The sequence below is a fragment of the Scyliorhinus torazame genome, chromosome 9 (assembly GCF_047496885.1).
Source record: "Scyliorhinus torazame isolate Kashiwa2021f chromosome 9, sScyTor2.1, whole genome shotgun sequence".
Classification (NCBI taxonomy): Eukaryota; Metazoa; Chordata; class Chondrichthyes; order Carcharhiniformes; family Scyliorhinidae; genus Scyliorhinus; species Scyliorhinus torazame.
In genome coordinates this window covers 101,020,214-101,308,571 of record NC_092715.1, presented here as the reverse complement: position 1 = coordinate 101,308,571, position 288,358 = coordinate 101,020,214, and the positions used below count along the sequence as shown (strand labels likewise).

Here is a 288,358-nt window from a genome sequence, read left to right as displayed (position 1 = left end):
AAGGTGGTGCAGAGGGGTTTAATGACCGTGGCCGTGGTCATGTCGGGACAGGGGATGGCGAATGGGAAACGGGAGTATTCATCAACGACGTTAAGAAAGTACGTGTTGCGATCGGTGGAGGGAAGGGGCCCTTTGAAATCCAAACTGAGGCGTTCAAAGGGACGGGAAGCCTTTATCAGGTGCGCTCATTCTGGCCTGAAAAAATGCGGTTTGCATTCTGCGCAGATTTGGCAGTTCCTGGTGACTGTTCGGACCTCCTCGACAGAGTACGGGAGGTTGCGGGCCTTTATGAAGTGGTAGAAACGAGTGACCCCCGGGTGGCAGAGGTCCTCGTGGAGGGCTTGGAGACGGTCCACTTGTGCGTTGGCACATGTGTCGCGAGTTAGGGCATCGGACGGCTCGTTCAGCTTTCCAGGACGGTACAAGATCTTATAATTGTAGGTGGAGAGTTCGATCCTCCACTGCAGGATCTTGTCGTTTTTTATCTTGCCCCGCTGTGCATTATCGAACATGAAGGCTACCGACCGTTGGTCAGTGAGGAGAGTGAATCTCCTACCGGCCAGGTAATGCCTCCAATGTCGCACAGCTTCCACTATGGCTTGGGCCTCCTTTTCTACTGAGGAGTGGCGAATTTCTGAAGCGTGGAGGGTCCGGGAGAAAAAGGCCACGGGTCTGCCCGCTTGGTTGAGAGTGGCCGCCAGAGCTACGTCGGATGCGTCGCTCTCAACTTGGAAGGGGAGGGACTCATCGATAGCACGCATCGTGGCCTTTGCGATATCCGCTTTGATGCAGCTGAAGGCCTGGCGGGCCTCTGTCGACAGGGGAAATGTAGTGGACTGGATTAGTGAGCGGGCCTTGTCTGCGTATTGGGGAATCCACTGGGTGTAATAAGAAAAGAAGCCCAGGCAGCGTTTCAGGGCTTTGGCACAGTGGGGGAGAGAGAACTCCATGAGGGGGCGCATGCATTCAGGGTTGGGGCCTATCACTCCATTGCGCACTATGTAGCCCAAGATGGCTAGACGGTCGGTGCTAAACACGCATTTTTCCTCGTTGTAGGTGAGGTTGAGGGCGTTAGCGGTCTGGAGGAATTTTCGGAGGTTGGCGTCGTGGTCCTGCTGGTCGTGGCCGCAGATGGTGATGTTGTTGAGGTACGGGAATGTGGCCCATAAACCGTGCTGGTCAACCATTCGGTCCATCTCCCGTTGGAAGACCGAGACTCCGTTCGTGACGCTGAATGGAACCCTTAAAAAGTGGTATAGCCGCCCGTCTGCTTCGAAGGCAGTTTACTTGCGGTCACCGGGCAAATGGGGAGCTGGTGGTAGGCGGACTTAAGGCCCACGGTGGAGAAGACCTTGTACTGTGCAATCCGATTGACCATGTTGGATATGCGGGGAAAAGGGTACACATCTAGCTGCGTGTACCTGTTGATGGTCTGACTGTAGCCTACGACCATCCTCTGCTTCTCCCTGGTCTTCACAACTACCACCTGGGCTCTCCAGGGACTATTGCTGGCCTGGAATATGCCTTCCTTCAGCAGCCGCTGGACTTCGGACCTGATAAACGTCCGGTCCTGGGTGCTCTATCGTCTGCTCCCAGTGCCGACGGGCTTGCAATTTCTCATAGAATTTACAGTGCAGAAGGAGACCATTCGGCCCATCGAGTCCGCACCGGCTCTTGGAAAGAGCACCCTACCCAAGGTCAACACCTCCACCCTATCCGTAGGCGCGGGCGTTTTGGGAGGCCACGTCGAGCGAGGCCGCAAGGGCCCGTGCCCCTGTGAGTCCGAGAGAGTCTTTTTCTAAAAGTCTCTGGCGAATTTGCGATGATGCCAAACCTGCTACATAAGTGTCTCTGATCAGGAGCTCCGTGTGTTCATTCGCCGTTACAGCTGGGCAGTTGCAGTTTCTTCCCAGGATCAGTAGAGCATTGTAGAATTTGTCTAGTGATTCCCTGGGGATTTGTCGTTTCGTCGCGAGCTGATGGCGTGCATAGACCTGGTTGACGGGCCAAATGTAGATCTCTTTCAGCAAGGTGATCGCCGCTGGAAAATCTTCCGCGTCCTCGATGAGCGAGTAGATTTCGGGACTCACCCTGGAATGTAGGACCTGCATCTTCTGGTCTTCTGTTGGTCTGCCGGGGGCCGTTCGGAGGTATCCCTCAAAGCACGCCAGCCAGTGATTAAACGCAGATGCTGCTTGGGGGCCGATTCGCAGGCACTCCGGGGCGATCCGGAGCTCCATATTCCTTTTTAAGTCTGCTCAATAAAGGAGGGTGGGAGCGCAGAGGTGGGGGAGGACATACAGCCGGTAATTTTTGAACTCTCTCCCCTGCACAGTTAGGTTTGCGATGCAGAACCCTTTGATTTCAACGGAGTGAGACCCCACTGCCCTTTGTAAGGCCACTACGCAGCAGTGTGCCAGGCCCGCTCAGCGGCAGCGGTCGCCCCCACCCCCCCTGGTCACGGACAATGGGCGACGCTATCCTCCCCTCCTCCCCAGGCCATGTGCGAGCAATGGACGCCGCCATCTTCTCCCCCGCACAACACGTGCGTTTCATGGGTGCCGCCATCTTGCTCCACCCCCGCAACGTGCGTTCCATGGGCACGCCATTTTGTGACCCCCAAGACCTCCGGGCGCCGCCATCTTGTCCAGCCTGCAGCACACGGAGACCAACGGCGTTTCAGGACCCCGATGCAGCGGCCACCTCACTACCCGACGATCAACCACGACTCGCATCCATGGTAATCGTCCAGTCCAGACCACACACTCTGACCAACGCATCCACCAGCGTGAAAGTCAACTGGACTCCGGGAGCACTGAGAGCTTTGGACATTCAAATACGGTAAGGTGCTGCTCCCTTAAGGTACACCCTACCAATCAAAGTATCTCCCTGGCCTCCGGGTCTCATGGCGTAGCGATCCGGGGGTACTGCATGGTCACGCTCACAGTCCAAGGCGTAGAGTTCCACGGTTTTCGCCTCTACGTCCTCCCTAACCTCTGCGCTGCACTTATCCTTGGCCTGGATTTTCAGTGCAACCTCCAGAGCCTGACCCTTAAATTCGGCGGACCCTTACCACCCCTCACTGTGTGCGGCCTCACGACCCTAAAGGTCGATCGTCCTTCCCTCTTTGCCAATCTAACTCCAGATTGCAAACCCGTCGCCACCAGGAGCAGACAGTACAGAACCCAGGATAAGGCCTTCATCAGGTTAGAGGTCCAGCGGTTGCTTCAGGAGGGAGTCATCGAGGCCAGCAACAGCCCCTGCAGAGCTCAAGTGGTAGTGGTTAAGTCTGGGGAGAAAAATCGAATGGTCGTGGACTACAGCCAGACCATCAACAGGTACATGCAGCTCAACGCGTAACCCCTCCCACGCATATCTGACATGGTTAACCAGATTGCACTGTACCGGGTCTTCTCAACGGTGGACCTGAAATCCGCTTACCACCAGCTCCCCATCCGTAAATTGGACTGACCATTCACTGCCTTCGAGGCAGACGGCCGGCTATATCACTTCCTTTGGGTCCCCTTCGGCGTCACCAATGGGGTTTTGGTCTTCCAAAGGGAGATGGACCAAATGGTCGACCGGTACGGCTTGCAGGCCACGTTTCCATACCTAGACAATGTGACCATCTGCGGCCATGATCACAGGACCACAACGCCATCCTCGCTAAATTTCTCCACACCGCCACTCTCCTCAACCTCATGTACAACAAGGAGAAGTGTGTGTTCCATACAAACCGCTTAGCCATCCTCGGCTACGTGGTCCAGGACGGAGTTCTGGGGCCCGATCCCGACCGCATACGCCCCCTCATGGAGCTTCCCCTCCCCCACTGCACCAAGGCCCTCCAACGCTGCCTGGGGTTCTTCTCCTATTACGCTCAGTGGGTCCCAAACTATGCGGACAAGGCCCGCCCACTCATACAGTCCACTCATTTCCCCCTGACGGCAGAGGCCCAACAGGCCTTCGCCCGGATCAGAGCTGATATTGCCAAGGCCACAATGCGCGCTGTAGACGAAACACTGCCTTTCCAAGTAGAAAGCGACGCATTGGACGTCGCCCTTGCCACCACCCTCAACCAGGCGGGCAGGCCCGTGGCATTCTTTTCCCGTACCCTCCATGCCTCCGAAATTCAGCACTCCTCCGTCGAAAAGGAGGCCCAGGCTATCGTTGAGGCTGTGCGACATTGGAGGCATTAATTCATTCTCCTCACTGACCAACAGTCAGTAGCCTTCATGTTCAGCAACACGCAGCGGGGCAAGATCAAAAATGACAAAATCTTGCGGTGGAGAATCGAGCTCTCCACCTATAATTACGAGATTAAGTATCGCCCCGGCAAACTCAACGAGCCCCCAGACGCCCTATCCCGAGGTACATGTGCCAGCGCACAGGTAGACCGACTCCGGACCCTGCACGACAGCCTTTGTCACCCAGGGGTCACTCGGTTGTACCACTTCATTAAGGCACAAAATTTGCCCTACTCCGTCGAGTAAGTAAGGATGATCACCAAGGACTGCCAGGTCTGTGCGGAGTGCAAACCGCACTTCTACCGGCTGGACAGCACGCACCTTGTGAAGGCCTCCTGCCCCTTTGAACGCCTCAGCGTGGATTTCAAAGGCCCCCTCCCCTCCTCCGACCGAGACACTTATTTCCTCAGTGTGATCGATGAATACTCCCGTTTTCCCTTCGCCATCCCATGCCCCGACATGACGTCTGCCACCGTCATTAAAGCCCTTAATTCTATCTTCGCTCTGTTCGGTTTCCCCGCCTACATCCACAGTGACAGGGGATCCTCATTCATGAGTGATGAGCTACGCCAGTTCCTGCTCAGCAGGGGTATCGCCTCCAGCAGAACGACGAACTACAACCCCCGGGGAAACGGACAGGTAGAAAGGGAGAATGGGACGATATGGAGGGCCGTCCAGCTAGCCCTACAGTCCAGATATCTCCCGGCCTCCCGCTGGCAAGAGGTCCTCCCTGATGCACTACATTCCATTCGTTCATTACTTTGCACTGCTACTAACAGTACACCGCATGAACGCCTTTTTGCCTTCCCCAGGAAGTCCACATCCGGGGTATCACTCCCAACTTGGCTCACAGCTCCGGCAACCGTGCTTCTCCGTAAACATGTGCGGCTCCACAAGGTGGACCCGTTGGTGGAAAGGGTGTACCTGCTCCACGCAAACCCACAGTACACCTACGTGGCGTTCCCTGACGGCCGCCAGGATACCGTCTCCCTCAGGGACCTGGCACCAGCAGGTTCCGCCACCACACCACCCCCGTCGCCCCCGGCGCCACCCTCCCCTCCCCTGCCGCTCCCATCACCCCCTCCCCGAGGACCGTCCGTCCTCCCCCTGCCCACCCCCGTTGATGAAGAGGATTTCGGCATGCTCCTGGAGTCAACTTCGACCACGAAAGCACCAACATCGCCGGCTCCACTTCATCGATCCCAGAGGACGATCAAGGCGCCGGACCGGCTGAACCTCTGACCGGCCCATCGGATGACCAGAGACATTTTTTTTTCACTGTTCTTTAAATATTAAAGATTGCGAATTGTATATAGTTATTCACCACCCCCGTCGGACTCAATTTTAACAGGGGGTGAATGTGGTAAACCACTGTGTTCCTATATGAAGGGTTGTACGGTAGAACCTGCACTACAGGTTCACCTGGGCCCCTGCATGCTAACTCCGCCCAGGAGCCGGGTTATAAATATGCGTGGCCTTCAGCTAGCAGCCATTTTGTTAGCTGCTGTAGGAGGCCACACTTCAGATATTAATAAAGCCTCAGTTTGAATTCAACTTCGTCTTCAGCCAAATTGATCGTGCCTCAAGGGCATTGGCCTTTGAGCCAGTCGTCTGTCAGGTGGCGCATGACACATTGGAGCAGGGGATCGCTGGCCATCTCACGATGAATCTGGATGAGTCGTTCGTCCGTGGCAGGCAGATTGGATGCGGCGAATGCCACCTGAGCATCAATTTGGCACACGAAGCCCGCTGGGTCGCAGGGTAAGGTGACAGATCGGGCGAGTGCATCGGCGACGATGAGTTCCTTACCCGGGGTGTAGACGAGTTCGAAGTCGTACCGCCTGAGTTTAAGGAGAATGCGCTGCAGGCGCGGCGTCATGTCGTTAAGGTCTTTTTGAATGATATTGACCAGTCACCTGTGATCTGTCTCGACTGTGAACTTTGGGAGTCCATAGACATAGTCATGGAATTTGACGACTCCGGTAAGAAGGCCGAGGCACTCTTTTTCAATTTGCACATAGCGCCGTTCGGTGGGCGTCATTGCATGTGACACGTATGTGACAGAAGGCCATGAGGAGGCGTCGTCACGTTGAAGGAGCACTGCTCCAATGTCAGACTGACTGGCATCCGTGGAGATCTTTATTTCTTTGGCCGGATCGAAAAATGCTAACACCGGGGCCTTGGTCAGCTTTGCCCTGAGTTCCCGCCATTCTTGTTCGTGGGCGGGGAGCCATTGGAACTCGGTCGTCTTCTTAACCAGGCTTCTGAGAGCCGTGGTGTGGGAGGCGAGGTTAGGGATGAATTTCCCCAGGAAATTGACCATGCCCAGGAAGCGGAGGACTGCCTTCTTGTCCTCTGGTGTCTTCATGGTCTTAACGGCAGATACCTTGTCAGCATCCGGCTGCACGCCAAACTGTGGAATGTGGTCTCCGAGGAATTTAAGTGCTGTTTGACCAAAGGAGCATTTGGCCCTTTTGAGGCGGAAGCCATGCTCATGGATTCGTCGGAAGACACGTTGGAGGCGATCAATGTGCTCCTGCGGGGTGGTAGACCAGACGATGATGTTGTCCACATATACACGAACCCCTTCGATACCTTCCATCATCTGCTCCATTATTCTGTGGAACACTTCCGATGCAGAGATGATGCCAAACGGCATCCGGTTGTGGCAATATCGGCCAAATAGGGTGTGAAAGGTGCAGAGCTTCCGACTGGCTGCATCGAGTTGGATCTGCCAGAACCCCTTGGATGCGTCTAGCTTGGTGAAAAATTTGGCACGAGCCATCTTGCAAGTGAGTTCTTCGCGCTTTGGAATGGGATAGTGTTCTCTCATAATATTGCGGTTGAGGTCCTTGGGATCAATACATACGCGTAATTCGCCGGATGATTTTTTCACGCACACGATAGAGCTGACCCAGTCAGTCGGTACTGTAACTTTCGAAAATACGCCCTGGTCCTGGAGGTCCTGCAGCTGCTGCTTGAGGCAGTCCTTGAGGGGTGCTCGTACCCTGCGAGGTGCGTGCACCACAGGCATGGCATTTGGTTTTAACAAGATTTTATAAGTGTATGGGAGTATGCCCATGCCCTCGAATACACCGTGGTATCGGGTGATGATGGTGTTCAGCTGTGTCCGAAAGTCAGCCTCCTGAGATGCGGAAGCGTCAGCGGGTGACAGGGAGTGAACCCTTTGGACAAGGTTTAGAAGTTTGCACGCCTGAGCACCAAGCAGGGAGGTTTTAGTGGATCCCACTATTTTGAATGGCAGGTTAGCCTTGAATGACCGGTGCGACACTTCAAACTGGCAAGAGCCACTGGCAGCAATGGCATTACCATTATAGTCCAGAAGCTGGCAGGCGGATGGAAGGATTGTAGGCTTGACATGGAGGCTTTCGAGGTCAGACCGCGCAATGAGGTTGGCTGAAGCGGAGGTGTCCAGGCGGAATCGGATGCGGGATCAGTTGACCATGAGGGTGGCACACCACTCGTTGGCCGGATCAATGCGGAATATTGGGAGAGACTTGGCTTTTGTCTTCTGGAGCATCTTGTGTTTGGTGATGATGCCCACCCGAAATGGTGCTTTAGTGTCCTCGGTTCAAGGTCCGGAATCAAGTCGGAGTCGGAATGGGTTGACCGGTGGCTGGATGTTCGGACATCCCTGCGTGGCTGGTTGGAGCAACGAGAGGTAGTAGGTTAAACAGACCTGCATAAGGCTGCATAGTGGCCAAGCTTGCCACATTGGAGACAGCATCGGGATTTTGCAGGACATTGCCGCTTTAAGTGGGCTGAGCCACAGTTGCCGCACGTCGTGATGTCAGAATGTTCGGTATGCCACCGTGCATGCGCGGGATGAGGGGTTCCTTTTCATGGGACACTGGCATCAGTTTTGGGACAGGGGGGACCTATACCGTTGGGATGGTCTCCACCTGAACTGAGCTGGGACCAGTGTTCTGGCGAAAAGAGTAAATAGGGTGGTCAATAGGACTTTAAACTAGAGATTGGGGGGTGGGGAAGGGAAAGTCAGGGAACCAAGAGGTGAAGTAATCAGTGGGAAGCGTAGCTGCTTAGGAATACAAAAAAGCACGAAAAGACAGAACTCAGGAGAGGTTACAATAGTCCCCATCCCACAAAATATGACACAGTGTATGGAAAGGCTCAGTAAACCAAGGTCCACCACACTAAGAAAACAAAAAGGGACGGTCAATAGAGAATTGAAGGTGCTATATTTAAATGCGCGCAGTGTACGGAACAAGGTAGATGAGCTTGTTGCCCAGATTGTGACTGGCAGGTATGGTGTGGTAGGCATCACAGAGACGTGGTTGCAGGGGGTTCAGGACTGGCATTTAAACATCCAGGGATTCACAACCTAGCGAAAAGACAGAGAGGTGGGCAGAGGGGTCAGGGTTGCCTTGTTAATTAGGAATGAAATTAAATCAGTAGCACTAAACGACATTGGGTCAGATGATGTGGAGTCTGTGTGGGTAGAGTTGAGGAACCACAAAGGCAAAAAAACCATAATGGGAGTTATGTACAGGCCTCCTAACAGTGGTCAGGACCAGGGGCACAAAATGCACCACGAAATAGAAAGTACACGTCAGAAAGGCAAGGTCACAGTGATCATGGGGGACTTCAATATGCAGGTGGACTGGGTAAATAATGCTGCCAGTGGGCCCAAGGAAAGGGAATTCATTGAATGTTTACAGGAGGGCTTTTTGGAACAGCTTGTGATGGAGCCCACGAGGGAACAGGCCATTCTGGACTTAGTGTTATGTAATGAGCCAGACTTCATTAAAGATCTTAAAGTAAGGGAACACTTAGGAGGCAGTGATCATAATATGGTCGAATTCAATCTCCAATTTGAAAGAAAGAAGGTAGAATCAGATGTAAAGGTGTTACAGTTAAATAAAGGTACCTACAGGGGCATGAGGGAGGAACTGACGAAAATCGACTGGGAGCAGAGCCTAGTGGGAAAGACAGTAGAACAGCAATGGCAGGAGTTTCTGGGAGTAATTGAGGACACAGTACAGAGGTTCATCCCAAAGAAAAGAAAGGTTATCAGAGGGGGGATTAGGCAGCCATGGCTGACAAAGGAAGTTAGGGAATGCATCAAAGCAAAAGAGAAAGCCTATAATGTGGCAAAGAGTAGTGGGAAGTCAGAAGATTGGGAAGGCTACAATAACAAACAGAGGATAACAAAGAGAGAAATAAGGAAAGAGAGGATCAAATATGAAGGTAGGCTAGCCAGTAACATTAGGAATGATAGTAAAAGTTTCTTTAAATACATTAAAAACAAACGGGAGGCAAAAGTAGACATTGGGCCGCTCCAAAATGACACTGGTAATCTAGTGATGGGAGACAAGGAAATAGCTGAGGAACTAAGTAAGTATTTTGCGTCAGTCTTCACAGTAGAAGACATGAGTAATATCCCAACAATTCAGGAGAGTCAGGGGGCAGAATTGAATATGGTAGCCATCACAAAGGAGAAAGTGCTAGAGAAACTAAGAGGTCTAAAAATTGATAAATCTCCGGGCCCAGATGGGCTACATCCTAGAGTTCTAAAGGAGATATCTGAAGAAATAGTGGAGGCGTTAGTTATGATCTTTCAAAAATCACTGGAGTCAGGGAAAGTCCCAGAGGATTGGAAAATCACTGTTGTAACCCCCCTGTTCAAGAAGGGAACAAGGAAAAAGATGGAAAATTATAGGCCAATTAGCCTAACCTCGGTTGTTGGCAAGATTCTAGAATCCATTGTTAAGGATGAGATTTCTAAATTCTTGGAAGTGCAGTGTCGGATTAGGACAAGTCAGCATGGATTTAGTAAGGGGAGGTCATGCCTGACAAACCTGTTAGAGTTCTTTGAAGAGATAACAAATAGGTTAGACCAAGGAGCGAATGGATGTTATCTATCTTGACTTCCAAAAGGCCTTTGATAAGGTGCCTCACGGGAGACTGCTGAGTAAAATAAGGGCCCATGGTATTCGAGGCAAGGTACTAACATGGATTGACGATTGGCTGTCAGGCAGAAGGCAGAGAGTTGGGATAAAAGGTTCTTTTTCGGAATGGCAACCGGTGACGAGTGGTGTCCCGCAGGGTTCAGTGTTGGGGCCACAGCTGTTCTCTTTATATATTAACGATCTAGATGACGGGACTGGGGGTATTCTGGCTAAGTTTGCCGATGATACAAAGATACGTGGAGGGGAAGGTAGTATGGAGGAGGTGGGGAGGCTGCAGAAAGATTTAGACAGTTTAGGAGAGTGGTCCAAGAAATGGCTGATGAAATTCAACGTGGGCAAGTGCGAGGTCTTGCACTTTGGAAAAAAGAATAGAGGCATGGACTATTTTCTAAACGGTGACAAAATTCATAATGCTGAAGTGCAAAGGGACTTGGGAGTCCTAGTCCAGGATTCTCTAAAGGTAAACTTGCAGGTTGAGTCCGTAATTAAGAAAGCAAATGCAATGTTGTCATTTATCTCAAGAGGCTTGGAATATAAAAGCAGGGATGTACTTCTGAAGCTTTATAAAGCATTAGTTAGGCCCCATTTAGAATACTGTGAGCAATTTTGGGCCCCACACCTCAGGAAGGACATACTGGCACTGGAGCGGGTCCAGCGGAGATTCACACGGACGATCCCAGGAATACGACATACGATGAACATCTGAGGATCCTGGGATTATATTTATTGGAGTTTAGGAGGTTGAGGGGAGATCTAATAGAAACGTACAAGATAATGAATGGCTTAGATAGGGTGGACATAGGGAAGTTGTTTCCATTAGCAGGGGAGACTAGGAGCCGGGGGCACAGCCTTAGAATAAAAGGGAGTCACTTTATAACAGAGATGAGGAGACATTTCTTCAGCCAGAGAGTGGTGGGTCTGTGGAATTCATTGCCACAGAGGGTGGTGGAGGCCGGGAAGTTGAGTGTCTTTAAGACAGAAGATGATAAATTCTTGATTTCTCGAGGAATTAAGGGCTATGGAGAGAGAGCGGGTAAATGGAGATGAAATCAGCCATGATTGAATGGTGGAGTGGACTCGATGGGCCGAATGGCCTTACTTCCGCTCCTATGTCTTGTGGTCTTATGGTCTTATATTATGTAATAAACAATATGGCTCCTGCAGACTCGTTGTAGATGAAGTTAATGTAGAGATAAGCGTAGTGGTGTATTTTGGTACGAAGAATGAGGAGAGGCAGTATAAAATAAATGGTACACTTTTAAAGGGAATGCAGGAACAGATGGGGTTAGGGGTTGGGGATACGGTGGTTGTGCATGCATAAATGTTCGACGGTGGGAGGACAAATTGAGAAGGTTAACAAAAAAGCAATGTAGAAATCATTTTAAGTATGACTTAAGTATGGGGGCAGCATGGTAGCCTTGTGGATAGCACAATTGCTTCACAGCTCCAGGGTCCCAGGTTCGATTCCAGCTTGGGTCACTGTCTGTGCGGAGTCTGCACATCCTCCCCGTGTGTGCGTGGGTTTCCTCCGGGTGCTCCGGTTTCCTCCCACAGTCCAAAGATGTGCAGGTTAGGTGGATTGGCCATGATAAATTGCCCTTAGTGTCCAGAATTGCCCTTAGTGTTGGGAGGGGTTACTGGGTTATGGGGATAGGGTGGAGGTGTTGACCTTGGGTAGGGTGCTCATTCTAAGAGCCGGTGCAGACTCGATGGGCCGAATGGCCTCCTTCTGCACTGTAAATTCTATGATAATCTATGACTATGTAAGTATTCAATAAGGTTTTAATTCATTTATATAAATAATTAGAATTGCAATGGGACAGTCACTGATTGGAAATGGAGTATCTGATATCAATGAAATTATTTGGAAAATGAATGATATGTGCTTCATATATTCCTTTTCTGCACTGTCAACTTGTTTTTCGTCTGAATCCCTTTATTATAAGTCATCAGTGGTTTCTATGGATACTGCCTCCACAATCTAGATCAAATCCTGTGAGCAAGCCAGTTTAATTGAAAACAGAATGATGCCATCTGCTTTTCTTACTGGTCTAAACCTCTTTAGCACCCTGGTTGGAATGTAATTCATTGAGATGTGAGGCATTAAATCTGCTGACATGGCACAATCTATGTGTGCTAAGTTAGCTTTAATATTGCAGGTAAATAGCATGCTTTTTATGTTTCATGACATTGCCCGAAGAGGGCCTGTTATTTATTTATTTCATCAGCACGTTGGTTTAGCCACACAGTTGCCTGCAATTCCTGTTTAATACATTAATCCTTAAAATACTGGGCACAGCATTTGCTGGAATAATGTTCAAGTTTTCCCATTTCTTTAGGAGACTATGGATTCAAAAGAAAATCCTGAATATGTTTGCAACATTAATTCAAATATTTTTAAAGCATACGCTTACAAATGTAAGAAAAGGTTTCAAGACTGACAATAAACCTTATTTTACTGTGCCTATGGCGCTGAGGACCCAGGTTCGATCCCGGCCCTTTTGTGGAGTTTGCACATTCTCCTCGTGCCTGCGTGGGTTTCACCCCCACAACCCAAAGATGTGCACGGTAGGTGGATTGGCAACGCTAAATTGTCCCTTAATTGGAAAAAAATAATTGGGTACTCTCAATTTATTTAAAAAAAATAAAGCCTATTTTATACAATAGTCCAGATTTTGATCTCAGATTAACAGTAAGGCTAACTGTGCTCAACTTTATGCACAAACGGTGCAGCAACTTTTAGCAAGGGTAAATGCAGGAATAAAATCCAAAATCCAGAAGATCCTTCTGAGTTCTATCTTGTCTTCTTCTTAGGCAGTTGCTTGGGATTGAGGATGACTTGTTTCCACTCTAGTTTGATGGGTTCTGAGATGGCTGCTGAGTCCAGTTTGTGATCTACAGCCTCTGTCACATGTGGGGTAGGTGGTGCTGGAAGGGTTGGGTAGATGGGTTATTTGGAGGTTTGTACACTGTCCCTATGCCTCGACTGCACTTTACTGTCAAAGTCCCTCTATGTGTTTGGTTCCTTTCTGGATGAGCCTTCACCATGTTGTCGGTTATAATCCAGGCATTTCCATGAGTCGGCATGGACCTCTTCAGTGATGCTTTTACCTTAAAGTGTTTCCACTGTCCTCCTTGGAGTTTCCTGCCATGACCAAGTTCTGAGTAGTACAGTTCCTTTGGGAATTTAGTGTCAGACATGCAACTACATGCCTGATACAGCGGAGCTGATTTTGAATTAGTAACGCCTCAAAGCTGGGCAAGTTGATTTGGGAGCGGACACTCCTATTGAACCAACGTTCCTGACACTGGATTTGGAGGATCTGACTAAGGAGGTACTTCTCCAGTGTTTTGAGGTGATTGCTGTAGGTTTTCAAATCTCTGAAGCTCCCAGTAAACCTTGACCTTTCAGATTTGAGATCCTGGTCCTTAAATATTCTATTCCTCAAGATTTGAAAACTGAAGCCTGAACTGACGCATTGAAGATGATGATAGCGTTTGCTGAATATATCTGCCTTCATCAAGAGGAAAATTCCAACATACAGAAAATGGTTCACGTTTTCCAAGATTGCACTTGTTTTAATCCAAGTGGGAATGTTGAGTTGTAGGAGTGGAAGACTTACTTCGAATTAGAACCTCTGGTCCCATGTGGAACAACGAGCAGCAAGACTCCACCACTGAGCCCGGTCCATCACAATCTTTTCAATACCAGCTCAGGTGGTGTCCCGTTCTTGAAGTTTCTCCTTAAATGTGTTTCACCAGGACTTCCTAGGTTAGCCCGGTCTTCTTCGTCCATTGGAATTGAAATACGTGTCCTGGCAGCCTCAATCATGTTCCCTGCACGATGTCCTGCAGTTGCCCCTGACCAGTTCTCGTGATACTGTCTCCCTATGTGATGCCCAGAATTTTATTGGACGTGGTGAAACACGTCCAACTTATCTGACACATTTGTTGTTCTCTTCCAAGCCTCGCTGGCATAGATTGCAGTTGGTATTATGTTAGACATGTAGAGTTGTAGCTTCATGGCTGTGTTAATGGTGTTGGGTGCCCAGACCTTTGGAGTTGCTGAAAGACACATTCTACTTTGCTGATTCTTCTGTGGCTGTCGATCTCTGCATCACCCTCTCAGGAGATGGAGCTTCCTAGCTAGGAACAATGATCAATGTGCTCAATGTACTGCTGTCTGATGATGATGGGACAACCTTGTTGCTGCTTGGAAGAGGACCTTAATTTTATGGGTGTTTAGCAGAAGGCCCATTTTCCCGTATGCTTTGGAGAAGATGATAATGACCGGGAGCTCAATTTCTAAGTGATTCTGTGTCATCTGTACTCTGAAGTTCTATGACAGAAGTTGAAGTGATTTGGATTGAACATCTTGTAGGTTGAACAGTTTTCTGTTCTGTAAATTATCTCCATATCTGTGGATGTGCTGGATGTGTTATAGCAAGGAAAATGGAAAAGGGAATTGGTGCAACAATGCAGTGTGAGCATTACAAAAGCAGCATTGCCCTCTGTCTCACCACTGAAATGCATTGAGCGGAATGAAGTTGTAAGATTAATACGGTAGTCACAATCTAAATTAGCCATAGTTAGACCAAGTAATTTGAAGACTAATTAGCTTTTTAATGAACTGATAAATGATAATTACTGCCAATCAACATCTCTGGCACTAGCAAGTAACCTTTGCAGATGTGGGGCTGGATTCTCTGGTCGCTGACGCTGAAAACACGTTCAGCGATTGGCTGGAGAATCCAAATTTCCGACCAAATCTGAGCGGCTCCGCTTTCGCGATGCTCCACTCCCTCCAAAGTGGCATACTCTAGGAGTACGCCACGCCATGTATCGACGGCCTCAGGACATTGCTTGAGGCCCGCCCCCAGATGCTCCGCCCTCGACTGGCCGAGTTCCCGGCGGCGTGAGTCTCTCATGGTCTCACCCATTAGGAACTTGGCGTGGCAGCTGCGGACTCAGTCAGGGGAGGGCCGATCCGCAGGCAGGGGGGGACATTATTCAGGGCTGGGGGTACTGTGGAGGGGTGGTCCGAGGCTCGCGAGCCGGCCAAAGGGGGAGACTATTTTGCGTGCCGGGTCTGCGAGTGGGCACCATCACATACCACGGCGCGGCCGCTGTAGGCCACGGGAAATCAGTACCCGTTTTGCGCCAGTTTTTCTGGCATAAAACGTCACTGTTCCCACACCGGTGTGGGGACATAGCCCCAGAATCGGGGAATCCAGCCCTTGGAGAATCACTCCAACAGGTTTCAATTGCATTTCAAGATTTGAAAATCAGAAATTTCAAAATGAAAATTATCTGTCTTTTTTCTCTGTCTTAATCCAATTCTACTTTACCTCTCTTTCTTCTTTTGTATCTGGCTTGAATTGAATTTGCATATTCTAATTTACATTTCTCTCTTTGCTCTTGCACTGTTAATTTCACATTTCTTCAGCAGGGCGATACAGGAAGATATAGGGCGGAATCATCCCCTCTTGCCAGCAGCTGGATTTTTTATAGGTGGGGGTGGAAAATTTGGTGAGATGTAAAAAATCGGATTTTCAACATTGGTAAATGAGGTTTGGATCTTCCTCTCCTGACTTTCGGAGGATGATGGTAGGTCAAATTCCCTGCTGAAGCTTGATGAGACCCATTTTGCATCTCTTACTCATTAAATCTCCAACAGACTGAATCCTGTGCCTTTGTCAAATCTTCCGCCCCACCAGAGGGAATTTACACCATTCAGTTACCTGACTTTACAAATGCGAAGTGCAGCTGGCAAGGGTCTTTCGGGACTTACTGACCAATCGATGCTACCTTCACAACTGGAGCAGACTGCAGGAGATGGTGCACATGGAAGACACAAAGTCGGAGTTGGGTAGAGCGAAGGGGGAGGGGTAACATGAAGGGGAAGCAAGGAAGAAAAGGCAGGAAGGGAAGAGGGAAATGAGGCATGAATGGAAGGGAGACATGAAAGGGGTGGGTGAGTGGGGGGAGAGTTGGAGCAAAGGGAGCGATTCTCCAGTCGCGTTGCCCCCTGGCGCAAATCCAGCTATGTTAAGAGAATTGTGGGAGATCCCTGAGATGGGATTTGCATCGGGTGCAAACCAATTTCCCATTCTCCCGTCAACTCGAGCTGGTGCAATCAGGATCTCACCCAGAAATGGCGAGAACCTGATCACAACTCATTTATATTCATTTTCCTCTCATTGGAGAGATTAAAGTTGAATGCAGTGGCCTCCAAGTATTCACCAGCATGCCCCAGAGGGAAATCACCCAGGCGTGATTTACTACTGGTCCCTATAAGTGGGAACCAAGCGCCAGGGATACTGAGGGGGGACAAGACTGTGAGTACCATATCTACACTTAGCTCCAGGGTGTCGAGGTGTTCCTTCAGGGGAAGTGGGTTGCTGGTTTTGGGGTGGGGTGGAGGGGCTTTGGTCAGGGATTCGGGTTGTGTGGCAAGTCTTCCTTCTGTAGCATTGAACACATTGAAACTATCTTTCAGCATGTTAGCTGCACTGATCTTTCAGATGAAGGTAAAAGTCTTCCCTCTGCAGCCATGAAAACCTTTGGTGTTTTTCCCAGCATGTCAATATCAAGGATCTGTCCCATGAAGGAAAAGTCTTCCATCTAATATGTTGGAAACCTTTAAAGTGCTTTTTTTCACATTCACTGTCATTCCCATTAAGTTTTTCAAGCCACTGTGCTTGCTGAGAAGCCTAAAAGCTTTAAATTGCATTGTTTACATTCAATGTACATTCTAAGGCCCATTACCTTTTGCAAGCCTCTTGATTCACAGGTGCAGGATATTTCAAAAGAGGCTTTGGCTCTTCATGGTTCATTACCTCGAAATTCTCCCACTTTTGAACAGGTGTTGTTTCTAACCACATTTTTTTATCGAGGCTTTTTCTTTGTTCTGAAGGGCTTCCTGCAAAGACCAGGGGCTGGATTCTCCGCAGCCCCGCACCGAAATTGCATTCGGCGCAGAATCCAATTTCATGCCAAAATTGGGCCCGGCGCCGGTCTGGCGATTCTCCGGGACCCGAGAATCGGCGTGAATGCAGAGTACGCCCTGGTGGGTGGTGGGGGGATCGGACACCAGTGGGGAGGGGGGCCTTATAGGCAGCCGGGGTTAAGATCCACGCGGTTAGATGCTCGGGGGCGCGGCCGATCGGGGGTCTAATTTTTCAGTCTGCCTCTGTGGGATGAGTCCGCCATGGAGCTCGGTGCGGCCGCTCGAGGCCACCACTGTGCACATGTGCGGACACCAAACCGGAAGTGCGGAAGCCCGAATCCGCAGCTAAAGCTGCGAGATTTACTCCAGGTCCCTGCTAGCCCCCAGCAGTGCATTGAATTAGCTGTACTTTTTGCCAGAAATCCTTAGAGTAAAACTCCAGCATTTTACATCAGCGTGTGGACATAGTCCCATTTTGGGAGAACCCATCCCCAGATTCTCCAAAAATGGGGCTATGTCCCCACGCCAGCGTACAAACGCTGGCTTTTCACTCTGTACTTTCCTTAAGAAAGTCCTGAGCGATTCGCCTACCTGCAGGGGGCTGGCAGGGTCCTGGAGTGCTTCTCGCAGTTCTGGCTGCGGACAGGGGGCCCGGCACCTCCGGTTGGGAGTCCGCGCATGCGCATGGCGGTGGCCTGCAGCGGCCGCCCCGTGAGACATGGCGAACACGGACCTCGGAGTGGCATCAAAAATGTAGGCCCCCGAAATCGCGTGCGCCCACGGTTCCGTGCCGCCCGATCGCTCCCCTAGCTGTCTATGTGCCCTCCCCGGTGATCGATCCCCCGCCCCCCCCCCCCCCCCCCCCCAACCAGGGCAGCCGTGGACTGAGTCCGCAGCCGCCACCCAAGGTTCCCGACGGCCGTTAGATCCACGCCGTCCGGAACTCTGCCAGTTTTGCGCGGAGAATCACGGGGAGGGGGTGGGCTTGTCAATGTGTCAGTGGTCCCCTATCCGCGCCGCGTAGTTCGTGCGTGAGAGACTCCCGAGCCATTCTCCGCCCCCCTGCCGAACAAGGAGCAAAATACTCCGGAAACGGCGCGATGTCCGCCGACTGGCGCCCAAAACGGCGCCAATCAGACGGGCATCGCGCCGCCCCAAAGGTGCGGAATGCTCCGCATCTTTGGGGACCGAGCCCCAACATTGAAGGGCTAGGACGGCGCCGGAGGAATTTCCGCCCCGCCAGCTGGCGGAAACGGCCTTTGTTGCCCCGCCAGCTGGCGCGGAAATGACATCTCGGGGCGGCGCATGCGCGGGAGTGTCAGCGGCCGCTGACAGTTCCCCACGCATGCGCAGTGGAGGGAGTCTCTTTCGCCTCCGCCATGGTGGAGACCGTGGCGGAGGCGAAAGGGAAAGAGGGCCCCCACGGCACAGGCCCGCCCGCGGATCCCGGAGCCCGCCCACGCCACCTTGTCCCGCCGGTAAGGTAGGTGGTTTAATCTACGCCGGCGGGACAGGCAATTTATCGGCGGGACTTCGGCCCATTCGGGCCGGAGAATCGAGCGGGGGGGCCCGCCATCCGGAGCGGCCCGATTACTGCCCCCGCCAAATCTCTGGTGCCGGAGACTTCGGCAACCGGTGGGGGCGGGATTCACGCCAGCCCCCGGCGATTCTCCGACCCGGCGGGGGGTCGGAGAATGTCGCCCCAGAACTTCAACTCAATTTTCCACATTGTTGGGCATGTGTCAGTGTCATCGCTTTACTAGAAGAGCTTGCCTAAGAATGTAGCTAATTCTGCAGCACAAGCCTTTAGTATTATTGCTGGAGTGTTGTCAGGGTCCATAGTCATTGCAGTGTCCAGAGCCTTCGGCCGTTTCTTGATATCACCTGAAGTACTGATTCATTAGTTAAGGGAAGCACAGTAGGTGGTAACCAGCAGGAGGTTTCCTTGCCCATGTTTGACCTGGTGCCACGAGGCTTCATGAGGTTCAGAGTCAATGTTGCCAACTTCCAAGGCAACTCCCTCCCAGCTGTACACTACTGTGCCCGCCACCTCTGGTGGGTCTGTCCTGCCGCTGGGACATGACATACCAGTGAATGGTGATGGTGGTATCTGGGACATTGTCTGTAATGTATGATTCCATGAGTATGACTATTTCTGCTGTTGCTTGACTACTCTGTGGGACAGCTCTCCCAATTTTGACACGAGCCTCCAGATGTTAGCAAGGAAAACTCTGGAGGGTCGACAGTGTTGGATGTGCTGTTGCCGTTTCTGGTGCTGAGATCAATCCTGGGTGGTCTGTCCGGTTTCATTTCTTCTTGTTAACAAGCTCCTCCCATTCATTAATGTCAATGCTGCCATGCTTCACAGATTGCTTCCGAGTCCCATTGAAGCACTTTCTTTGTCCACCCCTAGAACATTGGCCCATTGAGATGTGAGACGACAGGACCTGGTAGGAGAGATGGTTTTTAGCAATTTGAACACAGTTTACGGGCAATCGAAGTTGATGTTTCAGAAGTTTTGACTGAATGCTTGTCGAGATGTCTTCAAGAAGGACATTAATGTTTGATCGCTGGTCTTCCCTTTGAATCTGGACGATACGGCAAAGGAATTGCTGATGGAATTTTCTCACATTCCTATGTGTTGTTGATGCACAGACCAAGTCTTACTGCAGTAGAGGAATGTGGTGACAACTGCTCTGCACACTCAGACTTTTGTTGACTTGCAGAGGTCTTTGCTGTCAAACAGGCGTTACCATAGTTTGTAGAAGGTTGAACTGGTGCAGCTGATCTGGGTGTTGGATCTCCTCATCAATGTTGTCTTTAGAGAGAGGTGGTTGCCATGAAATGGGAAGTGCTCAACATATCCCAGTATCTCTCTTTCAACGTATATGAGAGGTGGAATATTTGGCTGATCAGTTGTGGGTTTTGTTTTTGCAACAGGACACACCAAGTTCTACAGAACTGAATATTGAGAATCGCTTGCAAATCCGAAGCAGAGTTGGTAATGTAGCCATCTCGGATGGCCACGTCCCGATTACAAAATAGACACTTGCAAAGACTGCAGGGAAAATTGGACAATGCTAAGAAACAAGCAGGTGCAAGCTCTGTCTGTTGAATCGAACCTTCAACGCTCAGACCGGATGGAAACTACCAAACAATTTACATACTAATGAGCCATCTCCGGGGACAAAAGGGAAATATTTAGATACACGATGTTAGGACAGACTCCCCGGCGCCAGAAGAAGCTAAGACAAAGCAGACTGACAGTCACCAGGACACGCCCAGTGATCAGGGAACCACCCCTCTATTGGAGGAAAATTGATACGACTGATTGGAAAAGACCCAATTAGTTGAGGCCAAGTTCAAGGCCCGACCAAAAGAGCGCGAAGCCCGTTGCAGTATAAGATGTATCACCCAAGGGAGAATCTTTCTCCTTTGGCTTTGGCTCTCAGCGAAGAGAGAGACCAGCCTAGCAGCTACATCAGACCAAGTAAGTCCCAAGTCAATGCACGCTACACGATAGACGCTCCTAGTTGCTACCCTGTAAACAGCTCAACCCAGCAGCCTCAGAACTGAGCAACGGCCATTGGTCCTCTGACTGAGTGGGCGCCCGAAGCTAAGTATAGGCTTTAGTAATAGTGGTAGTTTAGTTTGTAGAGTTTATGCATGAGTAGATTCGACTGTGTGTAAATAAATGAGCATTGCTTTTGAACTTACCAACTGGTGTATCGAGTCATTGATCAGTATTCGGTTCTGAACCTTGTGGCGGTGTCGAAAGATACCTGGCGACTCTTGAGCAAACGTGATTAAACAGAGCCAAATTAAGAACCAACCAAAAGTTAGCAACATTTACCGGCAACTCTGCCGGGATTCAATTTAGAAGTGGCTTAACCACTCCGAGATAATCCGAAATTTGAATTGAGAATCGAATTGGGAATAGAAAAACCACAAGCGTCAAAACAGTACTGATCAAGCCTCTGAGATTCAGAAGTGTGTTAATGCATGCGTTTTAACAGGGATATAAGGTAAACCTGAGAGATTTTGTTGCGAAAACCTGTCGGGAGTTTTGTAGGCCGGAAATTAGCGTAAGCCATACCCGTGTTTACATCACCGCTTTATCAACCCCTGTTCCAAATTCGTTAGATATCCTAGTAGAGAGAATGGCAATGAAGGCAATGGAACGCCTTATGAACCCCCAGAAATTCGAGGTCGCAGCGACCAGTAGAGTAGGACAGTGTCCCGTTTGGGAAGAAGAGATCAGGAAATATCTCAAAGGGAAAGGACGGCCCCTTTGGAGTGAATTTGTGATAATGAGGAAACAGGACCCTAGAGTATAGGACATACTTGGTGGGAGAACCTGTCAGAGATCCACAAGAAGAGCTTGGGAAAAGCTCTCAATCTGATGGCAAACGTGTCCTGTTTGGCACAATTGCGAGGCACAAAGGAGTTTGTTAGGACGCTCCGTAGAGAGATAGAGGAGAGAGACAGAACCAGTGAGGTAGACGTGAGTGAGGTAGAGAAAGAGAATCGAGATCTGAAAGAGAGTTAGCAGCAAGGGACAGAGAGGTGGATGATGCCAAGTGGGTACATCAGTCTTGTCTCGCGCATTTGAACAGATTTCAGACACAATACGATAAGGCCTACCAGGACAATTAACATGCGGTCTTGGTAAAACCAAGAAACAGAACAGCAAGTTGAGAAATTGCAGAAACAGTGCAATGATTTATAAGCAGCCCTACGAGCACTCCATACTTCCACGACGGAACAAAGGCAGAGCTCAGTAGACCACGTAAAGTGCCGGAAGCAAATTGCAGAATTGCAATCTCTGCTGTCCGTGCAAAATGGCTTTCAGAGTACATTGGGTCCCCAATTCGATCAAGAAAATGGCCCCGATTTGCAGGAATTGAACGAGACTGCCCATAGATATGTACATGGGACATGTACGCAGGAAAAACCCCAGAAAAGGAAAGCGCCCCAACCCCCAACCGAACAGGCAGAACACACCCCCATGAATCCTGTGACCACACACCGCAGGGCCGCAGGAGAAGGAGAAGCAGATTTCCTGAACACAACCCGTTAACCGTGACCCAATTATGGCGCAAATCAGACGGGCATCGCGCTGCCCCAAAGGTGCGGAATGCTCCGCATCTTTGGGGGCCGAGCCCCAACATTGAGGGGCTAGGCCGCGCCGGAGGAATTTCCGCCCTGCCAGCTGGCGGAAAAGGCCTTTGGTGCCCCGCCAGCTGGCGCGGAAATGACATCTTGGGGCGGCGCGTGCGCGGGAGCGTCAGCGGCCGCTGACAGTTTCCCACACATGCGCAGTGGAGGGAGTCTCTTCCGCCTCCGCCATGGTGGAGACCGTGGCGGAGGCGGAAGGGAAAGAGTGCCCCCACGGCACAGGCCCGCCCGCGGATCGGTGGGCCCCGATCGCGGGCCAGGCCACCGTGGGGGCACCCCACGGGGCCAGATCGCCCCGCGCCCCCCCCAGGACCCCGCCCGCGCCGCCTTGTCCCGCCGGTAAGGTAGGTGGTTCAATTTACGCCGGCAGGACAGGCAATTTATCGGAGGGACTTCGGCCCATCCGGGCCGGAGAATCGAGCGGGAGGGGCCCGCCAACCGGCGCGGCGCGATTCCCGCCCCCGCCGAATCTCCGGTGCCGGAGACTTTGGCAACCGGCGGGGGCGGGATTCACGCCAGCCCCCGGTGATTCTCCGACCCGGCGGGGGGTCGGAGAATGTCGCCCGAGATTACGGCACCGAGGCTCGGAGAATCCAGCCCCAGGTATTATTTCCAACCACAGGTTTTGGATTTCTTTCTGCTGGGGTTTCCTCTGTTCTGAAATCCTTCTTAGAAAGACCAGGTGCTCTCTCTGAGTGCTGTCCCTTGGCACACTCGCAGTGGCAACCTGGCAGTGCTGTGTTGACACTGCCAAGGAATAGAACCTGAAGGGGGGACTGATGGAGGGGGCAATGAAATGGTAGGGACCTGAAGGGGAGACCGTTAAGGGGAAGCCATTAAAGGGTGGGGCCTTTGCCGCACCCAAAGGAGGGTGTTGCTCACTGGGGGGTGGGCTTGCCAGCAATTTGTTTTGGGGGGAGATGCCTTCTAAACAATGGGAGGGAGTCTAAAGTGCTATTCTGAGTATGGAGCACCCTTTAAAAATGGCACCCCGATCTCTGAGCATCCAACCTTGCCACCGACTTTGCCCCTCTGACAGTGCAGCACTCCCTCAGTACTGACCCTCTGACAGTGCAGCACTCCCTCAGTACTGACCCTCTGACAGTGCAGCACTCCCTCAGTACTGACCCTCTGACAGTGCAGCATTCCCTCAGTACTGACCCTCTGACAGTGCAGCATTCCCTCAGTACTGACCCTCTGACAGTGCAGCACTCCCTCAGTACTGACCCCCTGACAATGCAGCACTCCCTCAGTACTGACCCTCTGACAGTGCAGCACTCCCTCAGTACTGACCCTCTGACAGTGCAGCATTCCCTCAGTACTGACCCTCTGACAGTGCCGCACTCCCTCAGTACTGACCCTCTGACAGTGCCACACTCCCTCAGTACTGACCCTCTGACAGTGCCACACTCCCTCAGTACTGACCCTCTGACAGTGCAGCATTCCCTCAGTACTGACCCTCTGACAGTGCAGCATTCTCTCAGTACTGACCCTCTGACAGTGCAGCACTCCCTCAGTACTGACCCTCTGACAGTGCGGCACTCCCTCAGTACTGACCCTCTGACAGTGCCACACTCCCTCAGTACTGACCCTCTGACAGTGCCACACTCCCTCAGTACTGACCCTCTGACAGTGCAGCATTCCCTCAGTACTGACCCTCTGACAGTGCAGCATTCCCTCAGTACTGACCCTCTGACAGTGCAGCACTCCCTCAGTACTGACCCTCTGACAGTGCAGCATTCCCTCAGTACTGACCCTCTGACAGTGCAGCATTCCCTCAGTACTGACCCTCTGACAGTGCAGCACTCCCTCAGTACTGCATGGAGAGTGTCATTCTGGATTTTGTGTTCAAGTCTTGAGAGTGAGACTGAAACAAGCTCTACACTCGGAGGAACAGAACTGCAACTGTGCCAATCAACGGCAACTGTTGTTGTTATCTGTCACGTATGTGACTTCCTCTGCATTCTGTATGATATTCTGAATGGATAGAGCAGTTGTCCTTTGATTTTATTCATAGTGAGATCCTGAGAACACTGGAAGACGTTGTGTCGTGAAATCATGGATTTAGTGTGTGTAACATTTGGGTTTGTGGAAGGGACCGGTGTTTCATACCGATACCATCCAAAAGTGAAGATAGACTGATTTTGTAGCTTGCAACATCTGAAAGAACTGTCTCATCGTTCACGTTTGGCGGAAGTTTCTGAATAAAACATCGTTTCCGATCGGCTCCAAAAAATTTGAAGTGTGGATGGTTTGCGATCTGGATGCGTGATCTACCTGATGGCATTCCCCACTGGAGACCACACGTGGAAATATTTTGGGAGGGGGACTTCCAGTGGTGGCCATGGAGGAGTAGGTCGCACATTTGATAGCTCCTGCCTGTGACGGACTTTTGGACATTTTTCTCCCGGTTTTTCCAGATTTTATTGGATAAAATTGGATAAAAAGGGGCAGCACGGTAGCCTTGTGGATAGCACAATTGCTTCACAGCTCCAGGGTCCCAGGTTCGATTCCAAGCCAGTGGGTGTGTGCCCGTGTGCCCGTGTGTGCGTGGGTTTCCTCCGGGTGCTCCGGTTTCCTCCCACAGTCCAAAGATGTGCAGGTTAGGTGGATTGGCCATGATAAATTGCCCTTAGTGTCCAAAATTGCCCTTAGTGTTGGGTGGGGTTACTGGGTTATGGGGATAGGGTGGAGGTGTTGACCTTGGGTAGGGTGCTCTTTCCAAGAGCCGGTGCAGACTCGATGGGCCGAATGGCCTCCTTCTGCACTGTAAATTCTATGGAAAAAAAAAATTGGTGAAGAGTGAGACACTAAGGAGAAATCCCCCTCCAGTGTATGGAGAATTGGACCAGAAGTGGCCATGTGAGAAGGCAAAGTTCTACAAGGAAGACGCGAGCAGAGCAGGCAAGGCGGGAAAGCATGGCGGAGAAGCAGGGCCGTGGGGAGACGGCACAGTGGACGACGGAGCAGCTGGTGAAGTTTTTTGAAGATTGCTTCGCCAAACTGAAGAAGGACACTCCGGACCCGATCAAGGCTTCGATTGATCAGGTGGTGCAGAATCAAGAAACCCACGGACGTGAGATCCAGGAGGTGGAGAAAAAGGTGTCTGAGCATGAGGAATACCTAACCGTGCTGGAGACCAAGGTGGAGATGGTGAATGATCGCCAGAAAAGAATGTAGGAGACGCTGGAGGACCCGGAGAACAGGTCCAGGAGGCAGGACCTGAGAATCATCGGCTTCCCTTATGCTGGAGAAGTTGATGAGGGCTGAGGCATTCCCTTGGCCCCTTGAAGTGGATAAAGCACACAGAGCCCTCGCGAAGAAGCCCCGAGCAAACGAGCCGCCGAGGGCGATGATGGTACATTTGCACCGATTCCTGGACAAGGAACACGTTCTGCGGTGCGCCAAGAAAGAACGGAGCAGCAGGTGGGACAATTGTGAGCTGCGCAATTATCAAGACCTGGGCGTGGGTTTAATCGGGCAAAAGCGGCCCTCTTTAAGAAGGGGGTGAAGTTCAGGGATGTTATACCCAGCCCGTCACATATGAGGAACGGGATTTTTACTTCGAAACACCAGACGATGTATTGACTTTCAACAAGGAAAAAAGACTGGGGGCGTCATTCTCCGACCCCCCGCCGGGTCGGAGAATCACCGGGGGCTGCCGTGAATCGCACCGCGCCGGTTGGCGGGCCCCGCCACTCGATTCTCCGGCCCGGGTGGGCCGAAGTCCCGCCGATAAATTGCCTGTCCCGCCGGCGTAAATTAAAGCACCTACTTTACCGGCGGGACAAAGCGGCGTGGGCGGGCTCCGGGGTCCTGGGGGGGGCGTGGGGCGATCTGGCCCCGGGGGTGCCCCCACGGTGGCCTGGCCCGCGATCGGGGCCCACCGATCCGGGGGCGGGCCTGTGCCGTGGGGGCACTCTTTCCCTTCCGCCTCCGCCACGGTCTCCACCATGGCGGAGGCAGAAGAGACTCCCTCCATTGTGCATGCGTGGGAAACTGTCAGCGGCCGCTGACGCTCTCGCGCATGTGCCGCCCTGACAGTCATTTCCGCGCCAGCTGGCGGGGCAACAAAGGCCGTTTCCGCCAGCTGGAGGTGAACTAAAGACACTGAATCCTTGGAGAGCATTGTAGTGGCAATTTGTTGACAATCACTTTTGTGCTGGTTTGAATAAGTAGTGTTATGTGCAATAAGGGGCTGTTTTGATGGCTAAGGTTAACTTTGTCTTACTGGGAGCTGGTTGGAGGGGGGGGGGTGGTTTCTGTGGTTGTTTTTTCTGTGTTTGTTTTTCCAGTTTTTTCTGATGTTTGTTTACTGGGGAATGTGATGCTTTGAATATGTTTGCCCAAGTGAGGGGAGAGGGGAGACAACAATGGAGAGACAGACTGTTTGGTGCCATGGGTGGGAGCTATCCAGTCAGCTTGGTCAGCTGACTCACGGAAGCACGGTAGGGGCGAGCAGGTGTTAAGCTGGAGCTTGATATGGGGGTTGGGTTTCTGGTGCTGTAACCAGGGTGGGAGGGAGCGGGAAGGGGGAGCTGCTTTGCTGACAGGGGAGGAAATGTTACTCGGGGACCGTCGGGGACGGCGAATGCCCGAGGGGGGGCTCGAGGAGTCTGGGGCGTGAGATGGAGACTGGCCTAATAAGGGTGATGGCTAGTCAGCAGGGGGGGGGTGGCGGGAAGTCCCCGACCAGGCTGATTACATGGAACGTTAAAGGGTTGACTGGGCCGGTCAAGAGGGCTCGTGTGTTTGCGCATTTGAGGGGCTGAAGGTGGATGTGGCAATGTTACAAGAGACAAACCTAAAGGCTATAGACCAGACTAGATTGAGAAGGGGTGGGTTGGCCAAGTATTCCACTCAGGGCTGGATTCAAAGACCAGGGGTATAGCGACCTTGATCAATAAACGAGCGGCATTCGAGGCAGTGAGAATCGTGTCAGACACGGGGAGTAGGTCCATAATGGTGAGTGGGAAGCTCGAGGGGTGCGGGTGGTACCCGTGAACGTATGTGCTCTGAATTGGGACGATGTGGAATTTATGAGACGGGTATTAGGTAAGATCCCATACTTAGAGTCACATAACTTGATCATGGAGGGAAATTTTAATATAGTCATTGATCCGGAATTGGACCGGTCAAAATCCAGGACAGGGAGGGTGCCAGCAAAGGAATTGAAGGGGTTTATGGAACAGATGGGGGGAGTAGATCCACAGAGGTTTGCACGGTAAAGGGCGAAGGAGGTTTCTTTTTCTCCCATGTCCACAAAGTATACTCTCGCAACGACTTTTTTGTCTGGGCAGGGCGCTAATACCGGAGGTGGTGGAGGCTGAGTACTCGTCAATCGCAGTGTCGGATCATGCCCCATATTGGGTGGATCTGTGGGTTAGTTTGGAGATAGGACAATGCCCGCTATGGAGGCTGGATGTGGGTTGTTAGCAGACGAAGCTATCTGTGAACAAATCCATCCAAAACTACCTGGAAACAAATGATACGGGGGAGGTCTCTGCAGCAACAGTTTGGGAAGCTTTGAAGGCAGTAGTCAGAGGGGAATTAATCTCGATACGGGCCCACAGAGAAAAGGCGGAACGGGCTGAGAGGGATCGGTTAGTTGAGGAGATACTCCAGGTGGACAGGAGATACTCGGAGGCCCCGGACGCGGGTCTACTGAGGGAGCGGTGTAGATTACAGGAGGAGTTTGGGCTGTTGACTACAGGGAAAGCAGTGGAACAGTTGAGGAAGGCAAGGGGGGCGATTTATGAGTATGGGGAAAAGGCAAGCAGAATGTTAGCGCACCAGCTCAGGAAAAGAGAGGCGGCCAGGGAGATAGGGAGAGTAAAGAGTAGAGGTGGGATTATGGTCCTAGACCCCGTGGGGCTGAATGAGGTGTTGAAGGACTTTTACAGCAAATTATATGAGTCGGAACCCCCGGTTGGGGTGGAGGGGATGAGGCAGTTTTTGGGTCAGTTGAGGTTCCAGAGGGTGGATGAGGATCTGGTGGGAGGGCTGGGAGTCCCAATTGAAATTGAGGAAATAATTGAGGGGCTGGAGGGCATGCAGTCAGGCAAGGCCCCGGGGCCGAACAGCTACCCGGTGGAATTGTATAAGACGTTTTCAGAGATATTGAGCCCACTGCTGGTAAAGACATTTAATGAAGCAAGAGAGAAGGGGGTCCTCCCCCCAACAATGTTGCAGGCCTCGATTTCATTGATCCTGAAATGGGATAAGGATCCGGAGCAATGCGGGTCATACAAGCCAATTTCTCGACTGAATGTGAACGCCAAACTGCTGGCTAAGGTACTGGCCACAAGGATAGAGGACTGTGTCCCGGGGGTGATAGGGGAAGACCAGACAGGATTTGTAAAGGGCAGGCAACTCAAGGCCATTGTTCGAAAGCTTTTAAATGTTATTATGATGCCCTCAGAAGGAGGGGAGATGGTGGTGGTGGTAGCGATGGATGCGGAGAAGGCTTTTGATCGGTGGAGTGGGATTACCTGTGGGAGGCTCTGAGTTTGGTGAGGGCTTCATTGACTGGGTGCGGTTGCTCTATCAGGCACCAATAGCGAGTGTGCATACGAATCGGCTGAGGCCGGGGTATTTTAAACTACACTGAGGGACGAGGCAAGGGTGCCCCCTCTCCCCGCTACTGTTTGCTCTGGCCATAGATCCTTGCCCATACTGTTAAGAGCATCTAGAAACTGGAAAGTGCTGGTTGGGGGGGGAGGGGCGCGCGTGGAACTGGGTCTCGCTTTACGCAGATGACCTGCTCTTGTATATTTCAGACCCGCTGGAGGGGATGGGGGAAGTTATGTGGATCCTCGGGGAATTTGGTAATTTTTTGGGGTATAAATTGATCATGGGGAAAAGCGAGATGTTCCCGATCCAGGCAAGAGGGCAGGAGAAGAGACTGGGAAAACTGCCGTTTAGAGTGGTAGGAAGGAGCTTTCGATACCTGGGAATCCAGGTGGCCCGGGAATGGGACGCACTGCACAAGTTAAACCTATCCCAGCTTGTAGAACAAATGGAAGGGGACTTTAAGAGATGGGACATGCTCCCGCTATCACTGGCGGGGAGGGTACAGACTGTGAAAATGACGGTCCTCCCCAGATTTCTGTTTGTCTTTCAATGCCTCCCCATCTTCATCCCGAGGGCCTTTATCAAGCGGGTGAATAAGGTTATTTTGGGCTTTGTGTGGGTGGATAAAACCCCGCGAGGGGAGAAAGTGTTGCTGGAGAGCAGTCGGGGGGGATGGTGGGTTGGTGCTGCCGAACTTCTGCAATTACTACTGGGCGGCGAATATAGCCATGATTAGGAAGTGGGTAGTGGGGGGAGGGGTCGGTGTGGGAGCGGATGGAGGCGGCGTCACGTAAAGACAAGTTTGGGAGCACTGATAACGGCACCTCTCCCGTTCTCGCCGGCCCGATACTCCACAAGTCCGGTGGTGTTGGCGGCTCTGAGAATCTGGGGGCAGTGGAGGAGATATAAGAGAGTGGAGGGAGCATTGGTTTGGACCCTGATTTATAATAACCATCGGTTTGTACCGGGTAGGCTGGATGGTGGGTTCCGGAGATGGCAAAGGCAGTAACAAGGAGGATGGGGGATCTATTTATAGACGGGAGCTTCCCCAGCTTGAAAGCCTTGGAGGATAAATGTGAATTGCCAGCAGGGAATGGGCTTAGGTATCTGCAGGTGAGAGACTTTTTGAGAAGGCAGGTCCCGGCCTTCCCGCTGCTGCTGCCACGGGGGATACAGGACAGAATAGTCGCCAGTACCTGGGTGGGAGAGAGGAAGGTATCAGATATTTACCAGGAACTTTTGGAATCGGAGGAAACTCCGGTGGAGGAGCTTAAGGGCAAGTGGGAGGACAGATGTGCGAGGTGTGCGGGAAGCCCAGCAAATCATGTCCACATGTTTGGGGCATGCCCGAAGCTTAGAGGATTTTGGCAGGGTTTCGCTAAGGCAATGTCCAGGGTACTCAAAACACAGGTGGTGCCGAGTCCGGAGGTGGCGATCTTTGGAGTGTCAGAAGAGCCGGGAGTTCAGGGGGCGAAGGAGGCCGACGTCTTGGCTTTTGCCGCCCTGGTAGCCCAGAGACGGATCTTATTAATGTGGAGGGACTTGAAGCCCCCGAGTGTAGAGACCTGGGTTAGTGACATGGCTGGGTTTCTCAGTCTCGAGGAAATAAAGTTCTCCTTAAGAGGGTCAATGGTTGGGTTCACCCGGAGGTGGCAGCCGTTCGTCGACTTTCTCGGGGAAAATTAAAATGTCAGCAGAAGCAGAATTCCAAAGGCTGCCAGCTTATTATTTTATGGTTTGGGTGTGTGAAGATTGTGATGGGGATTGAAATGTTTATTGCACCATGTTTATGTCGCTGTTATTGTTATTATAATAAAAACTTTCAAATACCCTCATAAAAATATTTTTTTTAAAAAGAAATATTTTTGGAGGATCCCCTCCTCCAAGTATTTCAGAGTGAGTGTGAGATTTTTTTTATAGGATGGGCTTGCAGACCACAAAGATATAAACAAACAAGAACTTTGTTGGAAAAGTGTTTACTTTGCAGGCTGTTAGGATAGATTGCGCGTTGCTTGCGTAAACGGATGATTGCATCATCAATATATCGCGTGGTCAGACTCTTAAAGTGGCCTTGTTCCAACAATGAACAAACATGAATACACACTTTCCTCCTCCTTTACATTTGAGGTTCCTGCAATGAAACACAATATATCAATAATCAAAATTTCCAATATGAACAATTAATAAACACAACAGTCAATAGGTTAAACATTTCAGAGGACGTTGATTTCTGTATGGTTATCGGTGAACCTCAGGCGCGTGCTTTTTTGTGTTCACTGCAACCTCTGGTGTTTTTATTTTAGTTTCGCGTTGTCCATAGTTGTCTCAAGCAGAGCTGATATGGTGTTTGGAGGTTGACTTGATGGTGAAGTGCCCTCAACTGGTATGCTGTCTTGTACAGCTGTTTCTGGTATTGTCAGGTTCTCAGGAATGTCTGGGGATTCACATGGGACAGTTTGCTGTGGACTCTCGGTTGACTCTGTCTCTGGCAATCTAGTTCTAGTTGCTAAAAGTTCATCAGCATGCCTCTTCTCTGCGACATCATTGAATGGTATGGGAGACCAGTCCATGTGCTAAGACATGGCAGGTATGCAGCACTCACTGGTGGCATAGCTCCATGCCAATATTTCCTGACCTTTCTGAAAAACATGAGAAAACAACGCCAAAATCGAGAAACACAATTGGGTGGAGAACCAGTTCCAACTCCAAAATCGCGGCGGGTGCCAATTTCACGCCAAATCACTATTCTCCATCACCTCGATAGCGGTGTCAATACTGTTCGGAACAGTAAACACGTTTGCATATCATTAGCAGACCTGACCCAGTATTCTCCAGGGCCTCTGCGATTCTCTACCTCCGATGGGCAGAGTTTGCGACGTCGAGGTCCACTTGTGCTTTGAAAAATAGTGAAACCGACATTGTGGCTGGTGAGGGAGACGGGGAGGAGTGACTGTGGGCTGCAGGGCCGGAAACTGGCCGGGCGGGCTGGGGTGGAGGGGGGGCCTTGCCAGGGCAGGGGGAGGGGGTGTTGATGGGAGAACAAGCCGGGTGGCCGGGGCGAGTCCCCCATGGGACTTGGGTCGTGTCCAGGCATGGACCGCCATTTCTGCAGCCACCTTGCTGCGCACTCACTGACTACCTACTGACCACCACCTTGGTTCTGCAGAGGGTCGCCGGCTGTATGGGTACCCCCACCCCTCGACCCTCGCACCTCACCCTCCGCCACACCCCACATCCACCCGGCCGTCACCCGCCAGCAGCCCATCCAGTGCAATGCCTATGGGGGCCATGGCACATACCTCTAATGGGGGCAGTGCTAGCTGACGGTACCCCTGGCATCAGGGATAGGCGCCAGGGCCAGAGGCCCCTAAGGTGCCAGCCACCGCCAGGGACAGGGGTGCAGGGAAGTGGCGGAAGGGACTGCAAGGGCAGAGTCCGCAGTGCCAACCGGGACCATCATGTAGCCCATTGGCCTGGTTGGGCATGGTGGGTACGCACCATGCTAACATTCCGGCTTTTCATCCCCTGCAGACAATGGATATTGGAACGGTGGCCTTCCCGCTAATCGGCGCGGTCCTGGGGGATGCCCTGTGGCTGTACGAGCTGGAGCGGCTCGAGCAGAAGGAGGAAGCTGCAGAAGCGGAGCCTGCCCCAGGGTAATAGGAGGCAGCCGTCCAGGATGGAGATCCAACAGGCCGAGGAGGAGGAGGTGCCAAGGGCAGCGCGGTGGCACAGTGGTTACCACAGTTGTTTCACAGCTCCAGCGTCCCAGGTTCAATTCCCGACTTGGGTCACTGTCTGTGCGGAGTCTGCACATTCTCCCCGTGTGTGCGTGGGTTTCCTCCGGGTGCTCCCGTTTCCTCCCACAGTCCAAAGATGTGCAGGTTAGGTGGATTGGCCATGCTAAATTGCCCTTAGTGTCCAAAAAACAAAGGTTAGGTGGGGTTACTGAGTTATGGGGATAGGTTGGCGTGTGGGCTTAATTGGGGTGCTCTTTCCAAGGACCAGTGCAGACTCAATGGGCTGAATGGCCTCCTCCTGCACTGTCAATTCTATGATTCTATGAAACACCACATGAGGCCTCATGTGTAGCGGCACCGCCTGTCATTTGAGGACCTGCCGGGGTATGCCGTCGAAGGCACTGGCTGAGCAGAGAGACAGTGCGACACAACTGCCAGACGATGGTACACCTGGCACTCCGGAGGTATGGGGGAGGACATGCTCGCCTGGTGACCGTCAAAGTGATGGTCGCCCTGAACCTCTACTCGACGGGGTCCTTCCAGGCACCGAGTATGGATCTGTCCGGGACCTCACAGACTTCGGTGCACAGGTGCGTCCGCACTGTCATGGAAGCCCTATATGTCCAGGCGGCTCAATGCATCCATTTTAATGTGGACCGAGACCACCAGGCTGCCCGGGTGGCAGGGTACGCTGCTACATGCCCCAGGTCCAGGGGGTGATCGACGGGATGCATGTTCCCCTACGAGCACCTGCTGATGACAAGCTGCTCTACACAAACCGAGAGGGGTTCCACTCGATGAATGTGCAGCTGATATGTGACCATCAGCTGCGCATCATACAAGTCTGCGCACGAAACGTGGACAGTGTGCATGATGCCTTCATCCTGGCACACTCGACAATTCCCGACATGTTCGATGTGCAACCCCCCCCCTCCCCAGCTGGAGGATTGACTCCTGGGCGACAGGTTATCCACTGGCTGATGATGCCTATCCGGAGGCCACAGACTGGCACGGAGACCCGCTACAACGATACCCATACAGACACTAGGAGCGTGACCGAGCGGTGCTTCGGCCTCCTGAAGATGCGGTTCAGGTGCTTGGACCGCTCTGGAGAGGCCCTCCAGTATGATGCTGAGAGGGTCGTCCGCATCATGGCATACCTCACAATACCGCACAGCAGAAGGGCGACGTGCTGGAGGAGGAGGAAGAACGCTAGCCCTCGTCCGACCAGGAGGATGCAGAGGAGTGCGAAGGTGGCAGGACATGGGGCCCAGGCGGGAATGGGAGGCGGCACGACATGTGCTCCAGGGCCGACGAGCACGGGACTCTCTGATCACCTCCGGGTTCAAAATCTGATCGGTGGGGGGGCAGTGTTGTGGAGGGGGGCGGCATCCAGGGGCATGGACATTGCATACCACCCACACACACCCTCACTCCCCTGCTGGCCATCCCCCGCCTGAAACCCTATTGTGATACATACCTGTCGCACTATGGGGTGGGAGCCCTGGTGTGGCAGTTACAGCAGGTCTGATCCATGGGCTGGAGGTTGATGACAACCTGCTCTGTGATGAGCTCTGGCACTCCACATTGTCTGATACCTGCCCACGGTAGCATCTACCAATGACCACCTGGGTGATCCCCGCATGCGAGCTAGCCATTCCATCACACCGTGCCATTGAATCCCTGGGGTGGTGGTGATGGGGACAGTCTGAGGAGGGGGGGTGGAGCCCAGGCCACCACAAGATCCTCCCATTCCCCCCCATAACGTTCGCTCATTCCCCTCCCTCCCCCGCCAGCCCAGATCAGCCCATCCTTCACACTCATCTGACAGAGCACCGAGGCAGGTTGTAACAGTGTGAACAGGTGTTTAATGTGAACAAATATTTACAGGTTTGTGCCCTAGCCCCTATAACTAAACTGTGCTCTTCACCTGTGCCAACTCAATTGGTGTCTATGGTCCTGGCCCCATGGGCTAATGCTATGCCTTGGTGGTTCCCCAGATGCAGCAGGGTGGAGGCAGCCTGCTGTGATTCCTGCCCTGCAACCTGGGTCCCCGATGACGGGTGGGTTTGGTGGCATGGGGGTGGTGTAGGGCGAGGGTGGTGTGGGGTGCGGGTGGTGTGGGGGTGATGGTGGTGTGGGGGGGAGTTGACACATGTCATGAGGAACTGCAACTAAGCAGGGTCTCACTTCCTCGCCCTCGGCCAAACCTCACCTTGGCGACCTTCCTTTCCTCCGGCCGCTAACCACATCCACGGCCCTCTAATCCACCATGGTGAAGGGCCGGGGGTTTGCCTGTCATCCTTCTGTATTCCCCCACTCCCAGCAGTTGTGCGCGGCCTTCTCCTGGGGGGTGTTGGGGTGGGGGGGGGGAGAGAAACTGATGTTGCTAACTTTGCCTTAGTTCCATTGCTCTGTTTTATCACCTTTGCTCTTGAGTCGCCAGGTATCTTTATGATGCCGCCACGTGGTTCAAGTCCGAGTAATGATCAATAATCCAATACACCGATTAGTAAGATTTAAATCAAAGCACATTTATTATACACAGTAATCACTACTCATGCACAAATTCTACGTTTAAGCTACTTCTACAACTAACAGGCCTATACTTAACTTGGAACTGGCCCACCAGGTCAGGGAAACAAATGGCCTTGCGTTCGGGTTCTGAACCTGCGGGATTCGAAGTTGGTACAGATTGGTAGCTAGGAGCGCTTATCTTGTAGCGAGCGTTGAATAAGACTTACAGTTTTGATCAGCTGCTGAAGAGTGAAGAGCTAGAGAAGCGGTGGAGAAGAGAGCGATTTGAACTTGGGGCTCAATTCTTATAGTTCCCAGGGGCTTCCCGCCTTTCGGGGCGGTCCCTGTACTTGGACTTTGTCCCAATCGCTTGGTTCGATTTTCTCCAATGCTGGAGCAGTTCCCTGATCGATGGGCGGTCTTGAGGTGCTCGTTCACCTCCTTTTGTGTAGACTCCTGCTGGCGCCGAAGAGTCTGGTTTTGCTTTGTGTGTCTAAATGTTGCTTATTGTTCCCGGGGATTGCTCATTAGTATGCAGATGGCTGGTGTTTTGTTAGGCTGATTGTTGCTGGTATCGATCTTGTCTGGCCTTTCCAGAGGTAAATACACAGCCAACCTGCAGCTGCTCGTTTTTGTCTTGTTGGCTGACTTTCCCATCAGCCTTTGCCGTTCGCCATTTTGAATCGGGAGTTGGCCATTTTAAGTGGCTACACTGAAGACGACAGTGTTGGACAGTCTGACTCATACAGCCCAAGGCGGTTGGTAGCTGGCGGCCTCAGTGCCCAGGGCACCAGGCGATGGCGGCAGCTTGGCACTGACATGTGGGTCAGTGTGGGGGTTCAGCCACCCCCCGGGTTGGGGCGGGTAGGGTTATGGGTGCGTGGGACGGGGATTGGTGGCAGGGGCACAGAGCTGCCTACTCACCCTGGCCACCCTGAGGAGGGCATACAGTTTTTTTCTGCATTGTTGGACGGTCCATGACGCTGACTGCCTCTGCCACCTGCGCCCAGGTGCGCCGAACAGCGGCAGCTGGCAGCCGCTTTCCCGGCCCGAGGTACAGAATCACCTTCCTCTCCTCCATGGCATTGTGGGGGGGGGGGCTGCCATAATGGTTCTTTCCTTCGAACCAGAAATGCAGTTATGAACGGGCGTCTGGTACCGTAACAAGTCTCTGCAGACAAGCTAGTTCCGCTGAACTAGTGTCTGGCAATAGTGAGTCTCTGTGGGCAAGTCCTCAGAGGTTTCTGCTGAAAAGGCGTGCGGACAAGTTCTCAGAGGTTTCGGCCGAATAGTCGTGGGTAAGTGAAAAAAATGTTTCCTGTCGGACATACAACATTGAACAAACTTACAAACAACATAAAACATTCTGCAGGTTCCATCAGAAAGGACACCACTTCTCCCAAGCAGTTCCTTTTAAAACATCATCTGGACACCTCAGTTCTCGGTTGCGAACGGGGTCGCAAAGGGGTTCTCGGTTTGGGAGTCAGACCCAAGGTCGTCATCTCCTCCCGGGTGCCAAACTCTTGAGTGTATCAGGGCTGAAAGGGCTGCGTGGTGTGAGGTGGGGTTGCTCTCGTTGTTGCGGACGAGTCGGAACGAATTATCTCGGTGCCAATAGTTGGTGTCTGGCTGTGTGTGGACAAAATCGGGGTCGTCAGTGTAGTTCGGTGGTCGGTGGTGGGGTTTGTTCAGGAAAGTGATCATGAAGGGATCACTCGGATCATAGTCGGAATCGCTGGGTGTGGGTCCGGTTGCATGGGGATAGTAGGGAGGCGTGCTGTGGCTATCGTCTGAGTCACAGTCGCTGTCTCTGCTGCTGCAGTCGGTGGGCGTTCCGGGGCGGAGTGTATATTTAGGGGGTGGAGTCGAGGTCGAGTCCATGGCTGGGGTGGACGTGTTGGGGGATGGTAGGGTTACTTTGGCTGTGGGCGGGGCATGGTGTGCTGTCGAGCATGACGTGGTGTGCATGGTTCGACTGTGTTCCATATGCCTTCAGTTGGTTTATATGGAACCACGCAGTCTTACTGTTGGGGAACTTTATTTTATACACGGAGGGGCTTACTTTATCCGCAATGGAGTACGGACCCGAGTATTTTGGTCACAGGAATGTGCTGGGGTTATATACGGAGAGCATAACTTGCTGTCCTATACTGTACTCAATCGCATGCACTATCTTGTCGAAACAAGCCTTGCTCTGTTTCTTTCTGATGCCCAATTTTACTTTGGCTGCTAGCTGAGCCGTTTTAACATTTGCAACTAATTACTCCACTGCTTTCTCGTGTGTGAGGGCCGTCACTTCGGGGCTGGTCAAGTCTAAACCTAATAAATATTCTGTGCCTTTCATGGGCCGTCCGGTCATGAGAGTGTGTGGGGTGTAACCTGTGGAAGTAGAAATTGTGTTACGTATAAACATCAGCACAAAAGGGAGGACTGAGTCCCAAGTGGTGTTGTTCTGCTGGACCATTTTTCTGAGGGTGGATTTTAGGGTCCGATTCATGCGCTCCACAATACCACTCGACTGTGGGGGGTTTGCTATGTGGAATTTTTGGGTGATGCCAAATATCGTGAGGACTTTCTGCATGACACGTCCCATAAAATGGGAACCTTGGTCGGATTCAATGCTACGGGGGAGCCCCCATCTTGTAAAGATGTGGTGGGTCAAAATCTTGGCTGTGGTTTTTGCAGTGTTTGTGCGGGCTGGGAATGCTTCCACCCATTCGTAAATGTGTCAATTACCACCAGTACATATTTATAGCCATTCCTGCAAGGGGGCAATGGTCCTATAAAATCAATCTGGAGGTTAGTCCAGGGGCCATTAACGGGTCGGGTGTGGCTGAGTTGAGCCTTTTTGGCGTATCTGTCCGGATTATTCTGGGCACAGATAAGACAATTCTCGATGTAATGGTTTACATCTTCCTTTAAATTTGGCCACCAACAAAGCTGCTTGAGATGGGCTGTAGTGGGATCGATTCCCTGATGTCCATGACCGTCATGGAACAAACAAATCAGTTGATTCCTGTCCTGTTCAGGAACCACATAAAGGGTGTCTTTTAACACCACACTGTCATGTGTGGCCAGTGCATTTTTGAATCTCTCTTAGGGTGCTGGATATTTTCCTTTTACAATCTCCCTGAGATTGCTGTCCTGCTTCTGGGTCTCTACTAGATCCTCGATCTTTGTTTGTGAGAGCTGAACTGCACTCACTGGTGCACTTTCGGGGGGTGTCCAAAAATGTCCACGTCTGGAACCTGCTTTAGCCAGTGCGTCGGCTTTCACATTTCCAGGGGGGGAGGAACGATGGTGACTGCAAACTTTGATTATCCCAAAAGTCCTGTTCTGGGCTCTCTGTAAAATATGACGGAGCAATGGGGCTGAGGGGAGGGGTTTTCCGTCTGCGGAAACAAATCCTCTTGCTTTCCACAGAGGCAGAAATTCCGTGAGGCTGTTGCAGACATAGATGCTGTCCGAGTATATGTCTGCTGAGCTGGGGAAGGAATCTGGGTGTTCCACTATATACACGATGGCCGCGAGCTCTGCTGCCTGCGCGCCTAAGTGGCCTGGAAGTTTTAACGATATTTCCTCAAGGACACGTCCCTGCGCGTCCTCGACATAGATACCGCAACCTGTTATGCGCTTCCCATCCAAGACTGTGGACAATCCATCCACGTTGATCTTTATGGGCTCAAACGTGTCCGTGTGCTGGGGGCTCTGGGTTGAACTACCTATCTTTCTGGGGGGTCTTTTCGCAATAAAGGGGCCTGTGTTGTGGTGTGGAGAGATAATTTCACATTCATGCGGGGTTCCGGGGTACTGTAAGTTGTCGGCTAAATAGGTGTGAGTCTTTGTCCTTTTCACAGTAATGACCCGCCCCTGCAACAGAAGGGTCCATCTAGCTGCTCTAATCTGGCTCACTGTACCATCCTTGAGTCATCCGTCTAGTAAACGTTGGGTGGCGGGGTGTTCGGTGAGAATTGTAATGGGGTTCATTCCAGTAATATATGAAAAATACTGCACCGCCCAAAATACTGCAAGCAGGTGCCTCTCACAGGCTGAAAATCCCTGCTCCACAGCATCTAAAAGTCTGGAGGCGTAAGCCACAGGCCTTAACTGGTCGTGCCGTTCCTGGAGGAGCACAGCCGAAAGGGTGCAGTCTGTGGTCGCTACCTCTATGGCGTAAGGGGAAAGCGGGTCTGAAACTTGTAAAGCGGGGGCTGCTATGAGTGCCTGTTTTAAAGAGTCCACAGCATCCGTATGCTGCGGAAGCCATTCCCAGGGGGCTCCTTCATTTAGGAGGTCTGAGAGGGGCGCTGCCTTGCTGCCGAGACCGTCAATGTGGTTTCGGCAGTAGCCAACCAGTCCTAAAAACGACCAGAGAGCTGAAACCTTCTGGGGAAGGGGCAATTTAGCAATCGAGTCAATCCTTTTATGCTCGATCTCGCGTTTACCATGTGTGATAATTGTTCCCAAATATATCACCTTTTCTTCCAAAATCTGGGCCTTTTTGGGGTTGACTTTACAACCGATTGAGTGTAAGAGTTCCAGGAGTACGGACAGAAGCTCAATGTGCTCTGCCTTGGTGTCTGTCTGTAGTAGTAGGTCGTCTACGTACTGGACCAGACATTCGGGGCGAGAGAATTTGGCTAAACCATTTGCCAGCTGTCGGTGGAAAATGGAGGGGGAGTTGTGGAAGCCTTGTGGCAGGCATGTCCACGTGTACTGCTGTGCTTTAAAGGTGAAGGCAAATTTGTACTGGCACGCTTTTGCTAATGGAATGGACCAGAATCCATTACTGACGTCCAAAACCGTAAAGAATCGGGAATTGAGTCCCTGCTTGAGCATGGTCTTGGGACTTGTTGCTCCTGTGGGGGTGATTTTGTTGAGTTCCCGGTAATCGATGGTCAGTCGCCATGATCCATCGGGCTTTCCCACTGGCCAAATCGGGGCATTATTAGTGGAGGCTACTGATCTAAGTACGCCCTGTTCTAATAAGCTTTCTATTACCTTTGAGATTTCTCCCTCTGCCTCTTGAGGAAATCCATACTGTTTTTGGGGTCTAGGGTCAGGTCCTGTTATTTGTACGGAGCCAGTCATCCGTCCACAGTCGTGCTTGTGGGTCGCGAATGCTGCCCTGTTCTTTTGCAGAACTACCCTAACCTGCTTGTCTGTGCTAAGCGTGGTCGGGTTGAACCAAAATTTGCCTACTGCGCTAATAAGCGTTGCGGGGGCTCTTGCGGATTTTGCCATCTTCCAGACACACTGGTTGACTGGATCAAATGAAAGATTATGGGAATTCATGAAATCGATTCCCAGAATGTGTTCTGCTGTGTGGGGCAGCTCAACTAAAACTACGGGGTGCTTGGTGGTGATGTTACCGATTTGAATGGGCACAGGGGCTGTGATGTGTCCCTGCTGTGAGTGGCCTGTAAAGCCGCTGAGGGTGATAGTGGCTGTAGTGGGCCATGTGTCCTTTTGGAACATGGTGGAGGAATTTATCGTGGTGCGGGACCCTCCTATGTCCCATAGATATTCGATGGGCTGTCCCCGAATTTTCGCTGCAACTACCAGTCATCCGGACCTATCCCAAAGGGTGTCACAGACTCAACTGGGGGAGCCCTTACACCGTCAGTCCGTTCCGGTCAAGTCCGTCTGATCTGAACGGACGCTAACATTATGAATAGGCTCTGTCTTCTTCTTACTCAGAGTGCCCGCCTGCTGGGCTCTCTGTGGCTTTTTAGGGGCATTGCACTCTCTTGCGAAGTGTCCCAACTGTCCACAGTAGTAACACTCCTGTGACTTGGGTGGGGGGCTGTTCTTTCCCTCATTCACCCATGCGGGGTTCTGCTGTGTTTTTACTGCCTGCATATCTGCTCCGGCCTGCTTTTCCTCGGGATTCTTGACTGCGGGTTTACTTGGTATAGATTGCTCCCAAGTGTGGGACAATCTTTTCGCTACCCACTTTTCGTTATGGGCCTCCTCTGAGGGATCATAACTCGCGCAAGCTTTCTGTCCTGGTTCTGTGGCATGGGAGATAAGGGTGCGGGTCCATTTGGCCATGTTGTCTGGGGACAAATGGGCACGGTCTGAGTCCCCAAAGACTGCTGCAAAGTGGATCCACAGGCGTCCAGCAAACGCTGTGGGGTGCTCGGATTTCTTTTGCCTACATTTGTTGAGGCCATCCACGGGGTCACCCCGGTTATACCCGATCGCACCAAGGATCGCCGTATGCATTTCTTCAAGGGTGCCTCCTCCTACATTCTGTGGGTCGGAAAGGCTGCTGCTACTGAAGGGTCTAAACTTAAAACTGTGAGCTTTACATGCTCTCGCTCATCCAGGCCGTACATGGTCGCCTGATGCTTAACTGTGGCAAAGAAATGGTGGGGGTCTGAGGTGGGGAGGAACGGTGTGATCTTATCGCACGCGTCCCGTAATTGGGTCACTGTTAAGGGGGTGGAGTATAGAAATTCCGCATCGTCCGATGTGGCTGTGCGGTGGGTGGTTACTGGGTTCATTGGAGCTTGAACTATCTGCTCTGTGGGGGGTTGGGGCGCTTTCCACTTTTGTGGCTTTCCCTGCGCACATGTTCCCTGAACATATCTCTGCGCTGTTTCATTCAATTCTTCCCAATCAGGGCCGTCTTCCTGATCTAATTTGTCTCCAAAGGTTTCCTGGAAACCTTTCTGAACAGAAAACAGCGATTGCAGCTCTGCAATCTGCTTCCGGCACTTTGCGTGATCTAGCGTGCTTTGTCTTTGTTCTGTGGTGGCAGCATGGAGTGCTCTTAATGCTGCCTTTAGGTCACTACACTGTCTCTGTAATGCTTCTACCTGCTTTTCCATTTCTTCACGTGCCAGGACTGCACGTTGTGTGTCCTCATAGGCCTTTTCGTGTTGAGACTGGAAGCTGCTTAAGTGCGCCAGACAAGACTGATGAGCCCTTTTGGCGTCATCCACCTCTCCATCTTTTGCTGCCAACTTCCTTCTCAATTCCAAATTCTCCTTTGCTACCTCGCTTACATCGACCTTACTCATTCGATGTATGCCCTCAACTTCTTTCCGGAGCGTCCTAACAACCTCCTCTGTGCCTCGCAATTGTGCCAAGCAGGACACGATTGCCAACGGGTTGCGAGCTTTCCCTAAGCTCTTTTTGTGGATCTCACTCAGGTTCTCCCACCAAGTATGTCCTATACTCCCGGGGCCTGATTCCTCGTTATCACAGAATTCATTCCAAATCCATTCCCTTTGAGATATTTCCTGATCTCTTCCTCCCAAATGGGACATTGTCCCACTCTACTGCTGCTGGTCGCTGCGACCGCAAATTCCTCTGGGTTCATTAGGCGCTGCATTGCCATCTTTCCTATCCGAATGCTGCTCTTCAAATTTTGGGACAGGGGTATTAATCCGAATGCTGCTCTTCAAATTTGGGACAGGGGTATTAAGGCGGTGCTGTAAATACGGGTACGGCTTTCGCTACTTTCCAATATACAAACTTCCGACACTTTTGTCGCAACAAAAAATCTATCAGTTTCAGCTTCTCGCCCTGTTAGTTACGCACGCATACACACACTTCCGAATTATGAGTATTGATCAGAACTGCTTGAACACTTGTGGTTGTCTGATTCCAATTGGATCTCTAATTCAAATTCTGGGTTCTCCCGGAGTGGTTTTCCACTTCTAGATCGGGTCCCGGCGGAGTCGCCAAGTTCTATGTTCTATATTTAAAAGTTTATTGGATAAACATATGGGTGATAATGGTATAGTGTAGGTTAGATGGCTTTTGTTTCGGTGCAACATCGTGGGCCGAAGGGCCTGTACTGCGCTGTATCGTTCTATGTTCTATGTTCTAATGTTGCTAACTTTGCCTTAGTTCAATTGCTCTGTTTTATCACCTTTGCTCTTGAGTCGCCAGGTATCTTTATGATGCCGCAATGTGGTTCAAGTCCGAGTAATGATCAAGAATCCAATACACCGATTAGTAAGATTTAAATCAAAGCACATTTATTATACACAGTAATCACTACTCATGCACAAATTCTACGTTTAAGCTACTTCTACAACTAACAGGCCTATACTTAACTTGGACCTGGCCCACCAGGTCAGGGAAACAAATGGCCTTGCGTTCGGGTTCTGAACCTGCGGGATTCGAAGTTGGTACAGATTGTTAGCTAGGAGCGCCTATCTCGTAGCGAGCGTTGTAGTAAGACTTACAGTTTTGATCAGCTGCTGAAGAGTGAAGAGCTAGAGAAGCGGTGGAGAAGAGAGCGATTTGAACTTGGGGCTCAATTCTTATAGTTGTCAGGGGCTTCCCGCCTTTCGGGGCGGACCCTGTACCTGGTCCCAAGTGATTGGACTTTCTCCCAATCGCTTGGTTCGATTTTCTCCAATGCTGGAGCAGTTCCCTGATCGATGGGCGGTCTTGAGGTGCTCGTTCATCTCCTTTTGTGTAGGCTCCTGCTGGCGCCGAAGAGTCTGGTTTTGCTTTGTGTGTCTAAATGTTGCTTATTGTTCCCGGGGATTGCTCATTAATATGCAGATGGCTGGTGTTTTGTTATGTTGATGGCTGCTGGTATCGATCTTGTCTGGCCTTTCCAGAGGTAAATACACAGCCAACCTGCAGCTGCTCATTTTTGTCTTGTTGGCTGACTTTCCCATCAGCCTTTGCCATTCGCCATTTTGAATCAGGAGTTGGCCATTTTAAGTGGCTACCCTGAAGACGACAGTGTTGGACAGTCTGACTCATACAGCCCAAGGCAGTGGGTAGCTGGTGGCCTCAGTGCCCAGGGCACCAGGCGATGGCGGCAGCTTGGCACTGACATGTGGGGCAGTGTGGGAGTTCAGCCACCCTCCGGTTTGTGGGGGGTAGGGTTATGGGGGTGTGGGACGGGGATTGGTGGCAGGGGCACAGAGCTGCCTACTCACCCTGGCTACCCTGAGGAGGGCATACCGTTTTTTTCTGCACTGTTGGACAGTCCATGACGCTGACTGCCTCTGCCACCTGCGCCCAGGTGCGCCGACCAGTGACAGCTGGCAGCCTCTTTCCCGGGCCGAGGTACAGAATCACCTACCTCCCCTCCACGGCATCCAGGAAGGTCGCCAGCTCTGGGTGTGCGAAATGTGGGGCTGCGCGTCTTACTGTCATCTTGTTGGCTGGGATGGTGTGTGTGTGGGAGTGAAGTGTGTATATGCGGCTGCACCGTGTCAGCCTCCTGAGTGTCAATTGCAAAACCGGCAAATCCCACGCCATTTCTCATTGGAATCGATTGTGTTCCACGTGGCACCGGTACCGGCTAGCCCCTTAATAGTAGCAGTATCGGTCCAGGTGTGGCGCCGGTTTTGCTGCCATGAAAGTCCACGGATTCTGCGTTGGCATCAACACTTAGTCTCTGAAATGGAGAATCCCGCCAATGCTGCGGAATTTTCCATTGGCGGGATCCTCTGGTCCACCGGCAGTGCACCCATGCCCTCGGATTTCCCGATGGTGTGGGGTGGCCACAATGGGAAACCCCATTGTCCAGCTGCGGGAATGGAGAATCCCGCTGCCGGCAGGGGTGCGATGCACCCTAAAACACGGCTGGTGGACCAGAGAATCACGGCCATGGCATTTATACCTGTTCTCACATCACAAAACCTGACTTTGCTGTTTCCCCGCAACAATTTCTCTTGCCTTAGGCACTTACAGCAAATGAGGCGCTGTGCATAAGTGAAGTCTTACTGGACGGCACGGTGGCTCAGTGGTTGCTGCTGCCTACAGCGCTGAGGTCCCAGGTTCGATCCCGGCCCCGGGTCACTGTCCGTGTGGAGTTTGCACATTCTCCCCATGTCTGCATTACCCCACAGCCCAAAGGTGTGCAGGGTAGGTGGATTAGCCATACTAAATTGCCCCTTAATTGGAAAATAATAATTGGGTATTATAAATTTATCATAGAAAATTATAACCGACGTTTCACCATGAATAATGTCAGAGAACAATGGGTTGTCGAATGTATTGTATTCCTGTATGTCACCAGGAATTGGCTTCGTCATTTCGACAATCATCCTTGCGCATGAGTAACCTTGAATGAATGATTCATTGTCTGAACAAACCTTTCAGCCAGCACGTTTGTGGCAGAATGATGATAAGGAGTGGATCGGATAAATTGGATTCTGTTCTCATTTAGATAATTTGTGTATTTTTGTGAAATGGAATGTGGCCCGTTGTTCCTAACAAGTTGTTCAGGAGAACTGAATCTTATAAAAATGTCACCCAATCTTTCTATTGTTCTTACTGAGGACGTAGTCTTCATAATGGCGACTTTGAGCCATTTCGAGTGTACGTCTACCACAATGAAAAACATTTGCCCTTCAAATGGCCTCGAATAATCCAAATGAACTCTTTGTCATGGCCCTTCTGGCCATTCCCATAGGTGTAATGGTGTTAGTTCCGGTAGGTTTCAAGCACATGTCTGCTTTCTCCTTGATTTTGCCATCGAGCCTTGGCCACCAAAAATAGCTTCAGGTTATCACCTTCATCCTTACTATCCCACAATGACCTTTATGAAGTTGGTTCAGGCCATGTTTCTTTAACAATGGTGGAATGATGACCCTCCCCCCTCAGAGGAGACAACAAGCCAATATGGACAGTTCAAGTCTGGGGCTAACATATGGCTTCAACTCTGGGTTTGCTCCCGCAGTCTTGCCAAGATGTACCATGTCCATATACCTCTGACAGTAGTGAATTATTTCTGGACTACTTCTTGTCTTGTGATTACAAGTGTAGCATCTAAATTTTGAAGATGCTCTGCCTCATTCTTTCCAGTGACTAAAATATTATCTAAGTAGCACTGGACACCTTCCAATCAGAATTCGATCCATGGCACGTTGAAACCAGCTGAGGGTTTCCTCCTTACCTTCTCAACCTTGCCCCTCGCCTGAGGTGTGGTGATCCTCGGGTTAAATCAGTTCTCCCCCTCAAAGGAGAAAGCAGCCTCCGGCCATCTGGGACAATGGAGACTTTACTTTACTTACATCAATGGAACCACTTTGCCAATATACGTTTTGAGCATTATCTTTGAGGGTTTTAAGGCATATGTCATAGTTTCCCTTGGTAATCAGTTTCTGGTACCAACATAACTGCTGCTCCAATGTCCACCTCTATTTTCACCAGTTTTCTGTCCAGTAAAGGAGTGACCCAGTACTTGCTTGTTGCGCCTGCAATGGCTAGAATCACAGTTCATCATCTGCCTGTGGCTGTGGTCCTTTTTTGCACCCATTTTGTATCACATGGATCTTGTTCCCTCTATTCGGTTTTCCATTTGATACACTTGGTTCTTGCTTTTTATGGTTCTTGTTTGGAACTTGGTGTTTCTTTCCCCAACATGCAGATTCGATGTGCCCCTTTTTACCACAGTTCCTGCATTTTGCATTTTAGCACCAACAGTCTGTTGCTGCATGCTCAGTTTTTGCACATTGGTGGAAATTTGAAACCTGTGTCTGTGTTCGGATCTTAGCCGATATTTTATGGATTCTCGTGTTCAAATTTAATTGTTGGGCTTCCTTATCAACTAATTCCAGATAGATTACAGCTTCCAGGGCCTTCTTTAGGTTTAAGTTTCTTTCTGTTACCAGCCGTTTTTGGATAGCTTTGCTTCTTAACCTGCAGACTAGTCTGTCTCTAATGGTGTTGTTCAAGGCATCCACAAATTCACAGTATTCAGCTAATTTCTTCAAAGTAGCTATGAACTGTATGATTGATTCACCTCGTGTCGGTTACATTTATGGAATCTGAACCTCTCAGCGATGACCAAAGGTGAGAATGGCCCTCTCCACAATCTCATCATAGGTTTTCAAGCCAGGTTTTTTTGGCTACACCAGACTTCGCAGGAGGTTGAATGTTTTCCCTCCCATTATATTCAGGAAAGTTGAGGCTGCACTATCTGCCACAAATTTATTGGACAAAATAACCAAATATTTCAGCATCTGAGTTCCACTGTGCCATTTTTACTGTGGAAGGAGCTTGTATGAGCACCATGTGCCACAATATTTTTAGCACTACTTTGCTTCTTTTTCAAACAAGGTATCCCTTAACTCAGTTGGTTTCCTTTCAGGTTTTGGAACACCCCAAGCTCTAAACTACTGTTGCAGGCTACTTACTACTCATCGTGTTCCCTGTAATGTTCCAGATCTTTCCAGCAGAGCACGCGGCAAGCTTCTTCTTGATGTTGCTTCCCGAAATTTACATTTAAATTAATTTTTCTTTGACGGCTGCTATTTATATTTGGCATCCTTCAATTGCCAGCTTTGGTACAACAGAGTTTTTAGCTTCTTAATCCTTCCTGGATGTCTGCGCATGGATCGACAATTTGTATACTTTTTTCTTACTTCTCTGGGAGTCTGCCAGGGAGGTTCTGACCTCCTCATCACCAGTTTTCTTTGCGGTATTTTTAAATACCTTGGCAGACCATGAAGGTAAAAACAAACAAGAGCTTTATTGGAAAAGTGTTTACTCTTCAGGGTTTGACTGCCCATTTGCCTGTCCAAATAACTGATGGTGCCATCAGTATGTCATGTGATTGGGCTCTTAAAGTGACCTTGTTCCACCTAAGACCAAACATGGATACATAACAGAGGGGCCAGTGGAGTCAATATTGAAATCCAGAGGGGAAATCTGAGGGTGCTGATGGTAGGAAGGGGAGGTCACTGTGAAAGGGGGAAGTGGGATGAGGATGGGTGGTAAGGTCAAGGTCTGTGCTTGGTGGGTGTGCTTTACACCTGGGGGAGGGGTCATTGAGATCGGCGCGAATAGTGACACAGACTGTGGAAGTGGGCAGGATCAAGGTGGGCATGGGCAGGACAACAGGTGTGGACTCAGCAGGGAGGGGAAGCATGTCCAGTTTGACAGTGATAGGATTCTGGGTGATGGGGAGAATTTCAAGGGGAGTGAAGGTTACACTGGGGGGTGGCAGGGACTCGATGGTGATGGGGGAAGTTGGTGGGTGACAGGAGGAGGGTAAAAGTTGGTGGAAATAATCTCAAGTGTTGCATGCACCATCCTGAGACAGAGGTATCTCATCAGTGTTGCAATCCCAGCTGATGTTAATACTGGACAAGTCGACTTCCGGGTGCGGCGATGACCAGCTGAGTCGCACGTTTCGGCAGCTCCCTGTGAAACGGACTTTTGGGCTCTTGATAGGAGCCCCAACGGCAATTTTGACGGCTAAAAACACTGTGCGGTAAACCAGAAGGGAATCCCCCCTGGATACGGATGGAAAAAGGAGAGGGAAGTGGCCAGATTGCAGTGGATCCTTTAGAACAGCGGCAAGGAAGGCAAGCAAAAACCAAGATGGCGTCGGAAGGTGGCAGTTTAACATGGGGCCCTGAACAACAAGAGTTCTTGAAATGCTGTGTGGAAGAGATCAAAAAGGAAATGAAGAAAGAGCTGTTGGCCCCGATACTACAGGCGATCGAAGGGCTAAAGGAGGAACAAAAGACCCAGGAGCGGGAGCTTCGGGTCGTGAAGGCAAAGGCAGCCGAGAATGAGGACGATATACAGGGCCTGGTGGTGAAGACGGAGACGCAGGAGGCACATCAGAAACGATGTGTGGAAAGGTTGGAGGCACTGGAAAACAACGCAAGGAGGAACAACCTGAGGATTCTTGGTCTTCCTGAAGGTGTGGAGGGAGCGGACGTCGGGGCATATGTGAGCACGATGCTGCACTCGTTAATGGGAGCGGAGGCCCCGGCGGGTCCGTTGGAGGTGGAGGGAGCATACCGAGTGATGGCGCGAGGACCGAGAGCAGGAGAAATTCCCAGAGCCATAGTGGTGAGATTCCTCCGTTTTAAGGATAGAGAAATGGTCCTTAGATGGGCGAAGAAAACTCGGAGCAGTAAATGGGAGAATGCGGTGATCCGCGTTTATCAAGACTGGAGTGCGGAGGTGGCGAGAAGGAGGGCGAGCTTTAATCGGGCCAAGGCGGTGCTTCATAAAAAGAAGATAAAATTTGGAATGCTGCAACCGGCAAGACTGTGGGTCACATATCGAGAGAGGCACCACTACTTTGAGACGGCGGATGAAGCGTGGACTTTTATTGTGGAAGAAAAACTGGAATGAGCGGGTTATTAAAAAGAACGTTCGAACAAAGTGGTGGGGCGAATGTGGGGGGCAAAGAGGGGTTTTATGTACTAATCCTGCGATGTGGTAACTTTTCTCTCTCCCACAGGTGGTGATGGGGGGAGGAGGGGAGGTGGAGGAGATGGGGCGTTGGCCATTGGGGGCGGGGCCAAGGGAGAAGCGCGGGCTTGGTTCCTCTATGATAATCATGGCGGGAATAGAATAGAGAAGCAGGAAGGAGGGGGCGTCGCACGGTGCGAGCCGAGGTCACGGGGGGAAGCCGAGGTCAGCCAGAGTTTGCTGACTTCTGGGAGCAACATGGGGGGAGTAATTACGCTAGCGGGGGATCTAGCGGGAGGGGGGGGGGTGGGAGGGGGGAATTACTGGGTTGCTGCTGCTGGGGAGAGGGGGGAGCTGGTATGGGAGAGGATGGGCGGGGGGGCACCGCCTGGGGGAGATACAGCTGCGTGGGAACCGGGTGAGGAGCTGGAAAAAGGTGATGGCTAATCGACAAGTGGGGGGGGTAGGAAGCCCCCCAACTCGGCTGATCACGTGGAACGTGAGAGGGCTGAACGGGCCGATAAAGAGGGCATGGGTACTCGCACACCTTAAGAAACTTAATGCAGATGTGGTTATGTTACAGGAAACGCACCTGAAACTGATAGGCCAGGTTAGGCTACGCAAAGGATGGGTGGGGCAGGTGTTCCATTCGGGGCTAGATGCGAAAAACAGGGGGGTGGCTATATTAGTAGGGAAGCGGGTAATGTTCGAGGCAAAGACTATAGTGGCGGATAACGGGGGCAGATACGTGATGGTGAGTGGCAAACTACAGGGGGAGACGGTGGTTTTGGTAAACGTATATGCCCCGAACTGGGATGATGCCAATTTTATGAGGCGGATGCTAGGACGCATTCCGGACCTAGAGATGGGAAAGCTGATAATGGGGGGAGATTTTAATACGGTGTTGGAACCAGGGCTGGATAGGTTGAAGTCCACGACTGGAAGGAGGCCGGCAGCAGCCAAGGTACTTAAAGGTTTTATGGAGCAGATGGGAGGTGTAGACCCGTGGAGATTTAGCAGACCTAGGAGTAAGGAGTTCTCGTTTTTCTCCTATGTCCATAAAGTCTACTCGCGAATAGACTTTTTTGTGCTGGGTAGGGCATTGATCCCGAAGGTGAGGGGAACGCAGTATACGGCTATAGCCATTTCGGATCACGCTCCACACTGGGTGGACTTGGAGATAGGGGAGGAAACAGGAGGGCGCCCACCCTGGAGAATGGACATGGGACTAATGGCAGATGAGGGGGTGTGTCTAAGGGTGAGGGGGTGCATTGAAAAGTACTTGGAACTCAATGATAATGGGGAGGTCCAGGTGGGAGTGGTCTGGGAGGCGTTGAAGGCGGTGGTTAGAGGGGAGCTGATATCAATAAGGGCACACAAAGGGAAGCAGGAGAGTAAGGAACGGGAGCGGTTGCTGCAAGAACTTTTGAGGGTGGACAGACAATATGCGGAAGCACCGGAGGAGGGACTGTACAGGGAAAGGCAAAGGCTACATGTAGAATTTGACTTGCTGACTACAGGCACTGCAGAGGCACAATGGAGGAAGGCACAGGGTGTACAGTACGAATATGGGGAGAAGGCGAGCAGGTTGCTGGCACACCAATTGAGGAAAAGGGGAGCAGCGAGGGAAATAGGGGGAGTGAGGGATGAGGAAGGAGAGATGGAGCGGGGAGCGGAGAGAGTGAATGGAGTGTTCAAGACATTTTATCAAAAATTATATGAAGCTCAACCCCCGGATGGGAGGGAGAGAATGATGGGCTTCTTGGATCGGCTGGAATTTCCCAAGGTGGAAGAGCAGGAAAGGGTGGGACTGGGAGCACAGATCGAGGTAGAAGAAGTGGTGAAAGGAATTAGGAGCATGCAGGCGGGAAAGGCCCCGGGACCGGATGGATTCCCAGTCGAATTCTATAGAAAATATGTGGACTTGCTCGCCCCGGTACTGACGAGGACCTTTAATGAGGCAAAGGAAAGGGGACAACTGCCCCCGACTATGTCTGAAGCAACGATATCGCTTCTCTTAAAGAAGGAAAAGGACCCGCTACAATGCGGGTCCTATAGACCTATTTCCCTCCTAAATGTAGATGCCAAGGTCCTGGCCAAGGTAATGGCAATGAGAATAGAGGAATGTGTCCCGGGGGTGGTCCACGAGGACCAAACTGGGTTTGTGAAGGGGAGACAGCTGAACACGAATATACGGAGGTTGTTAGGGGTAATGATGATGGCCCCACCAGAGGGAGAAACGGAGATAGTAGTGGCGATGGATGCCGAGAAAGCATTTGATAGAGTGGAGTGGGATTATTTGTGGGAGGTGTTGAGGAGATTTGGTTTTGGAGAGGGGTATGTCAGATGGGTGCAGCTGTTGTATAGGGCCCCAGTGGCGAGCGTGGTCACGAATGGACGGGATCTGCATATTTTCGGCTCCATAGAGGGACAAGGCAGGGATGCCCTCTGTCCCCATTATTGTTTGCACTGGCGATTGAGCCCCTGGCGATAGCGTTGAGGGGTTCCAAGAAGTGGAGGGGAGTACTTAGGGGAGGAGAAGAGCACCGGGTATCTTTGTATGCGGACGATTTGCTACTATACGTGGCGGTCCCGGCGGAGGGGATGCCAGAAATAATGCGGATACTTGGGGAGTTTGGGGATTTTTCAGGGTATAAATTGAACATGGGGAAAAGTGAGTTGTTTGTGGTGCATCCAGGGGAGCAGAGTAGAGAAATAGAGGACCTACCGTTGAGGAAGGTAACAAGGGACTTTCGTTACCTGGGGATCCAGATAGCTAAGAATTGGGGCACATTGCATAGGTTAAATTTAACGCGGTTGGTGGAACAGATGGAGGAGGATTTCAAGAGATGGGATATGGTATCCCTGTCAATGGCAGGGAGGGTGCAGGCGGTTAAGATGGTGGTCCTCCCGAGATTCCTCTTTGTGTTTCAGTGCCTCCCGGTGGTGATCACGAAGGCTTTTTTTAAAAGGATTGAAAAGAGCATCATGGGTTTTGTGTGGGCCGGGAAGACCCCGAGAGTGAGGAAGGGATTCTTACAGCGTAGCAGGGATAGGGGGGGGCTGGCACTACCGAGCCTAAGTGAGTATTATTGGGCCGCTAATATTTCAATGGTGAGTAAGTGGATGGGAGAGGAGGAGGGAGCGGCGTGGAAGAGATTAGAGAGGGCGTCCTGTAGGGGGACTAGCCTACAGGCTATGGTGACAGCCCCATTGCCGTTCTCACCGAGGAACTACACCACAAGCCCGGTGGTGGTGGCTACACTGAAGATTTGGGGACAGTGGAGACGGCATAGGGGAAAGACTGGAGCCTTGGGGGGGTCCCCGATAAGAAACAACCATAGGTTTGCCCCGGGGGGAATGGATGGGGGATATGGAATGTGGCAAAGAGCAGGAATAACGCAACTGAAAGATCTGTTTGTGGATGGGAAGTTCGCGAGTCTGGGAGCGCTGACCGAGAAATATGGGTTGCCCCAAGGGAATGCATTCAGGTATATGCAACTGAGGGCTTTTGCGAGGCAACAGGTGAGGGAATTCCCGCAGCTCCCGACACAAGAGGTGCAGGACAGAGTGATCTCAAAGACATGGGTGGGGGATGGTAAGGTGTCAGATATATATAGGGAAATGAGGGACGAAGGGGAGACTATGGTAGATGAACTAAAAGGGAAATGGGAAGAAGAGCTGGGGGAGGAGATCGAGGAGGGGCTGTGGGCAGATGCCCTAAGCAGGGTAAACTTGTCGTCCTCGTGTGCCAGGCTAAGCCTGATTCAGTTTAAGGTATTACACAGGGCACATATGACTGGAGCACGGCTCAGTAAATTTTTTGGGGTGGAGGATAGGTGTGCGAGGTGCTCGAGAAGCCCAGCGAATCATACCCATATGTTTTGGTCATGCCCGGCAGTACAGGGGTTTTGGATGGGGGTGACAAAGGTGCTATCAAAAGTAGTAGGAGTCCGGGTCGAACCAAGCTGGGGGTTGGCTATATTTGGGGTTGCACAAGAGCCGGGAGTGCAGGAGGCGAGAGAGGCCGATGTTTTGGCCTTTGCGTCCCTAGTAGCCCGGCGCAGGATATTGCTAATGTGGAAAGAAGCCAAGCCCCCGGGGGTGGAGACCTGGATAAATGACATGGCGGGGTTTATAAAGCTAGAGCGGATTAAGTTCGTCCTAAGGGGGTCGGCTCAAGGGTTCACCAGGCGGTGGCAACCGTTCGTCAAATACCTCGCAGAAAGATAGACGGAATGGGAAAAAGAAGGCAGCAGCAGCAGCCCAGGATCGGGGGGGGGGGGGAGGGGGGGGGGGAGGGGAGGAGGAACCAGAAGGACTCTCAGGGTTGTTAATATATACTGTATAGTATGTATAGGTCGTTGCTACCGATAATTATATATTGGACTGTTAAATTATATTTTTGGAGAGTGTTACTTGTGACAAGGCAGTTGCCAATTAGGGCTAGTTTTCATTTTTGTTATTTATTATTTATTCATTTTTTTTTTTGTTTATAAAATAGGTCATTGTTATTTGTGTTGTTATAATATTGTGTAAAGGATGCACAATGTACTGTGTTGGTTGACCAAAAATTTTCAATAAAATATTTAATAAAAAAAAAAATACTGGACAAGTCATATCTCAGAGTGAAACGTGGCTTGGCAGCTCCTAACATTTTTGTAAGAAACCGTGAAGGAAAGTTACTGAACAAATTTACAGGAATTTGCTGATGAACTTTGAACACAAACACTAAGATTATTTATTTAAACAAGAAAAATGAACTATATTACACCAGATAAAATGGTTGGGAAATTCTCAATACAAATACAAGAAGATTATTCAATTTCCCAATATCCCAATACCCAGCAATATTTTTATAGGTGCATAAACCAGTGAAGAGTTTCCACTAACTTGACACAAAGGCTGCTTGAGACTGGTACATGTGCAACCAATTTTCTTCTGGTGAATCTTTGAGCATTCATTTGTTGCTTCTCACCTAATTCTTATCTCTCCCCGAGACACCAAAAACTGCACTCTAAACTCACTATGGCTTCAACCGCAGAGCAGAAACATGAATTCCCTAAACTTAGTCTCCGAAAGGTCTTGTAGTATTTCTTATCTCAGAGAGCTGAAAATTCCTGTCTTCACTCTCTGACACACTATCCTCATCCCTCTCTTTCCATGTGGCCCTGTGTCATCGGGATCGTCCACGTTGCCACCAATGAACCCACCCTTGTGGGTTTCCCGATGGCCTAGGATGGCCACAGTGGGAAACCCCATTGGCCGGCTGTGGGAACAGAGAACAGCCTCCACCTCCCTCCCCAGCTCTTTTACCACTTAGGCTTTACTACCTCTATCGGGGCTCCCTCCCAATCCATGAACTCCTTATAAATTTACGACACTTTACCCTCACCTGCCCCCGTTTTTGACACCACCTTGTCCTGTAGCCCCTGAGGTGGCATATGGGGAAAGGACAGTATCTGCCTCCTGACAAAATCCCTCATCTGTAAACACCGGAACCCATTCCCCACGGGCAACTCAAATTCCTCCACCAACCCCTCCAAGCTCGAGAAGCTGCCCCCAACGAATAGATTCCCAAACCGCTCAATCCCTGTCCTTTGCCACCTCCAAAACACGCCGCCCTGACCTGCCGGAGCAAACCGACGATTCCCGCAGATCGATACCCAAACCAAGGCCCCCTCCAGCCTCAGTCCCCACACCTGAGGGCCGCCACCACTACCAGGCTTGTGGGGAACCTGGCCGGCGAGAACGGCAAAGGCGCCGTCAACAGTGCCCCAAACTCGTATCCTTACAAGAGGCTGCCTCCATCAGCTCCCAGACCGACCCTTCCCCCACTACCCACTTCCTGACCATGGCTATATTCGCCGCCCGAAAATAATTCATCAAGTCTGGAAGAGCTACCCCCACCCTCCCTCCCCGTCACCCCCACTCAAGCAACACCTTCTTAACCAGCGGGGCTTTACCCGCCGAAACAAACCCAGATATCAGTGCATTCACCCTCCTACAAAAAGCCTTTGGAATAAAGATCGGGAGACTATGGAACACAAATAAGAACCTCTGGAGAATGTCATCTTCACCCATTGCACCCGTTGCACCAACTGATCCAAATTCAGCTTGTCTGGTTTCTCCCATCTCCGCACCACCTGAATGCCCAAATACCTGAAGCCCACCCCCACTATCCTAAACGGCAACTCCCCCAATCTTCTCTCCTGCCCCCTCACCTGCATCTGGAAAACCTCATTCTTCCCCATATTCAATTTTACCCCGAGAACTGACCAATTTCTTCCAATATGCCCATAATTCCCCCCAATAACTTCCAACGAGTTTAATATATACAGCAGTAAATCGTCCGCGTACCACGAGACCCTATGCTCCAACCCCACTCGCACTATCCCCTGCCAATTCCTTGACGCTCTCCGTGCCATTGCCAATGGCTCTATCGTCAAGGCAAAGAGCAATGGAGAGAGTGGGCATCCTTGCCTTGTCCCCCGGGGCAACCTGAAATATTCCAAACACACCCGGTTTGTTCGCACACTCGCTGCCGGCACCTGGTACAACAGCCGGACCCAATCCACAAACCCCTGCCCAAACCCAAATTATCCCAACACCTCCCACAAATGGTCCCACTCCACCCGATCGAAAGCATACTCTGCATCCAAAGCGACCACCACCTCCACACTTCGTCCCTCCGGGGGTATTATTATCCTAACATTTAACAATCGCCTGATGTCGGCCGACAGATGCCTCCCATTTACAAACCCCGTCTAATCCTTCCCTTTCACTCCCGGCACACAGTCTGCAATACGTGAGGCCAGCAACTTAGCTTCCACATTTAGTAATGAAATTGGCGTGTAAGATCCACACTGCTCCAGACCCTATAATAATCTATAATCTTTATTATTGTCACAAGTAGATTTACATTAACACTGCAATGAAGTTACTGTGAAAAGCCATTAGTCGCCACATTCTGGTGCCTGTTTGGGTACACAGTGTTGTGTTATGCTGCTTCGTGTTGCATAAGCTACTTCCTTGATGTATGCTTTGACAAAGGAAGCTCCAGACAATTAAATGAGTTCAACGTGTTTATTGAACTGTTAGCACAGTTCTTAAATGAGTTCGACTCTCTGCTAATCTAACTGTAGTAACTCAGTACGAAGTCTTACAACACCAGGTTAAAGTGTAGTAACTCAGTCTATCTTTACCAGCCTGCTCTAAGCCACGTGCTGGGTGTGATGCTGCTGATCAACCCTGATGTACTCTCTAGATGTCTGTCTGTGGAAAGAGACAGAGCATGTGTGCCCTGTCCTTTTATATGGCTTGTGTAATGCCCCCTTGTGGTAATGCCACCTCTGGGTGTCTTGACTGCTCATTGGCTGTGTCCTATTCTAAGTGTTCAATAGCTGCATGTTTGCATATCATGACATCTCCGGTGCTTCTTCTAGTGTTTACTTAGTTGTAGTGTATTTACATCAACCCCTTGTGTATACATGGTGATGCATATCACCACACACAGAGGGAGAATTCAGAATGTCCAAATTACCTAACTCTTTCCGTGTTATTCAGCTTCACATATCCCTTTTTAAAAAAAAATCTTTTTATTGGCTTTTCTCAGATTTATATACAGTTGTTGTATATATACATTACATTTTTCTTGCCTGCGCTAATTTACTATATTTTATCGAGAGGTTTAATTTGTCCTTCATTTAAATAACTCTATGTGCGTTCCGTTGCCCTCTGGATCAGTCTATGATTCCCACCCCTTCCTCCCTGTCATAATATACACATCAGTATGTGATGGTGCAAAGACACACACTGACTGACACACTGCAAGACCAATCAACACACACAACACAGCAGCCAATCACCAGTCAGGGCACGGTCACTATAACGACAGAGGGCACTAGTTTTCCCGCTCATTCGGGATGCAGCCTCTGAGACAGACAGAGCCCGCAGTCAGTAGCACAAACATCCACCATGCGCTAGCAGTATAGGCTGGTCAGGTTAGGCATAGGTCTTCAGTCAACCGAACATAGTGTCGACCCACAGTGCAAGTATGTTTAACAGCCCTTAGTTAAATAAAATAGAGTTGTACTATTACAAGTGTTGGTAGCCTGTCTATGTTACTGCTAAGGTAAACGCAGTCTCCAGAGATCCAGAGTGCCCAACACATCATGATACCAGTATGTGATGTTAGCGTTTAATAGACCTACCTTCGAGTGATCTGCCTTCGACCAGCAATCAGCCATCCGGTAGTATGGACAGCATCCGCCCTCCCCCGCCGCTCCGCATCACCGGCAACCTCAGTGCGAACTGGAAAATCTTTAAACAACGATTCCAGCTATACCTCGAAGCTACAGACCTGGAAGCTGCCTCAGACGCCAGGAAGATTGCCCTCTTCTTTCCACGGCCGGCGACCACGCCATCCATTTCTTCAACTCTCTCACTTTCGCTGAAGGTTAAGACAAGTCCAAGTTCAAATCGGTTTACGACGTCCACGCCACCGATCTCCCTGCTCTGGTTCCTGATGACAAGGTCCGTGTCCAACTTCCCGGTGGTGGATGGTCCGCCACCACTGTGCTGCTCAGACAAGTGGCCCCCAGGTCATGTTTGGTTTGTCTACAAGACGGCTCTCTTCTTCGCCGAATTAGGCGGGCACTACGACTCCTTCCTCGCTCGCCACCAGATCATCATGTCCTGCCCCGCAGTGACGACGAATCCGTCATGGACTTTGCAGATCTCCCTTTCGCTCCGCCACCCTCTGAGTCTGACACAGTCCTGCCCATTCCAGAACAGGCGGCCCCTGACCCACCCTTGAGGCGGTCAACCAGAATTCGTCGCCCACCTCAGAGACTGAATTTATAAACTGCCTAAATTCATGGACTCTTTGAACTCATGAATTGATTGTTTGGTTACCCTGTTTGATTAACTCACTGGTTTGTACATACTGTTGTTCTAGTTATATTTTGTGTTACATACTGTCCATCTGCACTAGACACCTTCCAATGTAAATATCTTAGCGTTTCTGTACATAGTCCTGTAAATATGCTCGCATGTGCCACACATAGTTAGGAACATTCGCATACTACATTATTTATTGCCACGAACACACATTTTTTTAGAAAATGGGGGCTGTCATAAAATACACATCAGTATATGATGGTGTAGGCCGACAAACTGCCCCCAAGTATCCAGGAAGCCTTCCTCTGACCCTCGGATGACGTACTTAATCTTTTCCAGCTGGAGAAATTCCGAGAGGTCAGCGAGCCAGTCTGCAGCTTTGGGTGGTGCTGCCGATCGCCAGCCGAGCAGGATTCTCCGGCGTGCGATTAGGGAAGCGAAAGCAAGGGCGTTGGCCCCCTTCCCCATGTGTAGCTCTGGCTGCTCCGATACCCCAAAGATTGCCACAATTGGGCATGGCTTCACCTTCACCCTCAGAACCTTGGACATTGCCTTGGAGAAGGCTGTCCAGAACCCGGCAAGCCTGGGGCAAGCCCAAAACATGTGGATGTGATTGGCCGGGCCCCTCTGGCACCGTTCACATTTGTCCTCCACCTCCGGGAAGAACCTGCTCATTTGAGCTGCATTAAGCTTAGCCTGGCTCAGGAGGAGGTGGCATTCTCTCTGCTCAGAGCTTCGCTCCAGAGTCCCCATCCTACCTCTGTCCCCATCCGTCCTCCCATTTATTGTCTGGTCTCATCCAGTGGAGTCCGGGCTCTGTCCAGTAGCTGTCCGTATATTTTCCCACATAGCCCCTCCTTTTCGTTGCTTGTGCCTATCAGGTCCTCTAGTCGTGTGTTTTCTGGGGTCCGGGGTACCCCACTGTCTCTTTGCGGAGGAAGTGTTTTATTTGGAAGTGTCTCAATTCCTGGCTTTTGCTAGTTTCCACTTCCTCGTCAGTTTGTCCAGTGTCGCCAGTCTGTGCCCTACGTAGAAGTCCCCGACCATCAGTGTGCCCCCGTCCCACCTCCATCTTTTGAAGCTGGTATCTAGCATGGCAGGGGGATTCTTTGATTGCTGCAGATGGGGGCCATGGGGGACATTTTAGTTATCCCAAAGTGTTGTCTCAGCTGGGTCCACGTTCTCAGCGTGGCTGCTACCACTGGGCTTGTTGTGTATCTTGTTGAGGGGGATGGGAGTGCTGCTGTGGCCAGGGCCCGGAAGGCCGTTCCTTTACAGGATGCCTCCTCCATTTGTACCCAATCTGTGACGGGTTCTTGTAAGCTTCACGTATCCCTGAATAGCAGCCTTCACCCACTCACAAACCACCTCATCTGCCAACAGCCACACATCCAACCACCACTGCGGGCGCTGCCCCTTCCCTCATCCCGATTCACCTGCAAGTCCACCCAATGCGGCGCGTGGTCCGAAACCACAATTGCCGAGTACTCCGAGTCGACCGCTCCTGCCAACATAGTCCTGTCCATCACAAAATAGTCGATCTGGGAGTACACCCTATGAACATGGGAAAAAAACAAAAATTCCTTCGCCCTCGGTCTACCAAACCTCCACTGGGGTCCACTCCTCCCATGCGCTCCATAAACCCTTTCAATTCCCTTGCCACCGCTGATACCCTCCCCCACCTTGGACTCGACCGATCCAATTTCAGCTCAAGAACCATGTTAAAATCCCCCCTCCCCAATATTAGCCGGTGCAAGTCCAGGCCCAGGACCTTGCCCAGCACCCGCCTCAAAAACTCTACATCGTCCCAGTTTGGGGCATAAACATTCACCAACACCACCGTCATCCCCTCCAATTTACCACTTAGCATAACAAACCTCCCCCGTAAATCTGCCACTATCTATGTTCCCCAATTCAAACTTTACCTGCTTATTAATAAACACCGCCACACACCTCATCTTCAAATCCAATCCTCAATGAAAGACCTGACCTACCCACCCTTTCCTTAGCCTGGTCTGATCCCCGATCTTCAGGTGCATTTCCTGCAAGAGTGCCACATCCGCCCTTAAGTTCCACAAATGCACGAACACGCGGGACCCCTTGACCAGCCCATTCAGCCCCCATTCATTCCATGTAACCAGACTGGCCAGGGGACACCCCTCCTTCCTGGGCCAGCCTCCGACCCATGTCCCGCACCACCCAAGGCCCGCCCTCGGATGTCCACCTTCATCAACCCCCCTCATACCATATTTCAAAAGCCCCTTCCCTGTCAGGAATCCCCTCCCCTCCCCCCCCCACACAGAACAACAATCCCAACCCCCATCAACACACAAACCACCTGTTCACCCCCCACTGTGCGACTGTGAACTAGCCCGCCCAGCTAGCCTGGCAGCCCTCGCCCAAGGCACCCAGCATCTGATTCCCCTCCCCACTCACACACTATCTCGGTGCAAACAACAACATCAACAATCAAGGACAGAGAGAAAAAAAACAAGAAGAACAATGAACAGGAGCCCCAGAAAAAAAACGGAACCGAATGCACTCACCCACGACTCTCCCCTATCCCCTCAAAACGAGTGCAGTCAACGAACAAAAACTCCCCAACGAAAGTTCCCCAACTCGCCCCCCCCCCCCCCCCGCCCTCCCCCCAGGGGGACAAGAACATTACAGCCATATTAGCCACATAAGAAAAAAACAAACAGGTGAGCCTGGTACAGCATCCCGAACCTCACACCATTCTTAAAGAGGGCAGCTTTAACTCTGTTATAGCCAACTCTGCTCTTGGTCAGTTCCACACCCAGCTCCTGGTACACCTAAAGTTCTCTGCCCTTCCAGGTACATTGCCTCGTCTGCCTGGCCCACCTCAGGATCCGTTCTTTTTCAAAAAATCGTTGCAACCGCACCAGAATTCACCCTCGGCGGCTCGTTACCCTGCGGCTTCCTCATCAGCGCCCGATCCACCTCCAGGGCAGTTCGAAGACCCCCTCCGCCAGGAGCCTCTCCATCATTTTGGCTACATACGAGCCCACGTCCGTTCCCTTAATGCCCTCCGACAACCCCACAATCCTCAGGTTCTGTCTCTGGGAGTGGTTCTCAAGACCTTCCACCTTCTCCTGAAGCCGCTTTTGGGTATCTCTCAACACCCCCATTTCAGTCACCACGAAGTAAGCTGCTCCTCATGCTCCCCCACCATCTCCTCCACCTTCTGGATCGCCCGGCTTTGAAATGAAATGAAAAATGAAAATTGTTACAAGTAGGCTTCAAATGAAGTTACTGTGAAAAGCCACTAGTCGCCACATTCCGGCACTTGTTCAGGGAGGCTGATACAGGAATTGAACCGTGCTGCTGGCCTGCCTTGGCCTGCTTTCAAAGCCAGCGACTTAGCCTTGTGCTAAACCAGCTTTGGGTCTCCAGCCTTAGCTCCACGCGGTCAATCCCTACCTTAACCGGGTCCACCTTCTTCGCCAGGTCCTCCAGAGATTCCTTTCTCTGCTGGGTGAACGTCTCATTCAAGAAGTCCACCAGCTACTCCATAGACCAGTATTATTACTCCGCCATCTTTCCCTGTGTTGCAGGAAACGTTTCTCGCTCCGACAACTCCCTTTGCCTAAAACCACTTCTGGCCCACTAATCCATCCACCGGTAGAATGAACACGTCCTCCACCACTCCTGCACCTTTTTCCATCAAAACACCCGCTCATTAATCAGGGAAAAGCCCAAACACACTGCCACAAGTGGGAGCTGCCAAATGTGCGACCACTCACACCATGGCCGTCAACAGAAGTCCCCTGATTCACCTGCAAGGCTACCCAATGCGGCAGTTTTAAACTCACTTAAATCTGCGGTCTGGGTCCCGCCCATTGTGGGCAAAATCGAGATGGCAACATCTCGCAAGATCTTGTGCAAGGCATAACGACTGTTGGGAACGGCAGGAGAAGTCTCGATTCTGGAAGGACAGGGCCAGTAAATTGCTTCCTTAAGCATTCACTAATGTCCTTTAGGGGAGGCAATCTGCCATCCTCACCGGGTCTGGCCCATATGTGACTCCAGATTCACAGCAATGTGGTTGACTCTTAAATGTCCTCTGAAGACTTCCAGTGGCGTTCGTGAGCGGAGCGGTCGCAGCAAAAAGGCTCCCGCAGTTACACGAAGTCGGGGCTTTTTCAGGGGGCCTCCGGATTTTAAAAATATTTTTTTATTTTTTTAAGTTTCCCATGAAATCGGGAGCAGGGGAACTGGGCTCTTGGGAGAGGGCCGATCCGGCGGCAGCCCCCCCCCCCCCCCCCCCCTCCATGCACACAGCAGAGTACAGGGCAGGACAAGCGGCGGCCAGGACCGAAGCGGCGGCCAGGGCCGAAGCGGTGGCCAGGACCGAAGCGGGGGCCGAACCTGCAGGGAGGAAGGAACGGAGGAGCGACCGACAGCCCCCCCCCCCCCCCCCCCCCAACCACCACCAGCAGGAAAGCGCAAGGTGCAGCGAGCGGTGGCCCGGACCGAGCAGCGGGGAACGAAGCGACGACCGACCGACCGCCCCACCCACCCCCGGCGGCGACCACCACGAGGCAGGAACAAAGAGGGACTCCGATCCAGAAACCACTCTCTCTCTCTCTCTCTCGACCTGGGTGAGTGAGGGAAAAGGAAGGAAAAAATAACTTGTGCAAAAACAAAACTCTGAAAAGAAAACTTTTAAACTTTTAAAACTTTTTAAAAAAAATTATTTTTGCACTTTTCTTGTTCTCACCCAAAACAAGTTCACCTGAGAAGAATTTTATAAAAGAGGGAAAAATAAAGTGGTAAAGGAGAGAAGGGAGGGGAGAAGAAAAAGGGAAGGGGGGGGGGAGAAAACAAACAAATAACTAAATAAATAAGAGGGGGGGGGGGGAAAGGGGGGAAGAAATGCTAGAAGGGAGCCAAAGCAGAGGGAGAAGGGGCACCAAAGGCAGACGGGGCAATGGCCGAGCCAGTTCAGACGAGCCAATCAGCGAGCAAAGCGGCAGAACGGACGTATCGCTGCATCAAAAAGAGCTGGGCAGACAGGTGTATTCTCCCCGGGGCCAGGGGGGAGCTGGAACTAGAAGGCAGCCTTTGCCGATGCGCTGAGGGAACATCAGCAGGTAAACAAGGCAGAGGCTAGGGCAGACATAGAGGCCGCAGTGCAGGCAGCAATGGCCAAGGACCTGGCGGAGGTGCAGCAGGCCCTGGGCAGAGCAGAGGAGAAATTGGACACCCAAGGGGAGAAACTGGAAGTCCAAGAGGCGACCATCAGGGAGCTGGAGAAAGCAGCGGCTGACATGAGCGACTGGATCACGGCCCTGGAGAGGGAGGTGGCGAGACTGGGCACAACACAGGGAACCTGAAGGGCAGACTGGACGGCCAGGAAAACCGCTCGAGGAGGCAAAATGTCAGGATAGTGGGCTTACCAGAGGGGATCGAGGGTAGAAACCCCACAACATACGTGGCCGAGATGCTGGGCAACTTAGTGGGGAAGAAAACCTTTCCCAGCCCACCAGAAATGGACAGAGCACACCGGTCGCTGCGCCCGAAGCCCAAAGCAAGGGGAACACCCGAGAGCAGTTACAGCTAAACTGCACCGGTACCAAGATCGGGAAACAATCCTACACTGGGCCAGGAAAAACAGAACCTGCAAATGGAAAGGACATGCCATTAGAATTTACGAGGGCATTGGGGCAGACCTAGCCAGGAGATGGGCCGAGTTTAATAGAGCGAAAGCAGCTCTTCACAAGAGCAACGTGCGTTTTGGTATGCTGTACCCAGTGAAACTCTGGGTCACATACCAAGAAAGAGAATACTTCTTTACAGCCCCTGCCGAAGCAAACAAGTTTGTCGAGGAACATGGGCTGGAAAACCACCAGCGAAGGTAGAAATGAGGAGGGCCCTGGCAGGGGGCAACAACATGCTGACGGGGGGGAGGGGAGGGGTGAGGCAACGCCAGGCCCCCCTGCCCCCGCCATGGCGAGTGCACCCTGAACTAAGAACAGACCACTGCCCGAGGGACTGCTTCGGGTGGGAGGCCAGGCCCCAGCACGAGGGGACGAGAGTAGCGGAGAAGGGAGAGCAAGCAAGAGGAGTGCAGGGTAGGATAGGGGAAGAGCGAGCAGAAAACCGTAGAGGCCGGGCAGGGGAGAAGCGAGACAGTAACTCCCGAGAGGGGGGCCACCGTACTAGCAGGAAAGCTAGCGCCGGGAGCATGCAACAAAGCAGGGCCGCAGCGCGCCCCCAACAGGGGGGAAGGCGCCAGGCTGGAGGTAGGGGGACCACTCAACAGAGACGGGAGACCACTCAACAGAAACTGGGACAGGAACAGGGGAAAGAGGGACAAAGGAGGGGTACAAGGGAGAGGAGGGAAAGGGGAGAGACCGGGAGGGGGGGGACACAGGGAGGGAGAGACCGGGAGGGGGGGGGGACACAGGGAGGGAGAGACCGGGGAGGGGGGACACAGGGAAGGAGGGACAAACAAGGTTAGAAAAGGAATAGGGCTACAAAGTGCCACAACCAAGGGCTCGAAACAAGGAATCGCTGCAAGCACCCACCCAGTACGGTCTCTGGGCGAAGGGAGACCCCAGAGTGCAGGGGACTACCCACGTGGCAGACGCACAGTGGGCGGCCATGTCGGGTGCCCCTGGGACAAAGGGAAACCCCGGAGCGCAGGGACCCGACCGCATGGAGAGAGCAGTGACAGCGGCCATCCTGGACGGCCCCCTAACAAAGGAAAACCCCGGAGGGCACGGGCGCATCCACCAGGTAAGTATGGTTAATCCCACAGGAGTGAGGGGGCAGAAGCCCCCCACCAGGATAGTCACCTGGAATGTAAGGGGACTCAACGGCCCAGTGAAGAGATCCAGAGTCCTCACCCACCTAAGAAATATGAGGGCCGACATAGTCTTCCTCCAAGAGACACACCTGAGAGAGCAGGACCGACTGCGGGTAAGAAAGGGCCGGGTGGGACAAACCTACCATTCCTGCTTTGGAACAAGGGCCAGGGGGGTGGCGATATTGATCGGCAAGAGGACGATGTGTAGGGCGACAAAGACGGTTACGGACCCAGGGGGACAGTATATCATGGTCAGCGGGGCCCTGGATGGGGCACCGGTAGTACTAGTTAACGTGTACGCACCCAACTGGGACGACACGAGCTTCATCAAGAAGACCATGGCAGAAATCCCTGACATAGCGATGTATCGACTAATAATGGGGGGGGGGGGGACTGTGGTGTTGGGTGCTCTGAGGTACAGATGAACCAACACGGTTGCGATTGGTACAACGCAGTTTTATTCCAACTAGTTATTTACACATCTGTCTTGGTACTCAGCACGTGGTGACTGCATACTGGAGGTAGACCGTAAATACTCCGAGACCCCGACCGTAGAGCTCCTGGCGGAGAGGAAAGAACTACAAAGGAACGTTGACCTGCTCTCCACCAGGAAAGCAGTGCACCAACTCCGCCAGGCACGTGGGACCCTATACGAACATGGAGACAAAGCCAGCCGCCTGTTGGCACACCAGCTGAGAAAGCAGGCAGCCACCAGAGAAATTGCACAAATCAGGGATACCAGAGGCACGCTAGAAACAGAACCAGAAAAGATCAACAAAACTTTCTAGGCCTTCTACCAAGGGCTGTACACCTCAGAGCCCCCAATGGGGGAGTCTGGGATGAAACGGTTCCTGGATGGACTGGACATTCCAGTCGTGGGGGAGGGCAAAAAACGGGGCCTGGAAGCACCACTATCACTGGGAGAGATCATGGACAGCATTAGCTCCATGCAGGCGGGGAAGGCGCCTGGACCCGACGGGTTCCCGGCAGACTTCTACAAAACATTTGCGACAGCACTGGCCCCGCACCTGCAGGAGATGTTCACAGACTTGCTAGCTAGGGGCATACTGCTACTCATGCTAGCACAGGCCTCAATCTCGCTGATACCTAAGAAAGACAAAGACCCAATGGAATGTGGGTCATAGAGACCCATCTCACTGCTGAATGCAGACACCAAAATACTGGCCAAAATCCGAGCCAAAGGGTTAGACGACTGTGTACCTGAGGTGGTCGCAGAGGACCAGACGGGCTTTGTGAAAGGTAGACAGCTTACCTTGAACATCAGGCGCCTGCTGAACGTGATAATGATCCCCTCCAGGGAGAGAACACCAGAGGTGATCGTCTCCCTAGATGCAGAAAAGGCCTTCGACAGAGTCGAATGGAAATACCTCATAGAGGTACTGGAGCGGTTCGGGCTTGGAACAGGGTCCACCTCCTGGGAAAGCTCCTATACAACGCTCCCATGGCCAGCGTACGGACCAACAATACCAACTCCCGATACTTCCAGCTGCACAGGGGCACGAGACAAGGATGCCCACTGTCCCCGCTGCTGTTCGCTCTCGCGACCGAACCACTAGCTCAGAGCAGCAAAGAGCTGGAGGGGGATCCGAAGGGGAGGCAGAGAGCACAGAGTCTCACTCTATGCAGATGACCTGCTCCTCTACATTTCGGATCCACAGAGCAGTATGAACGGAATCATCGCGCTCCTGAAAGAGTTTGGTGCCTTCTCGGGCTACAAACTCAACATGAGCAAAAGCGAGATCTTCCCGGTACACCCACAAGGAGGGGGGGGCAGCACTAACGGGACTGCCGCTTAAACAAGCCAGACACAAATTCCGCTACCTGGGGATCCAAATAGCCCAAGACTGGAAAGGGATCCACAAATGGAACCTTACCAGTCTGACAGAGGAAGTAAAAAAGGACCTGCAAAGATGGAACACACTCCCACTCTCCCTTGCGGGGAGAATCCAGACGATCAAAATGAATGTACTGCCCAGGTACCTCTTCCTATTTAGATCCATCCCGATCTACATCCCCAAGGCCTTTTTCAAAGCACGAGACAAACTAATCATGGCGTATGTATGTGGGGGGGAAGAATGCTAGGATCCCAAAGAAGGTCTTACAAAAAACAAAATCCAGTGGGGGGCTTGCCCTCCCAAACCTACAACTTTACCACTGGGCGGCGACGGCCGAGCGAATAAGGGGATGGATCAAGTAGCCAGAAGCCGAGTGGGTGCGCGCGGAAGAGGCCTCCTGCATGGGGACCTCCCTCCGGGCCCTCGCCACGGTGGCACACCCATCCCCATCCTCACCCAAAAAACACTCCAGCAGCCCGGTGGTAATAGCCACCTTACAGTCCTGGAACCAACGACGGCAACAATTTGGCCTGACCAGAATTCGGGTAAAGCTCCCATCTGCAACAACCATAGGTTCACGCCAGCGCTGACTGACGCCACCTTCAAAAGGTGGGGACAGGACATAGAACATAGAACATAGAAAATTACAGTGCAGAACAGGCCCTTCGGCCCTCGATGTTGCGCCGACCAGTGAAACCACTCTAAAGCCCATCTACACTATTCCCTTATTGTCCATATGTCTATCCAATGACCATTTGAATGTCCTTAGTGTTGGCGAGTCCACTACTGTTGCAGGCAGGGCATTCCATGCCCTTACTACTCTCTGAGTAAAGAACCTACCTCTGACATTTGTCTTATATCTATCTCCCCTCAATTTAAAGGTATGTCCCCTCGTGCTAGACATTACCATCCGAGGAAAAAGGCTCTCACTGTCCACCCTATCCAATCCTCTGATCATCTTGTAGATCTTGGACATTGACAGTCAGTGACCTATACACGGACGGCAGGATCGCAACACTGGGCGAACTGACAGAGAAATTCCAGCTAGCCAGGGGGAACGAGATAAGGTGCCTGCAACTAAAAAACTTCCTGTGAAAAGAGACAGGGACATACCCAAAACTACCACGACAGACACTACTGGAAGAGTTACTGGACACAAGCATACTAGATAAAGGAAACTGTAGTGACATGTATGACCGACTGGTAGAAGACTGGTAGACCGACACCGTATTGGACACAACAAGAATGAAGTGGGAGGAGGACCTGGGGGTCGAAATAGGGTGGGGACTCTGGAGCGAAGCACTGCATAGGGTCAACTCCACCTCCACGTGCGCAAGGCTCAGCCTGACGCAACTAAAAGTGGTACATAGAGCCCACTTAACAAGAACCCGTATGAGTAGGTTCTTCCCGGAGGTGGAGGACAGATGTGAGCGGTGCCAAGGAGGCCCAGCCAACCATGGCCACATGTTCTGGTCCTGCCTCAGACTTGTGGAGTACTGGACAGCCTTCTTCGAGGCAATGTCCAAGGTGGTGGGGGTGAGGGTGGAGCCATGCCTGAAAGTGGCGGTCTTCGGGGTTTCAGACCAGCCAGATCTGTTCCTGGGAGGAAGGCGGACGCCCTTGCCTTTGCCTCCCTGATCGCCCGCCGTAGAATCCTGTTCGGCTGGCGGTCAGCAGCACCACCCAAAGCTGCAGACTGGCTGTCCGACCTCTTGGAATCTCTCCAAATGGAGAAAATCAAATTCGCCATCCGAGGGTCAGACGATGGCTTCCACAGAACGTGGGAGCCATTCACCCAATTGTTCTGAGACCAGTTTGTGGCCAACAAACAAGCAGCAGAATAGCCAGGTAGCCAAGAAACCGGGGAGAGTAGCCAAAGCATGAGAGGGAGAGATAGACCCCGAGTGGGGGGGACGGGACAGCTAAATCTAAGAGGAAGGAAAGGCGAGCACGGTTGGGGGGGAGGGGGGCGCGGGTGCAGGAGCGGGGAGAGGGGGGGAGAGGGAAGAGACGGAACAATAGAGGAGAGCCAGGGAGGGGGGGGGGGAGGCAGGGCAACGTTAACAAACTTAACGTCCACAGGAACGGAGAAAACGGGGAAGATGGGAGGGCCGCAGAAGCGGAATGAGACGACAACGGCAGCGAGCTCCGTCTGGGAGAAGCAAGGGACGACAACACCACGAACAGATGCCTACTTATGTGTGTAAATAATTTTGCCGAGTGTACAGAGCTGCTGCTGTTGAGCGGGGGCATAATACCGTCTGATGGCTTCTCAGGGAAAATTAAAACGTCAGCAGCGACCCGTAGGGGAGTGGGGTGAGTGCTCCGTTGGGAGGGTGTGGGAAGACTGAGGCGCGTGGGGTCACGTCTAATCAATTGCTATTGTATATTCTCTTTTTGCACTATGTTAATGTCCACTCTATTTTGCTGTGTTAGGATTGTTACTATTTATTGTGAAAAACTTTGCAAAGCTTTAATAGAAACATTTTTTAAAAAATGTCCTCTGAAATGGCCGAGCAAGCCACTCAATTTAAGGACAATTAGGGATGGGCAATAAGTGCTGGCTCAGCCAGCGACTCCCACATCCCATGGATAAAAAAACATTTGGAGCGCTGACTCATTGAACTAACACCTGCGATTATTAGCCCAAACATTTTGCACCAAACAATCCATGCAAACTGAGGGCAAACAGACAAAGATTTCAAACTAATTCCCCCTGTGACTTCAGGAATAGCAGAACAATCCCCCATTCTGGATTTCAGTGTAAGTGAGCTCGCCGAGTGTTGCATCCTTCAATAACAACAATCCTCTCGACATTGGTGCATTTATTGGCCAATGCCCCACCTCGGATTGCAGAAAGGAAACTTGTCACGATATCTTGCTGCAATGTTTGCCTGACTGTGGTCTAGCTAAAGATTTATAAAAAGGCAAAGAAAGGCACCTGATTTTGAACGTCAGTGGTTTCTGGACTCCAATTGATCTTTCAGAATATCATTTAAGGGTGTGAAGGAATTTTTAATTTATGGGATCTTAACCTGTCGAACTACGCCAAGTTTGGGGGAGCTTAGTTGATGAATCAAGTCCTGGCGCAATACGATAAGTTGTAAGATTTGTAATATTTATAGACTGTGTTAAGTTGTTCGATTGCTTGTATTATTCGACTGTGTATAGTTGAAGGAATTTATATCATCTCTGCTATTCGGTTATCAGTAGCACTTTGCGAATACTGGAACTCAGCAGAAATTTGCAGTATAAACTCCTCAGGTGCCAAAAAGAATTGTTTTATTTGTAGTCGCTTGATTACAATTTGAAAGTCATTTAAAAGGCAATTCGTAGACAATTCGAAGCTTTCAGAGAATTACAGACATTATCTTTCTTTGCTTAGGCAGACAGCTCGAAAGTCACTTTTAAAAGGTCAAAGTCTGGCAATGAAACATGAAAAGAGAGAGAAAGCTAATCTTCAGCTAAACTCAAACTCAAAGTCAAAAGTGGACTAACATCACTGACACAGACTGAAAAGAGAGAGAAAGCTAATCTTCAGCTAAACTCAAACTCAAAGTCAAAAGTGGACTAACATCACTGACACAGACTGTTAAACTGACAACCCCCAAAAGACATAAACTAAAATGGAGACTAGAATCAAAGGCAAAAACTGACTAAACTAACAGAAAGACAACACAGCACAACACACCTTCAAAGACAATAAAAACACAGACAACACACGAAAAACTAAACTAAAATGGCGGGGGAAACTTTTCAGTTATACACTTTCATATCTGTCTTAAGTCATCTAATCACACCCCAATATAATCCTAATTGGTTTGGGTTAGACTCAAACACATTTGATTTGATGGCAAGCCGTCCATCTTCAATGTGCAACATCAGCTTTTCTGACCCATCTGCATTGTGAACAATGGTGCCTTCATGTTGCCGTGTAGTCAGTCCCTGTCCTTGACAATTAGCACAAGCAGTGTCAAATTATCTTGAAAATATGCATTTGCCAGAACAACGGACTTCAGTAAAAGTGAATTATGCTGTATAAATGGGTATTTAAAACTGGGGCTCAACATTTATGCTTAAACAGCTATCTTTTACCTATACTAGTTGTATTTGAAATACTTGGCTTCTACAGTCGGCCCTTTGATAAATCGAAAAATTGAGATATATCAGAAAAGATTAAAATACATCATTAATGCGATAGGATATGTAAAAGCGCAAAGAATCATTGCAGTTTTAAACAATAAAATGGAATTAACATTGCAACAGGCATTTCAAAATAATTCCACATTGTTTGAAGTTTTAATTTCCAGGCTAATTTTAAACATTTATTTTAAAATATCAAATACAATAACTTATTAAATATATAACTGAACCAATCTTGTGCTGTATCTTGATTTTCTGTAGATGAATTTGCCGATTCTGTTAAAGGAAACACAGCTAACAAGATATGTTAATTTCTTTAAATTAATAAAGCAACGTTCAGAATAATGACAGTTTTCTTAAGTTGACAGTTCTTGGCAACTTTTTAGCGATACATTGAGGGTTCTTTAGCTGCTTTGATGGCAGCCTTTCTGTTCTGAGTAAGTTCCCTTTTTCGTTTGGAAATTTTCTGTCCCAAGTAAACATCTTTCTGGGCAATTTGTGCTTTGTGAAAGCTAGCTTTGTGACTGTTAGTACTGAGGTGGTTCAAGACCATCCGTAAATCTTTGTCATGATCATCTTTATTGATAGAGGTTATCAGAACATCATCTTCATATTGGATAATGGTGGAAGGCCGAACAGGCAGTTGCCTGAGATGATTCTGTAAAGCCATGTGGTAAACAGTTGGGCTATTATGATACTGTTGTTGATTAACTGTAAAAGCAAACCATGGTTGTAGTTGCTTAGCCAGTGTTGCTGACCAGAAGCCATACTGGGTGTGTCTTGTTGGTACGTGTTACATGGTTGACCACGAGGTGGAGATGTATTGTAGTGAACATTGTCTACTTCATTATCATCTCTTGAATCCATCCGTTGTTTTTGATAGCATTTTGCCATCCAGTGTCCTACTCTACCACAGGAAAGACATTGTGGTATTTTCTTACGTGATTTTAATGGAGCAAGGGTACATGTTTGCTCTGGCGCTGGTGGTGAAATTGTAGTTACTGCTGATATTCCTGCAGGTGCTGCAACAGCCGCCGCTGGAGCAGCAGGTAACATGGGCTGGATTTGAGCAATAGGCTGCATTTGAGCAGCTGCAGTGTTAAAAGTTGCCTGATTGTGCAAACCACGATCTATCTGAATGCATCGGTCAACTATGTCTCGGTATGTGCCAGCTGTGGCCCAAGCTGGTAAAACCAAATTCAAGGCAGCAGAAACTCCAGGTTTAACACCGGCTATAAAAGCCGTTTTTAATGGACTTAAAGTGCTTGCATCCCATGTGTCATTTTCCTGGTCGAGTGTCATCACTGAATATTCCATCCAAGTATGTAAAAATCTTTCCTCAAAATCCTGAATATCTTCATCATTTTTTTGAAAGCAAGCTGTGATCTTAGACCAATTGGTCCTCGGGGGGACGAAATTGTAACAGCCAATTCTTGATTGTTAGCCAACCAGCTTCTAAATTTTGCAAATCGTCTCCAAGGGCAACTTCTACTTCATTTCTAAGGGTTGAACTTATACGAGTACCTAGCATGATAGTCAGAATTTGTACTCCATCAAATGGGTGGAGACTGTAAATGGCTTGTAATCTGTGAATTCCATCCCATGTGGTCTTACCACCCTTTTTAGGGTGTGGAAGACCCTTGGACCATTCGTCAATTTTAGAAGGATCAATTTGTTCATGAACCCATTGGTGGGTCAAATATGTTTCTAGTGATAGTTTCACCATCTTCTTCTATTTTTTTGCTTCCAACTCTAACCCGTTTGCGTTTTAAAGGGGCTAGTCGAATTGCTTTAGTATTTTGTATTGTAGGAACACTATCTTCGTCTGATTATTCCGACAGAGAAAATGATTTATTTTTAACAATTGATCTCGGCTGTGCAATTGCCGATTATGCCACTAGGTGGGTGGCTTGGACTGCTTTCTGAGTTTGTTCAATCTTTTGTACAGAAAGCAGGTTTGTCAAAGAATTGCAATGTTCAGTCACGCTGGTTATATTTCTTTCTAAAACACATCTTTCTTTCACTAACTTGCAATTTTCAAGTTCAATTCGCTCAGTTTTTAATTGCAATTGTCGGTATTTTGACTCCACTTCAAAGACTTGATTTTGGAATTCTGTTATTTGAAAAGATAACTGCTGGAGTTCAGAGGTTTTGTTTCGCAAATCTGTTTTAATTTCATCAGAATGCTCAAGTTTGGATTTTGCATCTTGCAATTCTTCAACAACTGCAATTAGTTGCTTTTTAGTGGACCTATACTCATCATCGCTTCGCTCAGTAGTTAATTGCAACTGTTGGTATTTTGACTCCACTTTAAAAACTTGGATTTGAAATTGCTGGAGTTCAGAGGTTTTGTTTTGCAAATCTGTTCTAATTTCATCATAATGCTCAAGTTTGGATTTTGCAACTTGCAAATCTGTTTTAATTTCATCAGAATGCTCAAGTTTGGATTTTGCATCTTGCAAATCTGTTTCAAGTTTGGATTTTGCATCTTGCAATTCTGTTTTAATTTCATCATAATGCTCAAGTTTGGATTTTGCAACTTGCAATTCTGTTTCAAGTTTGGATTTTGCATCTTGAAAATCTATTTTAATTTCATCATAATGCTCAAGTTTGGACTTTGCATCTTGCAATTCTGTTTTAATTTCATCATAATGCTCAAGTTTGGATTTTGCAACTTGCAAACCTGTTTTAATTTCATCAGAATGCTCAAGTTTGGATTTTGCATCTTGCAAATCTGTTTCAAGTTTGGATTTTGCATCTTGCAATTCTGTTTTAATTTCATCATAATGCTCAAGTTTGGATTTTGCATCTTGCAATTCTGTTTCAAGTTTGGATTTTGCATCTTGCAATTCTGTTTTAATTTCATCATAATGCTCAAGTTTGGATTTTGCAACTTGCAATTCTGTTTCAAGTTTGGAGTTTGCATCTTGCAAATCTGTTTTAATTTCATCATAATGCTCAAGTTTGGATTTTGCAACTTGCAGATCTGTTTTAATTTCATCATAATGCTCAAGTTTGGATTTTGCAACTTGCAAATCTGTTTCAAGTTTGGATTTTGCATCTTGCAATTCTTCAACAACTGCAATTAGTTGCCTTTTAGTAGACCTATACTCATCATCACTTAGTTCAGTATTTAATTGCAGCTGTTGGTATTTTGACTCCATTTTAAAAACTTGATTTTGGAATTCTGACTCCACTTTAAAAACTTGATTTTGAAATTCTGCGATTTGAACATTTAACTGCTGGAGTTCAGAGGTTTTATTTTGCAAATCTGTTCTAATTTCATCATAATGCTCAAGTTTGGATTTTGCATCTTGCAAATCTTCAAGAACTGCACTTAGTTGGTCTTTAGTGGACTGAAGCTGATGATCACTTTTATTTTTGACAATGATCTCTTGCTGACTGTGTATCTGTCCCGTAATTGCCAGGGACCATTTTACACGTTCTGCACCGTGTAATCGTGTGCATTTTCCCCATGCTCTCTTGATATTATTGAAGGACCACTGTCCTCAGGGGATATCATACTTTGATTCAATTTTTTTTGAGGTTTCACATAGGTTAAAATGTCTACGAGTGAAAGATCTACAATCCCCCAACATATCTTCAACAGAAACATCTGGTATTCCAGCACCCCCCTTGGATGTAGTGGGGAGTAATTTTCTGTCTGCTAAAGGCTCTGAATCTACACTTTGAATTGGGTCAGCCATAACTTTTCTTGATCGCTGACTGCCGTTTTATTTTAGTTACTGCAGTGACTAATCTTCCAGTCACGTCTGATAGTCTGACCGACTGGCACTTGATTTATTTAACACAGTCTATAAAAAATGTTCTTTTCAAGGGTCGAAGTACTGATTGATGCGGCTTTAAGACTTTTAATGGGTGAAAAAGATATTTCTTACCCCAGTCTAGCCGTGGGTTCCGGCTGTCTTCTGGGCCTCCTCCGATTATCTCCGAAGCTTCCCGAAGGTTCCCGACCTCCTCCGATTATCTTCGAAGCTTTCCGTCGTCACCTGGGCCTCCGAAGGTCGTCCTCAGTACTCCCCCCCACTGCCTGACTACGCCAAAATGAAGGAATTTTTAATTTATGGGATCTTAACCTGTCGAACTACGCCAAGTTTGGGGGAAGCTTAGTTGATGAATCAAGTCCTGGCGCAATACGACAAGTTGTAAGATTTGTAATATTTATAGACTGTGTTAAGTTGTTCGATTGCTTGTATTATTCGACTGTGTATAGTTGAAGGAATTTATATCATCTCTGCTATTCGGTTATCAGTAGCACTTTGCGAATACTGGAACTCAGCAGAAATTTGTAGTATAAACTCCTCAGGTGCCAAAAAGAATTGTTTTATTTGTAGTCGCTTGATTACAATTTGAAAGTCATTTAAAAGGCAATTCGTAGACAATTCGAAGCTTTCAGAGAATTACAGACATTATCTTTCTTTGCTTAGGCAGACAGCTCGAAAGTAACTTTTTAAAAGGTCAAAGTCTGGCAATGAAACATGAAAAGAGAGAGAAAGCTAATCTTCAGCTAAACTCAAACTCAAAGTCAAAAGTGGACTAACATCACTGACACAGACTGTTAGGCTGACAGAACCCCCAAAAGACATCTCTAAAATGGAGACTATAAAGGAAAAAACTGACTAAACTAAACACTAAAACCAAACCTAACCTAAAATGGCCGGGAGAAACTTTTTAGTTATACACTTTCGTATCTGTCTTAAGTCATCTAATCACACCCCAATATAATCCTAATTGGTTTGGGTTAGACTCAAACACATTTGATTTGATGGCAAGCCGTCCATCTTCAATGTGCAACATCAGCTTTTCTGACCCAGCTGTTATCTGCATTGTGAACAATGGTGCCTTCATGTTGCCGTGTAGTCAGTCCCTGTCCTTGACAATTAGCACAAGCAGTGTCAAATTATCTTGAAAATATGCATTTGCCAGAACAACGGACTTCAGTAAAAGTGAATTATGCTGTATAAATGGGTATTTAAAACTGGGGCTCAACATTTATGCTTAAACAGCTATCTTTTACCTATATTAGTTGTATTTGAAATACTTGGCTTCTACAGGGTGTTCCTATGAAAAGCACATACAAAGAAAATAAATACATGCTTGGATATATTTCCTTTAATTTCTACTTTTGCCATGCTAAATGCAAGGGACACCAATTCACTGCTATGGCAACACTGGTCTCCAGTGTTACTATGGCAGCACACAAGGCCATTTCAATTCTTATCAGTAGCAATGCCTGTTTAGAGAAAATGATTGCACAAGCTGAGGAGGTAGGTAATTTTTAAAAATTGTTCATTTGACCAGCAGCTCAGAGACTGCCGGCATCTCCATGCTGTGACCGGTCTTTGAGATCTTCTTGCACTCTAACTGGACTTAGAGGCTTGGATTTCTGCAGTGAGTAACAAAGCTTGTCCACCATCTCCAAGGCACAAGTCAGGACCCCCTAGAATTCCTAGCCTCTGACTTGCACTTGTCACCATAGTATTTATATGGCTAGTCTAGTTCAGTTTCTGGTCAATGGTAACCCTCCGGATCATCGTAGTGGGGATTCAGTGATGGTAATGCCTTTGAATGTCAATGGGCGATGGCTAAGATTCTCTCTTGTTGGAAAGTGTCATTGTCTGGCATTTGGGTGTATGAATGTTACTTGCTACTTTTCAGCCCAAGCCTGGATTGTTCAAGTCTTGCTGCATTTGGACATGGACTGCTTAGTTTCTGTGTAAATACTTGCTGTTAATAAAAAACAAAGATTTTGTGAAACTACAGACATGGGCAGCGTACTTTGAGGAACAAACAATCCCCAAAACCCCTGCCAATTACCCAACCACATAACATAACAGTCACTACCACAGGCTGAAGCAAATAGTATAGATGTAAGTTAAAGCGAAACCAGACAACCATTTGAGGAAGAAGAGAATGGAGGATTATAATCATAGAATTGGATGAGAAAAGATGTAAGGAAGCTCAAGTGGAGCACAAACACTGTCATGGACTGGGTAGACCTAATAACTGCTTCTGTGTCATATATCCTGTGTTAAAGGGGCAATGAACAATTTCTCATTTTATTGTCAGCGAATTCTCAGATTGAGTATTCAACAACAACAACTTCCATTCATATATAACCTTTAGGACAGTGGAAATATTTCAAAACACTTCAGAAATTTGATATCAAATATAAGCAGTTATAAGGTAAAACATGGAGGCGAGGTGATGAAAAGCATGGTAAAACTCATTTGATAGTGGCGAGATATGCAGAAAGGTGCTTGGGCAAAGAATTGCCGAGCGAACATGGAAATGGCTGAAGATTCGGGCAACACTGGTCGAGCACAAAGAAGGCAATCACACAGTCTCCCTGGGTTTGGAGAAATGAAGGTGTGAGTGGGGATGTAAAGCTGGAGAAGGTTGCAGAGATAAGTTGGAGGGAAACCAGGAAATGATTTGTAAATTGGGTGAAGAGTTTGAAATCAATACATTGGCTAAAAGGAATCAAGGAGGAGGTGGGTATTAAATGAATACGATGTATGGGGGCCTGTGAGGGAAGGGACATTTTTAGGTGATATATAGGAGAAGGATCGAACCATGTTCTGGCCTCTGAGATCATGCAGTTACCTTTAACATTGTATGTAGGTACACCAGCCTCTAAAGGGAATGTGCAATCATTTTCTCTAACCAGGCATTGCTCCTGATAAGAATTGAAATGGCTGTTGTGGTCACAGGCGGGTGTTGGGAGGGTTGTGGACCAATCAGTCACGGCATTCCCGATTGTGGGAGAGGCACCCAATGGCACGAATGGGTTTTAAATTGGGGAAAGCCAGCCGCGACTGATTTTTAAATAAGCAATGCCGTCTTCCGGATGTGAAGATGGATGAATTTGTTGTAAGGGAGAGAGTACCAGAGACACAAACAGGCCAGGATATCACAAATGAAACTGCTGGGGAGAGCTGCACAGGAGAATTCACAGCAAGACAAAGCAGTGCTAGTGTTAGTGTTACAGAGCTTCAGAGCCTCCGGTGTACAAATGAAATCGGGAACAAAGCAATATAAAGATGATTTCTTGAGGAATGGCTTTGTTCATTGTGCCAATGGGGGCGGCATGGTAGTACAGTGGTTAACACTGTTGCTTCACAGCACCAAGGACCCAGGTTCGATTCCCGGCTTGGGTCATTCTCTGTGTGGAGTCTGCACATTCTCCTCGTGTCTGCATGGGTTTCCACCGGGGGCTCCGGTTTCGTCTCACAGGCCAAAGATGTGCGGGTTTGGTGGATTGGTCATGCTAAATTGCCCTGTAGTGTCCGAACATTAGGTGGTGTTGCTGGGTTATGGGAATAGGGTGGAAATATGGTCTTAGGTAGGGTGCTCTTTCAGGGACTCGATGGACCAACTGGCCACCTTCTGCACCGTAAAATCAATGATTCTATGAATGCAAATCAGAATGCAAAGCCCATGTATGTTCTATACATGGAAGTACTGTCAAACGAGAGTTTAAAACCCTCAAAACTCCAAAAGCATTTGAAGATTATGGCGAGTTCAAGGACAAACCTTTTGATTTTTTTAAAGGATGCAGTGAGAACCTAAAACGTCAGCTGAAGTCCTTAGCAGAAATGTATCATTGAATGACAAAGCACAATTAGCCTCTTGCATGGTAGCTTACCATGTAGCTGAAGAGAAAATGTCCAACCCTGTAGAAAAGAGATTAATTATCCTTGCAGCATTAGACATGGATTGTATGATCCTAGATGAGAGGTCAGCATAACTTTGTGTTATCACTAAGTGGGATTGAAATGAATCCCACTTAGTGATAACACAGTGGCTCACGTAATTTGTGATATTGCTGAGAATTTAGAAGCCCGTCTTATTTCTCATTTAAAGTCAGCACAGGAGTTCCGAATACAACTGGATGAATGTACAGCAGCGAATTCTCCGTTGGCGGGATCCTCTAGTCCTCCGACAACAGATCCACGTCCGTGAGTTTCACGACGGCCGGGGGTGGCCACAGTGGAAAACCCATTGGCCGGCTGAGGAATGGAGAATCCCGCTGCCGGTGGGGGCACGACACGTAGGAAAACTCGGCTGGTGGACCACAGAATCCCAACCCAGATGTTTCAGATTGGGCAACCTTGCTAGTTTGCCATAGGCATGTTTAACACAATGAATTTGTTGAGGGTTTACTGTGTTGCCTGACATTACGAAGCAGCATGACTGGAGCTGAGATTTTAAAGCATTAAATAGTTACGTGGTAGCAAAGTGTGGGCTCGTTGCAGTGGAATCACAAGCGATGGGGCAGCCAACATGACTGAGAAAAACAGCGGAGTTATAAAAAGGATTAAGAAGGCAGCTGGTTGGACATTGTTTGGTATCATTGTTTTATTCACCGTGAGGCACTGGCATCGAAAGGAATTCCATCCGATTTTGAAGTGATGTTGAAAGGAATTGTGAAAGTTGTGAATTTCATGAAATACAGCGCACTCAATACCAGGCTTTATGCAAGGGAAGGATGATGATTGCTTTCGGCACTGTGAAGAAATAAATGCTTTCCAAAATTCATTGAGAATTTGGCAAGTGCGAGTACGAAGCCAAAACTACTACATGATCCCGACACTGCCATGACACCTTGAAGAAAACAGTGCAAGTAAGAGAACTGCCAATAGACTGGCAAGTCTTATTCAGTTGCATCTGGCTTTGCTGATCAAAAATTTTTGTCGCTACTTTCCAGAGGAGGAGTTTTAAAGTGAAGCAGTGGGTTCAAAGTCCTTCTGGGTTTGAGCCCCAGAGTCAATGATTAAGTTACTGCTGACTCCAAATGAAGAGTCTGAACTTCGGTGCCTCACCTGTAACAGCACATTAAAAACACGCCACAGGTCCCTGAGGCTGTCAGCATTCTGGAAGAATCTGAAGTATCCAGTGCTGAGTAAAACAAGCATTTTATTGCTTGTCCTGCACAAAGACCTATATGTGCAATGCTGTATTTCCTGTCCTCACAAAGATAAAGACAGCACAAAGGAACTGGCTGAACTCTGCACCTGATATACGCATAGCCCTCTCCTCCTGTGAACCTGATTGGAGTGTGATCATGAGGACCAAGGTCAGCCGGCGTGGGTTGCGAAGGTTGGCCGGCATGGGTGGCGAAAGTTGGCCGGTTGCTCAAAGTGTGTCCCGGGAAACAATGTTTGAAAAGCACTGAAATAGGGAGTCTTTTGGGGGAATATTTTGTCAGACTAATTTTAACTGTATAACTGTAATCTGGTGTGCGTAAGTTTTCTTTACTTCTTGTTAATAAACATAAACCTTTTACTTTTAAGATCCCAAAAGTGTTATGGATTTCATGCTGCTGCATTTGGTATATTTTCTTTTTCAGAATTTTCAGAATTAAAAAAAATGGTTATGATCCCATAGCCAGGTTTCCCGCTAGGATTTGATTTGCTCAGCAATTAACATCTGCTTTGGTCATAACAAGAGAAAAAAAAGAACTTAACATTTCATGTCTGTTACCAACTGAGGCAAGTTGGTAATGCGGTTTGAGCAAGTGAAAGGAGGAGGGGAGAAATAAGAACAACGGTCTGTGACAGGGTGGAGGGTAAGAGACACTAACTGATAAAATATTTCATGGGTGAAATAAGCCAAAGGGACTTAAATTGTGTAGAGTAAGGAAATTAAAGATGTGTCTAGATGAGGTATAAATAGTTGGATAACAGAAGCAAAGTATGGGAATAAGGAGAGAAATAAGAAACAAAACAGCAACAAGACACACAAAACAAAATGGAGGGTGAGGTTATGATTTAACATTGTTTAACTCAATGTTGAGTCCAGAAACTTATAGAATGCTGAGTTGAAAGATGTGGTGCTATTCAATGTGCTTATGTTGAGCTTCATTGGAACACTATGGCAGGCCAAGGACAGAGAGGTCAGAGTGGGAGCAAGGTGGAAAATTTAAATGACAAGTGAAGCTCAGTATCATGCCTGCACACTAAATGGAGGTGTGCAGTAAAATGGTCACACGGTCTGTATTTTATCTCCCCCATGTAGAGGAGTCCACATCGTGCAAAGCGAATACAATATACTAAATTGAAGGAAGTACCGAAAAATCTCTGTCACATGTGGAAGATGTTTTGGGGATTTTGGATGATGAGAAGGGAATTGCATCTCCTTCACTTGCATGGAAAGGGAGTGAATGTTTGGGTGACTGAGGTGTGGACCAGTGTGTTATAGAGGGAATACCGAAAGGGCTGGGCAGGGGAAGATATGTTTGGTGGTGGCATTATATATGAGGTGGCAAAAATGATGGAGGATGATCCATTGAATATGGAGGCCGGATGGGTTGGAAAGTGAGGACAATTAGAACCCAATCATGTCCTGGGTGTCGGAAGGGGCAAGGATTGAAAGCATATGAAGTAGTTCAGATGCAGCAGAGGGCCTTGGCAACCATGGTGCGAGGGAATCAAATGGAAGACATGTTGAATGCATTAGTATGGAAAGTTGCATCATCCAAACAGAGGATGATCAACTCCATACTCCCAGAATGCCTTGATCCACTGCAATTTTCAACCACCACAACCGGGAGACACTATCTCCCTGGTCCTACACTCATCTCTGGAGCATTTCAACAATAACTCCGATGTCAGACTCCTATTCATTGACTACAGCTCCGCATTCGACACTGTAATCCCAGCCAAGCTCATATCCAAACTCCAAAATCTAGGACTTGGCTCCTCCCTCTGCAACTGGATCCTTGACTTTCTGACCATAGACCACAATCAGTAAGAATAAACAACAACACCTGCTCCACGATAGTCCTCAATACCGAGGCCCTGCAAGGCTGCATAATTAGCCCCTACTCTACTCTCTATACACACACGACTGCGTGGCAAATTTGTCTCCAACTCCATTTACAGGTTTGCTGATGACACAACCCGTAGTGGGTCGGATCTCAAACAACGGTGAGTCAGAGTACAAGAGGGAGATAGAGGGTGGGATTCTCCGATTGGCGACGCTGAAATCGCGTTCGGTGATCCATTTTTACACCGAAATCGGGGGCTGCGTCGTTGTTCCAATGCTTCGACCCCTCCACGCACACCGCTGGGAAGGCCTCAGGAAATCACCTAATGCCCTCACCCGATGCTCCGCTCCCGTTGGTTGACATCCCGAAGGTGTAGGCCGTGTGTCCTCGTACTTTTCGTAAGTCTGGCATGGTGGCTGCGGACTGTGGCTGGCGCCGCCACAGTCATGGGTGGGGGGGGGTGGGGAGAACCATTCCGCTGGCAGGGGGGCTCCAGCGGGGGTTGGGTGGACTGCTGGGGGGTGGCCCAGGGCAGGCAAGGGGGGGTTGCAGGCAGGCAGTTTTTGGCAGGCCACGCGGCCGGCGCCATGTTGACGGTGCGGCTGCCTCAGGCCGCTGGCATGCGCATACGCAGCCACGGACCCGGCCATTCTGCTTCCGTATCTGCAGGTAAAGCCGGGGGGGGGGGGGGGGGGGCATTACATGGTGCGGGTGCTAGCCCCTCCATGGGCGGAGCATCGATGCGGGATCAGCGCCAACGTTTTGGTCGCAAGACCAGACGGATCCTGTGGACACAATATCTACTGGCATGGTGCAATGACAACAATCTCACCCTCAATATCAGCAAAACTAAGGAGCTGGTCACTGACCTCAGGAAGCGAAGCGTCGTACACACCCCTGTCTGCATCAATGGTCCCAAGGTGGAAATGGTTGACAGCTTCAAATTCAGTGTACACATCACCAATAATCTATCCTGGTGCACACACGTCGACGGTACGACCAAGAAAACACAACAATGCCTATAACTCCTCAGGAAACTCAGGAAATTTGGCATGTCCACATCGACTGTTACCAATTTTTATAGTTGCACTTTAGAAAGCATCCTATCTGGCTGCATCACAGCCTGGTATGGCAACTGCTCGGCCCAAGACTGTAAGAAACTACAGAGAGACGCGAATACAGCCCAGTCCATCACGTGAACTCACCTGCCATCCATTGACTCTGTCTACACCTCCCGCTACCTCGGGAAAGTGGGCAGCATAATCAACGGCCCTTCCCACTCGGATTATTCTCTCTTCCAACTTCGTCCATCAGGCAGAAGATACAAAAGTCTGAGAACACGCACTAACAGATTTGAAAACAGCTTCTTCCCCGCTATTACCGGACTCCTGAATGGCCCTCTTATGGACTGAACTGATCTCTCCATGCATCTTCTCTAATGTGTAGTACTACATTCCGTATGCTTCACCCAATGTCTATGTCCATGTAGTTACATTGTGTATCTATCGCATGTCCTATGTTTTTCATGTGTGGCATGATCTGCCTGGACTGTAAGCAGAACAATACTTTTCACTGTACCTCGGTACACATGACAATAAATCTAAATCTAAATCTAAATTCTCGCAGACAAGGTATTTCCATTAACCTTTCACCAGCTTAATTAAAACATTTACACACACCAACACACAGACCTGTGTACAGAATAACACAATATTTACCCAAAATATTAAAAAGAACAACATCCATTGACACACTCTCCACAGGTGCTGCCTAACATGATGAAGGTTTCCAGTATTTTATATTTTTACTGCTGACATCACGGCTATTGTAAACCTTGAGATTCCTTGGACTTTGCATCAGAATTAAAATACCATCAGGAAAGGGAAATTCACACGCCAAAGATCACTAGGTCATTGTGGACTGCTTTCTTTCAGGACAACATCTAGACCACTATTTCACTGAGCGATTGGCAAGAATAAACTGTCTTTGGAACTTGTCGAGGTAGCTAATAATTTTCACTCAAGTAAAAATTGGATAGACGTCGCTCAGCAAATAACATGTTGGGATACAGTATTTCAATAATTTATGACATAACATGGAGTAAGTGGATCATGAAACTTTTGACCTCTGATTTTCCAAGGTCTTCACATACTGAGACTTTCCTCAAGCCATGTGTGGGCCTGTTGTCTTCTAATTGGCAGAGATTGATTGCTGTGTGGTATGATGCAGCTACCAGAATGTTGAAAGGCGAACTAGATGGTCCTTGACCTTTTATAATGAATAAATCCCTTATTGTTCCCATTTAGGAACAATAACATAGAATCATAAAATTCCTACAGTGCAGAAGGAGGGCATTCGGCCCACTGGGTCCACACCAATCCTCTGAGAGAGCACCCTACCGAGGCCCACTCCCACACCTTATCCCCGTAATTCTATAACCCCACCTAACCTGCACATCTTTGTGACACTTTTAGCATGGCCAATCCACCTAATGTGTGCATGCAGTGACAATGGCTAAAGTTAGAAGCTCTGTGGCCTCAGTGGCCATGTGTGTGAATTTTGTGTTTAATGTCTCGGGGAACAATGCCTTTATATTACAGTTAGTTTACATTGAGATCGATCTACAACCACTGACTATAAGTGTACCCTGAAGTGTTTTTCTCTTCTGATCATCTAATTCCTGATGTTTGCCCGTGTCTTTTTAATACCATTTTGATTCACTTTCCACTGACCAGGCTGAATGAGCCAAAGATCTCAGCAAACAATTGCAGACTGGTTGCTAGGATAAAAGATTAAAGCTTCTCTTCCAACTGCTTCCTGTTTGCAGATAGTGTACAAAAAATGAATCTAATCCACACAATGCACTTACACTCAATTGCATGTTTTGCTGTAAGTGCGTGTTTGCATACATTTCACCTAGATACTAATAGGCTGAGCTTTCTGTTTGAAAGGAAGGTAAATTGAAAATGCATCACAAAGATGTAAGACTGCAAAGGTAATGCCCGGAAACAACTGAAGAGTATTAGGTAGTGAGAGAGTTCTGTGTAATGAGTAATGTTTGCTCTACATTAGCAGTGCCTAATAAAACTAATCTACAATATCTCCATTTACCTTTTAGGGTGTAATTTTGCTCTGTGTTTTATTGTCACTTTCCTCATTTCTGCCTCAGGAATTAAAGATTTAGGCACATAGTTTTCATTATGTTTTCTCATGATTCTGCGTCTATTAAATGGTGCTGCTGAAAATTTCATCTTGCACCCTTGGTGCATTCTGCTGTGATCTAATGAATTTGCAGAAACTGGATCAATGTATGAATGTGTGAATGCATATCTAAATATTAGTGTGTGCATGGAAGAGATGGCTGACAGTAGGAGCACTTGTTACCATTTTTTAAAACATGTACGTGGACTACTGGAAAAAATCTGTTGGAAAAGGAAAATAAAATGCTGCTATCTAATCTCGAGAGGAGGAAATGATCAGTCTGCAAATGTCAATAAACACAACTGCTGAGTAACTGTGTGGAATATAATACAACCGTCAGTAAGCAAAGAAACCTGATGATTGATATCATAAAGCAAAGGTGTAATAAATATCATTTGGTGTGTATGGTGATCACCTTATTCCTAGATCATGGAAATACATTGCGTTTACATCACAAAAACAAGCCATTTGGTCCATAGTTACTTTCCATATTCAAATAGTTCTTATCATATTTACCCATGGACATAGATGCAGACAGTCATGTGGGAGCTGCTTGGCCCAAAACCACTATCAGGAAAATCAGGATGGTAGCGTCAGGTTTAGGTGCTGTCAGCTCCATTGGAACTGTCGCAGTCTGGCCAAGAATTGGGATGTCACACCCACAAAATTAGACAAAGAAATTTTTAAGCCACAATTTTTTCATGTTTTTCTTCAGATTGCATTTCCTCACGCTAGACAGCATTCTTATAAATCTGCTTTGTGCCAACTCTAAAATTCACAATATCATTTCTGTTGTGTGGAGCCCCAGGTTGCATATGGTATTATAGTGAAGAGGCTCCTGGGGCACTATCTGGTGCACACCACACACATGCAGAGTTACACTAGGTGGAGGTAGGGACATCCTGGGAAATGGTTGATTGGAGAGCAGCCCAACTCCAGTGACTATCTGGCGTCCAGACGGCTCTGGGGCTTCTGAAAGGGTGGTCCCATCAATACTGGAGATGCAGACACAGAGCTAGGACTACATGAGGGGTTGTCAGCAACTATCCAGAGCCAGCACGTGCAGTTGGAGGAGTTCAACCTTCTCCAGGAACAGGAGGTGGTGCCGATCATATGTGGGGCCAAGACTGAATGTGTGCGTCCGCGGTGGGGGCTTTGGGTGCGAAGGTATCGGCCATGGGTCAAGTTGTCCAAGGCCTGGGACACTCTGTGTGGGTGGTGGCCAAGATACATGACAGGGCGGCCCTGTCACAGCCAGCCAGGTACCAGGGCCCTCTGGACACTGCAGCGGGGCTCCAGAGCTTGGCCCAGTCATAAAGGGTCATGGCTGCGGGTGTCGACAGCATTGCCTGGGCGCTGGCTGACCAGAGCCAGTCACAAAGGTACATAGCACAGTCCCAGAGGGAGGTGGCCCAGTCCCTGTGCTCCATGGCCATGAAAATTGAGATGCTGGTCAAGATGAGAGCGGGCCTCCAGGACTGGCAATGCTAGATGGGGAAGGAGCCCCCGGAGACCGCTCTGCCCACAACCCCATCCCACGGAGTAGCTTAGGGGCCATCGGGCACCACGAGGGAGGATGAGGTGATGGGGCCCGTACCAGTGACCCCGCAGTTGAGGTGCCGGAACACCACAGCCCCTCAGTCTCCCACCCCTCCCCTCCTGCCCCTGGTGCATCCGATGAGGAACAGGCAGAATAGGATTGCATCCGCCACCTGGGACATCCAAGAGACTGCCGGGCCGTCCAGGCCCGGTCTCTCCAGAGGACTGCCACCAAAGCGAATCGCAGCGGGCATCATCCACTCCTGATGTACCCCCTGAGGAATCACCTCAACGGAGCATTAGGGCCCATTTGGCCAGAAAGGTAGACACCAGGCTAACTAGCATGGGTGCAGCACAGAGGATAGTGTTAGGGGCTAGGGCGCAACCTGTAGAAATATGTTCACCTGTTCACAAAGATTGTGAGGGATGGGCTGGGCTAGGCTGGCTGCAGAGGGGGCATGTTTGGGGGATGCAGGATGCATGGCCACAGGCCCCAGGTCAGCCACCGCACGTTGCCCCAATACCTGGTCCAGCGCCCAACCTCCTCCCTCCCAACCCCAGACCATATCCCCAACCCCACCACTCCAATGGTTCAATGGGTGTGATGGAACGGCAAGCTTGCCTGCAGGGATCACACAGGTGGACAGTGGAAAGTCAGACATTGTCGAACAACGCAGAGCACCAGAGTTTATCCCAGAACAGATCATTATCATCCGCCACTAACCCAGGGCCCACACCCTGTAGCTCACCTCTTTATTTCTTAAAGCTTCTCTACCACCTATAAAGCAGAAATTAGGAGTGTAATGGAATACTCTCCACCTACCCGAATGGATGCAGATGTAACAGCACTCAAAAAGCTTGAAACTACCCATGACAGAGCAATTCATTTAATGGGCACTTATCTTATATACTAAGTACACATAACCACTGACAAACTGTGGCAGCATTACTGTGCTATCAAAATGATGCACTAAACAGTGAGAATGCTTTGCTTCCTGTTCTTTTTGCCCCTCATATATGAGACAGATAAAGGACTTAGGATATTAAGTATGGGATGAGACAGTGGCATGGCATAGAATAAATTTAATAATGCTCCAGCACTGGAGACCATCTTGCTCTCTGGCCATGATCCTTACCTTAGAAAGTAAAAACTTACTTTTAGCAGTGGAAATTAGTGATAAAAATTTGAATAGCAAAATAAAATTCAGGCATCCAAATAAATTAAATTAAAATTGCATTATATTTATGGAGCTGCTGCGATATTGTGTTCAGCAGATTGCCTGTAGTAAATGAGTTAAATCTCACAAGACCTTTATGCATGTCGCTATCAAAAAACAGCTTTAGTACTTAATAATTTGAGTACTGAATGATTTTTGCAGCTTGGTAAAATGTGCATAGGCATTATACAAATAATTTTATTACGCTAGTTTCACACTTATAGTTTGTCAAGAGAGGAGATGCCTCAGCCTCTGCATTAGTCAACGCTGCATAATTTCCTCTAGGGAGTGAAAGCAGGGATTAGAGGAAACTCAAAGACAAGTCAGTGCTGTTCACTCTTGCTCATCGCTTTCTAACTTTCTAACTTTCAAAGTGGTTTGGGAACATATATCCTACCACCAAATGGTAGGAATATAAAGGAAACCTAGAGAAGGTGAGAATGAATTACAAATGGGAATGCAAAAAAAACCCACATATCTAAAATGACTCATATCTCAAAATATTTTCTTGCAGAATCTTCAACCATTTTTTTTTCGATTTAAAACTAATGTTCCTTGATATGTATTCTATCAGGAAAATCGAATTTCCATTATCTTTATCAAACTCTTGTTCATTTCAAAACCAATTTGATGTTAAAGTTTGTCTGGTACACTCATTATTCAGACATGAATATTGTCATTCCCTCTTTCCAGCCTGTGAGCTCACTATGGATTAGTAATATGGTCTCTATGACAACTGAGCTAAAAACAGTGCTCTGCGTACATCAGCTGCAACTGCAGTATCACATTTATTATTTCAATTTTGGAGGAATGGTGCAGAATGAGATTTTTTTGTTCTTTTGCCGGATGTGGACATTACCGGTTACGCCATGTCGCCACCTGGACAATATTAAACATTGTAACGTTGCAACTGTATCACAGTACATGTAATTCAGGTCTTTAAAGCCCTTTTTTTTTCCTGGATTATATCTTCCAAAAATATATGGACTGGCTTATTCCATGGTATCAATCTACTATACCTCCTCTGAATCGCCTCCAACACATAGATCCATCCTTAAGTCAGGAGATCAAAACTGCACACAATACTCAACATGTGGTCTCACCAATGCTCTGTGTAACTGCAGCATAACATCCTTACTTTGATGTTTGATGGACCATTAATAATAGACAAAGCGAGTTATAGAACTAAATTGTGGCTTTAATACACTGAGATGTGTGCCTGCCTGCTACTGATCCCTCACTGGGGGCAGGGCCACAGATCAGCCACCTATGTACAAAGCCCGAGGGGCGGAACCACAGGCGGAGCCAACAGAAGCAACAACAACAACAACAAGTAAGTAACAATGGAACAAACAATAACAGTGAATATATATATACAGCAGTGGAACGTGGTTCACCACATTCACCCCCTGTTAAAAAAAAAGTCCAGCAGGGGTGAATGGACTCACAGATTGAGTTTGAAAGGAGCTTTAACCATCTGCCGTGATCGCCTCAGTCCCAGCTGTGGTGTGGGCACGGGTGTCGAGACCTACGACTCCGGGAGCGTGTCGTCTTCTTCTTCATCCCGATGAGCCGACGGAGAGGGAGATGGTGTAGGGGCGGGAGTGTTGTTAATGGTCACTGGGGAGGCTGCCGGTGCCAAGTTCCGAGACAGCCGAGTGGTGGTGATGGTGGTAGACGGTGTAGGGGTGGGCGTGTTGGTGATAGTCACTGGGGAACCTGCGGGTGCCAAGTCCCTGAGGGAGACTGTGTCCTGCCGCCCATCATGGTGTGCCACGTAGGCATACTGTGGGTTTGCATGGAGGAGCAGAACCCTCTCGACCATGGGATCTGACTTATGGCTCATGGCATGCTTCCAGAGGAGGACGGGCCCTGGGGCTGTCAGCCAGAACGGGAGCGAGACCCCTGAGGTGGACTTCCTAGGGAAGACAAACAAATGTTCGTGAGGGGTCTCGCTGGTGGCGGTACACAGAAGCGACCAGATGGAGTGGAGCGCATCGGGAAGGACCTCCTGCCAGTGGGAGACGTCTAGACCGTAGGACAAGAAGGACGGCCTTCCAAGCCGTCACGTTCTCCCTCTCCAACTGTCTGTTTCCCCGGGGGTTGTAGCTGGTCGTCCTGCTTGAGGCGATGTCTTTGCTAAGCAGGAACTGACTCAGCTCATCATTCATAGAAGAGGAGCCCCGATCACTATGGACATAGGTGGGGAAACCAAACAAGGTGAAGAGACTGTGCAGAGCCTTGATGACGGTGGAAGAGATCATGTCAGGGCCTGGGATGGCAAAGGGAAAATGGGAGTACTCGTCAACGATGTTGAGGAAGTACACGTTACGGTCAATGGAGGGGAGGGGCCCTTTGAAATCGATACTGAGGCGTTCAAAGCGGCAGGAGGCCTTCACCAGGTGAGCTCTGTCTGGCTGATAGAAGTGGGGCTTGCACTCGGCGCAGACTTGGCAGTGCCTGGTCATGGTCATGACCTCCTCGATGGAGTAAGGCAGGTTGCGGGCCTTGATGAAATGGAGGAACCGGGTGACCTCCGGATGACAGAGGTCATTGTGGAGGGCCCGAAGTCGGTCTACTTGAGCACTGGCACATGTACCACGGGATAGGGCACCTGGAGGCTCATTGAGTTTCCCAGGCCGATACAAGGTGTCGTAGTTATAGGTGGAGAGTTCGATCCTCCACCTCAAGATCTTGTCGTTCTTGATCTTGCCCCGCTGTGTGTTATTGAACATGAAGGCAACCGACCGTTGGTCAGTGAGGAGAGTGAATCACCTGCCGGCCAGGTAATGCCTCCAATGTCGCACAGCTTCCACAATGGCTTGTGCTTCCTTTTCGTCAGAGGAGTGCCGTATTTCGGAGGCATGTAGGGTACGGGAGAAGAAAGCCACGGGCCTGCCCACCTGTTTGAGGGCAGTGGCCAGGGCAAAGTCAGACACATCGCTCTCCACCTGGAACGGGATAGACTCGTCTACTGCTTGCATCATGGCCTTGGCAATATCTGCCTTGATACGGTTGAAGGCCAGGCGGGCCTCAGCCGTCAGGGGGGAAATGGTGGATTTGATAAGTGGGCGGGCCTTGTCCGCATAATTGGGGACCCACTGGGTATAATAGGAGAAAAACCCCTGGCATCTCTTCAGGGCCTTGGGGCAGTGGGGAGGGGAAGTTGCAGAAGGGGGCGCATGCGGTCGGGGTTGGGCCCTAGGACTCCGTTTTCCATGACGTGCCAAGGATGGCTAGGCGTGTTGTGCGGAAAACACATTTCTCCTTATTACAGGTTAAATTAAGGAGCTGGGCGGTGTGGAGGAATTTCTGGAGGTTAGCGCCGTGGTCCTGCTGGTCATGGCTGCAGATGGTGACATTATCCAGATACGGGAATGTGGCCCGCAGCCCGTACCGGTCAACCATTCGGTCCATCACTCGCGGGAAGAACAAGACCCCATTGGTGATGCCGAAGGGGACCCGGAGAAAGTGGTAGAGGCGGCCATCTGCCTCGAAGGCAGTGTACTGGCGGTCCTCCGGGCAGATAGGAAGCTGGTGGTACACGGTCTTCAAGTCTACTGTGGAGAAGACCGGGTACTGCGCAATCTGGTTGACCTTGTCAGATATGCGGGGAAAAGGGTACGCATCGAGCTGCGTGAACCGGTTGATCGTCTGACTGTAGTCGACGACCATCCGGTGTTCCTCCCCAGTCTTGACGACCACCACTTGGGCTCTCCAGGAGCTGTTACTAGCCTCAATGATCCCTTCCCGCATGAGTCCCTGGACCTCCGACCTGATAAAGGGCTTGTCCCGGGCACTGTATCGTCTGCTCCTGGTGGCGACGGGCTTACAGTCGGGGGTGAGGTTAGCAAAGAGTGAGGGAGGGGCGACCTTCAGGGTCTCAAAGCTACAGACGGTGAGAGGGGGCAGGGGTCCACCGAACTTCAAAGTCAGGCTTCGGAGGTTACACTGGAAGTCCAGTCCTAGTAACAGGGCAGCACAGAGATGGGGGAGGACGTAGAGTTTGAAGTTAGCGTACTGTACGCCCTGTACCGCAAGGTTTGCGACACAGTAGCCCCGGACCTGAACGGAATGTGATCCGGAAGCTAGGGAGATAGTCTGGGGCGCGGGAAAAATCTGAAGGGAGCAGCGCCTTACCGTATCCGGATGAATGAAGCTATCCATATTCCCGGAGTCGAACAGACGGGTCGTCTCGTGCCCATTAACCCGGATGGCCATCATGGAGTTCTTGAGGTGATGGGGCCGGGACTGGTCGAACGTGACGGAGCTGAGCTGCGGAAGATGGCTGGTCTGGTCGGTGGTAGTGGGGTGGTCCCAAGATGGCGGCCTCCATGAGTCGCACATGGCGGGCGGTGTCGAAGATGGCGTCCAAAATGGCGGCCCCCACTAGCCGCACGAGGCGGATGACGTGTCAGAAGGGGGCGGTCCCGGCAGGCAAAATGCCACGCTATGGGACCTGTGGGCTTCAGGTCGGGCCTGGCAGACTTTGGGTCTGGAGCTTGAGGTCGGGCCTGACAGACCTTGGCAAAGTGCCCCTTCTTACCGCACTCGTTTCAGGTCGCGTTCCGAGCAGGAAAACGCTGTCTGGGGTGCTGGCCCTGGCCGCAGAAGTAGCAGGACGGCCCCCCGGAGTTGGCGCCACAGCAAAAAACTGCACCGACCTCCTCAGAAGACAAATATGGGACACAACCAACAGAATACCCTTTGTCGTCCAGTACTTCCACGGAGCGGAGAAACTACAACATCGTCTTCACAGCCTTCAACACGTCATCGATGAAAATGAACATCTTGCCAAGGTCATCCCCACACCCCCACTACTTGCCTTCAAACAACCGCGCAACCTCAAGCAAACCATTGTTTGCAGCAAACTACCCATCCTTCAGAACAGTGACCACGACACCACACAATCCTGCCATGGCAATCTCTGCAAGACGTGCCAGATCATCGACATGGGTACCACCATTATATGTGAGGACACCACCCACCAGGTACGCGGTACATACTCGTGCGACTCGGCCAACGTTGTCTACCTCATACGCTGCAGGAAAGGATGTCCCGAAGTGTGGTACATTGCCGAGACCATGCAGACGTTGCAACAACGAATGAACGGACATCGCGCGACAATCACCAGGCAGGAATGTTCCCTTCCAGGCGGGGAACACTTCAGCAGTCAAGGGCATTCAGCCTCTGATCTCCGGGTAAGCGTTCTCCAAGGCGGCCTTCAGGACGCGCGACAAAGCAGAATCGCCGCGCAGAAACTTACAGCCAAGTTCCGCACACATGAGTGCGGCCTTAACCGGGACCTGGGATTCATGTCACATTACATTCATCCCCCAACATCTGCCTGCAAAATCCTACTAACTGTCCTGGCTTGACACAATTCACACCTCTTTAACCTGGGGTTACCCCATCTCTGGATCTGTAAAGATTTAATCACCTGCTAATGCTCGTATTCCAAGCATTGTCTGGCATCTTTGAATCTGTCTATATATATGTTTCTGGAACATACCTCTTCATTCACCTGAGGAAGGAGCAGCGCTCTGAAAGCTAGTGACATCGAAACAAACCTGTTGGATTTTAACCTGGTGTTGTAAGACTTCTTACCATTTGATACATAACAAAGTATGTAAAGGCTTTAGTCGTTTTGCTATTATAATAATTAATCAATCCAAAAAACAACCCTGATTGTGTCACATGTTATGGATGTGATTCTTCTAAGATTGCTGACATTTTCTTCCGCTCTTTGTGTAAACCATTTTGTTGATGGTGTGATCTAGGTAATCTTTAGATGCTTGAATATGTCACACTTATCCTTTATAAGTCTCAGATTGTGACTCTGTAAACACTTCAGCAGAGCTTCAAAATTCTCTTGTTCACTTGAACCAGTGATAAGCATGCCATCTAATTCAGTGATTTTCAAACTTTTTTTTTCCCGGGACCCACTTTTAGCAACCAGACAAACTTCAGGACCCACTCCAGCCAACCTTCGCATCACACCATTTTCATAGAATCAGTGCAGAAGGAGGCCATTCATCCCATCGAGTCTGCACCGACGCTCTGAAAGAAAATCCCTGCCAGGCCCACTTCCCCCGCCCTATCTCCGTAACCCCACCTAATCTACACATCTTTGGACACTAAGCGGCAATTTAGCATGGACAATCCACCCAACCTTCATTTCTTTGGACTGTGGGAGAAAACTAGAACATCTGGAGGAAACTTAGGCAGACAGGGGGAGAACATGCAAACTCCGCACAGACAGTCACCGAGACCCGAAATGAACACGGGTCCCTGGTGCTGTGAGGCAGCAGCGCTAACCACTGTGCAACCACATCACCTCTTTTTGCTTACCATTCATGCGCCAGGAGTCTCTGCTTGGTCCTCACGATCTCAGTCCAATCAGGTTCACAGGAGGAGAGGGCAATGCGCACATCAGGTGCCAAGTTCATTGGTTCCTTTGTGCTGTCTTCATCTTTATGGGGACGAAAAAGCCAAGCTCGCGCATGTAGGTCGTTGTGAAGGGCAATAGCAACAAAATGCTCTCAAAATCAGAAACTTCTCCTCTGGAATGTAGCGACAAAAACTGTTGATCAGTGCAGCCAGATGCGCCTCAATAAGGTTTGCCAGTCTATTGACATTGTTTTATTCAATGTGTCATAGCAGTATGGGGAACATGTCGTAGTTTTTGCTTCTTACTTGCACTTGCCAAACTTTCAATTATTTTTGGAAAGCATCTGTTCCTTCCAAGTGCTGAAACCAATCATCATCCTTCCTTTGCAATTTTAGGTTCAGTTAGTTTCGAATTGAAAAGATTAGCAAATTGAAAAAAATTAACAAAGCCATTCCTCAAGAAATCATCTTTATACTGCTTTGTTCCCAATTTCAGTTTTTTCTTTGTTGGCTGTTCACCAGAGGCCTGGAGCTCTATGTACAGCTCACAGTAGCACTGCTTAGTCCTGCCATGGACTCTCCTGTGCAGCTCACACAAGCACTGCTTAGCCTTGCCATGGACTCTCCTGCGAAGCTCTCTCCCACAGATTCAGTTGTGAGATCCTGGCCTGTTTGTGTCTCTGACCCTCTCTTCTTTATAACAAAATAATCCATCTTCAGTTCTTCACAGTCCTATTGCCTTGCTTGCTCGCAGCTAGAAAATAGAGGCATCTCTCCTCCGTGATTTCACGCCAAAGCGCGGATGTACAGGGCGCATGATGTCAGTGTGTGTGCAGGGTGCCTGACTTGCTCTCTGCCGCCTCTCCTGGTTGGAACAAAGAACAAAGAACAAAGCAAAGTACAGCACTGGAACGGGCCCTTCGGCCCTCCAAGCTTATGCCGACCATGCTGCCCGATTGAACTAAAATCTTCTACAATTCCTTGGTCCGTATCCCTCTATTCCCATCCTATTCATGTATTTGTCAAGATGCCCTTAAATGTCACTATCGTCCCTGCTTCCACCACCTCCTCTGGCAGTGAGTTCCAGGCACCCACTACCATCTGTGTAAAAAACTTACTCGTACATCTACTCTAAACCTTGCCCCTCACATCTTCAACCTATGTCCCTTAGTAATTGACCCCCCTACGCTGGGGAAAAGCCTCTGAGTATCCACTCTGTCTATGCACCTCATAATTTTGTAGACCTCTATCAGGTCGCCCCTCAACCTCCGTCGTTCCAGTGAGAACAAACCAAGTTTATTCAACCGCTCCTCATAGCTAATGCCCTCCATACCAGGCAACATCCTGGTAAATCTCTTCTGCACCCTCTCTAAAGCCTCCACATCCTTCTGGTAGTGTGCCGACCAGAATTGAACACTATACTCCAAGTGTGGCCTAACTAAGGTTCTATGCAGCTGCAACATGACTTGCCAATTCTTATACTCAATGCCCCTTCAATGAAGGCAAGCATGCCCTATGCCTTCTTGACTACCTTCTCCACCTGTGTTGCCCCTTTCAGTGACCTGTGGACCTGTACACCTAGATCTCTCTGACTTTCAATACTCTTGAGGGTTCTACCATTCACTGTATATTCCCTACCTGCATTAGCCCTTCCAAAATGCATTACCTCACATTTGTCCGGATTAAACTCCATCTGCCATCTCTCCGCCCAAGTCTCCAAATGATCTAAATTCTGCTGTATCCTCTGACAGTCCTCATCGCTATCCGCAATTCCACCAACCTTAGTGTCGTTTGCAAACTTACTAATCAGACCAGTTACATTTTCCTCCAAACCATTTATATATACTACGAACAGCAAAGGTCCCAGCACTGATCCCTGCGGAACACCACTAGTCACAGCCCTCCAATTAGAAAAGCACCCTTCCATTGCTACTCTCTGTCTTCTGTGACCTAACCTGTTCTGTATCCACCTTGCCAGCTCACCCGTGATCCCATGTGTCTTCACCTTTTGTTCAGTCTACCATGAGGGACCTTTTCAAAGACCTTACTGAAGTCCATGTCGACAACATCCACTGCCCTACCTGCATCAATCATCTTTGTGACCTCTTCGAAAAACTCTATCAAGTGAGTGAGACACGATCTCCCCTTCGCAAAACCATGCTGCCTCTCACTAATACGTCCATTTGCTTCCAAATGGGAGTAGATCCTGTCTCGAAGAATTCTCTCCAGTAATTTACCATGTTTTTCTCATGTGTGTTCCCACTCTTACAGTCTTCATCAAGTGCATCCATTACGCCATTTCATGCGCCATTTTCAAATCCCATCTCCTAAGGTCTACACTTCAACCAATTTCCTCCCTTCCAAATGTTTTGTTAAGTATGGCAGGACGATCCTCTTTATTACAAGCACTAGAATGTTTCTTTTTCCATTTTACTTGACTGTAGTTCAATGATTTCTCCGCGTAGTGGCCTGTACAGTCAGCAAACTTTGAAATCTCTGTTCCCTGCAACCCACTTAGCTTCACCAGTTGCGTGGTTCCTGCAGCCCAGATCCTACTCATTTCAATGCAAGCAAGTTTTCCCAGACTGTTGGTCTTCTTACTCACAGTTGCAGTCGAAATGTCTTTTAAACCTTCAGCATCAGTGGTTGTATTTTGCCCAGCATCTGTGTGTGTGTGTTCCTGTCCCGAGAATCCACCGTTGCTCCTAATGCCGGCTTAACTGTTTAATCGATTCATTCTGTTTTCAGCGATTGTTCCTGCCTCAATCCTCATCGCCAGTTTTCTCTTCTGTTACACTTCTTTGGTGCTGCAAAGAGTAAAGGCATGGAAGTGCCCACATTCTGGATTCTTATGAAACACAGTGAGAGATTTATCAAGGGTGTTGCTCATGCAATCAAATATGGTGACCTGCCCAAAGACCCGCAAACACTCTGCTGACATCAGTACACATCACGTGATGCTTAACCAGCACAAATGTGTTCCATGAGACATAACACCCTATACCATGAGATTTTATTTTCCACAGTAACATGTTTGCTGGGTTTAGGTTGCAGGAAAGCGCACACAGGGGTTTATCAACAAGGGCAGGAGTGTGGCCCAGATCCCCCAATTTCCCGATATCCAATTCATCATCAAGCACTGAGTGTCTTTGATTCTGGGATGCCAACCATGATAGCCGATAAGCTGTTTTAGCTGCCGTGTACGTTGTATAGCGACAGGCCTGTCGGAAGCTGGGTTAATACCAGTGGTGGCAGGATGAGGCACATAAGCCATCAATAGTTGGCCACTTCAGGGCATCATATAGTCAGATGCTTTTCCCCAGGGTAGAGGGGTCAATTACTAGGGGGCATAGGTTTAAGGTGCAAGGGGCAAGGTTTAGAGGAGATGTCCAAGGCAAGTCTTTTACACAGAGGGTAGTGGGTGACGGGAACCCGCTGCCGGAGGAGGTGGTGGAAGCAGGGACGATAGTGACATTTAAGGGGCATCTTGACAAATACATGAATAGAGTGGGAATAGAGGGATACGGACCCAGGAAGTGTAGAAGATTGTAGTTTAGTCGGGCAGCATGGTTGGCACGGGCTTGGAGGGCCGAAGGGCCTGTTCCTGTGCTGTACTTTTCTTTATTCTTTGTATATGGCTGTGGGGGGGAATTTCGACCATGGGCCTTCCTGGCTAAGGCCTAAATAACTTAACGGGCTACAAAACAAACACGAGCAGTATCTCCGGTAGCAGCGCACCCCTCCCCGATTAACTCAATACAGTCTCTGCTCAGTTCGAGCAGGAAGCCATCAAACCGCTATCGACTGCCCCAGCAGTCCAAGACACACACATACCCACCATCATAGCTTCGAAAGTCAGATCGCCCTTCCTGAAAGTGGACCCTCAGAAGGCGACGGGTCCAGATGGGGACCATGGTCATGCACTCAGATCCTGTGCGGACCAGCAGCCAAATGTGTTCACTGACATCTTCAACCTCTCCCTACTCCGTTCCGAGGACCCGACCTGCTTCAGGAAGACCACCATCAGACCGGTGCCAAATAAGAACCAGGCAACGTATCTCAATGACTACCGTCCGGTGGCCCTGACATCGATTGTAATGAAGTGCTTTGAGAGGTTGGTCATGAGGCACATACTCAACTCCATACTCTTGATCCACTGCAATTCGCATACCGCCGCAACCGGTCCACAGCAGATGTCATCTTCCTGGCCCTACACTCATCCATGGAGCATCTCAACAACAAGGACTCCTACATCAGACTCCTAGTTATTCACTACAGCTCCATCTTCAACACCATAATCCCAGCCAGTCTCATATCAATGCTCCAAAACCTAGGACTTGGCTCCTCACTCTGCAACTGGATCTTCGACTTTCTGACCCATAGACCACAATCAGTAAGAATAGACAACAACACCTCCTCCACAATAGTCCTCAATACTGAGGCCCCGCAAGGCTGCGTACATAACCCCCTACTATCCTCCCTATATGCACACGACGGCGTGGCAAATTTGTCTCCAACTCCATCTACAAGTTTGTTGACGATACGACCATAGTGAGTCGGATCTTGAACAACGACGAGTCAGAATTCAGGAGGGAGATAGAGAACCTAGTGGAGTGGTGTAACGACAACAATCTATCCCTCAATGTCAGGAAAACGAAAGAGCTGGTCACTGACTTCAGAAAGCAAAATACTGTACACACCCCTGTCAGCATCAACGGGGCCGAGGTGGAGATGGTTAACGGTTTCAAATTACTAGGCGTGCACTTCACCAAAAATCTGTCCTGGTCCACCCACGTCGACGCCACCACCAAGAAAGCACAACAGCGCCTACACTTCCTCAGGAAACTAAGGAAATTTGGCATGGCCACATTGACCCTTAACAACTTTTACAGGTGCACCATAGAAAGCACCCATTCTGGCTGCATCACAGCCTGGTATGGCAACTGCGCAGCCCAAGACCGCAAGAAACTTCATAAAGTCGTGAACACTGGCCAGGCCATCCTACAAACCTGCCTCCCATCCATTGACTCTATCTACACCTCCCGCTGCCTTGGGAAAGTGGGCAGCAAAATCAAAGACCCCTCCCTCCCGTCTTGCTCACTCTTCCAACTTCTTCCATCGGGCAGGAGATACAAAAGTCTGAGAACATGCACGAACAAATTCAAATACAGCTTCTTCCCCGCTGTTACCAGACTCCTAAACGACCCTCTTCTGGACTGATCTGACTAATACTATACTCCTGTATGCTTCACTCGATGCAGGTGTCGATGTATTTACATTTGTACCTTGTGGTGCCCTTTTTTGTATTTTGAGCTGCACTCAGAACAATACTTTTCACTGTACCTCAGTACACATGACAATAAACAAATCCAATCCAATCCAATTCCAGAACTTAATTCTGGTGGAGGAAAGGAGGCGGCAGGGATCAGGTTACCACCATCCTGCCAAATTAAATTCCCATCCCACCCCCAGGGTCACCATCAAAGAGAGCAGGAGATTCTGCGCACTGTCTTTTCCCCTTCCGTTTCATTCTGCCACTCCTCAGCCCATCTTCTCCCATGGCTGGTTCCTGTGAAGCTGTGAATTTCAAGCGAAAACGTTTATCAGTATTTCCTTTAATGCTGCTTTATCTCCAGCAAGCAAACAACAGATGATGGAGTGGTTCAATGGAGTCTCTTCATCTCTTCCTCCCTTGTTTCCTGTGAGATGTCTTGTCTTCACTCAATATTTCCCTTCAGCTGCACTGCTGAAATGAGAAAGATTTCAGTTTGGAGGATATACATCTTGTTTCCATCTATTATGGTACGCTTGTGAATGTTGTTACCCCGCCAATATTCCCTGGATTGGAGGTGGGCAATTAATATTTTGTCTCCATTGGTGATTAACACAAGAATTACATTTTGTGAAAATGACATACAGTACCAGATACTTCTCACCCTGTTGGATATGTGGTAAAAAAGTTTCTATTCTCAGAGCCACAGAATAATGCAGTGCAGAAGAGGTCCTTTCGCCCATCGAGTCTGCACTGACACATGAAAAACATCTTATCTGCCGACATATTCTGTCTTGGAAATTAGCAATGTGATGTGAAATTGTGCCTGCTGACAATTGACTGAGTTTGTACAAATTTATTTTATCCTTATTATCTTTACAGCTGGCACTCACAGAAGCCTGTCGTCCTTTATATCCGAAATAGACAGATCTCTATTGGCAAATGGCAAATCCTTGGCGGGATTCTCCGTTGCCCGATGCCGAAATTGTATTCAGCAATCGGGCAAAGAATCGATTCCGGCGCTGGAATTGGAGCCGGCGTTGGTTTGACGACAGTTTTTAATTCTCTGCCCCTTTCAAACCGGCGTCATCGTGATGCTCGCCACGCACAGTCACAATGCCGTCCCCCATATCCCCCATATCCCCCCTATCCCTATCATCGGCTGGTCCACTCAGGATGCTGCGCCCCCGATGGGCCGGGTTCCCGACGGCGCAGGACACGTGTGCTCACACAAATCGTGAGCCTGGTGTGGCGACTGCGGACTGTGTCCAACGCCGTCACACTCGAATGGGAGTCCTGCCGCTGGTCAATGGGGGATGCATCTGCGAGGGCTGGGGGGACTGGTGAGGGGTAGCCAGGGAGTGGGCTGTGGGGTCGCGGATGCATGTTGGGTCCACGCTCGGCCGGCACCATGTTGTACAGCGTGACCGCTGCAGGTCGTCAACCGTGTGCATGCGCGGCTCGGGACCCAGCCATTCTCCGGCCGTTTTTGGCGCGGGAGTGGAGATTTAGGAGCCGCTGGTGCTAGCAACTCATCGGTACCGGAATTGGTGAGGGGTTCACGCCGATTTTTTCAACGTAAACCTCCCGAGGAGTCTCCTTTCGAGCCGGCACTTAGCCATAGAAACGGAGAATCCAGCCCCCTATGTTTCTTTTCAAATACATAAACCCTAAAGTTACTCTGGGTTGCTGTCACTCCATCAGAATTTCCTCACTCCTCTGCCTTAATCGTGATGCTAACCTGTTTGTTTTAAAGCACTTGACACTTCTACTAATGAAACAGAGAGAGAAATTTCAGAATGTTAAGTATTTGTGCACTACGATTTAAGAGTTACTGTAAATAACTTTACTCTCCAAGCACAAAGAGGCCAGTAAGGAATATAAAGCTTTGTCAATTAAAAAGATAAATTGCTTCAGGTTTTCCTAATCCTTTGACAGGTGTCAGCATAAGTCAGTTTCATAACGCCAAGGGTATAATTCATTTGGAGCCGGAGAGAAATAAATATTCACGTCAAAAAGAAACTGCTGATTTTTACTTTTTTAGTTATCATTTCATTCACAGAATGCAGAGTGTCACTAGCAAGGCCAATATTTACTGCTCACCTTTAATTGTCCTTGAGAAAGTGATGATGGATCGTCTTTCAAGGACCATTGCAGTTTGTCCGACAGAGTGCAGGTATGTCAGGAGTTCCAGGATTTTGACCCAGTGAAGAAGAAGGAACAGCAATATATTTCCAAATCACGGTGGTGACTGGCCTGGACAGCTTTCCTTAAGTGAGCTTGGTGCCCTGTCCTTCTAAATGGTTGTGGTCTTGTGTTTTGGAAATACTGTCAAAGGAACTTTAACAGTCTGAAACGGCCATCAGGTTCATACCTCTCAGCCAGACTTTGGGGCTCTTTCATCTGATGCTGGCCTGAAGACATGGGTTCTGAGAGTTTGCTTGTCTCAGGCTTGATTAATCTATGGAACAATTCTCTCAGTTATTACTCAGGTCCTCAGATGGGAAGGAATGGACTGGGTGTCCTTTGTTGTGTCAGGTGGAAAGGTGATGCTGGATGTTTCGTCCACTGTTATTCTTATTGTAATTTGTTGTGGTGGCTTTGGAAGACAGTTAAATCACAGTGGCCTGGAGACACATATAGGTCAGGCTGGGCAAGAACAGCAGTTGTTTTCCCCCCAAAAGCACATTACCTTTAAGGCAGTCTGATAGCTTCATGTTGACCATCATTGATACTAGTTTTTTTTTCCAGGTTTGATTAATGAACTCATTCAAATTCATAATTAGCAATGATGGGATTTGAATTCACATCTCCATGCTATTAGTCCAAATCTCTGGATTACTGATCAGATAATGTAAACCCAATCCGTCCGCACCACAGTTACACAATAATAATAATCTTTATTATTGTCACAAGTAGGCTTACATTAACAGTGCAATGAAGTTACAGTGAAAAGCCCCTAGTCGCCACATTGCGGCACCTGATCGGGTACACGGAGGGAGAATTCAGAATGGCCAAATTACCTAACAGCATGTCTTTCAGGACTTGTGGGAGGAAACCAGAGCACCTGGAGCAAACCCACGCAGACACAGGGAGAATATACAGACTTCGTACAGACAGTGACCCAAGCCGGGAATCGAACATGGGACCCTGGTGCTGTGAAGCTACAGTGCTAACCACTGTGCTGCACTGAAATAGTTATTAGAGGATTATTGAATGAATGCAATATTTTGGTCGATGTACATTGCATGCTGAAGTGCACCTCAACAATTTTACTTCCATTTCAGAGAGAAGGTGTAATACAGATTCAGCCACCATGCGATGAGTAGAGCAGAACAACAAAGAACAAAGAACAAAGAAATGTACAGCACAGGAACAGGCCCTTCGGCCCTCCAAGCCCGCGCCGACCATACTGCCCGACTAAACTACAATCTTCTACACTTCCTGGGTCCGTATCCTTCTATTCCCATCCTATTCATATATTTGTCAAGATGCCCCTTAAATGTCCCTATCGTCCCTGCTTCCACTACCTCCTCCGGTAGCGAGTTCCAGGCACCCACTACCCTCTGCGTAAAAAACTTGCCTCGTACATCTACTCTAAACCTTGCCCCTCTCACCTTAAACCTATGCCCCCTAGTAATTGACCCCTCTACCCTGGGGAAAAGCCTCTGACTATCCACTCTGTCTATGCCCCTCATAATTTTGTAGACCTCTATCAGGTCGCCCCTCAACCTCCTTCGTTCCAGAGAGAACAAACCGAGTTTATTCAATCGCTCCTCATAGCTTATGCCCTCCATACCAGGCAACATTCTGGTAAATCTCTTCTGCACCCTCTCTAAAGCCTCCACATCCTTCTGGTAGTGTGGCGACCAGAATTGAACACTATACTCCAAGTGTGGCCTAACTAAGGTTCTATACAGCTGCAACATGACTTGCCAATTCTTATACTCAATGCCCCGTCCAATGAAGGCAAGCATGCCGTATGCCTTCTTGACTACCTTCTCCACCTGTGTTGCCCCTTTCAATGACCTGTGGACCTGTACTCCTAGATCTCTTTGACTTTCAATACTCTTGAGGGTTCTACCATTTACTGTATATTCCCTACCTGCATTAGCCCTTCCAAAATGCATTACCTCACATTTGTCCGGATTAAACTCCATCTGCCATCTCTCCGCCCAAGTCTCCAGACAATCTAAATCCTGCTGTATCCTCAGACAGTCCTCATCGCTATCCGCAATTCCACCAACCTTTGTGTCGTCTGCAAACTTACTAATCAGACCAGTTACATTTTCCTCCAAATCATTTATATATACTACAAACAGCAAAGGTCCCAGCACTGATCCCTGTGGAACACCACTGGTCACAGCCCTCCAATTAGAAAAGCATCCCTCCATTGCTACCCTCTGCCTTCTATGGCCTAGCCAGTTCTGAATCCACCTTGCCAGCTCACCCCTGATCCCGTGTGACTTCACCTTTTGTACTAGTCGACCATGAGGGACCTTGTCAAAGGCCTTACTGAAGTCCATGTAGACAACATCCACTGCCCTACCTGCATCAATCATCTTAGTGACCTCCTCGAAAAACTCTATCAAGTTAGTGAGACACGACCTCCCCTTCACAAAACCGTGCTGCCTCTCACTAATACGTCCATTTGCTTCCAAATGGGAGTAGATCCTGTCTCGAAGAATTCTCTCCAGTAATTTCCCTACCACTGAAGTAAGGCTCACCGGCCTGTAGTTCCCGGGATTATCCTTGCTACCCTTCTTAAACAGAGGAACAACATTGGCTATTCTCCAGTCCTCCGGGACATCCGGGATTCTAAATAATTCTGGATTAAAATACAATGCAGATTTGCTGACATCTTGTGAATTTTGATCTCATATTGTTCTCTGAAGCTGACAATTTGTAAGCTAGCACCAGAAAAATTGCAATATAAATTTACTATGTAAAACTCATCAGATGCTACCACCTCTACCTGATTTGACCTGGTGTAGTAACCGAGCAACATCAATTGTAAAAATATTGCTATCAAGGACAAGAATAAGGAAAATGATTTTCCTCACCCTGCACTATTTTTCTGAAGGGGTAATCGGGGAAGTTAAAGGCAAATTATCAGAGGCTGACTGGGATTTTCTGACTGGGAACAGACCAGCTTCCTGGAGGCGACTTTACAGTGACAGATCAGAGGATCAACACTCCAACAAAACTTTAAGGCCCTCTCCATTTACCTGGCCACAGCCGTCCTATGAAAGGGTTTTCTCTCTTTAATGCTGGCCCAGTGGTTTTGGCCATTTTAAAATTCAACATTGTTAAAGTTGCTTGGGGGTGTCTCTCACTGCTTGGGGGTTTACTATAGGTCCTTCAGATTCTAGAACCAACCTGTGATCCTCAATTGGACGGTGAGCATGCCCTCTGCCCACTAAATGGCCATCAAGGGAAAATCATTGCTGGTTGACTGCTCCTGACATAGAATGCGATTGGGACCTCCATTAGACTCTACATCAGGATTTTGACCCGATCTTGGTCATTCGTCTGATTGTTGTTTGTGGAATCTTGCTCTGTGCATACTAAAGGCTGTGTTTGCCACATTACACCAGTGACTACACTTCAAAGGTAGTGCATCGGGAATTCCATCACTGTGAAAGGCACTAAATAAATGCCCATCCTTCTTAGCTTATATAGTTCAAGACACCAACTCTAGGAATTTAGACATTCAACATAGACAGTAAAAAGCAAAGGATCAGAATTGAGAATTACAATTAAATAGTATAAATGATTTTAGGTTATGTTTCTGACATAGACGCTGTCAATAGGGGAAAATCAGCATAAATGATGGTGCTGTGAGTCTGGAGTCAAGCTACCCGTGAATAAAATTTTAAAATGTAAATATAGGTCCAAGAATCCTGGCTCCATGTCTCATGAACACGGAGCTGTCTGGGCAGAAATTGCAAAAATGATTAGTGGCATTTGCAATGTAGAAATAAGTTGGAAATGGCTTTTCCAAATAACTGAATAAAGCAAGTAGGTTATAAATAGAAAATGTTACAGCCATGATTAAATGGCGGAGCAGACTCGATGGGCCAAGTGGCCTAATTCAGCTCCTATATCTTATGGTCTTATGGTTACAAATAATAATCCTGAACTGAAACTCTGGGCGATTCTAATGTTCGTTACCTTCTGGTGTGAGCAATGTGGTATAAATATTTGGGCAGACCATAGCTTGAATTAAAAATTCTAACGTACACTTTTGAAATATTTACTGATTATTTATTGGCACCCCTCAGAAAGTGGACCATATTCATGCCAGGCTTGCGCACTTAAAGCTAACCTGCTTCCCATAACAGCCTCCCCGAACAGGCGCCGGAATGTGGCGACTAGGGGCTTTTCACAATAACTTCATTTGAAGCCGACTTGTGACAATAAGCGATTTTCATATGTAAAGTCCAATTGCACCTCTTAGAGGCAAAGTGGATTGTGTAGAGGAGTTAAACGCTAAAGGAAGGAACAATAACAGTACAACAGGCCACACAGTATGCCCCCAGGTTTTTAGATGCTTCACTGGAATCTTTGATGCAGGAGATTGATAGAAGAGAGATTCCCTTTCCTCTGTTTAAGAAGCTCTTTGGACATGTTTTGAGAAGGCAGTGGGATCAGGTGGTCTTGGTGGTCAAAGGCAAGAGTTTGGGTGGGATTCTCCGTGAATCGGCGCAATGGTCCGAACCCGGTGCCAAAAACGGCGTGAATGACTCCGGCGTTGGGCCCCCCGAAACATCGCGAATTCTCCGGCTGGGAATGGGCTAGTAGTGGCGTGACACCATTTGTGACGGCGTCACCCGTCACTGACGCCGTACGGCGTCACTGCACAAAAGTCGTCCGTCCGTCTCCCCCCGCCCCCCCCCGGAGGCCCGGCAAAATGGCTGGGCGAGTGAGAACCCCCACTGCCTGCCCGCCTTTCCCCCTTCCCCATATCCCCCCTTCCCCCATATCCCCCTTCCCCATATCCCCCATATCCCCTTCCCCATATCCCCCTTTCCCCAAATCCCCATCCCATATTCCCCCTAACCCCCTTTCCCCCATATCCCCTTCCCCATATCCCCCTTCCACCATATCCCCCCATATCCCCCTTCCCCATATCCCCTTCCCCCATATCCCCCGTCCCCCATATCCCCCATATCAGGCCTATCCCCCATATCGATCGTATCCTCACCTCACACATATCCCCCTATATCCCCCATGTCCCACCTTCCCCCATATCCCCCTTTCCCCATAACCCCCTTCCACATATCCCCCTTCCCCCATATTCCCCACACCACCCTATCCCCTGCCCCATATCCCCCATATCCCCCTTCCACCGTACCCCCTTCCCCCTATCCCCCCTTCCACCATATCCCCCTCCCATATCGCCCTTCGCCCATATCCCCCATACCCCCCTTCCCCATATCCCCCTTCCCCCATATTCCACTTCCCCATATACCCCCTTCCCCCATATCCCCTTCCCTCATATCCCCCTTGCCCCATACCCCCGCTTCCCCATATCCCCCTTCCCCATATCCCCTTCCTCCATATCCCCCCTTACTCATAGCCCCTTCCCCATATCCCCTTCCCCCATATCCCCCCTTCCTCCATATCTCCCTTCCCCCATATCCCCCGTCCCCCATATCCCGCCTATCCCCCATATCGATCGTATCCTCATCTCACCCATATACCCCTATATCCCCATATCCCCGTTCCTCATATCCCCCTTCCCCATCTCCCTTCCCCATCTCCCTCCACCCTAACCCCTTCCCCATATCCCCCATTCCTCCATATCCCGCTTCCCCCATATCCCCCTACCACCATATCCCCCCATACCCCTTCCCCATATTCCCTTCCCCGATATCCCCCGTTCCTCCATATCTCCCTTCCCCCATATCCCCGTCCCCCATATCCCCCATATCCCGCCTATCCCCCATATCCATCGTATCCCCACCTCCCCCATATCGCCCTATATCCCCCATATCCCCCTTCCCCATATCTCCCTTCCCCAACCTCTTCCCCCATAACCCCCTTCCCCCATATCCCCCCTTCCCCCTAGCCCCCAGGCCCGTGACCTTCTTCTCCCGTCCCCTCCATGCTTCTGAAATTCGCCATTCCTCGGTCGAAAAAGAGGCACAAGCCATAGTTGAAGCTGTGAGACATTGGAGGCATTACCTGGCTGGCAGGAGATTCACTCTCCTCAAGGACCAACGGTCGGTTGCTTTCATGTTCGATAATGCACAGTGGGGCAAGATTAAAAACGACAAGATCTTGTGGTGGAGGATAGAACTCTCCACCTTCAACTACGAGATCTTGTACTGTCCGGGGAAGCTAAACGAGCCTCCTGATGCCCTGTCCCGCGGCACTTGTGCCACTGCACAAGTGGACCGCCTCCGAGCCCTCCACGAGGACCTCTGCCACCCGGGGGTCACTCGTTTCTTCCACTTCATCAAGACCCGCAACCTGCCCTACTCCATCGAGGAGGTCAGGACAGTCACCAGGGACTCCCAAATCTGCGCGGAGTGCAAACCGCACTTCTACCGGCCAGAGTGGGCGCACCTGATAAAGGCTTCCCGTCCCTTTGACCGCCTCAGCATGGATTTCAAAGGACCCCTCCCCTCCACCGACCGCAACGCGTATTTCCTGAATGTGACTGACGAGTACTCCCGGTTCCCATTCGCCATCCCCTGCCCCGACATGACCGCAACCACCGTCATCAAGGCCCTCCAGGGTATCTTTACACTGTTTGGTTTCCCCGCGTACATACACAGTGAGAGGGGGTCCTCCTTTATGAGCGACGAACTGCGTCAATTCCTGCTCAGCAGGGGCATTGCCTCAAGAAGGACGACCAGTTACAACCCCCGGGGAAACGGACAGGTGGAGAGGGAGAACGGAACGGTCTGGAAGACTGTTCTACTGGCCCTACGGTCCAGGAATCCCCCAGTCTCCCGCTGGCAGGAAGTCCTCCCGGAGGCCCCCCATGCCATCCGGTCACTGCTCTGTACAACTACCAATCAGACACCCCATGAACGTCTCCTTGTTTTCCCCAGGAAGTCCTCCTCCGGGACCTTGCTCCCAACCTGGCTAGCGACACCCGGACCCATCCTGCTTCGGATGCACGTGCGGGCGCACAAGTCGGACCCGTGTCAAGAGGGTCCACCTGCTGCACGCTAACCCCCAGTACGCCTACGTGGCGTTCCCTGACGACCGGCAAGATACAGTCTCCCTACGGGACCTGGCACCTGCCGGAACCCCACGCGCGCCCGAACCATTCCCCCCCCGCCCCCCCCACCCCCCACAGCACCTCACTGGAGGGTCAGTACTCCCGCCGCTCCTGCCTAGGCCTACTACAGGTGCCCCCCCCCCGTGTCAACCGTTTGCCCCAACAGCGCCGCCTAGGGGTGACGAAGCTGCCAGGGAGGCCAAAACCACGCTCCCGGAGTCGCAACCACCTGGACCCCCACCAGAATCACCACCGAAGGCCAGACGATCCAGAAGGACGACCATGCCACCCGATCGACTGATTGCTTCACTGTGACTTTAACCATGAACGAACACTTTGTAAATATTCTCGACAGCCCTGTAAGGAGGTATCACGGTACCTCCATATCTGATCATACCATGTTAAAGGCGACTGTTACCACTGCCCACCACCCCCGCCGGACTCTTTTTTAACAGGGGGTGAATGTGGTATTATCAGGTATTGCGGTACCTAAGAGGCTGATGGCCATTGGTTAAACCTAGGAGTTTACCATTGGCTGTTGATACGTAGCTCCGCCCTGACAGGCGGAATATAAGAACCGGTGCCGTCCCAGCAGCCTTCACCTTCTGTACCGAAGCTGCTGGGGGACAAGTTCTAGTCGATTAAAGCCTTCAGTTATGAAATCACTTCATCTTGAGTGTAATTGATCGTGCATCAGCCAAGTGTACCATCAGGTGGCAGATGTGTGCCACGGTTTCCTGGCTCATCCGGAGTCTCCTCCTGCATGCCCGGTCCGTGAGGACCTGGTACAACGAGTGGGCCTGGTACACACGGGGCCTCATCGGGTGTCTCAGTCGTCGTGGCACCACCACCACCTCCTCCTCCTCCTCCTCGTCCTGTCGTGCGGGTGGCCCTCCAGCCTGGGCTGCTGCCACCTGCCTCCCTGCACGCTTCTGCTCCAGCTCCCCCAGGGCAACATATAGAAGTGTGGCTCGCTGGGTGATGACCAAACATAACGGCCTGCAGGGGGTGGGGGGTGGGGGGGATAGACGACATGTCACCATTGCCCATACCCCCCTCCCCCCCCCCCCCCCCCGCAGTCAGGTACCGTGGGCTGCATGGTCGCGATTGTTGCCAGCTGGCACATGGCCAGAAGGATACCGCCCTCCCCACCCTCCCCAGCAGGCACCATCCCCAAACCCCCCCTTAAGATCAGCGATTAGATAATTACATGCCATATCCTGCTAACTGCATCACTAGCCTCATACTCTGCTCAGTTCACCACACCTTCCTTTTTTCCAGGAACAGTCAACGCCATTGACAACACGTACCTCACATTGAAATGCTTCACCTCCCTCTCACACACTTTTACTGCTGCAAACTGCACACTTTCATATCCCATTTTGCATACTTTGCCAACTATTCAACTATGACACATCACTCATACACATAGCACACACTTGCTGACACACTTCTCTATCTTTTGCAGGACATGATGACCAATAATAGGTATCCAAAGCAGCTCACTAGTGGTGGGGGCATTGAGGAATGGGGTCAGTGCTTGTGCAGGATGGGTGAGGACTGAGGCAGCAGGGGTAGTGTGCACTGCCTCCATGGAACATAAACCAGCTGCCTTCTATCACGGTGGTAGCATTTGTGCTCCTCGAGGAGTCACTTGCTGTTGCCTGTTAACATTGTCACTCAGACAAGTGCCAACAACTTGAAGTGGCACATCTGAAGCTGCCTTCTAGGTTCAGGTTGCTTGATGGTATCCTGCAATTGCACTTACAGTCTCTCCAATTGAAAGCCAACAGCACTTCATCAGCCCTTGTTGTACTGGGTACAGGCACTAGGCAAAGGCGCCCACAGGACAGGTGCTAAGGAAATACATTAAGGTGATTGGTTGAGCATTGTATGTATTGTTGCACAAAGTGGGTATGGAACGGTTGTTTTTTGGTGGCTTTTTGTTTTCAGAATTGTAGCCAAGAGGGCACAATGTTGGTCGATCACAGGGGGATGGTACAGTGGGTACTTTTGAACAGCAGGGATCAGGGGCATCACTCAAGGGAACTGGATCTGATGATATTCTCACAGATGGCCTGCCAGATTGTGAATATGCTAGCTGCCTTCTCCCTCCCTCCTCCCTCTTCTCAAGCACTCACTGAACACGTGGAGGCATGAGTGGTGGCCAGGTTGTGGAGGATGCAAAAATCACCACAAGTCAGGCCACCAGTGAGAACTGGAGGATCCCCCAGAGGGGTGCAGGCAGTGGAACAGTTGTTTCAGCATACCCAATGCCTGTCCGGTGACATTCTCGATGTTTGAAGGCTGCCAGAGAGTGGTGTTGGCACTTCAACATGATTGGATTCATCCTCACACCCATCACTCCATCAGTGTCCTTGCTGATTACTATCAGCCCGCCAGCCAGCCCAGCCTGCTGCTGAGATTAGTCTGAAACTGAGCCTTCGTAGTTCTGAGGCTATCTTCAATCTCCCCCACTGAGTGTCAGCTTCTTCCACTGGCCGTGCTCCTGCCACCGCTGGGGTAACACGACATAGCAACACAAAGACAGTCAAAAGCACACAAAGACATCATAATTAAATGCATAAAGGTTCAAGCTTTGCATTTGTATACAATGTAGCATGCTTTGATTTATGAATCTGGTTTACAATGTTTATTTTTTCTTGGCTATTTTATTTGCATTGAGGAGAAATGAACACCATGATGGTCTGTGAGATAAATATGGGACTGTTGGTGAATGGGGAATTGGGATTGTATTTACTGGTATCACAGTCAGGCAAGTTACTCACAGACTCAGGTTTGACTCTGGAAACTTAAAGACTTTTTGTGATTATATTCATTAAGTCATTATTCACTCATTAAATGAAACTCTTTTCTATTTATTTGTGTAACAGCAGGTGCAATGCACATATGTATCATTATGCTTACAAGCAATCATGTCTTGGCAAAAAAGTGTGACCGTGCTTATAGCTGCTCAATTCTATGGAATGTTATCTAAAGATGTGCCCAGCTGACAAGGACAGGAGTGAATTGCTTTATGTAATTTCACATGTTGACTATTGATGGCAGCCTTCTGTCTCATAAGACAATGGTTTGAACTGCAGTGGTCACCTCTGTGGCATGCATTGCAACGGTGTGGTCCAGGAGCCCCGCCCAGGCATGGCAGTCTCTATTGCATTTCCTGCACAGGAAGACAGTGGACTGAGGAGGTGCAGGATTTACTGGTCTTTGTTTTCTTTGGGCCCTCTTCTTGCCCTCGGCACAGTAGCACAGTGGTTAGCACTGTTGCTTCATAGTGCCAGGGTCCAAGGTTCGATTTCTGGCTTGGATCACTGTTGTGCGGAGTCTGCACGTTCTCCCCGTGTCTGCATGGGTTTCCTCCGGGTGCTCCGGTTTCCTCCTACAAGTCCCAAAAGACGTGTTGGTAGGTGAATTGGACAATCTGAATTCTCCTTTCATCTACCCGAACAGGCGCTGGATTGTGGCGACTTGGGGCTTTTCACAGTAACTTCATTGCAGTGTTAATGTAAGCCTACTTGTGACACTAATACAGATTATCATTCTTATATCCCACTCGCAGGTGTCCTTGCAGCAGAGATATGAATGTCCAGGTGGTTATGATTCAGAGGCCAATTCACCACACAGAAGGTCTTTGGATATATTACCAACAGCTATCTGATGAATTTCATGCAGATTCATAACATATTGATTGCATGGTCAAAGTAGTATGAAAGTAATTGGTAATGCAATTCAAATTATCAAGAAGAGATTGCAACTTGCTGTCCATTTCCTGTTACATGCCAATCAAAGCTTAAAAGAGATTATCTACCTCTTCATGATATTCAGTGGATGCTTACTACCTGTAGTGTATCGTATTTTCTACTTCTGTTGTGCAGTAGAATAGTTCGCATTTCAGTCATTACAGATGTTTCTTGGAGCATGCTTTTACTTCTCCAATGAAACCTGGTCTGAATACATCACTTATTTATGTAGGAATAGTTATGCATTGTAATGTATTATCCACCATGACACCATCTTATTTGGATTTCAATTAACAGAGAAACAGATTGTCAAGGGGCAGCACGGTGGCGCAGTGGGTTAGCCTTGCTGCCTCACGGCGCTGAGGTCCCAGGTTCGATCCTGGCTCTGGATCACTATCCCGTGTGGAGTTTGCACATTCTCCCCGTGTTTGCGTAGGTTTTGCCCCCACAACCCAAAAATGTGCAGGGTAGGTGAATTGACCATGCTAAATTGCCCCTTAATTGGAAAAATGAATTGGGTACTCTAAATGTTTTTATAAAAAGAAACCGATTGTCAGCATGAATTATTGTTGGTGTATATTGCACAGATGGAAATGTCCACTGGCAGTTAAAGTCCACTGTACTGTACAATGTGAATGAATATGTTACAGTTGTTGATACACGACCAATTTATGAACAACCACTAGAAAGGGTAGCTTATATTAACTATAAGTCCCGGATTGTAGCTTCATCCAGGTCGTGAAAGGAAAATTACTTACTATAGTTTGAATGAGCAGAAAAGATTATACTCTCCTGCCAAATCCCACTTTAGAATCTGCAAAATTACTTGCTCACTGAATCCTGCAATTCCCTTTTTTTATATAGTTCGTGAACAAAACTTTTGAAAACATTTCAGTGCTGCTAAAAACAATGGGATTGACAATAATATGACCTTCCTATTGTGCTCAAAAACATGGAAATTAGAAGGTGAAAAATGTCATCTCCCAATAGTTCAATAACTTGACAAGTTAAGCAGGATCTAGCTTCAGTTCCTTATTGGTGCTAAGTTAGCTGAGCTCAGTCAGGGCCACCATTTGGATTGCAGCAAATAGCTTCAGTGTTAAAGGTTTAAAAGAGTGCAGAGTCTTAGTTCTCATGTTCTCATTGTTCCCATAGTTCTCTCTTAGTTCTCATAGGAAGGATATTGTTAAACTAGAAAGAGTGCAAAAGAGATTTATGCGGATGCTACCAGGACTTGATGGTCTGAGTTAAAAGGAGAGACTGGATAGGTTGGGACTTTTTTCCCTGGAGCGTAGGAGGCTTAGGGGTGATCTTATAGATGTCTATAAAATAATGAGGGGAACAGATAAGGCAGATGTAGAGCTGTCTAGAACTAGAGGGCATACAAAGTGAGAGGGGAGAGATACAAAAGAGAGCAGAGGGGAAATTTCTTCACACAGAGGGTGGTGAGCATCTGGAACAGGCTGCCAGAGGCAGTGGTAGAGGTGGGCATGATTTTGTCTTTTAAAAAGCAGTAAGGCAGTTACATGGGTAGGGTGGGTATAGACGGATGTGGGCCAAATGCAGGCAAGTGGGACTAGCTTAGTGATAGAAACTGGGTGGCGTGGACAAGCTGGGCTGAAGAGCCTGTTTCCATGCTGTAAACATCTATGACACTATGACTCCATGTATATTCAATAAAAGGTGAAGGTCCACAGGTGTTATAGTCTGGGTCTGTTGTGGACTAATTTAGAGAGATTGATTACAGTAATCAGTCAACAACTCCATTATCAGTCTGTCAAGCAAATACCATAATAGTAGAACGTGAACAAGGTGGAAATTGTTCTTTCATTATCAAACAATTCCTATCTTCCCAGGGCAGCATTGAGTTGATGATGGCTCCTTTTGTTGACTAGTGTTAACACATGTGGAAAACATTCCCCCAAATGATTACAATTCATTTTTAGTCATCTGACAATCTTTTCTACTACACCCAGCCATTAATGTTTTAACTGTGATGATAATGGTAGCACAGTGGTTAACATAGTTGCTTCAAAGTTCCAGGGCCGCAGGTTCGATTCCTGGCTTGGGTCACTGTCTTTGCAGATTCTGCACATTCTCCCTGTGTCTGTGTGGGTTTCCTCCGGGTGCTCCAGTTTCCACCCACAGTCCAAAGATGTGCAGGTTAGGTGGATTGGCCATGCTAAATTGCCCTTAGTGTCCAAAAAGGTTAGGTAGAGTTACTGGGCTACAGGGATCGGGTGGAGGCATGGGCTTAAGTGGGGGGCTCTTTTCAAGGGCCGCTGCAGACGCGATGGGCCGAATGGCTTCCTTCTGCTCTGTAAATTCTATGAAATCTGTAAATAATTTTCAAATGAAATAATCATGCAACGCCAAAACACAATATTTCCCATTTGGATGGAAGGTGGGAACGCCAAATACCCAATCTAGTAAGTACCTAAATCATAGAACATTAAAGCACGTTTTATATTTAAGATGTAGAGTTAGAGATGCTTTATTGTGAAAGTTTGTAACAATTGCTTTCTACCTATTGTTTTGTCAGTTGGCAAATATAGTTTTAAATCAACTACATTTCTGTTTACACTAAAACCTTTAAAACCGAGTGATTGCATAGACCCGGAAGAATGATGTAACAGTCATACCCATATCTGAAGTCTAGGTCACAACCTTCTGAAGAATGTAACAACTATATTTTAATTTGAGAAGTTCAGTGCAAATTATTACCGATTTCGCTCTCAAATTCGCAATGCTTTTATCGCACTCCACTTCAATGCGAATTTAATTCACAAAATTCCTGGCATTTTTAATCAGCTTTATGATATTGCTAGTGGGAATGGATTACTCAAACCTGTCCCAAGGCAGTCGTTACAGAGTGGATTTACTGTGCCACGTTGCGTACTGTTGCATTTCCTCTTAATATGTTACCGGTTACGGGTTTAATTGACCCTGTAACTGAGTCAATTGCTAATTTTAAAATCCCCTTTTCTGCTGTTAAACGTGACAAGAAGTGGGCACAATTGCAGCATTGGCGGAATCGTATCCATTAGTATCTCATCTTGTGGGCAATGCAATCCGATTTGTCCAGAGGCCAGAGCTTTTGCTATTCGATCTCTATTTAACCCTCCAGCTATCTCTTTAATCCAGATGAAGAGCGGTAATATGTTGCTGGCTATCAGACAAACTGCCAAAACTAACCGCAGATGATGCCTTCTGGAAAATTGTCTCTCGTCTTTGGTTATTGGTGAAAATTCAGTTCCTAACGATATTATATTGACTTTGAATGTCGCATCTTCCCCGAAAATGGGCAGAAACTTTATTTCTAAAAAGAATAATAAATCTACAAATCGGCGTTATTCTCTTGGCCGCGGAGTGAAATGCTCCATTGAGCAAATGATGTCTCCAAATGGCTGTCGAGCTATGTGGATTTCAGCTCTGGACAGCTCCCGTTAGTGATGTGTCACAGCTCTTACACAATGAATTCCTCGGCTAGGCTTTTACCAATTCCCCCGGGGAACATTCGGTCCATGTTGCAGAAGGTACACTGGATTTGACGTCAGGGCGATGCTTTACGTAGTATTTGGTGCGTAAACACTGATTCCCATTCAAGCTCCGAGGTTTACCACTTCCATATGGTCTGATAGCATCTACCTCATCAGAAAGGCAGTCTCCCCACTTACTACAGCGGCAATCCAAGTGCAGGCAGCGTTTGCTATCATTCTGCGGCTTCTGCTTCTCCAAATCTCTTCCCTTATTGTCTATCTATAGAATATGAAACAGATAGATTGCCTGTCCCTGCGATTTGCAGCTCTAGCGCTGTTTGCAGTTTGCTATACACCGGACATTGCCAATGGAGACAAACAATACGTTAATGAGTGGGCAGTGGAAGTGGTCGGAGGACCCGAGGTGGCGAAAGCTATTGCCGAAGAACTGGAATATAATTTCGTGGGTCAGGTAAGTATTCATTCTTTTGAATCTCTACCGGGATATCCAGTTTCTTAAATAGTCAGCTGATGTTGAAAAATCACCAGTGGAGGAGATAACTGATGTTATGGTATCGTGTTCGCCTACCGTGGATATAGAGAGGAGGAAGGGGGGAATAGTCTGCATTGCTTTCTCAGACATTTACTCTCACATTTTACCACAGAAACAGACCGCGACCAGCTCATATTTAATTTCTACTTCCGCAGAGATACGGCAGAGCACTTAGACCAAGCTTAGGGAGTGTTAATGTTATACAGGTGTCCACAGATTAGTTTCAACACTTCAAAAAGCAACAATTCTTAGCAACAAGGTTGATCGTTTTGTATACTTGGTCAACAGTAAGATTGAATGGTTTTGTAGCCAAGTGTAGTGCAATGTTGAATTTAAATTAAATAGATTATACATATTATACATTACAATGTATGCACATGTGTGTGTGTGTGATATATATATAAATATCTTATGCATGTTCCATTTTTTCTTATTTTAACTAATACTGGATTCTCCCTGACGTGTGTCGTATCCAATCCCTTCGTGAGTTTGTGTTCTGAACTAGGCTTGGAAACACTTTCATGTACTTTATATGGCTATTTCAGGAATCTAGCCCGCACTATTGTAAACGTGTAAAGGGATATATGTGAAAATGAACAAATGAATAAAGCAGTGTCGATTAACCGCCGATAAAACGCAACCTTTGACAGTAAACAGAAAAAAAGGACAAGGGGAATGAGGACAAGGGCAATGAGGGTTAAGGACAGGTTAATATCGATAACAAAATGATCTCACAGGTGTTGCTTTCAAATGTACATCGCAGAGATTTGGGAAGTTTGCGATTCAGTTGTTAATCGCAATTATAGAGAGGAGTGAGGGTCAGCTATAGCCCTGCTTTAGTCATGTACAGGAAAGGGACGAAGAAGGGTATATCGTTCAGCAGACACCCCAGAAGATTTCTGCTAGAAATTGCGAAGAGTGAATAGTTCACATCATTTCCCTCACAGGGATCGAATGCTGTAATAAATGCCACTTGGAATTAATTGCATAGACTTAGTTCATGGCGATTTGAAAGTGATGAGTCTTGAGCACGTGTGTGGAAGACATTACCCACTGTTCTGTCACATTAAACCAACTATAGAATTCCCGACACTAAGCAATTAGAAAGGGGAATAAATGCAAACCATACCGGAAATACACAGCCGGTTAGTCATCATCTGGAAGAGAAATGATAGGTGGAGTTTGAACGATGCACCTTCAGATACAGAAATCATTATACAGTTAAAACCAAATGTAATAGGAGTTCAATGTGTAACTCGATCTAATTTGCCAACGGGGCGACTGGCAGATGTAAGAAATGTTACTAAATCGATGGATTGTTGATCGGGACCAAAATATTCCATGTCCTCAACTGGATCTGGAATATCTTCATGCATGGACAGCATCAGCAAATGACAACGCTTCATGTTGAAGAGCAACATTTTTGTTAAAATAGCTCAATACCATAATATTGTGGCATTTTGGATTCCCGAGCTATCCAATCAGATCGCTGTACTCTGTTGACCAGCGAAACCAGATTTCCAGCTTGCAACATATTTTTTATGTGAGCCGCAATCTGGTTATTAGATATCTGCCTGCTATTACCTCATTGTGTCGATAGAAACCTGGCTATCTCTATCCCTTTCATCTCAACGGGTGGGCAAAACAGAATATGGGCTTATTTTAAAGTGACACCTAAAGATTTTATATAGAAACGTAGAAAATAGAAGCAGGAGGAGCCCATTCGGCCCTTTGAGCCTGCTCCACCATTCATTATGATCATGGCTGATCATCAAGTTCAATACCCTGATCCTGCCTTCCCGCCATATCCCTTGATCTTTTTAGCCCCAAGAGCTATATTTAATACCTTCTTGAAATAATACGTTTTGGCCTCAACTACTTTCTGTGGGGTGAATTCCACAGATTCACCACTCTGAGTGAAGACAATTCTCCTCACCTCAGTCCAAAAGATTTATTCCTTATTCTCAAACTATGACCTAGTTCTGGACTCCCCCACCATCGGGAACAGAATCTACTCTGTCTAATCCTGTTAGAATTTTATAAGTTTCTATGAAATCCCTTTTCACTCTTCTAAACTCCAATGAATATAATCCTAACTGACTTAGTCTCTTCTCATATGACAGTCTTGCTATTCCAGGAATCAGCCGGGTAAACCTTCACTACACTCCCTCCATAGCAAGAATATCCTTCCAAAGGCCTGTACTGCGCTGTATCATTCTATGTTCTATGTTCTAACATAAGGACACCAAAACTGCACACGATACTCCAGGTGTGACCTCACCAATGCCAGAAACAATTGCAGTAAAACATCCCTCCTCATATACTCAAATCCTCTCACTATGAAGGCCAACATAATATTTGCCTTTTTTACTGCCTGCTGTACCAGCGAGCTTACTTTCAACGACTGGTGCATGAGAACACCAAGGACTCGCTGAGTATCCACCTCTCTCAATTTACACCCATTCAAATAATACTGCCTTCTTATTTTTGCTATGAAGGCCAACATTCCATTTGCCTCTTTACTGATGGCTGTACCTGCGCACTTACTTTCAGCGAGAAACCAAGGTCTTGCTGAGTATTCACCTCTCTCAATTTACACCCATTCAAATAATAATCTGCCTTCCTATTTTTGCTACCAAAGTGGATAACCTCACATTTATACACATTATACTGCATCTGCCATGCATATGCCCACTCTCTCAGCCTGTCCAAATCCCACTGAAGCATCCCTGCATCCCACTTACAGCAGCTCACCCTCCCACCCAACTTTGTATCATCTGCAAATTTTGAGTTAATAAGTTTAGTTCCCTCATCCAAATCACTAATATATAATGTGAACAGTTGGGGTCCTAGCACAGATCCCTGCGTTACCCCACAAGTCACTGCCTGCTAATCAGAAAAAGACCCATTTATTCCAACTCTTCATTCCTGTCTGCTAACCAGCTTTCTATTCATCTCAAGACACTACCCACAATCCCATGAGCTTTAACTTTACATAGTAATCTGCTATGTGAGACCTTGTCGAAAGCCTTTTGAAAGTCTAAATAAACCACATCTACCTGTTCTCCCTGATCAGCTCTATTAGTTACATCTTCAAAGAATTCTAGTAGATTTGTCAAGCATGTCTTCCCCTTCATAAATCCATGCTGCTGTTGTCTGATTATACCACTGCTTTCCAATCCAAATGCTGAGCTATGAAATCCTTGATAATGGACTCTAGTAACTTCCCTATTACCGACGTTAGGCTCACTGGTCTATAGTATCTTGTTTTCTCTCTGCCTCCCTTTTTGAATGGCAGGGTTATATTAGCTACCCTCCGATCTGTAGGAACCATTCCAGAGTCCAAAGAATTTTGGAAAATGATTATATTTCTAGGGCCACTTCCTTAAATACTCTAGGATGACGATTATCAGGCCCTGGATATTTGTCCGCCTTCAATCTCATTAATTTCCCCAAAACCATTTCTTTACTAATACTAATTTCCTTCAGCTCCTCACTGAAACTTGTGTTTCTCAAAACTTCCGGTACTTTATTTGTGACTTCCTTTGTGAAGGCACAAGTAAAGTACAAATTTAATTCCTCAGCCATTTCTTTGTTTTCTGCTCTGTAAATGGATCATTTGTTTTTTCCATCCAATAAACATCTAATATATGTTTAAACATTTAAATATTAAGTTTTATTGTAATAGTTCATTAATGCCATGACATTTTCTCCAAACTACATTTGAAAAGTATTGGGATTCTTTGCATGAATCGTTCTTTAATTACTGGGAACAGTAGTTGCCATGGTAAACAACAATCTAGGGATTTTCAAACACCAGATTTGTGAGAAGGTCTACATTTGTTGATCAAAAGTATGAACTATGAGCCAGCTGAGAACAGTTATTAGACATATTAAAATAATATTTGAAAGGTGTGCTGACCAGAGCTAAGTACAGTCATCCTGGATGTTCTGACAAGTTTACTATGTAGTACAAACATAACGTCAAGGGCTTGTACATTCTAGTTCTGACCATAAATCCTGGTATTCGATTTGCTGTTTTAAAACTGCCTGCTCTTTACCATCAACCTCAGGTCCCTTTGTAGGAGTTTGTTTTGTCCATTCACACCCATTCATTTTACATTTACAACATAATATACTTCCTCAATTTGCATATATCAATCAGGAAATCTGACAAGCTAGGATGTGATTTTGAAATGTGGGTCATTATTGTAAATTCCTGGCCTGTATAACAACACCATAAAGTGATTAACCCTGCCATGATGTGGGATAAACCAATACTGCAAATCAATACCCAGGCATATAACTTCAAAAAGGCACCTTCAAGAGTCTGAGCTCTGACAATTTGACTCTATAGGGGAGGGTGGAATGAAGGTAAGAAATAAGGCAAGATGCTTCTGAGGACCAATGAAATATTTTGTAAAATATGTTGAATTTGCAGGACAGTGAAATCTGAAAGATTTAACCAAACAAAACCTTAAAAAGACTAAAAGTGAATAATGTCATGATATCCACATCAGCCTATCATGGTGCAATCACACACACACTGATGGACAGGCAGTTGGACCAAACAGCACACACATAACATCGCAGCCAATCACCAGTGAGAGCACACGCAATCTAAAACAGGGAACACCACAGTTCCCGCTCATTCTACCAGGAGATAGCTCAGAGCACAGAGCTCACTGCGTGCCACTCAGACATAGACCATGTGCTGAGTGCCTCACTAAGATAGTGATAGGGCTGGGTCCACAGGTTAGCTGGTGAAGCACGTACCCAAGCCAGCAGTTAGGTGTTACCGTTGTTTAGATTATAAAACAGAGTTGTACCATCTACAGCCGTGTTGGATCATTTGTGCATCGGAACACCCAACACGACATGATACCAGTAGTGGAAGCTAACCAGAGACTGTGAGACCTACCTGCACCCTTTCAGAAATCCGCCATCCTGCTCCATGGAAAACATCAGCCCGCCGCAGCCGCTCCGAATCGCTGGAAATCTTGGCGTAAACTGGAAGCTGTTTAAACAGCGCTTCCAGCTCTTCCTAGAAGCCACAGATAGGGAGAAAGCATCGGACACCAGGAAAATCGCCCTCCTCCTCTCCACGGCGGGGCAACACGCCATCCACATCTATAACTCCCTGGCATTCGCGGAAGGCGAGGGCAAAACAAAATATAAGACGGTGCTTCTGAAGTTCGAGGAACACTTCAGCATGGAAGTCAATGAGAGCTTCGAGAGGTACCTATTCCAGCAGCGCCTGCAGGGTAAGGATGAGCCTTTCCAATCTTACTTGACACACCTCCGTAACCTCGCGCAGTCCTGCACCTAAGAGGCCACCTCCGACTCTATGATACGGGATCAGATAATTTTTGGGGTCATCTCGGACACCCTACGCCAGCAGCTCCTTAAAATAAATCGCCTCACCCTAGCGACTGCCATCGAGACCTGCGTCCTCCATGAGAACGCGACCAATCGGTACTCACAAATCCAGGTGGCCGAAACGGCATGGCACGGGTCCTACGAGGCGGAGCGGGTCCAGTCGATCGAGTTCCTCCCGGCCCGCGGCCCGGACGAGAGCGGCCATTTCGCGCGCTTTCCGAGGCCTCCCGCGCTTGTACGTGCCAAAAGAGGGGATGTTGACGCAGAGGGACGTGATGCGCAGGCGTGCTCTACGCAGGACCGCACCGCGCATGCACGGTGGCGCAAGGAACGCCATGACGTCACGACGTGTGGCAACTGTGGCTCCGCCCACTTAAAGCGGCAATGTCCGGCCAAAGCGCGACAATACCTCCGCTGTGGCAGGATGGGCCACTATGCTGCCTGCTGTCGAGCAGCTCAACCTGCCAACTCCCAACAATTACACCAGCCTTGCAGGGATGTGTGGTCGATTCAGCCCCCCTACACTGAGTCATATCCAGATAGTACGCAGACCAGCGGCACCGAAGACAGGGAGCCCTTCTGTGTTGCGGTAATCCACAAGAACCGGATGTCCCCAAGTCGGAACCACCAGCTGCTGCCAGTGCACAGCATTGATCCGGGCAATGAATGGTGTGCCACCCTTATGGTCAACCAATCACAAATCACATTTCGCCTGGACACTGGTGCCTCCGCCAATCTCCTCGCATGGTCAGCCTTCCACACCTTGAAGGTTAAACCACCGATTCTGCCATCCCACTGTCAGCGGGTTGACTACAATGGAAACGTCATCCCAGCCACAGGGTCCTGCCAGCTCGGTGTTACACACAACTCACACAAAGTCACATTATCGTTTGAAATCGTTGGATCCTCGAAGGGCTCTCTGTTAGGCGCACAGGCGTGCAAGATCCTCCACCTCGTTCAGCGGGTACACACTCTGTCTCCAGAAGGCACGTCCGATTTCCCGGATGCAGACGTTAGGGCGCAGCTCTACTCACTCCTCACCCACAACCAGGAGGTTTTCGAGGGCATGGGCACACTGCCCTACACGTACAGAATACGGCGCAAACCGGACGCCACCCCGGTCATTCACGCACCTCGTAGGGTCCCAGCACCGCTCAAGGACCGGCCTCAAGCAGCAGCTGCAGGACCTTCAGGACCAAGGAGTGCTTTCCCGGGTCACGGAGCCAACGCCATGGGTCAGCTCCATGGTGTGCGTAAAAAAGCCCTCCGGCGAGCTCCGGATCTGTATCGACCCAAAAGATTTGAATCACAACATTATGAGGGAACACTACCCCATACCCAAACGAGAAGAAATCACGAGCAAAATGGCTCGGGCAAAAATATTCACCAACCTTGATGCCTCAATGGGCTTTTGGCAGATTCAATTGGATCAGTCCAGCAGGAAGCTGTGCACTTTCAACACTCCCTTTGGCAGATACTGCTACAATAGGATGCCATTCGGCATCATTTCGGCCTCCGATGTGTTCCATCGCATCATGGAACAGATGATGGAGGGCATCAAAGGGGTACGCGTCTACATAGACAACGTTATCATCTGGTCCATCACACCACAGGAGCACATCAGCCGTCTCCAGCGTGTCTTTGCACAGATACGAGATCAGGGCCTGCGCCTCAACCGAGCCAAGTGCTCTTTGGCCAGACTGAGCTAAAGTTTTTGGGGGACCACATCTCCCGGTCGGGTGTGCGGCCGGATGCCGACAAAGTGGCAGCCATGCAGCAGCCGTCAGACAAGAAGGCAGTGCTGCGCTTTCTCGGGATGGTCAACTTCCTGGGGAAGTTCATTCCTAACCTTGCTTCGCACACGACTGCTCTTCGCCACCTGGTCAAAAAGACAACAGAATTCCAGTGGCTGCCCGCACACCAGAGTGAATGGGAGGAGCTCAAGGTCAAGCTCACCACCGGCCCGGTACTGGCGTTTTTCGATACCACACAGGAAACAAAGATCTCAACTGACGCCAGCTAGTCCGGCATTGGGGCGGTACTCCTGCAACGGGACAACACCGCATCATGGGCCCCGGTCGCCTATGCGTCGCGGGCCATGACCCCCACAGAACAACGCTATGCGCAGATTGAGAAGGAGTGCCTAGGCCTGTTGACTGGCATCGACAAGTTTCACGACTATGCATATGGTCTTCCGCAGTTCACTGTGGAGACCGACCATCGCCCCCTGGTCGGCATCATTCAGAAGGATCTCAACAATATGACCCCTTCGCCTCCAGCGCATTCTGCTCAAGCTCCGGAGGTACGATTTCCAACTTGTCTACACCCCGGGGAAGGATCTCATCATCGCAGATGTTCTGTCCAGGGCGGTCAACACACCGCCCGACCCGGAGGGGTTAGTTTGTCAGGTCGACGCACAAGTAGCCTTCACATCGGCCAATCTGCCGGCCACTGATGCACGTCTGGCCCACATTCGCCGTGAGACTGCGGCTGACTCCCTTCTACAGCGTGTGATGCACCACATGACGGAAGGGTGGCTCAAGGGACAGTGCCCACAATTTTACAACATCCGGGACGACATGGCCGTCATTGATGGCGTCCTCCTGAAGTTGGACCGGATTGTGATCCCACACTTCTTGCACCGGCTTGTCCTCGAACAACTGCACGAAGGCCATCTCGGAGTTGAAAAGTGCAGGCGGAGGGCCCGAGAGGCTGTGTACTGGCCGGGCATCAGCGACGACATCGCCAACATGATGCTCAACTGCCCCACCTGCCAAAGGTTTCAGCCGATGCAACCACCTGAGACGCTTCAGCCCCATGAGTTGGTCACGTCCCCCGGGCGAAGGTGGGCGTGGACCTCTTTCATGCGCTCGGCAGGGACTACATTATTCTGATTGACTACTTCTCAAGTTATCTAGAGGTCAGACGCCTGCACGACACAATGTCATCAGCTCTCATCCGGGCATGCAAAGAAACCTTTGCTCGCCATGGAATTCCGCTTACCGTCATGTCTGACAACAGGCCTTGCTTTGTGAGCCAAGAATGTTCTTCCTTTGCCATTTCATACAACTTCTCACACGTGACGTCCAGTCCCTTGCATCCTCAGTCGAATGGCAAGCGGAAAAGGGCGTCCACATTGTGAAGCGGCTCCTCTGCAAGGCTGCTGATGCCAGATCTGACTTCTGTTTAGCCCTGCTGGCCTATTGCTTGGCCCCACTGTCCACGGGCCTCTCGCCAGCCCAGCTGTTGATGGGTCGCATCCTCGGGACCACTGTGCCGTCCATTCATGTTCCTGACCTCGACCATGCTCCAGTATTGTGAAGGATGCAACAACAGCATGCTTAACAGAAGGTGGCACATGACGCTCGGGCGACTGATCTTCCTGCCCTGGCGCCTGGAGACAACTTCCGCATACACCTACCGGAGGGTGGCTGGTCGGCAACCGCCGAGGCTCTCCGCCACGTGGCTCCCCCCTCATTCCTGGTTTGTATGCCTGATGGCTCCATTCGCCGCCATAATCGGCAGGCCCTTCATCTGGTTCCGCACTCGCTACGGGATTGTGCACTGGTGCCACGCCCTCCTGTTGTCCCTGATGTCGACTCTGTTGAGCTTCCTGCCACTCTGCCTCTTCCTCTCTCACCCGTGGCCAGGCCCGTTCCTCAGCCGGTGGATCCTGACCCACCCTTGAGGCGGTCAACCCGAATTTGTCGCCCACCTAAGAGACTTGACTTATGAACCTGTTAGCACATTGGACTCACTGAATTGTTTTACACTGTTAGCGAGTTTCTTTTCTTGTCGTTCATTGTTCCAGAAGTTTTCTCTCGTCGTTTGCTGATTGCAGTTGTTCTGTTAATGGTACAACCTCGTTGCTCTGTTGCACCTGACACCTTCCTCCGTATATAGTTTAGCCTCATGTACATGTAAATATTGCACACACATACTCAGATGCACTCAGTACACATTTCTATTTATTAGCATGTAGGCACATATCCTTTGTGAAAGGGCGGGATGTCATGATATCCACATCAGCATATCATGGTGCAATCACACACTCACACTGATGGACAGGCAGTTGGACCAACCAACACACACACAACATCGCAGCCAATCACCAGTGAGAGCACACGCACTATAAAACAGGGAACACCACAGTTCCCGCTCATTCTACCAGGAGATAGCTCAGAGCACAGAGCTCACAGCGCGCCACTCAGACATAGGCCATGTGCTGAGTGCCTCACTAAGATAGTGATAGGGCTGGTTAGCTGGTGAAGCACGTACCCAAGCCAGCAGTTAGTTGTTACCGTTATTTAGACAATAAAACAGAGTTGTACCATCTACAGCCGTGTTGGATCATTTGTGCATCAGAACACCCAACACGACAAATAACACGATTGAAATTTGTACAATAAACAACTTAGATAAAGGCCACAGGTAGAAAGGAAGTTTTGCATTTATATAGTGCTTTTAAGAACCACCACATGTCTCAAAATGCTCTACAGCTTATGACCAGGTTAAGAGGGGTGAACTTTGCCCTTTCCCTGGTTGTTATAACAGAGTTAAATATATACATCAATGTGTATAGCTCCACATATAAATAAGCCTGCCAGGTGTCTTAAGTTAACAAGCAAAGAGTTAGTTCTATTGTTGCAATTCACTCAGGCAAAGATGGAGTGAGGCCATGGAAGGACTTAAACAAGGGTGAGAATATTAAAATGACAATATTGCTTGACCGGAAGCCAAGAGAGGTCAGCGAACACGGGTGATAGGTGATCAAGACTTACAGTTAGTTAGATGATGGGTAGCAGAGATTTGAATGACCTTAAGTTTATGAATGGCAGAATGTGGGAAGGCAGCCAGGAGTGCATTGGAATAGTTACATCCAGAGGTAGCAGAGGTATGAATGAGGTGTTTCAACAACAGATGAATCTTAAGCACATGTATGGAAGACATGTTACCCACTGTTCTGTCATATTAAACCAATTATAGGTTTCCCGACACTAAGCAATGAAAAGGAAAATAAATTCAAAGCATACAGGCAATACACAGCTGGTTGGTCAGCATTTGGAAGAGAAAGGTGTGAAATCAGATGATGTGCGATGGAGGTGAAATATAGATGGTGCAAATATGTGGTTGGAAGGTTATCTCAGGGTCAAATACGACCTCAAGATTGTGAACAGTCTGGTTTAGTCTCAAGATAGTTGTCATGGAGAGTGATGGAGTCAGTTGCTAGGGAACGCAGTTCATAGTGGGGACTGAAGACAATGGCTTTAGTCTTCCCAATATTTAATTGTTCCTCCAGTATTGGATGTAATGATAATCAGTCTGATAATTTAGCAACAGTGGAGGAGTTAAATGAGGTAGCAGTGAAATAACATGACTCACTTAATAAATGTCAATGAGATTAAGAAGTAGGATTTCCCCTTCTGAAAGCATATTGGCTTTCATCAAATTCTTCCATGTGATATGGCTGTCACTGGCCAGGCCAGCCTTTATTGTCCATCGCCAATTGCCTTTGAGAAGCTGGTGGATGCGAACCGCCTTCTTGAACTGCTGCAGTCCATGTGGTGTAGAGGCTCCCCCAGTGCTGATGTGGAGGGAGTTCCAGGAGTTTGACCTAGTACATGTAGTTTAAAATAATTTATTATAGAACGATCAACTCCCAACTCTCAGATCACATGGTGACCTGATGGGTTTACAATGCCACCTAGCATTAATAACATTATGTACAAACTTACATATATATTCATATTCATACATATTCATTTCATATATAGGGGCTGGTTTAGCACAGTGGGCTAAACAGCTGGCTTGTAATACAGAACAAGGCCAGCGGCGCGGGTTCAATTCCCATACTGGCCTCTCCGAACAGGTGCCGGAATGTGGCGACTAGGGTCTTTTCACAGTAACTTCATTGAAGCCTACTTGTGACAATAAGCGATTATTATCATTATTATATTCCCTTCAAAGTAAGAATTGTGTGTGACTTGCAAGGGTACTTGCAGGTGGTGGCATTTCCATGCATCTGCTGTCCATGTCCTTGGGGTTATAGGCTGTGGGTTCGGAAGATGCTGCTGATGGAGGCGTGTTGAATTGCTGTAGTGCATGTTACAGATGGTTCACACGGCAGCAATTGTGTATTGGTGGTGGAGGGAATGAATGTTGAAGGTAATAAATGGGGTACCAATCAAGTGAACTGCTTTGTCCTGGATAGTGTTGAACTTCTTGAGCGTTATTGGAACTGCATTCATCCAGGCAAGTGGGGATTATTCGATCACAATCCTGATTTGTGCATTGTACATGGCGGACAAGCTTTTGGGAGTCAAGAGGTCAGTTCCTCACTGCAGAATCCCCAGCCTCTGACCTGCTCTTATAGAATTTATGTGATTAGTCCAGTTCAGTTTATGGGCAATGTCAACCCTCCCAGATAATTAATAGATTTACGGTTACTCAGGTTTGCCTTGTCTCCTTCTTGAAATAAAATATTATATCAGTTTGTTTGCTGGCTTTTCAATGCACTCACATGGCATGTTATTCATTTCAGACTTCTAGATTTGGATCAGTGTTCACTAAAATATCCAAACTCTAACAACTAATCAGGAAATGGTGCATCTGGCTATCAGAATAATATAAGAACTAGGAGCAGGAGTAGCAATTCAACCCCTCGAGCCTGCTCCACCATTCAATACGATCATGGGTGAGACCGCACCTAGAGTACTGTGTACAAATTTGGTCCCCTTATTTGAGGAGGGATGTACTTGCATTAGAGGCAGTTTAGAGGAAGTTCACTGGACTGATTCCAGAGATGTCTTATGAGGAGAGGTTGAGCAGTTTACACCTATACTCTCTAGATTTAGAAGAATGAAAGGAGATCTAATTAATAAAATGATAAAAGGTATTGACAAAGTAGACATAGAGTGGATGCTTCCTCTTGTGGGGCAATCTAGAACGATAGGTCATTGTTTTAGGATAAGAGGTAGCAGATTTATATCAGAGGTGAGGAGAAATTACTTCTCTCAAAGGATTGTGAATCTGTGAAGAGTGCAGTGGATGCCGGGACATTGAGTAAATTTAAGGAGGAGATTGTCATGTTCTATAGACTGGCTGAAGTGAAATATGAACTGCAAAACATGTAGTTTAAAATCATTTATTATAGGGGCAGCACGGGGGCGCAGTGGTTAGCGCTGCTGCCTCACGGCGTCGAGGTCGCAGGTTCGATCCCAGTCCTGGGTCACTGTCCGTGTGGAGTTTGCACATTCTTCCCATGCTTGCGTGGGTTTCGCCCCCACAACCCAAAGATGTGCAGGGTAGGTGGATTGGCCACGCTAAATTGCCCCTTAATTGGAAAAAATGAATTGGGTACTCTAAATTAAAAAAATAATAATAATTTATTATAGAACAAACTGCGTGATAAGATAACTAAGATAAACAAACTAACAAACAACTAAAACTGAACAACTCTCGTGGAACTACTGCAAGTACGTCCATCTCCCAGCACGATCAACTCCCAACTCCCAGATCAAATAGTGACGTGATGAATTTACAATGCCACCTAGTGATCGGAGGTTGTGCATAACATTATGTACAAACTTACATCATGCATGTCATCACAGAGATAGGCAGATTTTTAATTAGTAATGAGTTGAAGGGTTATGGAGAATGGGCAGAAAGTGGAGTTGAGGCCAAAAGGAGGTCAGCCATGATCATACTGAATGGCAGCGTGGGCTCGAGGGGCTGAATTGCCTACATCAGGGCAGCAACTGACTGAGTATTGCATCAAGGAATCCTAGCAAAACTGCAGTCAATGGGAATCAGGGGGGAAACCCTCCACTGGTTTGAGTCATACCTGGCAGAACGGAAGAGTTGTTGTTGTTGGAGGTCAATCATCTCCATTCCAGGATATCACTGAAGGAATTCTTCACGATAGGCCCAATCATCTTCAGCTGCTTCATCAATGACCTTCCTTCCAACAAAATGTCAGATGTGGGATGTTCACTGACGACTGCACAATGATCAGCACCATTCACAGCTCCTCAGACACTGAAGCAGTCAAAGTCGAAATGCAGCAAGACCTGGACAAATATCCAGGCATGGGCTGACAAGTGACAAGTATCATTCATGTCACACAAGTGTCAGATAATGATTATCTCCAACAAGAGAGAATCTAACCATCGCCCTTGACATTCAATGGCATTACCGTTGCTGAACCCCACTATTAACATCCTGGGGATTACCATTGACCAAAAACTGAACTGGACTAACCATACCAATACTGTGGTTACATGCGCAAATAAATAGCTAGGAATCCTGCAGCAAGGAACTCACCCCCTGACTCCCCAAGCCTGTTCACCATCTACATGGCACAAGTCAGAAGTGTGGTGGAATACTCTCCAATTGCCTGGATGAGTGCAGTTCCAACAACACTCAAAGGTTGACATTATCCAGGACAAGGCAGCCCACTTGATTTGCACCCCATACACAATCATAGTCCCTCCACCATGTATGCACAGTAGCAGCAGTGTGTCCCACCTATATGATGAACTGCAGGAATTCACCAAGGCTCCTGAGACAGCACCTTCCAACCCCCCCACAATCATTATGATCCCCCCCCCATCCATTATGATCTCCCCCTATCCATTATGATCCAGAATCACAGAAAAATACAGTGCAGAAAAGGCCCTTCGGCCCATCAAGTCTGAAAGGCACCTGATCTGCCAATCTTAATCCCATTTGACAGCACTTGGCCCATAGCCTTGAATGTTAAGCTGTGCCAAATGCTCATCCAGGTACTTTTTAAAGGATGTGAGGCAACCCGCCTCTACCAACTTCCCAGGCAGTGCATTCCAGGCCGACACCACCCTCTGGGTAAAAATGTTTTTCCACAAATCCCCCCTGAACCTCCCACCTTCACCTTGAACTTGCATTCCCTCGTAACCCACCCTTCAACTAAGGGGAACAGTTGTTCCCTGTCCATCCTGTTCATACCCCTCATAATAGTACACCTCGATCAGGTCGCCCGTCAGTGTTCTCTGCTCAAGCGGAAACAACCCCAAGCCTATCCAAACTTTCTTCATAACTAAGTTGTTCCATCCCAGGCAACATTCTGGTGAATCGCCTCTGCACTCCCTCCAGTACAATTACATCCTTCCTGTAACGTGGCGACCAGAACTGCACACAGTACTCCAGCTGTGGCCTCACCAAAGTTCTGTACAACTCCAATGTGACATCCTTGCTTTTGTAACCTATGCCATGATTGATCAAGGCAAGTGTCCCATATGCCTTTGTCACCACTTTATTAACTTGCCCTCTGCCTTCAGAGGTCTATTTACAAAGACACCAAAGTCTCTTTGTTCCTCAGGACTTCCCAGTGTGGTGCCATTCATTGAATATTTCTTAGTCAAATTGCTCCTTCCAAAATGTAACAACTCACACTTTTCAGGATTAAATTCCAAATGCCACTTTTCTGCCCATTTGACCATCCCGTCTATATCCTCCTGTAACCCAACACTCTCAGCCTCACTGTTAACCATCCGGCCTATCTTGGTGTCATCTGCAAACTTATTGATTCTATCCCTCACATAGTCATCTAAGTCATTTATATAAATGACAAATAATTGGGGATATAGCAGAGATCTCTGTGGTACGCCACAGGACACCGGCTTCCAGTCACTAAAGTAGCTGTCTGTCATCACCCTCTGTTTCCTACAACTCAGCCAGCTTTGAATCCACCTTATCAAGTTCCCCTGTATCCCATGTGCATTTGCCTTCTTCAAAAGTCTCCCATGTAGGACCTTGTAGAAGCGTTTCCAATGCCTGAGTATTGAGCCAGCCTTTACGTGGTGTTCCTCGTTCATTGTTATGGCTTAGCTTCATAAACAGAGCAGACACACAACCTGGTGAAGATGGCTTTATTATCCCAAGCTTGGTTTTGTGTATACGAGAGATGGATCTGGATAATGCCAAGATCGATCTGCTAAACACTGATAAAAGCACATCAATTATACGATTTTCCAAAAATCAGTAGCCCACCCCTGTTGGACTTGATCCAATCCTTGAAGCTGTTATTTTCAAACTATCCAGCAAAATTGTGACCAGCCCATGATTTAACCCCATCCTGTCACCTGTTGTTTACCAAGAACCTGTGTCCATTTTAACATTGTTTTTCCCGGACATTCCCATTCTGATATCGCAGTCACTTCCAGTCCACTCATTGTCCATCCAGGGGCAGGATACCAGAACTGGCTTCCTCTTTACTCCATGGATTGTTTCAGAGGGGCAGGATATTGGGGCCATTGATAAAACTTGTTTACCTCCACTATGAAATCTGCTGACCACACATCTTGTGTGTCTCAAAAACATGGGAAAGTTAGCTAGCCTAAATCCCATTATGCATTGTGGCCACTGCTTGTAGCTAGAGTTTACATGATTATCACTGCTATATCCTAAAATACAGGTTTAATGGTTAATAATGATTACTGGGTATAGTTTCTATGATTAATCTCAATCCTTAATAAACTAACTTATGTAGAATGACTCTAGTGGCATCCTAGCTATTAAGTTTTAAGAGGTCTCATCGCTGGACACCCCTTCAAACCTTGTTAAATGCATTGCTGAAATCCATGTAAACTAGATCCACTGCACTACCCTCATCTACACACTTAGTCACCTCCCGCTGACAATCTGGGGGTCTATAATAAACACCTAGCAGTTTGGCTGTCCCTTTTGTGTTCCTAAGCTCTGCCCACAAAGCTTCGTATATCATCTCTTCTGACTGCAGTAATTGACTCCTTAACTAATAGTGCAATGTCTCCTGCACTTTTGCCCCCTCCCCTGTCCTTCCTGAAGATTCTGTATTCCGGGATGTTAAGCTGCCAATCCTGCCCCTCCCTGAACCACGTCTCCATGATAGACAAGAGCAGCAGACACATGGGGATGCTACCACTTGGAAGTTCCCCATCTAGTCATTCATCATCCTGACTTGGAAATATACCGCTGTTCTTTCACTGTCGCTGGGTCAAAATCTAGGAACTTCCTCCCTAACAGCACTGTGGGTGTGTATACAACACATGGATTGCAGCTCACAATTACATTCTCAAGGGCAATTAGGGTTGGGCAACAAATGCTACCTAGCCAGCGATGCCCACATTGCACGAATTAGTTTTAAAAAAGATAACCTTGTTGACGTGAAACTCAGAATACCAAGCTGATTGAGCAAAGGAGCTCAAGGCAGCACCGAGCTGACTGTCACCAATTATCTTGGGTCAGATCATTTGAATATTTATATAGCTTCAAGCATAGCTTTGGCATGCACCAGCAGCTAGGTTATGAGGCTGAAGCAATGGCAATTCTGAAAGCTATTCACAGTTAAAGGGAAATACCCATTTGAATTTATATGACTGGATTTGGGGCAATATTGTTTCAACTTTTACAGATGGGTCCTGAATGCTTGTCAGAGAGAGAAAATGTGCCAGACAAGATTGTAGTAAATAAAACTACAATGTGGAGGTCAAGGGCAAGTGACCGACTCACGTTTTCACCTGATCAACCATTACAGGATGTGAATATCCTGATCAACACTCCCAAGATATTTCATACAGGGAGCAACAGCACACAATGCCTGTCAGGAGGTGAAGGCCAAACTCGGCTTACACAAGGGTGTCACCTATAACACTCTTAACTCTTGGAAATTCGAGGAAATGTTCTTTGTATTGTTGAGCTAATGTCCCGAGATAAGGTGATGTTTGAATTGACTCTATTAGATGCTGAATGCATCTGATTTTTCCTCTTCCATATTCCTGTGTGTTGACAGCCTTTTCCTTTGCTTGATTCTTCATGCCTCCCAGCTCCTCTGTTTTCAAACATTCAAACCTCCCCAGGACCTTCTTGAGTATTCATACTTCTCCCAGTGTTACATCATTGTACTTTCCACAATCCGTCACTTTTGTCAATCAATTCTCTTGCCATCCCTTCAGTCACACACCTTCCCTGTTTGTTCCTTCACTGTTCATTTCAAACATTTTCCAATTCTGATGAAAGGTTACTGACCTGGAACATTGGATACAGAATTCATCTGCTTTTCACTGCTTCTAGCACACTACAGAGACATCTCTGGCTTTTCTGGGCATAGGCTGCAACACCAGCCATTGCCTATACACCCTGGAAGGAATTTTTCAAGGATACAGTGTCATGAAGCTACGCCCTTAATTTTTGGAAATATAGGGCACGATCTAACCAAATTCTGGCAGAGTACCGTGTTGAGCGCGTTTACCCATTAATTCCCCGGTGCTTGCAGCACCGAGAGAAACACTACGCTATATAATGGGACTTGGTTGCAATCTGGGACCTCAGTGGGGAACACCCCGCTGAGGTCACACTTAGTCCCGTTTCCTGCACTGGGGAGCTCTGCTTTCCAGAACCCCTCAGTGCAGCAGGAGATCACGACTCCATTTTTAAATGGCATTCCGAACTCTCAACCCCTCAAAGCCCCAACTCACTTATAAGGGGGTTCTTGGGCCCCTTCGCATCACATGGACAGGGTACCCCCGGGCTCATTCCCCGGCGCAGGAAAAATGTCAGCCTGACACCTTCGCACGACCAGACTGGCACCTTGGCAGTGCCAGGCTGGTACCCAGATGGCAGTGACAGGCTTCAGGGCCAGGAATGCCATGGTGCCAGGCTAGCAGTCCCAAGGTGCCTAGGTGGCACCAGCAGTGTCAGGGTGCCACCCTGCCCAGAGGGCAATCACCTGGGGCCCTCCGATTCCCTGGCAGACCCCCCAAGTGTTGCCCCATCCAATCCCTGTTTGTGGGGACCAGCACTGAACAGCATTCGCCAGAGGTCTCCAAGGCGAAGGGGTTCGATCCCAGGGCCTCGGTAGATCAGACGAGCTGCATTTTAGAATGAGATTCGCTGTCTCACTCTAATATGCAGATTTGCCAAATAGTTACCCCATGCAAATCTCATTAGATCTGGTGAGGCGTGGCGAGCCAGTTAAATCCTGGAAGAGAGATCTCTCGGCATTTACCGCCCACGCCGTGCCTCCATTTGGGCGCAATGCGGCCGGTAGATTGCGCCCATGATTTTTCAACTTTCAACTGATTGGAAATTTTTCAATTGGAAATGAGGCAGAACAAACTACTTGTGGGAAGACTACCTCCCAAGAAAGTGAAAACCAAACAAGCCAACCTCAGGGGTGTATGGAGAGAGATATTTCCAATAATTGATACACCCATCAAAACCCATCACTGTTTTAGGAAGAGACATTAAAATTAAAAGTGCTGGATATCAAAAGAATAGCTTCCACAGGCAGACCCACACAAAATCCCACGGTAATGTACAATGGGTGAAGTATTTCAGGCCAGGCAGAAGCCTCTGCAGAAACATAGAAACGGAGAAAATAGGAGCAGGAGGAGGCCGTTCGACCCTCTGAGCCTGCTCCACCATTCATTATGACATGGTTGATCATCCAACTCAATAATAATAATAATTTTTTATAATAACCTTATTGCCACAAGTAGGCTTACATTAACACTGCAATGAAGTTGTTATGAAAAGCCCCTAGTCGCCACATTACAGCGCCTGTTCGGGTACACAGAGTGAGAATTCAGAATGTCCAATTTACCTGACAGCACGTCTTTCGGGACTTGTGGGAGAAAACCGGAGAATCCGGAGGAAACGCATACAGACACAGGGAGAACGTGCAGACACCACACAGACAATGACCCAAGCCGAGAATCGAACCTGGGACCCTGGAGCTGTGAAGCGACAGTATTACCCACTGTGGCACCGTGCTGCCATACTTCCACCTTCCCCCAATATCCTTTGATCACCTTTGCCCCAAGTGCTATATCTAACTGTTTCTTGAAAACATACAGGGCTGTATTCTCCATTCCTGAGACTAAGTGTTGATGCCGGGACAGGTTTGTGGACTTTCACAAAAGCTGGTGCCGAAACTGGACCAACTCAGTGACTGTGGAGGGCCTAGCACCGGCACCATGTGGAACACAATCAATTCCAATGAAAATCGGTGAGGGATTCGCCGGGTCCGTGATCGACACTCGGGAGGCTGACAAGCTGCAGCCGCACATACACGTTACAATTCCCACACACACTCATCCCGGCCAACAAGATGGCACTGGTTGTGCTGGAGCGCACCCATACAGCTGCTGGATCAGCTGGGACCAGAGGGCACCCGGGGGGGTGGCCTGGGGGGGACACCCATATGACCCGTGGCCCTAAATTCACGGTGGTCTGTTAGCGGTGTGCGTAGCTACATGGCTGCCTTGCCGGCTGCGGAAACGGTGTTCCATACCCGTCCACCCCGACCCGCAGCCCACCTCCTGCCCCCCACCCCCACCCCCCAGACCCACCCCCCACTTTCCGTATCCCGGGCTGGATTTTGAGGCAAAGTGCTGATGCCGGCGTGAGAACAGTGGCCTTTTATGCCTGGGAAAAATGGTGCAAAACCTCTATCGATCCTCCATCTGATGGGGGGCCAGCAGGCACACAGCGTAAAGCCCCCGGCTCTAGCTGCGGATATGGCTAGAGAATTGCCGGGTCCATGGCCGAGCATGCGTGCAGTGGCGGCCTGCAGCGGCCGCGCAATGCAATGTGGCGCCGGCACAACGTGGACCCGGCCTGCCAAATAGTACCACCCTTGGCCAGGCACGCCACCCCCCACCAGTGCCTCCAGTCCCCACCAAAGACCCCACCCCCGGATTGGCTCCCCGCCACGCCAGGTTCCTGAAAATCAATAGCATGAGTGACTCACACCGTCGGGAACAGAGTACGTCATTTAGGACGGGACGGAGCATCGCAAAAGCGGGGCCCCCCCAATTTTGGCGCCAACGGGGATTCTCCGGCCGATCACCGAATGTGTTTTCGGCATCGGAGACCGGAGAATCCTGCCCCTACTCTCTCTCCCTCAGCAGCCACGACGCCAGTTTCACAATTTTTAAAATCACAAGTGAATCGCGCCATTGGGAACTCAGCCCATTGGAGAAGAATCGCAGGAGCCCCGGAGAATTCTGGGTCGGGTCTGCTAATGACATGCAAATGGCGTTTACTGCATGTGCGTTCTGGACACATTGATGCTGCTGTCGAGGTGATGGAGAATTGCGATTTGGCGTCAAATCGGCACCTGCTGTAATTTTGGGATCGGAAGCTATTCTACGCCCAATCGCCTTTCCTGATTTTGGTGTCGGCCAACGGAGAATCCTGCCTAGAAACTATTATGAAGGCTCCATAACTAATGAATGTCACTCAACTGAGGTCATTCTGAGAATTAATCACCTACTATGGAAAATGCCTCCAAACTCTAACAAACCTATTGAAACCGTTACATACCTTGTGTGCAAACCTTGTATGCAATGGACGTCTGAATGTGGAAAAGCTTGTTAATCCACAAAAGAAGCACTGAAGAAGTCAGAAGTGTTGGTACATTTCAACCTGAAGTTACCATTACAACTTGGCTGTGGTGCTTCACAGTACGGTGATGGAGCAGTGGTGTCACATATACTGCCTTCAGCAGAAGAAAGATAAATAGTGTTTGCATCTCGTATGTTAACATGTGCAGAATCTAACTATGCTCAGTGGAAGAAGGAGGAACTGAGTGCTGAGAGTCTGGAGATTTCACCAATACCTGTATGGTCATCACTTTCTATTGCTGAAAGAACAGGCCCTTGACAGCTATTTCTGGGCCACAGAAAGGTACCCCTTCATTGTCTGCAAGTAGACTTCAACAATGCTCTTTAATACTATCTGCACATTCCTATGAGATCAAATACCGTCAGTCCAAAAATCATGCCAATGCGGATGCATTATCAGGTGTACCTTTACCAGCTGGTCAAATACTACCAAATAGTCATGATGATATTTTTTATTGTGCACAGATCAAGAATGTGCCAGTGACAGCAGCTCAAGTCTAAAGACATACCCGAAACAATCGGTAGTGGCGTCATGTGAGAGTACCTTTAAGAAATGGGTGTTTATTATTGCAGTGATGTCAGAGTGGGTGGAGCTGGGATGTCTGTCAGCTTTTTACTTTCGTTTTAGGCTGTTTGCTGCAGGGTGTGTTTTAGTTTCGTTTTCAGAGCTGGATAGCTGCAGTCACAGCCAGAAGGTGTATGAATCTCTCTCTGTAATCTAAAGACTGTAAATCGATCTTGGTGATTTAAGATTAATAACAGTAGTGACTTTAACCTGATGTGCTTCTGATAAAAGGTGTTTTAAGTCGTATGGATGTTAAAAAGAAAGCTTAAAGGATTACTTAGTGTTGTAGTCTTTGGGGGTTGTATTTGAACAAAGAATAAAGCACAAAGAAAATTACAGCACAGGAACAGACCCTTCGGCCCTCCCAGCCTGTGCCGATCCAGATCCTTTATCTAAACCTGTCGCCTATTTTCCAAGGTTCTACTTCCCTCTGTTCCCCGCCCATTCATATATTCGTCTAGATGCATCTTGAATGATGCTATCGTGCCTGCCTCTACGACCTTCACTGGCAAAGCATTCCAGGCACCCACCACCATCTGCGTAAAAAACTTTCCACGCACATCTCCCTTAAACTTTCCCCCTCTCACCTTGAAATCGTGAGCCCCTTGTAATTGACACCCCCACTCTTGGAAAAAGCTTGTTGATATCCACCCTGTCCATACCTCTCATAATTCTGTAGACCTCAATCAGGCCCCCCCCAACTTCCTTCTTTCCAACGAAAACATTCCTAATCTACTCAACCTTTCTTCATAGCTAGCACCCTCCATACCAGGCAACATCCTGGTGAACCTCCTCTGCACCCTCTCTAAAGCATCCACATCCTTCTGGTAACGTGGCGACCAGATCTGCGCGCAGTATTCCCAATGTGACCTAACCAAAGTCCTATACAACTGTAACATGACCTGCCAACTCTTGTACTCAATACCCCGTCCGATGAAGGCAAGCATGCTGTATGCCTTCTTGACCACTCTTAGCGACCTGCGTTGCCACCTTCAGGGTACAATTAACCTGAACTCCCAGATCTCTCTGTACATCAATTTTCCCCAGGACTCTTCCATTGACCATATAGTCCGCTCTTGAATTAGATCTTCCAAAATGCATCACCTTGCATTTGCCTGGATTGAACTCCACCTGCCATTTCTCTGCCCAACTCTCCAATCTATCTATATTTTGCTGTATTCTCTGACAGTCCTCCTCGCTATCTGCAACTCCACCAATCGTTATATCATCTGCAAACTTGCTAATCAGACCACCTGTACCTTCATCCAGATCATTTATGTATATCAAAAACAACAGTGGTCCGAGCACGGATCCCTGTGGAACACCACTAGTCACCTTTCTCCATTTTGAGACACTCCCTTCCACCTCTACTCTCTGTCTCTTGTTGCCCAGCCAGTTCTTTATCCATCTAGCTAGTACACCCTGAACTTCACTTTTTCCGTCAACCTGCCATGGGAAACTTTATCAAACGCCTTACTGAAGTCCATGTATATGACATCTACAGCCCTTCCCTCATCAATTAGCTTTGTCACTTCCTCAAAGAATTCTATTAGGTTTGTAAGACATGACCTTCCCTGCTCTGTAATAAAACATTTGAATTAATGGTTGCTAAGATGTTCACTGTATGTTTTAAAAAGTTTAACTTAAGTTCATAGAATAAACATTGTTTTGTTTGAAAAAATACTTTTCCAATTCTGCTCTACCACACCTGTAGAGTGGTCCGTGTGCTCCCCATACCACAATCTATTAAAAGTTGTGGGTCAGGTGAACTCCATGATACACTTTGGGGTTCTCTAAACCCTGGCCCATAACAAATTGTGGGTTCATCCGGGATAAAAGTTTCCAATCTATTGGATTGGCTTTGTGAACTTAAAGACAGTGAGGGATGAGCATATTGTGTTTGCTTTTCAGGTGTGGTATTTTAGTTTAAGTAGGGAGTGTGCTGTGGACAATGGCTCTTTCAGAGGCTCTGAGGTTTTTGGGGGTGGAGGCGGCCACACGCAGTACCTTACGGACAGAGACTAAAAGCAGACTGTTAGATTTGGCAAAAACATTGCAGTTAACATTACCTGACAAAATATGAAACGATGAGGCAATTATGGCAGTGGCTAAGCATTTAAAGTTGCCTGAGATACAGTTTGACTCATTGGAAATAGCAAAAATTCAGTTGCAAATTAAACAAATGGAACATGAGAAAGAATTAAAGCAGCTTGAATACGAAAAAGAGAGAGGGGAAAAAGAACGAGAAAGAGAAAGATAGAGAGAAGAAAAAGAGAGAGAAGAAAGGAAAATTGAAAGAATAGCCCTGGCAGAACAAAAAGAAAGAGAAAGGGAGATACAGTTCAGGGAAAAAGATAAAGAGAGAGAGAGTTTGAACTTCAGAAAATGGCCATGAAACATGACAGTCAGTTAAAATTGGCAGACGTAAAGGGAAACGTACAGTTGGATGATAGTGAGAAAGAGCGTCATAGTCGAAGGCTTGGTGGGAATCTATTTAAATATGTCCAAGCATTGCCAAGGTTTGACGAGAAGGAGGTAGAAGCCTTTTTCATTTCATTTGAGAAGGTAGCTAAACAAATTAAATGGCTACAGGACATGTGGGTATTACTGATTCAAACAAAGCTGGTAGGTAAGGCTGGTGAAGTGTTTGCATCACTACCGGAGGCGATATCTGGGTCGTATGAGGAGGTGAAAAAATCCACCTTCGATGCATATGAACGAGTGCCTGAAGCCTACAGACAAACGTTTAGAAATTTAGGGAAAGAATTTTGTCAAACTTACATGGAGTTTGAAAGGCTCAAACAGAGTAATTTTGATAGGCAGTTAAGGGCTTTGAAAATAAACCAAACGTATGAAGCTCTCAGAGAAATTATGCTTTTGGGGGAGTTTAAAAGTTCAATTCCTGATGTAGTGAGAACTCATGTGGAAGAGCAGAGGGTTAAAACTGTGAGATTAGCAGCAGAAATGGCAGATGATTATGAATTAGTTCATAAATCAAAGCTTGGTTTCCGACATCAGTTTCAGCCTGTGAGGGATAGAAACTGGGGACATGAGAAATACTCAAGTGGTAAAAGTAAAGGTGGCCTGATGGGACATAATAAGGAGAGTGTACCTCAGATTAAAAAAGAAATCCAGGAGGGTGGAAAAGAAATGAACAGTTTCAAATGTTTTCATTGTAATAAACTAGGCCATGTAAAGTCACAGTGTTGGTGGTTGAAGAAAAGCACTGGGAAGGCTGATGTGGTAAAACAGGATAAGACAGTGGGGCTTGTTAGAGTGGTAAAGGAAAGCCCAAGGGAAGCGAAGGAGGTGCAAAAGATTGTACAGCCTGATCAAGAGGTGATTGATAAGAAGATGCCAGATCTCTTTCATGAATTTACTTGTGTGGGTAAAGTTTACCCATGTGTATCAGGAGGAGCAGGTAAAGAAGTCACAATTTTAAGAGATACGGGAGCTAGTCAATCTTTAATGGTAAGAGATGAGGAGTTATATAGTTTGGGAAGAATGTTGCCAGAAAAGGTGGTGATATGTGGAATTCAGGGTGAGAGGAGTAGTGTTCAATTATATAAGGTAAGGTTGGAAAGTTCAGTGAAGAGTGGTGAAGTGGTAGAAGGAGTAATATAGAAACTATCTTGTCCAGGAATACAGTTTATCTTGGATAATGATATAGCTGGATCACAGGTGGGAGTGATGCCTACTGTGGTTGATAAGCCAGTGGAAAATCAGACAACTGAAGTGTTGAAGGATGAATATCCTGGGATTTTTCTGGATTGTGTAGTAACAAGGTCGCACAGTCACAGGTTAAGACAAGAGGAGAAATCAAAGAGTGAAGATGAAGTTGAAGTGCAATTATCAGAACCGATTTTTGATCAGGTGGTTGAAAAAGAACAAGAACAGGTGGAGGATGAGGTGGATATTTTTAGTTCAGGAAAATTGGCGGAGTTACAACAGAAAGATGTAGAAATAAAACGAATGTATCAGAAAGCATCCACGGAAGAGGAATCTGAATGTATAACAGAATGTTATTACCGTAAAAGTGATGTCTTGATGAGAAAATGGAGACCTTTACATATGCAGGTGGATGAAAAGTGGGCAGAAGTTCATCAAGTAGTATTGCTGGTAGGGTTTAGAAAGGAGGTGTTGCGAGTTGCACATGAGGTACCAGTGGGAGGTCATTTGGGAATAAGGAAAACCCAAGCTAAAATCCAGAAACATTTTCATTGGTCTGGACTACATAAAGATGCAGTTAAATTTTGCCAATCATGTCACACATGTCAAGTGATAGGGAAATCTCAAGCAGTGATAAAACCAGCACCCTTAATACCCATTCCAGCATTTGAGGAACCTTTTACAAGCGTCCTAATTGATTGCTTCGGACCGCTTCCTAAAACAAAAAGTGGGAATCAATATCTTTTGATGATAATGTATGTGTCTACTAGGTTTCCAGAGGCCATTCCAGTACATAATATTACAGCTAAAACGGTTGTGGAGGAGTTACTTAAATTTTTTATCAGATATGGACTACCCACAGAAATACAATCGGATCAAGGATCAAATTTTACCTCAAGGTTATTCAAATAAGTTATGGATAGCTTAGGAATAAAACAATTTAAATCAGCTGCGTACCATCCAGAATTGCAGGGAGCGTTAGAAAGGTGGCATCAGACATTAAAGACAATGTTGAAGGCTTATTGTCACGATTATCCAGAGGATTGGGATAAAGGAATTCCATTCGTACTGTTTGCAACTAGGGATGCACATAATGAATCAACCAAATTTAGTCCTTTTGAACTAATTTTTGGTCATGAGGTAAGAGGACCACTTAAATTGATTAAGGAAAAATTGGTGAGTGAGAAATCGGAAATTACATTATTGGATTACGTGTCAAATTTTAGGGAACGATTAAATAGAGCAGGTGAATTGGCGAGACAACATTTAAAAGTTACACAAAATGTGATGAAACGGGGAGTGGACAAGAAATCCAAAGTTCGTAGTTTTCCCTGTGGAGATAAAGTTTTAGTATTGTTACCAGTGGTAGGTGAACCTTTAAAAGCAAGGTTTTGTGGACCTTATCAGATTGAAAGGAAATTAAGTGAGGTGAATTATGTGGTAAAAACGCCGGATAGAAGGAAGACTCACTCAGTGTGCCATGTGAATATGCTTAAAAAGTACTTGGAAAGAGAAGGAGAGAAAAAGAAGGCGGTTTTAATGATTGTAACTCAAAGGGACGAACCAAATCCAGATGACTGTGAATTTGACAAACCTCAAATTAAATTGGAAAATGAGGATGTTCTTAAAAATTGGGATAAATTGTTGAGTTATCTTCCAGAGGAAAAATGGACTGACGTGAAAGAGTTATTGATATCACATGGGCATATTTGTGGAGATAATTTGGGAAGTACTAAAATGGCTCTACATGATGTAGATGTGGGAATTGCTGTTCCAATCAAACAACATCCATACAGACTTAACCCTTTAAAATTGGCACAGGTTAACAAAGAGATTGAGAGTATGCTTAAAAATGGCATAAATGAAGTGGGTTGCAGCCAATGGAGCTCACGCATAGTGATGGTGCCTAAACCAGACGGTACCCAGCCGTTGTGTGTGGACTATAGAAAGGTTAATGCAGTTACAAGAATGGACTCTTAACCTAGCCCACGTTTGGAGGATTGCATTGAGAAATTGGGACAATCAGCTTTTATTTCCAAACTGGATTTACTTAAAGGTTACTGGCAGGTACCTTTATCCGAAAGGGCGAGGGAGATTTCAGCTTTTGTGACTCCAGGTGGTATATACCAATCCAGAGTTATGCCATTTGGCATGAAAAACACCCCAGCCACATTTCAATGGTTAACTAACAAAGCTGTTTCAGGATTACCCAATTGTGCGGTGTACATCGACGATCTGGTAATTTTCAGCCAGACATGGAAAGAACATTTAAAACATCTGATGGAGTTATTTGATCGACTTCAGGAGGTGGATTTGGTGATAAACCGAGCCAAAAGTGAATTTGGAAAAGCCCAAGTCACTTTCCTTGGCCATACAATTGGACAGGGTGGAATGGTCCCACGGGATGTGAAACCAACAGTTATTGAGGAGTTTCCGATATCCTCAAGATGAAGGGAAATAATGCGAGTTCTTGGCATGAGTGTATTTGATCGAACATTTGTACAAATGTTTTGTAGCGTGATTGCTCCACTGATGGACTTGCTGAAGAAGCGTAACAAATTCCAGTGGACAGCGGAGTGTCAACAGGCATTTGACTGCCTGAAAGTTGTGATAACCAATGCTCCTGTGTTGGAGAAGTACAAGGGACTCTGTGATCAGATTGAACAAAAGTATCTGACTTTAAAAAAGAGAAATGCCAAGGCGTAGAGAAATGGATGGATTGTGCAGAGACCTTTTGTTCAAAGAGACTGTCAATCGAGAAGGATTTCAGTTGGAGGATTTTTTTTTTTTTTAAATGGACTATATTATTATACCTGTTTGCGTGTTGGTTTTTAAAAAAAAAGTATATTTACTGTGTGCATTTCTTAAAGGATAGTGAAAAGGTGAAAAATGAAACCATCTTGAAGTTGATGGTTTATTTTTTTTTCTTGGGGGTGGTGTCATGTGAGAGTACCTTTCAGAAATGGGTGTTTATAAATGGGTGTGTATATAAATATCTGTCGTGAGAGTACCTTTAAGAAATGGGTGTTTATTACTGCAGTGATGTCAGAGAGTGGGTGGAGCTGGGCTGTCTGTCAGCTTTTTACTTTTGTTTTAGGTTGTTTGCTACAGGGTGTGTTTTAGTTTCGTTTTCAGAGCTGGATAGTTGCAGTCACAGCCAGGAGGTGGATGAATCTCTCTCTGTAATCTAAAGACTGTAAATCGATCCTGGTGATTTAAAACCAATAACAGTAGTGACTTTAATCTGATGTGCTCTGGTAAAAGGTGTTTTAAGTCGTATGGATGTTAAAAAGAAAGCTTAAAGGATTACTTAGTGTTGTAGTCTTTGGGGGTTGTATTTGAATTAATATTTGCTAAGATGTTCACTATGTTTTAAAAAGGTTAACTTGAGTTCATAGAATAAACATTGTTTTGTTTTAAAAAATACATTTCCATTTCTGCTGTACCACACCTGTAGAGTGGGCTGTGTGCTCCCCAAACCACAATCTATTAAAAGTTGTGGGTCAGCTGAATTCCATGATACACTTTGGGGTTCTCTAAACCCTGGCCTATAACAGTGGGAATGGTATTAAGAGCGAGGATAGCAGGAAAATATCCTGAATTAAAACTACATGTCCAGGAGACTCAAATTAACACAGGGCAGATGTCTGTTGAGGTGGAGGAGAGTAATTATTCCTCCAAATTTGTAACAAAAAGTATTGGAACAACTACATGAAGGACACTGAAGTATATAGTTTGAATGAAGGAACTATCACAAAACTACTTTTGGTGGCCAGGAATTGATGCCCAAATAGAAGAAAAAGCAGGACTGTTCCAGTCAAGTGTGCAGATCAGGAAGGCACCATCATTGTCCTCATTGTATCCATGGGAGTGGCCTAAAATGCCAACATCTACACACTGACTTTGCTGGTCTATTCGAGTGGCACATGTTCATGGTTGTTGTAGGCAGACACTCAAAAGTGGCCTGAGGTGGTCTTAGTGAAGTCAACCACTGCAGAACAAACCACTGAGAAACTCCATGAGATCTTTACAAGATTCGGAAAACCCGAGCAGATCGTGAGTGACAATGGGCCACAGTTTACTGCGCAAGAGTTAGAAGACTACTTATAGATGCATGAACTTCAACATATAGAGTCCACAAACGGTTTTGCCGAAAAGGTTTGTCCAGTCCTTGAAACATGCTCTGAAACCTTCACAGGACCAAGGTTCACTCATTGCCACATGAACAAGTTTTTAGCAACATACTAACACGTGCAACTGCACAAAGTTTTTAAACTTAGAGTCCCCAATTCACTTTTCCCAATTAAGGGGCAATTTAGCATGGCCAATCGGCCTACCCTGCACATCTTTGGTTGTGGGGTTGAAACCCACGCAACCACGGGGAGAATGTGCAAACTCCATATGGACAGTGACCCAGGGCCGGGTTCGAACCTGGGACCTCAGTGCCGTGAGGCAGCAATGCTAACCACTGCGCCACCGTGCTGCCCGCAACTACACAAAGTTGATGAATAGGAAGCTCGGGTCTACCTTTGATTTACCCTTGCCAGAGGAGACATCTGACATAATAGAACAAAACCAAGTCATAGATCTTGAGACGAAAGAATAACTCAAGGAAACACTTGTTACAACAAGAAGAACAAGTGTTAGCGAGCAGCTACACCACTAGTGAGAAGTGGGTCCCTGCGATGCCATTGGCTCAGTCTCGGTCCAATATCCTACACAGTCCAAACGGCAGATGAGCTCATGTGGATCAATTATTGTTAAGCATGCTAGTATGCCAGTGCTATAACTACCTCGAGAGGTAACGGGCTCTGTTAAAGTTAACTCTTTTCTCTCAGATGCTGCCAGACCTGCTGAGATTTTCCAGCATTTTCTCTTTTGGTTGCACTTATATAGTGCCTTTCATGACCATAATGTATCTCAAAGCATTTTACAGCCAACTAAGTACTTCTGAAGTGTAATTACTGAGTAATACAGGAAATGCAGCTGCCAATTTTTGCACAGCAAGCTCCCAAGAACAGCAATGTGATAATAACCAGATAATCTGTTCTTCGGATGTTGATTGAGGAACACATATCTTTTTATTTCTTGAAGAGAAGATATATATAAAGAGTACCGCAGTACAAATTCTTAGAAACAGAACATCAGAGACATAAGGACCCATGGTGATGAATGCATTGCTGCAGCTATTCAAAATGGTGGTGGGCATAGGGAGAAATTCTATGGTTCCATGAGGGAGTTGGTGGGGGAGGGGGGGGGTGTTGCTGAGATCCTCAAGGATCACTCTCAGAAAGTAGTGGGCTCAGGTGTACAGGAAAGTCATCCTGACCTCTGCAACCTAGGGACTAACAGCAATGCCAGAAGAGGTCTAATGATCTCAGTTGGGTTGATAATGTCACTGAATGCATCTTCACACGACACCTCTCACCCAGCATAGCACCCAACCTTCACACTGCGAAATGCACCATATTCCCACCACCGGCAGCACTCACTCGCACTCAGGACTCAAGCCTAAAATGCTGATACTCCACCACAACCTCACATACCTGCAGACCCAGAGGCACTGACATTGCCACCCCATACCTGTGCAGTCTTTGTTTGCACAGGTCACCAGCTCCTCTGCCTTCCCTGTGAGGATGAAACAACACTTCGGAAAATGCCCAAACTCACCAAAACACCTCCAAAAACAGATACCTGTCAAGAGAAACAGTTTCAAAAATGTAACTTACCTGTCGGGAGTATATGGGAGATGTTTGTACCTGATTCCCTGCCAAGCCGCACACCCACATTAAAGGGGTGTGGGTATAAGGGAGACGTGTGTCCCATATCACTTCACCTCTCACTTGTGACTCCAAGTAGCTGGTTGCGCACACCAGTGTTCATGTCCTGAGATCTCAACTCATGCAAAACCAAGAGAGGGACTCATTGACGTCAGCTTGTGTGGTGTGGGACGTCACCCCTTCTAATGTGCACAAAGTCTGGGAATAGATGAAGAGGTAGATGATCCTGACAATTCACGAGAAATACCTTCTTCTGTAGATCGACGAGAAATTACAAAATTGCAATTCTCTGACTTGTTTTATGAGTTTTCAATTTGCTCCTTTTTGTCCTTCTTTCAAGGATCTGTAGGCTTGTCAGGTCTGCATTTGTTTCTTGGAGTTTTTTTCTGGGTGTTTTAGTCGCTGTCTGCTGCTGTGTGTCCGGGGTCTAGATGGGGTTCTTCAGGATTTGTCTATTTTCTTTAAGTAAGGTATTCAAGACTGCTGTTTGTTAAAACCATCATTATTCATGTACAGCTCTAGAGATGTTAGGATTGTCTGCATGAGGTTGGACTCCCCTTCCTTCCAGATCTTCGTTACTTAGTCATGTTTCAGTACATCATAGATACATCAGCATCAGGTGCTTCTGGTTAAATCTTTACATCTCATCCCAAGTCTTTATCCCAACTATATACATCCTCTAACACACAGTATCTATTAACTTTATGCCGACTTAATGTCGCCTGAAAATCTGGACATATAAGTCTGTACATAGCTCTCTATTCTTTCACCCAAGTCATTTACATATGTGGCAAAAAGCTGAAGCCTCAATACTAATCCCTGGTAAATATTACAGGCTGGATTCTCTGGTCTCCCAGCCCTATGTTTCTCGGTGGCGCCGTTTGTGGCGGCGGGCTTGTCTCCTCCCACCGGTTGTCAATTGGATTTCCCATTGAAGCCACCCCATGCCGCTGGGTAACCCGCAGAAAAGAGCTAATGTTTCGAGTCCGATGACTCTTTGTCAAAGCTGTCAAAGAGTCATCGGACTTGAAACATTAGCTCTTTTTTCTCCCTACAGATGCTGCCAGACCTGCTGAGATTTTCCAGCATTTTCTCTTTCGTTTCAGATTTCAGCATCCGCAATAATTTGCTTTTATCCACTAGTCTGACATAGTCATACTGAGAATCATACACTACGGAATCATACATTAGAGACAATGTCACCACTATCACCATCCCTGGGTATGTCCTGTCTCACAGACAGGAGTTGCCCTGGGAGTTCTCAACATCAACTCTGAACCATATGAACTCTCATGGCTTCAGATTAAACATGGACAAGGAAACCTCCTACTGATTACCACGTACCGTCCACCATCAGCTGCTGAATCGGTACTCCTCCATGTTGAACACCACTTGGAGGAAGCACTGAGTGCGGCAAGGATGCAGAATATGCTCAGGCTGGGGGACTTCAATGTCCATCACCAAGAGTGGCTCAGTAGTGACGAATGTGATATAAAATAGTTACTTTAGAGATATTAGTTACTGTAATGTAGAGATAGGCCAGTCTCATTCTGGTGAGTTCACAGACAAAGGATTTCAGACCGCATGGCAAAGCAAAGGAAGAGGTGTGTCCACCAAAGGAGGAGAAAAGGATGCTGGGTAATAGGGGCCAGAGGAAGGGATTGGAAGTGAGCCAATCAGAATGTATTACCAGGTCAGGAGGGGTATAGGATGACCTATGGGAATCGTGTATGTGAAACCTGATGCCATTTGAATGTATCAGTAGAGACTTCTTTGTTCTACAGACTCACTTGATTCCAGAGGTGTACGAAGCAAGATGTGCTTTGTGCCGCTGTGAACTGAGTAAAGCTTGCAAGCTAAATAAAATAACTAATGCTGTACCTGCAAATCCATCTCAACTTTTATTGAGGCCAGACTGACGGGTAAAGAAATTTGGGATTTGACAGTAGTACCACCACAGACCGAGCTGGCCGGGTTCTAAAGGGCATAGCTGCTAGACTGAGACTGCAGCAGGTGTTGAGGGAACCAACAAGAGGGAAAAACATACTTGACCTCCTCTTCACCAACCTGCCTGCTGCAGATGCATCTGTCCATGAAGTATAGGTAGAAGTGACCACCGCAGTCCTTGTGGAGACAAAGTCCCATCTTCACATTGATGATAACATCCATCGTGTTGTGTAGCACTACCACCCTGCTAAATGGATAGACTTCAAACAGATCCAGCTCAAGACATCTATGAGCTGCTGTGGGCCATCAGCAGCAGCAGAATTGTATTCCACCGCAATCTGCAACCTCATGGCCCAGCAAAACCCCCACTCTATCATTACTACCAAGCCAGGTGATCAACCCTGGTTCAATGAAGAGTGCAGAAGAGCATGCCGGAGCAACACCAGGCATACCGAAAAATGAGGTGTCAACCTGCTGAAGCTGCAACACAGGACTACCTGTGTGCCAAGCAGCATAAGCAGCAAGTAATAGACAGAGCTAAGTGATTCAACAATGAACCCATCAGATGTAAGCTCTGTAGTCCTGCCACATCCAGCCATGAATGGTGGTGGACAATTAAAAAAACTCACTGGAGGAAGAAGCTCCACAAATATCCCCACCCTCAATGATGGAGGAGCCCAGCACATCTGTGAAAAAGACAAGGCTGAAGCACTCGCAACAATCTTCAGCCAGAAGTGCCGAGTGGATGATCCATCTCGGTCTCCTCTGGAGGTTCCCAGCATCACAGGTGTCAGTCTTCAGCCATAACAATTCCCTCCCTGTGATATCAAGAAACTGCTGAAGGCACTGATACTGCAAAGGCTATGGGCCGTGACAACATTCCAGCAATAATACTGAAGACTTGTGCTCCAGATATTGTCACACCCCTAGCCAAGCTGTTCCAGTTCAGCTACAATACTGGCACCTACCCGCCAATGTGCAAAATTTCACAGCTGTGCATGTACACAGGAAGTAGGACAAAACCAAGAGTGCCAATTACCACCCTATCAGTTACCCTCCATCATCCCCAAAGTGATGGAAGGAGTCATCAACAGTGCTATCAAGCAGCACTTACTCAGCAATCACCTGGTCACGGACGCTCAGTTTGGGTTCCGCCAGGATCACTCAGCCCCTGCTCATTACAGCCTTGGTTCAAACATAGACAAAAGAGCTGAATGCCAGAGGTGAGGTGAGAGTCACTGCCCTTGACATCAAGACAGCATTTGACCGAGTATGGCATCAAGGAGCCCTAGCTAAACTGAAGTTAATGGGAATCAGGGGAAAACCCTCCACTGGTTGGAATCATTACTGGCACAAAGGATGTGACGGTTGAAGGTCAATCATCTCAGTTCCAGGCCATCACTGCAGGAGTTCCTCAGGATAGTGTCCTAGACTCAACCATCTTCAGCTGCTTCATTAATGACCTCCCTTCCATTATAAGGTCAGAAGTTGGAATGTTCACAGATGACTGCACAATGTTCAGCACCAGTCGCTGCTCCTCAGATAATGAAGCAGTCCATGTCCAAATGCAGCACGATATGGACAATATCCAAGCTTGGGCTGACAAGTGGCAAGTTACATTCGCGCCACACAAGTGCCAGGCAATGAACATTTCCTACAATGAGGATCTAATCATCGCCATTTGACATTCAATGTCATTATTATCACTGAATCTTCCACAATCAACATCCCAGGGGCTACCATTGATCAAAAACTGAACTGGACTAGCCACATTAACACTGTGGCTACCAGAGCAAGTCAAAGGCTAGGAATCCTACGGCGAGTAACTCACCTCCTGACCCCCCAAAGCCTATTGATCATCTACAAGGCACAAGTTAGGAGTGTAATGGGATACTTTCCACTTGTCTGGATGAGTGCAGCTCCAACAATACTCAAGAAGCTCGACACTATCCAGGATAAGGCAGCCCACTTGACTGGCTCCCCTTCCACAAACATTCAATCCCATCCCTACTGACAAACAGTGGCAGCCGTGTGTACCATCTACAAGATACATGCAGTAACTCACCAAGGTTCCCCAGAAAGCACCTTCCAAACCCACAACCACTACCATCTAGAAGGGCAAGAGCAGCAGATTCCTGGGAACCCCACCACCTGGAGGTTCCCCTCCAAGTCACTCACTACCCCAACTTGGAAATATATGACTGCTCCTTCACTGTCCCCGGGCAAAATCCTGGAACTTATCCCTAGCAGTACAGTGGGTGTACCTACACTTCAGGGACTGCAGTGGTTCAAGAACAGTAACAAGTCTTCCAACATCAGGTTAAAGTCCAACAGGTTTGTTTCAAATCACTAGCTTTCAAAACTCTGCTCCTTCCTCAGGTGAATGAAGAGGTAGGTTCCAGAAACGTATATATAAACAACGTCAAAGACTGTGTATATGTTTCTGGAACCTACTACTTTAACCTGATGTTGTAAGACTTCTTACTGTGCTCACCCCAGTCCAATGCCGGCATCTCCACATCGTGGTTCAAGAAGGCAGCTTACCACCACCTTCTGAAGTGCAACTAGGGATGACCTAACCAGTAATGCCCACATGCCATAAATACATTTTTGAAAAGCCCTTGGAAGGGATATGCTGGTGATGTCTGCAGAATTTCCCACTCTATCCCACAACTGCATCAGCCAGGTCACTGATACCTTATAAGCAAAGGCTTTCAACTATATTAACTTTGAGATAACTGAGGCCAGTTAAACACAGAAGACAGTCAACTTTATTTCCCTCATAGCATTTCCACAGACCTGAGGTTCATAAGCTGAATACATGGCAATCAAGTCACCAACAGAGAGCCATATGTATTTATAAGTTGGAAGGCATTCAACTCCCTTAATGTACAACTGGTACAGGATCACTGCAAGCGAATAATGTGTGTCAAGAATGCAGGGAGCTGCCATGACTCTTCCATATTCTACAGTCTCAGGCTCTGCAGATCTTTTCTCTACTGGACATCCTCAGTAATTCGTTCCTTTAGAACAAGGGATACCACTCAAGACCTGGCTGATGATTCCAATGAGAAATCATAGAAACATATATCGAAATTAGAAGCCGGAGTAGGCCATTTGGACTTTCAATTCTGCTCTGCCATTCATTATGATCATAGGATCATAGAATCAAAGAATCCCTACAGTGTACTGAGTTATGTTTACATTTGTATTTGTTGTTATAAAATCATAAATGCCTTAATAAAATGTTTTTAAAAAAAAAGAATCCCTACAGTGCAAACGAGGCCAATCAGCCCATCGAGTCTGTACCGACCCTCCGAAAGAGCACTCCACCAAGTCAACCCCTCATTCACTCCGCCCTACCCCATAACCTAAACTGCACATCCCTGGACACTAAAGGGCAATTTAGCATCTACCTAACCTGCACATCATTGGACTGGGGGAGGAAATCGAAGTGCCCCGAGGAAATCCATACAGACACGGGGAGAACGTGCAGACTCTGCACAGACAGTCATCCAAGGCCGGAATTGAACCTGTGTCCCTGGCGCTGTGAGGCAGCAGTGCAAATCACTGCTTGGACACTGATCATGGCTGATCATCAAATTCAATACCCTGAGCCCTCCTTTCTCCCACATCCTTTGATCCCTTTATCCCAAGAGCTACATTTAATTCCTTCTTGAAATCACACAGCATTTTGGCTTCAACTAGTGAATTCCAAAGTTTCATTCTTCTCTGGGTGAAGAAATCTCTCCACTCCTCTGTTGTGTTATGTAATTTGGAATAACACAAGCTGCCACTTGATGCAGTTTTGAGTAAAAGATGCTCCAGACTTTGAAGTGAGATCAATGTGTTTATTGAACTATTAGCACAGTTCTCAATTAGTTCGACTCTCTGCTAATCTAAATGTAATAACTCAGTCTAACTGAACCAGCCTTGTTCTAAACCACGTGCTGGGTGGTTGATGCTGAGGATATATCCTGTCTCACTCTGTAGATGTTGGTCTGTGGAAAGAGGTGGGGTGTGAGTGCCTCATCCCTTTTATAGTGAGATACCACCCCTGAGTGTCCTGACTGCTCATTGGTCGTGTCCTATTCTATGTGTTCATTAGCTGCATGTTTGCATAACATGACATCTCCCCTTTTTTTTATGTTTAGTTGGCGTATGTGAATGTATTTACATGTGAATGAGTCTGTCTAATGTGACTGACGGAGGACAACAGAACAGAGCAAACAAAACAAACGTTCATAAGTCCAGTCTCTGAGGCTTGCGTTTGATCCTGGTCGACCGCCGGAGAGGTGGCGGAGGGGTCGATGGCGCCTTGTCAGGCGGGATGGAAGCCTGACTGGTGGCCTCATGGTGCGAGGTATCAGGAGGTGGCAATTCAACATCTGGAAATGGAGCAGAACGTGGTTGCAAGCAGGCAACTTTGCGCAGTGCCTGTCGATTCCTTCGCATGATGGAGCCATCAGCCAAACGTACAACATAAGAGTGGGTGCGGCCTGTGGAACAACGACAGCCAGGGCAGACCACCCACCATCTGGTATCTTGATCCTGACAGTGTCTGCCGGGGATAGCACGGCCAGATCAGTGGCATGGGCATCATAGCCCTGCTTTTGACGGTCTCTGAGCTGCTGCATCTTCTGCAGCACCGGGAGGTGATCCAGGTTGGGCAGCTGTATGGCTGGAAGCGTCGTCCGCAGGTCCCTGTTCATCAGGAGTTGAGCCAGCGACATGCCAGTGGACAATGGAGTCGCCCTGTACGCGAGCGGTGCAAGGTGTATGTCGGAGCAGAGCTGTTTAACAATGTGCACCCCTTTCTCGACTTTTCCATTGTACTGCGGATAGTGCGGACTGGAGGTGACATGCTGGAAATTGTATGACCTGGCAAACGTGACCATTCTCGACTGTTAAAGCACGGGCCATTGTCGCTCATGATGGTGATTGGGATGCCATGCCTTGAGAATAGGCTTTGACGACGGTCCGAAAGGTGAGGTCTGGGAGCTTCAGCACCTCAGGGTAATTCGAGAAATAGTCGATGATCAATACGTAGTCCCGACCATTCGCATGAAAGAGGTTGATGCCAACCTTGGACCACGGTGAGGTGACTATGTCATGCTGTTGGAGGGTCTCCTTGCTCTGCGCTGGCTGGAACCGCTGACAGGTAGCACAGTTCAGGACCATGTTCGTGATGTCCTGGCTGATTCCGGGCCAGTAGACAGCTTGCCGGGCTCTGCGTCAGCACTTCTCAATGCCCAGGTAATCCTCATGAATCTGGCGCAGCACCAAGCTCTGGAGACTGAGCAGAATGACAATCCTGTCCAGCTTGAGGAGGATACCATCAATCACCGTCAGGTCATCCTTCACATTGTAAAATTGTGTGCATTGCCATTTCTGCCAGCCATTGGTGAGGTTTTGGATGACGCGCTGTAAGAGGGAGTCTTTGGCTGTCTCATCACGGATGAGAACTATCTTCTCATCTGTCACCGAGAGAGTGCTAGCACACAGCAGCACTTGCGATTCGATGTGCTGGATGATCTCCAGCGGCTCACTGGGCGAGGTGACAGAGCGGGACAATGCATCAGCGATCATGAGCTCCTTGCCAGGTGTGTACACCAAGTTGAAGTCATACCTCCTACGTTTACGCAGGATTCTCTGCAACCGAGGCGTCATGTCGTTCAGGTCCTTGTGGATGATGTGGACCAGAGGCCTATGATCCGTCTCGCCAGTGAATGTTAGACATAATCATGAAATTTGAGGATGCCGGTGAGAAGACCCAAGCACTCCTTTTCAATCTGTGCATGTCTGGTTTCAGTGGGCGTCATTGCCCTTGATGCGTAGGCTACCGGTGCCCAGGATGATGTGTAATCTCGTAGAAGCAACACCGCACCGATGCCACCCTGACTCTCTTCTGTGGATATCTTTGTCTCCCGGTCCGGGTCGAAGAATGCCAGCACTGGTGCAGTGGTGAGCTTGGCTTTCAGCTCCAGCCACTGTCTGGTGTGCCGCCTTCCACTCAAAGGCAGTTGACTTTTTCACCAGGTTGCGTACGACCGTGGTGTGCGTGGCCATGTTTGGAATGAACTTGCCCAGAAAACTGACCATACCCAAGAAGCGCAGCACCGCCTTTTTGTCCTCAGGGACCTTCATCGCCTCGATGGCCTTGATTTTGTCTGTGTCCGGGCTCGCACTGTGCTGTGAGATCTGGTCGCCTAGGAACTTGGGCGTCGATGTGCCAGAACAACATTTGGACCTGTTTAATTTTAGGCCGTTGGCATGTACACGGCGGAATACCTTCATGAGACCGGACACATGTTCTCCAGGGGTCATGGACCATATGATGATGTCGTCCACGTACACGCGAACCCCTTCAATGCTTCCATCATCTGCTCCATGATGCGATGGAATATCTCCCATGCCGAGATGATGCCAAATGGCATAAGATGTAGCAGTATCTGCCAAAAGGCGTGTTGAAGGTGCAGAGCCTTCTGCTGGACTCTTCCAGCTGGATTTGCCAAACTCCCTGTGATGCATCCAATTTGGTGAAGAAGCACTCGTGTGCCATCTCACTCGTGAGTTCCTCCCGCTTCGGGATGGGGTAGTGTTCCCGCATTATATTCTTATTGAGATCCTTGGGATCAATGCAGATGCGCAGGTCCCCCGAAGGCTTCTTTACGCACACCATCGAGCTGACCCAGTCAGTCGGTTCGGTGACCTTGGATACGATACCTTTTTGCTGAAGATCCTTGAGCTGGGCCTTCAGGCACTCCCTCAGTGAAGCAGGGACTCGTCATGGTGCGTGGACCACTGGCTTGGCATCAGTTCATAGCAGAATCTTGTATCGATACGGCAGCGTGCCCATCCCGTTGAACACATCTGGATACTGGACGAGGATGTCGTTGATGCCGGTCTGAAGATTCACATGGGAGGATGTTGTGGTGTAAACCCTCTGAATGAGGTTCAGCTTCTTGCAGGTGTGCGCCCCTAGTAGGGATGCCCTGTCCGGCTTATCAATTTCAAAGCGTAACCGTGCTTGTGTGTGTCGTTGGATACATGCAGATGGCAGGATCCCAGTGCCGTGATGGCATTCCCGATGTAATCCAGGAGCTTGCAGGCAGCTGGAAGGACCGTGGGGAGTTTCTTAATGCGTATGAAGTCTGCCTGTGAGAGGAGGTTGGGAGAGGCACCTGTGTCCAGCTTGAACTGGATGGGGCAGGGGTTGACCTTCATCACTGCTCGCCATTCGTCCTCGGAGTCCACAGCTAGGATTGATTGGACTTGCGATGTGTCTGGTGTGGCATATTCACACGTTGTAATAATGCCCACACGGTAGGTGTTGTCCAGGCATTCATCATCTGGATCCGTTGCACTGCTGGGATCAGAATCCTGTAGGTGTTGTTGGACACTCCGGATGCGCCGTCGTCGGAATTTGGACCACTGGCTCCTGACTGGTGGTGCAGATCTGCACAGGGCTGCATAGTGGCCTGGCTTCCCGCAGTTTAAACAGTGTCTGCCTCTTGCAGGGCAGTGTTTCTTTAAATGGGCGGTGCCACAGTTCGAACATGTCATGACGTCAGCGCCCTGACGCTCCGTGCGTCGTTGCACATGCGCAGTGCCGTTCTCAAACGTCTGCACCCGCGCAGTGCGGGTTTCGGCCGCTTCGTTATCCCGTTCGCATCGTGCATGCGTCGGGCCCTGGGAATAGCGCGCAAAATGGCTGCTTTTGTCAATGTTGAGGCGCTGCATCCGTGAGATTCCCTGCACACTCTCTGCCTCGTGGGAGGCTAGTTTATCATTTTCTGCCGTTTTGTACTGGGCATAGCGATTTTTAGCGTGCTCATGCATATTTCAATCGTCACTGGCAGGGTCATATACTTGATCTTCAGTAACTACTCTCTCAGAGGATCAGAGTGAACTCCAAAAACGATTTGGTGTCTGATCATGGAGCCAATGATATCACCAAAGTTGCAGGATTGCGCTAGCAGTCTAAGGTTAGTTAAATATGAGTTGAAGGATTCGTCTTTACCTTGCAATTGCTGCTTGAATATGTAGCGCTCGAAGATTTTGTTGGTGTCCACTTCACAGTGGCTGTTAAACTTGTCCAGGATTATCTGAAACTTTGTCTTGTCCTGGTCTTCGGCGAAGTGAAAGGAGTTGAATATTTCCAAGGCGTGATCCACCCACTGTGGTGAGGAAAAGAGCTATCTTCTGTGCATCAGACACACCATTGAGGTCTGATGCTTCGACGTAAAGCTGAAATTTCTGCTTGAATGCCCACCAATTGGCACTGAGATTGCCGGAGGTCCTGAGCTGGTGAGGAGCCTGAATCTTTTCCATTGTGCCGGTATACATTCGCTGGTCGTCACGGATCTTGCTGAGTTGACCTAATTAGATTGAACAGACTCCTGGTATCATGTTGTGTTATGTAATTTGGAATAACACAAGCTGCCACTTGATGCAGAGTAAAAGAAGCTCCAGACTTTGAAGTGAGTTCAATGTGTTTTATTGAACTATTAGCACAGTTCTCACTGAGTTCGATTCTCTGCTAATCTAAATGTAGTAACTCAGTCTAACTGAACCAGCCTTGCTCTAAGCCATGTGCTGGGGTGTGATGCTGAGGATACACCCTGTCTCGCTCTGTAGATGTTGGTCTGTGGAAAGAGGCGGGGTGTGAGTGCCTCATCCCTTTTATAGTGAGATACCACCCCTGAGTGTCCTGACTGCTCATTGGTCGTGTCCTATTCTATGTGTTCATTAGCTGCATGTTTGCTTATCATGACATCCTCAGTCCTAAAAGATTTACCCCTTATTCTCAAACTATGACTTCTGGACCAACCCCCACCATCAGGCACATTCTTTCTGAATCTACCCTGTCTAATCCTGATAGAACTTTACATATTTCAATGAGATCCCCTCTCACTCTTCTGAACTCCAATGAATATAATCCTAACTTACTTAATCTCTCCTCATATGACAGTCCTGCTATCCCAGGAATCAGCTTGGTAAAACTTGGCTGCACTCCCTCTTTAGCAAGAACATTCTTCCTCAGATAAAGATACAGCGTGGGCTAGATTCACCGCACCCCGACGGCGAAATCGCGTTCAGCGACGGGGCAGAGAATCCGTTTTGCTGCACGAAATCAGGAGCGGCGCCGGTTCCTCGATTCTCCGCCCCCCAAAAATCGGCGTACTCCCTAGTATCCACCGCCTCAGCCCATTGCCTGAGACCAGCCCCACGATGCTCCGTCCCCGACCGGCCGAATTCCCGACGGCGTGGACCTCTCGTGATCCTTGCGTGGCGGCTGCGGATTCAGTCCGGGGCCGCCACAGTTGGGGGAGGGCCGATCGGCGGGCAGTGGGGGCTTCATTTGGGACTGGGGGCAATGTGTGCGGGTTGTCCAAGGTGCGCGAGTGGTCGATGCGCGGCACTATTTTGCCGGTCGAGGTCTGCCATGGAGCACGGCGTGGCCCCTGGAGTCCGCCGCCGTGCGCTTGCGTGGCTTCTGACCCGGAAATGCAGGGGGCCGTATCGGCAGCTAGAGTTGCGAGCTCTACGACAGCTGCCTGCTAGTCCCCAGCAAAACGGGGAATCTGTGGCCTTTTGACACCAGTTTTCCTGGCGTTAAAGACCAAGTCTTCCCGATGTCGTGGGGGCTTAATCCCCAAAACGGAAAATCCAGCCCCATATTCCAGGTGTGACCTTACCAATGCCCTGTACAATTGCAGTAAAATATCCCTATTCCGATCCTCATATCTTCTCGCTATGAAGGCCAGCATACCATTTGCCTCTTTACTGCCTGCTGCACCTGCACGCTTACTTTCAGTGACTGATGCACAAGGACACCAAGGTCACACTGAGTATCCACCTCTCTCAATTTACACCCATTCAAGTAATAATCTGCCTTCCTATTTTTGCGACCAAAGTGGATAACCTCACATTTATCCACATTATACTGCATCTGCCATGCATGTACCCACTCATTCAACATGTCCAAATCCCACTGAAGCATCTCTGCATCCTCCTCACAGTCACTCTTCCATCCAGCTTTGTATCATCTTCAAATTTGGAGATAATACATAATAACCTTTATTAGTGTCATACGTTGGTTTACATTAACACTGCAATGAAGTTACTGTGAAAATCCCCTCAGTTACCACACTACGGCGCCTGTTCGGGTACACGGAGGGAGAATTCGGAATGTCCAATTCACCTAACAAGCATGTCTTTTGGGATTTACGGGAGGAAACCGGAGCACCCAGAGGAAACCCACATAGAAGCGGAGAGAACGTGCAGACTCCGCACAGACAGTGACCCAAGCCGGAAATCGAATCCGGGTCCTTGGCGTTGTGAAGCAACAGTGCTAACCGCTGTGCTACCGTGCCGCCCAGTGTTTTATTTTCCTGGTCCAAATCATTTATATATAAGGTGAACATTAGGGGTCCTAGCACAGATCCCTGTGGTACCGCACTAGTCACTGCCTGCCATTCGGAAAAAGACACATTTATTCCAACTCTTTGCTTTCTGTCTGCTAACCTGTTTTCTATCCAACTCAAGACACTACTTGCAAATCCATGCGCTTTAACTTGATATAGTAATCTGCTGTGTGAGACCTTGTCTAAGGCCTTCTGAAAGTCTTAATGGACCACAGCCACTGGTTCTCCCTGGTCAACTCTACTAGGTACAACAGGAGCCATCTCACTGCCAGGGCCATTGCTTGTTCAAAATCTGGGTCCCCGCCTTGACAGATCTGGAGGCATATTTCGATATGTCCCTACTGGTTTGTAGTGGTCTGCTATGCCTTGTACAACATGGTTCTGCAGAAAGGACAGCAAAGGTCAGTCATGTGCTGTTGCATGCTCAGAGTGCTCCGGCATCCTCAGGCTGCACCCTCATCTCTCTTGTTAGGACTGTCAATGAAAGAGAAGAGTCTTCTGAAACTTATTCTTTCACAGGATGTGGACATTGCTGGCTAGGCTAGCATTTATTGTCCATCTCTAATTGCCCTTGTGATAAGCTGCCTTCTTGGACCACAGCAGTCCATGTGTTGTAGGTACACCCACAGTGCTCTTATGGAGGAACTTCCAGGAATTTTATCCAATGATAGTAAAGGAACAGTAATATATTTCCAAGTCAAGATATTGTGTGGCCTGGAGGGGAGGTAGTAGGTGGTGGTTTTCCCATACATCAGCTGCCCTTACCCTTCCAGCTGGTAGAGGTCATGGTTTGGAACGGGCTGCTGAGGGAGTCCTTGGTGATTTGCTGCAGTGCATTTTGTAAATGGTACACACGGCTGTTGCCACGCTGCATCGACAGTGAGGGGAAAGAATGCTGAAGGTGGTGGATGGGGTGCAAATCAAGTGAACTACTTTGTCCTGCATGGTGACGGTCTTGCTGAGTGCTGTTTGAATGAATGTAGATGGGGTGCCAATCAAGCAGGCTGCTTTGTCCTGGATGGTGTTAAGCTTCTTGAGTATTGTTGGAGCTGCACTCATTCAGGAAAGTGTAATCCATTATACTCCTGACTTGAGCCTTGTCGGTGGCGAACAGGCTTTGGGGAGTCAGGAGTTGAGTTACCTGCTGCAAAATTCCCAGCCCCTGAGGAAACCGGAGTACCCAGAGGAAACCCACGCAGACACGGGGAGAACATGCAGACTCAACACAGACAGTGACTCAAGCCAGGAATCAAACCTGGGACCTTGGAACTGTGAAGTAACTGTGCTAACCACTGTGCTACGGTGCTGCCCTAATATAAAATGCCTTTTTCAACTAGCCCCCCTCCCTGACTCTAGAACCATAGAATAGAACCGTAGAATTCCTACAGTGTAGAAAGAGGCCATTCGACCAATCGCATCTACACTGACCCTCTGAGCACCCTACCTAAGCTCAATCCTCCGCGCCATCCCCATTGTTTCTGATATTTGATTTCAGTAACATCCCCACAATTGATGTTAGGCTGACCAATCTGTGGTCATCAGGGGCGAAATTCTCCCGAAACGGCGCGATGTCCGCCGACTGGTGCCCAAAACGGCGCCAATCAGATGGTCCGGAATGCTCCGCATCTTTGGGGGCCGAGCCCCAACATTGAGGGGCTAGGCCGACGCCGGAGGAATTTCCGCCCCGCCAGCTGGCGGAAACGGTCTTTGTTGCCCCGCCAGCTGGCGCGGAAATTACATCTCGGGGCGGCGCATGCGCGGGAGCGTCAGCAGCCGCTGACAGTTTCCCACGCATGCGCAGTGGAGGGAGTCTCTTCCGCCTCCGCCATGGTGGAGACCGTGGCGGAGGCGGAAGGGGCAGAGTGCCCCCACGGCACAGGCCTGCCCGCGGATCGGTGGGTCCCGATCGTGGGCCAGGCCACCGTGGGGGCACCCCCCGGGGCCAGATCGCCCCGCGCCGCCCCCAGGACCCCAGAGCCCGCCCACGCCGCCTTGTCCCGCCGTTCAAAAGGTGGTTTAATCCACGCCGGCGGGACAGGCAATTTATCGGCGGGACTTCGGCCCTTTCGGGCCGGAGAATCGAGCAGGGGGGCCCGCCAACCGGCGTGGCCCAATTCCCGCCCCCGCCGAATATCCGGTGCCGGAGACTTCGGCAACCGGTGGGGGCGGGATTCACGGCAGCCCCCGGCGATTCTCCAACCCGGCGGGGGATCGGAGAATGACGCCCCACCAGGTTTCTTCCTTCCATCTTATTTTGAATCCAAAGGCACAATTGAGAAAACTCAGAAGAGATTGCAGTATAAAAAAAAGATATGAATAAAATGTAATTTTGATGCTTGCATCTAACATTATACTTTCATTCATATTATTAATCTTTACCTGCCTAGATTGGAGCACTTCAAAACCACTACCTACTCAGACACAAAATTCATCCAAGAAGGTCTCGAAGGAGTGCTGATCACTTTACAAAAAGATTATTTGAAGATGAACGGGTATGATTAATTTCCAAAAATATTAAATAAAACATGATAGATGGTAATTTTTTTAACCTTCAAATGAAGTTAAAATGATTAATTCTAAGTTTACAGGATAAAATCTGTGTTTGATTTAATATCTCCTATTTTGTCATTTTTCACATCATAAATATAGTCAAACTAGTCTTTATCTTCACTTCCCCAAAGGGTCCACATAGATTTTAGCCTTCACTTCATGGGCGGGAATGTGATGGGGCAGTTTATTGACTTTTATAGAGCATGTCTGATTTTCATGCCATTGAAGCAATGGAATCAACCACTCTGTTAATCCAAGAGAGTGCACCCCAACCAGTGACCATGTTTTGTTTAGCTCATCAACAAGGAAAAGTTTAAATGCATGGTAGGGAAGGGGTTGAATTGCTGAGAAAATGTTTGGTCAATGTGTTTCTGTCATTAGCTGTGTGTAAATAACAATGAACAAGGATTTTTATCCCATTTTTTAGACAAAAGACTAAACAACATTTCATTACATGATCGTATCCTGTAGTTCATGTAAATGATATAACGAACATCAAGCTTCAATTTAGTCACTCCCATGTTAATTTTTACATGTTACTTAACTATAAGGTGTCCTGGGCAGAACAACAGTATGAAAAGCAAAGAAGTAAACGTTCTCCAGCAAGAGATTGCAAAGACTGCATGGCAGAGAAAATGTTTATCGATCCTATGTGGAATCAACAATGGTATCTGGTAAGCATTTTGACTAGCATCAGTAAAACAGTGTGAATTTACAGCCAATGGTAGCTAATGGATTAAAATTCCATTCGTATCACTTCTGGCATATGCCTGGAGTGGACTTTGGAAATTGTACCATCCCAACCAATGACCTTTCCATCTATTGACTTCAATGGACATGGGTGGGAATGATACCAATAGCGTCCACTTGCCAACCAATCAGCAATCTCTTCTCATGAAGTATAAACTGATGTTCCCTTTACATTTGGTATTCTTGTGAATTGGCCTGATAAGTGCAAGACAAAGAACTTTGACAACACGTGCCTTTTTTCAGTAGTACTCAAGTTCTGTACTACCAAATGACAATCTCTATTTCAGAGGAACCAGTGTGCTATTGAACAATGATACCTTCCATATTGGACATTATACTCATCATATTTTCTCTGAAACATAAACAGCATTGTGAACATATGAGCAAAGGGCTTGTGATTTTCAAATATGTGCTGATGGATTAGGATTAGGATTTTGTTTATTGTCACATGTACCGAGGTACAATGAAAAGTATTTTTCTGTGAGCAGGTCAACAGATCATTAAGTACATTGAAAGAAAAGAAAAGAAAATACATAATAGACCAACACAAGGTACACAATGTAACTACATAACACCGGCATCAGGTGAAGCATACAGGGGTGTAGTGTTAATCAGGTCAGTGCATAAGAGGGTCGTTTAGGAGTCCGGACTGCGCAGAAGAAGCTGTTTTTGAGTCTGTTTGTGCATGTTCTCAGACTTCTGTATCTCCTGCCCGATGGAAGACGTTGGAAGAGTGAGTAAGCCGGGTGGGAGGGGTCTTTGATTATGCTGCCCGCTTTCCCCAGGCAGCGAGAGGTGTAGATGGAGTCAATGGATGGGAGGCAGGTCCGTGTGATGGACTGGGCTGTGTGCACGACTCTCTGAAGTTTCTTGCGATCTTGGGCCGAGCAGTTGCCATACCAGGCTGTGATGCAGCCAGATAGGATGCTTTCTTTGGTGTATCTGCAAATGTTGGTCAGAGTTAATGTGGACATGCCAAATTTTCTTAGTTTCCTGAAGAAGTATAGGTGCTGTTGTGCTTTCTTGATGGTAGTGTTGACGTGGGTGGACCAGAACAGACTTTTGGAGATGTGTACCCCTAGGTACCCCTAGGAATTTGAAGCTGCTAAGCATCTCCACCTCGGCCCCATTAATGCTGATAGGGATGTGTACAGTACTTTGCTTCCTGAAGTCAATGACCAGCTCTTTAGTTTTGCTGGCATTGAAGGATAGATTGTTGTTGCTGCACCACTCCACTAGGTTTTCTATCTATCTCCTGTATTCTGACTCGTCGTTATTCGAGATCCGGCCCACTATGGTTGTATCGTCAGCAAACTTGTAGATGGAGTTGAAACCAAATTTTTGCCATGCAGTTGTGTGTGTACAGGGAGTAGAGTAGGGAGCTAAGTACGCAGCCTTGCGGTGCCCCGGTATTGAGGACGATTGTGGAGGAGGTGTTGTTTATTCTTACTGATTGTGGTCTGTGGGTCAGAAAGTCGAGGATCACATTGCAGAGTGAGGAGGCAAGTCCTAGGTTTTGGAGCTTTGATATGAGCTTGGCTGGGATTATGGTATTGAAGACGGAGCTGTAGTCAATAAATAGGAGTTTTTGTTGCCAAGATGCTCTCAGGATGAGTGTAGGGCCAGGGAGCTGGCATCTGCTGTGGAACAGTTGTGGTGGTATGCGAATTGCAGTGGGACTAAGGCGTTCTGGGAGTATGGAGGTGTTGCACTTCATAACCAACCTCTCAAAGCACATCATTACAACTGATGTCAGGGCCACCGAATGGTAATCTTCTTGAAGCAGGTGGGGACCTCGGAGCAGAATAGAGACAGGTTAAAGATGTCCATGAACACATCTGCCAGCTGGTCCACACAGGCTCTGCGTGCATGACCAGGGATCCCGTCTGGAACCATCGCCTTCCGAGGGTTCACTTTCAGGAAGGCCGATCTGACTTCGGAAGCTGTGACGGTGACTATGGGTGTGTTATGGCTGCTGGGACACTCGACAGCGGATTGTTGGTTACCTGCTCGAACCAAGCATAGAATGCATTGAGTTCATCGGGGAGGGGTGCGCTGCTGCCAGAGATACTGCTCGGCTTCGCTTTGTAGCCCGTTATGTTGTTTAGGCCTTGCCACAACCGCTGTAATGCTAGTCTGTGACTCTAGCTTGGTCTGATATTCTCTCTTGGCATCTCAGAGGCTTTGTGGAGGTCGTACCTGGATGGCTGGTGAGTTACCTTGTCACTACTGTATATTTGGAGAATTTACTGTCGTATGCTATTTCACCAAGATACTTCAAACCTCACCCATCAAGCAACTCGAGTGGACCAATGTGATTTTTCAATTTTCAAACAGTTATGTTTTTTTCTGATTTTAATTGCTACTCTTGTGCCCATATGAAGGCTGTTTGATAGCGCTGTGTGTCACTTCTGGAAACTGTGTTGAGGCTCCAACTCATGGGTGGGATTCTCCGTTGTGAATTGCCTCACTACCGCTGCTAGAGAGGACGGAGAATCCTGCCGGCATGAAGGAAGGCGAATCAAAGTCATTATGTGGTGTGAGTGAACCATTGAGCAGAAAGAAATTTTTTTTTTTCAATTGTGGAGGCAGTTGCAAATGAACTTTTGGCTTTGTTTCCATACTTCAGGATGTTTCACTTCACAATGATAAATTTTTCATGAAATTAGGGTTTCAGTCAAATACCAATAACATATGATGGCCTGAAAGAATGGAGACATAAAGATAACTGATTTCTTATTGAGTGTAAATCTATGATATACTCCAATGGAAAAGAAAAGGATCACATATTTCAATGAATTGTTGCTGTAGATCCTTCTGACGGCAGAGCAGAGGATGAGTCATGCCTGCTGGAGACGGGGGTATATTTGTGTAAGATACGATTCACAGAGCTCTCACCAACCTCCCACAGCTTTCCATTATTTAGCTAATAATTAATTGCTTGCTGCTCAAAGCTCTTAGTTTCAAAGAAAAACTCATCTTTTAGAGTTGGCACTTGTTATTTAAAAAAATTATCTTCAAACTCTTTGATTTTATATACACTTTCTTCTAAAGCAAGATACAAGGACTTCATCATCCCTCCCAAAACTGGACCTTCATGTTATCCCAGTGTGGAAAAAGGGAATTACAGGCAAAGGAATTGTGCTTACTGTGCTTGATGATGGATTGGAATGGAATCACACGGATATTCAAGCAAATTATGTAAGTAACATTTACATGTCTCCAAGATTAATCATAATTCTCCTGAAACTGAAATATGGATTCAATACAATTTTATATAACTGCACATATGTATGGGTGATGAAAGATGACAAGGCTTAAGAGTTTATTTCTACACTATAGTTTGCAAAATTTCACGTTCATATTTTCTCTGGCACAATAATGAGAATAGATTTCACTTCATTCATTTTGGAAGTTAAACCAATGACCTAGGTGCTGATTCAAGTGTTTGGTTTATTATTGCAAATGCATTTTAAAGATGGTTTATAATAATAATAGCTTATTGTCACAAGTAGGCTCCAATGAAAAGCCCCTAGTCGCCACATTCCGGCGCCTGTTCGGGGAGGCTGGAACAGGAATTGAACCCGCGCTGCTGGCCTTGTTCTGCATTACAAGTCAGCTGTCTTAGCCCACTGTGCTAAACCAGCCCCTTAATAAATATGGTCGTACATAGGCAATAGTAAACAGAAATCTTGATTGTGTTGAGTAGATAAGTAAGGTAGTTGTGGTTGTTGGATGTCAATCGTCTCAGTCCCAGGCCATCTTGACAGGACGCCTTCAGGGTAGAGTCCTAGACCCAATCGTCACCTTCGGCTACTTCAGCAGCAACCTTTCTTTCATCATAAGGTCAGAAATGGGAATATTCACTGATGATTGCAGAATGATCAGCACCATCCATTTTCAACTCCTCCGATACTGAAGCAGTCCCTGTCAATATGCAGCAAGACCTGGACAAATTCAGACTTGGGCTGGCAAATGGCAAGTAACATTTATGCCACAGAATTTCCAGGCAATTGTCATCTCCAGCAAGAGAGGATCTAGCCATCTCCCCTTGACATTAAATGGCATTACCATTGCTGAATGCCTCACTATCAACATCCTGGGGGTTACCATTGACTAGAAATTGAATTTGGCCAGCCATACAAATACTGTAGCTCCAAAAGCAGGTCAGACTCTGGGAATCCTGCAGCAAATAACACATCTTCTGACTCCCCAGTGCCTGCCCACCATCTACAAGATACAAATCAGGAGTGTGATGGGAATACTCTTCATTTGCCTGGATGAGTGAAGATCTAACAGCATTCAAGAATTTTGGCATGATCCAAGACAAAGTAGCCTATTTGATTGGTACCACATCTAACACCTTCAACATTCACTCTCTCTACTAGCAACACAGTGTCAGCAGTGTATAGCAAGATGCAACTCACCAAGGTTTCGTTGATAGCACCTTCCAAATCTGCAATCTCTACCAATTTGAAGGACAAGGCAAGCACCTGCAAATTCCCCTCCAAGTTACACACCATCCTGAGTTGAAACTATATCACTGTTCCTTCTTGTCACAAGCTTAAAATCATGGAACTTCCTCCCTGACAACACTATGGGTGTTCCTACCCCACAGAGACTTCAGCAGTTCAATAATGCAGCTCACCACCACCTTCTCAAGGGCAATTAAGAATGGATAGTAAATGCAGGCCTAGCCAGTGATGCCCACATCTGGTCAAATAATAAATAAAATAAGCTATTGGAACCCACATACAGGGGATGAGTAATGGATGATTTCAGGCTCCAAGCATCCAAAATTCAGATACCACTCACTTTGAATATTAACTGAGCAAGACTTGTGTACAAACAGTGGAAGCCTAAATGGACTGGCAGGGAGCCTGACTCATTCAGCTTCTACCATGCCAATGTTTTGAGTACAAGCTAACTGCAAACATCTTGCAAGGGAATCTGATGACTTCTCTTTGAGAATTACAAATAGGACCGAGGCCAAGAAGGTAGCAGATGAACTCATAATGAAGAGAACTCCAAAGTTTTGTTGGATACTGAACAGAACGATAATGGGACACATAGACCACCACGAAGTCTGGATCCATCAACAACAACTTACATTTCTATATTACATATAAAGAGACATTTCCAAGTACGACGTAGGGCAGTATACATGAAGTGCATATTGATAAATACAAACATATGAACTAGGAACAGGAGTAGGCCCTCAGCCCCTTGAGTCTGCTCCGCTATTCAATAGGATCATGGCTGCCCTGATTGTAACCTCAGCTCCACATTTCCTCCTACTCCAATTACCTTTCACCTCCTTGTTTGTCAAGCATCTATCTACCTCTGCCTTAAGAATATTCAAATACTCTGCTTCCACTGACGTTTGAGACTATCAAATCTCTGAAAGAAACATTTCTCCTAATCTCTGTCTTAAATGCATGACCCGTTATTTTTAAACCGTGACCCCTAGTTCTAGATTTTGCAACAAGAGGAAACATCCTCTCCACATCCACCCTGCCAAGTCCCCTCAGGATCTTACATGTTTCAGTCAAGTCCCCTCTTACTCTTCTAAACACCAGAAGATATCAACATTTCCTCACAAAACAAGCTTCCTACGCCTGGTATTAGTCTAGTAAACTATCTCTGAGCTGATTCGAAAACATTACATGGATAAGGGTGAGGTCATGCATTTTGGTTAATAAGGGGATCAGGGGTTATGGGGAGAAGGCAGGTGAATGGGGATGAGAAAAATATCAGCCATGATTGAATGGCGGAGCAGACTTGATAGGCCTCATGGTCTAATTCTGCTCCTATGTCTTATGGTCGAAAAAATGGAAAGGCAATTTATTATCTAAATGAGGAGAGACTACGGGGTGCTCTGGTGCAGAGGGATCTGGGTGTCCTCGTGCATGAGTCACAGAAAATGAGCATTGCAGGTGTAGCAGATAACATGGAAAGCAAATGGAATATTGGCATTTATAGCAAACGGAATTGAGTATAAAGGTAAGGAAGTGTTGCTGCAACTAACAAGGCATTGGTAAGACTGCACCTGGAGGAAGTGTTGTTACAACTATACAGTATGGTAGCACAGTGGCTAGCACAGTTGCTTCACAGCTCCAGGGTCCCAGGTTCGATTCCCGGCTTGGATCACTATCTGTGCGGAGTTTGCACTTTCTCCTCATGTCTGCGTGGGTTTCCTCCGGCTGCTCCGGTTTCCTCCCACGGTCCAAAGAAATGCAGGTTAAGTGGATTGGCCATGCTAAATTGCCCTTAGCCTCCAAAAAAGTTAGGTGGGGTTACTGGGTTACGGGGATAGGGTGGAGGCACGGCTTTAAGTAAGGTGCTCTTTCCAAGGACCGATGCCGATTCGATGGGCCGAAAAGCTTCCTTCTGCACTGTAAATTCTATGAAATATAAAGCATTGGTAAGACTGCACCTGAAGTATTGTGCACAGTTTTGGTCCCCTTATTTGAGGATAGATGTAGTGGCATTGGAGGCAGTTCAGAGGTTCATTAGAATGATTCCAGACATGAGGGGTTTGTCGTATGATTAGAGATTGAACAGTTTAAGCCTATACTCTCTGGAGTTTAGAAGAATGAGAGGAGATCTCATTGAGGTATACAAGATGCTACTAGGTATGGATAAAGTAGACGTGGAGCAGATGCTTCCTACTGTGGGGCATTTTAAAATGAGAGGTCATAATCTTAGAAAAAGAGGTCGTAAATTTAAACCATATTTGAGGAAAAACGACTTCTCCCAAAGGGTGAAACTGTGGAATTCACTCCCCCAGAGTGCGGTGGATGCAGGGACAGTGAGTAAATTTAAGGAGGAGTTAGACAGATTTTTAATAGATAATGGGTTGAAGGGTAATGGAGAACGGGTAGGACAGTGGGGTCGAGGCCAGGATGGGATCAGCCGTGATCACATTGAGGGTGTTTAGGCTCGGGAGGCTAAAGTGCCTACTCCTGCTCCGAGGTCATGTGTTCTAGGGAGAAGATGCTCTGGCTGATTTCACAATCCTGCTTTTGGGCTGTAACATTGTAGGTTGCAGATGAGGAACATATCAACCATGATAGAATGGCGGAGCAGTCTCGATGGGCCGATTGGCCTAATTCTGCTCCTATATCTTATGAACTTATGAACTTATGAAAATCCCCCCTAAATAAGGAAATTTGACACCCTACATGGATGCTGAGATTAACATGGTATAATTTGTGCAGAGGGAAAACATGAGCAGGGGGAAGTGGAAGAGAATGAAAGCGATGAGGAAAGACAAAGACATTGAAACAATATAAAAACAGAAAAACTGACAGTTATGCCTATAAACCATCACAGCAACTGAATACAATCAGTAGAACAGTATGTTGTGAATATCTAATTTCATAATTCATGTGTTTCAGTGGTATAATTTTTAGTTTTACGAATTAGAATGTTGGATATAAGAAAAGTGGAGACATCTGATTGAGAAACTGGTAAACAACCCTGAAGTAAGTGTAATTCAAACTGACCTCCGAGGTAATTACAGATTAAAGGGTAACCTGTATTCAGAAGTGATAAAACCTAAACCTCCCTGAGCCATCTCTAAGCTTTTCGTAGGGACAGGAAGTCTCATTATTTCAATAGGGGATTTAAGTTATCCAAGTAGTTGAGATTAAAAAAAGCTAAAAGCAACTTGTAAAGACTGTTTTTCTTGGTGGAACCAGCAAGTCAATTAGCGATATAAATTATTCATCCCAGAATCAAAGGGTTGTTTGGAAGGTAAATATTAATTTAATTAGTTTTAATTTCTGTTTTGAACATCCCAGGTATGCCACATTGCTGTGGAGCTAGATTGTGCCAGGGATATTCTTGTGTTTTGTGTTTACTTGTGTGTTTGCTTACAGAAATAGGAAGTCAGCTTGTAGAAGGCAGAGATAACATCTGTCAGGGGTTATAAAGCTGCTTTTGGACCAGGAGCTGTAAAGCACCAGTGGGATCAGGAGCTGCAAAATAGCTGTCAGAGCTTTAGAGACTGGAAGAAAGAAGCCACTGTCTGTCCAAGCCCAGAAGGAGAAGCATGGAGGCTATTAGGAAACAGGAGTGTTCTAGATTTTTATATCAGTACGGACAAATGCAATGTGGTCCAAGCTTGAACTGAGAAGTCCAGAATCATGTGATTTTGAAGGAAAGTGGGAGGGTCGCTTAGGCAAAAGCTAATGGAAGGATCTTTCGGAATCTCCTAACTCTGAGATTTGCTGGGGTACTGGGAAGAAATCAAAGTGAATTCTGGAGAGCTGTGGCATACTTGGTTTGGATCCAGTAGAAGAAGTGACTATATCCTCAAGTTATCGGACTTGTATAAGGGAACTCTTGGGTGGAATTAGAAACTTAGTGGGGAACTGGATTTATACTCAGAGTCTTAACATTAAATTAAGTGTTTGCTTTGGCTGGTTTAGCTCACTGGGCTAAATCGCTGGCTTTTAAAGCAGACCAAGGCAGGTCAGCAGCACGGTTCGATTCCCGTACCAGCCTCCCCGGACAGGCGCCGGAATGTGGCGACTAGGGGCTTTTCATATTAACTTCATTGAAGCCTACTCGTGACAATAAGCGATTTTCATTTTCATTTCATTATATGTATTTTATATACACAGTAAAGTATGTTTTTGTTTAAAAACGTGAAATCTTGTGATGTGGTTTTCAGTTGATCATTGGGTGTTTGAATTTCTCCTTTAGCATTAATGATCTCTGCAGGGATCATATCAACCTCAGAACTGAACATATAGCTAACAGACAACCACAGAAAACTGTAGCCCACTACAATTAATATACATATAGACAACAGACCAACACAGGCAAGAAACATATAATCATTATACAGTTGCTTGAACTAGAGACCATGCATAACCAGGACATATAATGCATGACTATATATTTCTTTCTATCTTTCTTCCAACAGGTGAAACCTTAATTATCCTAATGCAGAAGGATAGGCATTGGCACATTTTCCCTCTGCATAAATTATGTCAACATTTTAAATCTGATCCTCCTTATAGGGGATCAAGTTTTATATCATTGCCACTATTTCCTTTGTGAACTTGCTTTCCTTTGGAGAATATGTTGTCCTTTGCAGCAACCCTAATCTAGCCTAGGTTACATGACATTCTCAGTCAGCCCATATGGGAATTTGGAAGGGCAACCAGAAACTGCATGTAGAAGAGGCAGATTGAGCTTGGGCCCATTTATATATATATATATATATATATATACTCCCTCCCCCAGTGATACACAGTGGCAGCAGTGTGTACCATGTACCATCTTCCAAATGCATGACCTCATGTAATATAATGGTCGCAGAATGAGGCCGTGGCTAAATTGAGCTTCAATAGGCCCAAGGGCAATCAGGCTGTCTGACAGCTACCTCATCTACTGTAAATAGAAGACAGGTCTGGGTTGGGCTGGGAGGCAACAGGCAGGCTACCCATTTTATTTCATGAGCCCCACCACCATAAAATCCAGCCACATAGTTTTCCTTGGCAATCCCATTTTAGAATGAACTGTAATACCATAGGCATAAGGTAGCCCCCAAACGTCATTAAAACATTCTGTGGCATTGGATTATCAAAGTGATTTAGTGAGCAAACACACCACATGGTGCAACACTGAATGATAGAGACCATATCTAGACTTGATCACTGACTAGTGTTATATTAACTGATATCTGAACTTTGGTCTGAAATAGTTTATTAGTCACAAATAGATAGAAATATTTTTATTCTCCATAACCAAGTGGGGAATCCTCACATTGGAGACAAATTATTACATGATCTCCTTGCAAATTTCTGTAAATTTTAATTAAATGCAAAAGAGCCAATGGAATAAATGTCACCTCTTGCTATTGATTGTGATTTATTTGAATTACATTTCAACAATATGACTGATTATGTTGGAACGAAAGCTAATCACAATATTTTTGATTAAAACAAAAATCTCTGTAGATCTGGATTGTGAATATTCTTGATCAATATTCTACCCAGGCGTAACAAAGGGAATATCATAGTTTTAAAAACATTTATTGTGACACATGACTATTAATGCTTTCATTTATGTTTTTATTTCAATAGGATCCAGAAGCAAGTTATGATTTTAATGATAATGACCCTGATCCATTTCCAAGATATGACCCAACTAATGAAAATAAGTAAGTTTACACCTGTAACCTTTCACACATTGGGAAAATGCTAGCCAAAAAAAGGCCAATATTTCCGCTATCGCCATAAATCTGCTGGAGGTTCAGTGCAAGTTTCCTGCCACACCTTTGGTGAAGTTGTGATGAAAACTCGAAGGAATTTCCTCAGGAATTTCTTTTGCTTTTGACCTGTGGGACATTGGGTAGCACTGATAAAATATCACGTACAGTTCTTGGCAATTGAAATTAGCTAACGGAAATTAAGTTTGGCCAATTTGATCCCAGACCCAAGCTGGTGAGGGTTCACATACCAAGTTGGCCATTACTTGGCATTAATTGGCACAAGGAAAATTAATATAAGCAACAAGAAGTCCACTCTTGGACAAAGGTGGATTCTGAGAAGAAGGGCAATAAAAGACATCCACCTTGACTTTCTACTGAGGGGCGGGATTCTCCGACCTCCCCGCCGGGTCGGAGAATCGCCGGGGTCTGGCGTGAATCCCGCTCCCGCCGGTTGCCGAATTTTCCGGCACCGGATATTCGGCGGGGGCGGGAATCGCGCTGCGCCGGTTGGCGGCCCCCCCCCCCGGTGATTCTCCGGCCCGCGATGGGCCGAAGTCCCGCCGCTGTCAACCCACGCCAGCCGGCGTGGATTGAACCACCTTTGGGACGGCAGGACATGGTGGTGAGGGCGGGCTCCGGGGTCCTGGGGGGGGGGGTGGCGGGGCGATCTGGCCCTGGGGGGGTGCCCCCACGGTGGCCTGGCCCGCGAACGGTACCCACCGATCCGCGGGTGGGCCTGTGCCGTGCGGGCACTCTTTTCCTTGCGCCTACGCCATGGTCTCCACCATGGCGGAGGCGGAAGAGACCCCCTCCACTGCGCATGCGCGAGGATGCAGTGAGCGGCCGCTAACGCTCCCACGCATGCGCCACCCGGCAAAGTCAGTTTTGCGCCAGCTGGTGGGGCACCAAAGGCCTTTCCCGCCAGCTGGCGGGGCGGACATCAGTCCGGCTCGGGCCTAGCCCCTCAAGGTGAGGGCTCGGCCGCTCAAGATGCGGAGACGTCCGCACCTTTGGGGCGGCGGGATGCCGGACTGATTTGCGCCGTTTTTGGCACTGGTCGGCGGACATCGCGCCGATATCGGAGAATCCCGCCCGAGATTCTGAAACTTCAGCAGCTCACTCGTCGGGCGCGATCTACCGGCTATGCTGCACCCGAAAAGCAGCGCACCGTGGCGCAACATGGCCGGTAAATAATGGGAGACCCCACTCCCAGAATTTAGCCAACTCACCTCACCTCGCGAGATCTAACGCATTCTTGTGAAATGGCTCAATGCGAAGCCCGCCCATTGTGGGTGGGATCACATTTTGGCAAATCTGCATATTAGAGCGAGATAGCTGGACTAACTCTAATATGCAGTTCCCTGGGGTAACCAAGGTGTTGGGATCTATCCCCTTTACCTTGGAGACCTTGAGCGAACCCTGTACAGTGTTGTTCTCCACAAATGGGGACCAGACGGAATGGCACTCTTGGGAGTCTCCCAGGGGATTTTAGGTCCCCAGCTGCATGCCCTCTGGTCCTCATTTGTGGAGAGGTTGGTCCTCTTGTACTGCTGGTGCCACCTGGGCATCCAGGCACTGCCAGCCTGGCACTCTGGCATGGCCCGCCTGACACCTGGCAGTGCCACCTGGGTGCCAGCCTGACAGTGCCAAGGTGCCCAGGTGACACTTCCAGCTGGCAGGGGCATTGCCTGGGGGCCAGGCTGGCATTGCCAAGGTAGCAAGCTGACATATTATGTGTGGCAGTGATCGGGCAGAGTGGGACCCTGCGTAGTAGTGGGGGAGGGGGGGGGCGGGGACCCGCTTACAATGAGTTGGGACTTGGGGGTGGATCTGGGGTCATGTCGGGGGTGCGAAAGAGTGGGTCGCCATTTAAAAATAGTGTCCCGATCGTTTCTCCCTGCACTGATGGGTTTTGGCAGGAGAAGGCTAAACATGCTTGCGATGTGCCCGTAGAAATATGGAGTAAAATTTGCAATTTCAGAGAGTGTTGACGCCAGTACTGAATTGCATGCGATTCGCGTTCCCATTGGCGCCGCTATTTGTGGAGCAATTCAGGACATGCAAATGGCCACCACTCTGCTGGCATGAATTCCGAGCAATTCCCAGCCCAGCAGGCTTTCTAAGCACTGGGGCTCAAGTTAGTGCCAAAGAGTCTGACAGCTGGAGCTGTTTTAAAGTTCTCCACTTATCAGGCACTAACTGCAGCCACCAAGATGGCTCAAGAAGACTTGCCCCCCCGCCCCCGAGGTGGGGGGTCCGAGATGGATCCACAGCTCCAGAAGAATGAGAAGCTGAGGGGCATCCTCTTCACCAGCGTGGGCCGCAGACTCAAAAATTGCCCTCCTGAACACTGCCTGGGAGGTGGTGGCAATCAGCGCTGCCAGTCTCACCGCCAGGAGGAGACAGCTGGTGATCTGGAGGGGTGGGGGTCACTGGTGAGTCCTCACCTTGAGAGGTGCAGAGAACCAGCACCTGGGAGGGTTCCAAAGTCTGTGATGCAGATGTCCTCTGAGCTCTGCCGATCCCCTGCTTCCTCTGCAATGGGGCTACACTTCTGAGGAGTTCCAAAACGTGGAGGGCCCCTGATTGAGCTTGGCCCTTGATGATACAGCTTTGCTACGAGGGTGTCCAGATGGGCAGCCTGGATGGGCTCCTAGATGGCCAGAAGACTTCTGAGCATTTAAAGGACACAGGCAGCATTCAGCAGTGTGAGCAGTCAGGAGCCTGTAAGTAGCACCAAGGGGGTGCATTTAAAAGACAGACTGCAGCAATGGCGGTCTGATCTAACCCAAATCCTGAGGGGGAGACCCCAAGTGCACGGACTTGGCACTACGCGCTACTGCCCCCGGCCCGGGCAGCCATCACCCAGAAAGCCCGACAGTTTTGAATGGTTTTTCAGTGTTTCTTTAGCCTCCCGCTCCCCCTCTGCAGCCGTGGGGCCCAGTCCACATTTGTAAATACTTGTAATAATTTAAGCCCGCAAGGCTTCAACCTGAGAGGAGCAGAGCGTCACGGAAGGTCGAGCATACTGTGTCCAACCCACTAATTACATTGAAATGCACCCAAATCACGGTTATGTGTGGTGCCAATGGCGCAGGGTACTAACCTCGTTATTGCCACCAGGGAGGGACTGGAGCATGGCGCCTGAATCGGGGCCGGGTGCATACCTCGATTTTGGCTAGACACCCAATTTTTCACCCAATCCTGGTTCACGTTTGTGGTGTCACAAGGTGAATAATTTTGCCCAATGTAAACAGCTGGGGCGTCATTCACCGACCCCCTAGAGGGTCGGAGAATGGCCGTTGGCCGCCGTGAATCCCGCCCCCGCCGGTTGCCGAAGTCTCCGAAGGGAGAAAAGTCGGCGGGGCGTTAATGTCGCCGCTGCCGTCGGAGAATGTCACGGGTCTGCGCAAGGCAGCCGATTTTCGGCCTGCCAATATTCTCCCTTCCGGATGGGCCGAAGTCCCGTCGACGTGATGACGGTTCACGTTGACATAAATTAAACCTCCTTTTCATCGGCGTGACCCTGTGCTCCAGGTTCACGCCGACCAGCGTGGAGGTGAGTGACGGCCTGGGGGTTGGCTCTGGGCAGGCGATGGCGTGGCCGCAGTCTGAATGCGTGAGGAGAGGGGTGTCTCGGGTTGTGTGTGTGTGTGTGCGGCGGGGGGGCGGGGGGTGGTTAGAGTAGGCTGGGTGCCGGGAGGGGGTCCGTGCCGGGGTGGAGGTTGGGGGGGGGGGTCCGTGCCAGGGTGGAGGTTGGGGGGGGTCCGTGCCGGGGTGGAGGTTGGAGGGGGGGTCAGTGCCGGGGAGGGGGATGGGGGGTCCGTGCCGGGGTGGAGGTTGGGGGGGGGTCCGTGCCGGGGAAGGGGATGGGGGGTCCGTGCCGGGGTGGAGGTTGGGGGGGGGGTCCGTGCCGGGGAGGGGGTTGGGGGGTCCGTGCCAGGGTGGAGGTTGGGGGGGTCCGTGCCGGGGAGGGGGATGGGGGGTCCGTGCCGGGGTGGAGGTTGGGGGGGGGGTCCTTGCCGGGGAGGGGGATGGGGGGGTACGTGCCGGGGTGGAGGTTGAGGGGGGGTCCGTGCCGGGGAGGGGGATGGGGGGTCCGTGCCGGGGTGGAGGTTGGGGTGGGGTCCGTGCCGGGGAGGGGGATGGGGGGGGGGTCCTTGCCGGGGAGGGGGATGGGGGGGTCCGTGCCGCGGTGGAGGTTGGGGGGGGTCCGTGCCGGGGAGGGGGATGGGGTGTCCGTGCCGGGGTGGAGATTGGGGGGGGTCCGTGCCGGGGAGGGGGATGGGGGTCCGTGCCGGGGTGGAGGTTGGGGGTGGGGTCCGTGCCGGGGAGGGGGATGGGGGGTCCGTGCCGGGGTGGAGGTTGGGGGGGGGTCCGTGCCGGGGTGGAGGTTGGGGGGGTCCGTGCCGGGGAGGGGGATGGGGGGTCCATGCCGGGGTGGAGGTTGGGGGGGGGGGTCCGTGCCGGGGTGGAGGTTGGGGGGGGGGCCGTGCCGGGGAGGGGGATGGGGGGGTCCGTGCCGGGGTGGAGGTTGAGGGGGGGGTCCGTGCCGGGGAGGGGGATGGGGGGTCCGTGCCGGGGTGGAGGTTGGGGGGGGGCCATGCCGGGGTGTAGGTTGGGGGGGGTCCGTGCCGGGGAGGGGGATGGGGGGACCGTGCCGGGGTGGAGGTTGGGGGGGGGTCCGTGCCGGGGTGGAGGTTGGGGGGGGGTCCATCCCGGGGTGGAGGTTGGGGGGGGGTCCGTGCCGGGGAGGGGGATGGGGGGTCCGTGCCGGGGAGGGGGTTGCGAGGGCAAGTGAGTTGGTCCACCTGGCCAGGTGCCAGCCTCCAACAGTTGGACCCATGCGGTCCATGCCACCTGGCTGGGGGGAGGAGGGGATATGGGCAATGATGACATGTCGTCGTTCCCCTCCCCCCCACCAGGCCGTCATGTTTTCCGATCATCCAGCGATGTTGGCCGCCGTGGCGGCAGCCGCTCATGTCTATGTTGCCCTGGATGAGGATGAGGAGGAGGAGGAGCGTGCCAGAGAGGCGGCGCAGGCTGCTGCAGAGGGGCAGGCGGCAGCCGCCCAGGCTGGAGGGACACCTGACCGGCAGGACGAGGAGGGGGAGGAGGACGTCGCGGCCCCACGGCAACGGAGGCACCCGAGGGCGCCCCGTGTGTGCCGGCCCCGGCAGTCATACCAGGACCTCACGGACCGGGAATGCAGGAGGAGACTCCGGATGAGGCGGGAAACCATGGCACACATCTGCCACCTGCTGGCACACCTGTCACCGCGTGGCACTGGCGGGGGACACCCTCTCCCCGTGTCCGTCAAGGTTACGGTGGCCCTGAACTTTTATGCAACGGGGTCATTCCAGGCACCGAGTGGGGACCTGTCCGGCATATCGCAGACATCGGTGCATCGGTGCATCTGGGCAGTGACAGATGCCCTATATGCCATGGCGCACCGCCACATCCGCTTCCCCGTGGACCGGGCCAGCCAAGATGCCCGGGCCGTGGGCTTCTCTGCCGTTGCCGGGTTCCCCATGGTCCAGGGCGCGATCGATGGGATGCACGTCGCCGTGCGGCCACCTGCAGATAACAGGGCCGTGTTCACCAATAGGAAGGGGACCTATTCAATGAACATACAGGTGATCTGCGACCACCGCATGATGATACTGCACGTCTGCGCCCGTTATCCAGGCAGTGTACATGACTCATACGTGGTCTCGCGGTCATCCATCCCCGGCATGTACGAGGGACGCCATCCCCGGCTGAGGGGCTGGTTGCTGGGCGACAGGGGCTACCCATTGCGATCGTGGCTGATGACGCCTATACGGAGGCCACGCAATGAGGCGGAGAACCGCTACAATGGTGCCCATGTAGCGACAAGGGGAGTGATAGAGAGGTGCTTTGGCGTGCTGAAGATGCGTTTCAGGTGCCTGGACCTCTCTGGGGGCGCCCTCCAGTATCGGTCAGATAGGGTCGGCCGCATCATTGTGGTGTGCTGCGTCCTGCACAACATAGCCCAGCAGAGGGGCGATGTGCCGCAGGCAGAGGAGGGCGGAGTGGAGGAGCAGCAGGAAGAGGCGCAGTCCTCCCCAGATGAGGGGGATGGGGGTAATGGTCAGGGCAGACGGGGTAGACACAGGCGGGTGGCTGTCCACCGTTACCGGCTGGCCCAGCGGGCACGGGACAGACTGATAGCCGCCCGCTTCACTGACTAGATGGGCGTGGGAATCGGGTAGTATGGCCACAGGCCGCACACCATGGCAACAGCCGACCACCCACACCCCCCACCCATCCACCCACCCAGCACCCTCACCCCCCTCCCCAACCCCACCCACCCCACCCGCATGCACACCATGCCCCCCCATTGCCGATCCACCTGCGGCACAACGGGCCGGGCTCACACAGTTGCGGGTGGACGCGTGTCTATTGCAGGCCATGAAGGATGATGACAACCCGCCCTGCGGTGAGCTCCTGGCTCTACATCGTTGGACTATGTCTGACCCATGGCCACAGTACCACCATCCACCCGGACCATCCCTGCATGCGGCTGTGACACTGCAGCGCACGGTCCCGTCCTCAGCCCGGGGGATGTTGATGGCGGCCCAGGGGGAAGGGGGCAGACTCACCTGGGGCTGAGGTAAGACCACCCCTCACACACACACTTGCGCTCAACGTACATGACACCCCCGCACGCTTTGGACAGACCACAAAGGCAGCTTCTGTAGGTGTAACATTGACTTTAATAACCAAAGGAGTTCATGCACGTGCCCTAGCCCCTAAAACTCATCTGTGCCCTGCACCCGTGCCAACTTACTCAGTGTCTAATTGTTTGGCCTTACGGGCCCTTTGACTACGTCTACGTGATTCCCCAGACGGTACAGCAGAACTGGAGGTGGACTCCTGTGATTTCTGCCCTCTGACACTGGATCCCTTTGGCGGCCGTTTCCTGGGGCGTCCTGGCCGAGATGGGCCAGGCTGCGGCCCGGGCGACTGGGATGGCGAGCTGCCAGCCTGTCCTGCCCGTTGCCCACCCGATGCACCTGGGACGGAAGGGGGGGAGTCCGAGGTGTCGCGGTGTACCGGGACCTCCCCTACAGGGGGAGCCGGGACGGACCACACCACCTCCTCCTCCCTTGGGTGCCCGATAGCCCCCAGACCTCTACATGGGTGGGGGATGCGAACGGACTGGCCATCCGACGCCCCCCCGACATCTGGCACTGCCAGTCCTGGAAGCCCATGCTGGTATCAACAGGGGTCTGTCTGCAGGTTTGCAGCCATGGAGCCCAGGGTGTTGGCAAACCCTGTCTGTGACAGTGCGACGCCGGCTCGCACATGGCCACTGGCGCCGATGCCCTCAGCGATGGCCTGCAGAGACTGGGCCATGGCCTGCTGAGACTGGGCCATGGCCTGCTGAGACTGGGCCATGGCCTGCTGAGACTGGGCCATGGCCTGCAGAGACTGGGCTATGGCGTTGAGCGCCTCTGCCATCTGGCGCTGGCAGTGGCTCATGGCCTCCTGTGAGAGGGCAGCCATTTCCTGGGCCACAGACGGCGCCTGCACGGAAAGCCCCAGGCCTCGCAAACCGTTCCCCATGTCTGACACCGTCGCACCCATTGCCTCCACCGCGGACGCCACCCGTGCGGTGTCAGCTTGGGTGGCACGCATGACCGGCACCACTCCCAGCTCCTGGACGTGGGTGGACTCCTCCACCTGCGACTGCAGCCGCCGCAAGCCGCCCGTCACCCTCTTCGCTCGTCTCCGGGTCGGTGGTTGCATCAGATCTATGTGTGGGTGTGGTAACTCCAGGAACCCGGGATCCATCTGGGCGGCAGATGTTCGCTTGGGCTGGGCTGCCCTCCGACCGCCCAGCCCCTCTGCTGCTCCTACCTCCACCTGCTGTACCGGGACGGCTGTGTTGTGGGCACCAGTGAGTGTACCAGACGCCTCATCACTAAAGTGCCCAACCGAGGTGAGTGTTTCTGCGATGGTGGAGGGTGTTGGTGACAGCAGTGGCGTTGTGTCGTGCTCTTCGTCCCACTCTGAGTCCATGGCACTTTGGGGTGGGGGTTCGTCTCCACCCATCCACTCTGTCACTGTCCGGTATTTCGTCTTCCTGGGTAGTGCTGTCCCGGGTAGGGGTGTCCTGGGCAGTGCTGTCCCGGGTAGTGGTGTCCCGGGTAGTGGTGTCCCGGGTAGTGGTGTCCTGGGTAGTGGTGTCCTGGCTCGGATGTGACGGGGGCCTGTGGCTGCCCCCATCGACGCTGGGTGGTCGCTCCCGCACGTGACGGGGGTGTCGTCTCCCTGTTGCTCCAGGCCTCTCCGTCTCCCGTGGTATCCGAGGGGCATCGTGCGGGCGTCGCATGCTGGAGGGTGCGGGTCTCTCCGTCTCCCGTGGTGTGCGAGGGGCATCCTGCGGGCGTCGCATGCTGGAGGGTGCGGGTCTCTCCGTCTCCCGTGGTGTGCGAGGGGCATCCTGCGGGCGTCGCATGCTGGAGAGTGCGGGTCTCTCCGTCTCCCGTGGCCTCCGAGGGGCATCCTGCGGGCGTCGCACGCTGGAGGGTTCATGTCTCTCCGTCTCCCGTGGCCTTCGAGGGGCATCCTGCGGGCGGTCTGCATCTGCGGGGCTGGGTGCCTGGACATTTGGTCCTGCGATACACAATGAAGCATGCATGGTTAGACATCAGGCAGTGATCAGGTGAAATGGGGGAGGGGGATATAGGGGAGGGGGGATATGGGGACGGGCTGTCGGTGGCTCACTTGCTCCTACGCCCCCGACCTCTGCATCAGCAACCTCCCGGTCGTCAGGTCCGCCAGCCAGTTCCAGGGCCCTTTCCTCGTGTTCGGTCAGGGGCCTCTCATCAGCGGGGCCTCCTCCAGTCCTCACATGCTCCCTATTGTTGTGTGCGCGCTTATCCTGTGGGGGGGGGGGGTGGCAGGGGTAAAAGGCAACACTGTTAGGCAGGTATATGAATGCACGCCATCGGTTGCGCGTGCATTGCAGAGGTTAAGGTTAGGGCTGGATTCACTTGGGGATATGGGGGATATGGGGGAGGGGGGGATATGGGGGATATGGGGGAGGAGGATATGGGGGAGGGGGGATATGAGGGATATGGGGAAGGGGGGATATGGGGTATATGGGGGAGGGGGGATATGGGGGAGGGGGGATATGGGGAGGGGGGATATGGGGAGGGGCGATATGGGGGATATTGTGGAGGGGGGATATGAGAGAGGGGGGATATGGGGGAGGGGGGATATGGGGCAGGGGGGATATGGGGAGGGGGGATATGGGGGAGGGGGGATATGGGGGATATGGGGGAGGGGGGATTATGGGGGATATGGGGGAGGGGGATATGGGGGAGGGGGGATATGGGAGAGGGGGGATATGGAGGAGGGGGTATATGGGGGAGGGGGGATATGGGGGATATTGTGGAGGGGGGATATGGGAGAGGGGGGATATGGGGGAGGGGGGATATGGGGAGGGGGGATATGGGGGAGGGGGGATATGGGGAGGGGGGATATGGGGGATATGGGGGAGGGGGGATATGGGGGATATGGGGGAGGGGGGATATGTGGGAGGGGGGATATGGGGGAGGGGGGATATGGGAATATGGGGGAGGGGGGTGTATGGGTGAGGGGGGATATGGGGGAGGCTCACCCTGCCTGCTCTGACGAGGTCGTTCACCTTCTTGTGGCACTGGGTGCCTGTCCGTGGTGTCAGGGCCACAGCGGTGACGGCCTCTGCCACTTCCCTCCACAGACGCCGGCTGTGGCGTGGGGCAACTCTGCGGCCGTGCCCTGGATACAGGGCGTCCCTCCTCTGCTCCACCGCGTCCAGGAGCGCCTCCACATCCCGTGACTCGAACCTCGGGGCTGAGCGGCGGCCACCCATCCAGTCGGGTGTTGCGGTCGGGTGGGGGGAGCAGCGCGGCGTTATGCGCCGTCACGCCGTGCGGTGCGTATGATGCTGCACGGCGTGAACCACTGCGCAAGCGCGGATCCCGTTACGTCGCTGCTAGCCCATTTCGGGCCGGAGACTTTCGACCCATTTTTCCGACGTGACGCAAGTCGGATTTGCGCCGTTTTTTGCGCCGATCGGCGGACTTTCCGCCGATAACGGAGAATTTCGCCCCTGATACAAGCAGCTGTTCAATCAATATAGAACATCGAACATACAGTGCAGAAAGAGGCCATTGTGCCCATCGAGTCTGCACCGACCCACTTAGGCCCACAGCTCCACCCTATCCCCATAGCCCAATAACCCCTCCTAACCTTTTTGGTCACTAAGGGCAATTTATCATGGCCAATCCACCTAACCTGCACGTCTGTGGGAGGAAACCGGAGCACCCGGAGGAAACCCACGCAGACACGGGCAGAACATGCAGATTCCACACAGACAGTGACCCAGCAGGGAATCGAACCTGGGACCATGGCGCTGTGAAGCCACAGCGCTAACCACTGTGCTACCGTGCTGCTCAACATTTCTGCAAAAGGTACAACGGAAGATGAGGAGAAACTGCTGAGATTCTCGCCTTTGATTGGAGTATTGTAGGAAGAGTTTTCTTTGGTTTTGACCATCATTTAGGAATACACAATGCAAGCAAGGGAAAAATGTGACAATATGCACTATTTCCCAGCATTCAGCATTTTACCTTGATAATTAACAAATAGCTGGTACTCAAAAATCTTTTTGAAACTTTCCTTTAAATTATTAAAATATTTTAAATTATTAAATCATTAGCAGAGTAATTGTTTTTATCCCTCTCAAGAGTGTCATGTGAGAGTACCTTTAAGAAATGGGTGTTTATAAATGGGTTACTACTGCAGTGATGTCAGAGATTGGGTGGAGCTGGGCTGTCTATCAGTTTTTTTACTTTCGTTTTAGGCTGTTTGCTGCAGGGTGTGTTTTAGTTTCGTTTTCAGAGCTGGATAGCTACAGTCACAGCCAGAAGGTATATGAGTCTCTCTCGCTCTGTAATCTAAAGACTGTAAGTCTAGCCTTTGGTGATTTAAAACTAATAACTGCCCTCAGTAGTGACTTTTACCTGATGTGCTTCTGTTTAAAGGTTTTTTTCAATCTTATGGATGTTAAAACAACAGCTTAAGGATTACTTAGTGTTGTATTCTTTGGGGGTTATATTTGAATTGATGGTTGCTAAGATATTCGCTGTATGTTTTAAAAAGGTTAACTTGAGTTCATAGCATAAACATTGTTTTGCTTTAAAAAATACTTTTCCATTTCTGCTGTACCACACCTGTAGAGTGGGCTGTGTGCTCCCCATACCACAATCTATTAAAAGTTGTGGGTCAGGTGGGTCCATGATACACCTTGGATTCTCTAAACCCAGGCCCATAACACAAACGTAAGTGGTCAATACAGGCATGATTCAAAGGACTTAAAACTAGGTCCACGGTTGAGCTTAGCTCGTCAGTGCAAGAAGAGACACCCCACTGCGGCCTCCAGACCCCCCACTGCCCTAACGTACCTCTTAAGGGCAGGGCCATCCCTGGGCCCAATCCCTGGCATGGGCAACCTGGCGTGGGGCGCCCAGACTTTGATTTGATTTATTGTCACGTGTACCGAGGTTCTGTGTACAATCCAGACAAGTCGTTCCATACATGAAAAAAAACATAGGACATACATGAATATACAATGTGAGTATACAGACACAGGCATTGGATGAAGCATAGAGTGTAGCACTACTCAGTAGAGAAGATGTGCGAAGAGATCAGTTCAGTCCATAAGAGGGTCATTCAGGAGTCTGGTAACAACAGGGAAAAATCTGGTTTTGAACCTGTTAGTCTGTGTTCTCAGTCTTTTGTATCAACTGCCCGATCACAAAGGTTGGTGCAAGGGTGCCTGGGTGGTATTGCTGAGGTGCCAGGTTGGCAGTGCCAAAGTGCCCAAGTACCAGAAGGAGTGCCTGGGTACCACCCTGCCCAGAGCCCGACCTCCAATGGCTTGGGAGGCCCCCTCAGGTTCTGTTACGTCTGGACCATGTTTGTGTGGACGTATTAAATGAGCCGAATAGCTCATTTAAATGTGTTGATCCGGATTTCTCCCAGTAAGGGAGAGATCCAGATCGTGACATCACGCAAGATCTTGTTAGATCTCGTGAGGTGTTCTGAGCGTCGGCCTCGTCGTGTCACCGAATCGGGTACAACAAGACCAATTGATCACGCCCAACATTCCATTTGCCATGAGGACCAAGGACTCCAAACCATTTCAGGGACTTCACCAGTGCAATTCCCGTGGGTCACCTCATTGTATTTACCTCTATGAGGAGGGGTAATTGATTGTCATTTCAGAAAATTATTGCAGATTTTGAGAATGATTGCAGATTCTGGAAAGGACTGCCGATTCCGAGAATTATTGCATATTTGGAGAATAATTGCAGATTCAGAGAATGATTGCAGATTCAGAGAATGATTGCAGATTCAGAGAATGATTGCAGATTCAGAGAATAAATGCAGGTTTAGCGAAAGATTGCAGATTCACAGAATGATTACAGATTCAGAGAATGATTGCAGATTCAGAGAATAATTGCAGATTCAGAGAATGATTGTGAATTCAGAGAATAATTGCAGATTCAGAGAAAAATTGCAGATTCAGAGACATGTTGAGGTGGAATTATAATCTATCACACAACACTGGAAGAGTTGAGTTGATCAGAGAATAACTAAATAAACATTTAAGAAATGGGTGCTGGAAAGCTTCTCCAGTACACCAGAGCCAAATAACACAAACAGAGACATCTCGGCCAGGATTCTCCCCTACCCGGCGGGGCAGGTGGTCCCGGTGGGATGGAGTGGCGGGAACCACTCCAGCGTCGGGCCGCCCCAAAGATGCGGATTTGTCCGCACCTTTAGGGGCCAAGCCCTCACCTTGAGGGGCTAGCCCCGCGCCGGAGTGGCTGGCGCACCGCCGGCTGGCGGGAAAGACCTTTGGCACCCCGCCAGCCGGGGCTGAAGGTACCTCGCCGGTCGGCGGAAGGCCGTGCATGCGCAGGAGCGTTGGCGGCTGCTGACATCATCCCCGCGCATGCGCAGGGGGGGTGGTCACTTCCGCATCGGCCATCGCGGAGGCAATGGCCGAGGCCGAAGGAAAAGAGTGCCCCCACGGCACAGGACCGCCCCCCGATCGGTGGGCCCCGATCGCGGGCGAGACCACCATGGGGGCACCCCCTGGGCCAGATCGCCCCGCGCCCCCCCCCCCCCAGGACCGCGGAGCCCGCCCGCGACGCCAGTCCCGCCGGGAAGGGAGGTGGTTTGATTCACGCCGGCGGGACTGGCATGACAGCACCGGGACTTCAGCCCATCGCGGGCCGGAGAATCGCCGGGGGTGGCCCGCCGACCGGCGCGGCGCGATTCCCACCCCCGCCGAATTTGCGGTGCTGGGGATTTCAGCTGCCGGCGGGGGCGGGATTCACGCCGCCCCCCAGCGATTCTCCGACCCGGCGGGGAGAATCCCGCCCCTCATTCCTTTTCCAGTCTCCTCCATGGAAAGAGCAGACTTTCCTTGTTTCATTATTTCTCATATCCTGTGTACAAACGTTGCCACAATGTGAAGGTTACAGCTGCTGGTACATATTTATTTTAAGTGACACTTGCTTAATGTCTATATTGTGAATCTCTCATCAATTAGGAACTGTGGACAGCAGCATATACTATTGTCTGTTCTCAGAATTGAAATATGTTCAAAGATAAGGGGTGGGATTCTCCCAGCCCGGGGCCAGGCCGGAGAATCCCCGCAACCGGGACACGCTGCCCCGACGCCGGCAAGCGATGCCCCGCGATCGGGTCCCACCGATCGGTGGGCTGGCGTCTTGCTCCCCGAGCCTATTTTCTTCCGCGCCGGCCCCTGAACTCCCGCGCCATATTGCGTCGGGGCCAGTGCGTTGAGGGAGGCCACCGCGCTTGCGTGGGTTGGCGCCGGCGTCACTGCGCATGCGCGGATCCCGCGGTGCACAGTTCATGCCGGGATGGGAGGCTGGAGTGGCATGATCCACTCCAGAGCCATTCTGGCCCCGTCAGGGCCAGAATCAGTATTCCCTGCGGCTCGTTCACGCCATCGTGAAACGCGACGGCGTTTCCGACAGTGTGGACACTCTGCCGCCGAATGGAGAATCCCGCCCAAGGGGCTTTGGAAAGTCTTCTCATGATAGTCATATTTACATGTCCTCTCCAGGAGTTAATCTGCAGTGGTGTAAACACGCGTTTTCAGTTGGACAGCTGAATACTAAACAATGTTTTATTTTAGGAGGCTGTTTCTTGCCAATCAGAAAATGCCCTGGGAGTTCTTACCAACTGTATGCCAGCTACAAAGTACACATACTTTTACCAGAATAATACTGACATTATAAGGTTTGATTATGCTGGATCACAATCAAATGTGTTGTTTTATTTTTCAATGTTAACCATAATGTAAATGTGTGCCCAAATAGTATCATACCAGAGTCTATTTTGAACTATAAATCGTTTATTCACAGCTTGCAAAAGAGCTAGGCCATAATTTCTCCTCTGGATTTGACAAGTTCTAACCTGTTTCCTTATTTTTTTAGGCATGGTACCAGGTGTGCTGGGGAAATTGCGATGCAAGCAAATAACAAGAAATGTGGAGTTGGAGTGGCTTACAATTCAAAAGTTGGAGGTACAAGATGGATGAACATGAGCATTTCCAATTCAACAGTGTGAATATGGGAGAGATGTGTACTGTATAATATACTAAAATGGTGGAAAATATAGATTTGTCTTTTCTTGCCCACTCAGCTAAAATGAACTCATCACTTTATCCCCTTACTGACTATACAAGCTTTTTCAGAAGTAGGTTGGTTTTAGAATGGCTTTGTTATTAATAGGGGTTTCTTTGAGATCAAATTGGGTAATATTTAGTTGCTATTCTTTTGTTTGACTGAAACAAAGGATTCCCCGGCCCTGAAAGAGCAAATTAATTAATCAACAGCATCTAAACCAATTAACTGGTTGTTTCATTTATTGCTGTGTGTGAGACTTTCCCATAAGGCAAATTAGCTGCTGCGCTTCCTGACCTTAAAACAGTGATGATACTTCAAAATTATTATTTGGCTGTGGAGAGCTTTGGGATGTCTAAAGAACATGAAAGGCATTTTATAAATGCAATTTTTTTATTTCTTTATTTAATTTCCACTTTGAAGCTCTTGGTTGAATTTTAACTTGTTTCTAATCATTCAAAGGATGTGGGTTTCATTGGCTAGGCCATCATTTATTGCCCATCCCTAATTGCTCTCAAAAGGTGGTGGTGAGCTGCTTTCTTGAACTGCTGTAGTCCGTACGATGTGTGTACATGCTAGTGAGGGAGTTCCAGGATTTTGACCCAGTGACAGTGAAGAAACGGTGATATATTTCCAGGTCAGGATGGTGAGTGGCTTGGAGGGGAACCTCCGGGTGATGGTGTTCTCATATGTTTACTGCATTTATTCCTCATATGGTGGTGATCATGGGTTTGGAAGGTGCTGCCTAAAGAGCCTGGGTGAGTTCAACTTGTAGATGGTAAACACTGCTGCTACAGTTCATTAGTGGTGGGAGGAATGAATATTTGTGGATGGGGTGCCAATCAAGCGGGTTGCTTTGTCCTGGATGGTGTTAAGCTTCTTGAGTGTTGTTGGAGCTTCACTCACCCAGGCAAATGGGGAGTATTCCATCTTAATCCTGACTTGTGTCTTGTAGATGGTGGACAGGCTTTGGGAAATCAGGAGATGAGTTACGCACTGCAGGATTCCTAGCCTCTGACTTGCTCTTGTAGCAACAGTATTTATATGGCTAGTTCAGTTCAGTTTCTGCTCAATGATAACCCCCCAAGATGTTGATATCATGAGCTGATGAAATGGGATCATGTTTAAGGTTAAAATGCAAGAAATCTGCAACAGGAAGCGAACAGTCTTGAACTAATTCACCCGTGGCATTGGATCTATCCACTTCATCTTGGAGACCTCGGGTGACCGCCGGTCAGTATTGGTCTCCACAAACGGGGACAGACAGAATGGCATTCGTGGGGGTCTCCCAGGGGATCGGAGGTCCCCATGTGCATGCCCTCTGGGCAGTGAGTGGGGGCTTGGGGAGGGTCTGGGGTTGCGTCAGGGCTTCAGAGATCGGGACGCCATTTAAAATTGCCGTCCCGATCTCTCACTACACCGAGGATTTCCGGCGAGCAGAGCTTCTCAGTGCAGAAAATGGGGGCAGGTGTGGCCTCGGCAGTGGGTTCCCCGCTGAGGCCTCTATCTAACTGAGGGCACATTAAATAAAGGCGCATTTCTCAGTACTGCGAGCGCCAGGAAACACACGGCTAAATGCGCTCACTATGGGACTTCTTCCCATTTAGTTAAATCGTGCTCTATGTCTCAATCATATCGCCTTTCATACTTCTGAATTCCAAAGAGTACAGACTCAGCCTGTTTAATCTTTCCTCATATGGCTGTCCCTCCAAACCCAGGATCATCCAAGTAAACCTCCTCTCGACTGCCTCTAATGATAATATATCTTTGCTTAAATAAGGGGACCAGAACTGTATTACCTGAGCGGCATGATAGCACAGTTGCTTCACAGCTCCAGGGTCCCAGGTTTGATTCCAGCTTGGGTCACTGTCTGTGTGGAGTCTGCACATTCTCCCTGTGTCTGCGTGGGTTTCCTTCGGGCGCTCCGGTTTCCTCCCACAAGTCCCGAAAGACGTGCTGTTAGGTAATTTAGACATTTGCAGTGTTAATGTAAGCCTACTATAATAAAGATTAATATTATTAAATGTGGCATTTTATAATTGCAGCAACACCTCTACTTTTGTACACCAGCCACCTTGAAATAAAAGCCAGCATTCTATTTGCCTTCCCTATTACCTTCTGCACCTAAATGCTACCTTTTATGGGTTTCATGAACAAGAACCCCAAATCCCTTTGTGCCAGAGCTTTCTGCAGCCTCCCTCCATTTAAATAATAAGATGCATTCTCATTTTTTCTTTCAAAATACATAATCTCACATTGTCCTACATTGAATTCCATTTGCCAATTTTCTGCCCACTCACATAACTTTGCAATATCTCTGTAAACTATTTATATCAGTTGGTCATTTAAATATCATGCTGAGGTTTCATACCTTCAATTTAAAGGCAATTCTATTTTTAACTCGTGTCGAATGGGTTTCCCTGGCCTCAGGAAATTCATCAGCTTTAATGTGGCAAGAGAGACTGAATCACATAAAGTGAATTTACAACACTGCTTGTGGGCCAAGGGCAGCAAGAGAGTTTCCTCAAGGATCAACAAACTAGCCAACAAATATTCACCCAAATCATCACATGATCTGACTGCTCAACCATTGTCTGACCCCATGTCCACCATCTGACCCTTTAATTACCATCCTATCGGTTCAAACTATCATCGGATTCCCATCAACTCCCACTTGTGATCAGGACATCTGACCACCATTAGACACCTCTCGCACAGTTACCTGGAATACCCAGACTACCATAGGAACATCTTCTGGCAACCCAACTCCTCCACCCCACCCCACCACCAGGGGGTGGAATTCTAACCTTAAGCCAAATAACACTGCACCAAGTTTTAAATGGCTGCAGGGCAGCCATCATTGCCATGGGTAGCCCCTTCCTGGCATTTTAGCCAGGGGGCAGAGTCCATGGTACTCCATAACATCCATTCTGTCATCTTATGATTAAGTCCAAAGCTTCTCTTGGCTCCAATAGGATCTCTTCTGGCTGCTTCACCAAGGTAAATCATCCAATGACCTTGTAAACAAAATCTTTTATCTCAATCCTTTGAACATAAACAATGGAATTCCTATTGCAAGGTATCCTCTGGTGATTCTGTGGTTTTTAACTCTTTATAATCCTTGTTTCCTCGAACATGAGTTCCATCCTCATCAGCCCTCTGCTGCAGACTTCGAGCAGATCCTGTAGGAGGTCACATACCCCACTACTCCACTTTAGCTTGAATTAAAGGAGTCAGTTTAAAATATAACCATCTTCTAATAGTCTTGCATTTGTAGTAGTATAAATAATTATTTTTTTGGGTATTTTAATAAAAGGCATTAATCATTTGAGTAAAACATCTCAAAGTGCTTAAGATGATAAACATGACATACATTTGTACGTGAACTTTGCTGAGTAATTTCCAGATTTATAAGTACTTTACTGGAAAATTTGTAAGTTATTTTCTGCTCTTTCTACTCCACTATCCTCTTATTTTAATCATCCCCATGTCATGCACTATGCCCTGAATAAAACCTCAGACAGGTGATCTGCTCCCAGGCCTTTTTCATTAAGTTGATTGCAGTGAATCAGTTGGCAGTGTCCAGAGTGACTAGCTCTCCAACTTTCCTCCTTCCATGAAGCCAAACACCTACTGTCATAATGCTGAGAACAAGAACTTACCATGTTTGGCATTCTGGACACAAATGTATGATTACCACACTATAACACAGCATGTTGAAGTTTCAAAACTCTGTGATGCCGCTTAAACATGAAGTATAAACTGTTAAAACATGTTGAGTAGAACAGAAGTTTATCTGATGATGTTGATATAATTTGAAACTCTTATACGTTGAATATTGCTTGATTATTCTGCCCCCTAGTCCATGTCTTATCTGCAGTTGATTGTTGGTCAATGTTCCACCCAAACTAAGTATTTTACTTAAAGCTAACTTTCAGATTAATGTCACTAGTTCACTAATTTTGAAGTCTGCACTTTCCCGTAGGCATCAGAATGCTGGATGGCATTGTAACAGATGCAATTGAAGCCACTTCAATCGGGTTCAACCCACAACATGTGGATATTTATAGTGCAAGTTGGGGTCCGAATGATGATGGAAAGACTGTGGAAGGTCCTGGCCGACTGGCACAAAAAGCATTTGAATATGGCATCCAGAAGGTAAGCACCATAGATCATTAAACATTTGCTCCAAAAACCTTTCTGCAGGTCTGATTGTTCACACAAGACAGGAGTAAGTTATATCACACTTATTAATGCAGCTAGCATAACACATCACTTGACTCGGGATTTTAAAGTCTTTAATAAACAAATAAAACGTTTTTTAAAATTTCAAGAAAGAGGAACACTCATGGATGAAGGAGAGAACCTATTGAAGGATTCTGAGGAGATTTTGAAAATAAAGGTATTTTTAAGGGATTTAAATTTGTATTGGTAAACATTAGAAATAAGGTATAGTGTTCATGGGTTTATTTTAGTGTTTCCGTGCCTGGAAGGGTAAAACTTATAGTTAGATTCATGCTGGACAAAGGTGTTTGTTTGTGTGGGCGTTGGTTCAGCTCCAATTGTGTTTCGAGAGTGTTACGGCATGAAGAGTAAATAGATGCAAGTTGCTGCTTAGCAACAGCAGGCCACTTTCTAGAGGGAAGGACTTTCCTTTGTGCTTAGTTTTAACTGGAAGCCAGAACAGTTGGAGACCGGACAATGGGAGTGAACAGCTTTCAATTTTGCCAGGAGAAGCTGGACAGGACAAGATCCAGGGTGGGATTCTCTGATCCTGAGGCTGATTGTTGACGCCGTCAGAAACGCAGTCGCGTTTCCCGCCGGTGTCAACATGGCCACAGGATCGGCAATTCTGACCCCTACAGGGGGCCAGCACTGCACTGGAGCGACCCACGCTGCTCCAGCTGTTGATCCCGGCATCACCTGGGCGCGCAGGGTCCGCGCATGCACAGTGGCACCGGTGCCAACGCACGCATGCGCAGTGACTCCGTTCTCTGCGCCGGCCCCAACGCCAAATAGCGTAGGGCTAAAGGGGTCGGCGCATAAGAAAGGAGGCCCCAGCCCGAGAGGCTGGTCCGCCAATCGATGGGCCTGATCGTGGGCCAGGCCACAACGGAGGCCCCCCTGGGGTCGGACCCCCCCCCACCCTCAGCACAGTCCCTAGACCCTTCCAGGCTGAGGTCCCGCCGGCTAGGAGCAGGTTGGAACGGCACCGGTGGGACTTGGGATTTTTGTTACGGCTGCTCGGCCCTTTCCGGGCTGAGAATCGGCGGCGCCAATGGCGCGGATTCTCCGCTCTGCGGGGAATCGCGCCCCAGAGCTGGGGCGGCGTGGCGCGATTTGCGCCGGTCGTGGCGATTCTCCGGCCTGACCCCGGACAGAGAGAATCCCACCCACAATTCGGATAACCAGGGAATTGGGGCAGAAAGAATGTTTAAGTCACCTGAAGTTATGAGAACAGAAACCAAGGTATTGTTCAGAAGAATTTAAGGAAGAATAAACAAAGTGTTCTGAGTTAAAGAGAAAATTGCCAATTGCAATAACTAGATTTAAAGTGGGACAGCAGAGGTTGAATAAATGTTGGATGTGATTTTAATACAGTCTGGGAATTGAGAATTGAAGCAATTGTGATCAGATTGTTCAGCCATCAAGACAAGGAGACCCGAAAAGGGCTATTGTAAAATCCTGGGTTGGTTTAGCTGGTAAAAGTGGAATGAAAATTCTTCCCACAGACGATTGTTGAGCATGGAATGCTTTGTCAGAGGGAAAGGTTGTGGTGGAGATTCTTCTACCAATTGCCTTGAATTTTTCAAGGGAAAATTGGATATATATTTGAGTAAAGTAAGATGTAAAGCTATTCGGGGGAACCAGGCACCAGGGTATTCTGATTAATGTGGTGAAAAGAAATAGAGAGATGATGGACTAAATGGCCCATTCCATGATTAGTTACTCTGGTTCAATGCTATCATGAGCTTCTTTCTAATGAGATTCATTCTAAAATTATATATTTTCAGGGTCGAGGAGGAAAAGGGTCTGTTTTTGTCTGGGCATCTGGGAATGGTGGTCGTCAAGGCGATAACTGTGACTGTGATGGGTATACAGATAGCATCTATACAGTATCTATAAGCAGTGCATCGCAGCAAGGGCTGTCTCCATGGTATGCTGAAAAATGTTCTTCAACCCTGGCCACAGCTTACAGCAGTGGAGACTACACAGATCAAAGAATTGTAAGTATCTGCTACAGGAGGCCTGCTGCTCATTCGGATTGAAGTAAATCTATATATACATAAGGCTAGAACCACTCATCTGATTCACTCTGGAATTGGTCTGACGTCTGGAATTTACAGTATGACAATTCTCATGTATCATCATTAAGCTTAAGATTATTAAGGGCAGATTTTAGAGGGGCTGGTTTAATACAGTGGGCTAAACATCTGGCTTGTAATGCAGAACAATGCCAGCAGCGGGGGTTCAATTCCCGTACCGGCCTCCCCGAACAGACGCCGGATTGTGACGACTAGGGGCTTTTCACAGTAACTTCATTGAAGCCTACTTGTGACGATAATTGATTACTATTACTATTTTATTATTATTATTAGTAGTACCACCCACCAGGTCCCTGAGACATGTTCAGAGATTTAGGCGTGACAGTGGGGGGGGGGGGGGTGGGGGGGGGGGTGGGGGGGGGGGGTGGGGGGGGGGGTTGATCAGGCAGAAGAAAGCGGGATGGGGACCCCGCCACCTTCTTGCCTCTCCCTGATTAGGTGGATTGGCCTTGATCAATGTACGGGGTAACGGGGATAGGGCAGGGGAGTGGGCCTAGGTAGAATGCTCTTTTGGAGGGTCAGTGCAGACTCGATGGGCCAAAAGGGATTCTATGGACAAAGTTGGCTTGCATTAAAAAAATACCTTTCCAAAGTTACCCACTTGACCAAGTTGAACCTGAAATTGGGCGTGTTTGATGCCATCAATTGGGGGCTTGACATCGGAAATGTTTCAATTTCTCACATTGGCATCTAAGATTATAAAAAGCTTTTTAAAAAAGAGAAATTAAATAGGTACGCTCAGAAATTAAGGTTAAGCGATTTAAGAGTGAATTGAAATGTAATAATATCATCTAAATGCATTAATGGGAGCTGATAACATGATCCATGGGTTACAGATCACCACATAACAAATGTTTCTCAACAGTTCAGAGCAGTATTCTTACTTCCTAGTTTTTACTGTTTTTTCCTTCTGGAGCTCAAGCCTCAGTCCCTGATAAACAATATAAAAATAAATAATAATGCATCTTTGAAAACAACAATATGTGATTTGGAATTTACTGGCCATTCAAGTTTTATAAATTTGTTAACATATTCCAGCATATACATACCTTAAAATTATTTTGCAGCATGAATTAGTAACATGTTACGACATAACATACAAAGCAATATTAATGATCTTGTTTCTTTTCATTTTTCAGACAAGTGCTGATCTTCACAACGACTGCACTGAGACTCACACTGGCACCTCAGCATCAGCACCGTTGGCCGCAGGAATTATTGCCCTTGCTCTCGAAGAAAAGTACGTCACGAGTAGAATAATTACTTTGAAATGGAAAACTTAATTTGCTTGGCATATTTTAAAAGCTGCATTTAATATTATGAAGGGTGGTTCCAACAAAACATGTGATATGGCGCATATTTGATCCATTGAACAGCTGTATGAAAAATGTATTCAAATCTTTGAAAGTAGGTACGTGAGACAGAATTTCTTTATTTTTTTGTGGATAAAGGCTTCACAGAAATTATCAGTTGTTAGGCAAAGCTGAACTGGTTAAGCAACCAGCAATTCGCTGACTAGAACAATGGCTGAAATTCTCAGTTTGGGAGATTCTCTGTTGGTGGATGCCGAAATCGGGAAAGGCAATTGGGCGGAGAATCTGTTCTGGTGCCAAAAACGCAGCGGGCGCCGATTTGACGCCAAATCGCGATTCTTCATCAACTCGACAGCGGCGTCAGTGCATACCGGAACGCAGGTACAGTAAACACCGTTTGCATGTCATTAGCGGGCCTGACCCGGTATTCTCCGGGGTCAGCGATTCTCCTCCTCCGATGGGCCGAGTTCCCGGGTGGTGGCTAATGAGGAAGAGAGAGAGGAGGTAGGATCCGGAGAGGAGCGACTGCGGGCTGCTGGGGCAGACACTGCCATTCTGGCTGGGGTGGGGGGGGCCCTGACATCACCGGGGGAGGGGGAACATTCCGAGTGGCTGGGGTGACCCCGGAACTGGGTCCAGGCAGGGACCGCCATTAAGGTGGCCATTTTGCTGCCCAGCCACTGACCACCCACCTTGGCCATTGGTTCTGCAGAGTGACGCCGACTGTATGGGTGCCTATACCTGCCCACCCACGCTCCCACCCTCTGCCACACCAACCCCCGCCATCTTCCCTCACCCGACCACCGCCCACTAGCGGCCCACCCAGGGCAATACCCACAGTAGTTCCAGCAAGGGCAGTGCCAGCCAACAGTGCCCCTGGCATGAGAGAAGAGCGCTGTGGCGCACAAAGACTCCGTGAGACGAATAGAGTGAAGTCGATGAGGCTTTATTAAGCGTGTCTGTTCCCCAGCAGCCCGATAGTAAACTGGCCTGCGGGGGAAGGCACCGGCTTCTTATACTTCGCCTTCAGGGCGGAGTATGAGGTCAACGGCCAACCAGGACCCGGGATCTGTCAGCCAATGACATTAGGGCTTCCAGTCCCACGTGACCCCCAATACATACTACCACATTCACCCCTTGTCAAAAATGAACCCGGCGGGGTGATGCTTCGTATGGTGGTAAGGGTTTACAGTACTGGTCCTGGGAGGATAGAACAGTTACATGGTAGTACAGTATTGGACAGTATCGTCCTGTTACAACTATTTACAGCGGATATAGGAAAAACAAAATGTTCATTGGACAGTCCATCTTTGTTTTACATCGACGCCACAAGTCGGTCGGGCGGTCTGGTCGTCCGTGTCGATCGCCTCGGCCCCGGCGGTGGTGGTGGTGCTTGTACCAGCGTTGTCGCCTCCGGGAGCCGCACGGTTTCAGCTGTCGGTGCAAAGGGGAGGGGGACTGATCCTCCTGGGAAGGGGGCGGTCGCGGGGTGCGGCGGTGGCAGGAAGGGGGCGGTTGGGTTGATGGTGCCGGGGGGGTGTGCGTGGTGCCGGCGGGCGCCAGATCCCGCAGGGAGACCGTGTCCTGTCGGCCGTCGGGGTACTCCACGTAGGCGTACTGGGGGTTTGCGTGGAGGAGGTGAACCCTTTCGACCAACGGGTCCGCCTTATGTGCCCGCACGTGCTTTCGGAGCAGGATGGGTCCTGGGGCCGCCAGCCAGGTCGGCAGCGACGTTCCAGAGGAGGACCTCCTAGGGAAGACAAGGAGACGCTCGTGAGGCGTTTGATTAGTGCTCGTACATAATAACGACCGGATGGAATGGAGAGCGTCCGGGAGGACCTCCTGCCACCGTGAAACTGGGAGATCCCTGGACCGTAGGGCCAGTAGGACGGCCTTCCAGACCGTGCCGTTCTCCCTTTCTACTTGCCCGTTCCCCCGGGGGTTGTAGCTGGTCGTCCTGCTTGAAGCTATGCCCTTGCTGAGCAGGAACTGGGGCAGCTCGTCACTCATGAAAGAGGACCCCCAGTCGCTGTGGACGTATGCGGGGTAACCGAACAGCGTGAAGATGCTGTTCAGGGCTTTAATGACTGTGGCCGCGGTCATGTCCGAGCAGGGAATGGCAAAAGGGAAGCGGGAGTATTCGTCCACTACATTAAGGAAATACGCGTTGCGGTCGGTGGAGGGGAGGGGCCCTTTGAAATCGAGACTGAGGCGTTCAAAGGGACGGGAAGCCTTAATCAGGTGCGCGCCATCTGGCCTGAAAAAATGCGGCTTGCATTCTGCGCAGATGTGGCAGTCTCTTGTGACTGTACGGACCTCCTCTAAGGAGTATGGGAGATTGCGGGACTTGATGAAGTGGTAAAACCGAGTGACCCCCGGGTGGCAGAGGTCCTCGTGGAGGGCTTGGAGGCGGTCAATTTGTGCGTTGGCACATGTCCCGCGGGATAGGGCATCAGACGGCTCGTTCAGCTTTCCGGGCCGGTACAAGATTTCATAGTTGAAGGTGGAGAGTTCGATCCTCCACCGCAAGATCTTGTCGTTCTTGATCTTGCCCCGCTGTGCATTATCGAACATGAAGGCTACCGACCGTTGGTCAGTGAGGAGAGTGAATCTCCTACCGGCTAGGTAATGCCTCCAATGTCGCACAGCTTCCACTATGGCTTGGGCTTCCTTTTCCACTGAGGAGTGGCGGATTTCTGAGGCGCGGAGGGTTCGGGAGAAGAAGGCCACGGGTCTGCCCGCTTGGTTAAGGGTAGCCGCTAGAGCTACGTCAGAGGTGTCGCTCTCGACCTGGAAGGGGAGGGACTCGTCGATGGCGCGCATCGTGGCCTTTGCGATGTCCGCTTTGATGCGGCTGAAAGCCTGGCAAGCCTCTGTCAACAGAGGGAAAGTCGTGGTCTGTATTAGGGGGCGGGCCTTGTCTGCGTACTGGGGGACCCACTGGGCGTAGTATGAAAAGAACCCCAGGCTGCGTTTCAGGGCTTTTGGGCAGTGCGGGAGGGGAAATTCCATGAGTGCGCGCATACGTTCGGGGTCGGGGCCTATTATCCCATTGCGCACTATGTAGCCCAGAATGGCTAGCCGGTCGGTGCTAAAAACGCACTTGTCCTCGTTGTACGTGAGGTTCAAGGCTTTGGCAGTCTGGAGGAATTTTTGGAGGTTGGCGTCGTGGTCCTGCTGATCGTGGCCGCAGATGGTTACATTGTCGAGGTACGGGAACGTGGCCCGTAACCCATGTTGATCAACCATTCGGTCCATTTCCCGTTGGAAGACCGAGACGCCGTTTGTGACGCCAAAAGGGACCCGTAGGAAATGGTATAACCGCCCGTCTGCCTCGAAGGCTGTGTACTTGCTGTCACTTGGGCGGATGGGGAGCTGATGGTAGGCGGACTTGAGGTCCACGGTGGAGAAGACTTTATACTGGGCAATCCGATTGACCATGTCGGATATGCGGGGGAGAGGGTACGCGTCTAGTTGTGTGTACCTGTTGATGGTCTGGCTATAGTCAATGACCATCCTTTGTTTCTCCCCTGTCTTCACTACTACCACCTGCGCTCTCCAGGGACTATTGCTGGCCTGGATTATGCCCTCCTTTAGTAGCCGCTGGACTTCGGAGCGAATGAAGGTCCGGTCCTGGGCGCTGTACCGTCTGCTCCTAGTGGCGACGGGTTTGCAATCCGGGGTGAGGTTCGCAAACAAGGACGGGGGTTGCACCTTGAGGGTGGCGAGGCCGCAGATAGTGAGTGGGGGTATGGGGCCACCGAATTTAAACGTAAGGCTCTGTAGGTTACATTGAAAATCTAAGCCCAGCAAGGTGGGGGCACAGAGTTGGGGAAGGACGTTAAGTTTGTAGTTTTTGAATTCCCTCCCTTGTACCGTTAGGGTAACTATGCAGAATCCCTGGATCTGTACGGAGTGGGATCCTGCAGCTAGGCAAATCTTTTGTGCGCTGGGGAAGGTAGTTAAGGAACAGCGTCTTACCGTGTCGGGATGTATAAAACTTTCCGTGCTCCCGGAGTCGACTAGGCATGGCGTCTCGTGGCCGTTAATTAGGACCGTTGTCGTCGTCGTCTGGAGAGTCCGGGGCCGAGCCTGATCGAGTGTAACCGAAGCGAGCCGTGGTTGTAGTAGTGGGGTGGGGTCCGTTGTTGCCGTCCAAGATGGTGTCGGGGATGGACAAAATGGCCACCCCCATACATCGCCCGTGGCTGAGGGGTCACAAGGTGGCGTCGGGGTGGACAAAATGGCGGCCCCCATGCGTCGTACAGGTCGGGGGCGGTCCAAGATGGCGGGGCCCCTCCTCCCCTCGTGGTGGTCGGGACCCAAAATGGCGGCGTCTGCGGGTCGCACATTGAGTGCTGGGGGGTCTGGGGGGCGCTAGGACCGCGCGGAGCTCCTGCCTTGCGAGCGCCCGGGCCGCGGGCGCTAGGACCGCGTGGAGTTCCTTGACTGCGAGCCCCAGGGCCGCGGGCGCTAGGACCGCGCGGAGCTCCCTCGCCGGGGACAGCGGTGGTCGGGGCCCAGGCCGGCGGGTCAGTACTGCGAGCGCTGGGACCGTGAGGAGCTCCCTCGCCGGGGACGGAGGTGATTGGGGTCCAGGTAAGTTGTATTGCCGGCGGGTCAGGCGTGGGGCGCGGGGCGGGGGTGAGGGCCCAGGTCGGTGGCGCCGGCGCCGGCGGGTCAGGCGTGGGGCGCGGGACGGGGGTGAGGGCCCAGGTCGGCGGCGCCGGCGGGTCAGGCGTGGGGCGCGGGACGGGGGTGAGGGCCCAGGTCGGCGGCGCCGGCGGGTCAGGCGTGGGGCGCGGGACAGGGGTGAGGGCCCAGGTCGGCGGCGCCGGCGGGTCAGGCGTGGGGCGCGGGACAGGGGTGAGGGCCCAGGTCGGCGGCGCCGGCGGGTCAGGCGTGGGGCCGCGACCGCTGGCACCGCGCGGAGCTCCCCCGCCGGGGACAGCGGTGGTCGGGGCCCAGGCCGGCGGGTCAGGCGTGGGGCGCGGGACGGGGGTGAGGGCCCAGGTCGGTGGCTCCGGCGGGTCAGTCGTGGGGCCGCGAGCGCTGGCACCGTGCGGAGCTCCCTCGCCGGGGACAGCGGTGGTCGGGGTCAAGGTAGGTGGCGCCGGCGGGTCGGGCGCGGGACGGGGGTGAGGGTGGCGTTCGGTATGCGAAAAACCCCTTCCTCTCCGTGGAGAGTGTTGGCCGGCACCCAAATCGGGAGCGCCGGCGGCGGGTCGTACATGGACTGCGGGGAGGGGGGTTGGGGAGCGTAGGCGGCGTGCAGGGCTCCCAGTTCTCCCGGGGCCGCGGTGGTCGGGACCCAAAATGGCGGCGCCTGCGGGTCGCACATGGCGTGCTGGGGGGGTTGGGAGGCATAGACTGCCTGTAGGGCTCCCTGTTCTCCCGGGACGGCGGCGACCACGCGGGATCGGCACACCACCGCATAGTGGCCCTTTTTCCCGCAGCTTTTGCAGATGGCAGCGCGGGCCGGACAGCGTTGTCGGGGGTGCTTCGCCTGGCCGCAGAAATAACAGCGGGCGCCCCCGGTGCGACTCGGCGTTTGGACTGCGCAAGCCTGTGGGGTGTCCGGGGGGGGGGGGGGGGTAGGGGGTTTGCCGCGGCGGGTACGTACGGGGCCCAATGGCCTGCCGCGCGGTCGGGGCCGTAGGCGCGGGTATTATGCGCGGCTACGTCCAGCGAGGCTGCCAGGGCCCATGCCTCTGAGAGTCCTAGCGACTCTTTTTCTAGAAGTCTTTGGCGGATTTGGGAGGATTGCATACCTGCAACAAAAGCATCGCGCATTAACATGTCCGTATGTTCGTTTGCATTCACCGACGGGCAGCTGCAGGCTCTTCCCAAAATCAGCAGCGCGGCGTAGAACTCGTCCATCGATTCTCCGGGAGCTTGCCGTCTTGTCGCGAGCTGGTAGCGAGCGTAGATTTGGTTAACTGGGCGACTTCTCAGTGCTGTGAACGCCGTCTGGAAATCGCGGGTGTCTTCAATGAGGGTGAAAATCTCCGTGCTCACCCTCGAGTGCAGGACCTGCAGTTTTTGTTCGTCTGAGACTCGGCCTGTGGTCGATGTGATGTAGGCCTCAAAGCAAGTCTGCCAGTGTTTGAAGGCTGCTGCCGCATTCACTGCGTGGGGGCTGATCCTCAGGCATTCTGGAATGATCCTGAGCTCCATAGTCCTTTTTAGGCACGCTTAATAAATTGTGGCGCACAAAGACTCCGTGAGACGAATAGAGTGAAGTCGATGAGGCTTTATTAAGCGTGTCTGTTCCCCAGCAGCCCGATAGTAAACTGGCCTGCGGGGGAAGGCACCGGCTTCTTATACTTCGCCTTCAGGGCGGAGTATGAGGTCAATGGCCAACCAGGACCTGGGATCTGTCAGCCAATGACATTAGGGCTTCCAGTCCCACATGACCCCCAATACATACTACCACAAGCGCCAGGGCCAGAGGCCCCCACAGTGCCAGGCACCGACGAGGCCAGTGGTGTGGGGATGGTGGGGAAGGGGCTGGTTTAGCACACTGGGCTAAATCGCTGGCTTTTAAAGCAGACCAAGGCAGGCCAGCAGCACGGTTCGATTCCCGTAGCAGCCTCCCCGAACAGGCGCCGGAATGTGGCGACTAGGGGCTTTTCACAGTAACTTCATTTGAAGCCTACTTGTGACAATAAGCGATTTTCATTTCATTTCATTTAAGAGCCCACAGTGCCAACAGGGGGAACCATCTAGCCCGGTGGACCTGGTTGGGCATGGGTGTATGCACCACGTTAACATGTCGACCTTTCACCCCTGCAAACAATGGATATTGGAATACAACCAGCAATGGTGGCCTTCCTGCTGGTCACCCATGGGAGATGCCCTGTGGCTGTACGAGCGGCCGTTGCTTGAAGAGGAGGTAGCTGCAGCAGCAGAGCGGGCAGCAGCAGTGTGCAGCAGACAGACCGGTGGGAGCTGCCCAGGTCAGGGAGCCAGCTGCCCAACAGGTCGAGGAGGAGGAGGTGCCAAGGAGGTGCCTCATGAGGCCTCGTGTGTACCAACACCGCCTGATGTTTGAGGAGCTGCCAGACCAAACATGCCATCGAAGACTTCGGCTGAGCAGAGAGACAGTGCGACATATCTGCCAGATGATGGCATACCTGGCACTGGGGTGGGTTTGGAGGAGGACATCTGCTCCCGGTGGCCATCGCGGTGACGGTCGTCCTGAACTTTTACACAACGGGTTCCTTCCAGGCACTGAGTGGGGACCTGTCTTGGATCTCACAGATCCCACTGCACAGGTGCCTCCATGCTGTCCTGGAGGCGCTAAATGCCCAGGTGGATCAATACATCCATTTCAGTGTGGACCGGATCCATCAGGATGACTTGGCAACGGAGTTCCGGCACTGCTGGCCCTATGTGCACCTGCTGATGACAGGCCATTGTACACAAACTGAAAGGGGTCCCACTCGATGAACCTGCAGCTCGTGTGCGATTGTCAGCTATGCATCATACACATCTGTGCCTGATAACCGCTGATTGCTGACATGTTCGAGGTGCCCTCCTGACTGGGGGGGTTGGCTCCTGTTTGACAGGGGTTATCTGCTGCAGATGACACCTATCCGGAGGCAACAGGCCGACCTGGAGACCCGCTACAATGATGACCATGCAGCGACCAGGGGTATGATCGGGCAGTGCTTCGCCGCCAACCACGTCAATGCCCCTCTGCTCTGCCACAGTGAGGGGCCGTAGGCCCGGTGATCCCCTCCTGTCTTTGCCCGCTGCTGGCTGTTGTACGCGGCCTTCTCCTGGGAGGGAGACACAGAAAACGACTGTTAGACAATCCAATGCATGCATCCCAGGTGATGGGTACGTGATGGCTTCAGTGGCCAGTGTGTGCTGCAGGGTAGGGGTTCAGCTTCCCTCGAGTAGGAGGAGGTTAGGGTTACTGGTGTGTAGGACGGGGTTGGTGCCAGGGGCACAGTGCTACCTACTTGCCATGGCCGCCTTGAGGAGGTTGCGCATTTTTTTCCGGCACTGCTGGCCCGTCCGGATGATGTTGCCCACAGCACTCGTGGCCTCTGCCACCTGCGCCCAGGCACAGCAAACGGTGGCGACTGGCAGCTTCCTGCCCAGGCCGGGTTACAGGGTCATCTGCCACTCCTCCACTGCGTCTAACAGGGTCTCCAGCTCATCGTCTGTGAACCTCGGACTGCTCTCCACGCTGCCATCGTGTTGACTGGGGTGGTGTGTGTGGGGAGTGGAGCGTGTATATGTGGCTGCAGCTTGTCAGCCTTCTGAGTGCCAATTGCGAAACCGACGAATCCGGCACCGTTTCTCATTGGAATGTGGCAATTGGTCCAGGTGCAGTGCCAGGTTTTCTGTCATAAAAGTCCACAGATTCTGCGTGGCATCAATATTTAGTCTCCGAAATGGAGAATCCCGCCGTATAAATCTATATGGCGCGGATTACGAGGGATTCTGAGGAAATCCCGGTATTGGGCCGCCGTTTTGAGTGGATGGCCCGATAGCGAGGTCTTGCGGCTCGCCAGACCCCTCGCTTCGTAAATCAATCCCCATTCCCCTCAGCATCACAAATCAGCAGCCGCTGTTTGGATTGTCTCGGTCCCCTGTTTCCCCCAAGTATGGGGGTGCCACCCCCAGAGACCCCCTAAATAGGGGCCCTGCTGCTCACAGCCCTATTTTATGCCCTGAGGAGCTCCGCTCAGTGTCGCAAGAGATTGGAATGCCCTCGTCACAACCCCTGACCCCCCCAAACCCCAACTCACTATGAGGAGGTCCCTGAATCATCCAACATGCACACCACCAACCTGGTAATGCTGCTGCCAGTCCCACCTTGGCAGTGCCAGGCTGGCACCCAGGTGGCAATGCCAGGCTATAAGCACTAAGCTGCCCAGGTGGCACCAGCTGTGCCAGGGTACCTCCCTTCCCAAAGGGCATGCATCTGGGGGCACCCAATTTCTTGATCAGAAACTGACTGGAACCAGCCATATAAATATGGCTACAAAAGCAGCTCAGAGGCTGGGAATTCTGTGATAACTATCCAAAGCTTGTCCCACCATCTACATGACACAGGTTGGGACTGTGTCAAAATACTGTCCATTTGCCTGGATAACTTGATACAACTCCAATAACACTCAAGCAGCTTGACAGCATCCTTCTAGACCCCTACAAGTGCCAGTCCATCTGGTCTCTGTTTGTGGACACCAGTAGTGAACGGCACTCGCCCGAGGCCTCCAAGGTGAAGTGAAGAGATCCCAATGCCTTAAGTGCCTCGAGAAACTGCATATTAGAGTGAGACTAGCTGTTTCGCTCTAACATGCAGATTTGCCATAAAGTGATCCTGCCCTCAATGGGCGGGATTCACATGGCAACGTCTCGCGAGATCACGTTATATCTCGTGAGCCATTGCAAGCCAGGTAGATTCAGGGAGAAGTTTCTCCCGGCTTCTATCGGCCACATTGCGCTGCCATGAGCTGCCTTTTGGGTGCAGCATGGCCATTCGATCGCGCCCGAAATCTCATCCATGGCAGATGGGTGAATTTAAATGTAGTTGATAAAATATGGAATAATAATCTAGTCTCAGTAATGGTGACGATGAAACTATCGCATTCTCATAAGCACCCAATTGGTTCTTTGATGTCCATTAGGAATTGAAATCCATCAGCCTACATGTAACTCCAGGCCCACAGCATTACGGTTGACTCTTAATTACTCTCTAGATTGCCGTAGCCAGTTACTTCTGAAAAGTCAAATAGTACTAAAGCAAGACACACATCCCAGCATGGTATAGGTACTGGAAACAACAAAGGCACAACCTGTGCAGTTGAATCTGTAGAGTCTTCCTCACTGACATCTGGGGACTTGTGCCAAATTGGGAATAAAGTCTTGCAGACCTTTCAATCAATAGTCTGCTGTAGTCATACTCACCGAAACAAGTCTTACAGTTAATATCCCATCAATGAACCCTTACAAAAATGAAGTTAATGGGTATCAGGGGGCAAACGCTCCACTGTTTAGAATCATCCCCAGCAAAAAGGAAGATGATTGCGGTTGTTGGAGGCCATTTGTCTCAGCCCCTGGACACCTGTGCAAGAGTTATTTAGGGTAGTGTCCTCGGCCAAACTATCTTCAGCTGCTTCATCAATGACCTTCTTCCATCATAAACTCAGGAGTGAGGATATGTTCGTTGATGATTCCACAATGTTCAGTGGCAAATATGATTCCTGAAATTTTGAAACACGCAGTAAGACCTGGATAGGATTCAGGCTGACAGCCGGCAAGTAACATTCACACCACAGAAGAATCAAGTAATTACTATCTTTAACCTTTTGAGGTACAACAGCTGTAGCAGCACTGGATCTGACATCAACACCATGGTGGCTACTGTAGTATAAGAGGTCAATTCTAACTGTGCGATATGCTAATGAGGTGCCCTATATATCATCACTAGAAGTGATCTTACTCACTCTTGAAGACCTCATGGCAAGATGAAGCCACTGTTTGAAGTTTCTCAATAAAGTTAGTATTTTCCTTACCTCAGTGGGCTCTGTAATTATTCTGGGTTAGCAAAACAAGACCATTAAATATAGTTAGCATTGATCAGAAACTGAACTGGAACCAGCCATATAAATGTGGCTACAAGAGCAGCTCAGAGGCTGGGAATTCTGAGATGACTATCCAAGGCTTGTCCCACCATCTATACGACACAAGTTGGGACTGTGTCAAACTACTCTCCATTTGCCTAGATAACTTGAAACAACTCCAACAACATTCAAGAAGATTGACAGCATCCTTGGCAAAACAGCCTGCTTAATTGGCACCTCATCCACCACTTAAACATTTATTTCCTCAACTGAAGCACAGTGGCAGCAGTGTATGCCATCTGCAAGAAGTACTGCAGCAACTCACCAAGCCTACTTTAACAGCACCGTCTGAAGCTATGGGCTCTCTGGTCCCCCAGCCGTGTGTTTCTTGTGGCATGCCATGCCCTGGTGGCGAGATTCTCTACTCCCGCTGCTTGTCAGTGGGATTTTTCATTGAAGTCACCCCACGCCACCAGGAATCCCAGGGGCGACAGTACGCTGCTGGCGGAGAAAGTGAATTGCAATGGCAGGAGAATTCCGGCATGATCTCTACCACCAAGAAGGGTAAGGGCAGCGGGTACTTGGGAAAGGCACCATCTCCAAGTCACACACCATCCTGATTTGGAACTATATTGCTCTTCCTTCACTGTCACTGGTTCAAAAATCTGGACCTCCCTTATAAATAGCACTGTGGGGATATTTACACCACATGGACTGCAGAGGTTAATGAGAGTGGCTCACCACCACCTACTCAAGGGCAATTAAGGATGGGCAACAAACTCTGGCCACGTCAGCAAAGTTAACATCTCACAGACAATGTTACGATTTCAGTTGATGTTATAACTGGATGGGAAGATCCTAGAATAGAACCCTGGTACAAAAAACCGTAAATGTTTTTCAAAAACATGGACAGGAACTATAATTCATTTTAACAACAAGAAGAATTTTTTTATTAAATATTGAAAAAATTGGATTATGATGCAATATGCTTTTACACCCCACTTAGTTTAAAAATTACATACATATTTTAAGATTAATATGGATTATAAAGTACATCTTCAGCCACAATGGTTCCATTAACAGAAAGTCCCTTTTAAGCACACAGATTGGCTGTGATCAAAACAAACAATCCGCTCTGAACGCAGGTTAGTGTCTATGGATTTCTCCTCAGAATTTCCCCAGATGATTATCACATGAGGGCCACAAAATCATGAGGTGTAGATAGGGTGGATAGCAAGAAGCTTTTTCCCAGAGTGGGGGACTCAATTACTAGGGGTTACAAGTTCAAGGTGAGAGTGTGTGGTAGTATAGGTATTACGGTATCTGAGAGGCTGAAGTACCATTGGTAGAACCTATATGCTTGCTATTGGCTAGAGAGTATAATAGCTCCGCCCTGATAGGCGGGGTATAAGAAGCCGTGCCGTCCCAGCAGCCCTTATTCTGTACCTGAGCTGCTGGGGGAAACATCTAGCTTATTAAAGCCTTCAGTTGTACTACAACCTCGTTTTAGTGGTCATTGATCGTGCATCAATTTAATAAGCTAGATTTAAGAAGAAAGGATGGAGCTCCGAATCAAGACGGAGTGTCTGCAACTTAGCCCCCACGCGGCAAACTCAGCGGCAATCTTTAAGCACTGGCTGGCGTGTTTTAAAAGGTATCTCGAGACGGCAGAAAACGCACCCACGGGAGAACAGAAACTGCACGTCCTGCACTCAAGGGTGAGTCCAGAGATCTACACCCTCATCGAGGAAGCGGAAGACTTCGATGCAGCAATCGAGCTGCTAAAAGGACACTATATTCGCCCGGTAAACCAGGTCTACGCCCGGCATCTGCTTGCTTCACAGCTCCAGGGTCCCAGGTTCGATTCCGGCTTGGGTCACTGTCTGTGCGGAGTCTGCACATCCTCCCCGTGTGTGCGTGGGTTTCCTCCGGGTGCTCCGGTTTCCTCCCACAGTCCAAAGATGTGCAGGTTAGGTGGATTGGCCATGATAAATTATACTTAGTGTCTAAAATTGCCCTTAGTGTTGGGTGGAGGAGTTGACCTTGGGTGGGGTGCTCTTTCCAAGAGCTGGTGCAGACTGGATGGGCCGAGTGGCCTCCTTCTGCACTGTAAATTCTATGATTAATCTAGGACAAAGGTTTGGCACAACATCGTGGGCCGAAGGGCCTGTCCTGTGCTGTATTTTTCTATGTTCTATGACTGCAAACCCCTGGGGAATCATTGGAGGAATTCTACCGCGCACTCCTGGTGCTGGGCAGAAGCTGCGGCTGCCCGCAAGTTTCGACGAGCGAACACACGGAACTCTTAGGGACGCTTTCGTGGCAGGTACGCTTTCATCTCAAATCCGCCAGCGCCTGTTAGAGAAAGACACCCTGGGTCTTAGGGAGGCACAGGCCCTTGCAGGCTCCCTTGTCGTGGACTCCAGGAACGCCTGCGCCTACGTTCCCGACCGCACAGCAGCCCCCTGGGCAGCGTGGAACCCTGCAGCGGCCGATACAGAGACTTCCCCCGTTCCCCCGCAGGCCTGCGCTGCAAGGTGGCCTGCCAACCCCGAGGGGCCCCGCTGCTACTTTTGCGGGCAGGCCAAGCACCCCCGCCAGCGCTGCCCGGCCCGCGCATCCACCTGCAGGGGATGCAGCAAAAAGGGCCATTTCGTGGGGGTATGTCAGGCCCGAGCGGTGGCCATGGTCTCCAGCGGCGAATCCGGACCGCCACCACAAACCTCTCCACGGGCCCCATGTAGCCAGCGGTCGCCGCCACCCCCATATCCCAGGACCACGTGCGGACCCCGGGCGCCGCCATCTTGTTCCATGGACGCCACACTTGAGGGTTGGGCGCCGACATTTTGTGCAGCCCCGGCCATGTGTGACAAATGGGAGATGCCATCTTGGATGGGCCCCCAGGACCCCAGCTCAGCCGACCACACACTGCCTGAACAGAATTCTCAACTACTGCGATTGGCCTCGGTGACTCTGGATCAATCTCGAGCTCGAACACTCTCAACCGCTACGACGACCGTTTTCATCAACGGGCACGAGACGTCCTGCCTAATTGACTCTGGGAGCACGGAGAGCTTCATACACCCTGACACGGTAAGGTGCTGTTCCCTCCACATCCACCCTGTTAATCAAAAAATCTCACTGGCCTCCGGTTCACACTCAGTGGAGATAAAGGGGTTTTGTTTAGCAAACCTCACAGTCCAGGGAAGGGCGTTCAAAAATTTCCGTCTCTATGTCCTTCCCCACCTCTGCGCGGCTACACTCCTGGGTTTAGACTTCCAGTGTAACCGTCACAGTCTGACCTTCCAATTCGGCGGCCCTATACCCCCCCCCCATACTGTCTGCGGCCTCGCGACCCTTAAGGTCGACCCACCTTCCCTGTTTGCGAATCTCACCCCGGATTGCAAACCCGTCGCCACCAGGAGCAGACGCTACAGTGCCCAGGACCGGATCTTTATTAGATCAGAGGTCCAAAGGCTACTGAGGGAAGGAGTCATTGAAGCCAGTAACAGCCTCTGGAGAGCTCAAGTAGTGGTGCTAAAGACCGGGGAGAAGCACAGGATGGTCGTCGACTACAGTCAGACCATCAACAGGTTTACGCAGCTGGGCGCATACCCCCTCCCCCGCATATCCGACCTGGTAAACAGGATCGCGCATTATAAGGTCTTCTCCACGGTGGATCTCAAGTCCGCCTACCACCAGCTCCCCATCCGCACTAGTGACTGCAAATACACTGCCTTCGAGGCAGACGGGCGGCTCTATCACTTCTTAAGGGTTCCCTTTGGTGTCACTAACGGGGTCTCGGTCTTCCAGCGCGAGATGGACCGAATGGTTGACCGCTACGGTTTACGGGCAACATTCCCGTATCTCGATAATGTCACCATCTGCGGCCACGACCAGCAGGACCACGGCACCAACCTCTGAAAATTTCTCCAGACCGCAAAGATCCATAACCTAACGTACGATAAGGATAAATGCGTGTTTAGCACCGACCGTCTAGCCATTCTCGGCTACGTAGTGCGAAATGGAGTTATAGGCCCCGACCCTGAACGCATGCGCCCCCTTATGGGGTTCCCCCTCCCTCACTGCTCTAAGGCGCTGAAGCGCTGCCTCGGGTTTTTTTAGCTACTACGCCCAGTGGGTCCCCAACTAAGCGGACAAGGCCCGTCCCCTGATCCAATCCACCATTTTCCCCTGTCGATAGAGACCCGCCAGGCCTTCAGCCGCATCAAAGCAGACATTGCAAAGGCCATGATGCACACCATCGACGAGTCCCTCCCCTTCCAGGTCGAGAGCGATGTGTCCGACATAGCTCTGGCGGCCACCCTTAACCAAGCGGCAGACCCATGGCCTTCTTCTCCCGTACCCTTCATGCTTCCGAAATCCACCACTCCTCAGTCGAAAAGAGGCCCAGGCCATAGTAGAAGCTGTGCAACATTGGAGGCATTACCTGGCCAGCAGGAGATTCACTCTCCTCACTGACCAACGGTCGGTTGCTTTCATGTTCGATAATGCACAGCGGGGCAAGATAAAAAACGACAAGATCTTGCGGTGGAAGATCAAACTCCCCACCTACAACTACGAGATCTTGAATCATCCCGGGAAGCTAAATGAGCCTCCTGATGCCCTGTCCCGCGGCACATGTGCCATCGCACAAGTGGACCGCCTCCGAGCCCTCCACAAGGACCTCTGCCACCCGGGGTTCACTCGCTTTTTCCATTTTGTCAAGAGCCGCAACCTACCCTACTCCATCGAGGAGGTCAGGACAGCCACCAGGGACTGCCAAATCTGCGTGGAGTGCAAACCGCACTTCTACCGACCAGAGAAAGCGCACATGATAAAGGCTTCCCGTCCCTTTGAACGCCTCAGCATGGACTTCAAAGGCCACCGACCGCAACACGCACTTCCTGAACGTGATTGACGAGTACTCCCGGTTCCCATTCGCCATCCCCTGCCCCGACATGACCGCCTCCACCGTCATCAAGGCCCTCCATAGCATCTTTGCTGTGATGGGGGGTCCTCCTTTATGAGCGACGAACTGCTTCAATTCCTGCTCAGCAAGGGCATCGCCTCGAGCAGGATGACCAGTTACAACCCTCGGGGTGACGGACAGGTAGAAAGGGAGAATGGAATGGTCTGGAAGACCGTCCTACTGGCCCTACGCTCCAGGAAACTCCTAGTCTCCCGCTGGCAAGAAGTCCTCCCGGATGCCCTCCACTCCATCCAGTCACTACTTTGTACAACCACCAATCAGACACCTCACGAACGTCTCCTTGGCTTCCCTAGGAAGTCTTCCTCCGGGACCTCGCTCCCGACCTGGCTGGCAGCTCCCGGACCCATCCTGCTCCGAAAACACGTGTGGGCGCACAAGTCGGACCCGTTGGTCGAGAGGGTCCATCTGCTCCATGCTAACCCCCAGTACGCCTACGTGGCATACCCCGACGGCCGACAAGATAGGGTCTCCCTATGGGACCTGGTGCCCGCCGGAACTCCACGCACATTCCAGCCACCAGTCCCACCCTCCCCTCCACCGCAGCACCTTACAGGAGGATTAGTCCTTCCGCCGCCCCTGCCTAGGCCCCCCACCCCCACCCACCCACCGACGCCCGCCGCAGGCGCTCCCTCCCCAGGTCAGCCATTTTCCCCACCAGCGCCATCTAGGGGTGACGAAGCTGCCATGGAGATCGAAGCCCCGCTCCCGGAGTCACAGACGCCCAAGCCTCCACCGGAGTCACCACCGAGGCTCCGACGATCACAGAGGACAACCAGGGCCCCCGATCGACTGATTGCTTCATTTTAACGGTAATCTGTAAATATTAAACACCGAATGTACATAGCTACCAGACTTGTAAATAGTTACTAAACACTGTACGGAGGTATTACGGTACCTCCATAACTAATTATACCATGTTGTTATGTTTTGTAGTTGCTGGCCACCACCCCCACCGGACCTTTTTTTAACAGGGCGTGAATGTGGTATTATAGGTATAATGGTACCAGAGAGGCTGAAGTACCATTGGTAGAACCTATATGCTTGCTATTGGCTAGAGAGTATAATAGCTCTGCCCTGATAGGCGAGGTATAAGAACCCGTGCCGTCCCAGCAGCCCTCATTCTGTACCTGAGCTGCTGGGGAAAACATCTAGCTTATTAAAGCCTTCAGTTGTACTACAACCTCGTTTTAGTGGTCATTGATCGTGCATCAGAGGGGAAAAGTTTAAGGGAGATAGGCGTGGAAAGTTCTTTACGCAGAGGGTGGTGGGTGCCTGGAATGCATTGCTGGCGGAGGTGGGAGTGGCCGGCATGATAGCGTCATTTAAGATGTATCTAGACAGATACATAAATGGGCAGGGAGCAGAGGGATACAGATCCTTAGAAAATAGGCGACAGTTTTAGATAGAGGATCTGGATCGGCACAGGCTTGGAGGGACGAAGGGCCTGTTCCTGTGCTGTAAGTTTTCTTTGTTCTTCTTTGTTCTATGAGAGTTTCCAAACTCCACTCCCAAAGCCACACTTTGGGCTGGATTCTCCGCCCCGCCATGCCACATTGCCCCGACCCGCTGGCGGGATTCTCCGTTACGCCGGCCTGTCAATGGGGTCTCCCATTGTGCGGCAGCCCCATGCCATCGGGAAACCCCCGGACCTCGGCAAAACGGAGAATCCTGCCGGCGGAGAATCCCTCCCCTAAAAATCTTCTCTCATAATTATGCTTTCCCTTAGTGGTTTGCATTCCAAAATCCAGACCTGGGGCGTCATTCTCCAACCCCCCGCCGGGTCGGAGAATGGCCGTTGGCCGCCGTGAATCCCGCCCCCGCCCCCGCCGAAGTCTCCGCTCCCGGAGATTGGGCGGGGGCGGGAATCGGGCCGCGCCGGTTGGCGGGACCCCCCGCTGGATTCTCCGGCCCGGATGGGCCGATGTCCCGCCCAGGAATTGCCTGTCCCGCCGACGTAAATCAAACCTGGTATTTACCGGCGGGACCAGGCGGCGTGGGCGGGCTCCGGGGTCCTGGGGGGGGGCGCGGGGCGATCTGACCCCGGGGGTGCCCCCACGGTGGCCTGGCCCGCGATCGGGACCCACCGATCCGCGGGCGGGCCTGTGCCGTGGGGGCACTCTTTCCCTTCCGCCTCCACTACGGCCTCCACCATGGCGGAGGTGGAAGAGACTCTCCCCACTGCGCATGCGCGGGAAACTGATGCGGCCGCTGACGCTCCCGCGCATGCGCCGGGAAACTGTCAGCGGCCGCTGACGCTCCCGCGCATGCGCCGCATTTCCGCGCCAGCTGGCGGGGAAACAAACGCCATTTCCGCCAGCTGGCGGGGCGGAAATCCCTCCGGCGTCGGCCTAGCCCCTCAATGTTGGGGCTCGGCCCCCAAAGATGCGGAGCCTTCCGCACCTTTGGGCCGGCGCGATGCCCGTCTGATTGGCGCCAGCTTTGGCGCCAGTCGGCGGACATCCCGCCGTTGGGGGAGAATTTCGCCCCAGGTTTTTCAAATGGGACTTTTAAACAAAGCTTCCGCTCTGCTTTTAACAGCGATCCCAGTTCAGGATTTTACACCAACCCCTTCAGAATTTCTTTCTTTTAATTGCTGTGCAAACTGCTCACAATTGCTTTAACTCTTTATTCCCATACTGTATTAAAATTACATCAAATATTTCAACTATTTCTGAAGTCTGCTGTTCCACTTTAAACTTATGTACTGCAATTGTCTCTTTAACTCAGAACACTTTGCTCACTCTTCCTTGAATTATTCAGATATATACCTTGGTCTCTGTTCTCTTAACTCCAGATAATTTAAGCATTCTTTCTGCCCCAATTCCCTGGTTATCTGGATTGTCTCTTGTTCCTGAGGAAGCTTGGAAGCTTGCGTCTTTGCAACTCTCTTGTCCTGTCCAGCTTCTCCTGGCAGAGCTGAGAGAGGTTCACTCCCCAATTTCTTGTCTTGAACTACAAATTCAGCTAAAAATGAAAAGTTTCCCTACCTTACAAGGCCCTAGTTGCTAAGCAACTCCCACATCCTTATGCCTTTTATTTATTCTTCACACCATAGCCCTTGCTAAGCACAATAGAAACAGAGTTGGAACTTAACCAATCCCTACACACACAAACACCTTTGTCCAACATGGATATAACTATAGGTTTTACCCTTCCAGGCACAGAAACATTAAATTAAACCCACTTAAAACTCACCTTATTTTGAATGCTTACCAGTGCAAATTTTAATTGTGAAAATTACCTTTGTTAAAGGTAAACGCAACTATTATGGTTAATTATGGGACATCCCAGAAGCTCCAGTGAGTGAGAACTTCAGTTTTCCTCCTGGCTACAGTAGATGGTCGATTGCTCATGATTGCAGTGTACCATCATTCTTCTGGTTTCCCAAAGAAGCAATTCATTGAAGCTCACTGGACAATTCGTAAATGGGGGGCGGGATTCTCTCAGCCCAGGGCCGGGCAGGAGAATCGCCGCAACCGGCGGGAATCGCGCCCCGACGCCAGGACGCGATTCTCTGCCGAGCCATTGGCACCAGCGTGGTCAGCGTGGCGCCAGTTGGGGGCCGCTTTACGCGGGCCCCCCCCCCCCACCGATTCTCGGTCCGGGATAGGCCGAGCGGCCGTAACAAAGTACCCAAGTCCCGCCGGCGCCGTCCACGTGTAATCTTACCCGGCGGGACCTTGGCGTGGAAGGGTTACCAGGGTTATAGACTTAGCATAAGAGATAGGAGGTTTAGAGAAGATTTCCAGAGAAATGTTTTCACTGTGCTCAGGATCTGGAGTTCACTGGAAACATTCCTTTAATTCACAGCACCACAGATATGGGGCATTTCTCAATGAAACCACAGTGAAAATGGTATTGCACTTAAATCCAAATCATTGTGCAATTTACGTGATGGAATGAAGCATTAAAAATTGAGCTCCAATCCAAAGTCGTTGTGATTCAGTGTGCTGGTGGCAGAATAAAACATAGGATATCGGCACTTAGCTAGGATTTCATAATTCATAAAACTAATATGTCACATTCATTCTTGTTTGCCTATTTTATATGGAGTATGAGTTTGAGCGTATAATAATCATTGCTTTCTAATTGTAATAAGATGAAATGTACTTGCCAATAGATTGGATGTGGTACATTATATTGAATTTTACAAGTGACTGAATGAAAGCAGGGAATCCTTAAGCTGCTTTTGTTGCCATCTGGATAACCATGTCTGCAGAACCACTTTTACAGGTTAAGATCAGAATTTTACTAATTTATGTGATATTCATAATAACATATATGTTCTAAAAACACAACATCAAGATAAAGGTTCTGTACTTTAATTTTCAAACTGCAGATTGAATAGTACGGCAACTTAGTTGTGCATTTAAACATAATTAAACTGTTTTTAAAAATTGAACATTGATAAAGATTGAATTATAATCACAAAGCTCTTGATGAAATGGCAACTAGTCCAGCAACCAGCAATATACAATTGTATTCTTTGCTGCACATGTCTGCAGTGCATGGCCCTAATGTAGCAAGATTATAAACTTTCAGCACTTGATAAATTGAAACAAAACATGCTTCAAAGAATAACATGTATTTTTACATATATAACTTGGTCTATATGGATGCTCTGTTGTACATTATAGCCTAGAGCCTCTATTAATTGCAAATTCCATCCATGTTACTGTCAGGAGGTCCTGAGCAGAGGTTCAGTTCTATCCCTCATATAACAGGTTGTATTAGAAGGCAGCTGCTATGAAGCCAGCCAAGAATATGCTGATGGTCACTCTGTACCGTCACTCTTTCACAAACTAATCCTCCATCTACTGTAAAAAGCATTAAGTTTTCTTCTTATGCTTGTTACAGAAGAAGAGAAAGAAAGTCATGAAAGAGGATTGGGGTAAAAGCCTAACCCAGTATCCCTGGTTTATGGGATTAGATACAATAGAGTCAGAATCATAAGGTCATAAGGAACAGAGAAGGATGACAGGGGGATTTTGGAGACTGGAATAGACATCTGAATCAACAGTAACACTTGTAAAATGAATTAATAGGCCAGAAGTTGACAAATTATAATAATGGCTATTTCAACTAAGTCACTGCTGTAAATTAATAGACCCCACTTCCTTCAAACAACTTTCAAGGACAAAGTAGCCCACTTCATTGGCATTACATCTACTACCTCAAGTATTCACTTGCTGCTTCATCTGTTCTGGCTGGAAGAACAGTGCAGCAGGCGGAATGTTAGCATCTGCATGTTTCCATCTAGTCATACACCACTTTGACTTGCGAATACATAGCCGTTCCTTTGTTGTTTTCAGGTCAAAATCTTGGAACTCTGTGCCAATGCCACATGGACTGCAGGAGATCAGAAATCTGTTTACATTTATTCACAAAGTAAAACATCTCTCCTATCCAAGATGGAGCCCGGAGTGTGGCGTCTCTCCCCCACTGATCCTCTTCCTACATCTTTTTATCATGCATGGAACAATCTGCCTGGATTGTACATAGAACAATACTGTTCACTGTACCTCGGTACACATGACAATAAATCTAAATCTGTTCGAATGAATATCTAACTTAGGAATTTATGCTTCTGCTTTTTCAACAGCCCAAATCTTACATGGAGGGAACTGCAGCATTTAATTGTCTGGACCTCTGAATATGATCCACTGGCCAACAACCTAGGCTGGAAAAAAAATGGAGCTGGTCTAATGGTGAATAGTAGATTTGGGTTTGGCTTGCTGAATGCCAAAGCACTGGTTGATATGGCAGATCCTAAAACCTGGAAGGGAGTCCCAGAGAAGAAACAATGCATCGTTAAAGATAATACTTTTCAATCCAGGTTAGTAATTACATTTTATTTTGCTTTCCTTTCATTTTAGTGTCATGCAATATTAATATATATATTCAAGTATTTTTAGACCTGTTTTAACCTCCGTGTTCAATGATCCTGATGCTGGAGAGTTCAGATTATACAACCATAGTATATAAATCAAATGTTTGCAAGAAGTGAAAAGAGGTGTGCAGGTGCAACAGGTGATTATGAAGGCTAATTGAGTTTTGTCTTTCATTGCTAGAGGGATGGAGTTCAAGACTAGGGAGGTTATGCTGCAATTGTATAGGGTGTTGGTGAGGCCACATCTGGAGTATTGTGTTCAGTTTTGGTCTTACCTGAGAAAGGACTTATTGGCACTGGAGGGAGTGCAGAGGAGATTCACTAGGTTGAGCCCAGAGTTGAGGGGATTAGATTATGACGAGAGGTTGAGTAGACTGGGACTGTACTCATTGGAGTTTAGAAGGATGCGGGGGGATCTTATTGAAACATATAAAATTATGAAGGGAATAGATAGGATAGATGCGGGCAGGTTGTTTCCACTGGTCGGGGAAAGCAGAACTAGGGGGCATAGCCTCAAAATAAGGGGAGGGAGATTTAGCACCAAGTTTAGGAGGAACTTCTTCACCTAAAGGGTTGTGAATCTCTGGAATTCCTTGCCCAGTGAAGCAGTTGAGGCTCCTTCTTTAAACGTTTTTAAGAAAAAGATAGATACCTTTCTAAAGAATAAAGGGATTCGGGGATATGGTGTACGGGCCGGAGAATGGAGCTGAGTCCACAAAGATCAGCCATGATCTCATTGAATGGCGGAGCAGGCTCGAGGGGCCAGATGGCCTACTCCTGTTCCTAGTTCTTGTTCTTATGTTCTTATGTTCCAGACTTTCAGATCATTTTAGCCAGAGCTAAATCAGCATTCTTGATATTTGTTGTTCCAGAAGTGATTATAACCGAGAATAAATGTTTTTCTTTTATTGATACTTGTTAATAGCCACCAAAAGAGCCGGTTCCGGTGTATAATCAATTACTCAACATTAAATATGACCGCTATTCGAAAATGTCAGTGGATTCGATGGAATATTGTCCATTCATCTCTCAAACCTCCATTTCATTCCAACCTCCATTTCATTACATTGAATATTCCTCCTTGCTAGTTGTTTGGATCCTAAAATAAATTCATCTGAATTGTCTGAACCCTGTACCCCATAAATGCAAGTCCACAGTACAAAGACTGCACATAATTCAACAACAATTGATAGCAAACCTCAGGCGGAAAGATTGGCTGATATGGGAATGTAAATATAAGCAGTAAGAATTATGTTTAAGATGTTGGGCGCGATGTAATGGGAGAAAAACAGAGTTCCGTTTTGGGCACTTTTAACGAGGTGTTTCTCGGTGCTGTAGCGCCAAGAAACACATCGCACTATTTAACGGCAGTTTGCCATTTTGGGGGGATTCGGCGATGAACGCCCAGCTGAGGCCGCAGTTGTCTCATTCCCTGTCCTGACAAGCTCAGACTCGCGGATCGGGGTGACATTTTTAAATGCTGTCCTGATTTTTTTTAAAAAACATTTTATTGGAGGCTTTCTCAAATATATACATAACAAAAAAGAAAAACACAAAAAACAACCGCGACAACAGCAAACAGCCAAAACATCCTTACATATCCCCCAGCAATCTCCCCCTTACTCTGCCCACTGCCGCATTGGCGCCTACACCCCTTTTTTAACTTTTAACCTACCTCAAAACAGAAAAAAAAACCTTTCCCCCACCCGCTGACAACTCAATACCCCTTAAAGAAGTCAATGAACAGCTTCCACCTCGAGGTGAACCCCTCCACTGCACCTCTGATGGTGAACTTGATTTTCGTTTAGTGCAGGAACTCTGCCAGATTTCTCCCCCATACTCCTGCAGGACTCAGCAAGCGGGCGGCTCCAGGTCCCACTAGCCCACAACCAAATCCGTCTCTGGGTTATCAGGGAGGCATAGGCCAACATAGGCCGACCTCTCTCCCCACCTGCACTCCCAGATCATCCAACACCCCAAATATTCCCATCTCTGCACTTAGGAGCTACTGTTACCCTAAATCCTCAACATTGTATCTGCAAATCCCGTCCAAAGCCCTTCAACCTCACACACGCCCAAAACCCATGAACATGATTCGCTGGCCTTCTGCTCACTGTCCACACCTATCCTCCACCCCTGGATACCGTCATGTGGGCCCAGTGTACCACTTTGAATTGCCCAGATCTTTTGACCGCCTTATCCACCCCACAGTGGACTCCGGACACCCACAGTGTACCCAGCCTACCTCTTAGGTGGTCCTTAAGACCACCCCCCTCATCCTACCTCTTAAGGGTAAGGCACTCCTGATTCCTGGCATGGGCAACATGGCATCTGGGCACCTTGGTACTGCCAGCCTGTCACCCTGGCAGTGCCCTGGGCACCCTGGCAATGCTAGAGTGGCACTTCCAGGGTACCTGGATGGCAGTGCCAGGGTGCCAGGCTGGCAGAGACAAGGTTCCTAGGTGCCAAAGGGAGTGCCAGGATACAATGCTGTCGGAACCCGACCGCCCATGGATCTCTAATGGCCCAGGAGACCCCGCCCCAAGGTGCCATTATGCCTTGTCCACATTTGTGGAAACCAGTGCTAAGTGGCGTAATGGCGAGGTCTCACAGGTGAGGCCGCTAGTTCCCGGGCCCTGGGAGAATGCGGTGCAGATATATTTAAATGAGCCTAATGGCCCTCGCCGGGCGAGATTTAGATCATGTTGGCTCACAAGGTCTTGTTAAATCTCACAAAGCACATGGGCGGCATGGTGGTGCAGTGGTTAGCACTGCTGAGAACCCGGGTTCAATGCCAGCCCTGGGTCACTGTCAGTGTGGAGTTTGCACATTCTTCCCATGCCTGCGTGCCATAAACCAAAAATATGTGCAGGGTAGGTGAATTGGCCACACTAAATTGCCCCTTAATTGGAAAAAAGAATTGGGTACTCTGAAGTTCATAAAAAATTATCTCACAAGACATTTTGAGTGTTGCAAATCTCTTGATAGGCCTTTTATGAAATTCAACATCCTTGTTGTGTCACGAAGTCGGGCGCGACAAAGCAATTAAATCGCTGTCATAATATCCATTCATGTATATAATGAGATGCAGACAGGCAGTGATTGACACACAGGATAACCAATGAACACACACGACACAGAACAACCAATCACCAGACAGGACACTACCACTATAAAACACACAAGGCATTAAGACTCTCCCTCTTCTCACAGGATACAGCTACAGAGATAGTTAGAGTGCACAAGGCTGTGAGCACCGTCTCAATGTGACAGAGAGCTAGTCTGGTCAAGCCAGTCAGAGGTTATCAGTTTAGATTAATAGAGTGTCAACCCACAGCAGATTATGTACAGCAACCAGCAGGTTTAATAAAACAGTGTCGGACCATCTCCTGTGTCGGAAGCCTGTTTCTAGTCTCACTGCTTCCAGTTGCAGTCAATGTTAAACCAACTCAGATAACACATCATGGTACCAGGGAACTATTAACTCTAATGAACCTACCTCGAGTGAATCTGCAACGACCAGCAAGCAGCCATCCAGCGGCATGGAAAAGATCCAGCCCCCTCCGCAACTCCAGATCTCCGGCAACCTCGGCGCCAACTGGAAGGTCTTCAAACAGAAGTTCCTCCTGTATGTCGAGGCCTCCGACCTCGAGGCAGCATCGGGTGCCAGGAAGATCGCGCTGTTCCTGTTAACTGCGGGGGATCACGCCATCCACATCTTTAACTCGCTCACATTTGCCGATGTCAAAGACAAGACAAAGTTCAAGACAGTTCTGCTGAAATTCGACAGCCAGTGCGAAGTCGAGGTGAATAAGAGCTTGACCCATCTCCGCATTCTAGCGCAGTCATGTAATTATGACTCAACGGCTGATTCCATGATCCAGAATCAGATCGTTTTCGGGGTCCAGTCCGACTCCCTGCGGGAGCAGCTACTCAAAATCAAACAGTTGACCCTTTCTGCCGCCATCGAAACGTGCGTTGTCCATGAGCATGCCAGAAATTGTTACTCCCGCATCAGGACGGCAGAAACGGCAAAACTGGCCTCCCACGAGGCAGAAAGGGTGCAGGTCATCGCAAAATGCAAGGCCTGAGCATCGAGGAGAGTGGCCGTTTCGCGCACTTTCCTCGGGTCCCTACGCATGCGCGCAACAATTAGGAGGACGATGAGGCCGAAGACCCTACTGCGCTTGTGCAAACGTCAGCCGACCGCACTGCGCATGCGCGACGGCGCACAGAACGCGCTGACGGCAGCGTCATGACGTGTCCAAATTGTGGCTCCGCCCATTTAAAGCGGCAATGTCCAGCCAAAGGCAGGCGATGTCTACAGTGTGGAAAGCCTGGGCATTGTGCGGCCCTCTGCAGGTCCGCTCCACCGAGCAACAACCAGCGATCCCAGCTGCAGCGCAGACGTGTCCGCTGCGTACAACAAGGCTTGCAGGATTCTGATTCCGAAAGCCCGACGAACCCTGATGCTGACTGCCTCAACTCTCCATATTGGGTGGGCATCATCACCACACGCGAGCTGGTCTCTACCGCGCCTGCAAACCGCTTTTCAATCCTGAGTGTGGATCCTGACGACGAGTGGTGTGCTGTCATCACGGTCAACCAGTGTCGCATCCGGTTCAAATTGGACACTGGCGCATCTGCGAATCTCATATCACAGTCAGACCTCGACAGCATCCGAAACCAACCTAGCATTCTTCCACCAGCCTGCCAGCTCCTTGACTACAATGGCAATGCCATAGCTGCCAGTGGATTGTGTCAGCTAGGTGTATCTCACAAGGCAATCAAGGTGACATTAAGATTTGAGATCGTCCGGCCTGACAAGGATCCCTGCTCGGTGCTCGCGCATGCAAACTCCTAAATCTGGTCCAGCGAGTCCATGCCATGTCCTCTATACCTGCGACTGCCTCGCCCAATGCGAACCTACAGGCTGAGATAGATGACATTCTCACACAATACCATAATGTGTTTGATGGGATGGGACCGCTCCAATATCGCTACAAGATACTACTCAGGCCGAATGCCACCCAGTCAGCCATGCACCACGCCGGGTACTGGCTCCTCTCAAGGATTGTCTGAAAACGCAGCTACGAGAGCTTCAAGACCAGGGCATCATTTCAAAGGTCATGGAACCAACAGACTGGGTCAGCCCCATGGTCTGCGTCAAGAAACCCTCTGGTGAACTCCGCATTTGCATCGATCCCAAAGACCTGAATCGCAACATCATGCGAGAGCGCTACTCGATCCCGAAGCGAGAAGAATTAACCTGTGAGAAATTCTTCATCAAGCTGGACGCCTCACGTGGGGTGGAATTCTCCCCCTCCACGCCGGGTGGGAGAAGTGCCGGGGCACTGCGCTAGTCCCGCCACGCCGCCCCGGCACCCGCACACAATTCTCCCACCCCCCCAAACCGGCGCAGCGAGAATCAGGGCTGGCCGCTCGGAGAATCGCCGCTCACTGTTTGTAACGGGCGAGCGGCGATTCTCCGGCCCGGATGGGCCGAGCAGCCTGCCCAACACGACGGCTTCCCGCCAGCACCGTCCACACCTGGTCGCTGCCGGCGGGAACAGCGCGGGAACGCTGGGGGTGGGGGGGATGCCTGTGGGGGGGAGGGGGGTTCCTGCACCGGGGGGGGACTCAAAAGGGGACTGACCCGCGATCGGTGCCCACCGATTGGCGGGCCGGCCTCTCTGAAGGAGGATCTCCTTTCATTCGTCGCCCCGCAAGAAGATGTCGGATGGATCTTGCGGGCCGCGGGGGAGGACGGCAACCGCACATGTGCGGGTTGGCGCCGGTCAACCTGCGCATGCGCGGATGACATCATTTACGCGGCGCCGGCCGTGTCATTTATGCGGCGCCGCTTTTACATGGCGCCAAGGCCCGGCGCGTGTAAATGACACGGCGCCGCTCCGAGCCCCCCGGGGGCAGGAGAGTAGGGGGCTGGGAACGGCCTCCGACGCCGGAGTGAAACACTCCGGTTTTCACTCCGGCGTCGGCACTTAGTCTCCCGATGGGAGAATTGCGCCCGTGGTTTCTGGCAGATGCAGCTGGACGAGTCCAGTCGGAAGCTGTGCATGTTTAACACTCCGTTCGGCAGGTATTGCTACAACCGCATGCCTTTCGGTATCATTTCATCTTCTGAAGTCTTTTATCGAATAATGGAGCAAATGATGGAGGGCATCGAGGGGGTGCGAGTCTATGTGGATGACGTGATCATCTGGTCCACGACGCCCGAGGATCACATCGCTCGCCTCAGACAGCTTTTCCAGAGGATCCACGAAAATGGCCTCCAGCTCAACAGGGCCAAATGCTCATTTGGTCGGTCCGCTATCAAGTTTCTGGATGACCACATTTCACAGCAAGGTGTGCAACCTGACGCTGACAAGGTGCTGGCAATCAATGCGATGAAGACCCCAGAGGACAAAAAAGTGGTTCTACGTTTCGTTGAGATGGTAAATTTCCTCGGAAAATCCATTCCTAACATGGCATCCCACACCACAGCCCTCCGGCATCTCGTTAAAAGGTCCACAGTATTCCAGTGGCTTCCCGCACATCAAGCGGAGTGGCTTGAGCTGAAGGCAAAGCTCACCACAGCCCCAGTACTGGCGTTCTTTGACCCTACCAAGGATACCAAGATATCCACAGACGCAAGCCAGGACGGCATTGGTGCGGTGCTCCTCCAGAGAGACGACTCCTCGTCCTGGGCTCCAGCGGCAGATGCATCCAGGGCCATGACTCCGACCGAACAACGGTACGCCCAGATCGAAAAAGAGTGCTTGGGTCTCCTGACAGGAATAGTCAAGTTTCATGACTACGTATATGGTCTGCCAAAGTTCACGGTGGAAACAGACCACAGGCCTTTAGTCTACATAATCCAGAAGGATTTAAATAATATGACACCTCGGCTGCAGCGAATTCTTCTTCGTCTCCGCCGATATGTCTTCGAACTCATCTACACACCGGGTAAGGAGCTGATCATCACGGATGCCCTATCCCGATCCATCACCACGCCGTGTGAACAGGGCGATTTCATTCGCCACATTGAGGCACAGGTACAGTTGTGTGCCAGCAACCTCCCAGCCATTGATGAATGAGTTGTCCAAATACACGAAGAAACTGCCAAAGATCCTCTACTGCAACGTGTGATGCAACACCTCGTCCATGGCTAGCAAAAGGGGCAGTGCCCCCAGTTCTTCAACGTTAAGGACGAGTTAACGGTTGTTGAGGGGATCCTTCTTAAACTGGATAGAATCGTCATTCCCCAAAGCATGCAAACCATGGTGCTCCGACAGATCCATGAGGGTCATCTTGGGGTTGAGAAATGTCGACGCAGAGCTCGGCAGGCAGTTTACTGGCAGCCAGGCCATTGTCAACACGGTCCTCAACTGCACAACATGCCAGAAATTTCAACCAGCTCAGCCCAAGGAAACACTGCAACAACACGAGATTGTGACTTCTCCGTGGTCCAAGGTGGGGATAGACCTCTTTCATGCAAATGGGCATGATTACGTGCTTTTAGTTAACTACTTCTCCAGCCACCCGGAAGTGGTGAAACTGTCGGACCTCACGTCCAAGTCAGTGATTAAAGCCTGCAAAGAGACGTTTGCCAGGCACGGGATACCACTCACAGTAATGAGTGACAACGGTCCATGTTTCTACAGCCAAGAGTGGTCCGTCTTTGCACGATCCTACCACTTCAGACATATAACATCCAGTCCCCATTACCCGCAATCAAACGGGAAGGCTTAGAACGGGGTCCATATTGTCAAGCGGCTGCTTTACAAGGCTGCAGACTCAGCCTCTGATTTTAACCTGGCGCCGTTGGCAAACAGGGCAACCCCTCTGTCGACTGGTTTGTCTCCGGCGCAGCTGCTCATGAACTGCAACCTTCGGACGGCTGTTCCAGCCATCTATGTTCCACCTCACGGTGCTGCAGAAAGTACAGCGATCCAGGGACCAGCAGAAGATCACGTATGATGCTCATGCCACTGATCTGCCTGCGCTGGCTCCAGAAGATGTTGTTCGTGTGCAGTTGCCTGAGGGAGGCTGGTCAGCCCCAGCTGTTGTCGACAGACAGGCCGCCCCAGGTCTTTCGTTGTTCAAATGGCTGATGGCTCCATTCTACGGCGCAACAGGACGGCACTGCGCAAAGTTTCCTGCCCACCACCTGACCGCACTTCTCCGCATGTCATCATGCCGCCTCAGGACATCTCGCACCACGTGGCCACCGATCTGGCAGCAATCCCGCCTGTCCAGGTGCTGGCGTCCCCCTCTCCACCTCTGAGGTGATCGACAAGAATTTGTCGCCCACCACAAAGACTGAATCTATAGACTTGAATCCTGTAAATTTTGTTCAGTTTACTCTGTATCTGCACGATAGACACCTTCCGATGTACATATGTTCATTCACTCACCACTTGTACATAGTCATGCATGTATATACAGACACATTCTAAAATTTATTTCAAAAAGGGGAGATGCCATAATATCCACTCATGTATATAATGAGATGCAGACAGGCAGTGATTGACACACAGGATAACCAATGAACACACACAACACAGAACAACCAATCACCAGACAGGACATTACCACTATAAAACACACAAGGCATTAAGACTCTCCCTCTTCTCACAGGATACAGCTACAGAGATAGTTAGAGTGCACAAGGCTGTGAGCTCCGTCTCAATGTGACAGAGAGCTAGTCTGGTCAAGCCAGTCAGAGGTTATCAGTTTAGATTAATAGAGTGTCAACCCACAGCAGATTATGTACAGCAATCAGCAAGTTCAATAAAACAGTGTTGGACAATCTCCTGTGTTGGAAGCCTGTTTCTAGTCTCACTGCATCCAGTTGCAGTCAATGTTAAACCAACTCAGATAATACATTGATGCGACCATCAATTCACTCGAAGACACGTGGAGAAGTAAACCGTGGGTTGAATCAGCTTAGAACTGTGCCTGCCTGCGACTGGTACAATACTGAAGGCGGCCCCGCAGGTCAGCTGCTCTTATACTTCCTCTGAAGAGGTGGAGCCATGGGCAGAGCCCGTACATGCCCCAACATATCCCCCTGTGGGTGAAGCCACACAATGGCCCATAGGTGGAGCCCACAGGGTTAATAACATAACATAACATAACACAGCGCACTGGTGAATTATCAGTAATTATACATTGACCACATTCACCCCCTGTTTAAAAAATGAAGTCCGGCGGGGGTGACGGGCTCATAGATTCAGTGGGTCCGGTGCCCGGATCGTACATTGCAACCGCCGAAGCACTGGTGTTGCAGCCGCTTCGGGTGGCTGTGGAAGTGGGTCCGGAGCGGGCACAGGCGTGGACTCCAGGAGCGGCTCTTCCGGAGCTTCATTCCTGTGGACCGGTGCGGCGGGTGGGAGGGAGCGCGGGAACCATATAGGGGTCGGGGCGCCAGGTCCCGGAGGGAGACGGTATCTTGCCAGCGTGCGCATAGTGTGGGTTGGCGTGCAGGAGCTGGACCTTCTCTATCAGGGGGTCGATCTTATGGCTCCGAACGTATTTTCGGACGAGGACTGGACCCGATGTCATCTGCCAAGGTGGAAGCGAGGCCCCTGAGGTAGCTCCCCTAGGGAAAACAAACAAACGGTCATGAGGAGTCTGGTTTGTGGCCGTGCAACGGAGGGACCTAATAGCGTGGCGCATCGGGGAGGACCTTCTTCCAGTGAGAAACTGGGAGATTCCTGGACCGTAGGGTCAGTAGGACGGTCTTCCAGACTGTCGCGTTCTCCCTCTCCACCTGCCCGTTTCCCCTGGGGTTAGAACTGGTAGTCCTGCTCAACACGATGCCCTTACTGAGCAGGTACTGACGCAGTTCGTCGCTCGTGAACGACGAGCCCCTGTCGCTGTGGACACAACTGGGGAAACCAAACAGGGTGAAAACACTATCAGGGCTTTAATGACAGTGGGGGTGGTCATATCGGGGCAGGATATGGCAAACGGGAAGTGGGCGAACTCATCTATGATGTCAAGGAAATACGTGTTGCGGTTATTGGAGGGGAGGAGCCCTTTGAAATCGATACTGAGGCATTCAAAGGGCTGGGATGCCTTTACCAGGTGGGCCTTATCTAGTCGATAGAAGTGCGGTTTACACTCCGCACAGATTTGGCAGTCTCTGGTTACAGCTTTGACCTCCTCGGTGGAGTAGGGAAGGTTGCGGGCCTTGATGTAATGGGCGGGCCGGGTGACCCCCAGGTGGCAGAGGTCATCGTGGATAGCCCGTAGTCGGTCATCTTGCGCGCTGGTGCATGTGCCGCGGGAGAGGGCACCAGGGGGCTCGTTGAGCTTCCCAGGACGATATACTATATTGTAGTTATAGGTGGAGAGTTCGATCCTCCACCTCAAGATCTTATCATTCTTGATCTTACCCCGCAGCGTATTGTCAAACATGAAGGCAACCGATCGTTGGTCGGTGATGAGGGTAAACCTCCTACCAGCGAGGTAGTGCCTCCAGTGCCGCACGGCTTCCACGATGGCTTGGGCTTCTTTTTCGACCAAGGAGTGTCGAATTTCCGAGGTGGTGAGGGTGCGTGAATAGAATGCTACAGATCTGCCTGCTTGGTTGAGGGTGGCGGCGAGAGCGACCTCTGAGGCGTCGCTCTCCACCTGGAAGGGGACAGACTCGTCCACCACACGCATCGCGGCTTTGGCGATGTCCGCCTTGATGCAGTTGAAGGCCTGGCGGGCCTCGACTGCCAGTGGAAAGAGGGTGGCCTTAAATAGTGGGCGGGCTTTGTCCGCATACTGGGGGACCCACTGGGCGTAATAGGAGAAAAATCCAAGTCACCTCTTCAGGGCCTTGGGACAGTGAGGGAGAGGGAGTTGTAGGAGGGGGTGCATACGGTCAGGGTCGGGCCCTAGGACCCCGTTTTCCACAACGTAGCCGAGGATGGCTAGCCTGGTTGTGCGGAAAACGCATTTCTCCTTGTAGGTGCGGTTGAGTTTTTGGGCGGTTTGGAGAAATCGGTGGAGGTTGGCATCGTGGTCCTGCTGGTCATGGCTGCAGATGGTGACATTGTCCAAGTACGGAAACATGGCCCGCAACCCGTACTGGTCCACTATTCGGTCCATCGTGCGTTGGAACATCGAAACCCCGTTCGTGACGCCAAAGGGGACCCGGAGGAAATGGAAAAGGCGGCCGTCTGCCTCAAACGCCGTGTAGTGGCGGTCCTCCGGGTGGATTGGGAGCTGGTGGTATGCAGACTTCAGATCCACCGTGGAAAACACGCGGTAGTGCACCATCTGATTTACCATGTCTGCAATCAGGGGAAGGGGGTACGCATCGAGTTGCATAAACCGGTTAATGGTCTGGCTGTAATCAACCACCATCCGGAACTTTTCCCCAGTCTTGACGACCACCACCTGAGCTCTCCAGGGGTTATTGCTGGCCTCTATGACCCCCTCCCGCAAGAGAGGCTGGACCTCGGACCGAATGAACGTCCTGTCCTGCATGCTATACCGCCTGCTTCTGGTGGCTACTGGCTTGCAATCGGCGGTGAGGTTTGCGAAGGGGGGGGGGGGGGGGGGGTCGATTTTTAGGGTCGCGAGGCTGCATATGGTGAGCAGGGGCAGGGGCCTCCCAAACTTAAGAGTTAGGCTCCTGAGGTTGCACTGGAAGTCGAGTCCCAAAAGGAGAGGAGCGCAGAGGTCTGGGAGCACATATAGTTGAAAATTAGCGTACTCAGCACCCTGTATCGCTCGGGTTGCAGTAGTGCACCCTTGGATTTGCACCAAGTGTGACCCAGAGGCGAGGGAGATGGTTTGTTGCGTCGGGAATATTGGGAGCGAGCAGCGTCTTACCATGTCCGGGTGAATGAAGCTCTCTGTGCTCCCGGAGTCGAAAAGGCAAGTTGTCTCATACCCGTTAACCCGGACGGCCATCATGGAGCTCCGGAGGTGCTTGGGTCATGACTGGTCCAGGGTGACCGCGCTGAGTTGTGGGTAGCCGGCGGCGTGATCAGAGGTGCTGGGGCAGCCCCGCAGTGGCTGTCCGTGTAGGTCGTACGCATCGAGTGGTGTAGCAGATGGCGGCCAAGATGGCGACCCCCGTTGGTCGAGCATGGCAGGCAGTGAGGAAGATGGCGGCCCCCATGAGTCACATGTGTTGTGCGGAGGCGGAGTCGGCAGACACGCTGCCACTTTGCAGTGTCTGCGGGCCTGTGAGTCGGTGGATCGGGTCTGTGAGTTCAAGTTCTTAGACATGGCCAGGCAGACCTTGGCGAAGTGTCCTTTTCGCCCGCAGCTGCTGCAGTTCACGTTGCGGGCCGGGCAGTGGTGTCGGGGGTGTTGGGACTGGCTGCAGAAATAGCAGGGTAGCCCCCCATGATGGGCGGGCAGCCACGCGGCACAGGCCTGGGGTAATCTCTGGTCGGGGGCCCACGAGGGGGTCGCGTGGTCGGCCGGGAACGCAGTAAGGCTGTGAAAGGCGACCTCCAGAGAGGTAGCCAGTTTAACCGTGTCGTCCAGGTCCTGGGCCCTTTTTCGAGCAGGCACTGTCTCACATAGTTCGATCGGACCCCCGCCACGTAAACGTCTCGGACGGCGAGCTCCATGTGCTGGTTGGCCGTAACGGCCTGGTAGTTACAGTTGCGCGCGAGGGCTTTGAGGTCGCGTAGGTAATCATTTAGAGACTCCCCGGGGCGCTGGCAGCGAGTGGTGAAGACGTGTCGCGTATACCTCATTCACAGGCCGCACGTAGAGGCGTTCGAGTAGTGCGAGGACCTCTGTATAGGAAGCGGCTTCGTCGAGCTGGACAGAAATGCGATGGCTCACCCGTGCGTGGAGGAGGCTCAGCTTCTGTTCATCAGTGACGGATGGCGTAGACGAAGCGGCGAGATAGGCCTTGAAGCGTCAAAGCCAATGTGAAAACATTTCTTTCGCCTCCGTGGCCTGTGGATCGAGTTCCAGTCTGTCAGGTTTGAGGGCTGATTCCATAGTAGTATTTTAAGCTGATTAAATTGATGCGACCATCAATTCACTCGAAGACACGTGGAGAAGTAAACCGTGGTTTTAATCAGCTTAGAACTGTGCCTGCCTGCGACTGGTACAATACTGAAGGCGGCCCCACTGCTCTTATACTTCCTCTAAAGGGGTGGAGCCATGGGCGGAGCCCGTACATGCCCCAACATATCCCCCTGTGGGTGAAGCCACACAATGGCCCATAGATGGAGCCCACAGGGTTAATAACATAACATAACATAATACAGTGCACTGGTGAATTATCAGTAATTATACATTCACCACACACATCAATCGCGACGGTCATTTTTTTAGATAAGCTGCAAGTGATTTAACTGAATTGCTTTGTTGTGATGCTTCTACTTACAAGCATATGGATGCATAAGTTAGGAGCATGAGTAGGCCATTCGGCCCCTCAAGTCTGCTCTACCATTCAATAAGATCATTGGTGGCACCTCTCTGTTATATAGATGTGAGTATGAACCTTGGAGTTCAATGTAAATTGGGAGTTAATCAGAGGTACACTCATGCATTACAATGTTGGCTAAATCATCAAGGCAGGCTGGGTGTGCTGATTTGGCAACTGGTTGCCACTCTGGAGGGCAATCCCTCAGCGGTGATATCGCAACAAACCCAGCAAGCAGGACACAGGAAGCGCTTCCTGCATACCAACTTCCAGACCCCTTTAAACCTAAAAGCTCCAGACATGAAGGGCCACAAAGACCTGTGAGTGACCCCACCAAAATGCTGACACTGAACCCTGACCTCCCAACCCCCCTCCCCCACCCCGAGTTGAATTTATCTGGGTCCCCCACGTCATCTCCACTACCCCTCTGTGACTAGCACCGTGGATGGTAATGGTGAGCTGAGTGCTTGCCTCCGACATCCCCTTCGGAGGGGACGTCACTAGGTTCTTGTTTTTATATAGCTGTTGTAAATTGCACTGGGAGCAGCGCAGTGGTTAGCACTGCTGTTTACGCTGCTGAGGACCCGGCTTCGTTCACAGCCCAGGGTCACTGTCCGTGTGGAGTTTGCACATTCTCCCTGTGTCTGGGTGGGTTTCACACCCACAATCCACAGCGTAGGTGTATTGGCCACGCTAAATTTTCCCTCATAGAGCTTTCATAGAATTTACAGTGCAGGTTTCCTTAATTGGAAAAAAATAATTGGGTACCCTAAATTTAAAAAAAAAAGTAATTTGCACTGACGTGACGTCCTCCTGGTGACCAATAAATATTAATTGAGGGAGTAGGGCTCGCTAATGATATTATAATATATCAAACTGTGGTTCCCTGCCTTCCATAGCATTTTTCTCATTCTGCCGCTGACCAGGGGCCTGGAAAATCAGAAAACGGGATCCCGCCGGCGAGAAACAAATTTTCTGATTCTTCATAAATTTTCTGCCCATGTCGACATTCTTGCTGACAGCTAACCTAGGCTCAAAATCACCCCATCTTGTGAGCAACCTGATATTAGCTGCAGGTGACTCTAAAAACAAACTATACTGAAACATTTCCAAGATACATAGGTAGTCAATTTCTTCGTATCTTAAAAAAAAATTCACAGCTTTTGAAATGTGCTGATTAGTGTCCCTTGTATAAAAATACTTAAAAGAACCTCCTCAAAAGCTCACAAATAGAAACAATTAGCAGAAACTCGCAATGGTGATTTATTCAATCAGCAGGTATGGCCTGTTTTATTATCATGGCCTAGTTTATTAGGCATGGCCTAATGTATTTTTAAACTAGCATCAAAGATTGCAGAAACTCGATTTAGACGGCACATAATTTGCACTTAAATTCCTCAATCCCTCATGATCATTGGCCAATTTCAGGACAAAGGCAGCACAGCTGAGTGGAACTCCAGGTGAGTACGTGAACAAACACTACTGACCCAATAAACCTATTCAAATAGGGGAGTCGTCAGTATTTTCACAGCTTCAAACTGTGAGATACCGTTTTGTGCTGTAAATTCACAATTTTAATTTTTATCATAGAATTTACAGTGCAGAAGGAGGCCATTCGGCCCATCGAGTCTGCACCGGCTCTTGGAAAGAACACCCTACCCAAAGTCAACACCTCCACCCTATCCCCATAACCCAGTAACCCCACCCAACACTAAGGGCAATTTTGGACACTAAGGGCAATTTATCATGTCCAATCCACCTAACCTGCACATCTTTGGACTGTGGGAGGAAACCGGAGCACCCGGAGGAAACCCACGCACACACGGGGAGGATGTGCAGACTCCGCACAGACAGTGACCCAAGCCGGAATCGAACCTGGGACCTTGGAGCTGTGAAGCAATTGTGCTATCCACAAGGCTACCGTGCTGCCCCTGTAATGATACAAAGTGCTTGAATTCTCTTTAAAAAAAAAGATGTTTGACGCTTCACGGCATGGATATCTAACAAATAATCCTTTAAATGTTTCCCAGGTCTTCAAAAAATTAATTAATAGTTGTTTTGGTTCAGCCGCTGAAAGGATTAAATATGTCCATTCGTCCCAAGTGAGAGAACGTGCCATTTTAAAAATATTGTGTTGAAGAAACCCATATTTATTTATTCATTAACATACAATCATGTATTAAGTTGTGTCAATGCATCCAGAATTCAGTTTTAGAAAATGCTTAAGAGCAAATCAGTAACGAATACGCAATGTGAATCATGGATCACATCGGTTAATAATTGTCTTAGGTCAATCATTTTTAATACGTTTTTGCAGGGCTTTGAAAGCTGGCGGCGAGATTACAATTGAAATCCCTGCCAAAGCTTGTGATGGACAAGACAATAATATTAAAGCTTTGGAGCATGTTCAACTGGAGGCAACCATTGAATATACTCGGAGAGGGGACCTTCACATCACTCTCACGTCTCCTGCAGGTAGGTCACCCCTGCAAATTTACCCGTGTTAAATATATTGGTGATTCCCTGTTGACAATTTAGGAGGGTTGCTAATGCATGCTATTGTCACTGGACTAGTATTCCAGAGACCCAGGGCAATGCTCTGGGGACTGGGGTTCAAATCCCACCAGGGGTAACTTATTACCTTGGACAGAAGACTAGCTGACGGACAGGATAAATGGGTCTTTTTCTGGATGGCAAGATGTGACTAGTGGGGTGCCACAGGGTTCGGTCCTTGGGGACCCAGTTATTTACAATCTATATTAATGATTTGGATGTAGGGATAGAATGTACCACAGCCAAATTCGCAGATGACACAAAAATAGGTGGGACAGTAAGTTGCAATGAGGAAATAAGAGTACCCAATTATTATTTTTTCCAATTAAGGGGCAATTTAACTTGGAGAATCAACCTAACCTGCACACCTTTGGGTTGTGGGGGTGAAACCCACGCAGACACGGGGAGAATGTGCAAACTCCACTCGGACAGTGACCCAGGGCCGGGATTCGAACCCGGGTCCTCAGCGCAGTAGTCCCAGTGCTAACCACTGCGCCACGTGCCATCCCTTCAATGAGGGAATGAGAACCTTACAAATGGCTACAGATAGGTTCAGAGAGTGGGCCAAAATGTGGCAGATGGAGTTTAACGTGGATAAGTGTGAGATCATGCATTTTGGTTGAAAAAATGGAAACGCAACTTATTATCTAAATGGGGAGAGACTACGGGGTGCTCCGGTGCAGAGGGATCTATCTGGGTGTCCTCGTGCATGAGTCACAGAAAATGAGCATTGCAGGTGCAGCAGATAATAAGGAAAGCAAATGGAATGTTGGCATTTATAGCAAAAGGAATTGTGTATAAATGTAAGGAAGTGTTGTTGCAACTATGCAAGGCATTGATAAATATCCTGGGGGGGTGATTTGTTAGTGCTCTTTGGGGGGGTTTAAACTAATGCAGCAGGTTCATGGGAACCTGGATTGTAGTTTTAGGGTAAGGGAGAATGAGAGTATAGAGGTCAGGAGCTCAGATTTGACGTCGCAGGAGGGGGCCAGTGTTCAGGTAGGTGGTTTGAAGTGTGTCTACTTCAATGCCAGGAGTATACGAAATAAGATAGGGGAACTGGCAGCATGGGTTGGTACCTGGGACTTCGATGTTGTGGCCATTTCGGAGACATGGATAGAGCAGGGACAGGAATGGATGTTGCAGGTTCCGGGGTTTAGGTGTTTTAGTAAGCTCAGAGAAGGAGGCAAAAGAGGGAGAGGTGTGGCGCTGCTAGTCAAGAGCAGTATTACGGTGGCTGAGAGGATGCTAGATGGGGACTCATCTTCCGAGGTAGTATGGGCTGAGGTTAGAAACATGAAAGGAGAGGTCACACTGTTGGGAGTCTTCTATAGGCCTCCAAATAGTTCTAGGGATGTAGAGGAAAGGATGGCGAGGATGATCCTGGATAAGAGCAAAAGTAACAGGGTAGTTATTATGGGAGACTTTAACTTTCCAAATATTGACTGGAAAAGATATAGTTCGAGTACATTAGATGGGTCGTTTTTTGTGCAGTGTGTGCAGGAGGGTTTCCTGACACAGTTTGTTGACAGGCCAACAAGAGGCGAGGCCACGTTGGATTTGGTTTTGGGTAATGAACCAGGCCAGGTGTTGGATTTGGAGGTAGGAGAGCACTTTGGGGACAGTGACCACAATTCGGTGACGTTTACGTTAATGATGGAAAGGGATAAGTATACACCGCAGGGCAAGAGTTATAGCTGGGGGAAGGGCAATTATGATGCCATTCGACGTGACTTGGGGGGGATAAGGTGGAGAAGTAGGCTGCAAGTGTTGGGCACACTGGATAAGTGGAGCTTGTTCAAGGATCAGCTACTGCGTGTTCTTGATAAGTATGTACCGGTCAGGCAGGGAGGAAGGCGCCGAGCGAGGGAACCGTGGTTTACCAAAGAAGTGGAATCTCTTGTTAAGAGGAAGAAGGAGGCCTATGTGAAGATGAGGTGTGAAGTTTCAGTTGGGGCGATGGATAGTTACAAGGTAGCGAGGAAGGATCTAAAGAGAGAGCTAAGACGAGCAAGGAGGGGACATGAGAAGTATTTGGCAGGAAGGATCAAGGAAAACCCAAAAGCTTTCTATAGGTATGTCAGGAATAAGCGAATGACTAGGGAAAGAGTAGGACCAGTCAAGGACAGGGATGGGAAGTTGTGTGTGGAGTCCTAGGCGAGATACTAAATGAATATTTTACGTCAGTATTCACTCAGGAAAAAGATAATGTTGTGGAGGAGAATGCTGAGCCCCAGGCTAATAGATTAGATGGCATTGAGGTACGTAGGGAAGAGTTGTTGGCAATTCTGGACAGGCTGAAAATAGATAAGTCCCCGGGACCTGATGGGATTTATCCTAGGATTCTCTGGGAGGCCAGGGAAGAGATTGCTGGACCTTTGGCTTTGATTTTTATGTCATCATTGGCTACAGGAATAGTGCCAGAGGACTGGAGGATAGCAAATGTGGTCCCTTTGTTCAAAAAGGGGAGCAGAGACAACCCCGGCAACTATAGACCGGTGAGCCTCACGTCTGTAGTGGGTAAAGTCTTGGAGGGGATTATAAGAGACAAGATTTATAATCATCTAGATAGGAATAATATGATCAGGGATAGTCAGCATGGCTTTGTGAAGGGTAGGTCATGCCTCACAAACCTTATCGAGTTCTTTGAGAAGGTGACTGAACAGGTAGACGAGGGTAGAGCAGTTGATGTGGTGTATATGGATTTCAGCAAAGCGTTTGATAAGGTTCCCCATGGTAGGCTAGTGCAGAAAATACAGAGGCTGTGGATTGAGGGTGATTTAGAGATGTGGATCAGAAATTGGCTAGCTGAAAGAAGACAGAGGGTGGTGGTTGATGGGAAATGTGCAGAATGGAGTTCAGTCACAAGTGGAGTACCACAAGGATCTGTTCTGGGGCCGTTGCTGTTTGTCATTTTTATCAATGACCTAGAGGAAGGCGCAGAAGGGTGGGTGAGTAAATTTGCAGACGATACTAAAGTCGGTGGTGTTGTCGATAGTGTGGAAGGATGTAGCAGGTTACAGAGAGATATAGATAAGCTGCAGAGCTGGGCTGAGAGGTGGCAAATGGAGTTTAATGTAGAGAAGTGTGAGGTGATTCACTTTGGAAGGAATAACAGGAATGCGGAATATTTGGCTAATGGTAAAGTTCTTGGAAGTGTGGATGAGCAGAGGGATCTAGGTGTCCATGTACATAGATCCCTGAAAGTTGCCACCCAGGTTGATAAGGTTGTGAAGAAGGCCTATGGAGTGTTGGCCTTTATTGGTAGAGGGATTGAGTTCCGGAGTCAGGAGGTCATGTTGCAGCTGTACAGAACTCTGGTACGGCCGCATTTGGAGTATTGCGTACAGTTCTGGTCACCGCATTATAGGAAGGACGTGGAGGCTTTGGAGCGGGTGCAGAGGAGATTTACCAGGATGTTGCCTGGTATGGAGGGAAAATCTTATGAGGAAAGGCTGATGGACTTGAGGTTGTTTTCGTTGGAGAGAAGAAGGTTAAGAGGAGACTTAATAGAGGCATACAAAATGATCAGGTGGTTAGATAGGATGGACAGTGAGAGCCTTCTCCCGCGGATGGAAATGGCTGGCACGAGGGGACATAGCTTTAAACTGAGGGGTAATAGATATAGGACAGAGGTCAGAGGTAGGTTCTTTACGCAAAGAGTAGTGAGGCCGTGGAATGCCCTACCTGCTACAGTAGTGAACTCGCCAACATTGAGGGCATTTAAAAGTTTATTGGATAAACATATGGATGATAATGGCATAGTGTAGGTTAGATGGCTTTTGTTTTGGTGCAACATCGTGGGCCGAAGGGCCTGTACTGCGCTGTATTGTTCTATGTTCTATGATAAGACTGCACCTGCTGTATTGTGCAGTTTTTGTCCCTGTATTTGAGGAAAGATGTAGTCGCATTGGAGGCAGTTCAGAGGAGGTTCACTAGATTGATTCCAGAGATGAGGGGTTTGTCATATGATTAGAGATTGAACAGTTCAGCCTATACTCTCTGGAGTTTAGAAGAATGAGAGGAGATCTCATTGAATTATACAAGATGCGAAAAGGTATGGATAAAGTAGACGTGGAGCAGATGCTTTCTCTTGTGGGGCATTCTAAAACAAGAGGTCATAATCTTAGAATAAGTGGTAGCAAATTTAAAACGGATTTGAGGTGAAACTACTTCTCCCAAATGGTTGTGAATCTATGGAATTTGCTACCCCAGAGTGCAGTGGATGCAGGGACAGTGAGTAAATTTAAGGAGCAGTTAGACAGATTTTTAATTGGTAATGGGTTGAAGGTTATGGTGAATAGTCAGGACGGTGGAGTTGAGGCCAGGATGGGATCAGCCATGATCACATTGAAGATGTTTAGATCCGGGAGGCTAAAGTGCCTACTCCTGCTCCTAGGTTGAGGGTAGAGATACTATGACTGATTTCGCAATCCAGCTCTTGGTCTGTAGCATTGTAGGTAGCAGGTGAGGAATAAGCAGCCATGATAGAATGGCAGAGCAGACTTTATGGGCTGAATGGCCTAATTCTGCTCCTATATCTTCTGAATTTATGAACTTATGAACTTACCATTATCCTTTCAGGCAGTGCATTCCAGATCACTACAACTTACTGAGTAACAAATGCTTCCTCAATTATTACAGTTTTGTACGCACCGTGGGTGGAATTCTCTGTTAATGGGGCTATGTCCCCATGCCCGCGAGAAAACGGGTGTGAATCACTCTGGACTTTCCTGGAGAAAGTCCAGAGTGATTCTCCATTTTCTATGGGGCTTGCAGGGCCTCGGAGTGCTCCTCTCAGCTCCGGCTGCCGATACGGGGCCCTGCAATTCCGGCCGCGGGTCCATGCATGCGCACGACGGCCCCCACAATATGCCCCCCCCCCGGCCATTCTGGGGACACCCTGGTGACGATTCCCCCGCCCCCCACCAGGGCGGTCGTGGACTGTGTCAGCAGCCGCCACTCCAAGTGCCCACCGGGTGAAACCATGAGGGAACCATGCCAGCTTAGAATTGCCGCGGGGGCCTCTTTCAATGGCCCCCGACCGGCGGTGCATCGACCGTGCGCGACTGGCTGCGATTCTTTGGAAGGCGTCGAACCGATCGTGGGTCTGACGCCCCATTCTCTTCCCCCCCCCCCCCGCCGACACGGAGGCTCAGAGAATCCCGACCCCTAACTTTTGTCACCAGTTTCTTTGACACAGCATCAAAAGCGCTCAGAAAGTCCATGTAGACCAGATTTAACCCCAATCTTCTCTTTCTCCTACTTCTTCAAATATTTCAATAAGGTTGGTTAAAAATGAATTTGTTTTTAGAACGCCAAGATGACTTTTTTGTTATATTCTTTACCTTTGGATTTTCTGTCATCGACTCTTTCAGCAAAGACTCTAGTATACTTCATACTGCCGGCATTAAACTAACTGGTTTGTAGTCTGTTGGGTATTTCAGTTTCCTTTTTTGAAGATAGGAATTACATTCACTGTCATCCAGTCTTCTGGCATAGCTCTCTTTTGGATTGAATTTTAATATGTGGATACTGCTGCATATTCTATGTCATCTAGGGTTGCCAACCCTGCAGGATTGTCCAGGGATTGAAGATAAATCTCCAGGATACTTTTGTGTACAATCCTGGAGAAAGATCACAGGGACGTTAACAAAGATTGTTATTGTTTTGTCATTTTTCTTTGAACTTTTCGCTTTACCAGATATTAAAATATTGAAAATGAGGAAATAAGGCTGTTTGGCTGATAGTCAATCATCACCAATGAGGTAATGAGCCTTTTTGCCTGCCAATTGGCATCAGAAGGCAGTAAGCCACAAAGATGGGGTGTTGGCAGACTAAACGGCTGGCGCATAGGCGCAAGAGATGCGATTAAACCTCCAGAAATACATTTAATCATCGGCAACCCTAATCGAATCCCAAGTTTCTTTAAACATGTGTGGGTGCATTTCATCCCGATCCAGGTTTTATCTACCTTCAATTTGGAACTTTTGGCCAGTATCCTCTTTCTTTCTCTCAGACTGAGTCAGCACGGCTTTGCAAAGGGAAATCTGTTAGAGTTCTTTGAGGAGGTAACAAGGAAGTTAGACAAAGGAGAACCAGTGGACGTGATTTATTTTGATTTCCAGAAGGCCTTTGACAAGGTGCCGCATAGATCATAGAATTTATAGTGCAGAAGGAGGCCATTCAGCCCATCGCGTCTGCACCGACCCCTGGAAAGAGCACACTACTTAAGTCCCACGCCTCCACCCTATCCCCTTTATCCCCGTAACCCCACCCAACCTTTTTGTACACTAAGGGCAATTTAGAATGGCCAATCCACCTAACCTGCACATCTTTGGACTGTGGGAGGAAACTGGAGTACTCGGAAACCCACGCACACATGGGGAGAACGTGCAGATTCCACACAGACAGTGACCCAAGCCAGGAACCTAAACTGGGACCCTGGAGCTGTGAAGCAACTGTGCTAACCACTATGCTACCGTGCTGCCCTCTCAAACATTTCTTAAAAGATGCATTTTAATAATACGAAAAGCAGCACCACCACTATAGTGAGTTCCAATAGAGGGTGACCTTTAGCTGCAACCCCTTTCAGTCAAGCTAAGCGGGCATGTAGGCCTGTCTGAAGCGCTGGCACACTGGCTTGTTACATGGACGCCCTCCTCCAGGCTCTTAAATTGTTCTTCATCATGTCAGGCTGGGAAATCTGTGTCGACTTCCATTACTAAACAGGACTCTAATGAGTCTGATTGCCTGCCCACCTCAGGGTGGGAGGGAGTGGGTGGGGGGCAGGGTGAGCAGGGGCAGGCTGCAGGTGGCCTTGCCAAGTCTTGAATCGACATTGATGAAAATGTCTATGCCAGGGTATTGCGTCAGGAAACCAGACCATGGCCGATCTGCTAATTTTCTGGACCCTTCCTCCTCCATTCCCACTTGGCGGGGCCTGAAACTTGCCCAGGGAGTCTGTAACTTTGTCCATTTTGTTGAATGCAGGAACCAACACTGTGCTCTTGGCAGAACGTGAACGGGACTCCTCACCCAATGGTTTTAAAAACTGGGCCTTCATGTCAGTGCATACTTGGGGAGAGGATCCAGTGGGCACGTGGCTTCTGAGCATTACTGATATGGTGAGTATGGTCAGTTTCTGCTGTGATCAGTTATTTCTTAGGACACTGAACTGCTTCACATACTTTGATAATAGTATTGTGAGCTCAGAGAGAATAGAGGTGAAGGAATATTCAAAAACGCGCAAGTGCTTGACCCATCATTGAACGTACTTCATTTGGTCACTATTGTGTTATTTCCATTAGTTGATTAACTGGAGAGATCGTCATTTTACGGCAATTTTAGATCTTTTATGCATTGATACATTAAATGGTGAATGTATTTGAAATTTCCCTGTAATATATTGCAATTTATTTTTTATAACCCTATTGGAATAATGTTACTGAGGGGTATAGTATCCTTCTGTGAATAATTAAATGGCAAGAAATGATTAACCATAAAGATATCACACTAAGTAACAGTATTTCAAAGTGGTAAGCCGAAATGTTACAATTTCACAATGTGAAAGAGGAACCCTGCTCCCTTGGATTGTATATCAGAAACTATTTGGAACACACCACACATGATTTTTTCGAATGGTCAGAAAATCATGTGTGTGCAGTGGCACCTAGATTTTCAGCCTGTACTCCCAGCGGGTGCGATGCTCCCAACTAGGGAAAAATCACATATTAAAGGGCAAACATGTCAGCCAACCATAAGTGATCATGTAATGTCTAAAAATTGCTTTGTCATTCTTTTTTATTTCACATTTTCCGAGTGCAATGGTCCACAAGCAAATTGTCAACAACATAGGGGGGCACGGTAGCGCAGTGGTTAGCACAGCTGCTTCACAACTCCAGGATCCCAGGTTCCATTCCGGCTTGGGTCACTGTCTGTGTGGAGTTTGCACTTTCTCTCCGTGTCTGCGTGAGTTTCCTCCGGGTGCTCTGGTTTCCTCCCACAGTCCAAAGATGTGCCGGTTAGGTGGATTGGCTATGATCAATTGCCCTTAGTGTCCAAAAAGGTTAAGTGGGGTTGCTGGGAGAGTGTGGAGGTGTGCGCTTGTGTAGGGTGTTCTTTCCAAGGGCCAGTGCAGACTCGATGGGCTGAATGGCCTCCTTCAGCACTATAAATTCTATGATTCTATGTCTTTGTCTGCGTTTCTAATACCCTCTATTCAGATGACTTCACTTAGTTTATACATAAGGCATGCAAGCAACCTGGTAACAGCTCTGATCATTTTCCCTCCTCTGTGGGGGAGATGCCTGTCTCTGCACAAATGTCTGGCTGAAACTCGGTGAAACAGTTCAGCAGGCCTATTGTTGTATACTCTACCGTCGGTTTTGCTAAGTGCTGCTTTTTAATGGTCGAAGATGTTGTTCTTCTTGTCATAACATACACCAGTATATCATGGTGCAGACACACACTGATCAACACACAGTGGGACCAATCAACACACACAACACCGCAGCCAATCACCAGTTAGAGCACACGCACTACAAAGACAGGGGGCATCAGAGTTCCCGCTCATTCGAGTTGCAGCTAGCTAGGAGGACAGAGCTCACAGCCTGTAACACAGACATTCACCATGTGCTGAGTGCATCGACTGGTTAGGACAAGGCAAAGGTCTTTAGTTAAAGCTAGTAGCGTGTAAACCCACAGTCTGAGTATGTTAAACAGTTAATGATTCAATAAAATAGTGTTACACTATTTCAAGTGTTGGTGACCTGTATGTGTTCCACAGTTCCAGAGCACCCAACACATCACTTCTGAGAAGGATCATGACAAGTGGCCCAATGTTTTCAAACTTCATCGCTGAAAATGAACAGCAACAATTTGTCTTAACATAGTAAAATGTGTCATGCTTTACAGCAGGTCATCAGAATAAAAATGGACACTGATCCACAAGGATAACAATGATCCATGTTGCATTGTTTATACATGGTTACGTATTTCCTACAAATTTCTGCAGTTTCCGGGGTGGGTTGGGGGGGTGACAACACAGTGTGAGATGGTGAGGTGTCATGATATGCAAGCATGCAACCAATGAACACTGAGAATAGGACACAACCAATGGGCAATCAGGACACTCAGAGGTGGCATCACCACAAGGGGGCATGACATAAACACTATAAAAGGGATGAGGCACTCACACTCTGCCTCTTTCCACAGCCAGACATCCAGAGAGTTAGACAGGGTTGATCAGCAGCATCACACCCCAGCACGTGGCTTAGAGCAAGCTGGTACAGTTAGACTGAGTTACTACAGTTAGATAAGCAGAGAGTCGAACACATTTGAGAATTGTGTTAATAGTTCAATAAACACGTTGAACTTATTTCAGAGTCTGGAGCATCCTTTAGTTAAGACTGCATCAAATAGCAGCCTGTGTTATCCGAAGCAGCATAACACAACATGATACCAGGAGTGACTGTTCAATCTATTTAGTTCAACTCAGCAGGATTCGTGACAACCAGCTACTGAATGCAGGCACAATGGACAAGATTCAGGCTGCTCATCAGCTCAGGACCACCGGCAATCTTACTGCAGGTGATCATTCAAGCAGAAATTTCAACTATATGTGGAAGCATCCGACCTCAATGGCATGACCGATGCTCGGAAGATAGCTCTTCTACTCAGCACTGTGAGTGACCATGCAATAGAGATCTTCAACTCCTTTCACTTTTCCGAAGGGCAGGAGAAAAAGAAGTACCAAACCATCCTGGACAAATTCGACAGCCACTGCGAGGTGGACACCAACAAAATCTTCGAGCGCTACATCTTCAAGCAGAGGATGCAAGGTAAAGACGAATCCTTCAACTCCTATCAAACTAACGTTAGATTGCTAGTGCAATCCTGCAACTTCGGTGATATCACTGACTCCATGATCAGAGACCAAATCGTTTTTGGAGTCCACTCTGATCCTCTGCGAGAGCAATTGTTGAAAATCAAGCACATAACCTTGCCAGTCGCGATTGAAACGTGTACTGTGCATGAGCACTCTAAAAATCGCTATTCATAGTACAAAAAGCAGAAAGTGAAAAACAAGCCTCCCACGAGGTGGAGAGGGTTCAGGCCATCTCCCGGATGCACGCCTCCACATTGTCGAAAGCAGCCATTTCGCACGCTCTTCCCAGTGCCCGACGCATGCGCAATGCGATCGGGAACACGAAGCGACCGAAAACTGCACTGTGCAGGTACAGACGTCCGAGAAACGCACCGCGCATGCACATGATTGTGCGAACTGCGGCACCGCCCATTTAAAAAAAAAAAAACTGCCCTGCAAGAGGCAAACACTGTTTAAACTGTGGGGAACTAAACCACTATGCAGCCCTGTTCAGCTCTGCATCACCAGTCAGGAGCCAGAGCTCCCAATTCCGACAGCGGCATATCAGAAGTGTGCAACACCGAATGCATGACTCTGATCCAGGCAGTGCGACGGATCCAGATGATGAATACCTGGACAAGACTTACCGAGTGGGCATTATTACAAAGTGCAAATACGCCACACCGGACATATCGCGAGTCCAATCAATCCTGGCCGTGGATTCCGAGGACAAATGGCATGTAGTGATGAAGGTCAACCACTGGCCCACCCAGTTCAAACTGGACACAGGTGCCTCCGCTAACCTGATTTCGCAGGTGGACTTCAAGAGAATCAAGAAGCCCCCCACAATTCTTCCAGCTGCAAACTCCTGGACTACAATGGAAACGCAATCAAGGCACTGGGGTCCTGCCACCTGCAGGTGTCCAGCCGACACACACAAGCAAGTTTACGCTTCGAGATTGTTAAACCAGACAGGGTGTCCCTGCTAGGTGCACACGCTTGCAAACAACTGAACCTCATTCAACGTGTTTACACCACGACGCCATCCCATTCGGATCTTCAGGCCAGCATCGATGACACCCTATTCCAGTACCCAGATATATTTAGCGGGATGGGCACGCTGCCATACGAGTACAAGATTCTACTGCGGCCTGATGCCAAGCCAGTGGTCCACGCCCCACGACGTGTCCCTGCTCCACTGAGAGAGCGCCTGAAGGCAGAGCTCACAAGTCTACAACAAAAAGGCATCATCTCCAAGGTCACTGAACCAACCGACTGGGTCAGCTCGATGGTGTGCGTAAAGAAGCCTTCGGGGGACCTACACATCTGCATTGACCACAAGGATCTAAACAAAAACATTATGCGGGAACATTACCTCATGGCTCTGCACCTTCAACATGCCTTTTGGCAGATTCTGCTACAACTGAATGCCATTTGGCATCATCTTGGCATCAGAGATTTTCCATCGCATCATGGAACAGATGATGGAGGGAATAGAAGGGGTTCGTGTCTACGTTGACGATATAATCTGGTCCACAACCCCAGAGGAACATGTGTCGCGACTCAAGAAAGTATTCCGATGCATACATGAACATGGCCTCAAGCTAAACAGGCCCAAGTGCTGTTTTGGGACATCCACGCTGAAGTTCCTGGGCGATCAGATTTCGCAACACGGTGTGCGCCCAGACACAGATTAATTAAAGCCAGCGAGGCAATGAAAGTCCCCGAGGACAAGAAGGCAGTACAGAGCTTCCTGGGAATGGTCAATTTCCTTAGCAAGTTCATTCCAAATTTGACCACACACACCACGGCCCTACGCAACCTGGTGAAAAAATCAACCGCCTTTGAGTGGAAGGCGGAGCACCGAACAGAATAACAGGAGCTGAAAGCCAGGCTCACCACTGCACCCGTCCTTGCATTCTTTGACACAGACCGAGAGACCAAGATATCCACCGATGCGAGTCAGGATGGCATTGGGGAGGTGTTGCTTCAAAGAGACGACACGTCATCCTGGGTACCAGTAGCATACGCGTCACGGGCAATGACGCCCACTGAGACCAGATATGCGCAGATTGAGAAGGACTGTTTAGGTCTTCTCAATGGCATCCTCAAATTTCATGATTATGCCTACGGCTTGCCAACATTTACTGTTGAGATGGATCATAGGCCTCTCGTCCACATCATCCAAAAGGACCTGAACGACATGACGCCTCGTTTGCAGAGAATTCTGCTCAAACTCCGGAGGTATGATTTCAGTTTGGTGTACACATCTGGCAAGGAGCCTCATCATCGCCGATGCATTGTCCCCCTCCGTCAACTCACCCAGTGAATCATTGGAGATCATCCAGCACATTGAATTGCAGGTACAACTGTGTGCAAGCACTCTCCCGGCAACAGATGATAAGATCGTTCTCATCCGAGAAGAGACGGCCAAAGACTCCCTGTTGCAGCAAGTCATCCACAACCTCAGCAATGGCTGGCAGAAAGGGCAATGCTCTCAATTATTCAACGTCAAGGACGACCTGACGCTGATCGATGGCATCTTGCTCAAGCTGGACAGGATAGTCATTCTGCTACGTCTCCAGAGCATGGTCTGCGGCAGATTCATGAGGGACACTTGGGCGTAGAAAAGTGCAGTCGCAGGGCCCGGCAAGCTGTCTACTGGCCCGGCATCAACCAGGACATCACGGACATGGTCCTGAACTGTGAAACCTGTCAGAGGTTCCTGTCAGAGGTTCCAACCAGCGCAGAGCAAGGAGACGCTCCAACCACATGACATAGAGACCCCTCCATGGTCCAAGGTTGGCATTGACCTATTCCACGCGAATGGTCGCGACTATATCTTAATCATCGATTACTTTTCAAATTATCCTGAGGTGCTGAAGCTGCCAGACCTCACCTCGCAGACCGTCATCAAAGCGTGTAAAAAGAGACATTCTCACGGCATGGCATCCCGAACACTGTCATGGGCGACAATGGCCCGTGCTTCCACAGTCGAGAATGGTCCACGTTTGCCAAGAACTACAATTTCAGGCATGTCACCTCCAGTCCGCACTATCCGCAGTCCAATGGCAAAGTCGAAAAAGGGATGCACATCGTTAAGCAGCTCATCCGCAAGGCCTCTGACTCCGCTTCCGACATACACCTTGCACTACTTGCGTACCGGGCGACTCCATTGTCCACTGGCATGTCGTCAGCTCAACTGCTGATGAACAGGGACCTGTGGACGACGCTTCCAGCCATACACCTGCCCAACCTTGATCACCTCCCGGTGCTGCAGAAGGTGCAGCAGCTTCGCGACGGCCAGAAGCAGGGCTATGACGCACATGCCACCGAGCAGGACATGCTATCCCCGGCAGACATGGTCAGGATCCAAATACCAGATGGTGGGTGGTCTGCTCTGGCTGTCATTGTTCAACAGGCCGCGCCTAGATCCTATGTCATACGTATGGCTGATGGCTCCATTGTGCGAAGGAATGGAAGGGCACTGCAAAACGTTGCTTGCACACAACCACTTTCTCCTCCATTTCCACATGTCGAATTGCCACCTCCAGATACCTCGAACCACGAGGCCACCAGTCGTGCCTCCCGCTCGCCTGTCAAGACACCGTCATCCCCTCCACCACCTCTCTGGCAGTCGGCGAGGATCAGACGCAAGCCTCCGAGACTGGACTTATGAGCATTTGCTTTGTTTGTTCTGTTCTGTATTCCTCAGTCAGTCACATTAGACAGACACATTCACATGTATATGCATGTAAAAAAAAAAAGGGGGGGAGATGAATGATATGCAAACTTGCAACCAATGAACACTGAGAATAGGACACAACCAATGGGCAGTCAGGACACTCAAAGGTGGCATCACCACAAGGGGGCATGACATAAACACTATAAAAGGGATGAGGCACTTACACCCTGCCTCTTTCCACAGACAGACATCGAGAGAGTTAGACAGGGTTGATCAGCAGCATCACACCCCAGCATGTGGTTTAGAGCAAGCTGGTACAGTTAGACTGAGTTACTACAGTTAGATTAGCAGAGAGTCGAACTCATTTGAAAATTGTGTTAATAGTTCAATAAACACGTTGAACTCATTTCAGAGTCTGGAGCATCCTTTAGTTAAGACTGCATCAAGTAGCAGCCTGTGTTATCCGAAGCAGCGTAACACAACAGTGAGGGGGTTGGGTCGGGGTATTACCAGGAAACAGTAATCAATTACAAGTGAAATTTCACATCACTTATTTAAATATGATGCTGATCTGAACTACGGATAGGAAACAAATTTGTTTGATCGAACATGACCTTTATCCTTCAATCGACAGGCTTATCAATAATAATCTAATATGGTATATAGATCTTTACATTTCATTAATTGATGGGTGTGTGAGTATTTTTTATTAGTACATTTAAAATGAAAATTTTATTGATAAAAAAATCTTTATCTTTACCTTCCAAGTCTGGAAGAATTGAAAACAAAGGTGAAATCATTGACTGGAAACTGATTTTACATGGGACCTCCATCAAACCCGAGCACATGCAGAAGCCTAGGGTGTACACTCCTTACAACGCTGTTCAGAATGACAGGAGAGGTGTGGAAACAATGGAGGAATTTATGGAGGTAAATAGCTCCCACTGAGGATTCAATGAAGTACTTTTTGACCATGTTAGATTGAACAGAATTACAGGGAATGTTTTATATAAGACAAGTTCTGAGAGGTAAATGAGCAGTGTCAAAATCATGACAGCAACTGCATCTATTTAATGGCTGAAATATTGGGCCCGCTTCTCCCAAAAAATTTCTAAGTTCATTTGTGACGGTCTTTTCAGGGAGTTTCCCGCCGCTGTTCAATGACACTTAGGGCTGGATTATCGGCAGCCCCGCGCCAAATTCGCATTTGGCACAGGGGCGGAGAATCAAATTTCCCGATGGAATCGGGCCCGAATATCCGCACTTTCGTGAATTATGCCGCACGGCTGGGGGGGCCATTGCCAGAGGCCCGCCCAGCGAACATCTACTCCCGGCCGGCCGAGTTCCCGACAGCGTGGAAGTAACATGGTATGGCCGGTCAGGACTCTCGTGTGGTGGCTGCGGACTCGCGGTCGCCCTGGTGGGGGGCGGGGGTATCTGGCACCAGGGTGGTGCCTTATGGGCGGCCGGGGGAGAGATCAGGCGGGACGGATCCTCGGGCGCACGGCCGAATGGGGGCCTAGTTTCTTTGTGGCGGTCCGCGGTCCGAGTCTGCCATGGCGCTCGGCGTGGCCGCTGGAGGCCACTGCCATGTGCATGCGCGGACTCGGAACCGGAAGTGCGGACTCCTGTATCTGCAGCCGAACCTGTGTGAAGCAATCCGGGTCCCTGCTAGCCCCCTGAAGGTAAGTGAATCGGCTGGTATTTATTTCAGGAAACCTGGGAGTGCAACGTCTGCGTTTTTACGCCGAAATGGGGACATAGCCCCATTTTGGGACAATCCAGCCCAGAATCACTATTTTGGGCCCTGGGGAGTTTCTCACTGGTATAGCCCACACTAAGGGCGCGATTCTCCGGCCTCGTTACGCTCTCGCTCAAGCAAAGCGAGGCTGGTGAATAGCGGGCGAGTCCGAAAACGAGAACCACGCCAGACCCCAAACAGTTTGCAATGCAACGACCTGCTCCCATTGGCGAAATCGGGATCGCGCTGTAGCGAAACGAGAAACCAATTATCACCACTTAAGACATATTTCCATACAATTAACCCCACATCTAATGGCCTCCTATCATTCTGCAGTCTCCCCAGCAAGTGCTCACGTTGGCGCTGATTAGTACTCCTTTTTATAGAAGTGAATCAGGTGGAGCCACCACGGGGAGGTGGGAGGGAGAGGAGCTGGGAGGGGGGGCAACCGGGGGAAGGGCAACCACGCGTGGCACCACCATGCCAACCCCTGGATCATGTGTACCCGTTCCGGGGGCAACGTTTGTCCCTGTCTGTCTGCCCCACTGACTACACATAACCCCACCGACTGCCGAGGCCACTGGCTGTGCGGCAGAGGCTATCGCTAATAGGGATTGGGCAATCATGGTTAAGTGAGCCCTTCACACAACCCAAGTGCTTCCCTGTGAGTGGGTGAGCCATGTAGCATGTGGGAGCCATCGCCTAGTATCCCAATCACACCTTTGTGCCTGGACACTGTGCCTGAACACTGCAGGAGGCAACACCACACACAGCAGCCAACATCTGAACGCCCAGGGGATGGGAAATCAAAAGGGAAAATGCTGGAAAATCTCAGGTCTGGCAGCATCTGAAAGGAGAGGAAAGAGCTACCTTTTCGAGTCCAGATGACCTTTAGGCAGCTTTGACAGATTCCAGCGTCCGCAGTAATTTGCTTTTACCCAGGGGATGGGACACCGTTACAGAGACATGTCCACAGCCTAAGCTGGGTGAGTGCAACGGGGAAGGGGAGCTGCCGTCAGCCCACATTGCAGAAGAAAGTGACCTAACATCATACCTGTTGTGCACAAAGGTGTTTATTGTGTTTTACAATTCCCCACCCTCCAGATGGTGCTGCCCCCTACCCCAGCTCTCTCACCCCCTACCTACAACCTCAAACCCCCCCCCACACCCCCATCCCCCAGTGCCCTCAGTGATCCTCAATGTGCTTTGCCCTCTTAGCTCTACCACTATGTCTAGGTGTGATCCCAGGATACATGTTTGAGGTGGAGGCAACCAGCTGCTTACCTCGTCCCGTGGCCTTCGATGCCCCTAGCAGGCGGCCTCTGGGACTCGGAGGGCGGAGGGCCCCGGCTCACTTGTCAGCGGCACATACACAGCTGTGCTGCCCTGTCCCGTGTGCTAACTTCGAGACGCGGCCTCATCAGAGGGGTGGAACTCAGGAGAGCTGGTGGCCACCGCCGCCACTCCATGGGACGAGTCTGGTTTGACACCCAACGCCTGGTCAGTGCCCACAGGGCCCTGGGGTTCACCTTGGGATGGAGGGGCAGCTGATTCGAGCCCCGGCTGCTCCTGCATCATCTGGCTCTGCCAGCCCTGCCGGTTCCCCACGGTCTGCACCATAGCGTCGACGCCCTTGGCGAAACTCCTCAGTGACTGTGCCATGCTCTACAGTGCCTCGGCAATGCCCACCTGCAACCGGGACAGCTCCGCAGTGCCTCAGCCATGCCCATCTGAGAGCGGAAATGTCATCAAGGTCAGCCTGTTACGGGGTGCCATCCCCCGACGAGCAGGACATTATGTCGAAATCCTCAGCCATGGCCATCACCGACTGTGCGACGTCTTTGGACATCTTCGCTAATGGTGCCAGCGTCGTGCACATGGCTTACCATTGCGGTCACCACCCGAGCAGTGTTGGCCTTGGTGCCACGCATTGCCGGCAACATCTCCAGCACCTGTAGCCTCTGGGATTCCTCCAAGTAGCTATGGATCTGCTGGAGTGATGCTGCTATCTCCCCCAGAATGTCCCGGCCGCACCCTAATGTCCCCATCAGCTCCGGGAAAACCTGCTCCACAGGCTCAGCATCAGGCTGGGACCCAGCTGGGTCCTGGGATCCAGCAGCCCTCTGACTGCTGACTTGCCTGGGGGTTCCTGACTCCACCTGATGTACATCAGTAGCAGTGTGATGCTCACCAGATTGTGCCCCAGAAGCCTGTCCACTAACATTTCCCATCAAAATACGTATATCTGAGCTGGTGGAGGGTGGGGATGACAGCTGTGACGCGACTATTATGGTGGCATCCTCGGAGATCTCCTCCGAGGTGGTCTCATGGGAGACTGGAGAGGGGACCACCCGGGGGGCCAGCTCCGTCGGCTGGAGGACCTGTGGGGGAATGGGCATGTAGTCATGGGAGGGATGGGTCAGTCAGTAAGGCAATGACAACTCGCGTTTGACAAGCCCCCTGGGTGGCGCCCGGTGGAAAGATCTAGTGGGGGGGGGCGGTGGCATTGGTTTCTACTCACCTGTGCTGCCGGGTGTAGGTCATTGACCTTTTTTCAATGGAGGCCAGTCCTCCTGGTCACACTCCCAGAGTTCACAGCCATCATCACCTCATCCCAGGCAGCACTGGCTGTCCTATGGCTGACCCTCCTGGACCCTCGGGAGAACAGGATGTCCCTCCTAGCCTCCACAGCACAAGCTGCCTCCCCAGGTCAGCGTTCCCGAATCTTGGGGCTGGTATCCTCAGTGCCATTGTTGTGAGCTTGCTGGTATTGGCTGAGCAAGTGCGGGTCCTCTTCTAAACAGCGCCTGGCTGCAACCTTGCTGGGGAGCAGGAGTGTGTAGAGTCCCATTGAATGGACGTAACTATTGAGACTCTAATGTTGCACCATAATGATACAATGATGTCCTAGCTACCAAAGGATTGAAACCTATTGGCCAGAAGGACCTGCGTCACACATATTACTGTAATTGTAAACTAATTAAATACAGACAAATAGGCACCGGTATAAAAAATGTTCTGATGCCATGCATCTGAACATTATTTGTATTCGCTACAGCCATAGGATGGAATCTTCTGCACTTGCTGCTGGTGAGTTTGGAGGCGGGAAGGGAATGTAGTTAGGTGGAATGGTAGCAGACGAGAACCCTGCAGCTCACCTCTGCCACAATTAATTTGTGGGTGGGAAGGCCCAGGGTTGACCTTCCCAACTCACCACCTATTGAGGCCCTGAAGTGCCCAATTCATGACCATTTGAGGACCTCATCCCGCCACCATTGATCTTAGTTATCACCATGCGGCATGCACAGCAACTAAAATTTTGAGGTCAAATTGTCATCTCTGGGGTGGGAGGTCTCTCGATCAAAGGTATTCTCCAGTGAGCAGGCAAGACAACTGATGCTTTAACAAAATTCCACCCACATGGTGTAAGTGCAACATATAATTACTCATTTGACCCTGATGCCTTCACTAAGAATTAATGATTGTTGCCCATCCAGTCAGAATCTTGTACAACGCATATAACAATTTATAACTACAATATTTTGATTGAATACAATTTACTTACAATAGATTTTAAAAATAATCCTTTAGGCTTATTTAATGAATTTGCATCCGTTTGTGACACCTAACTCAAGCTGGAGTTCATATCAATAATTTTCATATACATAGCCTATGATTTTCCATCTAATAATTTATAAAATTAACCTTGTATGAATAGTAGCTGCTTGTTATATCTCAATTTAGCTGAATTAGTAGTAGTACGTGTGAATAGAATGTGTGCTCAAGATCCAGACTTAGGTTGGCATATTAAGTGGTGCTAAATTGAAGTTCTACTCACCAGTTCAGGGCTGTTAAAGATCCCATTAAACTATTTGAAGAATATATTCATGCAAGTTTCTGTGTACTAAAGAAATGCTTCTGTTCATTGTTGTACAAGTTAATCAAAGGAAACGAGACAAATCATTTTACATTGTCCATATTGCTGTTGCAGGGTGACATTTTCAAGAATGTTGAGCCGACAAATCCATACACAAAGGCAAACACCAGCAAAGAAGGCGTGAACATGGAAGACACACAAGAAAGAGTAACCTTGCATCCTGCTCAAAAAATACTTGACCAACAAAATCAAGATAATAACGCTGCACACATATTCCACAACAGTAGATCCCACGAGGATATGAAAATACCTATTCAAAACTTCTATCAAGCCACTGGAAAATTAAACAAACAGTCCGAGTTGAAAGACTTGGAGGACAGCGAATTCAGTGAATACATTGACCAGCTTTATGACACCAAACCTTATAAGCATAGAGATGATCGATTGCTTCAAGCTTTATTAGAGATGTTGGCAGAGAGCCAATAATTATTAGGATGTGTGCAAATTTGTGTTAAATAGAGTATTTTGTTGTTTTGTCTTGGTATCTCTGTGATTCTGTGTAAATGAATTTGACAAGAAATAATCTCGACAAAACATTGAAACTGTAAACTATATTTTCATTATTTATTTATAGTTGATTTATAATTTTCACAATATCCATCAAGTACCATATGATTATATACGGTAGATTTTGCTTCATGAGTCTAACATGCAGACTGTGAACCTGAACACAAATGCTAAGACCACGTACAGAGATCTGAGGTATGATACCGGTACAAACATAGTCCAGCAGAATCCAACCTATAATTGGGATGTCATCAGTTAATTGTTTACAAACAATATTTTGCAGTAAATACATAGATTTTTTGTTAATGAAAGATTTATTTTGTTAATGGACAGATAATTTCGCACTGGTTTCACAAAATCGCAATGGTGCTTAATTGATTAGTTGTTTAATGATGTGAAATGCTTGACAATCGAACACAATTTTACACACAATATTTTATCATAAAAAGCTAATTTAATTTGCCTCGGCTATGATTATTGTTGTTTACAACATTAACGTGCCATCCACAGCCATAGATCCAATTCCCTGAGCAATTTGTTGTTCCGATCTACTATTGTTATTGGAATGAATTTATTTACTTAGCAAAAGGAGTGACTCATGAACATGAAGTATTGAATCTCAACAGAGGCAAAACTCTCCCACTCGCTGAGCCCAGAGGCTAAACCTAAGAACGATTAACAGCTTGACTGACCCTTTTATTCCATTTCATTTATAAGGACACAAACCTCCCTCTGGGAGTGAGTGGAAACGAAGGAATAATTCACCAAGGAAAAAAGTGGAGCCAGCAATCTTATTCTCTTTAAAAAATAAAAATGGTGTGAGCGTGGAATATAACAGTTAGAGAATCCCACATGTCGGTGATTAAGAAGTGACTTTTTAACATTCATAAATAATTCTGTAACTCAGAAGTAATGGAGTTATTCTTTGAGTTTCAAGTCATTTGCACATTCGATAAAAATCTTTTAACCTGCCAATGTGTGGATTTCTATTTATAAGACAAGTATTTTGACTATTAAAGATAACATTTATTGGGAAACGTCAGCCTAATAAATTGGCACTTTATCCTTATACTTATGGAACTTGGAGCCAAATTCAACCTAAACCATTGGGATTTCTTCTCTATTCCCTTCAAAGTGAATGGGTTTGAGTAATGAGTCTAAATTTCCATATTAAATCACATTAACTGAAGTTACCCAAGCAATCTAACCTAAAGCAGTCATAAAATGCAGTGGCAATTGAAAAGTTTCACTGCAGTAGTAGGTTGGACGTGGAACTTTGAGATTGAGATTCAGACACATTCCGGAACGAAGTAGAAGAGTGAGACCCCGGGCGGGACTCTCTCAGCCTGAGGCCGGGCCGGAGAATCCCCGCGACTGGCGCGAATCACGCCACGCCGCCCTGACGCCGGCACGCGATTCTCCGCAGAATCGGCACCACTGGCACCAGCATGGTTAATGCGGTGCCGGTCGCGGGTCGCTCTACGCGGCCGGCCCACCGATTCTTGGCCCGGGATGGGCTGAGCGGCCATCGTAAAAAAGCCAAATCCCGTCGGCGCCGTCCACACCTGCTCTCAGCCGGCGTGAACTCGGCGTGGAAAGGTCGGGGGGCAGCCAGTGGGGAGGGAGGGGGGTCCGACCCTGGGGGGGACCTCTGATGTGGCCTGGCCCACGATCGGGGCCCACCAATTGGCGGGCCGGCCTCTCTGGCTGGGGACCTCCTTTATTCCACACCGGCCCCTGTAGCCTTGCTCCATGTTGCGTCGGGGCCACCGCGTTGAAGCCACTGCACATGTGCGTGTTGGCGCCGGTGCCACTGCGCATGCGCGGATCCCGCGACGCCCATTTGACACCGGGATCAGCAGCTGGAGCGACGTAAACCGCCCCAGTGCCGCGCTGGCCCCCTGTAGGGGCTAGAATTGCTGATCCTGAGGCCGTGTTGACGCCATTGAGAAACGCGACGGCGTTTCCGACGGCTTCAACAATTAGCCTCAGGATCACAGAATCCCGCCCCCTATTTCCACTGCTACTGTACTTGGCCTGCAAAAGTTTGACACTGGGCGGGATTCTCCATTGCGAGTGAGCCTCGTTATCGCTGCCAGCGCGGACGGAGAATTTGGCACTCGGCCAAATCTCCATTTACTGCAGCTGGAACAGATAACCCCATCGGCATGAAGGAACGGAGAATCAAAGTCAGGGGGCGCGATTCTCCCAGCCCTGCGCTGGGCCGGAGAATTGCCGCAACCGCGCCACGCCGCCCCGACGCCGGCGCACGATTCTCCGAGGTGCGGAGAATCGGTGCCATTTGTGCCAGTGCGTTTAGCGCAGCCGGTCGTGGCCGTTATCCGCGGCTGGGCCGCCGATTCTCCGGCCCGCATGGGCCGAGCGGCCGTGCAGAAGCCGCAGAGTCCCGCCGGCACCGTTCACCCTTGGTCGCTGCCGGCGGGAACTCTGCGCGAAGGGTCGGGGGCGGCCTATGGGGCGGTGAAAAGCGCTCCTTCACCGGGGGAGCATCTAATGGGGTCTGGCCCGCGATGGTGGCTCACCAATTGACGGGCTGGCCTCTCCCCCCCCGGGTCTACTTTGTTCCGCTTCCAGCCCCAGAACCCCCGCGCCATGTTGCGTCGGGGCCGGAGCGTTGAAAACGTCCTCCGCGCATGCGGGGGTTGGCGCGGCACCCATTTGGCACCGGGAAGGGAGGCTGGAGCGGCGTGAACCGCTCCAGCGCCATGCTGGCCCCCTATGGGGCCCAGAATCGGAAGTACGTGCGCCCGTTTCGCACCGTCGTGAAACGCGACGGCATTCACGACGGCGCAAACACTTAGTCTCCATTTTGGAGAATCGCGCCCACTGACTCTGGAGACCTCGGGGGCTATTTTGAGCCCGTGTGAAAATGGTGACGCGGGCAGAAAATTCAAAACTTTGATTCTCTGGCGAGATTATGATTTTGATTTTCCAGGCCCCTCGCCGGCAGCGGGAAAATCGTCACGGAAGGCTGGGAACCTCATTTTAGTACATGATGATAATATTCGTGAGCCCTCCTTCTGGGAAGTCCCCAGTCACTGAATATTCATCGGTTGCTGGTGCAATTTACAACAGCTGCATAAAAACTGGCGACATCACCTCTGAAGAAGATGTCGGGGGTGAGCGCTGAGGATGCCATTATCATCCAGGATGCCTGTCACAGAAGGAGCAATGGAGAAGACACAGGGGAGTCAGATAACCTCAAGCCGGGGCCGGTTCGTGGGTTTAGGCTCAGCATCTTGGGGGGGAGGGGGGTAGCTCGGATGCCTTAACGGTCCTTCTTTGTGAACCTCTAAATGTAAAGGGGACTGGTGGCTGGTATGAAGGCAGCCCTTCCCGTGTCCTTTTTGTTGGGCTTGTGGTAAGATAACCGCTGAGGGATTGCCCTTCCAGACTGTTGGCTGAAAAGTGGGTGGGAGCAGGTGAATACATAGGGTCAGCACAGGGGACAGCTGTGAGGTTCTTGGGTGGGGTCCCATGGGAGTCCAGGTTGCATTGACAGAGTGGGGGACTCTGAGAAGGGATGTTTTCCAGCATCAAGAGACCTGAATCCTCTCACACAGGGCGGAGGAAGTCTGCAGGGAGAATGAACCCCCACACTCAGGCAGCACTGTGAAGCCAGAGGCATGAGCTGTATGAAAGTTAATGGACCCCAGGTCATAGAATCCCTACACTGCAGAAGGAGGCCATTTAACCCATCGAGTCTGCACTGACCCTCTGAAAGAGCACCGTACCCAGGCCCACATTCCCCGCCCAATCTCCGTAACCCCACCTAACCTGCACATCCCTGGACACCAAGGGGCAATTTAGCATGGCCAATCCACCTAACCCACACATCTTTGGACTCTGGGAGGAAACCTGAGCACCCGGAGGAAACCCACGCACACACAGGGAGAATGTGCAAACTCCACACAGACAGTGACCCAAGGTCGGAATTGAACGAGGGTCCTGCTGTTGTGAGGCAGATGTTCTAACCACCGTGCTGTCCCAGGTTATGAAGGCCAGGCTGTCACCGATTGGTTTCTAGGTGGCTGGCTGTTCCAGTTGGAGGACTTGTTTAATCCACTACCCATATGAGCTGGTGGAATGCAGGTGCTCTCTAAGGATGAATGTAACATGCTAATTGCAATCTTCACATGAATCAGATGTGCCTTGTCTGGCACAAGGGAACACCAGTTGTCTGAGCAGCTCCCTGACCCTACCTTGATGAGTCAATTGTGCCAATTAAGTCAGCATTGTAATGCTAAGCCATGGAGCGGACATCCCCCACCATGAAGTGCACGTCCTGCACCAAAGTCCCCACGGTGGATGCCACCCTCTCAGTGTTGGCCTTGTGTTGTAGTGATGGTACCATCAACTTGGACAAAAGTCAATGGGATTCCTCCCGCCAGCCTTGCAATCCAGGGAGGGATGTTGTCATCCCTTCCTGTTATTAGAGAGCCTGCCTTTGCACTTTCAGCAGGTCTGGGACAACCTGAATCAGGGTAAATCATCGGCCCGGGGCTCAGCAGAGTCCTGGGCTCCGGCATCCCTCTGAGTACCGGATCCCTGGGACGTTCCTTCCTCCACCTGCTGTGAATCTTCAGCTGTGATGTGCTCACCAGTCAATGAACCAGAAGCCTGCCTATTAATTAACCCCATCGAGCTGTATCTGTACTGATGGAGAGTGCAGGTGAAAGCTGTGATGCCTCCTCAGTGCATATCTCTGAGATGTCTCCCTCAAAGCTGCTCGGGTCTGCGCTGTCCAAAGGGCACGGGGGTGGTCTTGGTTGGTGAACTGATTGACCTACAAGAAAAGCGAGATGGCATCAGTGCATCACGGGGGATAAATGATGGAAGAAAGTTAACTCACGTAAGTCTTGCACCATGGCCGCATGCCTTGACAGTTCTCATTTTTATCTGCTACCCCACTTTGTCCTCTGCACAGGTGCAGTACTGTTCTTTGGCTGCCAGCTCAAGGTCTATTTCCTCAAAGGGCATTAGGTATCTCATGACTCGGCAGGTTGTGCCCGCTCATGTCGGTTGCACTCGAGTTTGTCCTGCTGACTCTTGGGAATCGGTGAGGTGGCTGGGTGAGAGATCACCATGGAGGTGTGAAGGGTGTGTGAAGGGGTGCAGCGGTATACATCAGGAGGCAGACTTACCCTGGCTGCACCAAAAAGGTCATCCATCTTCTTCCAGCACTGTTGCCCCGCCCTCTTACTCGGCAATCTGGCTCTCACTATTGCAGCCATTGCCTCCCAGGTGGGAGTGGTGAACTTGCTTCATGGATGTCTGCAGAACCACAGGTAAAGGACGTCACGTCTCTGCTCCACACCATCCAGGAGTTTGGTGAGGGCTCCCTCCGAAAATCTTGGTGCTGTCTTCCTGGCAGGCATTCGCTGACTGAGCTTGAAATAAGTGCAGAGGCGTGCTGGGGAGGCATTTAAAAAGAGCACATCACTGATTGCAGAGATTTAGTTTTCCTGGGGTGAAGGAATCAGGAGCGGGGCTTGAAAAATTTGTTAAAGAGGCTGAATATTCGGTGAGGTTTCCTGCCATCGCCATCAGCGGGATTCTCACCGGAACCGACACTTTGAAAACATATGGTCAGATTCCACCTCAAAAGTGGAAAAGTGTTTCAAATTTCAGCACTAAGTACATTAAATTAATGAGTACATAATTGTGTTTATATTGTTTTTATTAAGTATCTTGAATGCTATTTTTGACCAGTGTGTGAGATATGATTGACCCATTTTCTCAGGGATTTTCAACAAGGATAACTTTGTAAAGAAAACCCAAACTAAACAACTAGAATATTATTGCACCACTCAGACTTTATCAGTCCAGAATATTCCCGTTTGCAATCAGTTTCTGGATTTCTCGGAGTTTATTATTGGATTCAGTGGTCAAAGTCTTTTTTTCCATTATGAGGTTAAAGCAGCATATTACATAAGACATGCAATATCCTTAATACTCAATACTGCGAGAGAAAGTGGTGAAATATTATTTTTGGTACTTACGATTATTTGAAATAGCTTTGATATAAAATGGTGAATGGAAAAATTAAACAGAACACCTAATTTATTAACCTGAACAGAAGCACAATTCCCTAGCACGGGACCAGGGCTATCTTAGTTTGCAACATGGGTGATGAAGGGTATTTTGTCCATGTCCCAGGCACTTCCTTCCTACAGGAGATAAAAGTAATTTAGAAAGAGAAACGGGAGTTCCTGTTATGGCTCAGTTGCTGGTATATTCCACAGCATTCCTGATTCTGGTCTGTAAAAGCAATATTTGTGGCTATGTGAAGAGATTTACCATGCGGATCTAGTGAAGTCTTGCAACACTAAAACTCAGTAGAAATTTGAGTTAAACTTCTTGGATGCAAATAAGAATCTTTTATTGCCTCTACTTGATTGCAATTGAGAGAAACTTAAATCTATTCTCAATAAAGTCCGGCTAGCAAAGGACGTAAAGAGAAGTAACTTATAAACAATTTAACTTTCAAAATAATACAGAAATGGTTTCTTGCTTACGGCAAAACAGCTTGCATTTACTTCAAGAGTTAGAGTGGAAAAGTGAAAATATGAAAATAGAGATAGCGAATAGTTAGATCAAAGTATAGAATGATCCCGGAATAAAGATGGCCGTGCGGACCATCATGTTTAAAGAGAATTTTATCAGTCTAAAGCCATCTGTCTACACCTCTATGTTGTCCTAATTGGTTTGGGTGAGAATCAAATACATTTGATTCGATGGTTAACTGTCAATCCTCAATTTGCAACATAAGTTCTGAATGTTTCATGTTTGAATATTTGTGCATGCTGTGGAATGCGATTTTGTGCTATTATCAAGACTGGTTTTCATTGGTTTTCTGCTGACTTTGCTTTATCCATATTCTGGACAATGGTGCCTTCATATTACTATGGTGCTTACTTCGACCTTGACCTCGATTACTGGTACATCTTATTTCTTAATGTCAAACTGACTTTGAAAATCTGTTTATTAGAACAATAGCTTGTTCATTTTGTCAGCAGAAATGTTGTTTTAATCTACGATTAGTTTAAGCATGTGTCAGGCTTTTGTGCTTCTGTTGAATGGCCTGACGTTATGAGTACTGAAATCCTTATTTTGAAATGGGTATTAAAACTGGGCTTTAATATTTACATTAAAATAGCATTTTACCTATCAGAAATAGTTGATTACCTTCACTATGTGTACATATTTGCCAAAATAAATTTCCAATAACAATGTTCACAAGCATATAACTAAAAGTGGATCACAAGATCAGATAGATTTGTGTAGAAAGGAATGCCTGGGCAATTCCTCCCACCAACTTCCAATCCGTTAGAGCAGGAAAGTCGGAAAGGCTCGGTCATGTACATCAGCAGAACCTCAGTGCTGTCGATTAGACAGGCAGGTGGTTGTTTTCATTATGTTGATGTCTGGGAGTTAAAATCAAAAACTAAATTTAATCAAATTAAATTTAAAACGCAGTTGGAGCAAGGGATTGGGTTTTGATTATTTTCCAGCCTTTCCTGCCAGCTGGATCCCGGTCCCACCGATAGCAGCTTCCCGCTGCAGGTTCCTTGGCGGGGGAACGTGGGAACAACAGGAAACCCCGTTAACAGCGGCAGACTGGAATATCCCACTGTCAGCCCCCTCCACTGCCACAAAACACACCCTGGAGGAGGTAGAAAACCCCAGACATTGTTTTTCTTAATAAGGTGAATGATGCAATAAAGCATAAACTGTTTACAATATAAATATCACAAACTATGAATCTCTTCAGTGGCCCTTAATGAGGCTGTAAAGAAACCTTGAAGAACCTTTAGAAAGTAAATAAAAAATAATTTGTTGACTTCCCCATAAGTATCGCCATCTTTTGGGGTTTATAATCAGAAAGGTACATGCCGCGTAAAGGTGAGTGATTGCATTTGTGATCCCAGTTTAAAAATGATGATCTGTGAGGATGCAATGGGCAGGATTCTCTAGTCTCGTCTATGGTGGGAGCGAGATCAGAGAATTTGGCGTTCCAGCCAAAAGCCCATTCACTTTGCAGTGGCACTGGAAAATCACAGCCTTGAAAAAGGATGGAAGATTTTGGCCAATGTCTTTACAATTGCTCTGAAAGCTTACTCAATACATCATAGACAAGAATAGTTCAGTGTATGACTGTTCCAGAAAATTTGGAATGAAAATTGAGAACTAGATCGATCTAAACTTGTTTGCTGGGTATGCACAGAGCATAAGAACAGGAGTAGACCAATCAGCTCATCAAGCCTCTTCTGCCTTTTAATGAGATAATTATCTTAAGTCAATCCACAACTTTGACTTCATAACCCTTAATACACTTACCTAACAAAACCACTCAATCTCAGTTTTGACGTTTTTAATTAACCTCGCCTCAACAGACCTTTGGGAACAAGACCCCGCATGTTAAGAGACTGTTCTTGGAGCGCAGTACGGGGTGGGAGTGGGCTGGCGCTGCCGAACGTTTGCAGCTATTATTGGGCAGCAAATATATCCATGATTCGGAAGTGGGTAGGTAGTAAAGGAAGGGGGGGGCAGCATGGAAGCGGTTGGAGGTGGTGTCTTGCAGGGTTACTAGCCTAGGGGCATTGATAACGGCTCCACTGCCACTCCCGCCGACACGGTACACCACGAGCCCGGTGGTGGGGGCGACATTGAGGATCTGGGGTCAGTGAAGATGGCACAGGGCAGAGGCAAGGGCTTCAGTCTGGACCCCGATACGGAACAATCACAGGTTTGTTCCAGGTAGAATAGATGGTGGGTTCCTAAGCTGGCACAGAGTGGGTATCAAAAGGATGGGGGACTTGTTTATTGATGGGACCTTTGCCAGTCTGAGGGCACTGGAGCAGAAATTTGGGTTGCCCCCAGGGGATACCTTTAGGTACATGCAGGTTCGGGCATTCGTGAAAAAGCAGGTGGGGGAATTTCCATTGTTACCTGCCCGGAGGATACAGGACAGGGTGGTCTCGGGCGTGTGGGTAGGGGGAGGAGGAGATGCGACGATTCCTAGATCAGCTGAGGTTCCCGAGGGTGGAGGAGGAGGAGGTGGCTGGTTTGGGGGCGCCGATTGGGCTGGAGGAGCTGGTTAAAGGATTGGGGAGCATGCAGGCGGGGAAGGACCCGGGGCCGGATGGGTTCCCGATTGAATTTTACAGGAAATACGTTGACCTGCTGGGCCCATTGCTAGTGAGGACTTTTAATAAGGGGGGACCTTGCCCGACAATGTCCAGGGCAATGATTTCTTTGATCTTGAAGCGGGACAAGGATCCATTGCAATGTGGGTCTTATAGACCGATCTCGCTCCTGAATGTTGACGCTAAGTTGCTGGCGAAGGTGCTGGCTACGAGAATTGAGGACTGTGTCCCGGGGGTGATTCATGACGACCCGGGGGTGATTCATGAGGACCAGACTAGATTTGGGAAGGGTAGGCAGCTAAATACAAATGTGCGGAGGCTCCTCAATGTGATTATAATGCCCTCGGTGGAGGGGGAAGCGGAGGTAGTGGCAGCTATGGACGCGGAGAAGGCCTTTGATCAGGTGGAGTGGGAGTATCTTTGGGAAGTGTTGCGGAGGTTTGGGTTCGGGGAGGGGTTCATCAGTTGGGTCAGGCTGCTATATAGAGCCCCGGTGGCGAGTGTGGCTACGAACCAGTGGAGGTCGGAGGACTTTCGGCTGTACCGGGGGACGAGGCAGGTGTGTCCCTTATCCCCCTTGTTGTTTGCAGTGGCAATTGAGCCGCTGGCCATGGCACTGAGGGAGTCCAGGAAATGGAGGGGACTGGTCCGGGGGACACACCGGGTGCCGTTGTATGCCGACGACCTGTTGTTGTATGTTGCGGATCCAGTGGAGGGGATGGCGGAGGTCATGCGGATCCTTAGGGAGTTTGGGGACTTTTCGGGGTATAAACTCAACGTGGGGAAGAGCGAGCTCTTTGTGGTGCATTCAGGGGACCAGGGAAGGGGGATAGACGGGCTACCGTTGAAGAGGGCAGAAAGGAGCTTTCGGTACCTAGGGATCCAAGTAGCTAGGAGTTGGGGGGCCCTGCACAAGCTCAATTTGACATGGTTGGTAGAGCAGATGGAGGAGGATTTTAAAAGATGGGCTATGCTGCCACTCTCACTAGCGGGTAGGGTGCAGTCGGTCAAAAGGACGGTCCTCCCGAGGTTTCTCTTTGTGTTCCAGTGCCTTCCCATTATGATCCCCAAGGCCTTTTTCAAACGGGTAAGCAGGAGCATCATGGGATTTGTGTGGGCGAATAAGACCCCGAGGGTGAAGAGGGTGTTTCTGGAGCGTAGCAGGGACAGGGGGGGGGGGCGGGGGGGGGGGGGGGGGCGGTGTTGCTGAATTTGTGTGGCTATTATTGGGCAGCCAATGTGGCGATGATCCGTAAATGGGTAATGGAGGGAGAGGGGGCGGCGTGGAAGAGGCTAGAGATGGCGTCCTGTGTGGGCACGAGCCTGAGGGCGCTGGTGACGGCACCGCTGCCGCTCTCTCCGACAAAGAACACCACGGGTCCGCTGCTGGCGGCGACGCTGAAGATCTGGGGGCAGTGGAGGCGACACAGGGGCGAGGTGGGAGCCTCGGTTTGGTCTCCGATTCGGGAGAATCATCGGTTTGTCCCAGGAAGGATGGATGGGGGGATTTGGAGCAGGCATCGGGCAGTGATTAGAAGAATGGGGGACCTGTTCATTGATGGGATGTTGCGAGCCTAGGGGGGCTGGAACAGAAGTTTGGGCTACCCCCGGGAAACGCTTTCAGGTACATGCACGTGAGGGCGTTTGTGAGGCGGCAGGTGAGGGAATTCCCGCTGCTCCCGGCACGTGGGATTCAGGACAGGGTGATTTCGGGTGTATGGGTTGGAGAAGGCAAGGTTTCGGCGATTTACCAGGAGCTGAAGGAAGAGGAGGAGGCCTCGGTGGAGGAGTTAAAGGGCAAGTGGGAGGAGGAGCTTGGGGAGTAGATAGATGAGGGTCTGTGGGTTGATGCCATGAGTTGGGTTAATTCTTCCTCCTCTTGCGCCAGGCTCAGCCTAATACAGTTCAAAGTTACTCACAGAGCGCATATGACAGGGGCGAGGTTGAGTAGGTTCTTTGGGGTGGAGGACAGATGTGGGAAGTGCTCGGGGAGCCCAGCAAATCACGTCCATATGTTCTGGTCATGCCCGGCGCTGGGTGGGTTTTGGAGGGGTGTTGCGAGGACTATGTCCAAGGTGGTGAACGCCCGGGTCAAGCCGAACTGGGGATTAGCATTATTTGGGGTATCGGACGAGCCGGGAGTGCAGGAGGCGAAAGAGGCCGGTATTCTGGCCTTTGCTTCCCTGGTAGCCCGGCGGAGGATTTTGCTACTATGGAAAGATGCGAAGCCCCCTAGTGTGGAAGCTTGGATCAATGACATGGCAGGGTTCATCAAGCTGGAGAAGATAAAGTTTGCCTTACGAGGGTCTGTGCAAGTGTTCCTTAGGCAGTGGCAACCGGTCCTAGACTATCTCGCGGAGCGTTAGGAGGAGGTCAGCAGCAACAGCAGCCCAAGGGCGGGGGGGGGGGAGTAAGGGGGGGTTCTTTTGGGGTGGCGTTTGGGTGAAGGTGGGGGGGCTTTCCCTATTTGTGTTTTTAAATATTAGATGGGGGGTTATTGTATATGGGGGAAATCCAATGTATAATTTCTGATTGTTGTGTTCTTGTTTCTTTCTTCTTGTTGGGGGGGGGGGGGTTTGTTGAAAATTTGTTGAAAAATTTGTATAAATATATATTTTTAAAAAAGAATAAGCTGTGCTTCCCATTGTTCCCTGTTTGCTCTATGTTTATCCAATTCAATTGTATATAAAAATTTTAAGAACAGGAAACGTAAAGCAGAGAACTACTGCTTTTGAACACCTCTGGATACTGCTACCTTACGTAAGTAAGGTCAAATTGATCTAACATCGAGCATCTTGTTGTTGCTTTCTGCCATTCCTTGTAGAATTGTCACAAAATACTCAAAGAGCAACAGTTACCATTCAGGTGCAAACAATGGTTACTGCTTTGTTCAAATAAAACAGTTTCCCTTTTGTTTGTTGGCCCATTTCTGGCATTAGATGTGCAAATGTATTGGAGGCCTGGAACCTTTACAATGGCACAGATCCTATGTCAATGAGATAGATATATTTTTACTAAACATATGCTGGACTTTTCAGTATTTGGTCATTTTTTAAACTGAGATGTAATAGGGATTTTTAAAATTCATTTTTGGGATATGAACATTTCTGGCAAGGCCAGCATTTATTGCACCTCCCTAATTGGCCTTGAGAAGGTGGTTGATGTGTTGGGTGTTTTGGATCACAAACAGGTCACCAACACTGGAAGTGGTGCAACTCTATTTTATTATAAGGTTAACTATATTAACATACTTGAACTGTGGGTAAATGCAATACCAGCTTTAACTGTTGACCCTTGCCTAGTCCTAACCAGGTGATGCACTCAGCACATAGTGAATGTCTGTGTTGCAGGCTGTGAGCTCTGTGCTCCGAGCTGGCTGCTACTAGAATGAGCGGGAACTCTCCTGTCCCCTGTCTTTATAGTGCGTGTGCTCTCACTGGTGATTGGCTGCGGTGTTGTGTATGCTGATTGGTCCCACTGCATGTCCATCAGTGTGTGTGTGTGTCTGCACCATGATATACTGGTGTATATTATGACATCCCCCCTTTTATATAAAGAATATGTGCCTGCGTGACAATAAATATCGTGTAGTGAATGTACCTGACTATGTGTGTGCGTGTTATTTACATGACTATGTACATGAGGCTAATCTATTTACACGGGAAGGTGCCTGGTGCCGAGAAATAGGGTGTCACACCAACAACGAAATGAACATTATATACAAACTACTGGAACGATGAAACAGGATAACAGAACAGATCAAAGAGTCCAACATCGTAAAACTCATAAGTCAAGTCTCTGAGGTGGGCGACGAATTCTGGTTGACCACCTCAAGGGTGGGTCAGGAGTCACCGGCTGAGGAACAGGGTGGGCCACGGCAGAGTGAGGAGGATGCAGAGTATTCAGAATCTCCACATTGTCCAGGTTGGGGACAATAGGAGGGTGTGGCACCGGGGGAGGATCACGTAGCGAGCGTGGAACGAGACGAAAGGCACGCCGATTGCGGCGGCGAATGGAACCATCTGGCAGACGAACCAGGAACGAGCGGGGAGACACCTGCCGAAGAACCACAGCAGTTGCAGACCAGCCACCCTCCGGAAGAGGGATGCGGACGTTGTCATCCGGCGCCAGAGCAGGGAGATCAGTCGCCCGAGTGTCATGCGCCGCCTTGTGTTGTGCACGAGACTGTTGCATCCGCTGAAGGACCGGAACGTGGTCGAGGTCTGGGACGTGAATGGATGGCACCGTGGTCCTGAGGGTGCGACCCATGAGCAGCTTGGCTGGCGACAGGCTCGTGGGGAGTGGGGCCGAACGATAGGCCAGCAAGGCGAGGTAGAAGTCGGATCCTGCATCGGCAGCCTTGCAGAGGAGCCATTTGACGATATGGACGCCCTTTTCCGCTTTGTCATTGGATTGACTGGATGTCACATGCACAAAGTTGTACCTGCTGGCAAAGTTGGACCATTCCTGGCTCGCGAAGCAGGGGCCATTGTCCGACATCACAGTGAGTGGGATGCCGTGATGAGCAAAGGTCTCCTTGCCGGCATGGATGACCGCCGATGATGTGATGTTGTGCAGGCGTACGACCTCCGGGTAGTTCGAAAAATAGTCTACAATCAGAACATAGTCCCTGCTGAGCGCATGGAACAGGTCAACCCCTACCTAAGACCAAGGGGACGTGACCAACTCATGGGGCTGTAGAGTCTCACGTGGTTGGGCCGGCTGGAACCGCTGACAGGTGGGGCAGTTGAACACTGTGTTGGCGATGTCCTCATTGATGCCGGGCCAGTACACAGCCTCTCGGGCCCTCCGTCGGCACTTCTCCACGCCAAGATGGCCCTCGTGTAGCTGTTCCAAAACGAGCTGGCGGATGCTGTGCGGGATCACGATGCGGTCCAGCTTCAGGAGGACACCATCGACTACTGCCAGATCGTCTCTGATATTGTAGAACTGCGGGCATTGGCCCTTGAGCCACCTGTCCGTCATGTGGCGCATGACACGCTGTAGTATGGGGTCAGCCGCAGTCTCGCGGCGAATGTGGATAAGGCGTTCATCCGTGGCCAGCAGATTGGAGGCCGTGATGGCCACATGGGCGTCAACCTGGCAGACGAACCCCTCTGGGTCACACGGGGTGTTGACTGCCCTGGACAGAGCGTCGGCTATGACCAGGTCCTTGCCCGGGGTGTATAGGAGCTGGAAATCGTACTGCCGGAGTTTAAGCAGAATGCGCTGGAGGCGAGGGGACATATCATTCAGGTCTTTTTGTATAATGTTGACCAGCGGGCGATGGTCGGTCTCGACAGTGAGTTGGGGAGGCTGTACACGTAATCATGAAATTTGTCGACCCCAGTCAACAGGCCCAGGCACTCCTTTTCGATCTGCGCGTAGCGCTGTTCCGTGGGGGTCATGGCACGCTACGCATATGCAACGGAGGCCCATGATGAGGCCTCATCGCATTGCAGGAGCACCGCCCCAATGCCGGATTGGCTGGCATCCGTTGAAATTTTTGTTTCCTTCGTGGGATCAAAAAATGCCAATACCGGGGCCATGGTAAGCTTGGTCTTAAGCTCCTCCCATTTGCGTTCATAGGCGGGAAGCCATTGGAAGTCTGTCGTCTTCCTGACCAGGTTCTGGAGAGCTGTGGTATGGGAGGCGAGGTTGGGGATGAACTTCCCCAGGAAGTTGACCATGCCCAAAAATCGGATGACCGTCTTCTTATCCGCTGGCTTCTGCATGGCCGTGATGGCTGCCACCTTGTTCGCATACGACCGCACACCCAACCGGAACTTGAGTTCCGTCTGGCCGAAGGAACATTTGGCTCTGTTGAGGCGAAGGCCTTGGTCCCGTATTCGTTTGAAAATGCGCTGGAGGCGACTGATATGGTCCTGCAGGGTGGTGGACCAAATGATGATGTCGTCAACATAGACGCGCACACCCTCAATGCCCTCCATCGTTTGCTCCATGATCCGGTGGAATACTTCTGATGCCTATATAATCCCAAACGGCATCCTGTTGTAGCAGTATCTGCTTTCTGCTGGACCTGTCTAGTTGAATTTGCCAGAATCCTTTTGCGGCGTCAAGTTTGGTGAAGATGTTGGCCCGAGCCATCTCGCATGTGATCTCCTCGCACTTGGGGATAGGGCAATGCCCTCTCATTATGTTGCAATTCAGATCCTTTGGGTCAATGCAGATCCGGAGCTCGCCGGAGGGCTTCTTTACGCACACCATGGAACTGACCCAGTCGGTTGGTTCCGACACTCTGGAGAGCACTCCTTGGTCCTGGAGGTCCTGCAGCTGCTGCTTGAGGCGGTCCTAGAGGGGTGCTGGGACTCTGGGAGGTGCATGAACCACAGGCATGGCGCCTTGTTTAAGCAGGATTTTGTAAGTGTATGGAAGCGTGCCCATGTCTTCGAAAACATCGCGGTGCTGGTCGATGATGGCATTGAGTTGCGCCTTGAAGTCCGCATCCTGGAAGGCAGACGTGTCCTCTGGAGAGAGAGTGTGTACTCGTTGAACGGGGTTTAGGAGTTTGCACGCCTGTGCAGCTAGCAGAGAGCCCTTCGAGGAGCCCACGATCTCGAAGGGAAGGATGGCATTTCGCGAGTTGTGCGTCACTTCGAGTTGGCACGAACCGGTAGCAGGAATGACGTTGCCATTGTAGTCCACTAGTTGGCAGGTCGACGGAAGAATGGTTGGTTTAACCCCAAGGGTCTGAAAGGCTGACCACGCTAGGGGATTAGCAGAAGCACCAGTGTCCAGGCGGAATCGTATCTGGGATCGGTTGACCATCAGGGTGGCACATCACTCGTCGTCTGGATCAATGCTATGCACCAACAGCGGCTGGTGGTTTTGATTCGGGGACAGCCTGTTCTTTGTTATAACAGCGACTCGAAGAGGCTCCCTCGGGTCCTCGGTGTCACTGGTCTGCGGGAAGTCGAAATCGGACTCGGTTTGGGGATAGGTAACTGCTTTTTGCAGGGTACTTCGGAGGTTTATTTCATTTCCTGGTTCAATTTGAGGCATTGTGCTGTCATTCCAGGTGAAGGAAGGTTGTTTTACAGCTTTAAAAGATTTATTCTTTGATTTGGGACGTTTCCCCTTTAAATGGGCGTGGTCCGGGCCTCTGACATCATGACGTGCGTGACGTAGCACGTAGGAGGCATTTGCACATGCTCAGATCGCGGTTCCTTTACTGATGGCCATTTTCATGATTGCGCATGCGCGGCGTCGCGCAACTGCGCAAGTGCAGTCCCGTTCGAAAGATGGCCGCCAACCAAAATCGTTCTCTGCTCCGGGATTTCGGCCTCGAGGTGAGTACTGGTGCTTCTCTTACCTTTCCTTGCTGGTTGGAGTGTTTTTGCCTCACAGTATTTGCCGAATTTGTCCAGGACTGCCTGGAAGTCGCTCCTGTTTTGCCCCTTGGAGAACTTGAATTTTTAAAAGATTTCTTCTGCTCTGGCACCGGCGATGGTGAGGAGAAGTTCTGTTTTTTCAGCATCGGCCAGGTCTCCTAGTTCGGCTGCCAGCAGGAAGATTTCAAACTTTTGCCGGAATGCCCGCCAGTTTTCGCGGAGATCTTAATGCCACTTTTGCTTTAGCCAGAATTGCCAGTTTAGCTCAGTTGGCTGGACAGCTGGTTTGTGATGCAGAGTGAGGTCAACAGTACGGGTTCAATTCCTGTACCAGCCAAGGTTATTCATGAAGGCCCTGTTTTTTCAACCTTGCACTGTGCCTGAGGTGTGTTGAGCCTCAGGTTAAATCATCACCAGTCAGCTCTCCCCCTCAAAGGTAAAAGCAGACTATAGTCATCAAGGATTAATGTGTCTTTACTTTTACTACTAGTGTGTATGATATAGTATCAATGTGAATTATAGGTAACTACAGTCAATATGATACTACATTAATGCTAGAAATACTGAGCCATCCTGAGGGCATCTGTGGAGAGAAACAGAGCTAATGGCCTGGGTTTTACTAAATGAATGGGAGTCCCAACACGGGGGCCACATATGAGTGTGTGATGGCAAGGGCTGTGAAGCCATAGTGCTAACCACTATGCTACCGCGCTGCCGCGCTGTGGAGAGAGAATGAAGACAAAAAAGTCAATTAGTGGCTAAAATAAAAGCTGAATGCTGTGGATACTGGAAATCCAAAATAAAAACAGAAAGTGCTGGAAATACTCAGCATTTTGCAGCATCTGTACAGAAACAGGGTTAACCTTTCGAGTTGAAAGGCTCTTCACCACTTTCTGTTTTTATGTCAACTAATGGCATTAGCAAGACATACGGGTGAATTTGATATTTGGAAATCGGATGTGCTTCTCTCCCTGCATTTACGAAAAATTGGATACAATGATATTGACTCATATCAATGAGTCTTATCAGGGCTGGTTTAGCTCACTGGGCTAGACAGCTAGTTAATGCAGAACAAGGCCAGCAGCGCGGGTTTAATTCCCGTATCAGCTTCTGTGTACCCGAACAGGTGCCGGAATGTGGCGACTAGGGGCTTTTCACAGTAACTTCATTGCAGTGTTAATATAAGTCTACTTGTGACAATAAAAAGATTAGTATTAGTATATGAAGATCTGAATTCGGAGCAGGAGGAGGCCATCCTGTCCCCCGAGCCTTCTCTGCTATTCAATAAGATCATGGGTGATGTGTCCTCAACTCCACATTCTGCCTGCCCCCATATCATTGTTCTCCCTTGTTAGTTGAGAACCTATCTACCTCTGCCTTAAAAATATTCAATGACTCCGCCTACACTGGTCTCAGGCAGAGAGTTCCACAGATGCACGACCGTCTGAGAGAAAAAAACTTCTCATCACTATCTTAAATAGGAGACCCCTTATTCGTAAGCTCTGTTCCCTAGTTCTCGTCTCTCCCACAAGAAGACACATACCTTCAGCATCTACCCTGTTAAGTTCCCTCAGGATCTTATATGTTTCAATAAGATCACATCTCAATCTTCTAAATTCCAATAGATACAGGTGCAGCGGGTCCACTCTTTCCTCATAAACTAACCCCCCCCCCCCATCCCAGGTTTCAGTCCAGTGCTAAAAGCAAATTACTGCAGATGCTGGAAACTGAAACAAAAACAGAAAATTCTGGACTGTGGTGATATGCCTGTAAGCAATATTGTAGATAGTTGGTGGTGCAACCTCCAATCAGGAAGTGGCAGTACAGATTCACCATGTGGTTACTAAACAGTGGTCATGTGACATAATAATAATTCAGATATAAATGCGGGCACATCCGGTGATCCGGAGAAGGTTATAAGATGTGCATGTCAGTTGTACATAGGGGTGGTTCCAGGGGAGTATAAAAAAACTCCATGATAACTTGCTTTGTATCAGGTTGTTATCTTACCCATGTGTACTAATAAATATCCTGGTCTGGACAAGTCACAAGCAGTTCTCTGGATTCCTTGCTGGACAGCGTACACCGAACACAACATGAACAAACTCAGCAGATCTGACACCATCTGTGGAGAGAGAAGGAAGCTAACGATTCAAGTCTGGACGACTGTTTGTCCAGTCCAGTGAACCTTCTCTGAAATGCTTCTAATGCATTTATATATTTCTTAGTCCAAAATTCTTTCTTTTTTTTTACTTTTGAGGACCCAATTATTTTTTCTCCAAGTAAAGGGCAATTTTAGCATGGCCAATCCACCTAACCTGCACATCTTTGGGTTGTGGGGTGAAACCAAAGCAGACATGTGGAGAATGTGCAAACTCCACATGGACAGTGACCCAGGGACGGGATTCGAACCCGGTACTAAGTACTAACCACTGGCCACTGTGCTGCCCTTTTCTCAGTCCAAAATTGTACACAGTACTTGAGCTGTGGTCTCATCAATATCCTGTACAACTGTAGCAAAACATCTCTGCTTTTATATTCCATTCCACTTGCAACAGATGACAACATTACAATTGCCTTTCTAATCACTTGCTGTACCTGCATACTAACACTGCATAACAATGGCAGTCTCCAATAATATGGAAGTCGGACAGATGCCGTTATATGAAAAATATTCTGCTTTTATTATTCTTATAACCATGCCAGCCAACTGTAGAAGCTGCTGCACTGAAAGCTTTGGATGTCAGAGAAATGCTCAAAAATCTAATAACGCGAAGGGTTTCCTACTAATGTGCCATTTTCTCTATGAGACCATATTTTCACTTTTCCGTACTCACTTCTGTAGCCATTTAAGATGGCCACCTGCAAAGGACCATGGGAATTATGGCCAACACAGGACTCAGACAGATACACAGCCTATGTGTATCTAAAACACAGATAACCAGACCTGACCGAAACCCCTGCTCCTTTACATTTTAATGGCCCATTTTCCCAGGACAATAGAATTCCAATCAAGCAACCGGTACAGCCACAGACTGATCGGCGCCACTCCCTTGCTCAGAAAGCACAACTGCCAAGTTCAATGACCGCGAAGGACCCAACAACTACCAAGGCACCCGCCCCTTTATTGGCTGAAATCGAAGAGCGTGATCAGAGTCCTGTCGAACTATTGGGTCCAAGGTTAAGGACTGCCCCAAAGAATGCGAAATCCCAGGGGGATAAAAGAGAGCGCAGCCATGTGTTCTGTCTCTCTTGGATCCGGATGTGCCTACCCAATTGCAGCAGGAACAGCCAGCTAAGTTCAAGACCAACGATCGCTACCTGACGGATGAGCCCAGCAGAGACAGAGCCACTTTCTTTGAACCAGCCAAGTGAAATCCAGATAAAGGCCTTTATCCATTTACACAGTGCCGGTCACCCTGAAGTTAAGTATAGGTTATTTTAGCTGATAGGTGTAGTTTAACTCGTAGTAGATATCGTGTTTGCATGTTGAGATAACTCTTGTGTATGTAAATAAACCATCTTTTGAACTAACTAACTGGTTGTGTGATCATTTGATCAATATAAGGGAAAGGCTTGTGGTTCACTGAGATAAATAAATAGAGCAACACTATTGGCGACTCTGACGGGATTCGATTACAAGTGACTTTGTCACTCTGAGGGAAAGGCTTATGGTTCACCGAGATAAATAAATAAAGCAACACTATTGGCGATTCTGACGGGATTCGATTACAAGTGACTTTGTCACTCTGAGAGAACCCACAAACTTTGAATCCAATTGCGAGAAGGAGAAAGAACCATAAGTGCAAGTCCCATATCGACCAAATAACCAAATTTCAGAAGTGTGTACTAACCCGCATGCGTACCTAACAGGAAGAGTAAGGTAAACTGTTAGAATTGTGTGCAACTATCGAGGGATTGTGAGCTGTAAAATAGCTTAAGCCATTCCCGCTGTTCAAATCGCCGCCTTATTCCCCTGTCCCAAATTAAAAGTAGAGAAAGAGATAAGAGAAGTAATGGCCACTAAAGCAATGGAAAGACTGATGAATCCACAGGAACCCAAGGTCGCAGAGACCAACAGAGCCCACATGGGAGGAAGAGTTAAGAAAATACTTAAAGGGGAAAGGGTGGCCCTTTTGGTCGAATTTTTGCGCTAATGATGAGTCAGGTCCAGGATAGGACAGATTTGGTGGGAGAAATTAAGCGAGGTCCACAAGAAAAACGTAGGGAAAGTCAGAAAGCCGATGGCAGTAGTGTCCTGTTTGGCACAGTTGCGAGGCACAGAGGAGGTCGTGAAGACGCTTCGTAGGCAGTTAATTGAGAAGGAAGAAAAGAATGAGGGAAACAGTAATGAAAGCGAGAAGAAATCTGAGCAACTCCGGGAACAGTTTGCAGCTAAGGATAAGGAAATGGCCGATGTAAAACGTGCACATCAATCTTGTCTAGTTCAACTTAGTAGCTTCCAGACCCAGTACGATAAAGCCTACCAAGATATACAGTGCGCAGTCCTGGTACGAGAGGAAACAGAACAACAGGTCACCCAGCTAATTAACAAATGCGCAGATTTAAAAGCAGCTTTGAGAGGGCTTCACAACTCCACTAGGGAACAGAGGCTGAACAGAGGCTGAGTACCGTTGATCACTCTAAATGCCGACAGAAGATAGAAAAGTTAAAGTCGCTACTCTCAGTATAGAATGGTTTCAGGTGCACTTTCGGGCAGGATTTAGATGAGGAAGATGCTCCCGATTGGCAAGAGTTAAATGAAAGCACCCAAAAATACGTAGAGGACACGGGAAATCAAAATCGAACCCCCCACGCCTCAAAAAGAAAAGCACCCGCAGCACCGACTGCACAGACAGCACACACCCCTACTCACAATTCGACCCCCATGAATCCGGTTACCACAGAACGCAGGTCATCAGATCAGGCAGAGCCTGATATCGTTTACACCACCCCACTATCCATAACCTACCAATTGGGCAGCACGGTAGCCTTGTGGATAGCACAATTGCTTCACAGCTCCAGGGTCCCAGGTTCGATTCTGGCTTGGGTCACTGTCTGTGCGGAGTCTGCACATCCTCCCCGTGTGTGCGTGGGTTTCCTCCGGGTGCTCCGGTTTCCTCCCACAGTCCAAAGATGTGCGGATTAGGTGGATTGGCCATGATAAATTGCTCTTAGTGTCCAAAATTACCCTTAGTGTTGGGTGGGGTTACGGGGTTATGGGGATAGGGTGGCGGTGTTGACCTTGGGTGGGGTGCTCTTTCCAAGAGCCGGTGCAGACTCGATGGGCCGAATGGCCTTCTTCTGCACTGTAAATTCTATGAACCCAATTAAGAGATGCTTGCACGAAAATTATTCCATTCCAGTCCACCGCAGACCCGCACAGCATCTTTGAGGAGGTGCGCCAACAAAAAGATATGCACGGCCTAGATGAGAGGGAGGAAGTAAAGCTAATAGTTATGAGCATTAGCCAGTCTGTAAGGTCAGCTTTGCCAGAACTTCAAAATGTAGCAGGAGGAAGCCTACAGGAAATGAAAACAGCCATATTAGATGCCATCGGGTAGAACAAAGGAGATCCAGTCGAGGGTTTAAATCACTGCAGACAAAAGAAGGAAAAACACCCGACCGCGTTTGCTGGTCGTCTATGGATTCATTTCATGGCAGTCTATGGACAATTGAACCTAAATGAGGAGAACACCACTAAATGGTCCCACACCTTAGTCTCGCATGCCACAGACGCAGGTCAAAAGGCTTATGTAAACTACGACCCCGCAGACTACACACACAATGAGGTTTGGGAGCTTAAAGAACTCTCAAGAGCATGGGAACAAATCCTACAGCGACGGACAGATCAGGAAAATATAGAAGCAGCACCCCAGAGCACAGGCACCGCAAGGTTGTTACAATTGTGGCCACGTAGGACATTACGCCCGCGATTGCCGACAAAACCCTCCGAACCAGCAACGATACCAACAACCAAACCCACCACCTCGGAACAATGTTAGGCCCATGCATAATGTTAGCGCCCGTTCAGACGACTTAGCGTTTAACTCCCTAGATTGACGGTGTTCGGACTCCCCAACTTGGGTCTGTGACACACGCTGGGACAAATCAGGCAGACCAGTAGTGACAGGCAGAGTCCAGGGGCATGCAGTCGATTTTCTTTGGTACACAGGAGGATTCCGCACCACTTTGAGCTCCTCCACCATGTTTCAACAGGACAAATGGCCCACCACAGACACCATCACCCTGAGTGGATTCACAGGCCATATGCAAAGAGGATATCTCACAGCTTCCGTATCCATCCAGATAGGGAACATCAGCACCAAACACCCCGTCATTTTAGTTGACTTATCCCAAACCACCGAACACATCTTAGACATTGACTTTATGAGCTCCCATAACCTTTCGTTTGACCCAGGAAACAAATGTATCTGGCGAATGGCTAAAACAGCTAGGGCTCCCGCTATGCTCACAGTAGGGGATTATGAAAACAGGATTTGCTCAGTAGGGCACTATTGGTTTAATCCACAAACAATTAGTGCAGACCAGACGATTAGAGAGGTCCTCATAAATCACAAAGCTTTGTTCGCACAACATAAACACAACTGTGGGAAGATCCCAGGTACAGTGAAGATTTCAGGTCCCGATCCAAAGCCGCAAAAGCAATACGATTTCCCACAGCAAGCCGAAGGTGAGATGTCAAAGATTATTAACAGTTTGTTAGACCAAAGAGTTATAGCTTCCACAAATAATGCCCCAATTTGGCCAGTAAAAGAGCCCGATAGTTCATGTCGACTAACGATCGACTACCGAGAACTTAATAAGGTAACCCCTTTAGCAGGCCCCACTGTTGCCACGGGTCCCGCGACCATGCTCAAACAGGGAGTACAGGCAAAGTATTTCACAGTGCTGGACATCATAAATGGCTTTTGGTCCATCCCGTTAGACAGGGGTGTGGTAGTATGTATTCGGGGTCATGTGGGACTGGAAGCCCTAATGTCATTGGCTGACAGATCCCGGGTCCTGGTTGGCCTTTGACCTCTAGCTCCGCCCTGAAGGCGGAGTATAAGAAGCCGGAGTCCTCCCCCGCAGGCCATTCTACTATCGAGCTGCGGGAGAACAGACACGCTTAATAAAGCCTCATCGACTTCACTCTATTCGTCTCACGGAGTCTTTGTGCGCTACAATTTATTAAGCGTGCCTAAAAAGGACTATGGAGCTCAGGATCATCCCGGAATGCCTGAGGATCAGCCCCCACGTAGTGAATGCGGCAGCAGCCTTCAAGCACTGGTAGACTTGTTTCGAGGCCTACCTCAGAACGGCCAGCGGCCGGGTCACAGAAGACCAAAAACTACAGGTCCTGCACTCGAGGTTAAGCACGGAGATTTTCTCCCTCATCGAAGAGGCGGAGGATTTCCAGACGGCGTTCGCAGCACTGAAAAGTCTCTACGTCCGCCCAGTTAACCAAATCTACGCTCGCTACCAGCTCGCGACGAGACGGCAAAGTCCCGGAGAATCGATGGACGAATTCTACGCCGCGCTGCTGATTTTGGGACGAGCCTGCAGCTGCCCTTCGGTGAACGCAAATGAACACACGGACATGTTAATGCGCGACGCTTTTGTGGCAGGTATTAATTCCTCCCAAATCCGCCAAAGACTTCTAGAAAAAGAGTCGCTAGGACTCTCAGAGGCACGGGCCCTAGCAGCCTCTCTAGACGTGGCCGCGCGTAATACCCGCGCCTACGGCCCCGACCGCGCGGCAGCCCATTGGGCTCCGTACGTACCCGTCGCGACAAACACACCCCCCCCGGACACCCCACAGGCTTGCGCGGTCCAAACACAAAGTCGCAAAGGGGGCGCCCGCTGCTATTTCTGCGGCCAGGCGAAACACCCCCGGCAGCGCTGCCCGGCCCGCGCAGCAATCTGCAAGAGCTGCGGGGAAAAGGGCCATTTCGCGGTTGTGTGCCGGTCCCGCGAGGTCGCCGCTGTCCCGGGAGAACAGGGAGCCCTGCAAGCCGCTTACGCTCCCCAACCCCCCCAGCGCCCCATGTACGACCCGCAGGCGCAGCCACTCTGGGTCCCGACCACCGCGGTCCCGGGAGAACAGGGAGCCCTGCACGCCGCTTACGCTCCCCAACCTCCCCCCCCCCCCGTCCCCACGTATGACCCGCCGGCGCTACCAATTTGGGTCCCGACCACCGCTGTCCCCAGAGATGAGGGAGCCCCGCGCGGTCCTAATGCTCCCCAACCCCCCCAGCGCCCCATGTGCGACCCGCAGACGCCGCCATTTTGGGTCCCGGCCACCACGAGGGGAGGAAGGGCGCCGCCATCTTGGACCACCCCAGATCTGTACGACGCGTGGGGGCGGCCATTTTGTCCACCCCCGCCGCCATCTTGTGACCCCCCAGCCATGTGCGATGTATGGGGGCAGCCATTTTGTTCATCCCCGACGCCACCTTGGACGCCAACAACGGACCCCAGTGTCGGCTCCACGGGGTTCGAGGAAGACGCTCCACTACTACAACCACATCTCGCTTCAATTACGCTCGATCAAGCTCGGCCCCGGACACTCCAGACGACGACGACAACGGTGCTAATAAACGGGCACGAGACACCATGCCTAGTCGACTCCGGGAGCACGGAGAGCTTTATCCACCCCAACACGGTAAGACGCTGTTCCTTGACCACCTATCCCAGCGCACAAAAGATTTCCCTAGCTGCAGGATCCCACTCTGTACAGATCCAAGGTTTCTGCATAGTTACCCTAACGGTGCAGGGGAGGGAGTTCAAAAACTACAAACTACACGTCCTTCCCCAACTCTGCGCCCCCACATTACTGGGATTAGATTTCCAGTGAAATCTACAGAGCCTTACGTTCAAATTCGGCTCACTATCTGCGGCCTCGCAACCCTCAAGGTGCAACCCCGTCCTTGTTTGCGAACCTCACCCCGGATTGCAAACCCGTCGCCACTAGGAGCAGACGGTACAGCGCCCAGGACCGGACCTTCATTCGGTCCGAAGTCCAGCGGCTACTAAAGGAAGGCATAATCCAGGCCAGCAATAGTCCCTGGAGAGCACAGGTGGTAGTAGTAAAGACAGGGGAGAAGCAAAGGATGGTCATAGACTATAGCCAGACCATCAACAGGTACACACAACTAGACGCGTATCCTCTCCCCCGCATATCCGACATGGTCAATCGGATTGCCCAATATAAAGTCTTCACCACCGTGGACCTCAAGTCCGCCTACCATCAGCTCCCCATCCGCCCAAGTGACCGCAAGTACACAGCCTTCGAGGCAGACGGGCGATTATACCATTTCCTAAGGGTCCCATTTGGCGTCACAAACGGGGTCTCGGTCTTCCAACGGGAGATGGACCGAATGGTTGATCAACATGGGTTGCGGGCCACGTTCCCGTATCTCGACAATGTAACCATCTGCGGCCACGACCAGCAGGACCACGACGCCAACCTCCAAAAATTCCTCCAGACCGCCAAAGCCTTGAACCTCACGTACAACGAGGACAAGTGCGTTTTTAGCACCAACCGGCTAGCCATTCTGGGCTACGTAGTGCGCAATGGGATAATAGGCCCCAACCCCGAACGTATGCGCGCCCTCATGGAATTTCCCCTCCCGCACTGCTCAAAAGCCCTGAAATGCTACCTGGGGTTCTTTTCATACTACGCCCAGTGGGTCCCCCAGTACGCAGACAAGGCCCGCCCCCTGATACAGACCACGACCTTCCCTCTGTCGACAGAGGCTTGCCAGGCCTTCAGCCGCATCAAAACGGATATCGCAAAGGCCACGATGCGCGCCATCGACGAGTCCCTCCCCTTCCAGGTCGAGAGCGACGCCTCCGACGCAGCTCTAGCGGCCACCCTTAACCAAGCGGGCAGACCCGTGGCCTTTTTCTCCCGAACCCTCCACGCTTCAGAAATCCGCTCTCCTCAGTGGAAAAGGAAGCCCAAGCCATAGTGGAAGCTGTGCGACATTGGAGGCATTACCTGGCCGGCAGGAGATTTTCTCTCCTCACCGACCAACGGTCGGTAGCCTTCATGTTCGATAATGCACTGCGGGGCAAAATCAAAAACGACAAGATCTTAAGGTGGAGGATCGAGCTCTCCACCTTCAACTACGAGATCTTGTATCGTCCCGGAAAGCTGAACGAGCCGTCCGATGCCCTATCCCGTGGCACATGTGCCAACGCACAAATTAACCGCCTCCAAACCCTCCACGAGGACCTCTGCCACCCGGGGATCACTCGGTTTTTCCACTTTATCAAGTCCCGCAACCTCCCATACTCCTTAGAGGAGGTCCGTACAGTCACAAGGGACTACCACATCTGCGCGGAATGCAAACCGCATTTTTTCAGGCCGGATGGTGCGCACCTGATTAAGGCTTCCCGCCCCTTTGAACGCCTTAGTCTGGATTTCAAAGGGCCCCTCCCCTCCACCGACCGCAACACATACTTCCTTAATGTGGTGGACGAATACTCCCGCTTCCCATTCGCCATTCCCTGCTCTGACATGACCTCGGCCACAGTCATTAAAGCCCTGAACACCATCTTCACACTGTTCGGTTGCCCCGCATACGTCCACAGCGACAGTGGGTCCTCTTTCATGAGTGACGAGCTGCGCCAGTTCCTGCTCTACAAGGGCATAGCCTCAAGCAGGACGACCAGCTACAACCCCCGGGGGAACGGGCAAGTAGAGAGGGAGAACGGCACGGTCTGGAAGACCGTCCTACTGGCCCTACGGTCCAGGGACCTCCCAGTTTCACGGTGGCAGGAGGTCCTCCCGGACGCTCTCCACTCCATCCGGTCGCTATTATGTACGAGCACTAATCAAACGCCTCATGAGCGTCTCCTTGTTTTCCCTAGGAGGTCCTCCTCTGGAACGTCGCTGCCGACCTGGCTGGCGGCCCCAGGACCCATCTTGCTCCGAAAGCATGTGCGGGCACACAAGGCGGACCCGTTGGTCGAAAAGGTTCACCTCCTCCACGCGAACCTGCAGTACGCTTACGTGGAGTACCCCGACGGCCGGCAGGACACGGTCTCCCTGCGGGATCTGGCGCCCGCCGGCAACACACACACCCCCCCCGACACCATTCACCCAACCCCCCCCCTTCCTGCCACCGCCGCACCCCGCGACCGCCCCCTTCCCAGGAGGATCGGTTCCCCTCCCCTCAGGCCTGACCAAGAATAAAGCCCAAGCTGAAACCGTAAGGCTCCCAGAGACGACAACACCGGTACAAGCACCACCACCACCACCGGGGCCGAGGCGATCGACACGGACGACCAGACCGCCCGACCGACTCGTGGCGTCGATCTAAGTCAATATATGGACTTTTCACAAGAACATTTTGCTTTTCTCCCGATACCTCCTGTAAATAGTTGAAACAGGACAAAATTGTATATACTGTATTGCCATATGAATGTTTTCCTCCCAGGACCAGCCCTGTAAACCCTTACCGCCATGCGAAGCATCACCCCGCCGGGTTCATTTTTGACAAGGGGTGAATGTGGTAGTATGTATTAGGGGTCATGTGGGACTGGAAGCCCTAATGTCATTGGCTGACAGATCCCGGGTCCTGGTTGGCCGTTGACCTCTAGCTCCGCCCTGAAGGCGGAGTATAAGAAGCCGGAGTCCTCCCCCGCAGGCCATTCTACTATCGAGCTGCGGGGGAACAGACACGCTTAATAAAGCCTCATCGACTTCACTCTATTCGTCTCACGGAGTCTTTGTGCGCTACAAGGGGCTGACAGTATAAATTTGCATTTACGTTTCAAGGGCAGCAGTACACGTGGACATGCCTCCCACAAGGATGCCATAACTCTCCCTCCATTTTCCACCAACAATTGGCCAACGGACTTTCTAAATTTTCCCGACCTAAATGCCTAACACAATATGTAGACGATCTGCTCTTGCAAACAGACTCAAAAAAGGAAAACGTAGAGCTCTTATCTGAATTACTAGGCCTACTGCAATCAATCGGATGTAAGGTAATCCCCCAAAAGGCCCAGATTTTAAAGGATTTTAACAATAGGCACCATCATCACCCTGGGGAAAAGAGAAATTGAGCAAAAACAGATTGAGTCCATCGTAAAGTTGCCCCTGCCCCAAAATGTCACTGCATTCCAGTCATTCCTAGGTTTGGTAGGACATTGCAGAAATTATATAGATGGTTTTGCCACCAAAGTAGCCCCACTCTCAGAGCTCCTTAAAAAGTACGCCCCATGGGAATGGCTTCCGCAGCACACAGACGCCATTGACAATTTAAAACACACCCTAGGCACAGCCCCCGCTTTACAGGTTCCAGACCCAGACTTGCCCTATGCCATAGAAGTAGCAACCACTGACCGAACCCTATCAGCTGGGCTCCTGTAAGAACGACTCGATCCCTTAGGACCTGTAGCCTATGCCTCAAGAGTATTAGACCCCGTAGAGCAAGGATTCTCAGCCTGCCAAACGGCACTTGCTTGCAGTCTTTTGGGCAGTACAGTACTTTGCGTACATCACAGGCCTCAACCCAGTCACATTCTTGACCGAGCACACCCCTAAGCACCTATGACTAGACGGTAGATTAAAGGACGGTTCAGTCAGCCAAATCAGAGCAGCTCGCTGGACACTACTATTACAAGGCAGGGACATTACGGTAAAACGCACCAAAACCCACACATTTCTGGCCGATAATCTCCAATATGCAGGGACCCCACATGAGTGCCAGATCATAGTAGCCCAACACCACACAGGACCCTTTATCCCAAAGTCAATACACCCACGAGCAGGCAGTAAGACACAGAATTCCCAAACCACAGGGGATACTTAAAAAATGTATGTAGACGGTTCTTCCACAATTGAAAATGGAGTTAGAATTACTGTTTGGGGAATTTACGTGGAAGACGCGAAGGGACGCCCACGAGAAGAGATCTCGTTAAAATTGTCGGGCCACCTAGGTTCACAAGCAGCAGAACTCGCAACCATAGCCTGTGTAATTCAGCACCCCGACCCCCGCAGACATACACTAGGACAGCCTATATGTGTGCAACAGTTTAACAGAATTCCTGCCCCTGTGGGAATCTCGAGGTTTTGTTTCAGCCGATGGAAAACCCCTACCCTCTGCCCCGTTGTTAAAGCATATTCTCAAGACACCCTCAGATCGCACATACGGTATCATTAAAGTAAGAAGCCATCATCGCTCCTCCTCACCAAGTAATGTAAAGGCAGATGCCTTAGCTAAAGCAGGATCATGCCATGGTCACTTCTGGCAGCCACCCGAAAGTGAGCCGATACACGCAGTCCAGGTTTCCCAGACCAATGTTGAGGATCTATCTCAAGCCCAAAAAGCAGACGACACCCTCCACCAGGTTTTAGATGGCACCTTCCCATCCCCCTATGATAAATGGAAGGATGCACTGACTGTACAGGACGGCATAGTTTTAAAAAATCGAATTTATGTGGTCCCCACCCAGGACAGAAACCAGCTCATTTACCAATTTCATGATGGACACGGACATCAGGGGATAGACAATACCATTGCCCATTTAAGACCTTTGTGTTGGTGGCCCGATTTAAAAAGCGATGTCTGTGCTCAGAACAATCCCAAGCGTTACTCAAAGAAAGGACAATTACGTCACACCCGACCTGTGAATGGCCCTCGGACAAATTTGCCAAATCGATTACATTGGCCCCCTTCCCCCTTGCAGAAACAGTTTCAAGTACGTGCTGGTTGTAATCGACACCTTTACTAAATGTGTAGAAGCATTTCCCTCACGGACAAACACAGCAAGACCACCGCCAACCCTCCCCCAGCCATGCTGGCCTTTATCCCTTGTCTACGCCCACAGACCCGAACTTGTCTCGCCCACAGGTACAGACTTTCACCTTGCACTTGACTCCGACGACAGCGAGAGCCTCCCGGATTTGATTACTATCCCTGAACACTGGCGCGATCTCTCTGCCACCAGTCGCCCCAGCTCCGGAACCACGACTTAGATATCTTGACCCCCTATATGCCCTCCGCCCAGCCACCGCCACATCTACCGCCCGACCACAGTAACTTGCCCTCCACTCCCACCGCCCCTACGCCTCACAAGAAACAAGCCCCTCTTTGGCACCGCGACAACTCTTGCAGACTGGTAAGGCACGACGATTCGGACCATCCGACGGCCCATGCGGCCAAGGCACAGAAACGCAAGACACAAGTCTGGCAACCGGGAGATGGTGATGATTCAGATACTGAGTCTCATTTCGGTAATGCTTTTACAACACTGTTTGGTACAGAACCCTGAGGTGTCCAGATGATGAGAAAGAGACATCGCCTAAGTATTAAGGTGTCCAAAGTTCTGATGGAGCCTGCCCGCCTTTTTCCTTCTTCTCCTTCGACCACATGGTTTTAATTCATGTCGTCCGACACAAAATTACTCTTCTGATTCGAGGGTAAGATGCCCAAATGTCAGTTAAAGGCACACGTTTGTTGGGAAACAGATCACTGTTTTCCCAGTCTTTATGACAGGTTTCCACACGACCAGAAACTCTTCCCGTTCACCCAGGTCATCCAAGTAGGGAATCACGGCACTGATCCCCGCCCTACCTGAGGACCCCAATTTCATCCGGTCAGTTAAGCTTGGGTAGTGGAGCAACGGCACTAACCCCCGCCCTAACCAGGGATTCCACCCATTCTTCTCCCATAGCGGCCCACACGCACCTCATGTTCCCTGCACTTCATACGCTCTGGAATGGTTCTCTACACTCTGCATTGCCTTTGGCAAGCCCTTAGTTTCACCTTCTCTACTCTCTTTTTGGCTGTGGTATTGTTGCTCTTTTTAGTCTTAGTTTTATTAGCTCTGATTATGTCACCTTTGCTCACGAGTCGCCAGGTATCTTTCTGATACCGCCGTGTGGTTCAAGCTCGAGTTATGATTAATAAGTCAGCACACCGCTTAGTAAGATTGAAATCAATGGTCATTTATTACGTACAGCAATCAATACTTACACACTAATCCTACTATCTATATCAAAACCTACCACTACTGGCCAATACTTAACTTTAGGAGATGGCCCACCAGGTCAGGGAAACAAATAGTTTATCGAATTGGATCTGGCCTGCGGGATTCAAAAGGCTGATACGGGTCGATGGCTAGGAATCTCTATCGGGTAGCGATCGCTGGAGTCAGACTTACGGTTCTTTGTCAAAGGTTCGTGTGAAGGTTGCGAGCAGGTGAAGCAGGGAGAGAGAGAGAGATCTGAACTTGGCCCCTCACTTTATAGGGCCCAGGGGCTTCCCGCCTCTCGGGGCGGCCCTTGACCCTGAGTCCCAAGTGATTGGACTTGTTCCCAATCACTGGGTTCAATGTGCTCCAATAATGGGGCGATTCCTCGATCGGGGGGGTGGTCGTTCACCTGTCTTTGTTTCGGCCACTGCTGGCGCCGAGAGGTCTGGCCCGGCATTCAATTGCTAATATGTTGCAATTGTTCCCGGGGATAGCCGATTAAATGGCAGATGTCTGTGTCGATGTGCTGCTAATAGTCTTAGGTATCGATCTGGGCCGACTTCCCCAGATCCGAATACGCTATTCTGTCTGCAGCTGTCCGTTTGTGTCCTCATATCATAGAATTTACATAGAATTTGCAGTGCAGAAGGAGGCCATTCGGCCCATCGAGTCTGCACCGGCTCTTGGAAAGAGCACACTACCCAAGGTCAACACCTCCACCCTATCCCCATAACCCAGTAACCCCACCCAACACTACGGGCAATTTTGGACACTAAGGGCAATTTATCATGTCCAATCCACCTAACCTGCACATCTTTGGACTGTGGGAGGAAACCGGAGCACTCGGAGGAAACCCACGCACACATGGGGAGGATGTGCAGACTCCGCACAGACAGTGACCCAAGCCGGAATTGAACCTGGGACCCTGGAGCTGTGAAGCAATTGTGCTATCCACAATGCTACCGTGCTGCCGTGTCCTGTTGGCTGCTTTTCCCATCAGCCTTTTCGGTTAGCCATTTTAAATCGGGTTTTGGCCAAATAAATAGGGAATCAGCCATTTTAGGTGGCTACAGTATAAAGAATGTATTTTGCCACGTTCCGTATGCTCACCCCTTCTTTCCTTTACCTCCTGCGATCCCCTGGTCATTCCCCACATGCAATTTACACATATAACACAATTGGTTGCTGCTCACTGCTGCTATACACGCTGCTACACGCGAACTACCTCTGAGCCCTGGGACAAAAATCTATAAAACTGGCCGCCCTGAAATTCGGCTGGTTAAGATAAGCCTCAACTACCACTGGTTGCAAGTAAAGAAAAGACTGGTCGAAGAAATTATCTGACCACACCCCGCATCGATCACAAGCTGCGAGAGTCTCTGTACTTTAAAATTTTGCATTTCTTGTCTCTCCAAAATGGTTTGTCAAAAAAAAAAAATGAGGGAGTCATAATTGGTGACAATCATAACGGGTAATTGGAATAAGGAGAGAAAGACTAATAAAACAAGATATTAACCAAAGATACTAACAGATACTATGCTTGCATCCCCAGGATCACATGGAAAACAGACAACACAGGATGAAGCCAGGACTGCTGACATGCGTTTGGATCATCGCTGGACTTCTGTAACTGCGCGCGCAGCGGACGTTTGTTACAAACCTTACACCAGCCCCGAATACTACCACACAACAGGCCACCACCAGCCCAGACACTACACCACACATAAAGACAGACATCGAAACTCCCACCTGGTGCGAAAACATTGCCAAATGGAACCCCCTTTCATACATAGTAGAGGCCCTTCTAGTAATTGCAATAATCTACAGTGTCATTCAGACACTCCAACTCCATAAATGACGAGCAAAAGCCTCCTGCTCCCCGATGTATACAGTCCAAGCCCCCTTCTTTGGAATTCAACAAAATTGAACTCATGTAACAATCGCTGCTAAAAATAAACCATGTACCTCTTTAACTTTATTAGGATTAAGTAGAAATGTGATGCTGCTGTTTTAAATTTTGTACTGAATATAAGTTCTTTGATATTCACCAGCAGCATGAGAGTAGCTGAGATAGTGTTAGCTCAAGATCAACTGTGAGGATAAATTAAATGTTATAGTGACCTCAATTATAATAACCGTTAGAGATGAATTAATTTATGAATGTATTAATGGAATATTAGGTAAATGTCCCAAACCATAAGATAGAGTAGAGTAGAACATTGCCTTGACCAAGGGTGACCGGTCCACCAAGGATGAACAGGGATCAATAGTGTGATCCACCACGCTTGGCGTTCAGGATCAAAAAGACGGAATGTAGCCATCTAAGATGGCCACCTGCAAAGGACCAAGGGAATTATGGCCAACCCAGGCTCAGACAGATACACAGCCTATGTGTATCTAAAACACAGATAACCAGACCTGACCAAAACCCCCTCTTCTTTACATTTTAATGGCCCATTTTCCCAGGACAATTGAGCTCCAATCAAGCAACCGGTACAGCCACAGACTGATCAGCACCACTCCCTTGCTCAGAAAGCACAACTGCCAAGGTCAATGACCGCTAAGGACCCACCCAGCTACCAAGGCACCCGCCCCTTTATTGGCTGAAATCGAAGGGAACATCAGAGCCCTGTCATAAGAACATAAGAACTAGGAGCAGGAGTAGGCCATCTGGCCCCTCGAGCCTGCTGCACCATTCAATGAGATCATGGCTGATCTTTTGTGGACTCAGCTCCACTTTCCGGCCTGAACACCATAACCCTTAATCCCTTTATTCTTCAAAAAACTATCTATCTTTATCTTAAAAACATTTAATGAAGGAGCCTCTACTGCTTCACTGGGCAAGGAATTCCATAGATTCACAACCCTTTGGGTGAAGAAGTTCCTCCTAAACTCAGTCCTAAATCTACTACCCCTTATTTTGAGGCTATGCCCCCTAGTTCTGCTTTCACCCGCCAGTGGAAACAACCTGCCCGCCTGTTGAACTATTGGGTCCAAGGTTAAGGACTGCCCCAAAGAGCGCGAAATCCCAGGGGGATAAAAGAGAGCGCAGCCATGTGTTCTGTCTCTCTTGGATCCGGCCTATGCCTACCCAATTGCAGCACGAACAACCAGTTAAGTTCTCTACATGACGGATGAGCCCAGCAGAGACAGAGCCACTTTCCTTGAACCAGCTAAGTGAAATCCAGATAAAGGCCTTTATCCATTTGCACAGTGCCGGTTGCCCTGAAGTTAAGTATAGGTTATTGTAGGTGATAGGTGTAGTTTAACTCGTAGTAGATATTGTGTTTGCATGTTGAGAGAACTCTTGTGTACGTAAATAAACCATCTTTTGAACTAACTAACTGGTTGTGCGGTCATTTGATCGGTATAAGGGAAAGGCTTGTGGTTCACCGGGATAAATAAATAGAGCAACACCTCTTCCTTGCACCTGCTAAATACCAATAGATACAGGCGCAGCCTGTGCATGTTCCAATGGTGAGGGCCCAAATGACACCGATCAGAGGGGCTCTTGTCAGCACAAACTCCACTTCGAACATTTTATCAATGCAAATCCAGACCACCACATCACACACATGAAACACTAATAAAGCCGGAGCAGCAAGTGCAAACAGTAATTTAATACAAAACTAAAACAGACGGAACTTTCCAGCTGTTCATACCAACGGGCGTTTCTGGTCCCGCCGACAGTGCAACCCTGTCGCAGGCTTCCCATCACCAAGGAGTGCATTCAATGGGAAGCCCCGTTGACAACAGTGGGAGCAGAAGATCCTGCTGCCAGCCAATGCGGCCCATGCCCACCACCACAAAACATACAGCGGGCTGCACAGTAAATCCCACTCAACATTTCAGAATGACACCATCACCCCCCCATATGTGACTGATGTGCTGTGTATATAGAACATAGAACATACAGGGCCGAAGGAGACCATTCAGCCCATTGATTCTGCACCGACCCACTTAAGCCCTCACTTCCACCCCATCCCCGTAATCAAATAACCCTTCCTAACCTTTTTGGTCAGGAAGGGCAATTTATCATGGCCAATCCACCTAACCTGACTTTGGACTGTGGGAGGAAACCTGAGCACCCGGAGGAAACCCACGCAGACACGGGG

General features: G+C 49.3%; 1 protein-coding gene across 1 annotated transcript; it reads left to right on the top strand.

Moving 5' to 3' along the window:
• The first annotated feature begins 115,867 nt into the window (after window positions 1-115,867).
• On the top strand, window positions 115,868-253,702 carry pcsk1 (proprotein convertase subtilisin/kexin type 1). Its single transcript, XM_072516324.1, has 14 exons — window positions 115,868-116,387; window positions 162,048-162,152; window positions 162,762-162,884; window positions 166,015-166,161; window positions 173,061-173,137; window positions 187,744-187,832; window positions 191,918-192,090; window positions 193,947-194,159; window positions 195,398-195,498; window positions 216,750-216,983; window positions 232,754-232,911; window positions 239,983-240,116; window positions 247,311-247,472; window positions 252,275-253,702. The coding sequence occupies exons 1-14, from the start codon at window positions 116,205-116,207 to the stop codon at window positions 252,644-252,646; spliced, it is 2,271 nt and encodes a 756-aa protein (XP_072372425.1). The 5' UTR covers window positions 115,868-116,204; the 3' UTR covers window positions 252,647-253,702.
• Window positions 253,703-288,358: the final 34,656 nt, after the last annotated feature.

Coding starts and splice junctions, on each gene's coding strand:
- pcsk1 (XM_072516324.1), top strand. CDS start 116,205: ATGAAACAGATAGATTGCCTGTCCCTGCGATTTGCAGCTCTAGCGCTG. Junction 162,885..166,014: donor GGAATCAACAATGGTATCTG/GTAAGCATTTTG, acceptor TTTCTTCTAAAG/CAAGATACAAGGACTTCATC. Junction 194,160..195,397: donor ACTACACAGATCAAAGAATT/GTAAGTATCTGC, acceptor TTCATTTTTCAG/ACAAGTGCTGATCTTCACAA.